General features: G+C 48.2%; 1 protein-coding gene across 1 annotated transcript; it reads right to left on the bottom strand.

The window, feature by feature from the left end:
• Positions 1-19,919: 19,919 nt before the first annotated feature.
• On the bottom strand, positions 19,920-150,690 carry USF3 (upstream transcription factor family member 3). Its single transcript, XM_078656676.1, has 7 exons — positions 150,515-150,690; positions 129,288-129,398; positions 85,281-85,345; positions 68,217-68,248; positions 43,842-43,924; positions 43,052-43,148; positions 19,920-26,470 (listed from the first exon to the last, which is right to left on the bottom strand). Exons 3-7 carry the CDS (start codon positions 85,325-85,327, stop codon positions 20,046-20,048), a joined length of 6,684 nt encoding a protein of 2,227 aa, XP_078512802.1. The 5' UTR covers positions 85,328-85,345; positions 129,288-129,398; positions 150,515-150,690; the 3' UTR covers positions 19,920-20,045.
• Positions 150,691-245,930: the final 95,240 nt, after the last annotated feature.

Below are 245,930 nucleotides of genomic sequence, written 5' to 3'. Positions count from 1 at the left end.
GCCCTTATCTATTTTTAACACCTAAAAACACAGATCTGGAGCTTAGCTCTAAACAAACTATTTCTTTTTTGTGTCACCAAAAAGGCAAAGCTATCCTCACAATCCAAGCCACACAATCAACTCCAGACTTTTCCAATTCACACCACATAATTCAACACTAAAACACATAATTCAACTCAACACAATTACACCACATACATCCAATCCACACCACAATATTCCACATAATGCCACAAAATTCAACAGCAAACCACATAATTTAACTCCACTACATACCACTCCACAACACAAAAAAAGTCCAAATAATTACAATCCATAACACAGTCCCACTTCACATAATTCCAGTACACTCAATACCACATAATTATTATCCACATATTTCCACTGCATACCATGCCACATATTTCCACTACATAAATCCACTACACACCAAACAATTCCATGCCACACAATTTTATCTAACCCACATAATTCCACTACACACCAATTACATACACTCGATATCACATGAGTAAAAGACAGTCATTTACAACGCCAATAGATCTAACTCAACGAAATACGAGATCTATTGTATTTCCAATACTTGTTTTTTTATTGTTTTTCTAAAATATATCCCTTTAATGGAATACTCAACTATTTATGTACCAAACTCTTTCGGCCACTGAAAGTGACAAGTGGCTCATTCAAGTATATTACATGATGGTTTTCGGCTTAGAGTATTTTCAGAACATTTTGATTTATTTTGTCACCTAAGATATATGAAGTTGTATCTTTGAACTTGTGACACACAATTAGAGTCTACTAAAAATGACAACACAAAGCATCTTTGCACATACTCAAGTATTGTCTTTTCCCCAAAACGGCACATAGAGCACTGGGATATTTCATGTGTGCCTTTTCAATGCATTAGTCATTTTAGCCAATGAATTCCAAAATTGTGCTTTAAATGCACTTTTGATTTCATATTTTTCAAACTTTTTGCGGGGCAGGGGGAACCTCCAATCAAAACCTTACTTGAGGAATACTCCCTTCCTAAAATTGAGATCAGGTATTACACCTGGCTTTCAGCAGTGTCAGCTGAGGATGTGGGTGGAGTCAATCGAGTAAGTGGGTTGAGTCATTGAACATGGGTGGAGCCTATGGAATTGGGTAGAGCCTGGGGAAGTGGGTGTGGCCTCCTACAAAAATCTGAGCACCTGTACTTAATATTTTACAAATTAAACAGCGGGTATAAGACCCATCTGTCGGATGTGATGGATCGCCACCCTGAGAGGAAGTACTGGATCTTTCCCCTCGCTGGATGTTCACACGGCACTAAAGGGGTTTCGTATCTGTTGCAGCAGGGACTTAGGGGTCAAGCTGGATGACAATTTATCTATGAAAGCTCAGATCCAAACAGTAGCTGGTTGCTGTTTCGTCTTGTTAGAAATGAAAAAATTCTGCCCCTACTTCCGGTCATTTATCAGCAAGGAGGGATGAGGAATTTAAGCGTCCGTTTCTTTCCCCAAGGTAGGTATTAAATTAATCAAGATGAAAACGGACACTTGTGACACTTCTGGACCATTGGCTAAGAAGTATATTAAAATACCCTCAAAAACTCAATGTTATTTGGAATGCGGTATATTTGTTTCCTCCGCCCCACATTGTAGTTATGGCAGTTATCATTGTATATTCTAATTATTTGTAAATTGCCAGCCTCATCCAGAGGCACCTCTGGTCTTAAGTGCAGTGTCCAGAGATGAAATAGAAAAAAGTGTGAAATCAAATTGTTGGAAAAAAGGAAAACATTTTAAAAAAGGGGGAACACACCCAAAGTTTTTACTAGGGGGTGAATTTCCTCTATTCTAAAATAAGTTCATACTTCATATAGATCAAGTTATTGGATCTGGGAGTATAGTGAAAAAATTGTCGACCTGTTTCAGCTCCTTCGGCCCGAGGGGTCTGTGGAGCTTTCGTCAGGACTAACAAACAGAAAATTTTACTCACACAATTTGTGTAGTATCTTTTGTGGGCGTTTTCTGATACTGTTTTAAGAAAACCGTTCCTCCGAATTCTGTAAGAAAGGAAACATACATGCACAAATACACACTTTTCATTTGTATTGTGTTACATTTAGGAAGGGCTGGAAAGAGATAAATTCACTTTTTCACAATGTAAGCATTATGTTACAAAAACTATTGAAGGAAGGGTACTGCTCACTGGATTAGGATAGACTAGCTAAACGTGGACCCTTAAAATGTGGTCTCAATTTATAACAGAGTATAATTGAACTGATAATGAGCGGGACAGTCAGTATAGAAGCATGCTCCTATCTTTCAAATATTCATGTGTCCACTTTTTAAAGTTATTATTATTGTGGCTGCGTTAATTCGTGGACAGATGTCTAGCCGGTAAAAAACACGGACCACAGCAAGAATACAATTAGATAAAAATAAGTAAAGGAAACCAGCCTTTATAAACACATTAAGCGCTGTTTTTTGCACTGAGGCTCATAGGTTAGGATACATGACGGAATGCTCATAATTGACTAAAGATTTTTTTGACTAAAGATTTTTAAAGGGTTATTGGGACTTCCACCAACGGGAGTGCCCTAATCCGTCACCCGAAGTGGTATCGTGAACGGGTTCACGGAAATACACAATGTGAAGACGAAGGTTGAGTAAAAGTAAAAGATGCTGGGTTCGTCCTACCTGGATCGGTAGAACCAGTTACTCCATCGGGGATTCTGCTTGTTGGAGCCCAGAGCTGTTTAGAAAGGGGGGTGCGGATCATTATCATAGCAGCTTTTTCGTCTTACCGGTTGTGTTTGGAAAGGGATCTGCGCCGCTATTACCCGCGTGTTGAGTAATCCTCGGACTTGTGCTGACTCTGCCCCCAGATGTGAAGTACAAGCCTAGGGCTCAGATTTAAAGGGGCTGCGCTGGCGCACAAGAACGTGGAGTTTTTTTTGTACATTGGCACATATTTATGCGATCCTCACAGCTGTTAGCATGGTAACACCAGCTGTGTTCAATTGCATCTTGCAGTGCCTGGTTTTACACATCGAAGGAACAATAAAGCCTGTAATAAGTGTTGAAACCAGTTTGTTATGTTGGATACATCAGGAAAAGGGGGCAAAGAAGCATTGGTGCCTGCAAATAGTGTTGGAACCAGCTAGGTATGTTAAATGCAGGTAATAGAAGATTTTATGGGATTTCATTTTGCAAATTGGTGCCAGGGTACGGAATCGTTCAAACCTTGTTCATAAGTTTTAAGGCGATTGACCCACCTCTGTTCTTTTTCATACAGTATTTTCTCAGAGTTGTGGGATTTATCAGTGAGCATTTCTATCACGGTCCAATGGAGCTCATCACAGGAGTGGTTCAATTCCGTAAAGTGGGAACACAATTTGGTGGTATTCTTTTTTAGTCATATTGCTTTTATGTTCGCCAATTCTTGTCTTTATTTTGCGGCAAGTCATCCCGATATATTTCTTTTTGCAGGGACAGCTCACCATGTAGATGACATGTGAGGAGTTGCAATTTGTATGCTGCCTCTGTGTCCACAATAAGGTCTCCGACAGTTGTAGTGTTTTGGACATTGTCGTTGTTTTGCATGCTATACACGAACCACAAGGGTAGTGCCCTGTTATTGGTGTCATCGTGGCATCTCTCGTTATGGCCAAAGGTTGTTTCTTCACGGGTCGTGTATGTACTAGAACATCTTTGAGGTTTTTTGTTCTACGATTAGCGAATCTTGGTTTAGGCCAATTGAATTTCCCGGTATTCAGGATATGCCAGTTTTTATTGACCATTTTTTGCACATCATAGGATGATGGGCAAAAAGTTGTGACACAGGTAGTCAGATCTTGTATCTGGGCTTTTGGATAATTTTGTAGCAGACAGTCTCTCGGTTGGTTATTGGCTCTTTTTTTGCGATACTTGATTGTTTTTTCAGTGTAGTCTCTTTTCCTTAATTTAGCACTCAGTTCTTGTGCTTGGATTTGGTAATCTTCATTTTTGCTACAGTTTCTTTTTAGCCGTAGAAATTGGCTGTAAGGAAGGTTATCTCTGAGTGGCTTTGGATGGTAACTTTTATACGAAAGGAGGCTGTTCTTAGCCGTTGGCTTGGTGTAAGTTTTGGTATGGAGAGCGTTATTTTCTACAAAAATTGTCAGATCCAGGAAGTCTAATCTACTGTTGCTGGCCGTATAGGTGAACTTAAGCCAGGGATCTAGCCCGTTCAACCAATTAATGAACAGTTCTAAATCAAGTGCAATGTTCCAGATTAGAATGATGTCATCTATATATTCCGGTCACCCATAGGAAGACGGTGGTCCAGGCTCTGATTGTGTCGAGGCAGGACTACGTAAACGTCCTGTACCCGGGCCTCCCGGAATATTTATTTACATGTCTTCAAGTGGTCTAGAATGCGTCAGCTAAGGCGATTCTCATGTTAGGTCCTAGAACGCGGATGTCCTCCCATTTGAGAGCCCTGCACTGGCTGCCGGTCCATAAGAGGATTCGGTTCAAAGCTCTGGTTCTGTCCTTTATAGCTTTACACAACACTGGCGCCTTTTATATTAGGAAAAGAGTTCAGCGTTACATACTGCAAAGAACTCCGAGGTCCTCATCACAGCAGCAGGTGTCCATCCCCAAGTTCTCCCGCGCCCGCTTAGGCGGCTGCTCCTTCCAAGTGCAGGCCCTCCTGTCTATGGAACTGTCTGCCACTGTCACTCAGACAAGTCGAGGATTTACTCACCTTCAGGAAACGGCCAGCAATAGCCAATGAGCTGAGGGTTACAGTAGATCTATTGTCAGTTGTCTGTCTTGAGTTCTTTCAGTGCCGGGACACTTTATTGAGTAGCTGTGTGCTCTATAAGTACCAAATTACATTACAGGGGAGGGTGGATTGGAGGACTAATGCCCCTTCTGACCTGCACACTGCCTGCCAGACCGACATCAATGGACTCAAAAGGATTGGGTGACTGTTGTAAAGGTTGGGGAGACTTATTTTGTCTATACAGCAGCCCTCTGGGAGAGCCTCTCAACTTTTTGAATTGGAGTGGACACTGCGTGGCAGAGGTCAACAGACCCAAATAGTGTGCTGTGTCTCTACTTTCTTTCAAGCACTTTAATCCTGAATTTGCTTTAATCTGAAAAGGCGCGAGCAATCAAAAGCCATATCTTGAGAGGCTTGCACTCACCAGATAATCCTGTGGAGCGGATCCACGTGTGGCAGCAAAGCACAACACTGGTGACAATTGCCAACTCCAGGCAAACCGTAGTACATAGGCCAGAGTGGATAACATATTTAGCCAAGTTTTGTCCATCATGAATTTTCTAATCAAGGGAGGCCCTCAGGTCTTCTAGGTACATGACAAGATCTCTTTACCATGTCTCCCAGGGCATGCGTGAACCAATGGGCAGACAGTAATATTCAACTGCAATGCAAGGATGGCAGAGGAAAACATATGCTTGCCATAAGCCTCAATCTTCTTGAACTCCTTATCAGGAGGAGTCATATATTTTTTTTTTGCGCCGGGACACCCCGTTGGGGTAGCTGCGCGCTTTATAAAATACACAAATAAATAAATTGGTGGAAGCCTTAACCACAAGCTCTCTGGAGTAAGATGTTTAAAAAGAAAATCAGGATCGCCAAGAGCTAGTCTGTGATGCCTGGCCACCTGCCTATTTACCGGAGGGCAGAAATAGAGTTTTGATAAAATGTCCATCAAAGAGGGTCTCGTTACAAGGGGGGCAAAGGCTCAGACACGCCACACCAAGGCTACAAAAGTACTGTAAAGAGGATTATTTTTCATCTGGACTGAGATCAGCATTAAATCGAGGAGCCTGACGGATCACTCCTGTGGCCTGAGTGGCAAGCAAAGCTCTGCCTCAGGAGAGGTGTCAAGCCTCTAGTAAATCCATGTAAAAGTTGTCATCTGTGTAATGAGGGGGGGAACCATTCAATCAATCAATCAGAATATTTATAGAGCGCGCTACTCACCCGTTAGGGTCTCAAGGCGCTGGGGGGCAGGGTGCTGCTACTGCTCGAAGAGCCAGGTCTTGAGGTGCTTCCTGAAGCTGAGGTGGTCCTCGGTCAGTAGTAGGTGAGTGAGGAGGGAGTTCCAGGTCTTTGCTGCCAGGTAGGAGAATGATCTTCCTCCGGTGGTGGCTCTGCGAATCCGTGGGATGATGGCGAGGGCGAGGTTGGTGGAGCGGAGCTGGCGGGTGGGGGTGTAGAATGTGAATCGGCTGTTGAGGTATTCCGGGCCCATGTTGTGGAGTGCTTTGTGTGCGTGGGTGAGCAGTCTGGATGGGATTCTTTTGTTGACGGGGAGCCAGTGGAAAAACCCATCTCCATTATTATCCCCATCCTCGATTGTCCCTTATTCAGAGCCAAATAGATAATGGAGCCTCGGCTTATGTGCTCACCCTCGTAGAGGCACTGGGCCAGTCAGGCTATATGAGGACCAGTTGAGCTTTTGCAAACTTGCAGTGCTACATTGGTTGAGATCGGGCTGAAGTCAGCCTGGTGTCCGACACCAGAATCTGCACCGGATCCTCGTTGGTACCAACCAGCAAAAAAAAAATCTCTGGCCAGGCTTCAAGGTGTTATGAACGACGCAGCCAGATTGATTTTTAAATAAACCAGGAGGACACATGTCACCCCGCTGTTGCAGGACTTACACTGGCTACCGATATCTCAGAGAGCAAAATTCAAAAGTCTCTGTATCATTCACAAATCCATTTATGGCTCGGCCCGAGCTTCATCAAGGATAAACTGGTCTTATACGTTCCCAGCAGGAGGCTGCGGTCTTCAGTAGCATGTCTCCTGGTATGCTAACGTTTTAAGCGATCATCGCTGGGCGGGGGGGAAGAGCCTTTTCGACTACGATGCCGTCAGTCTGGAGTAGACTCCTGCAACTTGCTCACCTTCAGGAAGAGATTAAAAACTGTTCTCTTCCTGAAAGTCTGGAGCTCCATGTAAAGCACTCCTGACTTTCCACCTCACCTTATGGTCCCCTCTCGGACAGCGCTTAGAGACCTCTCTGGTGATAATGCGCTATATACAAATGCCCCATAACATTACTGTGGAAAGCCCGGAGCAGGTCTTGGAGTCACAGTGGAAGCTTTAACTGCAGAAGTATGGATCTCAAGGAGCCAAACAGTGCTGGGGAAGGATCTGGCAGCAGCAACCCAACTGAGAGACCCCTTTGGTTCCTTGGTGCTCACTTGCACCCCAGAGGGAGTCGAAAGCATGACCAAAATCCTCAGCCTGGCCTCCTTAAATGCTTCAATCTGCCAATGAATCAGCTCTGCGACCAGAGAGCTCAAGGGTGAGCAACTCGCATCATGGCTCCCTTAACCCTTCTCTTTAGGTTCCGTGTGGCAGGATGGGGTTGAGTCCCACTTTGATTTTTTATGTTTGCGCTTAAATTATTACTTAGAGGAGCACCTTCAGAGCGAAGTGGACTGCTCACTGGAAAGACCTCAGGAGCAAGGACGAGTCCACAACAGCGACTTGTGCACAGGCTGCAACTTTATCTGGTCTTCAGCAACATATAGCTTCACCTTCCAGTATCGCCTTAGAGGCATGAGGGTACATTTATCACACAACTTAAGAGTCGTGACCTGAGCCCAGACACCATAGAGACACCTTGTGTAGATCCATTAGCAACATATTTTTTCTGCAATTATTGCATGGTTTGAAACCGATTGTTTTAGGTGGGGATGTCGTTCCAGAACATGTTAGCAATTGTCGGAAGACTGACTAAATTAACAGCAGAAAACAGGAACTGACATTATGCACGCAGGGGGGGTGCACTGGTGTGAGACTCCGCTCTGTCACTTACAGGGGTGGTATGGTGCCATTGTGGAGCAGCACGGTGCCACCTATCAGCATGCAGGAGCACTGCTAAAGAAAAGATTCTGGGTCCAGTCTTGTGTCTGTGGTTAGAAGTATCCATCAGATTATTGTCTAATTTGACTGTACCAAAAGAGATGTACTAACTGTACCCAAACGTCCAAAGTATTTCAGTTACTTTTCACGACGGATAAAGTAGGGTTATCCACGAGGAATATTCAACTTCTAGACCTGAAAGTTGCAATGCAGACTTTTAGCCGCCAGTGATGTACAAACATTCATAAAACCCAAGGCAGTTTGCTTAAGTGTTCCCTGTCCCAGATTTTGCAAACTGGCATTGTAAAATGAGTGACAAAGTTTTCCAAGTGAGAATCCACACCTACCTGCCATATAAGATGATGATCATTGAGTCAAGGACATTCTAGACACAAATTACACCATTTCATCCACTGAAAAGGGTATGAACAGGAGGGCAGAGTGTGGGTTTGGTCACAAATTTCCACACACCACTCCTACCAGCACATCCCTTGGAAACTAGGGTTTTAGACGTGGGTGCCTATTACTTTTAGAAAGTCGCTTCTGGCTCTTTACCCACAGAAATCCCCTCTAATGTCACTTTAAGATTAAATACTTAGCAGGAAACTGAAGGTGGATAACTGTGCTTTATACATTGTTGAGGAATAAGGACTTACAACGTTTAGGCAATAGAATAATCTAGGGAATCATTAGTTAAAGTCAAAACACTGCTACCTTGCAATCATTTGTGATGAAATTCAGAGGCCATTTTGAATATAAAGAATATAAGGCATACACCCTGACGTTCCTCTGCACAAGTTTACGACCAACAGGACTGATAAATTGTTGAATATTGGTCTACTAACACCAGCTGTTGCTTAAGCAAATCTAGGACAGTTGTAGCAGCATCAGCACAACTAAAAACAACTATGGAGCAGTGATATTAAAGGTCCGACTATCTGTATCAGTTTCACCACTGTACAGAACAAAAGAATAGCAAAGCGCACCATCAGATATTCAAGAATATTAGAGTGGCTACAAGTTTAATTCAGTTTAAAATGTGTGTGCATAACCATTCGGGTTCTCCTACCAAACATATTAGCAGAAAAGTGAACATGAACTGGCAAAGCCAACAGGTCTGGCCTTGGCCAGCTGGTGTGATTAATTTTCCCTTCAGTTTTTATACCAAGCATATACTACAAAAACAGAAAGAAAAAGCAAAGATGCCACTTACTAAACACCAAAACACACAAGATGATGGACGGCATGTTGCACAATGTCAAAACATTCACCCCCAGTCATAGATCTGGGTTTAATCCATCGTTATTTTGCTCACCCAGTCACCCCAGTTCAGACATGGCAAATCAGTCTTGACCCCGTGCCTCATGGGAACAGTCCAGCCCGAACTGCCAAGCCATGTCTTCCCTGGACCGGAATCAAGCATCCTAGGACCGGTTTAAGGCGATCAGCCGTCATCAGCCAGGATAGCTTGACTCCAGTGGCCTAGTGAGCATGGGAACCACGTCTGGGCATACCCTTCCCACATAGGGTGAACAGCAAAACACACAAGATGATGGCCGGAATGTTGCACAATGGCAAAACATTCACCCCCAGTCACAGATCTGGGTTTAATCCATCATTATTTTGCTCACCAAGCCACCCCAGTTCAGACATGGCCATATGCAAATCAGTCTTGACCCTGTGCCTCATGGGAACAGTCCAGCCCGAACTGCCAAGCCATGTCTTCCCTGGACCGGACTCAAGCATCCTAGGCCCGGTTTCTGGCTATCAGCCGTCATCAGCCCGAATAGCTTGACTCGCTTTTACATGGTAATTCAAGTAACAATGTAACAGTGCTCTTTCCCCAACAGAATCTGGGTGCAGGAAAAAACTGTAAGCTCTCTTGTTTGGTTAAGGCAGAAGGGATACCACCATATGAAGGAATGCAAAATTGGTTCCAAGACCAACCCTATCCATGTGTTCCTGCATGAAGGGCTTCTGCAGAGTGAGTGCCGGCAGTTTGCTAATTCATCTAAAAGAGGTGAAGGCCACTAAAACCCCCACCTTCCGCAATGTACACGAAGAGTCACCCCAGATCTTATTTCCCTTGACCCCACCAGGTAGGTCGCTCCCCCTCTGCACAGCACCGCCTGTGTCTCCCTGCCCCAGCTGCCATTGCTGAGGAAGTTCGAGGCCCTCCACCACCCGCAGGCTACCACCTGCGCCTCATCCATAGTGGCCAGTGGTAGGCCGTAGGTAGGTTTGTTCATCCTCCGCTTTATTGCTTTTATTGTATTGCCTGTATTTTCATTGTTGTGTCTGCTGTTGTCTGTCTTCCCCCGCTGCCTGTACGTGGTCCTTGCCCCTTTTTCTTCTCTCCATTTCCCTCGCTGTCCCCGTGCGCTCTCTGCCCGGTCTTTCCTTCTGTACCCCTCGCTGCCCCTGTGTCTCGGCCCGGTTTTCCCTTCTGTTCCCCCCGCTGCCCCCGTGCCTCTCTGCCTGTTCTGCCTTCTGTTCTTAGCTGCCCCTGTATTTCTTTGTTCTGTATTTTGCCTCTGTGCCACTCGTTTTTGTGCCCCTTTTGCCTTCTGTTCCATTCGTTTTTTGTGCCCGTCTTCCTTCTGTGCCACTCATTTTTTTCCCTCGTTTGTGCCCCTATTGATTTCTGTTCCACTCGTTTTTTGTGCCCTTCTGCCCTCTGTTCCACTTGTTTTTTGTGCCCTTCTGCCCTCTGTGCCACTCGTTTTCCCTCGTTTTGTGCCTCTTTTGCCTTCTGTTCCACTCGTTTTTTGTGCCCTTCTGCGCCACTCGTTTTTCCCTCGTTTTGTGCCCCTTTTGCCTTCTGTTCCATTCGTTTTTTGTGCCCGTCTTCCTTCTGTGCCACTCATTTTTTTCCCTCGTTTGTGCCACTATTGATTTCTGTTCCACTCGTTTTTTGTGCCCTTCTGCCCTCTGTTCCACTTGTTTTTATGTGCCCTTCTGCCCTCTGTGCCACTCGTTTTCCCTCGTTTTGTGCCCTTCTGCCCTCTGTTCCACTCGTTTTTTTGTGCCCTTCTGCCCTCTGTGCAACTCCTTTTCCCCTTGTTTTTGTGCCTCTTTTGTCTTCTGTTCCACTCGTTTTTTGTGCCCTTCTGCCCTCTGTTCCCCTCCTTTTTTTTGTGCCCTTCTGCCCTCTTTGCCACTCTTTTTCCCTCGTTTCTGTGCCCCTTTTGCCTTCTGTGCCACTCGTTTTTCCCTCGATTTTGTGCCCCTTTTTCCTTCTGTTTCCTTCGTTGTCCCTCACCGCACTCGCCGCTGCGTCCCCTGCCTCCCCGCCCTCCTGACAACCCACTGCCCATTCGCTGCGCCTGCCTCCCGCCTCCCAGCTGCTCCTCCCTCCCACCTCCCCATATATGCCAGCAACTGCGCGGCCGCACCGCTAAGACGCCAGCACTCTGCACACACCTGCTTCAAGGCTGCCTCGAAATGCACACAGCCCCCCTTCACCTCCTGGAACTGCAGCTACACCAGCCTCAGAGCCGACGAACCACCCGCCAAGAAAGACCCTAACCACCTCCAATGCATACTACTGAACATCCGCTCCACACGCAAGCATGCCGTCAAGCTTTGTGACCTGCTCGACACAACATCCCCTGACGTCGCCTCCCTGACAGAGACCTGGTTTAACGACTCCTCCGCACCCGACATCGCCATAGCCATCCCAGATGGCTACAAGATCACCCGAAGAGACCGCACGAACAGAGTCGGAGGAGGAATCGCCATCGTCCACAAGAACAGCATCAGGGTCTCGACTAGCACAGACGACGCGCTCAGCACCGCCAAACACATGCATTTCCAGATCCACACAGACCCTAACTCCACCCTCAGAGGCACCCTCGTCTACCAACCCCCCCGGACTCCGCCCCCAGTTCAGCGACTCCATTGCCGACTTGATCTGCACGCACGCCCTGACCTCCACCGACTACATCCTCCTCGGAGACCTGAACTTTCACCTTGAGAACAACAACGATAACAACCCTGATCGATAACCTCGCCAAACTCGGACTGGAGCAACTTGTCACAATGCCCACCCACTCCGCCAGCCACACGCTCGATCCCGTCTTCTCCTCAAGCCTGCACGTCTCCGTCAGCCACACCACCGAACTCCTCTGGTCTGACCACCACTGCATCCACTTCGCCTTCCAGAAGCCCACCACACACCTCTGCGCCCATCAGATCCCCCGCCGCTGCTGGAGCAAAATCACCGAAGACCAACTACACGCAAACCTCGCTCTCAGCCCATCCACCGAACCCTACAACACTGACGACGCTGCCGACAGTCTCAGACGCTGGATCGAGGACTGCGCCAACACCCTCGCCCCGCTGAAGAACCCTCCCCCCACAGAGACAACAGCAAGAGGGCCAGCTGGTTCACCCCAGAACTCCTAGCCTTCAAGCAAGCCTGCCGGAAACTAGAGAAGAAATGGCACAGTGAACAAACTCCGGACAGCCACGCAGCACACAAGGACGCCATCCGCAACCACCACCACCTCATCAGGGCGGCCAAGAGGACCTCCTTCAAAGACCGCCACGACAACAATGCACACAATAGCAAGGAGCTCTTCATCATCGTGAAGGAACTCTCCAACCCCAGCTCCAACATCAACGACATCCCGCCGTCGCAAGCCTTGTGCGACTCCCTCGCCACCTTCTTCCACCGCAAGATAGACATCCACTACAGCTTCAACACCCAGACAGCCCCAACAGACAGCAACACAACAGACCCTCCGCACAGCATCGACCACGACCCCCTGCTAGCCTGGGCCAGCATGAGCATCGATGACACCCTCAAGACCATGCGCACAATCCACTCCGGCTCTCCGTCAGACCCATTCCCGCACCAGGTCTTCAACAGAGCAAGCAGCTCCATCGCACCCCACCTCCGCAACATCATCAATCTCTCCCTTGAGACCGCGACCTTCCCAGAGATCTGGAAACACCCCGAGATCATCGTCCTACTCAAAAAACCTAAGGCAGACTCAAGAGACCTCAAGAACCTCCGGCCCATCTCGCTGCTCCCCTTCCCGGCCAAGGTCATCGAGAAAACCATCAACAGACAGCTAACCTGATACCTCGAAGAAAATAGAATCCTGGACCCTTCCCAGTCAGGGTTCCGCAGCAACCACAGCACCGAGACTGCCCTCATCGCCGCAACCGATGACATCAGGACCCTGCTGGACAACGGCGAGACCTCAGCACTCATCCTCCTAGACCTCTCGGCCGCCTTTGACACCGTCTGCCACCGCACACTATGCGCACGCCACAGGGATCCGAGACAAGGCTCTGGATTGGACCACCTCCTTCCTCTCCGGCAAAACCAAGAGCATCCGCCTCCCCCAAATCCATTCCAAAGCCTCCGAGATCATCCGCGGCGTACCCCAGGGATCCTCCCTCAGCCCGACGATGTGCAACATTTACATGGCCCCGCTCGCATACGTAGCCCGACAGCACGACCTCAACATATTCTCCTACACCGACGACACTCAGCTGATCCTCTCCCTCACCAAGGACCCCATCACCTCCACCTCCACGAAGGAATGAAGGCCGTCGCCGACTGGATGAAGACTAGCCATCTGAAGCTGAACTCTGACAAGATGGAGGTCCTCATCCTCGGCTCCAACCCCTCAACCTGGGACAACTCCTGGTGGCCGACGACACTGGGGGCAGCCCCGACACCCACGCAACCTGGGAATCATCCTCGACTCAACGCTCTCCATGACCAAGCAAGTCAACGCCGTCTTCTCCTCCTGCTTCAACACCCTCCGCAAGATCTACAGATGGATCCAGACAGATACAAGAAAGACAGTCACCCAGGCCCTCGTCAGCAGCAGACTCGACTACGGAAACGTCCTCTACGCGGGAGCCCCGACCAAGCTCATCAAACGACTACAACGCATCCAAAACGCCTCAGCACGACTGATCCTCGACGTACCACGCTACGGCCACATCACCCCCCACCTGAGAAACCTGCACTGGCTCCCCGTCAACAAGAGGATATCCTTCAAGCTCCGTACCCACGCACACAAGGCACTCCACAAGACCGGCCCAGCCTACCTCAACAGACAGCTCTCCTTCTACATCCCCAACTGCCAGCTACGCTCCGCCGACCTCTCTCTCGCCACCGTCCCGCGCATCCGAAGAACCACCACCGGTGGGAGATCCTTCTCCCACCTCTCCGCCAAGACATGGCACACCCTCCGACTGAGCCTACGACAGACCCAACACCTGCTGACCTTCAAGAAGATACTCAAGACCTGGCTGTCAGTAGCGCCCCCCCCAGCGCCTTGAGACCCTCGCGGGTATGTAGTGTGCTTTACAAATGATTGATTAATCGATAACTCGAGACTTCTTTGAATAAAAACAATTCGCAAGTGTCCGAGTTCAACACTAGATGGCAAACGTATGCTAAGCATAAGTATCTTCAGCCACACATGCTACGTACATATAACTTCTTACTAAATGCTTCTCTACATCTCATTCCACATTCTTACATAAACAAAGAAGGTACTTTAAAAGCTCCCTAGCAATATCGCTAATTTTCAGGCTTGGTTTTCTCCAGTTTTATCACCATTTAAAGAAGCAGTTTTGGAACTGGACTCTAACTTTGCATATTTTTTCTTGGTCGAACAAGACCACTTGTGATTTAGGTGATCTTACACTGTGCTCTGTGTCTACAATTTCCATTTCCACTCCCACAGAAAACGTATTGCAGTTTGATTACTTTTCAATCCACTACACAAGAAAATGAGACATTTTAACATGCATCCTGAATCCCATATTTTTGTTTAGCGTTATGTTATGCGGTTTTTGTATAGCACGTTTGCTAGTTACTTGGTCTCATAATGCTTTTGTGCAAAGGTCGTCTGCAGTTGTAGGTTTGCCCACTGAGTAGAGGATTTGCTAGGGTGGGAGGAATGTGTGGATGTCCATGGACAAGCCTGAATCAATGAGTAAGCATGGTGTGGAATGAACGTAAGAATTTCCCTTAACACAAGATCTATACAAAGGGTGAGGGGGGGGGATAACGGGGGTGCCTGAAGGTAATTTTATGTTTAACGGGTACCAAGTGGCAGAAAGGCCTCCTCCATACCACACATCCAGACACAACCTGCTGGGCATGACGGACCAACACAGTGGTTTACAAAGTCCACAAGGCGGTACCAGGTTCTGATAAGCTAGACTGTATGAGTACAGAGAAACAGAAGTTATCTTTTAAAATGGAACAAATGACACATTTCAACATTTACTAAAATAGATTTGTATAGCAAGAAAGTAGCATCCTTTTTGTGTGCAACAGTAACTCTTTAGCAGTTTACATACACTGCGAGTGATGTAACAAACTTGGTTGTTTAGAACAATCAACACACAAAAACCAGGAACAATTGAAGAAAAACTCCCACTTTTTTAATAAAATATTTTATATTTTCTTTACAAATAATTATTACAACAGTCACTTAGTGTTAACATTAGTCAACCGAAAATCCTAAACTGGGCAGGTTGTCATTGGTATACTTTGATAAAGCAAAAGTTTATTTACAAAGCATGAACACTCCTTATTTTTTATAGATGTCTTATTTTCCTTTTGCAGTAAAAAACAACTGTACAGCAATATTACACAGCAGACGCTGCTGCCAGCTTTGTACATATAAACATTACAAGTCAGAAATCAAACTCTATCCCTCTATAGCAAAAAATGTACTTTCACCTGTGCACATAAATATACATTTCCATATCTCCAGATATTAGGCAGTAATATTTCACTCCCACCTGGAGTGAAAGAACGTTGAAAGAGGCGTTGAGCATATGTCCAAATGTATCTAGTGGGTATGCTGAAAATCTGCCATACCGGACCTCTGCCGCATTCATGGCCCAACAGATCTGGTAGATGTAAAGTTTTCCAGACACAGTCTACGGTATGTTACTTTCCTGGATTTTTAAAATTACTTACATTAGTTTGCATGAAAATGATCTGCAAGAGCAAAGTAATGTTCCTATGAAGTCCGAAATCAGCATTGATCTTGCAACAGGACTAATACGAGGGTCATCGGAAGTCTCTCAGATATGGTGGACAAGACCAAAAGATGTCTAAAAAGGTTCACAAGTTTGTTCAAATTGGCCAAGATCACAAATTCAGTTACTTATGGACGCAAGTTTGTAACATGAAGGCAGCAACTATATACTGTGTGCGTGTGCACCCACGCCCACAAATTGTGAACAAAAATCTACTGGGAACAAGACAATGGGAAGGCAACTCAAAATACCAGCACATAGGATCTGTAAGAAAGATCAGTTTGCAGGTGAATTTATGTAAACAACTGTAATCAATAAAACATCCACACTTATTACACAAAGTTACACCAAATACAATGAAAAACAATATGTGTCATTTCCAGTTTTCATTTATTCCTCACTTGATATCATTTTGAATTATATTTTATACTTGAGATCTCCGCTTCTCTTTCCTGCACCATTACACTTTAAAGAAAGCAACATCTATAAAAGTAAGAGATCTAATGCATCTCTCCGGGGTGCATATTTTTTCATTAGGTTCCTCTTTGCAATGAATCTGGTGCACACATTCTGATGGAGCACTAAAAGTCCAGGCACTAAAGTAGAAACACAACTGCACAGTAATATATCGGGAAAACCACAGATGCCTAAACAGTGCAGAGGACACATTTGCAGGCAAAAGACATTTTGGAATATAGAAACAGAACCAAATTAAAATGCCGTAAAACAAATCCAAGACACAATCTCAAATTTCAATGGCAACCACTTCTGAAAAGTGAATACAACTACTGCTAAAAGACGCGGCTGCCACCATGTCACCTGATTTTACATCTCTTTCTATTTCCACACCTGCTTACAGAACAAGGGTTGTCCCCATAGAAAACAACGCAACGTGAAAATACCCAAATAAGTGAAATAATTGAGGACAGCACACATGGAACCTTAAATAAAAGATGGCTGTGCATGAAATAAATGTAATAATGAATCAACACATGCCTCAGGATAAAGATTTAAATGAGGTGAAATGTACACTGGACAGACAGATATGGTGCCATTACAGTAACGGCTAAAAAACAATGTACACCTGAACGGCACCAAACTCTCGGGAAATTTGTGGCCACTGGGATAGTAGCGCTGTGAAGAACAAGCGATCGAGAAGGCCCTTGCAGTTCATTTAAGATTTGTAACACGTTGTCAAGAGAATCAAGCTATCCATACACATTGAGGATACCATTCAGCAATACGCCAATCCACACCATCAATGAAAGAAGACAGCATTTCATTCAAGTATTTATCACATAAAATGTCAATGACAAATTCTGCAATATGAAGACCACTCAGGCTTCGTTTACAGCCAGCACAAGATCATCCTGGAAGCAAGCCAGACTAGAATTTGTGGCCAAATCATAATACAGCCCAACTGGGAAGTGACTGAAAAACTTTGGTCTCTCCCAGATTTTAACAAAATATGTCATGTTAGAAATTGCCATGAGATAACCCATCATTGAAGAAGTGGAAGGTGTTTGTTTGCAAGAAGTACACTACCATGTTTTTTCTACTGCAGCAGAGTATCCCAGATTTATCGGAACATCAACTTTTTTAAATTTTAAAACAGGCAGACCACAGCCTACAACTTATGAAGTGGCTTTCAATGATGTAACAGGAGCAGAAAAAGTGACGGGGAGGAGTGGATAGCAGACAAATTGCTTGTATGAAAGTGCAGTTATGGTAACAGAAGAAATAACAGTGAGAAGACTATTGGATCATCTAAGAATTTTTACAGTGAATTTAAAGACATCAAACTCACACCATAACTGTGACCTAGATGCAATTATTGCATCCACATCATGGTTTTTGTGAAGATCGTAGAAGCCAATGCATGGGTTTCACAACCTCAAGTACATGTGTTTCGATTGCTAGGTCTATCAGCATTAGTGTGTAATCTTTAACCTAGCACGATAAACATGTGACCGAAAAACTGCACCAGAACCAGACTAGAAAACCACATGTACAACCTCAAAAAGGTCCAGACAAAAACTCTTCTACAATGATACCAAGAGAAGAAGTGAAATACTTAGACTATTGTTTATGTTCCACAGTGTGCACCTTGAGGGTGAAAAACAAAAAAGGAATGAAGGTCAAGTGAGAACTCGCTGTCTTTCACATTACTTTCTCAAATTTAGAGCAGGAGTCCTATTTTCAATACAGATTTAGAAAGTGCAATTTGAGTGTAGAAACTCAAAATGTAAAACGTTCCTACATTAGGAAACGTTACTAGCTTGATTAGGGAATGTCCATGTATGTTGGGCTGGTTTACCTCTTTTCAGCTAATCCAAGGCCCTTTTCTTGTGTTTCATCTTAGTCTTCTTGTAGTACCAGCTATGTGTTACTTCTAGATATGTGTGCAGTGCTAGGTCGAAGCGTTATGTCATAAAAATTCCAGTTGCACTAGATTTCGTCTAAGTGTCAAATATATTTTATCTGCACTGCATTTATTATAGATCTTTCAGCTAGTTTATTCTTCTTTAGATTGCAACTGCTCAGTTTTCCTCCAGACATTCCAACCAGACTTAGTTTTTTCTATATCTTCAAGCTGCCCTATTTACGTCCTTCAATCCAACTACATCATAGGTATTTTGGATTTTAGAGCTACACTGTATCTTTGGAAAATCCCAATCACAGTGGCTCTTCTAATTCTTCCCACTACACATGATCTTCCAAATTACAGTTCCATCATGTTTCTTCTAGTAGCACTGTTTACTCCAGATCTTTCAGATGCACTATGGTAAAGAACCATGTTGTTTCTAATTCTCCTAAGTACCCAACATTTTTCCATACCATACATACAGTTACTCTGGGTAGAAAACATGTATTTGTTCCAAATCTCTCTGAAGCACCATGTTTCTTTTAGACCTTCCAGCTGCACTGTACTGGAAAATATTACTTTTGATCTATAAGCAACGCTCGGCCACAAGCATCAACATTTGGATTTGCGATTCCTAAATAGCGATTTTTAAGAAATCACTATTTGGGAATCGCAAATCCTTATGCATGTAGGAATCGCAAAATAATGATGCATTCCAAATGCAAAAATCGTGGTCGCAAAGGGGCAGATTCTGTGAATCTGCCCCTTTGCGACCGCAAAAAACAATGATGTATGTGCCCCACTGTCTTTTACCATCTAGAATAGTATTTTACTTAATCTGATCTCTTGGAAAGGCTGCATTGAAATATTGTTTGGATACTGAAAATATGTCTTCCCACCCAAAAGCTCAAAATAATTTAAGAAAAAATTGTATATGGCAACACTTTGGTCAGGTCTCAAGAAAAAATGCTTAAATGAGGAAAATACCCACATTCATGAGAGGCAACAGGGAAGAAGATATGAATTTCATAAACAAAGCATGGCACAATTATTCAATGCAAGAATTGATGAGTTGAAAATGCCATAAGTTAATAAACAATTATTTTTGAGCCATTTTTGGTGGTCCAACTGACAATGTAAACAAGCCACCTCTGCTCTCCTCTTCCACTTTCTGCCTGGAAGAACCATTATATGCCAATCCTAGAATCAGCTGAAGGAAGGCACAAGACTCCAGGTCCTACAAAGATGAACAGGAAGCACTGCAAATGGCTAGGATCCAGGAGGCAATGAAAGTCTACACATTCCCAAGTTCACACTGATTTTCTTGCAAACACACAAACATACCCACAAATTGTATTCATACTAACCCAGAGTGTTAAAAAACTTGCTTATGATTAGTCGCTATAAAAATACTTATATTGTACGAGCTGATTTGGCCCAGAGACAGAAAGTGATCCCAGAAATAGTTCTCCACTTTCCAAACATACTGTTCTATATCAGCAATAACTGTCCTCACCCTAGAGGCCTACTATTTATGAGTCTGTGGCCTGCTTTCTAATCTGCTCTCTGTGCAGTCCCTGAGGATAGCCTGCGATACTTAATTCAGGCAAAGGAGACAATAAGCCAAACTTACATAGAACATTTGTGAGGGCAAATGCAGAGAATGGGGTTTCTTTACTCCTAGGGTTCACTTGCATGACAGGTAGTCTATGCCTGTAAACCCAGTGATGCTCTCTGGATTCTTTGCCATAAGGCAGGTCGCATGCCTTCATACTGCTGAACTGCAATCGTGACCTAGAATGTGACTTATGTTATGAGCAGGTCGGTTTGAGGATTGCTTGGAGGAGTCGGAAGTGGCAGAGTTAACAATAGACAGCAAAGGTGACATGGCAGAACCATCTGGGGGAAGAGCTGTTGCAATTTCTGGAAATAAGGAGGTTAAGTTGAAATTGGACAAATGTGACGGATTGGCCATGTGCATGGGAGGCATATCCGGAAGGAGAGGAAAACTGGGCTGCGCAAATCCAACAGGTCTAGGAGGGGATAAAATTGAACCGAACCGGTTATTCAAACTGGCACTGTTTGGTTTCTCCGTACTCGGATTTGTAAACATTTGATTAGAAAAATAAGGGATGGAAAGATCATTCGATAGACTGGGGTGGGCAGGTGAATAGGGTGGATAGAAAGATGGCAATGTATTCTGAGGGTCAACTGGGATTAGGGCAGGTGTGCGGGTAGCACTGGACTGGGTAACTGGAGGAATAAAGGCTGTATTTGCATTTATTGTTGGGTTCATACCACCATCAGGAATAAACGGAAACCCAAAATTTTGAGAGAGTGCATGCTGATCTGTTCCGGCATTGTCATTAGGAACCTGAGAGCCATCAGACATAAAACGAACAATACTGGCTCTCTTTTCCGCTGAAGATGGCTGGCGTCCGAGGATCATACTGCTGCTTGGAGCCAACGGAAGATGGGGAAGGCTGGGGTCAAATACATTCCCGTGCCTCTGAGTGTTAGATCGATTTCTTTCAGGCGGACGTACTTTCGAATTACTGTTGTCTTGCAAAGGATGCCTTGAACGTTGAGTTATTGGGGGATTCGACTGGCGCACAGAAGACTGTCCTTGATCAGAGTTCCCATGGGATATGGTTGGATGTGATGGTCGGGAAATGCCATGCACATTTGAGGACACGTTTGTATTTAATTGGCTCTTGGAGCCATGGCTCTCAGTGAGTCTCATGGGGTTAGATTTTTGAACAGAAATATGAGGGCTTGTGTTCCTAACTTGCACTTCCCCAGAAGAAGATGAACTTGAGAAAGGAATAGTTAAAGAGTTGTTTCTGGAGTTGATCAGCCCCATTGACATATCACAGCTTTCCCTATTCTGACTTTCACTGTCTCTTCGAATATGCACAGATTCTCGCCCCGTTGGGCAGCTGTACTCAAGTGTAGTTGAGACACCACACTGTGTGTTCCTCTGATGTTCAGAAATTAATCTTTGACTTCCAACAACTGGTTCGCCCAGAGGCGGGCCAAGCAAACTCTGCATAAAACTCTGGTGACAGGTATTTTCTATAGGAGGCATAGAATTTGCAATGGGAATCCCTTGAACTGGAGCATATGGCAGTCTCTTTTGCCTGTCTAAAGCTGGAACAGAGTTTTGCCCTATTCGAAAGGTCTGTGACTGCATGCTCCTAAGTGATGCAACTGTATTTCCTATTTCACTATTCCTTGAAGTCTGCAGTTCAAAGGTTCCCGTTGACTGATGGTTAGAGCTGCCTGTTTTGTAGGACTGGCAATCGGAAACACGCTGGACATCAGCAGGGACAGCATGTTCCACAGGTATGCGGTTCTGCATGTTATGAATTGGCAAACCTTTAGTCCTGGAAACATCAAGATATGTTCTCATTTCTATCTGGTCTGGCAGCCTGGGGCCCTGAATTGACAATCCCATCCTCTGTTCAGAATTGGACGTCTTTCCAATAAGCGCTTCTGCAGAATAACTAGAAACCCTGTTTCTTTCTTGCCTGTGAGGGGTACAGGTCATATTGGATTGTCGGGACACAATACTTGGCTGGGACACCATGTGTTGCTCCAAGCTCCTGGAAGTCATAAGTCTCTGAAGCTGATTATGTGTTGTCACCTGTTCAGAAGATGAACCGGTGCTCTGTTGCCTGTTCCCAACATCTTGCTGATGCAAGATATCTGAGTTAAGATGGCTCTGTTGGTGGGCACCATGATTATTCCTGTTGCCAGCAGAGTTGTCACAATGTTTCTCACCTTGGGGAGCTGTGAAGTGTTGTTGCATTTGCTGCTGCATCTGTTGGTGGTGGTGATGGTGTGGATGGGTGTGGTTTCCCTTTGGTCGCGCTTGATCACTTGCGTGATGTTTCTGTTGCAGAGAGAGTGGGTTGGCTTGGCTTCCTTGACCAACATTCCGTTTCTTCTGCATCTGAACATCTTGTTGCATTGCTCTTTGTTGGTGGGTATTGTGAGACTGTGAGTGAATCGAGCTGTCTGAATGTGGATTATGGTGCTGTTGATACAGGTGAGGCCGTTCACGTAACTGTCCACTCTGCTGTTGTTTCAGGTATGGATTGCTATTGTGCAAATGGTTAATTGTCTGACCGGATACCCGTTGCTGAAGATGTTGGTTATGTGGCTGTCCCTGTTGGTGATCTATAAGTACAGACTGAGGGTTGGACCGGATATCAGTTTGCCTTAACGCAGAGTTTACAAAGGTAACATTGGTTTGGAATAATGCATTGAAGCTATTGGTTGGTACATGACTGCTCACTGACACAACTGAGTTAGAAGAATTATGAGACATTTGATCAACCAACATTTGAGTCTGCTCAACAAAATCATTTGAGTTTCCTCTTATTGAAGGCATCCGGTCATGTCTTATAGGCACGCTCTCACACTGTTTCTGTCTCTTGGCAGTAGAGAGGTGGTTATCCTCTTGCACAGGGCGTTTGGCAGTTTCTTTTCGATTTTCACGATTTTGCTCCTCGTTAACTTCTTGTGCCTGGGAACTCTGCATTACTGAAGCCCTAAAGGCATGTATTTGCTCATGAGAATATTCGGTTGCCACTGCCGGGGCTGGTGACTGGTTGTCATAGGACTTCAACGGTCTGGATAAGTTAACTGTTGTAGTGGTTGCCATTTGTTCAGATGGCTGGGATGAATTCGAACAACTTACAAAGGAATGGTCAACATTGCCAGGATGGATCAAATTATTGATACTTAAACTGGTTGTATTTTGTACGGCAGTTTGCAAAGAAATGCTGGATGCTTCCATATGTACAGAACAACTTGGGGACTCAACTGAACCACAGTCAGTTGGCTGGTTGTAATCCTGAGGAGTTTTATCTTGCTGGGTCTCAAACTGCTCTCTGCTCTTCACACTATAGGTCTGTGTAAAAGTGGGCACATTTCCTCCCATGGATGCATCTTCTGTAGCCTCTGAAGGCATAGCTCTCAATTCAACCTGAGTGGCCACTTTCCTTTTCTCACCATTTCCCTGCTCAAAAATAGCTCGTGCAGCTAGTGCAACTATATCAGTCTGTCCTGAAGTAGTACAGACATTGAACACGTGGGTCAATGCTGCACTGTTAGGAACCTCTCCCCTGGCGGTATCGGGCAGCATAGAAGCCACAGAAAAGCTACGATTGCTTCCAGAGCTAGTAGACATGGGAGAGTCTGCCTGCCTGCTGTGAGCCAAGGAGGTACTAACCACTACTTCCTGCTCAGCAACACAGCTGTGCTCAAGGTTTATATTTTCTGTTACAGAATTCATGATCTTGGCTGAGAAGCCATTATCATTCGAGTCCTTTGACTTTGGGTCAGCAGTTGAAAGGTGTTGGAGCTCACTCTGAACTTGTGACGTAGTTTGGGAGGCGGTGGATTTTTCTTTTGCAATTTCATAAAGCATTCTACCCAGACCTTGTCCTTCCAACAAATCCGAAGCAGCCTGCATTATACTGGAGTGATTTTGCCTACTGATATTTGTCTCTGAAATGTTTACCGCTTCAGAAATAGAGTTCGTGTTTGAACTGCTATGGTCGGTCGATGGTTCAGAAAGAGGGGTAGCAAGAGTGAGATTAACTGTGCTAGACTGAGCAGAGCAATTTATTGGAATAAACGGTTTGGAACATTCCGCTTGCAGTGAAGAGCCAGGCTGTGACTCCGCTTCATGCTCAAGTGTTTCTTTTGCAAGAAGAACTGGTTCTTTACAAACTGATGTGGACAAAACAAACTGTCCTTTCCCTGAAGGCTTTGAAAGCAAGGGGCTGTGCACAGTTGATGAGTGCAAATCCCCTTCAGAAATTGATCCCACCAGTAGTTCAGAATTGCTACTCTCAATAGAGTTTTGGTCAGAGTTGCTAACACCCGTCACAGAGCTCAACTGACACCCAGATGGAGATTGCGTCGTCTGAGAAGTGCTCTCCAATGGTTTAGTCTTTTCTGCATTTGAAATGGTCTTTGAGGATTCCAGACGTGCAGGATCAGGTGTCGGAGCACCCTCTCCTTTGCTCAGTTGAGGCACTTCTTTGCTGGATGTGGGACGCTTCTTGGTGCTGGTCTTTTTATTTGTTCTCTTACATTTAACAGCTGCAGATAAACAAGACTTTGCTGTATTTGAAGTACTCTGTAAAGCAGGCAGATTTTCGGGTGTTAGTGCAGATGTGGCGGTGGTGGTCAGTGGCATACAGTTTGCAGGGGTGGCAGAAGAACTTGCTGGGGCTGATGGAATAGTGGCTTGGTTGATTGATAACTGTACACAACTCTGTCCTGCCGTCTGGGATATGGTTTGACTGAGACTAGCCAAAGCCCCAAAGGTGTTGAGAGCAACATTCGTATTTGGATCCTCACTGGTGGTAGGCTGAATAAATTGCAGAGGAGTTTGTTGTGCAGTCCCCGATGAAGACATCATTGGCTGCAAGGCAAATAACTGGCCATTGAGCGAAATGGTCGGTGGTTGCTGCTGACTGGACATTGTAACGGAAAAGGAAGGAGTAGAAACAGATGCGGATGAAGTATTAGAAGGCCTTGGTAATATATGAACAAGATGTTTAGTCCCAAATATCTGCTGCGTTGGGGCATTGTGCACAGGACTGCTGGTGGACACAAGAGGACCAAGTCCTTGGGTAGATAACCTGGCAGGTCCCGGGGTCTGAGTAGAAAGCAGCGGCACAGGATTTAGATTAGGCGCTGCTTGAATAATAACAATCTGTTGCCCCACTGTCTGGGTGGGAACCTCTGCTCTTATTACTGGAGGGCATGGTAAAGGATTAGGAGGGTGCAGAATTATAACATTTTGATTGGCAGGCGCTGCAGTCACAGCGGAGCCTATTGGTGGAGCCATCTGAAAGAGCTGCATAGCTGGATTCAAAGGAACAATACTTTTTGCTGGTTGTGGTTTTATTTGAGACGAAGCAACCAGTGGCTGCACAGTTAAAGAGGGGCATGATGGCAAGGTAGCAATTACCTGGTCAGCTGGATGCCCCTCACCCTGGAGGGTATTGTTCAAACTGATACCAGTGATAGTTGGGATGCTGCTGGTGGAAGGTCCAGCTCCAGTGTTGTTTATTGGCTCATTTGACAAAGCAGGCAGATTGCTATGGGATGCACAACTTAGGGGTTGAACTGTGTTACCTGCCACTTGCAAAGTAGTCCACGTAGTCTGTGTGTTTCCAGTTGCAGGAATCCTTGTAAGCCTGCTGTTGCTGATCAAGTCTGCAGTAATACCTGAACCTTGCAAGGAACTAGGGAGAGACCAACCACTGTCCAGGCAGGATGCTGGCAATGTGCTTAATGTTGTAGCTGGCAATGTGTTTATCCCAGCTGTTTCTGCTACTGCTGAAGTCACCAACAATCTGCCACTGCTGGTTACCTCAACGAGTGGTTCGACACTAGTCGATTGGAAATTTCCAGCGACATTAGCTTGTGTGCACTGCTCAGAGGTGGCATTTGTTATTGTGACCACAAAGCTTTCCTGAAAACCTGAACATGATGCATTCAAACGTGATGACTCCTGGGGCAAAACTGGGGTATTTGTGACTTGAGACACAACTATCTCAGCCACACTTCCATTTTGTTGTCCAACTGTACTTTCCAGAACTGTCTGATTGCTCTGTGGTGCACTTCCGGAGACGCAAAGCAAATGGTTGGCGGTTCCGCTCTGTAGAATTTCCTGTGAATTGGCAGCTGCATGCAGTGTGTTTGGCTCACCCTCCGAGGTGGAAATCTTAAGAATGGCCTGAGCTGGAATGGTTACAGGTAGACACAGTGGAATCTGCTGTTGGGACGTGGATGTACATACCGTACTCTGGGGCCATACTTTAGTTTTTGTTGTGTGCACACTTGCAACTGTAGCTGGTGTAACCAGGTTACATGTTCTCTGCACAGGGACAACATTTGCAGTTTGTTTCTGTAGGTTCTGGTTGACATTGAAAGAGACGCTTTGATTGTTGACACCCAGAGGGCTCCCATTTGAGTACACAATGATGTTCTTCTGACTCTCATTTGGGATATTTAATGGGGCCTTCCCATTCTTAAGATTTCCTTTCCAGTGAATCGTGGGATCATCGTACAAGCATATGTCGTTTGCCTTTAAAAGCTCAATGTACCGAGCATTTTCCTTCTGAATGTCCGACAGTTGCTTTCGTAAGCGCAAGATCTCATCAGCTGCAAAAGAAATAAAAACAATAATCAGGAAAATATCCAAATACAGAAATAATAACTTTAAATTAGACATTTAGTTATGGTAAGTCGATAAACGGAAGCAGCAAGCATCATAACCTATTATTCAACATTTTCCCAGTAAAAATAAATCATAAAGGTACACTTTTATGTAAGTGTTCATATCTTTATCACATCAGCCAGCAACACCACGTCTGCGAGTAAAAAAGCCTTGGAGGCATTTAGCAACAGTCAAGATAAAGCTCCTATGTTCCACTGCTTACCTCAAAAGCAATGGATCTATTTATGTTAATGATAACTGCCCTTGAACCCACCACCAATCAAGCAGAGTTTGGACCAGGTATTTTTGTGATAGGGGACTTCTTTTGTGTCTGTCCCTCTGGCCAAATTATCAAACCTCAACTTTCTGCAATAATTAGACAAACAACCATTCCATGTGCTACAATGGCTGCGTTCTCTCTTAAGAAGTGAATAAATCACATAGCACAAGGAAACAGGGAGTAAGGGAGAATCATAGAGGTTGAAACGCCGTCGACCCAACAATGCCAATTACGACTTGATATTGGTCATTGTGCAAATAATGAAATTTTGTACATAATTGTAAATATTGTATATTGACCGTCATTGATTATCCCTTCACTTTGCGCCGCTTCACGTTGTCACAATCGCTTGTGTCAGTGCGCCGTTTATTCACTCACTATTGCTAGTACACTTGTGGTTGTTATGGTTACTGCAATTTTTTTGTGTCAGTGTGCTTCTATATGCAAATAATAACTTTTTTGAACTATACTTTGATCTCCCTTACTCCCTTTTTCCTTGTGCTATGTGATTTATTCACTTCTTTATTTGTCTGTTCATGTGATATTCCTATTGGTTTATGGTTGCGGGCCAGATAATGCTTGTATCTCACTCACGCCATGAGTTGATATGATAGCTGTGAGAAAAACTGCCTTCAGGGTTAACAACCTTAGATGGCAGCTGTGCATTGGCTCAAATGGGGTACACCATCAAGAAAGTGGGTACCAAATTCAGTTTCCACTGAGGCATCACAAAAGGTTTTGGTAGAAACAGTGGGTCAGCCCCTCTAGAAGGAAAACGCATCAGAACAGGTTATTTAACCATGGTGGATCAGGCAGTCGTAAAAAAGTCCATAAAGCTGAGAAATAACCTTTAACAGTAGCCACAGGAAGGCCTTGCTGGACTAATGATAAGAGAAAAAAACACAACATCAGACAACAGGGCGTGTTTGGGTTGGATATACTTAGAACAACACCAACAACAAACTTTTCCCAGCGTCCAGCATTTTGGTGGTTTGGGTGGATGGAAGCCTGACTTAACCCCTTCGATGCTGATGACGGAGCGGTTCCGTCATCAGCATCGGTTGGGCTGTGCTGATGACGGAACCGCTCCGTCATCAGTACAGCCCTGGGGGAGAGCGCTGGCGCTCCCCCCCTGTGCAGCGATCTTGGTTTTTTTTGCTGGGGTGGCATCGGAAGACTTTCCGCTGCCACCCCCTGGCCCCCCCACGCTTCCTGGTGACGTCAGCGCGCACAGCGCGCGCCGACGTCATCAGGAAGCGCTGGACGCGCTGGAAGCCATTTGGAACAAGGTCGGTGTTTGGTGCTCCGGTGGGGCGGGGGGGCCATTTCTCGGTGCCTTGAGGCATCAGGGGGGAGGAAACACTGTTTCCTCTCCCCTGATGTCCCAATGCTGGGCATTACTGGTTCAGGATCGCGCACAGCGTCGCGATCCTGCACCAGTAATGCCCCCACTAGACACCAGGGATGTTTTTTGTTGGAAAGGAAGCGACCCCTTGGGCAAGGGTCGCTTCCAGGGGCAAATATTTTGCAATTCAGACTTTTCTGCCCCCCCTGGGTCGACATCGCTCGTTTTAGCGAGCGATCTCGTCCCAGGGGGGGCAGAAAAGCCCACTAGACACCAGGGATTTATGTATAATTGCAAAGGAAGCGACCCCTTGGGGAAGGGTCGCTTCCAGGGGCAATATTTTTATAATTCAGACTTTTCTGCCCCCCCTGGGTCGACATCGCTCATTTTAGCGAGCGATCTCGACCCAGGGGGGGCAGAAAAGCCCACTAGACACCAGGGATTGTTTACGTTTGAAAAGGAAGCGACCCCTTGGGCAAGGGTCGCTTCCAGGGGCAAATATTTTGCAATTCAGACTTTTCTGCCCCCCCTGGGTCGACATCGCTCGTTTTAGCGAGCGATCTCGTCCCAGGGGGGGCAGAAAAGCCCACTAGACACCAGGGATTTATGTATAATTGCAAAGGAAGCGACCCCTTGGGGAAGGGTCGCTTCCAGGGGCAATTATTTTATAATTCAGACTTTTCTGCCCCCCCTGGGTCGACATCGCTCGTTTTAGCGAGCGATCTCGACCCAGGGGGGGGCAGAAAAGCCCACTAGACACCAGGGATTTATGTATAGTTGTAAAGGAAGCGACCCCTTGGGGAAGGGTCGCTTCCTAGGGCCATCATTTTTCAATCCAGACTTTTCTGCCCCCCCTGGGGGCAGATCGCCCATGTTAGTGCGTTATCTGGACCCGGGGGGGGGGGGCAGAAAAGCCCACTAGACACCAGGGATTTATTTCTAATTGTAAAGGAAGCGACCCCCTTGGGGAAGGGTCGCTTCCTAGTGGCCCATAATTTTTTGTAGACTTGTCTGCCCCCCCCGGGGGCAGATCACCCATTTTTTGGGCCACATCTGGACCCAGGGGGGGTAGAAAAGCCCACTAGACACCAGGGATTTTAGTATATTTATAATGGAAGCGACCCCTTGGGCAAGGGTCGCTTCCAGGGGGCATTATAAATATTGTAGACTATTCTGCCCCCCCCCCCCCCCCTGGGGGCGGAGTGGCTGTTTTTTTTTTACAGTTTCTGGTCCTAGGGGGGGGGGGGGGGTAGAAAAGCCCACTGTACTCAAGGTTTTTGTTTTTTATAGGGAGCGACCCCTTGGCCAAGGGTTGCTTCCTTGGGCCCATTTGTTTTCAGTATGTTCTGCCGTGTCTTTATTTGGCCTCTCTGCCCTCCGTAGGGTTGCTTCCAGGGGGCCCACGTTTATAATGATTTATAATCTTCCCCCCTTGGGGACAGACACCCCATTTGTGACATACCCTGTGACATAGCCTGTTGTAATGTGTGTTGTTTTTGTTTCTTCTAATGTGTATTGATTTTTTTTCTCTTTAGATTGTTGCAGTGTGCGGTTCTGTTGCTGGTGGTTCTGTTGTTCTGCTGTTTCTGTAGTTGCATGTGTTTGGTAAGAGACTTTTTTTTGTTCAATTGTAATGTAATTGTTTATTTTGCAAAGTGTGTAGTAATACGAGTATGTGTTGTTGCTGTTTGTTGTGATTGTAAAACATGTTTTGCATTTGTTTTTGATGTGTCCTTCTGTAGATGTAAGTTTTTTTTTTTCTTCTTTCTAGTGGGATATCGTTGCCTATTTGCTGTGTCTTTGCAGAGTAGGTGCTGGTGAGTGTAGTTGTGTCTTGTAAGTGAATTGTATATTTTTTCTAAATATATTTTTCGGTGAAAAAGTCTTACTTTTTTATCTTACTTTGCGCAGTGTTGGGGTTGTTGAGTTGTTTGTGCAGACTCCTTCATTTGTAAGGATAATGGCTAGCCGCCGGATTACTGCTCAGCAAGTTGTTGGAATGCTTTTTGATTCTTCCTCTGACCATGGTCCAGAGTCTGACTCTGATTCTGAGCCAGAGGTGGGAGGTGAAGATTCAGGTAGTGAGTTTTCTCTACACATGGCTTCATCTGATGATGAAGACACTTTGAGTGCTGATGAAGCTACTTTTGGTGTGGATGATGTGCCTGTGGTTGGGGAGGACATTGCTGTGTTTACGGTTTTGGAGGACATGCTTGTGCCTGTGGTTGCGGAGGACAGTGATGTGCCAATTGTGCGGCAAGAGACATCTGGGCTGCAGCCTGGGGCTGCTAGACTTCCAGTTGGTGGTGTGAGACAAGGGTTAGCTGGGCGGCGGCCTGCGGCTGCAAGACTTGACGATGAAAGTTCTGACCTCTGGGTTGCACCAGGCATGGTGCAGCCGGCATTGCCTGAATTTACTGGTGTTCCAGGGTGTAGGGTGAACACTGAAAACTTTTTGCCTATTGATTTTTTCAAGTTGTTTATGGATGATGTGTTTTTGGCAGAGATTGTAGAGCAGACTAATTTGTATGCTGAAAATTTTTTGAGGGTGAACAGTGCCAGCCTTAAGCCCCACGCTAGAGCTACCCGGTGGACTCCCACAAATTTGGAGGAGATGAAAAAGTTTTTGGGTTTAACTTTTTTGATGGGCTTGCTTAGGAAACCATCAATGGCTTCATATTGGTCTACTAGTCCCTTGATGGCAACAGCTATATTTCCGGCAGTCATGAGTCGTGATAGGTATTTGCTTCTGCTGCGGGTGATGCATTTTGTTGACAATAGTCTTGCTTTGCCACGAGATCACCCTGATTGTGACCGTCTTTTCAAGATTCGGCCTGTCCTTGATCATTTGGTTGATCGATTTTCTGAGATCTTTTATCCTGGGAAAGAAATTGCAGTGGATGAGTCTTTGCTGTTGTTCAAGGGCCGCTTGGTATTTCGGCAATACATTCCTAGTAAGAGGGCACGCTATGGAATCAAACTGTATATGCTGTGTGACAGTGAGACTGGATATGTCTCTAATTTCAGGGTGTACACTGGTAAGGAATCCAGGATTAACCCTCCTGGTTGTCCGTCGACTTTTGGAGTGACTGAGAAAATTGTGTGGGAACTTGGTCGTGGATTTTTTAACAAAGGCCATCATTTGTATGTCGATAACTTCTACACTGGTGTGCGGTTGTTTAGGGAATTGGCCAAAGTGGACACTGTTGCTTGTGGCACAATCCGCTCAAACCGTAAAGGTTTCCCAAAAGAACTTGTTTGTCGAAAGCTTGCTCGGGGACAGTGCAGTGCTTTGCGTTGTGAGGAGCTTCTAGCTGTGAAGTTTACAGACAGGAGAGATGTCTACATGTTGAGTACAATACATGATGAAAGCACTGAACCGCGGAATGTTTGGGGTCAGGTTGCAGAAGTGCGCAAACCTGTGTGCATACTGGACTACAATAAGTACATGGGTGGTGTTGACAGAGTTGATCAGAGGTTGGAACCGTATGCTGCTCTTCGTAAGGCTTACATTTGGTACAAGAAGTTGGCTATCCATCTTTTCCACTTGGCAACCTTTAATGCTTTTATTGTGTTCCAGAAATCTTGTCCCCAGTCAAAGTTGACTTTTGTAAAGTTTCAGGAGTCTGTAATAGGCAGCCTTGTTTTAGTGGAACAGGCAAGTGTTCCTAGAGTTGGAGTGGTGGAGGATGTTGCCAGATTGAAAGATCGCCACTTTCCTGATACAATTCCTCCTACAACCTCAAAAGACTTTCCCAGTCGGAGATGTAGAGTCTGTTGGCGAAGAGGTTTGCGGAAGGAGGTTCGCATGTACTGCCCCGACTGCCCTTCAAACCCCGGGCTGTGTGTACCTGCTTGTTTTAGATTGTACCACACGCAAAAGAATTTTTGGGAGTATCAATGAGTGGTAAAGTGAACTGGTTGGTCTTTATTCTGTAATAGTTATTGTTCAGTTTCAAAGTTTGTATTTGTGTAGTCTTTTTAGATTTAGTTGTCGAGTTAGTAGATTTGTTTCAATTTGCAATTTGTTTTTGTTTCTCTTTTATTTTCAAAAAAAACTAATGTATGATGTTGGTTTGCGTGTAGTGTCCATTGTCTGACTGTGTGCATGGTTTGGCGCTTGACTGCCGGTGTCTGTGGACAGATGCTTGTCTGGCGGTGTCTGCGGACTGGTGCTTGACTGGCGGTGTGCGTGGTCTGGTGTTTGGTTGGCGGTGTGCGTGCTCTTGCGCTTGCCTGGTGTTGTGTTTGGATTTGTCTTTGGCTGGTGGTGTTCGTGGAGTGGTGCTTGACTGGTGGTGTGTGTGGAGGGGCGCTTGGCTGGTGGTGTGCATGGAGTGGTACTTGGCTGTCTGTGCACGGAGTGGTGCTTGGCTGGCGGTGTGTGTGGAGTGGTGCTTGGCTGGGGGTGTGTGTGGAGTGGCGCTTGGCTGGACGGTGTGCGTGGAGTGGTACTTGGCTGTCTGTGCACGGAGTGGTGCTTGGCTGGTGTTGTGTTTGTGGAGTGGCGCTTGGCTGGTGGTGTGTGTGGAGGGGCGCTTGGCTGGTGGTGTGCATGGAGTGGTACTTGGCTGTCTGTGCACGGAGTGGTGCTTGGCTGGCGGTGTGTGTGGAGTGGTGCTTGGCTGGGGGTGTGTGTGGAGTGGCGCTTGGCTGGACGGTGTGCGTGGAGTGGTACTTGGCTGTCTGTGCACGGAGTGGTGCTTGGCTGGTGTTGTGTTTGTGGAGTGGCGCTTGGCTGGTGGTGTGTGTGGAGGGGCGCTTGGCTGGTGGTGTGCATGGAGTGGTACTTGGCTGTCTGTGCACGGAGTGGTGCTTGGCTGGCGGTGTGTGTGGAGTGGTGCTTGGCTGGCGGTGTGTGTGGAGTGGCGCTTGGCTGGACGGTGTGCGTGGAGTGGTACTTGGCTGTCTGTGCACGGAGTGGTGCTTGGCTGGTGTTGTGTTTGTGGAGTGGCGCTTGGCTGGTGGTGTGTGTGGAGGGGCGCTTGGCTGGTGGTGTGCATGGAGTGGTACTTGGCTGTCTGTGCACGGAGTGGTGCTTGGCTGGCGGTGTGCATGGTCTGGTGCTTGGATGGTGGTGTGGGTGGACTGGCGCTCGGCAGGCGGTGTGTGAGTAGTTACTTTCTGTTGGTCACTACACACACTGCTAGTTGAGTGACACTCCACACAGTCCATCATTTTGTGTAGTTGCAGTGTCCGAAATGTTGGCGTGTGAAAGTGATGGGCCCTTGAATGGCGCTGTTTGCTGGTGTGAGTGTTGGAATGTGATGGGTCCGCGGCTGGCGGTGTGAATGTTTTGTATGTGTCACGCGTACGAAAGGTGTATGAATGGCCTGTAAAGAGGTTGGTGCCTTGACGTGGCTTTACAGCTCACGAGCTGTGAGTCAGTGGTTCAGTTTATCATACTTTCAATTATACACAGTGTATTTCATTTTTGTGAAATTACTTGCGTATACAATTGTATGTACTGAATCATCACTCACCCTCGTGCCAAATCCAACCAGTATGTGTGTGTGCTTGCGGATTAGATGGGTGTGCAGTAATAATTGTTTTTTTTCTCTTTCTGCAGTAGGGTGTACCTTGCCCCTTATTGTGATTGTTGTTATGTGTTGCTTTTCCATTCGGATGGTGTCAATGGTCTGGTTTGTATCAGGTATGAAAGGTGCGTGAATGGCCTGTAAAACGGTTGGTGCCTTGTCGTGGCTTTACAGCTCACGAGTTGCGAGTCACTGGTTCAGTTTTTATGCATTTATTTATTGACAGAGCATTTCATTTTTTTGAAATATCTTGTTAATAAAATGTTATGTACTGAACCATCACTCGCCCTCGTGCCAAATCCAACCTGTATGTGTGTGTCTTTGAGGAATAGATAGCTGTGCTTGAATGTTTGACTTTTGAGTAACTCTGTTAAGGTGTGGTATCCTTTTACTCGGGAGAACAAGGGGAGCGTAGGGTGGTAGGACTTTTTTGCCGGCACGGCGATCCCACGCCAAAATGTTTGGAAAAGTGCTATTTTTACCTATTTTTAAGGTTTGCAAGGAGTTCTGGGTAGGAAAACATTGGTGGACCGACACATGCCATACCTCCCTGGACTCTCCCGGGTGTCTAGTTTTCAGAACTGTTTGGGTTTGCTACTTTCCAAAGAATACCACCCACCCCGGGCCAAAAACTCAGGTGCTTCTCCCCCAAAAAATCAAAGTTATATTGCTTCAGGGTATTTTATATTCACCACTGTTAGATTTGGACCTTTTCCTGTTGCAGCCACTATGGCTACCCATGCAAGTGAGGTACCGTTTTTATCGGGAGACCTGGGGGAACGCTGGGTGGGAGGTAATTTGTGTGAGCCCAGTGATGCCACGCTTTCCCAGACTACAATGTGTGAAAAAATTGATTTCTTTCTGCTAAAATTGAGGTTTGCAAGGGATTCTGGGTAAAGGAACGTTGGCGGATCCACGCAAGCCATACCTCCTTGGAAGCCCCCGGGTGTCTACTTTTCAGAAATGTGTGGGTTTGGTAGGTTTCCATAGATGGCTGTCTCGCACGGGGCCAGAAACCCAGGTAACCCCTCTTGCAAAAGCTGGTGAATGTAACAATGGTGAAAATCTTGAGTCCACCAGCTTTTGCAAGAGGGGTTACCTGGGTTTTTGGCCCCGTGCGAGACAGCCATCTAGGGAAACCTACCAATCCCACACATTTCTGAAAAGTAGACACCCGGGGGCTTCCAAGGAGGTATGGCTTGCGTGGATCCTCCAACGTTCCTTTACCCAGAATCCCTCGCAAACCTCATTTTTTGCATGGAAAAAATCAGTTTTTTCACACGTTTTAGTGTGGGAAAGCGTGGCATCACTGGGCACACACAAATTACCTCCCACCCAGCGTTCCCCAAGGTCTCCCGATAAAAATGGTACCTCACTTGCGTGGGTAGGCATAGCGGCTGCTTTAGGAAAAGGCCCAATTCATACTGTGGAGACGAAAACATTACCTTTAGCCAAATAATCTTATTTTTTGAGGGGGTCACCTGAGCTTTTGGCCCGGGGCTTGGCAGGCATCTTTGGAAACTTCCAAACCCAAACAGTTCTGAGAACTAGACACCCGGGGGAGTCCAGGGTGGTATGGCATGCGTGGGTCCCCCAATGTTTTCCTACCCAGAAACCCCTGCAAACCTGAAATTTTGGTCAAAAAACCCACTTTTCCATACTTTTTTGGGTGGGATCTCGCTGCCGGAACAAATGTCCTACCACCCAGTGTTTCCCTTGTTCTCCCGAGTAAAATGATACCTCACTTGTGTGGGTGGGCCAAAGGCATGTGACTTAGGCTGGGGTGCTTAATTTGTAAAACGTAAATATGAGTAAAAACTACTTTTTTCAAAATTCATTTTTGGCGTGTTCTGCTTTGGGGCACCCACACAAGTGAGGTATCCTTTTACTCGGGAGAACAAGGGGAACGCAGGGTGGTATGACTTTTTTGCCGGCCCGGCGATCCCACGCCAAAAAGTTTGGAAAAGTGCAATTTTTACCTAATTTTAAGGTTTGCAGAGAGTTCTGGGTAGGAAAACATTGGGGGACCCATGCATGCCATACCTCCCTGGACTCCCCCGGGTGTCTAGTTTTAAGAACTGTTTGGGTTTGCTACTTTGCAAAGAATACCACCGAGCCCCGGGCCACAAACTCAGATGCCCCCCCCCCCAAATTCAAGGTTGTTTTGCAATAAGGTATTGTAAATTCACCACCGTACGATTTGAACCGTTTCCTGTTGCAGCCACTATGTCTACCCACGCAAGTGAGGTACCGTTTTTATCGGGAGACCTGGGGGAACGCTGGGTGGGAGGTAATTTGTGTGAGCCCAGTGATGCCACGCTTTCCCAGACTACAATGTGTGAAAAAATTGATTTTTTTCTGTTAAAATTGAGGTTTGCAAGGGATTCTGGGTAAAGGAACGTTGGCGGATCCACGCAAGCCATACCTCCTTGGAATCCCCCGGGTGTCTACTTTTCAGAAATGTGTGGGTTTGGTAGGTTTCCATAGATGGCTGTCTCGCACGGGGCCAGAAACCCAGGTAACCCCTCTTGCAAAAGCTGGTGAATGTAACAATGGTGAAAATCTTGAGTCCACCAGCTTTTGCAAGAGGGGTTACCTGGGTTTTTGGCCCCGTGCGAGACAGCCATCTAGGGAAACCTACCAATCCCACACATTTCTGAAAAGTAGACACCCGGGGGCTTCCAAGGAGGTATGGCTTGCGTGGATCCTCCAACGTTCCTTTACCCAGAATCCCTTGCAAACCTCATTTTTTGCATGGAAAAAATCAGTTTTTTCACACGTTTTAGTGTGGGAAAGCGTGGCATCACTGGGCACACACAAATTACCTCCCACCCAGCGTTCCCCAAGGTCTCCCGATAAAAATGGTACCTCACTTGCGTGGGTAGGCATAGCGGCTGCTTTAGGAAAAGGCCCAATTCATACTGTGGAGACGAAAACATTACCTTTAGCCAAATAATCTTATTTTTTGAGGGGGTCACCTGAGCTTTTGGCCCGGGGCTTGGCAGGCATCTTTGGAAACTACCAAACCCAAACAGTTCTGAGAACTAGACACCCGGGGGAGTCCAGGGTGGTATGGCATGCGTGGGTCCCCCAATGTTTTCCTACCCAGAAACCCCTGCAAACCTGAAATTTTGGTCAAAAAACCCACTTTTCCATACTTTTTTGGGTGGGATCTCGCTGCCGGAACAAATGTCCTACCACCCAGTGTTTCCCTTGTTCTCCCGAGTAAAATGATACCTCACTTGTGTGGGTGGGCCAAAGGCATGTGACTTAGGCTGGGGTGCTTAATTTGTAAAACGTAAATATGAGTAAAAACTACTTTTTTCAAAATTCATTTTTGGCGTGTTCTGCTTTGGGGCACCCACACAAGTGAGGTATCCTTTTACTCGGGAGAACAAGGGGAACGCAGGGTGGTATGACTTTTTTGCCGGCCCGGCGATCCCACGCCAAAAAGTTTGGAAAAGTGCAATTTTTACCTAATTTTAAGGTTTGCAGAGAGTTCTGGGTAGGAAAACATTGGGGGACCCATGCATGCCATACCTCCCTGGACTCCCCCGGGTGTCTAGTTTTCAGAACTGTTTGGGTTTGCTACTTTGCAAAGAATACCACCGAGCCCCGGGCCACAAACTCAGATGCCCCCCCCCCAAAATCAAGGTTGTTTTGCAATAAGGTATTGTAAATTCACCACCGTACGATTTGAACCGTTTCCAGTTGCAGCCACTATGTCTACCCACGCAAGTGAGGTACCGTTTTTATCGGGAGACCTGGGGGAACGCTGGGTGGGAGGTAATTTGTGTGAGCCCAGTGATGCCACGCTTTCCCAGACTACAATGTGTGAAAAAATTGATTTTTTTCTGCTAAAATTGAGGTTTGCAAGGGATTCTGGGTAAAGGAACGTTGGCGGATCCACGCAAGCCATACCTCCTTGGAAGCCCCCGGGTGTCTACTTTTCAGAAATGTGTGGGTTTGGTAGGTTTCCATAGATGGCTGTCTCGCACGGGGCCAGAAACCCAGGTAACCCCTCTTGCAAAAGCTGGTGAATGTAACAATGGTGAAAATCTTGAGTCCACCAGCTTTTGCAAGAGGGGTTACCTGGGTTTTTGGCCCCGTGCGAGACAGCCATCTAGGGAAACCTACCAATCCCACACATTTCTGAAAAGTAGACACCCGGGGGCTTCCAACGAGGTATGGCTTGCGTGGATCCTCCAACGTTCCTTTACCCAGAATCCCTTGCAAACCTCATTTTTTGCATGGAAAAAATCAGTTTTTTCACACGTTTTAGTGTGGGAAAGCGTGGCATCACTGGGCACACACAAATTACCTCCCACCCAGCGTTCCCCAAGGTCTCCCGATAAAAATGGTACCTCACTTGCGTGGGTAGGCATAGCGGCTGCTTTAGGAAAAGGCCCAATTCATACTGTGGAGACGAAAACATTACCTTTAGCCAAATAATCTTATTTTTTGAGGGGGTCACCTGAGCTTTTGGCCCGGGGCTTGGCAGGCATCTTTGGAAACTACCAAACCCAAACAGTTCTGAGAACTAGACACCCGGGGGAGTCCAGGGTGGTATGGCATGCGTGGGTCCCCCAATGTTTTCCTACCCAGAAACCCCTGCAAACCTGAAATTTTGGTCAAAAAACCCACTTTTCCATACTTTTTTGGGTGGGATCTCGCTGCCGGAACAAATGTCCTACCACCCAGTGTTTCCCTTGTTCTCCCGAGTAAAATGATACCTCACTTGTGTGGGTGGGCCAAAGGCATGTGACTTAGGCTGGGGTGCTTAATTTGTAAAACGTAAATATGAGTAAAAACTACTTTTTTCAAAATTCATTTTTGGCGTGTTCTGCTTTGGGGCACCCACACAAGTGAGGTATCCTTTTACTCGGGAGAACAAGGGGAACGCAGGGTGGTATGACTTTTTTGCCGGCCCGGCGATCCCACGCCAAAAAGTTTGGAAAAGTGCAATTTTTACCTAATTTTAAGGTTTGCAGAGAGTTCTGGGTAGGAAAACATTGGGGGACCCATGCATGCCATACCTCCCTGGACTCCCCCGGGTGTCTAGTTTTCAGAACTGTTTGGGTTTGCTACTTTGCAAAGAATACCACCGAGCCCCGGGCCACAAACTCAGATGCCCCCCCCCCAAAATCAAGGTTGTTTTGCAATAAGGTATTGTAAATTCACCACCGTACGATTTGAACCGTTTCCTGTTGCAGCCACTATGTCTACCCACGCAAGTGAGGTACCGTTTTTATCGGGAGACCTGGGGGAACGCTGGGTGGGTGGAAATTTGTTGATCCACGCAGATTCCAGAACTTTCCACCACAGAAATGTGAGGAAAATGTGTTTTTTGGTCAAATTTGTATGTTTTCAAGGGATTCTGGGTAACAAAACCTGGGGGTAGGCAGGCGAGTCACCCCATCCTGAATTCCCCTGGGTGTCTAGTTTTCAAAAATGTGTAGGTTAGCTAGGTTTCCCTAGGTGCTGGCAGAGCTACGGCGCAAAAACAAAAGGTAGTATTTTTGTCCGAATCGTCCTAAATTTCACTGGGAAATTGAGGTGCGACCATGCTGCGTTTTGCGCTGTTTCATGTCGCAGCCACTATGCCTACCCACGCAAGTGAGGTACCATTTTTTTCGGGAGACCTGGGGGCACGCTGGGTGGGTGGAAATTTGTTGATCCACGCAGATTCCAGAACTTTCCACCACAGAAATGTGAGGAAAATGTGTTTTTTTGGTCAAATTTTTATGTTTGCAAGGGATTCTGGGTAACAAAACCTGGGGGTAGGCAGGCGAGTCACCCCATCCTGAATTTCCCTGGGTGTCTAGTTTTCAAAAATGTATAGGTTTGCTAGGTTTCCCTAGGTGCTGGCAGAGCTACGGCGCAAAAACAAAAGGTAGTCTTTTTGTCCGAATCGTGCTAAATTTCACTGGGAAATTGAGGTGCGACTATGCTGCGTTTTGCGCTGTTTCATGTCGCAGCCACTATGCCTACCCACGCAAGTGAGGTACCATTTTTTTTGGGAGACCTGGGGGCACGCTGGGTGAGTGGAAATTTGTTGATCCACGCAGATTCCAGAACTTTCCACCACAGAAATGTGAGGAAAATGTGTTTTTTTGGTCAAATTTTTATGTTTGCAAGGGATTCTGGGTAACAAAACCTGGGGGTAGGCAGGCGAGTCACCCCATCCTGAATTCCCCTGGGTGTCTAGTTTTCAAAAATGTATAGGTTTGCTAGGTTTCCCTAGGTGCTGGCAGAGCTACGGCGCAAAAACAAAAGGTAGTCTTTTTGTCCGAATCGTCCTAAATTTCACTGGGAAATTGAGGTGCGACCATGCTGCGTTTTGCGCCGTTTCATGTCGCAGCCACTATGCCTACCCACGCAAGTGAGGTACCATTTTTTTCGGGAGACCTGGGGGCACGCTGGGTGGGTGGAAATTTGTTGATCCATGCAGATTCCAGAACTTTCCACCACAGAAATGTGAGGAAAATGTGTTTTTTTGGTCAAATTTTTATGTTTGCAAGGGATTCTGGGTAACAAAACCTGGGGGTAGGCAGGCGAGTCACCCCATCCTGAATTCCCCTGGGTGTCTAGTTTTCAAAAATGTATAGGTTTGCTAGGTTTCCCTAGGTGCTGGCAGAGCTACGGCGCAAAAACAAAAGGTAGTCTTTTTGTCCGAATCGTCCTAAATTTCACTGGGAAATTGAGGTGCGACCATGCTGCGTTTTGCGCTGTTTCATGTCACAGCCACTATGCCTACCCACGCAAGTGAGTTACCATTTTTTTCGGGAGACCTGGGGGCACGCTGGGTGAGTGGAAATTTGTTGATCCACGCAGATTCCAGAACTTTCCACCACAGAAATGTGAGGAAAATGTGTTTTTTTGGTCAAATTTTTATGTTTGCAAGGGATTCTGGGTAACAAAACCTGGGGGTAGGCAGACGAGTCACCCCATCCTGAATTGCCCTGGGTGTCTAGTTTTCAAAAATGTATAGGTTTGCTAGGTTTCCCTAGGTGCTGGCAGAGCTACGGCGCAAAAACAAAAGGTAGTCTTTTTGTCCGAATCGTGCTAAATTTCACTGGGAAATTGAGGTGCGACCATGCTGCGTTTTGCGCTGTTTCATGTCGCAGCCACTATGCCTACCCACGCAAGTGAGGTACCATTTTTTTCGGGAGACCTGGGGGCACGCTGGGTGGGTGGAAATTTGTTGATCCACGCAGATTCCAGAACTTTCCACCACAGAAATGTGAGGAAAATGTGTTTTTTTGGTCAAATTTTTATGTTTGCAAGGGATTCTGGGTAACAAAACCTGGGGGTAGGCAGGCGAGTCACCCCATCCTGAATTCCCCTGGGTGTCTAGTTTTCAAAAATGTATAGGTTTGCTAGGTTTCCCTAGGTGCCGGCAGAGCTAGGGTGCAAAAACTACAGGTAGGCACTTTGCCAAAAAAGGGTCAATTTGTAACTGCTAAATTTAGGTGTGACCACGTTGCATTTTGCGCCGTTTCCTGTCGCAGGCACAAGGCCGACCCACACAAGTGAGGTACCGTTTTTATCGGGACACTTGGGGTAATTCAGATTTGTAAATCAACTGTTATTACCAATTGAGCTTTCATGCATTTCTCCCTTTCAATGAAAGACATTGTGTAAAAAAAAAATCTTTATGAAAAATGACTAATAATTCTCATGCTAGTATGAGTATTCCCAACTTTGAAAATTTGCAATTATATACTGTTTCTGAACTCTATAATTTGTACCCAATTCAAAAATACATAGGTGTCTTTCATACAGATTATTCCATGTATACATTTTCCAAGACAAAGTGCACTATACCCAGTAAATGAAAAAATACCATTGCAAGTTGCTGCTCAGTTTTTGGATCTGGGTTCGTCGGGTTCTTGGTGAAACTACAAGTCCTATATATCCCCACAACCAGGAAGGTCTAACAAATGTAACGGTATATTGCTTTCCAAGAGCTGTCAAAATTAGAAAAAGTTATAGGTGAAAACGTTGAGACAAAAGGCTGTTTTTTTCAACAAAATTTCAAATATTCCAATATCTAACTGTTAGTTTCTATAACGAAACCTTCATGGATTTAGACAAATGACCCCTTTCTGAATTCAGAATTTTGTCTACTTTTCGAAAATGTAAAGCTTTCCAGGATCCATTATTGCTTTCAAACTCATTTCTACCATTAACTGGAAGGAGGTGGAAAGCTCTAAAAATAGCAAAAATAGGCTATGTCCCAGAAAAATGCCAAAACTGAGTGAAAAATTTCGGTTCTCTGACAAAAGTCTGTCATTTCCTGAAAGCTGAGAAAATGGAGATTTCAGCCCCACAAACCCTTTTGTGATACCATTTTCAGGAAAAAACCCAGAGGCTTTCATTTGCAGCCCGTTTTTCCCATTTTTCTGAAAAAAACAAAAATATCACTATATTTTGGTTAATTTCTGGGACCCCTCCAAGGGAATCCACAAACCCTGGGCGCCTTTAGAATCCCCATGATGTTGGAAGAAAAGGACGCAAATTTGGCGCGAATCCCTTATGTGGTCAAAAAGTTACAAGGGCCTAAGCGCGCACTACTCCAAAACGCCAAAAAAAGGCTTCGCACAGGAGGGGAAAAGGCCTAGCAGCGAAGGGGTTAAAATGACAATCACTACCTCGGGGGGAATATTAAAGGCAAGCAACTGGTGCTGCCTAATTTCCAAGTACTGAGGTAAGTTGTGGAGGGCTGGGTTCACGGTTACCATCGGAACATACTTGCAGAGGGAAATGTGTTGGCCTTCTGACATCTGCCTGGGGATTCTAGACTGGCACTGGTGCCAGAATTGATATTTGCCCTGGGGTATGTACAGGTTTATGTACAAGTGAGTGGATTAGCTTTCAGTGGACAAGAAGGAAGCTTCCACTCCAGGTAACATAGCACTGTTAGGCAGCTGTTTTTATACACCCCACAAATACAAGACTAGAGTCTGCATCGATGCCAGAACCCATAGCCAGCAGCAGCAGCACTGTAGTACCAGCAAAGCATATCTGCCAAACTATAACCAAGTTTTAATGGAAAGCTTTGAGAAACATCCACCAGACGTCAATGGCATTTCCATCTAGTTGGGACTGGAAATGACTGGGTGACAATATACAATATTTAAATGTATAAAGCGGGAGATCTAAATTGGGAAAACGGACTGAGTCAAACAACTGATGGAGTAGAGTTCACCTTTAAAAACATGGAAATGGACAGTTTAACAGTACAAGAGAATCTGCTTCAAGACTTGAGTAAATAAATACTAAAGCATGTTGTATTCAGGTATATGCCATGTTCATAAGTGGAGACCTATAAAAGAGTGAGACTAGTTTCCTAATTTCTTACCTTGCTCTTTGTCCCCACCATTCAACAGGAGCTCGTCATTTTGTCTTTTCAGTTCAGTTATATACTTAAAGGCTTGATCCAAGATCATATTCTTACTCTGAAAAAGAAGACAAACCGCACATCTTAGAGATATTACGGATTAAACCCAATTTCTACACTGATTTCAGCATATCATTCATTTCCCAAAGGGACACATCCCTCTTTCTCTCCCTCTTCCCACTTTCTGTTCCCATTAATTTGCTTCTCTCGCCCACAACCTTGGAACAAACATCTTTTTATCATCTTTCTAGGGCTCTTCTTGGATCCAAACACTTCACAATCCTCAGTTGTCTCCTTGAGTCCTATTAACTTGCCATCTTCTCTGCAGGCTCCCTTGCTGAAACAATCCCTTACTTTCTCAATGAGAACAACGTGGTTATTAGCAGTTCAATAATCTACGCACAAGCAGCAATTGTGTCTTTGGATGTTATGGTTCCAAGCATGTTTGCACAAAACACATGCATCATGACACTTTTAAGGACAAGAGGTTCTCCGTGGTAAGGGCTTTCCATACCCTTCTGATGGAGGATAATCCCCTCCTCACACAAGTGTGGTTGGATGGACATGAACTCCTCAAAGAAATTCATTGGCCCCTTTTATTCTAATATCAAGCATTTTGAACCAACTAAAACAATTTTAAAAGACAGACCTTGTTTGGACAGATACTACTGTGCAACCCATTCAATAAATGGGGAAAGGTAAAAGACTAGACCGTGATTCAGAAAAAGTTAGTAAAAAGGCAGACACTTACCTGCTTTAGAATGGGCGAACATGGGATGAGCTCTCCAATGCGATTAATCCCAGAGTTTATTTTAGTCTTACGATGCCTTTCCACTAGAAGAGGAAAATGAAATCATCATCAATGAGGTGAAATGCATACAAACCATATAGTTTCTATTCCCAACAAGCATGAGATCAAGGAGTTTGCCTATGTTCCCAAGATCCCTTGGTAGTATATTTGTATCATTTTACTACCACATGCATCTGTGATTGCCCAGCTACAGTTTTACCTAGGGAAGGAGGAAGACAAATAACACAAGAAGGCACTATGACTGAGGTCACATTGAACGCTTAAAATCAAAATGTCTTTGAAGAATGACTGCCCTGCTACAAGTAGTTTAAGGTCTATGAGCAGGAACAAAGAAAAGACAAGAAAAAGAGGCAAACATGGCCCCCATTCCACTATTTCCATTTATCGCTTCAACCAATGGTGTAGGTCAAAACATCAGTAGAGTTGTCGCATGGTGGTTCCAGCCAAGTGGCTCAAGTATCTAGCTGAAGCAATAAATAGCAGTCAAGATGCATTTAAAACAAATACAGATAGTGTGACTCAAAATAATCCTGCATATGGTACAGAAAATTGAGAACGCACAATGTGTAGTTTTTTTTAATTCTTTTCTGATCAGCAAGATAGGTTGTTGCCGAAATAAATGGAGTGTGCTTTCCAATTATGAGACTCAAAGAAAGAAGACCAAATGCAGAGAAAGGTGAAAACCGATAGAAGTGGAAGCAACCACCGTAGTTTTCTGGCCACACTATATATTTTGAAGTACCAGCTGTTAGTTGTGCCCATGGTTTAAACTCTGGCCTTCTAGTCCAAAACCATGTCTCCGAGAACACGATGGCATGGCACAAGTGGCACTTCTGGGAGGTGGAAACCAGCAATGTGGTGTCCTGTCCAACTTCAAATGTTTTTTGGTCATAAAGTGTGCCCTTACCAGGCAGCAGTTGAGGGTGCTGAGGTATATACTGAACTCAGCACAAGAGGCACACAAAACCAATAGGTTTCGCCTTTAAGACCTACTGGTTTTACCTATAGCTTTAGCCATACTTTACAGCATGTGTAAAGCAAGGATTTTAAAAAGAGGGGAAAACAAATGCTAGGGGGCAAGACTTGTCATTTTGTACTCTGTGCACCAAGAATGCATCTGCCTCCAAAATGACGCAAGTGCTTTTTTCTCCCCCCCAGCCCCCAATCCTAATTAGATCGGTAAACAAAAAGAAAAAAAGTTGGTTTCTGTTCCACAGACTATAAGAATGTGTCATTTATGCTGTAGGTCTGTCGGGCATTGTACACCACGCAGTGACAGGAGAAATTCCTTAATCTCTCAATGTTCAACTCTTCAAAAAGAGGGCACACACAAAAGTGAACTGGGAGATCGCCTTTACTCACACTGCCTGACATGTTATTGTTTCTCATGGATTTCATAACTCTTGAAAGACAGTTAAGCCTGTCAAACAGTGGCCCCGCAAGCTGCGAACTGAAATAACTGACTAGCAATAGACTTATTGCTGGGAACACACTAAAGAAGTCTCCATGAATGGGAGGCACAGACGAACTCACTATAAATTCCTACAACGAATATACTACACACCTGTCAAGCAGGCAATATTTAGTGGCCACATCGACGCACAAAGCCTACGACGCCATGCCCGGGGACAGATTTTCTACACCGAGCCTGGGACTGCCCACGAAGTAGTGACTACTGGAGGAGGCTTGTTTATGTTCTTAACAAAACAGCAGGCCTGACACCTGCGGACGATCCGCTCACAGCACTACACGACTAAGTAAAAGAAAAAAGTCCCAAGGAGCGAGCGGCGATTTGTGCGACTGGCACTACTGATGGGCAAGCGCAGAGTAGCCATACGCTGGAGCAGATGCAAGACTCACACAGAACTCGACTCGATCACAGAAATAGTCACATGCCGCACGCATGTGGAATTATACAGCAACCTACTACCCAGGACTTCTCGACCCAGAGACATCTGGGGGGCCCTTAAGGGCATATCTGGTCGATGAAACGACAGACTGAGAGAATGATATGTCACTTCGAGAAAAGCCAATAGTCCGTGTACCACCAATAACAGTAAACACTGGGTCCCAAGTTCCATGCACTGTACCAAGGGAGGGAAAGCTGCAGCCTCTTGGAGCCAAAGCATGGAATCTCATTCCAGCTCAACGGAGGCTCCTGAAAACAGAAGGAAAATGCTACTTACCAGTATGCATCTGTTCTTGGCATGTAGAGGTGCAGAGTAGTACACCCTGCATTAGATCGCCACCTGGTGTTGGGCTTGGATGATTGCAGGTTGTGGTCTTCTTGGAAGAAGTCTTTGTTAGTCCCGATAGGTGACTCCTCCCTTAGACAATACTGCGCATGGGCATCGGCTCCATCCTCAGATTGTTTTTCGCCATGATGGGAAATGATGGAGTCAGTAGAAGTAAAGAAAGCAGGATGTCCATGCGTATGCATCTAAGTAAGATGAAAACTGGAACGGATACAAGTCCCGGGGAGGCGGGAGGGCGTGTACTACTCTGCAGCTCTACATGCCAAGAACAGATGCATAATGGTAAGTAGCATTTTCCGTTCTAGGCATATGAGCTGCAGATAGTACACTGTGCATCGATTGTGCAGCAGTATCCCTTCTAGCGGTGGTCACCTGTATCCGTTGCAGTCGTTTGAAAGAGAGTTTAAAGGACAGCTTGGCCTACTGCAGCTTGCTGCTTGGCTTGCACATCAACACAATAGTGTTTAGTGAAGGTGTGTGGTGTAGACCATGTTGCTGCTTTGCATATGTCCTCTAGTGGTATATTTCCTAAGAAAGCCATAGAGGCTCCTATTTTGCGAGTGGAGTGCGCTCTAGGAGGAACTGGTAGTGTACGTTTAGCCTTTATATAGCATATTTGTATACACTTTACAATCCACCGTGCAATCCTGCCTTTAGAGATGGGGTTGCCTTTGTGCGGAGGAGAGAAAGCTACAAACAGTTGTTTAGTTTTTCGAAATGATTTAGACCTGTCGCTATAGTAGAGTAGAGCTCTTTTCACATCTAAGGTGTGTAAAGCCCTTTCTGCTACCGAGTCTGGGTTTTGGAAACACACAGGTAGCTCGACAGACTGATTGAGGTGAAAAGGAGTGACAACTTTTGGGAGAAATTTTGGATTAGACCTAAGAAACACTTTGTTAGGATGTATTTGAAAAAATGGTTCTTGTATAGTGAAAGCTTGAATTTCACTTACTCTTCTGAGAGAGGTGATAGCAACAAGGAAAGCAGTTTTCCATGTTAGGAATTGCAGCTCGCATCTATGTAGGGGCTCGAAAGGGGGTCCCATAAGTCTGGTAAGGACTACATTTAGGTTCCACACAGGAGAAGGAGGCAACCTGGGTGGGATTATTCTTTTCAAGCCTTCCATGAACGCTTTAATCGCGGGAACTCTGAAGAGAGACAGATGTTGTCTGTTTTGTAAATAAGCTGCAATTGCTGCAAGGTGCAGGCGTATGGAAGAATATGCAAAATTAGACCTTTGTAGATGTAGAAGGTAACAAATGATATTCTGGATGGAAGCATCCAGGGGGTCAATTTGATTATTTGTGCAATAAATTATGAATCTTTTCCATTTAGCAGCGTAACACGCTCTGGTAGTGGGTTTTCTGGCTTCTTTAATAATGTCCATACAGTCTGGTGGTAGGTTTAAATAACCAAACTCTAAGACTTCAGGAGCCAGATCGCTAGATTCAGTTGGTGCGGGTCTGGGTGCCTGATTTCGCCATGGTTCTGTGTTAACAGAGATGGAGTGAGCCGCAACTTTTGGTGTGGAACTAGAGAGAGTTCCAGCAACGTGATGAACCACGGTTGGCGTGCCCACATGGGAGCTACAAGGATTAGTTTGAGAGACTGTTGTCTGAGCTTGCGCACCACTAATGGAATTAGTGGGAGAGGCGGAAAAGCGTACGCAAATCTGCCTGACCATTTCATCCATATCGCATTGCCTTCAGACAGTGGGTGTGGAAACCTGGCGGCGAAGGCTGGGCATTTTGCATTTTAGTGGGTGGCAAATAGGTCTATGTGTGGATGACCCCACTGTTGGAAGAATGGCTGAAGAACTTGTGGATGCAATTCCAATTCGTGAATCTGTTGTGACTGCCGACTCAACAGATCTGCTATCTGATTGTGAACTCCTGGAAGGTGTTCCGCTAGCAGATGTATCTTTTGAGGAATGGCCCATCTCCAAATGTCTTGTGCAAGCTGGGACAGTTGCAGAGAGTGTGTCCCCCCCTGTTTTTGAATATAGTACATGGCTGTCATATTGTCCGTCTGGATGAGGACAGCCTTGCCTTGCATGTGAAGTTGGAACGACTTGTGTGCTAGGAATATTGCTAGCAGCTTGAGATGGTTGATATGGAGTAGCCGTTGTTGAGCGGTCCATTGACTCTGAGTGGTATGTTGTAGGAGATGGGCTCCCCATCCTGTAAGAGAGCGATGTGTGCGGCTGTCCACCAACACCAGGTCTGTTAGTTGACCGTGAGCTTGGTTCCACTGTCGTGCTAGACACTCTTGTAACGGCGCATTTGCAATCTTGCGTGTGGAACTATGAAGATGCAAGATGCCATCATGCCTATGAGTTTCATGAACATTCTGGCTGGGAGAGACTGTTGGAGTTGAAACACAGCGACTAAGTTTTGAATGCTCTGTATCCTGGCTGGACTGGGATAAGCTAGAGCTGTAGTCGTGTCTATTGTAGCCCCTAGATACTGATGTACGTGCGAAGGCTCTAAGTGCGACTTGGTGTCGTTTATTGTAAACCCTAAGTTGTGCAAGGTTTGGATCGTCTGATGTGTGTGTGTGTGTAACACACTGACTGGCCGATTTGGCTTTTATGAGCCAATCATCTAGATAAGGGAAGACTTGGATCTGTTGTCTTCGCAGATGTGCTGCTACTACTGCTAGGCACTTTGTGAATACTCTTGGTGCCGTCGTCACCCCAAATGGAAGGACTGTGAATTGATAGTGTTGTCCTTCCAGTACAAACCTTAGATATTTTCTGTGAGCAGGATGTATAGGGATGTGAAAGTAGGCGTCTTTCAGATCTAGTGTAGCAAGGAAGTCTCCCTGTTGCAGCAGTGGAAGCACTTGTTGCAGAGTGATCATATGAAAATGATCTGATTGTATGTAATGGTTGAGGGGCCTGAGGTCTAGAATCGGTCTGAGGGTCCCTCTTTCTTGGGAATTAGAAAATACAGCGAGTAAATCCCTGTTCCTTGTTCCTGTAAAGGAACTAACTGAATCGCTGTTGGACCCGGCCTCGTGGCGTGGTCCTACCCCTCCCGCATGGCGGGCCCGGACGACATCGGCCCTCCATCCAGCCCAGGTCGGCCTCGGGCACACCTCTGCACGCCCTCCAAACCACCAGATCCGCCACCCGGCGGCCCACAGCCACTGACACGGCACACTCGGGCCGCCCCAGCATTATCGGCCCGGTGCTCACCCCGGACCCTCATTCCAGGCCCGACGCCATCTTGGGCCCATCACGTCACAGACACGTGGTCCCGGCCCAGCCGCGGCCACGGCCCCAGCGAGCCCGCCATCGAGGCACCAAGAGTCTCCGGGTGGTAGAGTGGCCACTCAACCAGAGACAAGGAGAGGGGAGTTTCGATGGCTCTCCAACCGTCCCCGGATGCCTGGTTTCGATCGGCCTCCGGCCTCCCTGAGCGCTGGCCCCACCCCCCTGCTGGGTGTCTGGACACCATCACCCCGGCCCCTCTGACCCCCAGGCGAGAGGGTCCGGACATCAAAGGACTCCAGACCTATATCTGGGCCAGCCCCGGAGTAGGACGGGAGTTGTATCCCGGAGTTGAGGAGCCCTGCTGACGCTGTCGCGGCTGACCCTGAGACGAACTCCCCTTGCTGTTCTACCTGGAACCTGCTGGCGCTGCCGCGGTCCATCTTTGCTGTTCTACCTGGAACCTGCTGGCGCTGCCGCGGTCCATCTTTGCTGTTCTACCTGGAACCTGCTGGCGCTGCCGCGGTCCATCTTTGCTGTAACCACCTTGGAGCCTGCTGGCGCTGCCGCGGTCCATCTTTGCTGTAACCACCTTGGAGCCTGCTGGCGCTGCCGCGGTCCATCTTTGCTGTAACCACCTTGGAGCCTGCTGGCGCTGCCACGGTCCACACTCGCTGAACCATCTTGGAGCCTGCCGGCGCTGCCGCGGTCCACACTCGCTGAACCATCTTGGAACCTGCTGGCGCTGCCGCGGTCCACGCTCGCTGAACCATCTTGGAGCCTGCTGGCGCTGCCGCGGCCCAACCTTCCGGAACCCCCCAGCTCGAGGATTGAGAGCTGTGCGTAGGGTCCAATTGCAACCGACCATCTATAAGACTGTGCCGCTACCTTGCCCCTTGCCACAAGACTTTCCAGATCTCTGGATCTGCTGTATATATTGAAACGATACTTATTGCCCGATAAAGATTGCAAACTCTATCTACGTGTGGTGTATATTTGTAGTGGTGTGGTTACTCTGCTGTACGATTCTAGGAGAGGGCCCTCCCGTCGGAGGCCTCTCGACATCGCTCGGTCCCTTCTCTGAAGGAGGGGTAGACCTAGGGGTGGTCAGTCAGACACCTTCTGCCTCCCCCGGGTTCGCCTTTCTAACAATCGCACCCTTCTGTAGAAGGGACAGAACCTCTTGCTGAAGCAGAGCTAGATGATCGGTAGACATTGGACACTGTTTGGGAGGTATGTGTGGAGGGGTTGCTGTAAGTTCTAGGCAGTAGCCATGTTGGATAATCTGTCTTACCCACTTGTCTGTTGTAATGGAGTTCCAGACAGGCAGGAACTGTGTTAGTCTGCCCCCTACAGGAGTGGAATGCTGCGGGGGGGGGGGGTGTAGGGAAGTCATTGCTTAGGGGCGGAAGAGGCTCGAGTGTTGTTATTACCTCTACCTCTGCCCTTGGTATTATTGCCTCTGTATCCTCCTCTATAGTAACCTTTGTTGGAGGAGGTTTGTGTATTGAAAGACGTGTTAGTGTCTGTTCCAGTTTGTTTGGAGTCGCCCCTGTAAAAGGAGCGACGAAAGGAACCTCAAGCTGGGGTAGACTGTAAGGCCCCCATAGACTTGGCAGTGTCTGTGTCTTTTTTCATTTTTTCAAGGGTAGTGTCTACCTCTGGGCCGAATAATTGGTTCTGATTAAAAGGCTGGTTCAAAATGGTGGTTTGTACTTCTTGTTTGAACCCTGAGATGCGAAGCCACCATGTCTCCTAATAACGACACTGGTATTAATAGCCCTAGATGCGGTGTCTGCAGCATCTAGTGCGCATTTGATGGAAGCGTTGGATATTAACTTGCCTTCCTGTATAAGGTCAGAAGCTTGATCTTTGTACTGATCTGGGAGGTGCTCAAGCAATTTCTCCAATTGGTCGTAGTGAGCCCAATCATAACGAGAGAGGAGGGCTTGTGTATTAGCTATGCGCCATATATTGGAAGCTTGCGCCGCTATTCTCTTGCCTGACGCATCAATAATTTTGGATTCTTTGTCAGGCGGGGGTGCTTCACCAGAAGTCTGGAGATTTGGCCCTTTTACGTGCGTTGGACACCACTAAGGAGTCTAGTGGTAGGTGTCCTTTAATATAGACTGGGTCTGAGGGTGCAGGTCTATATTTCTTTTCAATCCTGGGGTTTAAAATTCTGGTCCGCACAGGATCTTTAAAGACCTCAGTAGCATGCTTAATCACTCCTTTGATCATGGGAAGAATTTGAGCGGATCTCTGAGACTGCTCAAAAGTATCTACGAGAAAATCTTCCTCAATGGCCTCAGAATGCATGGGGACACCATGGTATGAAGCAGCTCTGTTTATTAGCTGGCCAAACCCAAGAGTATCCTCAGGAGGAGAAGGTATAGATGGGTATGAGGGTGCCTCAGGGACATCAGGGTCATTTGCAGGGTATGGAAAGCCCCACCCAGACGCAAGTTTTGTGTATGGCAAATTCCACGTGCCCTCGCCTACAGGGTATGCAGTGTCTCCTTCCCCGTCCCCTCCACCCAAATCATATTCCTCATCATTCTGTGGGGAATGTGGTGACAATGGAGACTGTATAGGAGAGGTCTGGGGTGAAATATAGGGAGGAGCGGGAGAAGGAGGAGAGACAGGAAAGGAAAAGTGCAGAGGAGAGGTTGCACAGTCCTTTTTGGCAGGAACCACTTGTGTAGGTGGTGTAGCTGCAGGTCTCTTCTTGAGTTCTTGAGTGGTGTGGCACCAACATGACCGGTTTTCGGGTCGATGAAGATCTTTTTCTGTTGAGGATCTGGTTGAAAAAGGTCCTCTTGAGGCACAACCTTCTTGGGCGTCGATTTTTTCGGTGCCGGCATAGGTTGTCTAGTGTCCTTAGCCTTGGAAGGTATTAAAGCGTCCTGTGGCTTAGGTGTTTTTCGCTTAGCAGGCATGTTCGAGGGCTTGAAGGCCTCAGAATCGGGCTGTGTGTTTTTCGGCACGATGTATGGCTTCGGAGCAGGTGCGTCTTTTGGTTTCAGGTTCGGGACCGAAACAGGTTTTGGTATCGGCACTTCTTTCGGTGTCGGAGCCGAAGGGTGTTTTGGCTTCGGTGCCGACGGAGTCTTGCTCGGTGACCAGGCACCGGAAGGCGGGGGACATTTTTTCGGAGCCTATGGAAGACTCTTGGTCGGTGTGGGGGCATCGGAAGGCGTGGAAGATTTCTTCGGAGTCGAGCCTGAGGGCGGGACTTTCGAAGTAGATGATCGGTCTCGACTGGGCCCAGCGGGCGGAGTGCTGACCTTTGCCTTCTGTTTGGGCGTATGTGTGGCTGGGGCAGTAGTACTCACGCACTGACCCGATGGAATGGAGTCGTCGGAGTCATCTGCCTCGGAGACTATCAGGAGATCCGGTGAGTCTTCTTCGGGAACCTCGTCGTCGAAGATGTCTTCCGGTGCAGGAGCTGTTCGCCTCATCTCGTGTCGACGGGCCCTCCGGTCTCGGATGGTTTTCTTCGAGCGGGAGGAAGCACAGGCTGTGCAGGTCGACTCGTGTGGTCCGGCGACAGGCAGAGGTTACAAACCTCGTTGTGGTCGCTATGTGGGAACTTTGCTTGACATTTTGGCATTTTCGGAATGGAGTTCTTTCCATATGTGGCAGGCCGCACGGCGTCGATAGGCCCAGGGGCCCACTTGGATGACTGGAATGGAAACTTCGTCGTCGAAAGGTGTCGCAGTCGATGTCGAAGGCAGGTAGTATATGTTTTATGAAGTTCTGCGCGTCGAAGTTGCAGAAAAACAGTTTCTGGCCGGAGCGGAGAAACTTTCATCCGAACCCAGTGGCGGAAAAAAACAATCTGAGGATGGAGCCGATGCCCATGCGCAGTATTGTCCAAGGGAGGAGTCACCTAACGGGACTAACAAAGACTTCTTCCAAGAAGACAACAACCTGCAATCATCCGAGCCCAACACCAGGTGGCGATCTAATGCACAGTGTACTATCTGCAGCTAATATACCTCGAACACACAGTTCAGGAAGGCACTGGAGACGTGGATCTTTCAAGCCCCAGATGAACCCTGTCGATCTCTCATGTAGGTCTCTACCTCATCCTGCACACTCTGACCTCCATCCACTCAGCGCCAAGATGCTTCTTTCGGAGTGACAGTTTGCGCTTTATAAATACACAATTGACACTACCCCTGTGTATATGTGTCTACTCATGAGATTGATGCACTATGTCGGTTTGCTTTGTATCTGTATTGTTATATGGAATACTTATGCAAACATTACAGAAGTGCACTGCACTGATGGTAATGTACAATGGCTTTATGATAAACAACGTTGAAAAAAAACGCATCTCTAGCGCAGCCCTAAAAAGGGCAAGAGCTCTAGAGTAAGGGTGTTCGCCGAGGCTTGTGTCGCACACTGAAGACAAAATGAGACCATGAAGTAGCAGGAAGCCAGCGTAAAACCCTATTCCAGAGTAACTCATAACCTGAAGGAAAAGAACAATGAGCTTCAGAATAGGGATGATCAATCCTCAAACTAGAAACTAAAAGTATCTCTACTGCTTCCTCTTTCTCCTTCCCCTTCCCCCCCCTCTCCCCATTAAGTTGTAGGATTGCGCTGGTGAGGGTAGGTACGTTTTCCACAGACCTCATCACTAAAGTCAATGCAGGATACTGGGACACAGAGCTGAGACACGTTTCTGCATCATCTCACTGACCTTGTCCATTTCTACGTTTCTGCCAAGGTAAAACTGGAATACTTACGCAGGGACCCCTGCGACTGCCATCGGAGCATCGACAGAAGACGAGAACTGCAGTGAGAACTGAACAGAACCTCTGCAAGTAACTGGATCTAATTACTGGACTGCACTTACCTATTTTCGGGGGTCCCGCAGAGTCCTGTGAGCACCCACTCCTCCACCGGGTTGCTTCTGGACGCTGGTGGAGACCGGGACGGCTGGTAGGAGCCCGCCGGAGACTGCTGAGGATCGCGCACACGTTTGGGACGCCTTCGCCTGGTGTCCACCCCCCACCTCCACCGGGCTGCTGCGGGACACTGTTGACACCCCCATCTGCATCGGTTGATGCTCGGGCGGAGCGGCTGGAGCACCGGGACATACAGGGCGTGCTGGGTCCCGTGAACACCCCCACCTCCACCGGGCTGGCTCTGGACTCAGGCGGTGACCGAGACGGATGGACGGAGCCTGCCGGAGGGTCGCACAGACGCCCGGGAGGGTCGCGCATCGCCTGGAGTCCCCCCCTCCCCCTCCTCGACTGGCTGCTGCGGGTTAGTGAGGGACGGACCCCCTCGCCCGGTTACTGCAGGTCACTGCTGGCACTGGGATCGAGATTCCGAGGTGGAGCACGGGGACAGACGGTGTCTCGCCGCACGGAGCAGATTAGGAGCCACGAGACAGACTTGGCAGTGCCTCGCTGCACGGAGCTGGCTGGTAGTACCGGTGAGTGAAGTGCAGGGTCTCGCCTCGAGGAGCTTTCTGGGGCTCTCAGCTATCCCGGCCCCCTGGCTCTCCCGTCTACTGTCTGGCTTCCCGCCTGCACTGGGAGTCCGGACCGGGGTGGGGCGCCGGAGCAGACGGACTTGGCAGAGTCTCGCCTCGAGGAGCTCGCGGGGGCTCACAGCGAGCCCGGCCCCTTAGCTCTCCTGACTCCGCCTGACTGGGAGATCGCTAGCACTGGGGACCAGGACCCTGGGGATCGCCGGACCTGCCTGTGCAGTGGCTCGCCTCGGGGAGCTTTTTTCTCTGGGGCTCACTGTGTGTGACTGGGAGATCGATTGCACTGGGGACCAGGACCCTGGGGATCGCCGGACCTGTCTGTGCAGTGGCTCGCCTCGGGGAGCTTTTTTTTTTTTTTTTTCTCTGGGGCTCACTGTGTGTAACATTATCCTGGGAACCTGAAGTTTTTAAGGTACTGGCATGCAAATTACTATTCTATCACCCATGCAGGCTTTTCATTCTCTGCTCGGAACTTTTAAAAAAAATAAAAAATAAAAAAAAACTGCAGAAACTTTCAAACTTTCTTCACGGGCATAACGGTCTTTTCTCTCTCCACTCCCCATTGTCTAAAATGGCGGGGGCCATTAAATGCTGCAATAAATCGCCGCCACTGCCCACAGATGACCATGAGGCAGCATACCAACGCGGTCAGGGGTCATCAAAACGGAGATAAGGCTCTCTCCTCCCGACCGAGCAACATAGAAGTTGGTCTTCTCCTCCCCATCTAGCAACATAGAAGCTGGACCAACTCGACTGCCCCAGAGTAGAAAGGGAAACTTAACCGTATAAATCCCAACAATAACAACAGACAAAGGACTACTACTCTTGTCTCCCTATATTCCATTTTGGCGGCCATCTTAGACTAGTCCTCAACTTTGGTGGCCATCTTAGACTAGTCATCCTCAGAATTCAGAATTCATTATGTCTTTATTTCGAATAAAATTCATAAAAGACAACATACATAATATCACATTAAAAACATCTTAAAATAAGCCCCCAATATATAAAAAGAATGTGTCTCAATCGACATACAGTCATTTCATAATAATTAATTCAAAAGGGTTTTCAATTTCTTTGCACGAATCAGCCATGCCCACCCCAAAAATTTGGCTACACAGATCACAGATATTTCAATACGTATATCACGTAATTTCAACAGGGCTTCCCGATTCCCCCCACAATTCAAAGTTTTGCAAATAGGTTTCAACCATTTCAGTCGAGGCGATCGATATGCTGGGCATGCAAAAAACAGATGACCAATACTCTCCACCTGGTCAGGGCAAAAAAAACATTTATTACTTGCTTTCTTCGCCCACTTTGCAGTAAAGGAGTTGATCGGCAAAGTCCTCACCCGAAACTGATGATACAGCTTACGGTCTAGGGTTTTGCAGATCAAGTCCCAATAGGACTCAAGGGACGGTGTTACCTTATGTCTTAAAAAGAGTCCCGTTAAGCTATTCTCTGACGAAAGAGAGACCAGAGTAAATTTCTTTGCAGCCCAAAAATGATCTTTGAATTCTTGTTTGGATGGGAACCTAGAGCATTCAGGATGTAACCATAACTCGGGGAGGCCCATTGAATACAAAACTTGTTTTACTTCCCGGAGCCATGGAATTTTATGAGCACCCCACAACAATATGACCTCGCCCAATTCATGAGCGAAAAGACTAAGCTCTGGGGTCGTCCAAAGGCGGCGCCAGAATGCTGCGAGACGATACTGCGCCATCTCATTCTGAGGTCTACAGCCTAGATCTAAAAGCAATGGTTTTATTGGTGATGATCGCGGAAGCCCCACCAAATTCCGCAAAAACCTATTCTGTGCTGTGGTTAGTGCTGACAAATCTTTGTAACCCCATATGTCCGCTCCATACAGGGTTGCTGCATTAGCCTTGGCCTCATAAATTTTAACCGCTGGTATAATGCGTTTGGTCAAGGTTTTTTTTTGTTCCTGCAATAAACATCCTGTAAGGCGAACAAATTTTAATTTTAAAACCTCCAACTGGGGGCTCCAAGTAAATTGATGGTCAAGAGTCACGCCCAAATAGGTCATGACCTTGACCTGTTCAATTGGGGCACCATTTAATGTAACCGAACTTTTAATTGGTTTGTTTTTATTAAAAACCATGAATTTGGTTTTGTCAACATTGATCTCTAGGTCATTATTAGTACAAAACTCAGCAAATTTATTCAGGGCTGCCTGTAGCCCGCTCCGGGTTTTAGAAAGGAGCAGGGTATCGTAGGCGAATATTAACATGGGATATTTCGAACCCCCCAGTATAGGTGCGTCTGTTTGCATGTCATTAAAGAATGCAACCACCTGGTTTATGAACAGGAGAAACAGGGTAGGGGCCAACACGCAACCCTGCCGCACCCCTCGTTGAACTGGGAAGCTGTTGGTCACCTGGCCCCGTTTCCCCCATCTTACCTGGCCAAAATTATCCTCATGTAAACGCCTGACTAGCTCTAAAAGTTCAGGTGGGAGACCCATGAGTCTGAGAGCTTCCCATAGTTTTGCCCTAGGGACCAAGTCGAATGCCGACCTAAGATCAACAAAGGCGGCATAGATGACCCCACCGCCCAGGAAAACCACCTTCCAGTACAGCATGGTGAGTCGGAACACCTGATCTAGGGTGCTGGTGCCTGATCTAAACCCTGCCTGCATGGGGGAGAGTATGTTGTTCTGCTCAATCCACCCCTGTATTCTTACCAGGGTCATTCTTGATACAACTTTTTGAATAGTGTCGATCAGGCTAATGGGGCGATAGTTTTTCGGTGAAGACCGATCCCCTTTCTTATAAACTGGAAGTATCTCTGCACCTTTCCAGGACTGCGGTACCCTTGCGCCTGCTGCAATAGAATTTGCTAGAGTTGTGATATATGGAACCCACAGATCAAGGTTCAATTTAAAAAGGTCCGCTGGTATGGCATCTAAACTGGGGCTTTACCAGACTGAATAGAACCAATGGCATGTACAGTGTCTGAGGTGCTGAAAATAAGCCTATCCCCAGACGATATTGGTATTATCCCCACTATGGGCTCAGTTGCCAGCTCCTGTTCAATATTTGTATCTTCAAACTGGGTGGAAAAAAATTCCACCCAATCCGTAGCTGAAACATGATTTACAGGGGTTTGGGAATCCGAATCCCTGCCCCATCTAACTATCTCCCAGAATTTTACTTGGTTAGACGACTCACAGGCTTTAAGAAGATCTAGCCAGTACGAATCGTCCCAGTCCCTCTTAGCTTCCCAAAGGGTCTGTTTGTAAGACTGTCTAGCTTTCCTAATGTCAGCGGTTATTCTGGTTTTAACAGCTGCTATTAATTCGCTGTGGGCTTCTCTACAGTTTTTATTATACCATCTTTTGTGTGGGTTAATTTTCTGATTTTTAGATGGCCTAGTGAGAAGTTTTTTAAGAGCCGCAAAACATTTCTCATGGAGGTCAACAGTAATGGACTCTACCCCGCCATTAGGAGAAGATGCAGTCATCCTATTTCTTGTATCTAGGACCAACTTCTCTATTTGACCAATAAGCTCTGAGTCAGCTATGACCCTTGACCATTTGACCCGTCTTCTGTTGTCACACAGGACTAGGTCTGATGTTATACAAGCTGTTTCTGCGTGGGGGACACCTAATCCAGGAGCCCTGAGCCCTAGGGAGAGAGGATTATGATCACTCTCTGGCCTGGTCTCTATTAGCATATCAATTACGTGTGACCAGGATTCTATATTGACCAATATATAGTCAATGCGACTTGTACTAATTCCATTATCGAAGGTTGGTTTCCCTACCTTGTCAGACCGACAACGGCCATTCACTGCCCGTAGCCCCCATTCCAAACAGAGCCCCAGCCAGTGGAGGGCAGCCTCCGTTCCCCTAACACCCTTAGTTATAGCTAACGGGGGGATATTCCAGCGGTGTCTTCATCAATCCCCACATCCTCAGCCAAACTCAGGATGGGTTCGAATGAGCAGTTCAGATCACCAGCTACTAAGACAAGATGATCAGTTATATACTCATTCAGGAAATGTTCCAGGTCATTAAGAATGGGTTGCTTCCTCCCACCCTGACTCCCTCGGGCATAGATGTTAATTAGAACAATATCCTTACAATTGTCCTTGCTCAGGGAAATACAAAGGAGGTCTGCATTATCCACCAGGATTTCCTTAACGCTAAAGCCCAGGGAGTTTCTAATCCATATAGTAAGACCTCCCGAGGCCCTACCCCTGGGGCCCTGTATGGCTGGTTTATAATAGTTTAGGAAGCCTACCCTAAATAGGGGATCGATTGACCAGGTTTCCTGGAAGACGATGATGTCATGTGTAGTAATGAAATGTACCCAATCGTCGTTATCCAGGCGACCCCTCAATCCTGCTATATTCCATGAGGCCACCTTGATTTCATTAACCGGGCTACTGATGATAATAGGCTCTAGTGGTCCCTGAACCCCTGTCTCAGCCACCTTGATTTCATTAACCAGGCTACTGATGATAATAGGCTCTAGTTGTCTCTGAACCCCTGTCTCAGCCACCTTGATTTCATTAACCGGGCTACTGATGAGAATAGGCTCTAGTAGTCCCTGAACCCCTGTCTCACTCAAAGTGGGAGTATAAACATGGTCCAGTGTTATTTTTGGACCTACTTGTGGTATAGAACAATCTACACAGGATACTGGTTGGTTGTTCGTTACAGTCGAAATTGATACCACTGACTGTATCGAGGCATCAATTCCCCCTAGTCAGTCAACCTCATCCAGACAACCAAACATATTAGTAGTAGGGACCCCTTGCCACCAGTTGTTTTGGTTTTGCCAATCATTCCTACGCCCCCTCTGTCTAAATTTTCGGACTGTTGACCAAGGCCCCTCTATGTCAAACTGTTGTCGAGGAGGATAGAAAAAGGTGAGCGGTCTAACAACAACAACAGAGGGGTCTTCTTCACAAGGGGCCCATGAACAAAGATGCTGCGCTGTATGGGGGTCGGCAAATGACACCACTATACAGTCACCATCGATGGATTTGCGCGTAGGCCCAACCCATGGTACTCTGCGCGCCATTAATACCCGACTTCTTTGGTGATTGGGGAGCTGTCTATTTGTGTTAAGCCAATGTATGACCTTATTTTTTAACGACCAATGATTCTCTTTAATTTGAGGGTCGAGAGTAGGTACACCAGCTAGTACTATGACATAAGAACTAGCCTCGGGTGGTAGGTCAATATACCCACCACGAAAGTTTAAACGGCTAGATTCATTAGCTGATAATTTTTTATTTGCCAATTGATTAGACTGGTGTACGACAGCTTGTGGCCTAGGTTTAGATGGTACTATATTCTGGGGGGGACAAGCGCTGGGGATAATAGGTTTTGAAGTGGTAGCAGCGGTAACACCGACTTTGGTACGGGGTTTTGGTATAGGTTTAAGTCTTGGGGTGTAGGGGCTGGGGATTCTGACTCCTGTACCTGAGGGGTAAGACCCTCACCCTGAGAAAGCCTAGCTTCCATTTGTTTAAGACTAAAGCTAGCCAATGTAACTATAGTCCTATCCATTTCTAACAGGTGGTTTTCCATTCGGGAAAGCCTAAGTTCCAGGGGGGTAAGTAACTGTTTTAGTGTGTCCCAGACAGTTTTAAGGAATTCCTCATCCCCCCTCCTGTCCCCCTCCACCGCACTCAACCCACCCTCTATTGACCCTTCCTTGCTCCTTTCTGGGAGAGTTACCACCGGGGATCAAGCACAACACAGTTTAAATCAAAGGCGGTATCATTACCCGGTAAAACAATTTTGGTTTTGGCTATTTCTTCCCCTGCCCCAAATGTGCCCAAGGGTCGTCTACTATTAAAAAACTGAGATCTCGCAATTTTTGCCTTTTTGCGAGCATAAGTAGATCTAGCGAAGTATTTCTTCTTTTGTAGGGCAACTGCCCATACCTCCGCGGCGGAGACGTGGGCTGTTGAGCTGGTTGAGCAGGGATCACTAGTGAAGCAGTGCCTCATATGTTTGCATCATATGTTTACACGCACGATTATTATGATAGGGTGTCTGCCTTTTACGGTGGTATTATATGTCTATATTCCTAATGGTATACTGCACATCCCACTTTTTCTTCACCTCTATAATTGCTACCTCATATATTTTGGTTGCTCACTAGTGTCACTTTAGGTCTCATATAATTTTTGGTTGCAAGTGTATTTTGCTACTGATTCATATACCTCATTTATTCTTGATTACTCACTATTGTTATATAGCGTATAACTTTTGTTGCAACTCTATCTTGCTACTGATTCATGTACCTCATATATTTTGAAACACCCATTTTTGACTTTTCACTATTGTCCCTTTGGATTCAGGCATTTTACTATCTGCATCGGTATTTCAGTCCAGCATATCATCAGTATTATACCTATATTTTATGCTGTACATGTTTGTAACCCACTACGACTTCACTGTAATGCACCGAATAATTGCTCATATTGACCTGCTATACTTATGTAACCTGCTCCCATTTCAAGTTTCATTCCTTTATGCACCAATTACTACCTCATATACTCTGGCTGCTCATTAATGTCACTGTTGTTATATGCAATTGGGTATTAGTGTTTGTATTCTGCTCCCGTATATCATTATTGTGCACCCTACATCTATGCAACCCGCACCCACTACAGATCTTATCCCTGTTTGCATTGACTTATACAGCATACACTTTGGCTGACCACTAGTGTCACTTTCATTCCATGCAACCGGCGATTACTGGGCACCCTCCCACACCTACCGACTCCATCACCCCAACATGGTGCTCATCGGCAAGCACACATACAGAATCAACTACCCACCCGCACTCACCAAAAAAGCAGCTAAACGCTTTAAACACAACTTACTGAGGTCCCACCCTGAAATACCCTCTGCAGACACCTACTACTCACCGGTCAATGGTGCCGGAAACACTGATATCATCTTCCACACCGCACGCAGAGCTCAATGGAGAAAAACGTTCCTCTCTTTACTCACCATATCCAATTCCAGGAAATCCGCTCATGGCCAAACACTCTCCATCACACCATCCCAACTCTTCCCAGGCAGAACCTCCATCACTATCTAGAACAACGAGATTGTCCTAATCCAATACACAGAAAGGAACCTGGAACTACTAGACAACGTGTTCCCCACTTTCGTACAGCACCTCTCCAATCCGCGGACCCCACTCAGTCCGATCACCCTTGACCTCACAGCCCCCAACCATAACGATGCTAACCCAACTCAGTCCCTAAACGACACGCACCTCTCCTCCACCACCGGCACCGTCGTCATCCACCCACCTACTGCAACCACTTCACACTCCTCCATCACAGACTTAGATCTCTCCCCGACATACACCAGCCGCACCCCCTCCCGTCCCACCAACACCCTGACCTCCATTCATACCACTCCCATTCCTCTCTCCCCTGACAACACAGCCCCCAACCACAACGCCTCTAACCTACCTCAGCCTCAAATGAACACGCACCTCTCCTCTACCACCGGCACCTTAGTCATACACCCACCTACGGCTGATACCTCACACCCCTCAATCACAGACACGGTTATGTCACCCACATACACCAACCGTACCCCCTCCCCCCTTTCACCAGCCCACATTCCCATTCTTTTCACCCATGACACCACAGCTCCCACCCACAATCCGCCCAACCGAGTTCAGCACCAGACCGACACGCACACAGACAAACCCCACCCCCTCCAACCACACTGAGCACGCCTCTATCAATTCAACTCCGACTCCACAAAAAAGAACCACATACAATCACACTTCCCCTCCCATCCTCACCCCCGATTACCCTACACGCGCCCCCATCACCACTAACACACGCCCATCCTCCACCATGCACTTTCCACCTACCACCAATACCCTCCTCCATACTATGTCATCCTCCCACAACCTTTCAATACCCACCACCAACACAAATCCCACACTAGACTACGTTATGGCCTCCCTCCTCCAGCTCAAAGAAGACATTCACATCATCAAACAACTACTCTGCACGCATTCCAGTCACTCCTCACCCACCACCCTCCTCAAGCTCAAACAAGACATTCACATCATCAAACAATTACTCTGCACACATCCCAGACACCCCGCACCCGCCTTCACCAGTACCACCCTTCCTAACAGGACCTCCACTTGGTCAGCTGACTCGCGCACTCAACGCCCCCCGCACTGGACCTCAATCCCTGTTCGCAATCGGGAAAACCGTCCCCATCGCTCCTGCAACACACTATCGGACCTCGACACAGTTACCCTCCTCCGCTCCTACGACCCAGCTCCCCTTAACAACATACCCTCCACACTCCGCGCCATTCCAACGATTCATCCAAATCCCCTTAGACCCCCCACGCAAAACAACAGAATTTCTATCCTTAGTAACCTGAGAAAAGTCCCCCTCTCTCCCCTCTCTCTAGAACCCCCTTCCACCCTCGACACACCCAGTCTCAAATGCACCCTCCTCAACTGCAGATCGGCCTCTAGGCACTCCTCTGCAATCGCTGATCTCATCTTAGGACCTTGACCTAATCATCATGACTGAAACCTGGCTAACTGAATCTTCTACACCCATATTGGACATACTGGTTCCCCCCAACTACCACATCACCAGACTAGACAGGGTTGGTCAAAAAGGTGGGGGAATCGCATGTATACACAGGAGTAACCTCTCTGTCTTGAAAGTAACCTCTCCCTCCCTACCCTCCCCAACCTCCTGTGAATACATTTGCCTCGATATTATCAGTGAGGGCAAACCGATATGCTCTCTTCACGGCATTTACCACCCACCAGGGGACAACTTTACCTTCTCGCAACAAATCATGGATTTGATCACAACCAATTCAGGGCGACAACTCACACAAATATACCTTGGTGACTTCAACCTTCACTGGAACGATCATAATGACGCGGTGGTAAATAGTCTTAAAAACTTCCTCGACGCCCTTGACCTCACCCAAATATGCAACAGCCCGACCCACGAGAAAGGCTCTATCATCGACCTTATCTCAAAAGAGGACTCTATCCAACTCGAATCTATCCAACCCTGTGACTGGTCAGATCATCACATTGTCACGTTCTTCATCAACGAAAAAGTCAAATTTAACCCGGTTCAATCCTTCAACCCCAAAGTCTGGAAAAGAGACCTGAAAAAACTCAACCCAAACTCTCTACCCCCCAACAGCTGCAATATATGACTTCCTCCCACTGGCGTTACGGATGTCCAATCCTTGACGGATCACTATCTCAACGCTATGACCTCCATAGTTAACGAAGCTGCACCTATGCAGCTAAAAAGAGCATCCACAAAAATGTCCAATCCTTGGTACGACGGGAGTCTCAATGACGATAGACGGGCCATGCGAATGGCAGAGCGCACTTGGAGATCAGCTCCCTCCGCACTGCACTTAAAAACGCTGAAGAAAAAGAGAAATGCCTACTTCAGGAAAATAAAACGCTCAAAATCAGATTTCTTCAGCCGTCAGCTCGACTAAGCCAAAAATCGTCCGAGAAAGCTGTTTGAGCTAATCAGAACACAATCCAAGGAACAACCCCAACCACTCAGCACTCTGGGCGAAGCACCCTCCTGCGAAGACTACACTTCTTTCTTTATCCAAAAAACAGACAACATAAAGAACGATCTCCTCATTGACGTAAGCCTCTACCCCAAACCCCTCTGCACAGCACCCACTGAACCAAAAAACAATGCTACATGGTCATCCTTTGCCACCTACTCGGAAGAAGAAATTGGTAGACTGCTCAGCACTGTGAAACCAGCCAACCACCTCACGGACCCCCTTCCTGCCAACGCTGTCAAAGACCTTACCCCGTCGCTCCTCCCACTGGACTAAAATTATCAACAGCTCACTTCAACAAGGGACCATGCCCGACTCCCTCAAAGTTGGACAAGTCACACCTCTACTAAAGAAACCTACAGCCGACCCCTCTGATCTAAATAATTACCGTCCCATTACCAATATTCCGACTCTTGCCAAATTGCTGGAAAAATGCGCACAAACTCAATTGACTAGACACATTAATCAGTTTGATCTACTCAACCCTCATCAATCAGGCTTCAGAGCGGACCACAGTACATAACTGCTATGACTCACATAATTGACGACGCCCTCCAAATCCTGGATCAAAACGATACCTGCCTCCTTATCCTTCTTGATCTCTCTTCTGCATTTGACACCGTCAAACATGAGAACTTACTCGAGCTCTTAAACACAAGAATGGGTATATCTGGAACTGTGCTCAAGTGGTTCACGTCCTTTCTACACAACAGAACGCAGAAATTCAAGAGTAACAACTTGATGTCTTCTCCAATACCGGTATCGCTAGGCGTCCCACAAGGATCCTCCCTATCCCCAACTTTGTTTAACCTAGTGATGGAACCTCTCATCACCTTGCTACAAGCATCCAATGTTCAATTCCACATGTATGCCGATGACACCCAACTTTATCTCAAATTACAATCACCCAAAGACATTATGCTCTTGAATTCAACGATCAGAAGCACCCAATCATGGCTGGCCGCTAATCATCTCAAACTCAATGCTCTTAAAACAGAGTTCCTCTTGATCTCACCTCCTGCGAAGATCACTACCACTCAAATCTGGCTTAAACACCTAACCGCACTCAATGTTCATCCCACCATCGTGGACTCAGCAAAATCTCTAGGCATAACACTTGACACCAACCTCAACATGCAGGAACACATCAACAAAGCAACTAAGGGGGCGAACTACCAGATTAATACCTTAAGGAAACTCAAACCCTTCCTTCCAGCCAAAGATTTCCAAACTGCGGTACAAGCTCTAGTCATCCCTCGAATAGATTACGGCAGCATCGCCCTTTGCGGTCCCTCCCTAACTACCACGGCACCCATAACAGCTTCTCTAAACGCCGCAGCGAGACTCATCACCGGATCAAAAAAACACTCACACATTTCTCCTGACCTGAGAGCCCTGAACTGGCTGCCTTTTGAAGCCAGAATACATCTGAAAATCGCCTGCATCACGCACAAGGCTGTCCACCTGAGCTCACCCGGATATCTCGCCCAGAAGCTGACGATTTCCGGAGGCTCTAGAAACACTAGAGGCACAAACAATCTCCTGCTAAAGCCCCAAAGATTCCGCAAGGAAAAAACGTATAAACGCTCCTTCTCAGGAATGGCACCCAGGATCTGGAACTCACTCCCCCCTGAAATCAGGCTCATCTCCTCTACCATACTTTTTAAGAAAGAAGTAAAAGCTATCCTCATGGCTAAATACACTTGAATTATTACTGGGGATGATTTTACAGACGCTGTACCATTCAGTTCTACTGATCTTTTCTGCATTTTTGTATGACTCGTGTTATTGACCTGCCTGAGTGTTTACGCTATCAATTATTTATACTTGTTTCATTATTGATGTATCTGGCTGACTACATGTACCTTCCCCACCCCTATTGTTATTTACTCACACGCTGTTCCTTTCGTCTGTAAAGCGCTCTGATATCTGCAAAGATCTTGTTCGCGCTATATAAAACTTTCAAAATAAAATAAATAATAAAACTAATGTACAGAACTTAAGCTATTGCCCGCATAGCATATATGTAAGAGAGCAACGTAAAAGAAAGGGCTTCTCTCTAACACTAGTCTAGCCTTACTCTAGGAGAGAAACATTAGATTAAAGAACACGCTAACCAACATTCAACATGAGGACATATTCAATCATGTTTATAGATAGCTGGACACCACAGTCTGCCTAACCTTCTCCAACAACATTCCTGAATGGAGTCAAAAACCTGATAGACTTGAAACTGAACAGAAATGCCAGAAGGGCCACTCAGATAGAGCGAACGAACAACAGCTTTGAATCTCTTCACATATATGTACACGCGGATTCTAGAAACAGTAAGACCCAATCTTGAGTCAGGCATTTGTTTTAGGTGTAAGCAGCTCACGCGGTTTGATTTAGGTCTGCATTTTGATATTTTCAGTGATGCATGTCTTATGGAAGAATCAAAACTAGCAGAATACAAAAAATATAGGACAGTTATTCCGTCATCATGAGGTAACCGACATTGCTGGCATCAGTGTGCAAATCTTAAATGACTTTGCATATACAAAGGTTTGTGGGGGGTTGGAGGGGGCAGTTTGCAAATCAGCTGATTCCGATTTTTATTTATATGCCATGTAAGATGAGAAGAGCAAAAGGGTAGTTCTTTCTCTCCTTTGAATGCCTGCTCCCATCTGAAAGAATAAGTTTTTCTTCTATTTCTTCTTTGCAAGAGACTTCTCTGTGAAGGTTTTCAGACAGAGGCAAACCATTTACTTGCCCTAGGGAGTCTTTATTATGCACGGCCAGAGACAAGACACCACACCTGTCCTCTGGGCACTTCCTGGCCACTGGGCTCCTCTGTAATGTGCATGCTTCTCTAAGAAATAAAGGAGGAATGAGTCTAGATTAAGTATCAGAGCACTTAACAGTGCTTGGAACTATATCTAAGGTCCTGCTCTTTATGGGAAGTGGCTGGCTGGGAAGCAGGAGAAGAGAAAGGAATAATTAAAGCAGGTTACCGAAATTTCGGAGTATCTTTCATCTGCTTGCCCAAAGAGAAGGTAGTTCATCATCGATGTTCTGATGAACATGTACCCCATACATGACCGCCCACTAGAAAACAGATTAAGCACCTCAAGGAGGAGCACAGCAATGCAGGTTTTCTATTCTTTTCAATAGGAGCATGCATTCCGACCGGAATACATGCTCTCATTGTAACGAGCTGAGGTGCAGTTCATTCCTGCATCCTGTGGCATGCACACGGAGGGGCATGCCACCAGGTGCAGGGGTCAACAGGGAGGCACCATATGTGCCCCCTAGGCCGCCATTCGGAAGCCTTGCACCCATGGGGGCCCTGCTGGGGGCCCCCAAAGTCGGATTACCACTGTCTTTCTGTGTCGGAAAGGCCGGCACAGAAAGGCTGTAGGAATCTGCTATCGTAATCCCTCAGCGGAAAGAACACCCTTGGGATTACAGGCCCCTTTCCGGATGGCATACTGGCTCTTTGAGCCCGTCGGAAGCCATTCAGAAATCCTGTTTGGATACATATCCGACCAACTCCATCAAAATGGGTCAGTCGGAAATTAATCCTAACAGGAGATTACGATGCTGTAGGAACGGCTGTGACCAAGGGTCGGAGCAGTTTCCTATGGCATCGCAATCGGCCCCTAAATCACTACAGGCCAGTACATGTAGTCAATATGATGTAATCTCAGGAAGGTTTGAGACTGAAAACAAATAGAAGTAATCCAGTTCCTACCCGCATTATGACTCTCCCGATTCTTCTTTTTTCTGAAACAAAAAAGGAGAGCGAGTAAGGACTGTGCGTGGTATAGAATAGTGGCACAGAAGACAGGATGTTTAGCAAGCAAAATATTGGACCATAAGGGTGCAGAGCACAGAAATACATTAGAAAAGGAAACTCCACGCAGTCAGTCAGTACAACATGTTAAGACCAGCAATATTTAAAACTAAAAGTAAAGCAAAGATCATGCGAGAATAGGCAGAGGCCTTCATCACGACTCCCTCATGTCTTTCACTGCATAATCAGCTCATTGATATTAACTCAGCTAAATTATTTTCACTGAAAATGATCGTTAACTATATTTTCCACACAATTCATTTTTCCATTGGAAAAAGAAGAGAATAGAAAGAAAAAATAAGAAAAGAAAAATCGCTGAAAAAATAGTGTTTGTGTGTTTTTAGTGTATATGTGTGATAAGTGTGTATGTGCGATTAGTGTGGATGTGTGATTATTGTGTACGAGTGACTGGTGGCCCCCTAGAAGGCACTCCCAGGCACCCAGAATATTCCTTCATATATGGGTGTTGCGTAACCTGGGTTCTAGTGCCCAGTTCTTCCAAGGTTTGGATTCCCAACCCACAGGTACAAGGACTTAGTTCAGTGCACCATCGTTGAGCGGGGAAGTCCGGGTTACAGTAGCCCCACACTACCCACTAAGCATACCTGCATGAGTGGTGTCCCTGCTTTCAGGGTTAATAGTAGTCCCTTAGCCTCATCACTGCTGCGCGAATTCCGCCGCAGTGCTGAAGATTCTAATCGCGGGCGTGGTCATGACGGCTCCCAGCCGTCATCAGCACACGCCCACCGTGACTCATGCCGGCCGCGAGCGGTCATCAGCGTCGAAGAGGTTAAAGGGTTCAGGACCGCACTGGTAATATAAACCCAATTTCATTCTTGGAATAATCCCTCAAGCACTGCACTAAGAAAAGACACTATATTTAAAAGTGTTTGATTTCAACAGTTTCATCCTGTTTAGAATAAGTAATAACCACACGGACAATAATTAAAACAACACTGATGCATGTTGCTAGCAGTAAAAATAAAATGAACAATTCAAACATATTTAAAATATTTCTAGCAAACTAGCACCCTAAAGCTACTTCTATGCGCTATGCTTTGAGAGTATGGAATAGCTAGCTTGCGCCTAGTGTTTCCTGGGGCCCAGTGCACTCCATACCTGTTCACAGTGGATAAGCTGTGGTTATCAGAGTTCAACTGGGAGAGTGTTTAGATTAAATAACACTTTCACAAGGTCTGCCTAAGGTAATGACCTTCAGAGTGTGGACCAAAAGCAGACTGGCCAACTTAACTTTCTCAAAATGGAGTCGGAGTATGGGAGTTCATGACATAGAGAAACACAAAGGTGGCCATCCCTGGAATAATGATGACCCGCCTTGCCTAGAGGTAGTGCGAATCAGACGAGGTCCTGCTCCAATAAGAAGTCCAACCTGTACCACAGAAGGTAATTTCTCTGATAGAAACACACAAGCAAACCCAAGTCAATTTACACGTTGTTGGGCCTCAGCAATGAGATGGCTAAATGGGAGCCATTCTTGGCACTGTGGTGTCCACTCTAAGCTTAAAAGTGGCTATCATTGGCATAATGTGGTCAGCATTGCCATTATGGAGACCATTCATGACTTGTGATGGTAATACATGGGCATTTGAGGCAGAATCTGTTCATAAGTGATAGTTACATTTGAAGACAATGACAAGCTGCTCTTTGGGGCTCAAACATGTACCTATTAAAAAACATTTTTAAAATACCTATTTACATGTAAGAAAAAAAAGTTTTTTTTCCCCAGAAAGTTAGTGAAAAGCTTTTATTTCTCTAAAAATGTGAGCATGTTCCGAAACTGATAAGTTGATGCTTGGGGACAAAACATTTACCAAATTAAAGCTGATTTATTGCTGATGAGGTTTCCTTAATGACAGAGAGCACTTCGTGGGATGGAGGTTCGCACTCCAGTGAGGCCAGATAAGTCTTTCGCTTTGGTGGTCATCACTAGTAAATCTGCAATGGTTCATGGAAATCTTGCCTGGTGTACTCCGTATCATAACTGCTGAGATCTGTCAGCACACCTATGTAAAATTTTCATCCATTAGAAATCCGTGAAGTACAGAAAAGGTGAAAGACCCGTGATCAACCAATAAATTCCAAGCAAAGATCGATTTAGCTCACTCTTTGAGTGTACAACTGTTCCATGTGGACAGCCAAACCTTTTACCTAAAATGGCAGAGCAGCAGAACCACCTGAAACCCTAACCAGTCACTCCATTCCCCCAGACCTGCACAGTTAGGAAACAACTTTGGCCAAGAAAAGGTGCCCAGCTCTGCGACTTTCATGGCTGGCACACTTCTTAAACTCCATGACTCGCTAAGGTATTTGCATGCAGCCCTCGCATATTTTTAGGTCTTTCTCCTTCAATCTGGTTCTGTGTGTGCGTGGGATGTGTACGAGTAGGAGTCCTTCAGAGCAGAGGTGTCCGGGTGGTTAATGGAAGGAGATGTGACTGTTCAGGTAGGTGGGGGCTAAGTTGTGTGGTGCCTTGAATAACTGTGCGTTTGAAACGTGAACTTTTGTGTATCTGGAACCATTGGGGTTCCCTGAGGTGTGGTATGATGTGAGTTTTGTGTTTGAGGTGGAGAATAAGTCTGGTTGTTAAATTCTGAATGTCTTTCAGGGTTCTACTGTGTTACTTGCAGATTCTGAAGGTAGGGGGTGTGCCCGTAGACCAACTTGCTGGTGACTAGGGTGTGAATGACATTTGTTCATAGGAGCCATTTGAAGATCTTCCTCAGCATCTTCAAGGTGTTGAAGTAGGATGCAGAGACACCACTGACTCGTGACGGTCATGCACAGTTTACGATGATTATTCTAAGGTGTCTGCCGTAGGTGCTGAGTGTGGGTCTGAATTCGGCCAGCCAGCAGTTCAAGTCCCATGATGACTATTTCCGTCTTGCTGGCGTTGAGCTTGAGACATTTGGCTTTCATACAGTTAGAGGCTTCGGTTATGCAGGAGGTGAACCTGTTTCTGGTGTAGGGTTCTTGTCTGAGAGGAAGAGTATGAGTTACAGGTCACGAACATAGGAGAAGATGTCGAAGTAATGTGCACGGATAAAGTTCGCTAGAGGGATCATGTATGCGTTGAAAAGCCTAAGAGGCGCTCTTCCTAAAACAGCAACAGCTCTTCTCATGTCTCATCCCACTTTGCCTGCCCCCGAGGCTAACTTCACAAGTCTTTACTCTAACTATTGACAAGCCTTTACTCTAGTTACTCTGAAGGCTTCTGTCACTAGCTTTGGGTTCTCTTTAGGATACCATTCCAATCAAATTTCTTTTAAAAACTCGGGGCGTGGCCAGCCAACCAACATGGTAGACGTGAGGCACTGAAGCTCCGACTGATACCCCCGGTTTCTCCTGTGATTTATCCTGCCGTGGTGCGGGGAAGCCGTGGGGAGCCTGCACGGCCTGGCGGTTTGCGGACTATGGATGGGTAGACGGGGCACTGAGGCCTGGGAGAGAAGCGCGGCCCGGGAGGAAAGGGCGCGCAAAGTGTCCCGAGCGGCAACAGCCACCGCTGAGACCTGAGATGGCACCGTGAGGCAGCTGGAGGCGCGCTGCATGTACGGCCCTGCACTGCCCTGTGTGTGCGGCGTCCTGGGTGCCGAAGCCCGACACGACCGGAGGCGCTGGCTGCCTGGCGCCGTTGCTAGGCTCTGAAGTGCGGAGAGGAGACTGGGCGAGGTGCGGCCCCACAGAAGCAGTGAGGCACTCCGAGGGCTTGCCACGCCTTGGGGTCCGCTGGCTGCCGAGTAGCGGAAAGAAGATACGGCCTGGTGGACCAGCGCGGCTCGGAAAAGGAAAACTCACATCATGCCTCGAGCGGCGGCCGCCGCCGCCGTCTGAGAGGTGGAGTGGAGAGGCGGGAAGTGAGCCCGGGTCCCGGCCCAGTGCAGGCCCTGTGAGAGGTACGGGCCCGCAGTGACTGTGTGAGCTGCTGATGGCTGCAGGGATTCAGTAGTCTGTGCATGCTGGCAGAGAGGCGAGAAATAAGGCATGGGCGTGATGCGGGCCCCCCTCTAAGGTGAGGTACGGGCGGGTGAGGACAGGTCTGGGCCCCTGGGAGGATTGCAGTATACCCTAGTGACTAGCGCACATCACCCTTGGGGCGCGGGGCGGCAAGGGTGGATGCCCCCCGCCGCTGGGCGACACGCGGCTGCTGGTAGCACAGCCCTGGAGCAGCCATCTAATGTGCCGGACCTAGGAGGCGGTGCACCTGAAGTGTCCAGAGGCCACGGAGGAGCTGGAGGGAACGGCTTGTCGCCGGGCCTGGAGACACTAGTGGCTTGCAGATTGGTGCGGTAGGGAGCGGGCGCAATTTTGAGGGAGGCGCCATCTTAAGAGGGACCAGCACTGGTGTGGCGCGCCCTCGACAAGTGGTGAGCCTGAGGACAGAAAACGCGCCCGATGACAGTGAGTGGGGCACCTGGGGGTTCCTAGTGAGACTCTGGGAGTCGAAGACTTGTGAGAAGCTGCCAAGAGGGTGTGGCCCCTACTGAGGCGCTGATCAACCGTGCTGCCACGGACGGACTGACCGGGACCTTACCAGGTCCAGCCTTGTCGGGGAGGTGCTGCACGCAGTAGGGGGACCATAGAACGGGAACGCCCGGGGACTCAGTGGCCTCCAGGCCGGTGTGCCAGGCGGGTGTGCCTGTAGGGTGTGCCTGGTGGGGCCGTGGCGTGGCTGTCCTGGCCCTGCTAGGTACCATCAGTGAGGGGCGCGGGAGGTCCTGCTGTGCAGAGCACCAGAGAAGCAAGGGCAAAGGAACCCCCGCACTGACCGGCAGATGCGGAGGGCGGGTTGAGAGCCCCCTGGTACCTGTGGCTGACACACAGTAGATGATTTTCCCCAACCCTTGAGACTGGGAATCAGGTCCCTGAGGAACGGGCTGCGGGACCCCAGACGTCGCTCAGGAAGGGGGGGGGGGGGGGGGTGTCCCCGTGGAATGCTCTGTTAATCGCGCGACAAGGCACTCCATTTGGCCCTGGTCCGGAGGATCTGTAACTGGTTGTGCCCTCATAGTTTGTGGGCAGCTTGTGAATGCCAACTGATCAACAACTTGTGATGGGCTGGCTGCGAGACAAGTCGCAGCAAGGACAGACGCGTACGGGGAGCTTGGAACCCTCACAAGGGCGCCAAACTGGAGACATGGAGCCACTAGCAGCGGCCCTCTCTGCCAAGATGGACTCTGTACTGGCAGCGGTGGAGAGGATTGGCACTACCCTGGAGCAGACCAAGGAGTCCCTAGAAACACGGATCAACAAAGTCACGTCGGACTTCACCCTTCTCCACGCTGACCACCGTAAGCTGGCTGAGAGAGTTACAGTACATAGTCAAACACTTCAGGAGCTCCAGCCCGTTACTCAGAGTCACACCGCAGCACTACAAGACATGATCGACCGGGTCCATGGGCTTGAAGACCGGATAGACTATGCGGAAGGGCGCTCCCGGCGTAATAATATCCGTGTGGTGGGTCTTCCGGAGGGAGAGGAGGGAAGAAATCCCGGAGCAGTATGTTGAGCGCTGGTTGCGTGACCACCTGCCCCAGGGGGGCGCTATGTCAACAATTTGTCGTGGAAAGGGCGCACAGAGTACCGGCGCAGAAGCCCACGCCGGAAGCCAGGCCCCACCCGTTCCTTTTCAAACTTCTTAATTACCGGGACAGAGACGTGGTCCTGCGTGAAACCCGGAAATTAGGCAACCTGAATGTGGGCAGCAGTTGAGTTATGTTTTTCCCGGACTATACACCGACTGTGCAGCAGCGAAGAAGTAACTACATGGCGGTGAAGCTTCAACTTAGGGAACTGGAGCTGCCTTACTCCCTACTGTTCCTGGCCCGGCTGAGAGTGGTCACAAAGGAGGGGACTCGTTTTTTAGACTTCACAGCAGACGTGTGGGATTGGCTGGAGGAGTCGGGGCAGTGGACAGGAACGAGACCTTCAGGTAAGGAGACCGGCAGCTGCCCGAAGAAGAGGTCTAGAAGGCGTAGGCGCTGGGGGGGGGGGGACACCAAATTGCAAGACCGGACCCAGTGGCGCCCAGCCCGGAGAGAATCAAAATGGAATGGCAGGAGGTACTTGAAGAGGTGCCGACCCTTGGGACCGTGCATGGCAGTGACTGCATGGAGGCCTACGCGGGCAGTGACCCGGGTACCAGCGGCGCGTCATCTCCATCCACTGTGATTTCGGAAGACTCGAACCTGCCAGTGGTGACTCCACAGACTGCAGACTAAATTGTGTGATATTATGTCAGAGTGCAATCTTTGGACACATTTCGCTGGGATGTACTGTGGGTTCCTCGGAGCCTGCCGTGGCATATGTGTAACAACAGAGAACAACCCGCTGTGTGGGGGTAGAGCGTTAGACGCCGCTCTTGTCTGCACTCGCGGGCGCCAGACCTGCGCGTTAGTTTAATCCATGACATGCTACTGCACCTCCCGTACTCAGGGGAGACATGGGAGAGGGAATAGTGCAGACAGGTCACCACTATCACACGCACCCCACCAGGCAACACACTGGAATAGCTCACCTTTAACTATAGTTTTTGAGGTTTGGACGGATGCCCATTCAGGGATAACACCCTATTTGTTACACTGTTTGCAGTTGTTATACTGTTCGCATGGCAGCGCACTGATATGCTCTCTTCCGGCCACAGCCCAGACCCCCTGGTGCGGCCACTTTGCCCCACGCCGTGCCTAACTACCCCGATTCATGATGGCACACACTAATATTGTGACCTGGAACATACGTGGCATGTACACACCGTCGAAGCGTTATTCCATCTTTTCCTACAGCGACACTCTGTGGGGATTGCCTTCCTACAGGAAACACATATGACCCAGACGGAACTTGACAGACTTCGCAGCCGTTGGAGAGGGCAAATACACAGCACTACCTTTTCAGCGCATGCATGGGGACACTAATCTGGGTGCGGGCGGGCATTCCCTTCAGTTGCGAAAAGGTGGAGGAGGACCGGGAGGGTAGGTACACGCTGGTGCGGGGGAAACTAAATGGTCAAGAGGTGTTGCTGGGATCGTTATATGCACCTAATGTGGACCAACTGTCCTTTCTAGCGCGGCTGATGCAGCTCCTACATCCCTATGCTGGGCTACCATGGTTGCTAGGAGGGGACTTTAATATGGTGCTGGAGGTTCAGTTGGACAGATCCTTTCCCCCCCTCCGTGCCACAGCCACGGGGAGTCCAACGGGCAGGCGTTTAGGGACTGGCTCACACACTGGGCGCTGCAGGACCTGTGGCGCATACTCCACCCAACAGATAAGATCTACTCCTACTACTCAGCAGTACACGATTTGCATGTCCAGCTAGACAGGGTAGTGGGCTCCCAATCATTGCTCCCACTTATTGCACAGTCAGAATATCTGGGCGGACGCACTCCGATCATAACCCCTTGTGGTTTCAGATCGTCTGGGAGGCGGATCGCTCGCCAGTGCCCACGTGACGACTTCAACCTAGCGCGTTAGAGGACCCTGAGTTTCGCTCTTCCCTGGGTACGGCTATATTAGCATACTTTGACATTAATGAAGGAACGGCGAGTAACGCATTAGTGGAGTGGGACGCCCACAAAGCGACTGTCCGGGGCCACTGCTTGGGGGCCATGTGGAACATACGTAGGACGCTTTCCGACTCCCTGGCGCACTTGGAAGAGCTACTGCAATACAAGCAGGAGGGAGAGGGAGGGGGTAGACACTCACACAAGTTGGAGGATCTCCGCGCCCAACAAACGGAGCTTCTGGAGTGGCTCCGATGTCACAACTATGCAGCACACACGGCTAGGACACATGCTAGGGCGGATAGAGCGGGCCGCCTATTGGCTTGGTTGATCCGGCAGGAGGAACGCCGTGCCCCGATAGGGGCAATTTGCGGGGTGGACGGGACGCTCGTGTTTATACACAACGCGAAATCCACCGGGCCATCACTGACCACTATAAGCAGTTGTATAAGGCCAAAGGTGTTGGCCCCAGGCGCCTTCTAGAGGAGTTTTTGGACTCTACCCAGCTGCCCACACCCTCCGAGGAGCATAAGGAAGCACTTAATGCACCGCTCTCCTTAGAGGAAATCGGGAAAGCAATTCAGTCAATGGCATCTGGGAAAACGCCGGGGCCGGTAAGGTTTGCCCGCTGCGTACTATAAAGCATTTCGGGAGTCCTTGGTGCCGTTACTTCATGTGCTCTACAGTAAGGCGGTGGAGGAAGGATCGCTACCCCATTCAATGCTGGAGGCATTCCCTGCCTAAGCCGGACAGAGACCCTACGGCTCTAGGATCATATAGGCCCCTGGCGATGCTGAACGTGGATTATAAAATCCTCGTGAAAGTACTAACGGAACGGTTGGCATCAGTGGTCCCCCACTTAGTACACGCAGACCAGAATGGGTTCGTCCCTGCAAGATCTACGTCGCTGAATTTGAGGAGATATTTCAGGGTGGCAGCTGAGGCCACGCAGAAGTGGCCCAGGGCGGGATGTCTTATCCTAGATCTGGAGAAGGCGTTTGATTGCCTAAAATGGGGGTACCTATCGGCAGTGCTGCAGAGATATGGGTTGGACATGGGGTTCCTCCACATGGTTGGCATGCTCTACAAGAATCCCACAGTCCGTGTGCGGTTAGGCCCCTACATTTCTGAGGCGGTGCCAGTGGGCCGGGGCACTCGGCAGGGGTGCCCTCTGTCCCCGTTGCTGTTCGCACTGGCAATTGAGCCCCTAGCGGTGGCTATATGGGCGACTCTAGGCGATGGTATACCACTGGGGGATGCGGCTCACCAGGTGTCACTCTACGCTGACGACCTGTTGGTGTATGTGAGAGATGTGGCACATGCCGGGGCGGCTGGCTCAGCTGCTGCAGACCTTTGCTACTATCTCGGGGCTTCGCGTGAATGCAGGTAAATCCTGTCTTTATGCTTTTAGCGCAGGGACTGCGGACCCGAGATACTGTCTTGACGGTACGCAGGTCCAGTGGAAAGAGGACACCTTCCGATACCTGGGGATACAAATCTACCGTAGACGGGAACCTGGGAAGGGCGGTCATGTCGCTTCAATCGCAGGTGCGCTTTTGAAATACACTTCCACTGACGACTACAGGTAGGGTGGCACTCGCCAAAATGGTCATACTCCCCCACCTCCTGTACTACTTTGTTAATTTGCCGCTGTTTATTCCGGCCCCCTTCTTTAACAGGCTCAACAGGATGTTGCGGGACTTTGTCTGGGGCAGAGCTAGGCACAGGCTGGCGCTTGCTAAACTATTCTTGCCGACAGACCGGGGTGGCCTGGCTACTCCCTGTTTCGAGCACTACTATCTGTCCGCTCAACTGCAATAGGTTGCTTGCTGGCTGGCGGACAGGGGCAGTGTTGATACAGCCGCAACAATGCCGCCTTACTCGCTTGAACAAATAACCAGACTTTTTCATCCCCTTGCTCCAGCCACAAGGCCGACGCCACTCCTTTTGGCGGTGGCATACAAGTGCTACCGAAGTGCCCTATATCTCACCCGCATTGCTGTCCCGTACGCACCGGCCATACCCCTGGAGGGCTCCCCGAGCGGTGAAGGGGTGCTTACGGCTCCTGTGCTTGCGGAATGGTGGGAGGCCGATGTTCATATGCTTGGAGATCTCTACCGGGATGGTGAGCTCATACCATACGAGGCTCTGGTGGCAGAGGAAGGGCTCCCGCCCGGGGGGGTTTTGGCGCACCGCTCCCTGATGGAGCGATTGACTGCCAAATGGGGGGGACATGACCACGGAGCCCACTCAGCACCTAACCATGCAATAACTACATGTCATGGGGAGAGGCAGGCACCTGGTTCGCTGGGTCACGGCATCGCTGAGGGAGCATACGACTATCAGCTTAGGCCCACTTCGGTGCAAATGGGACTAGACCTGGGGCGGCCCCTGGTGGATAAGGAGTGGGAAAGGATGCTCAAAAGTCCTGTGCATATCCCCAGAAACATGCGGTTTCGCCAAATTCAGTTATTCATTGTCCACAGGGCTTATCTCACACCGGAGCTGATCAACAGGTATTTTCAATGTAATGATGCACTGTACCCTAGGTGTAATGAGCTGGGGGCGGGGTTCTTGCATTTGCTGTGGAGCGGTCCTGGGTTGGGCAACTATTGGCGAGCGATTAGTGAGCTGTTGCAGGGTAGCACGGGTCGTACCATACCCTTTGACTGGCCGAATACATCTTACACCACTTTAAGAGGTCCCCTAAAGAGAAGGTAAAGTCCTGATTCTTGGATATAGAGCTTGTGGTAGCAAAACGCCTCCTCACAAAGAGATGGAAGAAGCACGACCCGCCGCATATAAAGGCATGGAGTTCCTCATTTCAGGCATGGGCTAGGGCAGAGGGGACTGCCATCCGTAGGGAGTAAACGCTGGGGTTGAGGAAGGAGTCTATAGCAGCCCACTGGGACCAGATGCTCTGTGCGTTACAGCGGCTGGAAAGGGAAGGCCACGAGAGACATGCGAGGGCAGTAGGTAGTGACCACGCAGGCGGATGCATGCCACAGGGATAGCCTGGCCCCACTTTCTCCTAACATACTATTGGCGAGGGTGCAACTACACTAACATGATCATGGCTGAGGAGCACATAGGTGGCCCCGGTGGGCAGGGGGTTGGGGCAAGGTATGGGGGGGGAGGGAGTTACGCATGTACAAATGCTATGAGCTGCCACAGTTATTGTTCCTTTGTTTTGTTAGTAAAACATCCGTTTCATTGATCAAGCTGAACGATCAGCATTAGACCACATGAGTAACCAGGAGGTTGACACACTACTTTTCTAATGCAATTTAACGACTGTATGAGATCTGGCAGAATGCAATACAACTAGCTCCTGGGTGAGCGTTCCTTGTTTTCTTTGAAGTGAAATTTGAACGCATGTTAACCCAATGTGGCCACATGACCATGTATGGAATAATCAGTTATACATGATTGTGAACATCTGTATGAAATGCCTGTTATCATTGAGTGTATACTTAAAATAATAAAAAGAGATTTGTAAAAAAAAAAAAAAATTAAACTCGCCTCCTCGTAAGTCCTTTGTGTACTGCTCTCTGCAATACCTCCCTCTCGTCTGGACTGGTCCAAGGATTGGAAGCCCAGTTAATTCTCCTTCTCTAGATGCCATCATCCAGTCCTATCATATTAGCTAACTACAGGCCTATTTCCTTTCGCCCAGACTCTGCCAAAATTATTGAATCTTTTGTCAACTTTCAGTTCTCCTCCCATTTAGTTAAAGCACTGTCTATATCATCATTGGTCCAGCTTCAGATACTCCTTTAGAACTGACACTCCTTTAGGACGGAGGACATCCCAGGTATAGTCTAAGAATAAAATCCATATAGAGGAGTTTGCTTGATCTTTCCACAACATACTGAAATCTTCTCATGTAGATCAGGATAGGGGCCTGTGCATGTGATTGGTGTCTTGTGCACAAGCTGTAATGCTTGCCCTTTTTCAATTAGACTTTAAACATACCTGCTGTGCGATACCTATAGGCTCTGCCCTTGGTCCTATGCTTTTTAGCTTCTAAGCAACATCTCTTGCTTCTATGATTCATTCTTCAGTTTTTTCATACTCTGATGACATGCAGCTTTATCTTGCACCTAAATAGGAATATCTTAACCCTTCAATTTCAGTATAAGGCTTGTCTATGTGCCACTGCACATTTGATGAAATAAACCTCTGTGCATTACAATCCTCCAAAACTTAGATTTTGTCTGCCTCTTATATTCAAGATAACTTTATTTCGCTGATACAATACTGGCATAAAAAGTATTCGACAAAGATAATTCCAACAAGAATTTAAAATACTTTACAAGATAATATCTGGTGAAAAACAGTTTAAAAGAGAAGGATAAGGTTGTTACATGTAAAATATTCATAGTCCAAAAATATGGGTTCATACATAATTACACATGATTTAAAAAAAAAAAAAAAACTTTGGCTGTGTCCTGAAGATCGAATTAAGGAGATAACCTCCTCCTGTTTAAAGAAGATAGATAAAACGAGGCCAAGCAGAAGCAAACTAAAGTATCCGGTAGTGACTGTTGGTAATGTAGGGCTGGACGACATTGACTCCAATTCAATTTTCGCATAAGACGGAAAATGTGTCTTTTTCTTTCTTTGGTGTAGAAGTTACAAAAAAGTACAAAGTGCAGGTCATTCTGAGGAGATTGCATATCACAAGGACAAAAAGGAAGTGCATCAATTGTGTATGTTATGGACAGGAGACCTAACATAAGGGGGAAATTTAAGCAAAATCTGGGTAGTATATATCTGTATTGGAGGTTCGTAATGAATGACATACATAGCTTCGGGTCCTCGTAAATATTGAGAAGACCAAGGCCTGAAGGTTTGTCTCAATATATTTTACCCATTTGATTTTGCCTACGCCATCTAGGTTCAAACAATCCTTTATGATGTCTCTAGTTAGAGCTAAAGTTTATTTTCGCCAACTGAGTGCCACAGTAGAATCGGTGCGATACGGATCTTGTCTGAAATATAGGAACACTCAACTCGGAGTGACAATTATAATTAGAATAGTATTGTGGGAGGGATGGCAAGTTTTTCAGAAAACCGTCCTCTATACACTGAAGTTCGGAAATATCAGATATACCCCAAACCGCTGACCCATAAGAGGCGACAGATAACGTTTTTTGCCTCATAATTTTTTTAATATTATTTCCATTGACTTAGTACCAAGTTTTTTTACGATTCTAAAGAGACATCCAATGTTTTTTTCCATTAGGTTTGCTCTGTTAGACACCATATTTAGCCAATTCTTTTTCCTGTCAAACATAATCTCTAAATAATTAAATGAATCCACAACGTCTAATTTTAGCTCTTCAACATACATTCTAATTTGTTTCTTCAGTCTGGAACCTGCCACAAGGACAAAAGACATTGTATTGTTTAATTTTCATGTCCAGATTGTTCATAAAATTAGCATACTCCTCTAAGAGTCGCTGCAGTGAGTTGCCAGTGCGTGCCAGCAGGACCGCGTCGTCAGCATAGAGGAGTATCTGTAGTGGACCCTACCAAGGCAGTATATAATGCAAACAAAAAAGTGGCGAGAACGTACCCTTGCCTCACGCCTCAGGTAATTATTACCCTTGCCTCACGCCTCTGGTAATTATTAAGTGTCTCATGCATTGTCCTTTTTTCCAAAACTTACACAAGGTGTAGCTTCGGAATACAAGTCACGAATGAAATTAACTATCTGCGTCTCAATTCCCATGGCCAAATATAAAGGCCATGCTTTGCCGCCGTATGTTTTGCTATTATTACATTTAAATTAAGGCGCTGGTCCACTGTCCCCTTTCATTTTCTAAACCCATAATGACTGGGGATTATTTTGCTCTTTTCCTGTGCCCATTCCTCCAACTGTTTTTGAGTATCCGGCCCATTAGTTGAGCTGTCAAGTCCAGTATGGATATTGTCCTATGATTTTTTGGAGCTGTATTATCCCCCTTTTTATGAATGAGAATTATATTTAATTTTTTCCATGAAGCCGGAACACTAGTTCGGACAATTTTGATAAAAACATTTGTAAGCAACGTATTTTGATTATCTAGAAAGAGATCAATAGGAACCCCATCAGGGCCATATAGGGGCCTTCGATCCTATAAACTGATTAAGGGCATGCTTTATTTCTTCCAACTGAAGGAAAGCCTATCTCTACTACTAGGTGGAAACAATACTGGAGATTAATTGATTGCCTCCTCTGAATTTCCAAACAATCCTGCAAAGTGTGCTACCCACGCCTCTTCATCCACAGGCATATCTAATGACCCTGTTTTTTCCTCGGTTAAAAAGGGAGCATTAATTAAAGACCAGAAATCCCTACTACTATTTAATACTGCTGCTTTTTGTAACTTCTCCCACATCTCCTCCTTTAGTAGCTTTAACTTATCTAATCTTGCTTTTTTGAAAGCCTGCCGAAGAAGCTTCACAAGATTCGGGTCACTAGGCTTTAACTTCAAGGCTGCATGGAGATTTTTTTATTTTTTCATTTTTTTTGTTGAAAATTCTGTTTATTGTTTTCATTAACAACTTCGGCAATAAGGTCAAGTCGTACAATATCATAAATTACAGTGCACATATATACCCACCATCTCCATACCTTTCCAATGCTTATACAAATTTGAACAGTTGCTGGCGACACATCGGACCTTCCTTTAATCCCACTCACCCTATTTACATTAATCCTCATCTTCTGAACTGTCTTCTTCCCACTCTGGTGGTGGCTCACATATGTCCCCCCTATATTTGCATGGAGATTTTTAAGTGCTTTTACGCAATCGCTACGACTACGCTAATGGACTGTTTTCTGGCTTGCCGGCTTACCTGATTCACCGTCTTCAGGTTATTCAGAATGCAGCCGCCAGACTTCTGTTTAATGTCCCAAGGCGTTCCAGTGCTCGACCTCTTCTCCGTGCTTTGCACTGGCTCCCAGTTGCTCACAGGATTTTGTTTAAAATCCTAGTGCTGGCGTATCGAGCCATCCACCACACTGGTCCTGTCTACCTGAGAAAAAGGTTCTTCCTGTATGTCCCCAATCGCCCTCTGCGCTCGGCCAATCTGTGCCAAATGACTGTCCCCAAATTTAAATATTGCAGACTTGGCGGCCAATCAATTTCAGTGAGAGCAGCAAAATCCTGGAATACTCTACCTCTTCATTTAAAAACTGCATTGACTCTTGGTTCTTTTAAGAAAGGTCTTAAAACCCATCTTTTTAATATTATAGTCTAAACCTCCCTATTTTTTGTATTCCTAGTTATTTGCACTCTCCCATTCTGCTCTGCCTTCAACGCGCCAGGATACTATTTTTTTAGTAATTGAGCGCGATATAAAAGCCTTTAATAATAATAATAATAATAATAATCGTCATCAGACCAGTTAGCCACCTTGCGATTCCCACTTGAAATATGACAAAACAAGTTATTTTTGACTGCCAGTAGGATTCGCTTAAAGGCCAGTGGTATATCATTGTTGTTTGTATTTGGGTCTAAGCAGGTTATATTCTCTGGTGCCATTTTGACTACAATGGTCCTGAAACTTCAGGGTATCAACTTTCTCCCATTTTAAAACAACCTCATTTGTTCTTGCAATCACGAGTTTCGGTACGGCGTTTCCACAGGATTTCTAACCGAAAAAGTGCTTCAACATACCAGCAGGGGTAGCAAGCGCTATATAAATGCAAGTCTCTTTCCCTCTTCTATCCCGCCGCTACCCTTCTCTATCCAAATAACTGAATAACATATCCACCACTCAAATTACTTCATATTTCACTATACTGATTCAACACTAATCCTTTATGGGTTCCGGAGTAGCGTGCTACTCGCCGAAAAAGCACTTCGACTCCTTGTCAAGGGCAGTAAGTGCTATATAAATGCAATTACAATGCAATGTTCACTAAAATAATTAAAATTGGTCTTAATGTGGGTGAAATTGGATCAAATAGATTCTGTGACCAAGATATAGATAAGTGTTGAAAAATAGGAGCGAGTGGAAAACGTGCAATCCAACTGACCAGTTATGGTATCCATTGGGTTTATTATCATTAGGCCATTAACTTAAGTAACCTTTTGAGGGTGTTACCAAGTCTGCCACTGAGAAGTGGTCCTGGAGAGACAATTTCATCATCTAGGAGTGATTGTAGACATCTACAAATACAGTTCTCTCTAATACAACTGGTTACCTCCCAGAGGGCTGAATCTCTAGTGATGTGTAGTTATAGGTTGTTTGTAGTTAGAATGAGTGTGCATGTGTAGTATGAATGAATGAGTTATAGGTTGCTGCTGATTTAAGTATCTTGATATTCGTAACAAATGTTATTGCAATAAGATATGAATCTTGACTCAACTGTTTGTGTTTTGTCTTGTATTAATGATTGCTTTTGTGATTTTTTTTCTATTTAATGTGTGTACTAAATGATAAAAAAATGATGTGAATTGAAAATATTTATCTATTTGCACAAAGAAAATGTTATAAATATAATAGCGTTTAAAAAAAATATATAATCTGTTGGTCTTAAACTTTGAGATGCTGTACTATATTGATGGGTTACTGACACAGTGAACCTGCACAGGTCATGATAAAAGCAATATAGGTCAGGTAAGAAGAGGTCTTCATTGCGAGGGCGTTACAATAGTCATTGTGGCAGACATGGGGGAAGAGAGTCCCCGTCATCGTCGATCAGCCCACATGCTAGAGAATTAGCCCTGTTACAGGTGTGGCCATTAAAATCGCATAGCCAAACAATATCACAGGGTTTATGATAAGAGGTTCACCATATTACCTATATCTTTTTCCAGAGGGTCCACAATCATTGCTCGGTTACCTTCAAAGTTATTATAAAGATTTATAAAATCCAATTCCTACCTTTATAAAGCTCACATAGGAGGATATGACAGTATGGCGATGGAGATAAAAATGTCATTACCTTTATACTAAGTGTGTTAGAGATTAAGGTTGGTATTCCACCTTCTGCGTCTTCTTCCAGTAGACTATTGCAAAAAGCTAGTTCAAGCTATTATTTTCTCTGCTTCCCAAATTATACAAAACCAGGCATCCCAAATTATGACTCCTATGCACATTTATACAATTTGCCTTCACTATCAACTAGGAAGATACCTCCGTGCTTCCTCTATTGACTTTATTCAAGTTCCTAAACTCAATTGTGATAGATAGATAGATTAGAAGGGAGAGCTTCTTCTTACCAAATTGGTAAAGCTTGGAACTCTCTTGCTATCTTTCTGCATTCCATTTCCTCTCTTTCCTTATTCAGTAAGCATTTGAAAACCTGTTCGTTTTCCCTATGCTTAGTTTTCCTTTTGAGGCTCTCTAGCATGAGGATAGGAGAGGTCAAGTAATTGCACACTGAAGAGATTTCTAATTAATCAAAATCTTATAGCTGGGAGGTCTTCTAAAGGTAGGAACTCACCGGTGTTTGATCTTTGTAGGAGTCTCATTTTCAGACAATTCAGGCATGGCTTCAGACGAGGCCACCTGCATGAAAGAAGAAAAACAATTGGCACTATGAACTTCACAGATGACAAAGCCTCTGCCACCATATTACATTCGATGGAATGGGAGGAAAACAATGCATGGGGTTAGACAAGTACCAGTTCTGGTAACTTAAGACTGGAGCTGCGTTCCATGGCTATCATATGGTGCCTGATGGACAGCAGAGAACTGAAGCTCTCCCCAACTTTATAGAATCCTAAATCATCCCACCTTTGCTACTAGTCAAAATGGAGTTAATGCGCTAATAATATCAACTCTCCTCCCCCATAAAGCAACTCATCACATATGAAAATCAGTCTGACCCTGTGCCTCATGGGAACAGTCCAGCCCGAACTGCCAAGCCATGTCTTCGCTGGACCGGAAACTGATCTGGGTTTAATCCATCATCATTCTTTTGCATATGGCCATGTCTGAACTGGGGTGGCGGAGTGAGCTAAAGAATGATGATGGATTATACCCAGATCAGTTGTCTGGGGGTGAGTGCTTGCAATGTTCAACACTCCGTCCATCATCCCCTTTAGTTTTGCTTTGTTCGCCCTAAGTTGGCAGGGTATGCCCAGACGTGGGTCCCTTGCTCACTTGCTACTGAATTCTAGCTAGCCTGGCTGAAGATGGCAGATTAGCCAGAAACCGGTCCCAGGATGCTGGTTTCCGGTCCAGGGAAGCTTGTTTCCGGTCCAGGGAAGACCTGGCTTGGCAGTTCGGGCTGGACTGTTCCCATGAGGCACAGGGTCAGACTGATTTGCATATGGCCATGTCTGAACTGGGGTGGCGGAGTGAGCTAAATAATGATGATGGATTAAACCCAGATCAGTTGACTGGGGTTGAGTGTTTGCAATGTTCAACACTCCGTCCATCATCCCCTTTGGTGTTGCATCTTTCCATATGATCCAGGGGCGATAGCTGTAACCAAAAGACAAGTTCACTAACCCGGCATTTCTCTGGCAGCTGATTTCTCAATTTCTAGAGTCCCCTGCACCCAGTTAATAAACTGTGGACACCTTGAATCCAAAGAAAATCCACATATGCACTACGCCACTGCGCTCAAGAGAACTATAGGAACTAAGTTGGGGGTAAGTCTTTGCAGGAATAGGTTTCTTCACAGGAGAGACTGGAGGATATTCACATATTTTTTGGAAACAAAAATGTAAAAAATCTGACAAAAGTCATGTTCAGCGCGATCTCCTTGCCAACTAATTAAAGTGAGCGAGGTCAGACATCCAGGAATAGAAAAATTAGGATGTGTAGATGTTATAAATACATGTTTGTGGTAGCTTTCCTTACAAGCCCGGGGTGATACTTGTGACCAAAAGACAGTAAGTCTTAAAGGGAATTTCACTTGCAATTGCTTTACAAATTTACAAAATGCACTGCACATAGTTTATAGCCTGTGGATGCCCTGGAGAGTTAAAAAGACTCATACTTGTTGGGTACCGCCATGCTCAAGTGACCCAAACGAACAAGGATGGGGGTCAAGCTTTGGCAAGGATATGTTCCAGCGAGAAATCTAACACAATTGTTATGTTATGGGACATTTATAGCGCGCACGGATTGTGGTAAATAAATAAATAATACCCTATTTTTGAATGAATAAATGAATAACAGATAGCTCAATAAATAAGAGTCAAGATTCGAGGTAGTAGGAGTTTTGCAGGTTTAATACAGCATAAGGACAGGAACAGGACGACCTGCACGGGAATAGGATGGCAGCTGCCGGGGACAGGATCGGGAATGACGGCGTAAGGACAACTTTTAATAACAGTACATGAGCATATATACATAGCGCAAACACATAGCATTACATTGCAATAGGCGTAGCAGTGGGTGGAGCAAGAGGCGTGACGCGTAGCAGTCGCGAAAGATAAGGGTGAAAAGAGGTGTAACAGGGCGTATACATAGACATGTGATGCAAACGTAACAGAATATGTCATGAATGGGGCGGAAACCATGGAGGGGGCTACCTGAGGAGCCGGGACCTCTAACCTGATGGTGCGCGCAAACTGGCAATGACGTGTTACTAGGAGAAGCTGGGGGCTTCGAACTCTGTGCTAGGAGCAGAGACTGAAGTCTGGAGAGTCAGGGCGACATGTACCTAAACAGTATCTAGTATCTGATGTTTAGAGAACATGTTGATATAAACTAGAAGTCAGGAGGGGAAAGGCTAACAGACACTAAGACTGGACCATGCATTATTCTACATGTAGTGCGTGATGAAGAATATTAAATGACCATTAAATGCAGTATTTCTCTTACATGGAGACGTAAAAGCTAGACAATGACGGAAACTATTGATGCGATTCAGTAGCTTTAGGAATGCAGAGAAGGAGGACTGAACTGATAACTGGAATCATAACATACTCTTGGCAGACTCAGAGGCAGAGCCAGGGTGAGCCGGGCACTGTGAGGCAGGAAGTAAGTGAAGGGTCGAGGATACAGGTGGGGGCTGTATCGCTCCTCAGCGAGGCTTCAGGAGACAGGAGCTGAATCTGGTGTCCAGGCCCTTTTGAGGCCTAGAAACGGGGATTTTTCAATAGAATAACGTGCACACTGAGAAACGTGGCAACGTAGCTTTACATAGGCCTGATATTCGTAGTATTCACGAGAACCGGAAACTGGCATACTAGAGGTGGATACAACTGTAATTGCGTCATTAATCGAACATAGGGAATAACATATGCATATTAATCATGCACATATAACATATGATGGAGGACGCGTAGGGACACAGAACATGGCAAAATTTACTTTTCCACATTCCCTCCTTGTCACTACGTTTCCATCAGGAAACATCAATATTCATGATACCATCTATCATTTCATACAGTATCATTTGCTCGTCTCGAATTATCCTGGAACGGGATTTAGAACGGGGCTTGGGACTAGGAATACAAGAGGTAGCACAAATGCCGCAAATCGCAGGGCCACATTGTATACAGAGGCAGCAGCTGAATACGATCGCTACTGCAATACCTAGAAAGGACAAGACTTTCCATCCCCAGGCGGAAATTATATTCCAGAACCAACCGGACCATGTCCAGGTGCCTGGATCTTGGTGTAACAGATGGGCAATTTTATGGAGTCTGGTTATAGCTGAATAAACAGACGGCGCGTTATTTGGAATGAAAATGCAGCAACTAGATCCGATGACTCTACAGGCCCCGCCCCTATCGGCCAGTATGACGTCAAGGACGAGACGATTTTGCAAAACTACAAATCTCATAGCAGATTGCTCTTCGGTTAAGTTACCTAGAGCAGAGGCAGTCTCATTTACTACAGCTTCGAGGGTTCTGGTTAACCTACGGATTAGTTTACTATTCTGGATAGGTCCTATAAAGAAAAAGAAACCTCTATTGAAATCTGTATACTGTTCTAGAGCAGTTTCAGTATAATCGACAATTGGGGACTCCCTTCTATGTCTAATGTGTACTAGATGTGTGTTTCTATGATAATCAGGTGGGGCTAGGAAAACTGGTGGCAGTAGGAAGGCAATGTAACAGGTTCCCTCCCAATCGAGGGGCAGACGAACATATGCAGTTTGACCACAAATAAAATAAGAATGACGTGAAGCTTTGAAGATAGATTTCCCACTGTCACTATACTTGACAATAGTAGTACAATCACTATGTCCTACGTGTACGGAACCATTATTTCGGACACATAATTCGCCTTTGACTGGTAGTACTGAAATTGCAGGTAAGTCTGGAGTAGTATCAGACTGAACATTCAGGACCATGAAATTCGAAGAATAATTACCTAAATTGTAAACTTCATTTTCTAGATCTAACCCGATTCTGTGGGGGAGACCTTGCTTGTCTGGAAAACATTTACTGTTAAGAAAAGACATATCTGTTGAGGATGACGTTAACGTGGACCATGCTCCATACGAACCATTATGTGAAAAAGGATAAGGAAAAAGTGGCAGAACTCCCTTCGGTGTCTGGAAAGGGGGGAGTCGACCACACACCCAACAATTAGTGGCATTGCTGGTTTGGTGTGAGTAATGTAGCATGCGGATAAAAGAATTATTTCGCATAGCGAGGCGGTAAGAGTTCATGAGGAGGCAGATCACTAAACGTGTGTTCTACTGTAGCATTAGAAGACGTATTTATATGAGAAACTGGGAAACACAGGTAAAATGCATAACTGGTGCAGGAAATCATAATGCTGAGAAATAATATGAAACATAGAAAAATGATACATCGGATTGAGTTTTGACTAACTCTCTCACTATGGGGGTCTATTTTATACATGTCAGAAACAGTCTAACCGTTTCACCTAGGGGAGGACTTAGACAATCAAACTGGCTGACTTATTTTACTAGACCGGAGTTTCAACTTATACTCCTGTTGCGGAGTTTTCTCTAACAGGGGAGGGTTTGTAGCAATGTCTTTTGCGGGACAGTCCTTGAGAACAATATTTTGGCAATCCTTCAAATCCTGGGAAATGTTCTTTGAGACGGGTTTCAGTCCATAAAACTTCTTTACATGCGAAAGGTGCACCCAGCCTTTGCGACCCTCCAACTTCACGGCCGTACGGGTGGCGAGGAGGACCTGTCGGGGCTCCTTCCAGCGTGGCTCCAGCGGACTTGAGCGGTCAAAATTGCGGACAAGGACCATGGATCCTGGAACGATTTCATGCGGTGCCACCTCGGTATTGTCTGGAAATGCGGCGGCAACCTGTGAACGACAAGAGTTGAGGGCAGACATCAAGGAAGCTAGGTAATCTGTCAGCATATTACTTGAAACATCGGTAATACTTCGGGGTCTAGGAGTACCCCACATGTTAGGGGGGCGGCCGAAAACGACCTCATACGGGGACAGACCTGATCTGGAATGTGCGACCATGCGCATATAGAACAAGGCAACTGGCAGAGCTACTAGCCAGTCCACACCTTTCTCTCTACAAATTTTTGCGATGCGAATTTTCAGGGTCTGGTTATGTCTCTCTACGAGACCGGCTGCTTCAGGATGGCGTACACAATGGAACTTCCACTGGTACCCTAACAATAGGGAAACGTGTTTCATTAACTCTGATGAGAATGGCTGGCCGTTATCAGAATATACGACCCTAGGGAGTCCGTAACGGGGGAAGAACTCACGAACCAACTGCTTGGCAGTGGTCGCGGCTGTGTAATCTGGGACTGGATATGCTTCTGTCCACCTGGACAAAGCGCATACAACTACAAGGACATACTTGAAACCTCGACATCGCTCCATCTGAATATAATCCATCTGGAGGACTTCAAAAGGGTGGTCAGGAGGCTGGAATCCCCCTTGTTCCACCGGGACACTTTTACCTGGATTAAACTGACAACATATCATACAGGTACGGACTTTCTGCTTGGCTGCAGCTCGTAAATGCTTGTTGAACCAAATGTTCTGGATACTGTCTAACATAGCTTTTTCTCCTAAATGTGCTGGACTATGTGCGGTATTGATAATGACTTTAACCATAGAGTCGGGGAGAAACCATGTGGCTCTACCCTTCGTTAACCATCCTTGATCTGTCTGGACCCCTCCTTGTTCGGACCATTTCTTGATTTCTTCAGGAGTAGCATGTAGCTGGATATCTATGACATCTTGTGTAGGGTCCTTAACTGTCATGCATGTAGTCGGATCTGGAGTGTGTGTCATGTTAACTGGAATGTCTGGAGTCTGTGCTGTAAGCTTGGCTGTGCGATCTGCTAGATCGTTACCCTGGGAAATAATGTCAGTAACTTTCGTATGTGCTTTGCACTTCATGATAGCAATGGATGTCGGTAAATGTATGGCATCTAACAGAGCTTGAATAAGGAGACCATGCTGAATCTTGGTTCCATGAGAAGTCATGAAACCTCTCTCCTGCCAGAGCACTCCAAAGTCGTGTACGACTCCGAATGCGTAGCGTGAATCTGTGTAAACATTAACTTTCCGGTTCTTAGCGTGTAGGCAGGCTTGTGTCAGAGCAACTAGCTCTGCTGCTTGAGCGGACAGGGTGTCAATACGGTGTGTTTCAATAACTTCAGTGTCAGTAGTCACTGCATACGCGGCGACTAGTTCTCCTGTACTTGTTCTCATACATGAACCATCCACATAAAGTGTCAGGTCGGGATCTGGTAACGGAATATCTGTCAGATCTTGTCTTGGCTTTGTCGTAATGTTAACTACTTCCACACAGTCATGTGTGTTCGGACTTAAAGTAACTGATGGTAACAATGTAGCAGGATTTAAAACGTTGCAGCGTCTGATTTCTATGTGTGGCTGGAACAGTGTCAATTCATAACCTGTTAAACGTGCAATTGTCAAGTGCTGAGTTTGTGTTCGGTTTAAAAGAACTTCCACGGAATGTGGAACTTGTACTGTCAAGGTATGTCCTAAGACTATGGAATCACTTTGTCTGATAGCTAGGGCTGTGGCTGCAACTGACTTGAGGCACGCAGGCAGAGCCTGGGCTACAGGATCTAATGTGCTCGAAAAATAAGCACAGGGCTTGTATTGTCCTGCTTGATCTTGTGTAAGAACAGATAATGCTGTACCTTCGCGTTCAGTGACGAAAAGTGTAAAAGGCTTACTGTAGTTCGGTGTAGCTAGAACTGGAGCTTGACATAGGGCTTTCTTTAACTCATTGAAACTGAGTGTATGTTCAGATGTCCAAGGGAGGACAGTCGATACGGCTGCCTCCTGTGTCGTTAACTGTATCAGTGGCTTAGCTAGGAATGCATACTGAGGGATCCATTGTCTACAATAAGAAGTAAGGCCGATAAAAGCACGTACCTCCTTCTGGGTCTTGGGCTGAGGAAGACTCGCTATTAACTGGATACGGTCTGGTGTCAACTGCCTACCCCTCTTGGACAGTAAGTGTCCTAAGTAGACCACTTGCTGGACACAGAATTGAAGCTTAGAAGGGGACACCTTGTGCCCCATCTCGGCTAGGAAATACAAGACTGTAAGGGATGCTCGCTCGCAAGCACGTTCAGAACGGGCTGTGACCAGTAGATCATCGACATACTGGAGCAGGGCAGTGTCAGTTGGCATGTGAATGTTGTCTAGTTGTCTCTTGAGTGCTTGACTGTAAATACTAGGACTTTCTGTGAAACCTTGAGGAGCTCGTGTGAACATATAGCTCCTTCCATTTAAACAAAATCCGAAAAGAAACTGGCTGTCTGGATGAATGGGAACACTGAAAAATGCGTTCTTGAGATCTATGACAGTGAAAAATGTGGCTTCGGAATCAATGACTGTCAATAGGGAAGAGATATCTGGGACAACTGGATACTGGGGAATGATACATTTATTAAGTTCTCGTAGGTCAATCACTAATCGATATACTGGGGGTGCATTTGGATCAGTACGTTTCATGACTGGAATGATCGGAGAATTGCATACATTGGAGTCAGTTTCTACAACTACTCCTTGAGCGATGAGCTCGTCAATAATTTTGGATAAGGCTGCTACAGCCTCAGGTGGTAATCTGTACTGTCTGATTCGTGGTAACACTACACCTGGCTTGAGAGTCACACGATGGGGTGTGATTTGCATGTAACCTACATCAGTTGGACCTTGCGCCCATAAATGCTGCGGAACATTAGACAATCTTGGATCAAAATCTCGTAATACATAGTGACCCTTAAAGTCACGTAGGAACAGACGTATTCCCTCTGGGGAACAACATATAACTGCACCTAATTCTTTCAGTGTTTTAATGCCTAATAGGTTTTCTGGACATGACTTAGTAAGTAACAGATCAGTAGTACGGGACAATGGACCTACTTCTAGAGTAACTGGCTTTGATATTTCATTTACGATAGGTTTTCCTGAAAATCCAAGGGAAACATTTCTTGAGCCTGAGAGCGGAGCCCCTGGAACTTCGGCGTGACTAATTGTGGTCCTACTTGCCCCTGTATCAATCAAAAACGTTCTGTCTTTCCCTAATACTTGACTATGAACATAGGGACCTTCTTGATCTACAGGTATCTCGATGAGAGGCAAGCCTACCTCCCTCTCTAGGCTGTTTCATGAATACTGCTGGTACTCTGGATACTCAGACTGTGCATACTGGTACATCTGCTGTGTAACATGCTGTGTCGCAGCGATAGGCTGCGGTACTGTAACTGTCTGTGGTGTATTCTGTGGCTGAAGAGTCTGTGAAACTTGTTCTTGTCTAGGCGGACGTGGTCTTTCTTTAGTCTTACCGGTAGCTATGTTATGTTTCAGAACTGCACACTCGTTTATAAAATGACCTGGCTGTTTACAATAATTGCAGTTCCCTTTAACGGGAGCTGCAGGATGACTGGCTTGATTCGGGCCCCTCTTCTGACTGTCTTGAGGAACGGATTGTGCAACTAGTACTTTCATTTTCGTGTCTTTCATACGTTTTCTCTCGTGTTCTTGTTCTTCCCTGATCCTATTCTGGTGGTATTGGAGCATCTGCAACATCTGGGACGGGGTATTAGCTTGCCAGGTACTTTCGACTTTCAAAACTCGATTTTTAATTTGTGGACTTGAATTCTCGACTAATTTAGTAACAAAAAGGTGAGGGTATGACTCACTACTTGTCTTGAGACCACTGTTAATGCTAAAACATTTCTCAAATCTAGAATAAAAATCACTAATGTCCTCATCCTGTTTCTGTTTACAGGCTGAGATTGCATCCCAGTCTTCTTTTCTAGTTGTCAATAATCTAGGTAAAACTTGTATTAATAATTCTGGTAATTCTTTACATTTCGCTCCAAGACCGGTACCTGGTACTCGTGCCTTGTCTTCAGCTTCTAGAACTGCCCAATCGATCTTTTTCTCTCCCACCTCCCATTCTTTTTCCTTGAGCTTTTCATACACCCCTGCGGGCAACAGAACCTTTAACATTTTAATTATATCTGGATACGTGTATTCTCCCATACGGAGCATGTCTTTTAATTCTCGGTGAAACCCTGCTGGATCTTTATCATGACAGGGAATTAATTTCTTCATCTCTAGGAGTTCCATCTTTGTAATCGGAGTGTAAACAAACACTCGTTCTAGTTCGCCACCCGTTCCTCTAACTGGGTGGACTTCTCGTAACGGATTCTGTCTTTCCATATAAAATGGTTTACTTTCTGGGGGTGAGACATGAACAAAATGCGGGTTCAGAAACGTTCTATATTTGTGGCGCTGTTCTAGAATGACACTAATTAAATCGGTACCTAGACCTTTCCATCTATACTGGAGTAACTCGTTCAGGATATCGTGTAACGGACCTGGATCAGAGTGCTGACCCTCATATAATGTAATGAGGTGCTGAATCATATACATACCCGCCAGTCGTTGCTCGGCTGGGGGCATGTTCAGAAACATTTGTGCCACTATTTCGTCTGGAAAAGTGGTAGAATCAGTAATCCATCGGACTGCTGATCGGGCTAGTTCTTGTTCATGCATAGTACTTAACTCACTGTAACCGATTCGTGATTTCAGGATGTGATCGGTAGCTTGGAATACTTGTTCTAGAGAACCTTGTTCTGGTGCTGGATGATGGAAAGTAGACTTGTGTTCTAGGCGTAAATGACGATCTGGAAATCTAGATTTTCCTACATACGCTATTCTGTCGGGATTCTCGTCCTCTACCTCTTCAGTATCAGAGTTACTTTCTTTCTCGCTTACTTGTGCTGCTTTACGCTGTTCGTGTAACTTTATTATTTCTTTACGGATTTTCTTGTACATACTCTCCATAGCACCGACGGTCTTGTGCTTACCCTCGGCTATATTATCACTCCACCTTGTCAGGGTTTTCATTTCAGCCGGATCTTTAGACGGGTAATCTTGTTCTCTTATTAGACAATTAATCAGAAACTTTAATATCATGAGCTGGGTCTCAGCTTTCCTTTGAGACATGGCCTCGCCAATGCTTTCTGGATCATCCCCTGTACGGATGAAACGATATATTCTGTCTAGGTCTTCTTTCATATTCGGTAGGGTGACTAGATACTCGGCCACCCTTCTTACACGTAATGAATATAAAACCATATTATCCTCGCCTGGGACTGGATCATAGCCGCATTCATTAAGGGCTTTTCTTATTTCTGCTACAGACTGATGTCTGGGCGTACGCTGTGACGCTTGCATATGTAATTCGGCTGTCGTTAAACGCTTATGTGGCGGCGGGGTCTGAGGAGGACCTCCCCCTGCGGCCCCTAAACTAGAATCGTCGACTGATCCTCTTCGTACTAGTGTGGCAGGAAATTGAAATGCGGGCTGAACTGGTATGGCGGGCTGGACCGGGGGTACCGTAACAGGTACTCCGGTGTCTGGAGGAGCGGGGAATGCCTGATTTACAGGGACTGGCGGAGCGCGAACAGGATTTGCATATTCTGGGACTGTGTCGTCCAAATAGGACGAAATAAAAATATCAGCTGCGGTCGGTTTGTGACGTAGCTTAGTCGGAACTAATGGTGGCGGGTAATTACTGGATGCCTCTGGGGTCGCTTTTGGCAAGCCCTCGGCAAGGAGAGGATACATACCCCTAATAAGGGCATGCCTCTGTCTGTCTGACTGTTCGGCTTTAACTTGTTCACCTATCTCGATTAATTCTTTTTCATGGGCTCGTTCTGAGGATTCTCTACTTAATTCTGACTTTCTGATTTCTTTTTCAGTTCTTTTATGAGCTTCTTTGCGCCATAACTCGATGGCATCTTTCTGTGACTGTCTGGCTTTCTTTTTCCATAATGCTTCTTCTACTCGCATGATGCACTCGGCATCCCATGTACCCGATACGGGCCATCTATACTTTTCTTCTAACTGTTTGGTATACTCTACCCATAAATCTAGATACAGTATGGCGCTTATGCCATGCTTCTGATACATAAAATGACCTGGACTGTCCCTAAGCGGGACGGGAACTGCTGCTTCCAGCAGACCCTTTCTAGTTTTTAACTGACGTAACTTGGAAAACAGGGGCATGACTGAACTGTAATCTAGACACAATACAATACACAATGAACACGATACTTATTCCCCATTCATACCACGACATTAAAATACAAGAAGAACATTTAAAATAACAGTTCGAACAGAATACTACCTGGAATACTGAGAACAGAACACATGAATTTTCTCGAGAACAGAACTGACTAGAACAGAGACTAGATGCACTGCTGAAACAGTACGAAACTTACCGGTCTCATAAAGAGACACGTTCAGGACCCGCATCCACCGAAGTGGACACTTCGTTTGTGGGTCTGTGTACCACCAACCCACAGACCAGAGTCAATTAGATTGACCCTGTCTAGATACCACCCCAGTAACGGTACTCACCGGGCAGCAAGAACGGAAGGCCTCGGACTGGACTGGACTGCTACGACGACGGACGACGAACTTCGGACTTTAGTTACGGGTGGACCTCCGGATACCTCGGACCTTGGACTCTCGGCTTGGGCTCTGGTCGGGACTCGCCGCGTTCCTCCACCGTCTCGTCTGGATGCTGGACCGCCTCCTCCGTGGGCCTGAGGGATACTTGAAGCAGAAATATCTGCCGGTGCGCAGAAGAGTTCCGTCACGACTGCAGAGGGTCAGGGGGTCGGCGTGGCTTCACCGACGCGTGGGGAAAGGGCAAGTCCCTATTCGGGCGCCATTATGTGGTAAATAAATAAATAATACCCTATTTTTGAATGAATAAATGAATAACAGATAGCTCAATAAATAAGAGTCAAGATTCGAGGTAGTAGGAGTTTTGCAGGTTTAATACAGCATAAGGACAGGAACAGGACGACCTGCACGGGAATAGGATGGCAGCTGCCGGGGACAGGATCGGGAATGACGGCGTAAGGACAACTTTTAATAACAGTACATGAGCATATATACATAGCGCAAACACATAGCATTACATTGCAATAGGCGTAGCAGTGGGTGGAGCAAGAGGCGTGACGCGTAGCAGTCGCGAAAGATAAGGGTGAAAAGAGGTGTAACAGGGCGTATACATAGACATGTGATGCAAACGTAACAGAATATGTCATGAATGGGGCGGAAACCATGGAGGGGGCTACCTGAGGAGCCGGGACCTCTAACCTGATGGTGCGCGCAAACTGGCAATGACGTGTTACTAGGAGAAGCTGGGGGCTTCGAACTCTGTGCTAGGAGCAGAGACTGAAGTCTGGAGAGTCAGGGCGACATGTACCTAAACAGTATCTAGTATCTGATGTTTAGAGAACATGTTGATATAAACTAGAAGTCAGGAGGGGAAAGGCTAACAGACACTAAGACTGGACCATGCATTATTCTACATGTAGTGCGTGATGAAGAATATTAAATGACCATTAAATGCAGTATTTCTCTTACATGGAGACGTAAAAGCTAGACAATGACGGAAACTATTGATGCGATTCAGTAGCTTTAGGAATGCAGAGAAGGAGGACTGAACTGATAACTGGAATCATAACATACTCTTGGCAGACTCAGAGGCAGAGCCAGGGTGAGCCGGGCACTGTGAGGCAGGAAGTAAGTGAAGGGTCGAGGATACAGGTGGGGGCTGTATCGCTCCTCAGCGAGGCTTCAGGAGACAGGAGCTGAATCTGGTGTCCAGGCCCTTTTGAGGCCTAGAAACGGGGATTTTTCAATAGAATAACGTGCACACTGAGAAACGTGGCAACGTAGCTTTACATAGGCCTGATATTCGTAGTATTCACGAGAACCGGAAACTGGCATACTAGAGGTGGACACAACTGTAATTGCGTCATTAATCGAACATAGGGAATAACATATGCATATTAATCATGCACATATAACATATGATGGAGGACGCGTAGGGACACAGAACATGGCAAAATTTACTTTTCCACAGGATAACGAGGTTGGATGTTAATTAACTGCTTTTTAAACAGCCTGAGGTCTTGGGTGTTTCGCAGCTCGTAGGGAAGGGCATTCCAGGCTGGCCGCCTTGAATGAAAGGGAGCTGCCCCCTGTTCTAGCAAGGCGGTAGCGTGGGATAACGGCAAGGCACTGCCCTGCAGTGCATATGTCTATGAGGCACATAGAAGTCAAAACGTCTCCTGAGATATGGGAGCCGAGATTTGTATAAGGCACCATGGGCAATGATGAGGGCCTTAAACATAACCCGCTGTCCCACCGGGAGCCAATCCAAATCCCGGAGAGGTTGCTTTGTACTAGACTTGACAGAAATGCCCAACAGCGCTCTCGCTGCCGCATTCTGGATGGTCTGTAACTTTTTCAGCTGATAGCCGGGAGGCCAATATATAAAAGCATTGCCGTTATCGATGCTCGACAGGAGGACGAGTCACCATTTCCTTTGCTGATCTGGGCAGCAGTGGCAGGAATTTCCCAAGTAATTTAAGTGTGCCGAAGCACACTCCGGACAGTTTTTTTTTTTTATCTGTGGCGAGAATCTGAGGTCCTCACTGAACCAGACCCCCAGATTTTTCACTGAATTCCCCGTTGACTTAGGCAAGGGGTAGCCCGCTGGCAAAAGTTCATCCCTGAAATGCAGAAGGAAGGACCCATAAAGGAGGACCTCAGACTTGTCCTCATTGCATTTGAGTTGAACCCCCGCAAGCCATTTAAAAACTGCGCAAGACCGTTTTTGGCTAAATCAGGGGACAGATCATTTTCCTTCCACGTAAAGAAGAGCTGGGTATCATCAGCGTAGACTATGATCTTTGCACCCAGCTCCTCCGCCAGATAGATTAACGGCTTGACATACGTTGAATAGAAGGGGGCTCAAAGTTGAACCTTGAGGGACTCCCGTGGTCACCTTTCTTGATGCTGGAGAAAACGGAGGCCGCCATACCTGCTGTGTTCTGTTCTCTAGAAAGGATTCAATCCAATCGCACGCCAAGCCAGAGATTCCAATATTGGAGAGATGGGCCATTAACAGACTACTCTATAGACGAGTTAGTCAGGGAAAGGGAGGTCTGGCTTGCACCAATATATTCCTTATGCTGTACAGGATTAGAAAATATACAATTTTTATGCTTTCCATATAGCAGAGTTTCATATTTGACACCAAATTAACAGTGCACCATAACCAGATTCTGCCACAATTTCATGATCTACGCTAATATTGGTTAATTAATTTTGCAGACTACAGACTTTTGAAAAAACACACATTTGGTACTGCCAGACTACAGACATTCATTCTGGGAAACATGTCCTTAGTTCGTGTTACAAGATTTAGGGTTGTTCGTTTGAGAAATGCAATAAAATATTGAGCAAGTTTGTTAAGAAAATGTTAATATCGCCACTATTTTAATGATATCTTCAGGCTGCAATGACACACTGATGCTGGGGTTGCACCAATACATAGCACCAATTGTGCCAAAGAAACATTAGTCTGTATAGACGTACATAGACTTTGAAGAAGTACACGTGCTTGAGCAACCTAATGAAGATTTAAATAACGTGAGCAAACCCTCAGAAGTGGAAGGGTTAATCCTTTTGGCTATAATAAAGAAGAAGGTGCAAACTTGCTAAGTTTATCAGTGAAGGTATTCGCAAAGTTTGTGTTTCCACTAAGGCGCACAATATAAGAAATATATATGTAAAGTAATTACTACCCAATATCAACTCCGGTTTAAAACAAATACAATGTTCTATATTGTGGTAAATAAATAAATAATACCCTATTTTTGACTAGACTTATAGCATAACAGATAGCTCAATAAAATAAGAGTCAAGATTCGAGGTAGTAGGAGTTTCTGCAGGTTTATTACAGCATAAGGACAGGATCAGGACAACCTGCATAGGAACAGAATGACAGGGCCCAGCAGGACAACTGGGGCCCAGCAGGGGAAAAGAGGCCCAGCAGCTGCTGGGGCTAGGTCTGGGATGAGCGCGCTCACATTCAATAACAAAACACAGGCATATATACATAGCGCGAACACATAGCATTACATTGCAGTAGACGTAGCAGTGGGTGGAGCAGAAGGCATGACGCGTAGCAGTCGCGAAAGATAACAGTAAAAAGAGGTGTAACTGGGCGTATACATAGACATGTGGTGCAAACGTAACAGAATATGTCATGAATGGGCGGAAACATAGGAGGGGGCTACCTAAGGAGCCGGGACCTCTAACCTAATGGTGCGCGAAAACTAGCAATGACGTGTTACTAGGAGAAGCTGGGGGCTATGAACTCTGTGTTAGGAGCAGAGACTAAAGTCTGGAGGGTCGGAGCGACATGTACCTAAACCCTATCTGGTATCTAATGTTTAGGGAACATGTTGATATAAACTAGAAGTCATGAGGGGAAAAGCTAACTTGATTCTAAGACTGGACCATGCATTATTCTACATGTAGTGCGTGATGAAGAATACGTTGTAATATCTTTATTCGGCAATTTTATCACCATAAAAGAGTACATATACATATACAATTCCAATTTACCAGTAAAAAGTTTGTAAAATACATAAGAACAAGGAGATCTCCTTTTAATAAATTTACAACACATCAAGATTAATATCGGCCTGTAGGGCCCCCCGGGATTTTAGTAAACGGGAGCGTATCAACCATGCATTTCCCAGAAATTTAGCCACCCCACAAATCATAATGGCAGACGAAGAGTCTGTAGAGAGGACACGAAGTGCCTGTCTGTGGCACCTCAACCCTAGTTCCCTGCAGACGGGTTTCAACCAAAACTTCCTCGCCCCTTTGTAGGCTGGGCATGCAAAAAACAGGTGGGCCACCGATTCCTTGGGGGCCGCACAGCCGGGGCATGTACGTGGGAGGGCATCAGAGGTCGACCAACTTGCCGTGAAATCAAGCACCGGAAGCGTCCCATAACGCAGTTTCAGGTACAGCGATCGATCCAACGGTTTAGTTATCAGGTCTAAAAAGGGTTCCAATTTCCTTACACACTTAATTGATAAAAATTGGTCCGTAAGTGAACCCACATTCATAGCCCTCGTGGCCTTACTCTGAACCCAATCCCAGTAAAGTTTTTTTATAACGGCTTTAGGTGGCGGGGATTGCGACTCCCATGCCTCTCTTAGACCCAGATTAATGGCCAAGTCTTTCAATTTTTTTAGCCATCCTATTTTATTACCTGTGTCCAGCAAGAGTAGATCGTCCATCCCTTCTGCATACTTAGCAAGCTCCTCGGTTCTTCTTAGTCGGGACCAGAAGAGCAACGGGCGAAGCCTCACCAAGTCTTTTAAAGATCTTCTGCCCAAATCTAGTCTTAGGGGGATCATTGGTGTTGAAACGGGGAGAGCAACCACTTTCCTAAAGAAATTGTTTTCTGCCACCATCAAATCTGTAACCCCTTCGAACCCCCAAAGTTCGGAGCCATATAGTGCTGTAGGAAGAATCTGTCCCTCATAGATGGCCATAACTGGAGAAACCGGTTTACTGCTTGATTCCCGGAGTTCCTTCAACGTCACCCCGGAAACTCTACGATGACTAAGTAGCATTTTGGAAAGATGATCTTTCCAGGTCATACGACTGTTTATCCGGACTCCAAGATAGTCAAAGGATGTGACCAGCTCAAGGGGGGCACTATTGAGCACGAGGTGATTTTTAAATCTTTTTGAGGGGGCAAAAGCCATCAATTTGGTTTTTGATGTGTTGATGGTTAAGCCTCGGGTAGTGCAAAAGGAGCTAAACAGGTTCAAAAGTTTTTGTAAGCCCACCGGGGATTTAGAAATTAATAGGGTATCGTCCGCGAAGAGAAGTGTGGGGATTTTCTCCCCCGCCAGGGATGGGGCGTCCGTCTCTTCCCCCTTCAGATGGTCCACCACTCCGTTTACAAATAGGGAGAAGAGGGTCGGAGCCATGACACAACCCTGGCGTACTCCTCTCCGCACAGGGATCTTATCTGTTAATTGTCCCTGCGATCCCCATCTAACCCGCGCATAGTTCCCCTCGTGCAGCTTCATTATTAAATACAGAAGACTACTGGGAAACCCCATTTCACCGAGTATTTGCCAAAGTTTTGCACGAGGGACCAGGTCGAAAGCAGTCTTGAGATCTATGAAGGCCATATACAAACTGCCTTTCTTGATGGTAACCGCCTTCCAATAGATTGCAAAAAAGCGAAAGACCTGGTCCATCGTGCCAACCTTCTTTCTGAACCCCGCTTGTAAGTGGGAGAGAACACTAGCCTCCTCTATCCAGTCATCTACTCTCGAGATGATGACCCTGCCGACCACTTTCTGGATGATGTCAATCAGACTAATAGGTCTGTAGTTCGCAGGGTCATCTCTTGCCCCCTTCTTATGCACAGTAACTACCTCGGCTCCTTTCCAGGAGTCTGGTACTTGATGACCCCTCGTAATCAGATTCATTATACTGGCAATTAGTTTGGCCCAAACTTCTGGCTCCGCCATCAGCAAATCTCCGGGGATCCCATCCTGCCCGGCGGCTTTCTTAGGGATAAGGTGTCTGATTGCCAACAATACTTCTGAGGGCGAAAATAACAAGTCTGTGTCGTCCGGTTTTGCCCCTACACCCAGCCCATTCACCCCAAAACTCGATGTTTCCTCTATGTCACCATATAGGGATGAAAAATGAGTAAACCATTGCTGGCTAGTTATATGAACAGCCAGTGGTTGCGATTTACCCTGCCTTGTTTTGTTAATCAAATCCCAAAAGAGGTTCGGGTTCCTACTGCTCACAGCCAAGGAGAGTTCCTGCCAATGCCGTTCCTCCCACTCCCGTTTGGCCAAAAATAATGCTTTCAGATAATCCTTCCTGGCCGCTCTAACCAGCAAGGAGTCACCCGAAAGCAGAGCTCTTGTCAGATTTTTCCTAGTGTTCTTGCAATGTTCAGTATACCATGGTTTGCAAAGAGTAGACGGCATAGCGGGAGCCCTGTTGCCTTTCCCCTTGGAAATAAAGAATTGGCCCACCTGGTCTATTGTCGATTTATAGACAGAATCAAGTAAGGGGTGATGGGGATCAATGGGCCAGTTGTCTCCCTCCCAGATCTCTAATTTAGAGGTCAAGCCCTCAATCAGGGTTTTAATGCTACCCATATCGTCCTCCTTAAGGTTAGCCTTGTCCCATTTTAATCTACGGTTGTTATTGCATGGGACCACCTCTTTAGTTATTTTTAAGGAGTCACTCACCCCCCTGGCATTAAGACCCCCCCAATTGAACTTACAGCACAAGGGGTTGTGGTCACTATCCTGACTAGGAGAGACCTTCATATCAATGAGGTCCGCCCAGAATCCAACATCCATTAAGATGTAATCTATTCGGGACGGGCCTGAGAGTCTGTTAAAGGTCACTGCCCCTGACTGGTCGGATAAAGTCCTGCCATTAAGGGCTCTTAGTTTAAAATCCCTAGTCAGTGCGTTCAATTGAATGACCCTAGGTGACCACTTCTTAATAGTGGGGAGGGAGAGCGTTGGAATGGACCATTTCGAATCCTCCTCTTCAATTCCCAAAGGGTCATCACCAAGGAGGGGTTCGAAAGTACAGTTAAAGTCACCCCCCACAAGAATTTTAGCCGAACAAGAGCAGTTGGCTAAGGCCATTTCAAGGGCTGATAGAGTCGAAGAGGTAGAGTCACCCGGTGTCCCTCTAACGTAAACATTAAGTAGATCGAGCCTGGCTGCATCCTCCCGTCCTCTTGCCGAAAGGTGGAGTATATCATTACACTCCACATTGTGGCGTGTGACCCCCCAATTCAGGTCTATTTTTAACCAAACAATGAGCCCACCCGCTGGTCTGCCCTTACCTTTGCTTACAGCAGGCACAAAGTGGGTAGTAAACCCCGATTTGTGTAGCGGGACTAAGCTCCATGTTTCCTGAAAGAGGCAAACATCAAACTGCTCAATGAATGTATGCCACTCCGGGATGTCGAGCTTCCTCTTTAACCCGGCAATGTTCCAGGATAGGAGGTTTATTACCCGTTGTCCTCTACGAATAGAAATGTTACCCACCACAGTCGGACTCTCATCGACCGCCCTACACGTATGGTTCCCCCCCTCCCTAACCAGTGAAGTAGTGGATATAGGGCAACCAGCCATAATAGGTAGAGGCCCGGCTAGCCCAGAATCTTCAGTAAGTTCATTGGTAATGGCCGTATGGGCTGAAAGTAAACTAACTACTCCTGCTTCTATGATCCCTCCGTTTAATCCAGTATCCTCTGCTCCATAAAGTTCATACTCACCCCCCCCCCAAGCCCCAAACTTCAATCGCAGTCTTCCAGCCCTGACAGCTGGGAAAACCGATTGTAAGTATCCAACGGGGTAAATGGTATTAGGTGGTTCATCCTGGAGCCCGTGTTCAGCGAATGTCTATAAGGAACCGTAGACCAAGCGGAGTGTAAATCAGGCATCCTGGTGGACTGATGCCCATACTGGGGATGATTATTAATATAGGGATTTATAAGGGGCGGCCTAAAAGACCGAGGTCTCTTAGCGTATTTAGTGGTAGTGGCTTCAAGCCTGGGATAAAAGAATGTTAAAGCCCGTGGGGTGATGCCAGTTTCTCCATTCCCAGGTGGCCAGTTTAAGATATAATCAACTGCCCGAGGGTCTCTAAAGTTAACCACCACTAAGTCCCCCTCTATATTTTTCGTAGTACTCCCCAGCCAGTTAATCCTTCTGACATGAACTATGTCCCCATCTATATTCGGTCCTATCGGCCTATGCAGCCTCAACCAGTGGATAATTTTATTCTTAAGGTCAACATATCCCTCCTTCTTATTATCTGTTAACTGTGGCACCCCCGATAAAATCACAACGTAAGGCACAGCTTCTGGGGGGATCTCTACTTGTGGAACCCTTTTATTAGCAGATCTACTATTTTCACCGTCCCTGAGTGTATTTTGAGTGTTGCTAATCGAAGCCTTTAAGAGTGGTTTAGTGGGGACAGCACCCGATGCAGTGACTGTTGCCTTTGAATGTTTAGACGGCGATAAGTTTTGTGGAGGGGGGTCAACTCTGCCCTGGGACTGGCTAATTTGCTTAATCTGGGCGGGGACAGAAGAGATTCCAGGTTTCTTTGAGGGTATAGTGGGAGGGGGCCCTGTCGAGGGTATAGGTTGCACCGCCCCACTCCCTTTATTAATAGTGGCAGTGGACAAACTAGTTATAGCAGCTTCCAGGATGGTTAATCTAATTTCAACCCTCTTAATAGACTCATTAATAGGGCGGAGAAGAGATCTCAACAAGAATTCCAAATTCCCTGTCGCTGAAGCGGGAAGTTGGGGTGAAGTAGCAGATGGCGTCGCTCCATCGTTGTTAATTGGAGCCGCATCATGTGTATCCACTACAGCAGGGCAAAGAGTCGGTATAGCCACACCCTGGGGTGTATGATCCTGCTCCACAACTGTTGGGGCCTCGCGTGTAAAAAGAGTGTTAGACCCTTTACCAAAGTCGGTGTGCGATGTTTTGGCTGTGCCTGATACCACCCTTTGTTTCTTCCTTCTTTTACTGGGGGGAGGGCGGTGAATCTGAACTACAGGTAAGGACTTTACTTTATGCTGCTTGTGTTTAGAAGTCTCAATAACACGGCTACAGCTGGGGGTGGGTGAGACGCTTACAATGTCCTCTGAGGGCAGAGAGGGGGTAGCTACAAAGTCCTGAAATAATAAAGGAACTCCGTCTTGGCTAGTGTTAACCTCGCTCAAATCAATCAAGTCAGTCGAATCTCCCTCCCGGTTCAATACATGAAGACTATCGGAGAGGGGTCTGGATTTCAAATTCTCAACTGAGCGGCGCCGCTCTGCCCTGCGCTCAGCTAAGGTAGCGTCCTTTTCCCCCTCACTCTTCTTAGAAAAGTAATTCTCCAGTGAACCATTACGTAATTTAGGATTTTTACCCGGAGTAGCCTCTTCTGTTGCCATGTCCCTCTTGTATCGAGACACTATCCTCCAAACTGCAAGATGTAAGGGGTCAGGCCCAGCCCGGCCTCCTGCGGCCCCGGACGGCCACAGACGGTCCCGCCCTTGTCCCGGGCTTCTCCCGGCGCCCTCCCGCGCGCTCCCGCGCAGCGGGAACGGCTACTTCTTTTAAGGTAAACTAGGGGGCGTGGCCGGCAGGGAGAGGAGCCCAGCTGACAGGGGCGCGCGGGGACTCCTGGAACACAGAGTCCACCCGCTCTACCCTCGCAGCCCTGCCGGTGTCACAACTAGCCCCAACTAGCCCCAAGCAAAGTTCAACACGCTGCTAGACCGCGAAGCGGGACCCGCGCAGCGGGTCCGGCGAGCAGCAGCGGCTAGCAGGCAGGGTACAGCAGAAGTCCGTGGTCCTTAGTCCGTGGTGTTGCAAAAAAATGAAAGAGACTCCCGCTGACGTGAGCGTTGAAGGTAGTTATATACCGCTGTGGTTGGGGGCGCGGCCGGCAGGGAGAGGAGCCCAGCTGACAGGGGCGCGCGGGGACTCCTGGAACACAGAGTCCACCCGCTCTACCCTCGCAGCCCTGCCGGTGTCACAACTAGCCCCAAGCAAAGTTCAACACGCTGCTAGACCGCGAAGCGGGACCCGCGCAGCGGGTCCGGCGAGCAGCAGCGGCTAGCAGGCAGGGTACAGCAGAAGTCCGTGGTCCTTAGTCCGTGGTGTTGCAAAAAAATGAAAGAGACTCCCGCTGACGTGAGCGTTGAAGGTAATTATATACCGCTGTGGTTGGGGGCGCGGCCGGCAGGGAGAGGAGCCCAGCTGACAGGGGCGCGCGGGGACTCCTGGAACACAGAGTCCACCCGCTCTACCCTCGCAGCCCTGCCGGTGTCACAACTAGCCCCAACTAGCCCCAAGCAAAGTTCAACACGCTGCTAGACCGCGAAGCGGGACCCGCGCAGCGGGTCCGGCGAGCAGCAGCGGCTAGCAGGCAGGGTACAGCAGAAGTCCGTGGTCCTTAGTCCGTGGTGTTGCAAAAAAATGAAAGAGACTCCCGCTGACGTGAGCGTTGAAGGTAATTATATACCGCTGTGGTTGGGGGCGTGGCCGGCAGGGAGAGGAGCCCAGCTGACAGGGGCGCGCGGGGACTCCTGGAACACAGAGTCCACCCGCTCTACCCTCGCAGCCCTGCCGGTGTCACAACTAGCCCCAACTAGCCCCAAGCAAAGTTCAACACGCTGCTAGACCGCGAAGCGGGACCCGCGCAGCGGGTCCGGCGAGCAGCAGCGGCTAGCAGGCAGGGTACAGCAGAAGTCCGTGGTCCTTAGTCCGTGGTGTTGCAAAAAAATGAAAGAGACTCCCGCTGACGTGAGCGTTGAAGGTAATTATATACCGCTGTGGTTGGGGGCGCGGCCGGCAGGGAGAGGAGCCCAGCTGACAGGGGCGCGCGGGGACTCCTGGAACACAGAGTCCACCCGCTCTACCCTCGCAGCCCTGCCGGTGTCACAACTAGCCCCAACTAGCCCCAAGCAAAGTTCAACACGCTGCTAGACCGCGAAGCGGGACCCGCGCAGCGGGTCCGGCGAGCAGCAGCGGCTAGCAGGCAGGGTACAGCAGAAGTCCGTGGTCCTTAGTCCGTGGTGTTGCAAAAAAATGAAAGAGACTCCCGCTGACGTGAGCGTTGAAGGTAATTATATACCGCTGTGGTTGGGGGCGCGGCCGGCAGGGAGAGGAGCCCAGCTGACAGGGGCGCGCGGGGACTCCTGGAACACAGAGTCCACCCGCTCTACCCTCGCAGCCCTGCCGGTGTCACAACTAGCCCCAACTAGCCCCAAGCAAAGTTCAACACGCTGCTAGACCGCGAAGCGGGACCCGCGCAGCGGGTCCGGCGAGCAGCAGCGGCTAGCAGGCAGGGTACAGCAGAAGTCCGTGGTCTCCTTAGTCCGTGGTGTTGCAAAAAAATAAAAGAGACTCCCGCTGACGTGAGCGTTGAAGGTAATTATATACCGCTGTGGTTGGGGGCGCGGCCGGCAGGGAGAGGAGCCCAGCTGACAGGGGCGCGCGGGGACTCCTGGAACACAGAGTCCACCCGCTCTACCCTCGCAGCCCTGCCGGTGTCACAACTAGCCCCAACTAGCCCCAAGCAAAGTTCAACACGCTGCTAGACCGCGAAGCGGGACCCGCGCAGCGGGTCCGGCGAGCAGCAGCGGCTAGCAGGCAGGGTACAGCAGAAGTCCGTGGTCCTTAGTCCGTGGTGTTGCAAAAAAATGAAAGACTCCCGCTGACGTGAGCGTTGAAGGTAATTATATACCGCTGTGGTTGGGGGCGCGGCCGGCAGGGAGAGGAGCCCAGCTGACAGGGGCGCGCGGGGACTCCTGGAACACAGAGTCCACCCGCTCTACCCTCGCAGCCCTGCCGGTGTCACAACTAGCCCCAACTAGCCCCAAGCAAAGTTCAACACGCTGCTAGACCGCGAAGCGGGACCCGCGCAGCGGGTCCGGCGAGCAGCAGCGGCTAGCAGGCAGGGTACAGCAGAAGTCCGTGGTCCTTAGTCCGTGGTGTTGCAAAAAAATGAAAGAGACTCCCGCTGACATGAGCGTTGAAGGTAATTATATACCGCTGTGGTTGGGGGCGCGGCCGGCAGGGAGAGGAGCCCAGCTGACAGGGGCGCGCAGGGACTCTTGGAACACAGAGTCCACCCGCTCTACCCTCGCAGCCCTGCCGGTGTCACAACTAGCCCCAACTAGCCCCAAGCAAAGTTCAACACGCTGCTAGACCGCGAAGCGGGACCCGCGCAGCGGGTCCGGCGAGCAGCAGCGGCTAGCAGGCAGGGTACAGCAGAAGTCCGTGGTCCTTAGTCCGTGGTGTTGCAAAAAAATGAAAGAGACTCCCGCTGACGTGAGCGTTGAAGGTAATTATATACCGCTGTGGTTGGGGGCGCGGCCGGCAGGGAGAGGAGCCCAGCTGACAGGGGCGCGCGGGGACTCCTGGAACACAGAGTCCACCCGCTCTACCCTCGCAGCCCTGCCGGTGTCACAACTAGCCCCAACTAGCCCCAAGCAAAGTTCAACACGCTGCTAGACCGCGAAGCAGGACCCGCGCAGCGGGTCCGGCGAGCAGCAGCGGCTAGCAGGCAGGGTACAGCAGAAGTCCGTGGTCCTAGGACCCTTCCGGCCACGCCGTCACCGCTGCTCCTCCGTGTCCTCTGCTGCTAGCTGCGGAGTGAGCGGAGCGCGGCCCCGGCTCGGCTCAAGAACAGCTCCCGCCACCTGCTGCAGCGAAGATGTCCACGTCCTCCTCCGGGCACTGGCCGTCGGCGGAGAACGGCACCCCCACCTCCTCCTACGGGGAAAAGGACAACGTCTTCTACGAGAGGGTGATGACTTACCCGGTCGCCAAGATGGTGCAGGTGATGGAGCCCGGGTCCCCCCTGTCCCCGCGGCCGATGTCTCCGTACCAGACCGTGATGTACGCCACGGAGCAGCAGTCCCAGCAGCCTCAGTACATTCAGGTACGGGACGTTCTCCGTGCTTCCCTTTGACGTGTTCTCCGGTCAGTGAATGAAGAATACTAAATGACCGTTAAATACAGTATTTCTCTAACGTGGAGCCGAGTAGGCTAGACAATGACGGAAACTATTGATGCAGTTCAGTAGCTTAGGAATGCAGAAGGAGGACTGAACTGATAGCTGGAACTATAACATACTTTTGGCAGACTCAGAGGCAGAGCCAAGCTGCACCGGGCACTGCGAGGCAGGAAGTAAGTGAAGGGTCGAGGATACAGGTGGGGGCTGTATCGCTCCTCAGCGAGGCTTTCAGGAGACAGAAGCTGAATCTGATGTCCGGGCCCTTTTGAGGCCTGGAAACGGGGACTTTATAATGGAATAACGTGCACACTGAGAAACGTGGCAACATTACTTTACATAGGCCTGATATTCGTAGTATTCACGAGGACTGGAAAATGACATACCAGAGGTGGACACAACTGTAATTGCGTCATTAATCGGACATGGGGAATAACATATGCATATTGGTCATGCACACATAACATATGATGGATGAAGCGTAGGGACACAGAACATGGCAAAATTTACTTTTCCACATTCCCTCCTTGTCACTACGTTTCCATCAGGAAACATCAATTTTCATGATACCATCTATCATTTCATACAGTACCATTTGCTCGTCTTGAATTGTCTTGGAACGGGATTTAGAACGGGGCTTGGGACTAGGAATACAAGAGGTAGCACACATGCTGCAAATCGCAGGGCCACATTGTATACAGAGGCAGCAGCTAAATATAATCGCTACTGCAATACCTAGAAAGGACAGGACTTTCCATCCCCATGCGGAAATTATATTCCAGAACCAACCGGACCATGTCCAGGTGCCTGGATCTTGGTGTAACAGATGGGCAATTTTATGGAGTCTGGTTATAGCTGAATAAACGGACGGCGCGTTATTTGGAATGAAAATGCAGCAACTAGATCCGATGACTCTACAGGCCCCGCCCCTATCGGCCAGTATGACGTCAAGGACGAGACGATTTTGCAAAACGACAAATCTCATAGCAGATTGTTCCTCGGTTAGGTTACCTAGAGCAGAAGCAGTCTCATTAACTACAGCTTCAAGGGTTCTTGTTAACCTACGGATCAGTTTACTATTCTGGACAGGTCCTACAAAGAAGAAGAAACCTTTATTGAAATCTGTATACTGTTCTAGAGTAGTTTCAGTATAATCGACAATTGGGGACTCCCTTCTATGTCTAATGTGTACTAGATGTGTGTTTCTGTGATAATCAGATGGGGCTAGGAAAACAGGTGGCAGTAGGAAAGCAATGTAACAGGTTCCCTCCCAATCGAGGGGCAGACGGACATATGCAGTTTGACCACAAATAAAATAAGAATGACGTGAAGCTTTGAAAATAGATTTCCCACTGTCACTATACTTGATAATAGTAGTACATTCACTATGACCTATGTGTACAGAACCATAACTACGGACACATAATTCGCCTTTGACAGGTAGTACTGAAATAGCAGGTAAGTCTGGAGTAGTATCAGACTGAACATTCAGGACCATGAAATTCGACGAATAATTACCTAAATTATATACTTCGTTTTCTAGATCTAAACCTGTTCTGTGGGGGAAACCTTGCTTGTCTGGAAAACATGTACTGTTAAGAAAAGACATATCTGTTGAGGATGACGTTAACGTGGACCATGCTCCACACGAACCATTGTGTGAGAATGGATAAGGAAAAAGTGGCAGAACTCCCTTCGGTGTCTGAAAAGGGGGGAGTCGACCACACACCCAACAATTTGTGGCATTGCTGGTCTGGTGTGAATAATGTAACATACGGATAAATGTGTTGTTACGCATAGCAAGGCGGTAAGAATATTCGTGAGGAGGCAGATCACTAAACGTGTGCTCTACTGTAGCATTAGTAGACATATTTACATGAGGAACTGGAAAACACAGGAAAAGTGCGTAACTAGTGCAGGAAATCATTATGCTGAGAAATAATATGAAACTCAGAAAAACGATACATTGAAGTGAACTTCGACTGACTCTCTCACTATGGGGGTCTGTTTTATACATGTCAGAAACAATCTAACCGTTTCACCTAGGGGAGGACTTATACAATCAAACTGACTGACTTATTTTACTAGACCTTAATTTGAGCTTATACTCCTGTTGCGGAGTTTTCTCTAACAAGGGAGGGGTTGTAATAATGTCTTGTGCGGGACAGTCCTTTAAAACAATGTTCTGGCAATCTTTCGAATCCTGGAAATCCTTGGAAATGTTTTTAGAGGCTGGTTTCAATCCTTTGAAAAGTTTTACATGAGAAAGGTGGACCCACCCCTTCCTGCCTTCCAACTTGACGGCAGTTCGGGTGGTCAAGAGGACCTGACGTGGCTCCTTCCAACGTGGTTCCAGCGGACTTGATCTGTCGAAATTCCGGACCATCACAAGGGAGCCTGGAACGATCTCGTGCGGTGCCACCTCGGTATTGTCTGGAAATGCGGCGGCAACCTGTGAACGACATGAGTTGAGGGCAGACATCAAGGAAGCTAGGTAATCTGTCAGCATATTACATGAAACATCGGTAATACTTCGGGGTCTAGGAGTACCCCACATGTTAGGGGGGCGGCCGAATACGACCTCATACGGGGACAGACCTGATCTGGAATGTGCGACCATGCGCATATAAAACAAAGCGACTGGCAGAGCTATTAACCAGTCCACACCTTTGTCTTTACAGACTTTTGCAATACGGATTTTCAGAGTCTGATTATGTCTCTCTACGAGACCGGCTGCTTCAGGATGGCGTACACAATGGAACTTCCACTGGTACCCTAACAAAAGGGAAACGTGTTTCATTAGTTCGGATGAGAATGGCTGACCGTTATCAGAATATACGACTCTAGGGAGTCCGTATCTAGGGAAAAATTCACGAACCAACTGCTTGGCAGTGGTCGCGGCTGTGTAATCTGGGACTGGATATGCTTCTGTCCACCTGGACAAAGCGCATACAACTACAAGGACATACTTGAAACCTCGACATCGCTCCATTTGAATATAATCCATCTGGAGGACCTCAAAAGGGTGGTCAGGGGGCTGGAAACCACCTTGTTCCACCGGGACACTTTTACCTGGGTTAAACTGACAACATATCATACAGGTACGGACTTTCTGCTTGGCTGCAGCTCGTAAATGCTTGTTGAACCAAGTGTTCTGGATACTGTCTAACATAGCTTTTTCTCCTAAATGTGCTGGACTATGTGCGGTATTGATAATGACTTGAACCATAGAATCGGGGAGAAACCATGTGGCTCTACCCTTCGTTAACCATCCTTGATCTGTCTGGACCCCTCCTTGTTCAGACCATTTCTTGATTTCATCGGGAGTAGCATGTAACTGTATATCTATGACATCTTGTGTAGGGTCCTTAACTGTCAAGCATGTAATCGGATCTGGAGTACGTGTCTGATTAACTGGAATGTCTGGAGTCTGTGCTGTAAGCTTGGCTGTGCGGTCTGCTAGATCATTACCTTGGGAAATAATGTCGGTGACTTTCGTATGTGCTTTGCATTTCATGATAGCAATAGATGTCGGTAAATGTATGGCATCTAACAGGGCTTGAATAAGGAGACCATGCTGAATCTTGGTTCCATGAGAAGTCATGAAACCTCTCTCCTGCCAGAGCACTCCGAAGTCGTGTACAACTCCGAATGCGTAACGTGAATCTGTGTAAACATTAACCTTCAGGTTCTTGGCATGCATACAGGCTTGTGTCAGAGCGACTAGCTCTGCTGCTTGAGCGGACAGGGTGTCAATACGGTGCGTTTCAATAACTTCAGTGTCAGTAGTCACTGCATACGCGGCGACTAGTTCTCCTGTACTAGTTCTCATACATGAACCATCCACATAAAGTGTCAGGTCAGGATCTGGTAACGGAATGTCTGTCAGGTCTTGTCTTGGCTTTGTCGTAATGTTAACTACTTCCACACAATCATGTGGGTCTGGATTTGAATTAACTGATGGTAACAGTGTAGCAGGATTCAGAACGTTGCAGCGTCTAATTTCTATGTGTGGCTGGAACAGTGTCAATTCATAACCTGTTAAACGTGCAATTGTCAAGTGCTGAGTTTGTGTTCGGTTTAAAAGAACTTCTACTGAATGTGGGACTTGTACTGTCAGGGAGTGTCCTAAAACTATGGAATCACTTTGTCTGATAGCTAGAGCTGTGGCTGCAACTGACTTGAGGCACGCAGGCAACGCCTGGGCTACTGGATCTAATGTGCTCGAAAAATAAGCACAGGGCTTGTATTGTCCTGCTTGATCTTGTGTGAGAACAGATAATGCTGTACCTTCCCGTTCAGTAACGAAAAGTGTAAAAGGCTTACTGTAGTTCGGTGTAGCTAGAACTGGAGCTTGACATAGGGCTTTCTTTAACTCGTTAAAACTAAGTGTATGGTCAGATGTCCAATGGAGGACAGTCGATACGGCTGCCTCCTGTGTCGTTAACTGTATCAGTGGCTTGGCTAGAAATGCATACTGGGGAATCCATTGTCTACAATAAGAAGTAAGGCCGATAAAGGCACGTACCTCCTTCTGGGTTCTGGGCTGGGGAAGACTCGCTATTAACTGGATACGGTCGGGTGTCAACTGCCTACCCCTCTTGGACAGCAAGTGTCCTAAGTATACCACTTGCTGGACACAGAATTGAAGCTTCGAAGGTGACACTTTGTGCCCCATCTCGGCTAGAAAATACAGAACTGTAAGTGATGCTCGCTCGCAAGCACGTTCAGAACGGGCTGTGATCAGTAGATCATCGACATACTGGAGCAGGGCAGTGTCAGTTGGCATGTGAATGTTGTCTAGTTGTCTCTTAAGTGCTTGACTATAAATACTAGGACTTTCTGTGAAACCTTGAGGAGCGCGTGTAAACATATAGCTCCTTCCATTTAAACAAAATCCGAAAAGAAACTGGCTGTCTGGATGAATTGGAACACTGAAAAATGCATTCTTGAGGTCGATAACAGTGAAAAACGTGGCTTCGGAATCAATGGCTGTTAACAGGGAAGAAATATCTGGGACAACTGGGTACTGAGGAATAATACATTTATTAAGCTCTCGTAAATCAATCACTAATCGATATACTGGGGGTGCATTTGGATCAGTACGTTTCATGACTGGAATGATCGGAGAATTACATACATTGGAGTCAGTTTCTACAACTACTCCTTGAGCCATGAGCTCGTCAATAATTTTGGATAAGGCTGCTACAGCCTCGGGTGGCAATCTGTACTGTCTGATTCGGGGTAACACTACACCTGGCTTGAGAGTCACACGATGGGGTGTGATTTGCATATAACCTACATCAGTTGGACCTTGCGCCCATAAATGCTGTGGAACATTAGACAATCTCGAATCAAAATCTCGTAATACATAGTGACCCTTAAAGTCACGTAGGAACAGACGTATTCCCTCTGGGGAACAGCAAATAACTGCACCTAACTCTTTCAGTGTCCTAATGCCTAACAGATTTTCTGGACATGACTTAGTAAGTAACAGATCAGTAGTACGGGACAATGGACCTACCTCTAGAGTGACTGGCTTAGATATCTCGTTAACTATTGGTTTTCCTGAAAATCCAAGGGAAACATTTCTTGAGCCTGAGAGCGGAGCCCCTGGAACTTCGGCATGACTAATTGTGGTCCTACTTGCCCCTGTATCGATCAAAAATTTTCTGTCTTTCCCTAATACTTGACTGTGAACATAGGGACCTTCTTGATCTACAGGTATCTCGATGAGAGGCAAGCCTACCTCCCTCTCTAGGCTGTTTCATGAATATGACTGATACTCTGGATACTCGGACTGTGCATACTGGTACATCTGTGACGTAACATGCTGTGTTGCAGCTATAGGCTGCGGAGCGGTAACTGTCTGTTGTGCATTCTGTGACTGAGGAATCTGTGAGACTTGCTCTTGTCTAGGCGGACGTGGTCTTTCTTTAGTCTTACCAGTGGCTATGTTGTGTTTCAGAACTGCACACTCATTTATAAAATGACCTGGCTGTTTACAATAATTGCAGTTCCCTTTAACGGGAGCCGCAGGATGACTGGCTTGATTCGGACCCCTCTTCTGACTGTCTTGAGGAACAGATTGTGCAACTAGCACTTTCATTTTCGTGTCTTTCATACGTTTTCTCTCGTGTTCTTGCTCTTCCCTGATTCTATTCTGGTGGTACTGGAGCATCTGGAGCATCTGGGACGGAGTATTTGCTTGCCAGGTGCTTTCGACTTTCAAGACTCGATTTTTAATTTGTGGACTTGAATTCTCGACTAATTTGGTAACGAAAAGATGAGGGTATGACTCACTACTTGTCTTGAGACCACTATTAATACTAAAACATTTTTCAAACCTAGAATAAAAATCACTAATATCTTCATCTTGTTTCTGTTTACAGGCTGAGATTGCATCCCAGTCTTCTTTTCTCGTTGTTAATAATCTGGGTAAAACTTGAATCAATAATTCTGGTAATTCTTTACATTTATCTCCAAGACCGGTACCTGGTACTCGTGCCTTGTCTTCAGCTTCTAGAGCTGCCCAATCGATCTTTTTCTCTCCCACCTCCCATTCTTTTTCCTTTAACTTTTCATACACCCCTGCGGGTAACAGGACCTTTAACATTTTAATGATGTCTGGGTAAGTGTATTCTCCCATACGGAGCATGTCTTTTAATTCTCTATGGAACCCTGCTGGATCTTTGTCATGACAGGGAATTAATTTCTTCATTTCAAGAAGTTCCATCTTTGAAATCGGAGTGTATACAAACACTCGTTGCATTACGCCACCCGCCCCTTGGACTGGGTGGACTTCTCGTAACGGATTCTGTCTGTCTATGTAAAACGATTTACTTTCTGGGGGTGAGACATGAACAAAATGCGGGTTCAGGAACGTTCTATATTTGTGGCGCTGTTCTAGAATGACACTAATTAAATCGGTACCTAGACCTCTCCATCTATACTGGAGTAACTCGTTCAGGATATCGTGCAACGGACCTGGATCAGAATGTTGACCCTCATACAGAGTAATGAGGTGCTGGATCATATACATACCCACCAGTCGTTGCTCGGCTGGGGGCATGTTCAGAAACATTTGTGCCACTATTTCGTCTGGAAAAGTGGTAGAATCAGTAATCCATCGGACTGCTGATCGGGCTAGTTCTTGTTCATGCATAGTACTTAGCTCACTGTAACCGACTCGTGATTTCAGAATGTGATCGGTAGCTTGAAATACTTGTTCTAGAGAACCTTGTTCTGGTGTTAGATGAAAAATAGACTTGGGTTCTAGACGTAAATGGCGATCTGGAAATCTGGATTTTCCTACATACGCTATTCTGGCGGGATTCTCGTTCTCTTCCTCTTCAGGATCAGAGATACTTTCTTTCTCACTTACTTGTGCTGCTTTACGCTGGTCGTGTAACCTTATTATTTCTTTACGAATTTTCTTGTACATACTCTCCATGGCACTGACGGTCTTGTGCTTACCCTCGGCTATATTATCACTCCACCTTGTCAGGATTCTCATTTCGGCGGGATCTTTAGACGGGTAATCTTGTTCTCTTATTAGACAATTGATCAGGAACTTTAATATCATGAGCTGAATCTCGGCTTTCCTTTGAGACATAATCTCGCCAATACTTTCTGGATCATCCCCTGTACGGATGAAACGATATATTCTGTCTAGATCTTCTTTCATATTCGGCAAGGTGACTAGATACTCGGTCACTCTCCTTACACGTAAGGAATATAAAACCATAGTATATTCGCCTGGAACTGGATCATAGACACATTCGTTAAGGGCTTGCCTGATTTCTGTAACAGACTTATTACTTTTAGGAGTACGCTGTGATGCTTGAGCATGTAATTCGAGTGCCGATAAACGCTTGTGTGGCGGCGGGGTTTGAGGAGTAGCTCCTCCTGCGGCCCCTAAACTGGAGTCGTCTACTGAGGCTCTACGTCCTGGCAGAGTGGGAAATGGAACTGTAGGCTGGACCGGGGGTACCGTAACAGGTACTCCGGTGTCTGGAGGAGCGGGAAGTGCCTGATTTACAGGGACTAGCGGAGCGCGAACAGGATTTGCATATTCTGGGACTGCGTCGTCCAGATAGGACGAAATAAAAATATCAGCTGCGGTCGGTTTGTGACGTAGCTTGGTCGGAATTAATGGTGGCGGGAAATTACTGGGTGCCTCTGGGGTCGCTTTTGGCAAGCCTTCGGCAAGGAGAGGATACATACCCTTAATAAGGGCATGCCTCTGTCTGTCTGACTGTTCGGTTTTGACTTGTTCACCTATCTCGATTAATTCTCTTTCTTGGGCTCGTTCCTGGGATTCTCTACTTAACTCTGATTTTCTGACTTCTTTTTCCGTTCTTCTATGCGCCTCTTTACGCCATAACTCGATGGCATCTTTCTGTGACTGTCTGGCTTTCTTTTTCCATAATGCTTCTTCTACTCGCATGATACATCCAGCATCCCATGTACCCGATACGGGCCATCTATACTTTTCTTCTAACTGTTTGGTATACTCTACCCATAAATCTAGATACATTATGGCGCTTATGCCATGTTTCTGATACATAAAATGACCTGGACTGTCCCTAGGCGGGACAGGAACTGCTTCCTCTAACAGACCCTTTCTAGTTTTTAACTGACGTAACTTGGAAAATATAGGCATGACTGAACTGTAATCTGGACACAATACAATACACAATAAAAAACACGAAATCACATCGCACTCATACCACAACAGTAAATTACATGAAGAACATTATAAATAACAGTTCGAACAGAATATTACCTGGAATACTGAGAACAGAAATAGAACAGATTTTCTCGAGAACGGAACAGACTAGAGTTACTGGATGCACTGCTGTAACAGTACGGAACATACCGGTCCCATAAAGGGACGCATCAGGACCCGTATCCACCTAGGTGAACACTTCGTTTGTGAGTCTGGGCACCACCAACCCACGGACCAGGAGTCAATTTAAATTGGTCCTGTCTAGATACTACCCCAGCAATGGTACTCACCGGGCAGCACGGAACGGAAGGCCTCGGACTGGACTGGACGACGGACGACGAACTTCGGACTTCAGTTACAGGTGGGCCTCCGGATACCTCGGACCTTGGACTCTCGGCTTGGGCTCTGGTCGGGACTCGCCGCGTTCCTCCACCGTCTCGTTCGGATGCTGGACCGCCTCCTCCGTCTCCTCCGTGGGCCTGAGGGATACTTGAGCAGAAATATCTGCCACTGCGCAGAAGAGTTCCGTCACGACTGCAGAGGGTCAGGGGGTCGGCGTGGCTTCACCGACGCGTGGGGAAAGGGCAAGTCCCTATTCGGGCGCCATTATGTGGTAAATAAATAAATAATACCCTATTTTTGACTAGACTTATAGCATAACAGATAGCTCAATAAAATAAGAGTCAAGATTCGAGGTAGTAGGAGTTTCTGCAGGTTTATTACAGCATAAGGACAGGATCAGGACAACCTGCATAGGAACAGAATGACAGGGCCCAGCAGGACAACTGGGGCCCAGCAGGGGAAAAGAGGCCCAGCAGCTGCTGGGGCTAGGTCTGGGATGAGCGCGCTCACATTCAATAACAAAACACAGGCATATATACATAGCGCGAACACATAGCATTACATTGCAGTAGACGTAGCAGTGGGTGGAGCAGAAGGCATGACGCGTAGCAGTCGCGAAAGATAACAGTAAAAAGAGGTGTAACTGGGCGTATACATAGACATGTGGTGCAAACGTAACAGAATATGTCATGAATGGGCGGAAACATAGGAGGGGGCTACCTAAGGAGCCGGGACCTCTAACCTAATGGTGCGCGAAAACTAGCAATGACGTGTTACTAGGAGAAGCTGGGGGCTATGAACTCTGTGTTAGGAGCAGAGACTAAAGTCTGGAGGGTCGGAGCGACATGTACCTAAACCCTATCTGGTATCTAATGTTTAGGGAACATGTTGATATAAACTAGAAGTCATGAGGGGAAAAGCTAACTTGATTCTAAGACTGGACCATGCATTATTCTACATGTAGTGCGTGATGAAGAATACTAAATGACCGTTAAATACAGTATTTCTCTAACGTGGAGCCGAGTAGGCTAGACAATGACGGAAACTATTGATGCAGTTCAGTAGCTTAGGAATGCAGAAGGAGGACTGAACTGATAGCTGGAACTATAACATACTTTTGGCAGACTCAGAGGCAGAGCCAAGCTGCACCGGGCACTGCGAGGCAGGAAGTAAGTGAAGGGTCGAGGATACAGGTGGGGGCTGTATCGCTCCTCAGCGAGGCTTTCAGGAGACAGAAGCTGAATCTGATGTCCGGGCCCTTTTGAGGCCTGGAAACGGGGACTTTATAATGGAATAACGTGCACACTGAGAAACGTGGCAACATTACTTTACATAGGCCTGATATTCGTAGTATTCACGAGGACTGGAAAATGACATACCAGAGGTGGACACAACTGTAATTGCGTCATTAATCGGACATGGGGAATAACATATGCATATTGGTCATGCACACATAACATATGATGGATGAAGCGTAGGGACACAGAACATGGCAAAATTTACTTTTCCACAATATGGTCTCTTTGTATCACAAGTTCACAAAATATGAAGTCACTCAATCCTTACCAATTTTTTTCCCATTTTTCCAATGCAAGAGCCACAGCAACAATTTAAAAGTTGGTAACAAAAGTACTAGTTTATAACAGGACATATGCAGAGTCCCTCCACACTGAACCTATATAAATACTTTGTTATTCACTGCTTGCCAGGCTGATATAGGCTGAGAATACTCCTATGAATTTTACATTTGCCACCTATTACTGTCAGGACAGGAGGACACTACAATCATATCATAATGTTAATCTAATAATAAGTGAAAGTTTAGAATAGTTTGCAAGCACAGTAAATGCTACCCGGTTCTTTAATTGTTAAAAAAATTAAATGGTTGCCTACACATAAGCCAATGGCAATTGTTAATAGTGACCTCACTACACCCCATGAAGATTTAGACACAAAGGGCATTGACGGAAAATTTAAATTGAAAAAAAACACAGAAAATGTGGTTAATCATCAGGTTTACCGAGACCACTGGCATATAGAGACAGAAGGCTGATGTTTTTAAAACATCCATTGTGTTGGATTAAACAAACATAAGAATGTATTTTATCTTGTCCTACTTATCAAAGTCATGTCATATTATTTAGACAAAATAATACCTAAATCCATTTCGCTGCTTACTCTGATATTTAGATTGAAATCATCTCTAGATCTTGGTACAGCACAAAAGAGGGCTGACGTGGAGTGGGATTCCATCACAGCCTAACAAGAATTAATGAAGGGTCAGCACGGGATTTGAAGTCAATGGTTCTAATGCTGGAAATGTGGTACATGGCAGTCTGCCCTGTCCCCTCGCCCACCTTTTCGTAGAATGGTGAGGGCGCAGAGGAGCAGTTACCTGCTGGTCACCGAGGTCCAACTCTCCAAAAGGTTACACAAGGATACAACAGAATTTAAAAACGAACCCTTCTAATACAGCCAACATTTACTTCTATATTACGGATTGAGAGCAGATGTCAGATTTATCACAACAATAATAAAACAGATCATTTATTGATTAATAAAGACATTAAAATAGTTCCCAAAGATTCTACAGGTAAGAGATTCACAGTATCTGGTAAAATACTTAGGAGTCTCTACAATACTTAGCTATACTTGCTGAAATAGAAGCCTCTGATTTTAAAACTGCAAGATCAAGTAGCAACTTTGCTCAAGCTGCCTCTATCTGTGGATTAATCTTATGAAAATATGTATGCTCCTGCGGCTCCTTTGCAAATTTTTCAAATTATTGGCTCAATCATCAGGAGGTTAATCCGGGCAATTAAAACCACTCAAATGGACTTCCAGCCAAGATGACAACTGTGCAACAGCTCAAAGGAGGTCCAGGATCTCTCCTCAGGCCCCGACCTCGACTACAGGCGAGCCTCAATGGCCCCAAAACCTGCCCAGACCGTACAGAGGCCATGAAAGGAGAAGGCAGAGACAATGGTCCAGCACTGCAACCTCCTCGAGCTGATTAAGAGAGGCCACTAACAAAGAAAACCACTGAGACGAGGCACACAAGATAGTGGTAGCCTGTCCCGTAACAAGAGACTGACAATCTGAATGCCCAGACGATCCAGAGAACCCTGTGCATTATCTTTGGTACAGTCAAAGGGGCAGCAGGAAAGTAGGGAAGGCTCTACTATTGCAGCACCACAGCAGAAAGATATCCCTTGACACACATAAGTGGGGTGGGGAGGTGTTTCACTAAAAACTGCTGACGGCAGAGGGAGCGCACTCTCACACAGGCTCACCCTAAAGGAGACAGTAGTCCACGTAAGGCTGAAAGGCACTAGAAGAGGGCTGCATGTTCGATGTTCAGAGCAGCTGCCCTGAGTGCCCTCTCCACGACATATGGCCAAGTTAGCAACACAGATATCTTCTGCCCTTATGAGACTAACAGGCAAGACAAAGAACAATGATGGTTTGGCCTCAATGCACAGAACAGTCACTCAGAATAGGCAGAGGCGGAAAAAGGCAGGATGGGCCTCACGCCTGCCCGACTGACTAGTGACATAGGAGGACCACACCCTTCTTAAGCGTGTTAAAGAGGCCACAGGCAGATCGCAATGCCAAGTCAAAGCACTCACAATGTGATAACAGGTCCTGTAAAAAGAACCAGACATACCAAGCGGGCTAGATGGAACAGAGCTCCAGGCATTGTCCTATGCACCATCACAGGGGAAGCAAGGAAGCAAGAAAAACTCCTTTGTTGAAGGGCCCCAGTGGAAGGATATCCCTCACCTCTCACAAGGGCCTTCGAGGAAGGAAAGCTGGTCGGCCACAGACCACTTTAAGAAGTCAAGTGGGCCACATGGGCCCACCCTCGAAGGAGAATACTGAGATGTAAGCACACTGAAGGCTGCAAGGCAGTAAAAGAGGACTAAATATACAAAACTGATGCAGATGCCCTGGCACCCCTCCCTACAATGTGTGTCTCAATCTAGAAAACAGAAATAGTCCACCCTGATTAACACACAGATGAGAAAAGAGAGGCGATGATGGTTCAATCTCACATACAGTGTAGACACCCAGACTAAGAAGTGGTGGAAGAGCATGGCACACACTCTAACGCATCCAACTTTGGGAAACGTTGAAATAATCCATGGGGTAGTAACAGGAGAGTGATCTGACAACCTTCTTGGGGATGTAGAGATCCTACCAAGGAAAATAATGTGCACTGTTCCCGAAGGGTCTCTCTGAGGATTCTAGGCAACTGTGTGGCTATCGTACACAGGGCATGTTGTTGATACTGTATATAAACTGTTGCAATAGTTCCCTCGGTAAATATTTGCTGTTGAATTGGGTCTTCATTTTTAGGTTTCGACCTGGCGAAAACACTGCGAAGCAGTGCTCCACCAAGGGCGAAATCTTATGTCTTACACTGTGTGCTTTAGTTCAGCCTCTCTCTTCCATTGGCTAGCTCCATAAATGGAGGCTAGCCATTGGAAGAGAGAACTGTCCGTCATTTCCCGAGGCGATTGGGGGCGTTCCCGCCAATTCTTTCCCTCTCCACAACGTCATGAAGACGTGGCCACTGTGGGCGTGTACTTTTTTTCTTTTTTACCACCGATGTTTGTGTTCATTGTCCGTCTTGTCCCTGTCCCGCTGGCTGTTTCCTGATCACCCTCCCGCTGTCCGTGTACCTGCCCGCCCCCCTCCCGCTGTCCGTGTGCCTGCCCGCCCCCTCCCGCTGTCCGTGAGCCTGCCCGCCCCCTCCCGCTGTCCGTGTGCCTGCCCGCCCCCCTCCCGCTGCCCCCTCCCGCTGTCCGTGTGCCTCCCGCTGTCCGTGTGCCTCCCACTGTGCTCACATATATGTAAATATATTCTCCGCCTGACAGCAGTTATTTAAATTCCCATAGGAAAAAAAACCTGCAAGCGATACATGTGCACAGGGCGACGCTTGAAAAGATCACACGCCGATCTACCTGTACGAAAAAAATCAATCAACCATCAAACGTTTGGCAGTAAATATTTTTAACTGCCCACTCAATTTTTCACTGGCCCCTGGATCGCATGATTGTGTCCTGGTAGCTGGCGGGTCATCCCCTGAAAGGGACCGAGAGTCTGTACGAAGGGACTGTCGTCGGTAACCCATGTATATCGCGATTTAACGACCCATTGCGGTATTCGGGCAGCGATGTTAAGCGCCTAGAAAAGAGCCAACGCCGTTAATTTGTTGATAATTTGTGGAAAGAGGGTTAAATGGAAATGTCTGTGAATTAATTCATTTTACTCTGGAATCTCGTCTGCATTCACCGGCAGAGATGATGCGCCTAGAAGGCACCCCTCCCCCACAGCTTTGTGTGATGGTCAGGACTCAGGAGGTGGCGTGGTGGAGAACACACCCTACGCCACTTGGGGCTGCCGAGGCGTCTCCCTGCATCAGGACCTGAATGTAGGGCACGGCAGACGTAACGAGCTCTGGCAGCCCCGGAGATGATAGATTCATATCTTCCAATCCCGGATACACGCCCCTCCAGGCGCCGAGAGGCAGTGCGCAGGACAGGCAGCGCACTGCTTGAAGGGGCACCGTGCTTACCTCTCGCACAGGGCCCTGCCCTCAGTCTCCGCATGTACGAGGGGCAGTGCAGCGCTGGAATTCAGAGCCCTGTCTGCACTGTGCCATTTCACCGCATGCAGTGCAGGGGAGCCCCAACCCTCAGAGGCCTGTCTGCACTGTGCCTTACATGGCATGCAGCAGTGCAGTGCTGCCCCCAATCCTTCAAAGCTGTCTTCATTGTGCCCTTCCCTGGCATACAGTGCAGCGCAGAAAGGCCCACTGCCCGTCCCTCAGAGCACTGTCTGAATTGTGCTATTTACAGCATGCAGTGCGGTTCAGTACGGATTCTCCTCAGCATGCCCTGCAGTGCACACTGCCCCGGCCTGCGTTGTTCCGGTGCACACCATTTCGACAGTGCTGAAATTCCCCCACGCCCCCTGCATGCCAGTGTATAAACCCCCGTGTTCGTGTCGTGCAGTGCATTGCTGCAGTGACGCGTCTCCACAACGAGCTTCGCATGCCTTCTGTCTGGGTGCAGCACACATCCATGCGGCGCCGCTCCCAGTCATGCTGGGCTTGGCCTGCAGCGCGGGCCTCCTGCATCACCCTGCTTGCATTTCCCTAGTACACTTAATGCAGTCATGCAGTGCGGGCCTCCCTCCTGCATCACCCTGCCTGCATTTCCCTAACACACTTGATGCAGTCATGCAGTGCGGGACCCCCTCTCTTAAGGGTCTGTCACGTCCCCTCAAAGAGCATGCAGTGCTCTGCAGTGCTCGGGCCCTGTCCCGGGTCCCAGGCAGCGGCCCGGGGCCTGCGCTCTGTTTTCCTCAGGCGCTGCCAATAGCTCTAACTTCTCCAAAGGTGAAACCGTTGCATTGTAAATGCTTGTTGGATAAGGTGCCATAGATCACCATCAACACGGAGGGATTTCAAAGAAAATATCCAACATAATCAGCTGAAGGATACAGACCCAAATACCCACGAGGGAACAATTGTGTCGCAATCCTGTTTAACACTTAGCCTAGACAATATAAAAGCATATTTTAACAGACATTTGTAGGAGCAGATCTAGTTAAAGCATGCCATGAACTCAAGACTGGAAATGCCCGAAAGTCAGCTATTGTCACCCACAGACAGAGCAGGTGGTCATAGCGTCCGCTGTAGGTCTTGAATCTAATAACTACTCCTTCTTGAGTAACGCGAAGACCTAGAAAATCAATCAAGGAGGGAAAACATAAGAATTCAGAATCTCAATGAAACAATGACAGAGATGACCCAAACCATATAGCTTAAAAAATTCTTCCAAGTTGTTTTAAAAGAAAGATACTTAACTCCCCATCAGAAGTGCTAAGCCACACCGTGTGAGTCAGAAGGCAAATGGGAACAAGCATTTGCAATGCAATAGGTCTCGCATTTATGAGGGTTTAAGCTATTGGCATTGTAAATGACAATGCATTTTATCTATGGGTTGTTTTTAAAACAGATAAATAAAAGGCCTATTCAATTACGATGTCAATAGCTTAAAATCTCACAAATGCAAGACCTATTGCATTGCAAACGCGTGCCATAATTTTTTTGTTTTTTAAAAGCGTGTTGTGCCTGCCACAGCAGGCAGGACAAAGCTATTTGCGAAAAGTGTGCTTGGAGGCTGTATCTAAAGCCTACCAGGAAACAAAACAAGTAACATGGGGTGTCGCCATGGAAAGTTTCAAAATTAGACACAGCGGTACTAAGCAGGGTCTTCTAAGTCTTTTGACCAATGAACAGCCACAGTTTACAGTGAACAATGAGACAATCCAATCAAAAATGTGGGCGGAGAGAGGGCAGAGCTTCAAGTCCCTACCTCAATACAACATGCCTCGCAGAGCAGCGCATGTGCTGCCGAGGCTCGACCTAAAAAAAGACACCACTTTGAGACAGCGAGTCATTAATTGGCTTTGAGAACCAAAAGAGGTCATACCCCTTGAGACACTTAAGAGGACCTGTGAGCTGGCAGAGAGTGAAAAGTATCAATATATACAAAGTAGGCATGGCGCTGCAGCTCACGTGGCAAAGGATACAATCATAGGGGAAAATTCCACGATAGAGGACAGAATACTCTCTGAGCCACTCACCACAAAACAATATCCTTAATCTATTCTTTTTTTTAATTCACAACTCTTGTAACACTTTAGGGAAATTAAGACAGAACTGGAAGACTGATGTCGGTTCATTAGAAGGCAAGGAGAGGGAGGAAACTCTTCAAACCACAGGGGAAGTTGCAATCAGAGCAGGATTCAGACTTGTTCAACTAAGGACTGGTAGTACTACCCTACAGAGATCCCAAAAAAACAGCGAGGACTGACTCTGGGGGATACAGCAGGGGATTATCAAATTCATAAAGGCAGATCGCTGGCACACTGTTTTGGAGACTGCCTTGAGTACGTGGACCTCGCCCTACATGCATATCATTGCACGCAGGAGGCATTGTTGTTCTCTTTACCCTTGTCCTGATGAGGCCCGGAAGGAATAGGGGCTGAAACGCGTCAACAGTTGGTGCGTGGAGGAATCCATTAAATAAAGGAAGTTGTAATTAATTGGAAATACACAATGTAAAATGTTTCTGGATGATTAGTTGATACCCCATGTGTATATAGAATTACCTCGCAGTGGATTGCCATTAGTGAGAGTGCAAACAGTTTCAATAGACATAAGACAGAAAACAATGGAAATGATAATTACCAACCATTATTTTGCCACCAGCAGTATTACAGAGGAATACATGTAAAGAGAAGTCAATATTCAGGGCCTTTTATGCAAAACAATGCTTTTTTCAGTGTATATCACAACCAAAAGAATTCATACCCGGTTTAACTGAGACTCTTACTGGTGTATACCGTATGGGTGGGCATTTTGCGTCTGGTTGTCTAGGAGGAGAGGTGACTATGGCTGGACTGATGGTCTGCGTGTAAAGTATGTGGTGGGGGTTAGAAGGGAATGTGTGTGACCCCAATCAGGTACTGGGGAAGAGGGATAGCAGTTTCGGTAAGGAGGTATGCATGATCAATCGGAATCTTCCTCTGCATTAATGGAAGGTATTTGGAGATTGCCTGCATTGTCCTGCGTTGTCTAGTTGCAAGAAATCCTGTGTTATATAGTGTCCCACACTTGGGCGTGGCTAGGGGCCGAAGTTTGCGGTGTCCCTCCCTCAGCAAAGCCAACCCCACACATTCTGGCCATTTCATAACCTCTGCTCTGTGTGAGGCAAAGACCCCCAGGTCTACAATTTTACACGAGATGTGTTTCACCAGAGGTCAGGGAAATAAGCAGAACAAATAATATAATGGTGTTTTCAGTATGGAGCACCCAGTGGCCGCGAGTATGATTTGAGTCACAGTGTACGTATGAGACAATATCTGGGCAAACCCACACCATGTGCATGAGATCCAACCCTTAACACCCCATCTAGGGCACCTAGCGCACATCCCAGGGAACACTGCATTGATACTCAATGGAGCAAGTAAAGCCCTATGCGGGAAATAGTATTAAATACATTTAAATCGGACATTTCTAGACGTGCGAGGGGTGGCTAGTAGTATGCTGGTCAGTGATCGAGGGGTGGCCACGTCCTCAAACCAGCGAGTCCGGAGCACTCGAAGGTCCACCTTGGTCTGCTGAACGAATGCATTATATATTAATGTAATCACCTTGAGCTTTCCAGACATTGTGCAGATGATCTGCAGCAGCATGATTCAGTGGTTCCATGGAGCCAAGTCTCCAATGAGTACGTACTGTAGCCCTAACGGAGCCACAAAGAAGGAAATGTTGAGGGAGGAGCACAAACTCATCTATAAAGGTCTGCAACTCTTTAAGCGCATCCTGTTAAAAAACAAAAATCACCCAATTTAGCAATGCCCAGCACAGCCCACTTGCGTAGTCCCCCCAAACGTCTGGAGTATGGAAGGCACGCAGGACCAAAAGTAGAAGTTCTCGGGTGAAAGGTAGAGGAGAACGCGTTTGCTGGAGCGACCGGGCCCAGACATGCCATGATGTACAGAGGAGGAAGCCTTCTTCTGCGTCAGTAAGCTGCCGCTCATTGCAGAGCAGTAGGCAAAACAGGGTATAATGACTGGGAGTATCCAAGGTCTCGGCATCTACCGAGTTGCTCAGACTAGCTGGGTGGCTTGGTAACATAGCTCGAAGTCTCGAAACGCCAACACCCCCTCAGTGGCGGGTAATAGTAGCTTGGGCAGCGAGATTCTACACCTTTGAGCACCTGAAAGCAAGGACAGTAAAAACCTGATCATCTCACGGAAGACTGCAATGGGCATACGAATGGGGAGGGTATAATAGCCAAGGAAGGACCACCGTCATTGCATCCATGACGGATATTGATAATGTGGGCTAGAAGATTGCCGTCTGCCGCTCAGATGTTGCCTTCAATTAATTGTGTTTCAGAGCAATAGATTTTTACCCTCAATAGCAGAAGGTTTGTGGCTCCCAGTTTCCCGGGATCCATCCTTCGAGACTACAGGGCATAAGGAGTGAGCATTGGATTGGTCCCCGTTTACACTTTGCCCAGAAACCTATGTACAGTCTGAAAGTGCTGTGCAGACCCAAGATGTTGAATAGGGTTACCAACCAAAAGAAAGCAGAAGGAATAAGCTCAGTCTACTCGAAGAGACAATCTATTATTTTCCACAGGTTTCTCTGTGTTCCAGAAGGGGCAAGACACTCAGTTCAATGATAAGTAAGAGGCTACGTAAAATGTATTCTATAGCCAATGAAAAACAAGTCTGTCAACATTTGCAGCTCTATACTATTCAGATTTCCTCACTCAAGGGATATACTTCACTGAATCATTTACAAATCCTCAAACAATAGGGACTTGGAGAGAAAATAAATGCACTGACCCAAACCATGGAACAAAAAACATGACTAATGAAAGGGGTTATTATCCTGAATCTTTATGCAACACACTGATTCCATTACTTCTCATACACTTACCTTTCCAAACTCATTCAACTTTTAGTATTTCATCAGTCTTAAACCCTCGCCAGAGGCAGACATTTCCTTCGACAGCATTTTCGATACAGCTCACATTTCACCCTCCTTTTACTGCACAGAAAAGCAAGAGACAAATTAGCCTACTAAAATAACTATTGATTAGCTACAAGTGGCACCTAGATTGGCATGATAAATCCATAGCGTTGTGGTTGAAGGCACTACATAAATACCAATAACATAACAGTTTACATAAATACCAATAACATTTTTATTGTTACTCTATACATTTCAGTGGTGGTTAGAGGACCTGGTTTGCACACCATACAGCTATGGGTAGGTTGAGATTAAAGATACTCCTTTATGTATTGCCCTCTACAGGCAGTGACAGATGTGGCAAGACCTGGTCTGTGGTTCATAGGCTGTGAGGGGAGAGGTTATTTAGCCTATGACAGGTGGTGTTAAAGCTGGACTGTTACTCTAATCAGTCCGCAAGAGCAGAAGTAAGAGTTGCTCATCTGTGCCTCTGCCTTTTGCATGCAACCAGTAGTGTAGGGGTGTGGGGGTGTGGGGGGGTGTGTGTGTGCGTGCGTACGTGTGTGTGTGTGTGTGGTTTCCATGTCAGTAAGAGAAACAAGCATTCGGAAAGCCAACAAGTCTCACCTATGCAAGATATACTGGCTTTGTCAATGTTTTTTGGCAATGTTGTACAACTTTCGAACAAATCGATTATTATATAAAGATATATCACAGATAGATAGATATACACATACACACAGATAATCTATTATGATTGTATGATAACTTTTGTATGGTAAGTATGGCCCGTCACTGCATAATATGGTATGGCATGGCATGGCCTGTCATTGTTTGGTATGGAATGGTATGGCCTGGTGTTCTATAGAATAGAATGGTATGGTATGGTCTGACCTGTCACTTCAAAGTATGGTATCTCACTCTATGGTATGATATGGCCAGTCATTGCATACTACAGTGTGGTCTGTCATTGCAATTTATGGTATAGCTAGATATTGTGCAGTATGCTACGGCATGGCGTGTCATTGAATAGTATGGTATGGCATTGCCTGTTCTTGTACAGTATATACGGTCTGTCGTTGTATAATATGGATTGCCTGTCATTGTCAGTAAGGTACAGAATTGCATGGTCTGTCACTGCGTAGTATGGTATGGTCTCACAATGTATGGTACGGTATAAAATTGTATAGTACGGTATGTTATGGTGAGGGCCACTGGAATCATGCGGCAGCTGACGGACAAATTATACAGCAGGGTTGAGTACATTATGCGGTAAGAAAAGGTAAATTATGCAAAGTAATGCTGCAAATTATGTGATGGTATTACTTCATTATTTTGTCACTGTCTTGGCATAAACTGGTCCAAATGAGGTGCAGCCTAACACCCAAATGTAGCAATAAGCAACTGGAAAGCGACTAATCAACCTTTGCAAAGGGCCTTCCACTGCGTGGCAACATGTTGCTGCATTTTTAGTAACTTCTGAACCGTCTGAAAAGGAAACAAAATGTTGTTTTGTTCAAATCTGCAGATTATAAAGCAGATAGTGGATTATGTGGCAAATTCGACTAATCTCTAATTATGTGAAAAATGTTGTGGCCACACAATCAGATAATTCCAGGGGCCTTGAGGATGGCCTAGCATTGCATAGTGTGGTATGGTATGGCCTTGCATTGCATATTATGCTATGGTATGGTATGGTTCGGCTTGTCATTGCATAGTATGGCCGTGTTAGAAATTGGTTCTGACACAATGGGCCACACAGATTGTTTGCTTTTTGGAGCACCTAATTGCTGAGCTTTTACTGTGGGGGAGCCTCATAAGTTGGGACTCACCCACAGTGAACTCAGGATGTAAGAGACTGCATGGGGACTTTACTGGTGTCCCCCTGGCTTGTCCAGGCCACTGCGCAGCAGCTGGAGTAAGGGACACCAGGCTGATTACATGCAGACACATGTGTACATGCCTGTGCACATGGGTAGGGGCTGCGCAGGGGAGATTCCTAGCATGCGCAGTATAGGAGCAGCTACAGAGTGAATGATATGGCAGGATTTATGCAGACTTGGGTGGTGACATGGAATAGGCTTTATACACTGAAAAGAAACATGCCAGGGAAAGTCAGTGTGTTTTACTGTGATTTTCACTTCATTAGCCCCTTATGGGGATGTGAAGCCAATGGGCTAAAGTAATTTCCATAAGGCCTACTGATTCCAGACACGCAATAAAGTCCACTATAGTGGATGTGAAAAAGAGTATCCTGCAGAGTCCAAAGTCATTTGTACTGCTTTTGGGTCATCCAGAAATGTCATATTTTTCTGAGTCACTGGCTGGGGTCTGGCCCTGGCAGGTTAGATTAATGACCTTTCTTCCCAGAGCGAAGATCTTCCCTCCGAGGAAGAGGAAGATAGGTGGAGCTACAGGCTAATCCATCAGGAGCTGTCGCTGGGTGCCAGTAACCAAGGTGAAGGCAGCACTGGGGGATGGGGAGTACGTGGCCAGAGACACTGGACAACGCCATATTGAATAAACCCAGAGGCTGGACAAGAAGGAGAGGGCAGGGAAGTTATGTGTCGCTGTGTGATAGGACAAAGAGACTTCCTGCCAGCCCCCTCCCCAAATTCTTAAAAGAACTTGCACAGGAAGAGAAGCTCTCTGGGGTGTGGTCTAATGAGGCCGAAGGTGCTGGAACCTGGCAATGGGCAGTTGGAAGGAGGCACACCCTGACTGCCCCCTAGTACCCTAACAGCGCCAGAAGAAGAGCCCAGGACCGGTGCGCAGAAGCAGGTGCCTCTGCGCAGGGAGAAGAGAGGCCCAGGAGGAGAGCCAGGCGAAAGGCTGGTGCAGGGAGCAAGTGAAGACCGCTCCCTGGAGAATGCACCCTCTTGGATACCCGGAGGGCGAAGGAGAGTGCTCCCAGTGGCTGGGACACGCCACCAGGAGCAGGAAGATGTGAAAATGGGGCAGATCTGGCCCCCGGAAGGTAAGCGACCTTTGGCCTCTAAGAAGACCGACAAGCGCCCACCTGCTGGGTCCTGTGAAGCGCTGGTGTTGGCGACCCTGAGAGGGACTTCCAAGCGTTCCTATTCCCCGCGAGACGCTGCGAGGATCGTGGGCTGTGTGCCTTGTGGAGCGCCCCCCCCCCCCCCGGCTGTCATCTGCCCGGCGGCCCACGACGCCAGGAGAGGGCCGCCGCCATGCTGCAGTGGGCCGCGCCCGGCCCAGGAGGAATTAGGGGAAAGGCGCTGCCCTCCGGTGCACCTGGTGGGGCCCCGTCACCGCCGCAGCCCAGCTCGACCGTGAGGAGTTCCCGCCGCGGCCCCTGAGGCTGTGAGAAGGCCGCCGCGGAATTCTAGTCAGGCCGCGTTAGGCCCGAGAGGCTGAGACACTCACCCCACGTGACGGGGGCGCGTTCCAAGCCCCGCCCCCGCCGCGCACCAATTGGTCCGCGCTGTTGAGCCCCGCCAGGTGAGGCCGCTGATTGGCCGGACCCCCGGAGAAGCCCGGGGGGCCCGATAACCCACACGGAGGGGGCCCAGAGGAGCGAGAGTCGCCTCCGTCGTGCTGCACCCCTGAGGCTGGCTATTTCATCGGTGCTGGGGCCCGGGAAGCCCGGCTGAGCCCCGCAACCTGCCCCCACAGCGCCAGCCCTGCAGGAGAGCTCTGGAACGAGCACGAGCCCCCCGACCAGCCGAAGATCTCCGCAAGGGCTCAGGAGGAGCCGAAGAGTCAAGGTAACCCCCGGGGAGGAGGGCGGAAGGCCTGAGTTCGCCCCTCCCCTGGGGAAGATTGTTGCTGGGCCCCGTTGGCCCCATTCAAGCACTGGAACCGGGCCAGGACCCCCAAGAGACACCGTGGGGGCCGCATCTGATACCAGTTAACCCCTCAATAGGGGAAAGGCCCTGATTAAGGAACCGTTGATTATTCTTGCCCCATGAATGGTGGTTATCCTGGCCTAAGGAAATGCTCATTTTACCGGGAGGCTTGATTTACTAGTGCCTGATGCCTAACTAATGAACTGATGTATTGTTTACCTAATGAAATGGTTACTGCTGAGCAATGAAATGGTTATGAATTCCGACAGGTAGCTGCTGAAAGGGTTGTTCTTACCTACTGAAGGGTTAACTTCTAATTAATGAATTGCTTTATTCCAGCCCTATGAAATGTTCTACTTCGGCTGTTGAACTACTTATCTTTGCAGCTAGGAAATGTTTTACCCCCATTTAATGATATGCGGATACCTGCAGCGATGAAATGTTGATTGCTAAGTAATGCAATGTAATTTGAATGTCTCTAAGGAATTCTTTGCAGGTGCTGACTAGGAGCAAGGCTGATGTCAGGCCTACAATTATTTATTATTTAATATTTATTTATTTATGTATTTATGGCCGAGTAATGGAAAATATGCGCTTTTAAGGAAAGGTAACGAGTTAGTACTACTGTGATTTTTGATTGCCCTGATCTTGATCTTAGATAAAACTTATATATTTGGGACAAACATACTGGTGTGGTCTCAGTCTTTGCGTGCATTTATTGTCTCAGTGGATGTGTGTGCTGTGTAGTCACTTAACACCTAAGCTTTCGGGTGCCTACCTGCTCGGGCCAAGCTACCCCCCTGGGATCTGGTGACCCCAGGTCCTAGAGGTGGCTTGGGCCCGGAGTGTGGAGGTGGCGTCCGCAGGGTGCCAGAAGCCCACCCTGGCCCCCGCCAAAGGAAGGCGGTCCAGGCCGGGGGGCGCCGTCACGCCCCCTTGAAGATGGCCCTGGGAGAGAGACCCCATCCCCGGGCCCTGATGTGCAGGAACAGGCGGGGGGTGCCGTCGCCCTCCCCCGTGGTCCAGGAGGACCCGCTCGATTCCAAGCGTCTGCCCGCCGGAGCAGGCAGACCTGAAGACAGGAGCTGGCTCCCGCGGCAGCACAGAAGAGTGCTGGCCGGGCGGGGAGCCGGCGGGGTTAGCCGGGAGTGGGCTCCCTAGGCTGCCCTCCATCGAATGGGCATGCGGGGCCCCAGTGGAACCGGGACCCCCGGAAGATCGAAGGAGGTGCCAGGATGGGGACGGGCCCCAGAAAACTTAAGGAACGTCCGGGGGTGGTATTCCCGAGCCGCCTATCACCTAGGGGTCTGGGTGGGACCAGGCCCCCCACCGAAGCGGAAAGATGCGGCGAAGCCGCCAGCACCAGACACAGCGGGAGAGTCGCTCATCGATTATTCATGAACAGGAGCACAATCGCCCCATAATGCCTTGCCAGGCATTTGGAAGTCTGCCATTTTGGTGCGTGGTGGCCCTCCAAAGGAGGGGGGGGGGTCACCCTCAATGGTGAAAAGGTGCTAGGGGGAGCTGCTGGAGAAGCGTGGTCTCCCCTCCACCCCTTCAGCCCCCCCTCCCCACCCACACCTGGCACGAAGAGACAAGTCACCCTAGGTGTCCCGGGGATTTGAAAGGAATAACCCCTCAAGGGCTCATCCAGCATTTAACACCTTCTGGGCTGGAACTTTTGTTCTTCAGCTGAGGGTGCTTTAGAAATTGCATCAAGGAGTGAAGGGCTGAGGTGCGGATGTCTGGGGAAGGAAATCCCCTCGAGGTGAAGAAGTGAAAGTGCATCAGAAATGCTTTTACTAATGGTTATTTCTTTTAGAGGGACTGAATTTCACGTGTGAAGTACATGTCAGGTGATGTCATAAGCAAAGTGGGGTTTGGTTGCCAGGCATTCCTGCTAGGGTGTCTAGCTGTATAGGCTAATCCTGTGATTTAATCTGTGATGCCTTTAGGGGCTGTAATTGGAATGCATTCTAATGATCCACAAATGTGCGGAGTACTGTCATTCTAAAGTGTGCGTAAACATGTTTTCTTGCTGCTGCACTTAGGTGAAGACCCCGGACTGCTAGCCCTTAAGATATAGAGGTGCATACTTTATGGTCAGTAGGAGATGCTCAGTCAGGGTCATGTGTCACCAAGGCAGGTGTACCCATTTTTAATGCTTGTTGAGGTAATGGGGTGGGTCGCCACTGGGATGGTGCCAGTGCGCAGGGCCCACGCCCAGGTTACGTTCAACTAATTACATTGGGGGCAAGAGGATGTGCACACATGGGACTGGTGGTACTAGACCCCACCCCCCACGGGAGGGGTGGAAATGTTATGCAACGTCACAAAGTAATTCCAACAGCTTATGTATATTTGTACATTGGTGCATAGTATTGAGTAGTGTGTGTTTAATAAATGTACTCTTACTTTTATAAAGCAAAGTACAGACTGGACAATCAATTATTGAGTGTTATTTTTGCGCACCTGCAAATAGCGATTACTAGCCCACACCACCTTCCTTGAGTAAGCCTCAGACTGCTCCGCAACGCTACCCTCTGAGAGTCAGGAGCTACAATTAGGTGTTTGGGTCCCAGTGAAGGACAAATGTACTCATGTTATTTGTGCAGACCTCACCGATGCTGCCTCGTTGTCCAACATCATTATGTATCTTCACTCCCTTGATATCATCTTATCATTGACTAGCACACTCTGCGTTAATCCTGAATTAGATAGAATCTGTTATGCTTGCACCATATGTTTCTATGCATATTGTTTCACCATTTTAGGCTAGTTGTGATCTTTTTCCTTCCTCTACCACCAACTGTAAAGCGCTCGGATATCCTTCGGGATCTAGTTTGCGCTATATAAAACTTTATAAATAAATAAATAAATAAAATAAATGGCATGGCCTGTAACTGTATAGTTCGGAGTGGCAATCTTTATTCCAATGTACACATTAAGCTATGGGGGGGGGTGGGGGGGGGGGGGGGGGGGGGGCAAGAGCACCATAGTAGCGGCCAAACAAGCAAAAAAGCGATTTACATTATAATGTGATTTTTCAGATAGTATTTTCGATCCAAATCGTAATCATGCAAACATAAACCAATTTAAGACGCATTCTTTTTCATAAAATATTTTAATCATGCCCAAGATATCCTATAAATCATTAAACACGTACCAAAAAAGCACTCTGTAACAAACTGAACGAGTGACTTCTTAACAGCAATAGTGCGAAGCCATTAATGCATTTTGAAATCATTACTAAAAGCAAAGCTAACAACCTGTAGCCTGCTGGTGTTGGTATGTTGCACCAAAGAGTACAACAGGAGAGGATGAAAAGTAAAAACAAATAAACATGGGAAACGAGCGATGAAAGCAACAGCACAGAGCAAATCCAGGAGCAAGACAGCCTAACAACCCTACACTCTTAAGGAAGTGTTGCAAGTAAAAGAAGAAAATAAGCCAAGACAGAAAGCAGAAGGACACTTCCCAAAAAAGAAAGCAGACCTTGGTGCATGCTCTAGGGTTGGGAGAAACAAACGAATAGAAAGTGAAACTAGCACGCAATAAACTAACCAAACATGAGCCAGCAAATAAGATGGACACAAAGCCAACGTATTGTGGGCAATGGGCAGCCTCTAAGCCCCCTTTATGTAAACAAACTGTCCTGCACGCGACAGTACATGAAATGTTTTGGAGATTTACCCTTTCTGCGGGGTCCTCCTAGATTTTTTGCACTTTTGCTGAACGCTATTTCTGCTGGCTGTAGAACATTAACCCTGCTGCCCAGTGGGAAAATGATTGTGCTCCGCCTTTAAACATGGTAACATTGTATAAACCCAATTGGTTTATTTAATTTGTTTTCAAGTCCCTAGTACATGGTACCAAGTGTACCCAGGGCCTTTAAATTAAATGCTAACAGAAAACTGCAGCACTTGAGCCATTTACTGCAGCAGAACCGTAAAGCATGTCTCTAGGCCTACCACTGTAGAGCGGCTGTGCAGTTTTAACTATAAATTTGACATGTCAAAATGTACTCTTTGTTCAGGCCTAAATCTTCCTTTTAAATATTCATAAGTCACTCCTGAGTAGACCATATTGCCCATAAGGCAGAGAGCATGGAACTTAAAAATAGGACACTTGAAAGTTTAATATTAAACATGTCCTTACAGTGACTAGAGCCTCAAAGCTTTTGCCACTGTAGCAGGGCTGGCTGTTCCACAGGAAAGCCCTGGTTTGCAATATTAAAAAAATGAATACTGTATCTCATAAATAGGACTATCTAGAAAAATAATTAACAACTCTTTCAACAAGTTATTAAAAATCCACTTCAATGGTGAAGTTGAACTCTTTCTAAATATTACAGAAATGTACCTTTTGGAAAGTTATCTTTTCCCTGGCTAAAGTCCCTTAGAGTTAAATCTGCATTTTTGCTCTTCCCTTTTGGCCAGCCAGTAATTAGCCAATAGTCATGAATGCGGTGTGCAAACGCAAAGAGATAATGGATGGAGCGCTGAAACTTTTCAGACACTCATGCCCAGTTACAGATCGGGTTGAATACATTATTGTTCTTTAACTCACTTCACCACCCCAGTTCACACCCAGCTGTATGCAAATTATTCTTGATCCTTTGCCAAATGGAAACAGTCCAATCTGAACTGCCAAGTCAGGTCTACCCTGGACTGGAAACAAGCATCCTGGGACTGGTTTTGGGACAACACCCCTCATCAGCCAGGCTAGCTTGAATCCAGTGGCAAAGTGAGCAAGGGACCCACGTCTGGGCATACCCTGCCAACTTAGGGCAAACAAAGCAAACACAAAGAGATGATGGACGGAAACTTTTTCAGACACTCATTCCCAGTTACAGATCGGGTTGAATACATCATCATTCTTTAGCTCACTTCACTGCGCCAGTTCAGAACCAGCTATATGCAAATCAGTCTTGACCATGTGCCTCATAAATGTGGTGTGAACTGACAGAATATGCTGGGGAGGCAGGGAGGATCCTCTGACATTAAAGTGTCACATCCTCCTTGAATGTCACAACATGCTTGACTGGTCTGCTGGGTTTTTTCATATGATACAGAGGGCGCACTTCAAAGAGGCCTCCCCTTTCACAGGCAAATGTAAGCTGACACTTGGGCAGTGACATTCTTTTGTCCCCCTCAGACAGTCCAGACCTAATCACAGTGGGCCTCTTTTTGATACTACAGTGTCACAGCCTCTTTGACAAGTCTGTTGGGTTTATATATAACATTTGAGGTGCACATCAAAGAAAAGAAACAGAAATTGTGTATATTCACTATTTGGTTTTATTCTACCAGGCATCTTTCTCTGACTTTGTTGGGGGTACAGGAACTGCCTAAAACTTGACTTTAGGGCTAGATATGTGAGGACACTATGATCACCATTGTCTAATGCCCACATTCCTAGTAGTCCGGTCTATTGTGGTCAAAGACTTCAGCCATCTTGAAAATGGCCAGAGTGAGTAGGGTTAGCCCAGGGAAACTTTACTCCATTCTTTCAGGAGTTCTCCAGGGTCATTTCCATTCCCATTTGGCTGACCTCCTATTAAAGCTACAGGGACACAACAAGTTATAGGAGCCTTTTTCCTGCAACTGCCAAGTTGATCTGCAGGAACTGGACCTTGAAGAAACACTACTGTGGCCTCTGTCTGACACCCTGTGGGTCTCTAGGTGCCTCCCCTGATGTCCTGTGGGGCTCAAAAAATGTAATCTTGAGGTAGATGTGATCTTAAAGGTCTAAAATTAGAAGGTAAAATCCTTGACCAGGACAGACCTTGTCAGCGTCAAATTGTGCCCTGGTCCAGTTCTACCACGACCATCAACAGAACGTTGTGCTTTTTGGTGATATTTCTAGTTAAAACTTTAACCGCATGCGTGCTTGGGGAATTCAGCTGGCACGCTGAGAATTTGTAAATCCCATTATTCATGACGAGCTGGGCTCGTCATGAGCGTGCGAGGAGGCTATCTCATGACGAGCCCAGCTCGTCATGAGCGTCGAAGGGGTTAAAAGATAATAATCTCTGGTTCACCTTATTGGGTGTTTGTCATTTTGGTTATTACATTTTACTCTATATTTCTAATATGTTTTGGGAATTTTATTGTTTAGCATGTCAACGCTGTTACTGTTTTAGTACTTCATAATACTATACATTTGCCTGTAAGTTAAGCCTGTCTGCTTCAAACCAAAGCTACCAAGGGGTTAATTTCAGGTTTATTTAGTGGCTTTAGTGGTTCACCCAGACCAGGATTGTCATTATTACTTAAAAAGGGTACTTACCCCTCAAACTAATAACCCAATTTCTTAAATGCTATCTCAGACGAGACCTAAAAATCTGAGCCCCTAATATAAGTCTCACACTATAGTCAGAGCCACACCTGGGTAAGAGTTCATCAGCTTCTCTTAGACTGATGGAAGAGTCTGAGCTCGACTTTGGTGACTAGCTTTTTAGCTTTCTGCAGATGAGAGTTACAGGTGAATTCTCAGCCTGTGAAAGTCGTGTTTAGAGCCATTTGTCTGGGGTCAAACAGTGGGCTGGAACCAGAAGAGCTTGAAGCTTTACACCATACAGTTTAGGGATTCACACCATACCAGTGTGAAAGGTTCGAGCTACGCAAGAAGCAATGTGCTCAAGTCTTGCCCACTCTTCAGTGATGGATGAGAGGACTGACTCAAGAAATGTAAAAGAATAGGATTTCAGCAGGCGGATGAGTCTTCTCTGCATGAATGGAGCGGCTCGTCTTGCAAGTTTCATTTATGTAAGGAATCCCAGGAGCATGGCGAGGACACTGGTGTTCGGAGAGTCAACCATCCACATGAAGGGCAAGAGATTGGGTTCTTGCATGTCTGCAAGTACGGACCAGAAAATATGTGCAAGTTGTAGATGTTTTGTTCAGATTTTTTCCCTTAGCAGGTTTTAGGGGCTAATGTCCAACCTGCCGGGAAAAATTACATTAGGCTTAGGACTGCAATTAGGAATAGGGGCACTGCCAACTGAAAATACCTGGTCAGTGTGTTTTCAATCTGAAGGAAGCCACTAAGTCTCCAAAATGGGCAGACTGATTGGGCAAGGTGGTGTCTGCTTGGTGACCAAGCACACACAATGGATCAGGAAGGAAAGGTGGACTGGATGCATGTGTGGAGACAACTTAAAATCCAATAAATTATGGTATGCGAGACAGGAAAGTGAATGTCGAGTTAATGTTAGTTATAAAAACATTCAAAGTTATGACTTCACAAGTGCAGCCTGGGAGTTTCTGACGAGATTGCCTCTGGTATGTGTCCGACTATAGGGTAATCGCAGTGAGTCACTGTGACAGGTCTCTGAGAAGTACTAGTTGAGCGTCAGTCAGTCAGTCTCAAAGGGGGCTTGTGTGAAAGAAACATACCGGATACAGCCCTAGAGATCTAGTTGGTCACTCAGTTTTAAATGAAACCAAACAGAAAGTCTATGAAAACACTGCACTCTGAAAGACGTGATTTTTATTATGTGACCAACATTGTGAAGTATCACAACAGGCTGCAAAGACAAAATCCCCATCTCAAAAAAAGAAATCCTAAACCAGAATTGCATTTCTGAGAATAAGACCTGGTACCATAAGCAATTTGACAACGTTTACAGATTCGAACTGCTGTATGTCAGGGCTTTGCCATAAGATTTTGGCTTCACTCATCTGGTTGTGCTTCCTTTTTTGCACAGCAAAGCTAGCAACACAATAAGCCAGATGTAGGCATCAGAACTCGGCACAATATGCTATTGGTGACCCTAGATTTGGACAACAAACCAAAAGTGGTTTAGAGAAATAACCAAACACTCCAAATGAGGCCACGAGAAATGAGTACACCCAACAAACCAAAAGTAGTCTACTGAACTAATCACAAGATGCTAAATGTGGCCTCCAGAACCAAACACTACCACAGCTGAGGCCTCTAAAAGTGAACATAGGTAGTGCCTCAAGAACTTCGCACAATGTACTACAAGCTGACTCCAGACCTGAACACAGGGTAGCATAGATTGCCTGCAGAACCAGACAAAACACCACAACTCAAAACCAGAACAACAACAAACAAACCCCCTATTCTGGTTATATGGCTCCTTTGCACATCAATCTTGCTGTTTAACTTCTTGCAAACTTGTCATGATGCTTTAACACTTTGAAGTCATAGGAGATGAGAACTCCTGGATACTGTGGGGTGTGTTGTGTTTCACCTGGACTGCTGCAGACCAGGTTGAGTTCGTTTTTTTGACATGTGCAAGTGACAAGTTCAAATTTCCGCAAGCCCAACTCGACATACCGCTCTTTCAAGGTTGGTATATCAAGCGCCATTAACACCTATGGTGTAAAGTGCTTAGAAATGTCAGATACATAGCACAAAGCACTATCTACAAGGTGTTATCATTACAAGTTGTCTCCGTGTGATGAAGATGACAGTATTGTTGTCTCTGCTGCAACTGTTTCATGTATGCTAAAGAGGCTTGCACGGAATATCCTTTTTATAATTGTATAAAAGATCAGTCTCAATGCAGTAAAGAATTTTCATTCTGAGGTATCCTACATTTAGAGTAATCTGAGATCATAAATGTTTACAAAAGAGCTGGTTTATAGCAGTTGAGTTTGTCAACGTCGTATCGGATGAACTTGCCGTTTAGTTTAATGATTAAGAGTACAGATACTGGATTTAATTTGGTCTTCTTTTTCCATCAGATGAAGATGCCGTCCCCTGTACATAATTAGCACACCGGTCAGGGTCGTAGCTTTGTGGGGGGAGGGGGTGTGACACCCCCAAAGTGCATGCTTTCTTAGCTTGGCAGGCTCATCACCAGGAGAATCATCTGAATCAAGTGGCTCAAAAAAAGCTACAGAGCAGTCTCCAAATAGGGGGCCCCCTCTAAACACAATGCAAGCTGAACCAGCAAATACCTTTTCAGTGTTTTCAATACCTTAAAAAACAGTTATCAGTGGTTACACATTTCCGCGCCACTAAAAACAACAGAAAAAGTGTTTTTCCGGTGTTTATGGAACGTTTTACTTATAATATTGCTTGCTTTTTGCACTTATAGAACATGATATATAGACAATGTATGTATAGTGTATATGAGGTCCAAATAGAGTTTTGTAAATTAAACATACACCATACAATACTTCTTCAGCGAGTCTTTGGTCATGTGCGCTCGCCCTTTCCTTCCCATGTAAATTTCTGTGAAAAGACCCTCTCTCTACATTGGCACTTGAGACGGGCAACTCCAAAACAGCCAGTACACAATGTGTTAACTCTGGCCACTGACACTGCTTTCCCTGCCAATACTGGCTGCTGGGCCAAAGTCACTAAAGGTGTCGCCCAGCCTACTCTCAAGGAGAGGTTTCACATCTACACCAATTATGCTGAACACTTGGCAGACAAGGCTTTTTTCAAGCTCTAGCTTTTATTATTATGTCCACTACAGAATTTATGTTTTCCTGTAAAAATCTAATAATGCAGTAGAGGGCACTTTTTTCACATCACTATGTTTATGCGACCAAAGATCCTCACATTTCTTGCCTTTGGCATCATCACTCAGCAAACATTCTGTAAATGGTTGCCACATGGATAATATAGCATTCATAGCCCCTTGAAGTGAGAACCATCAGCTAAGGGACACAGTTGAGATGGCTCTTTCTTTGATGCCACACAAAGAACAAAATTATAAATATTTGCATTTTAGTTCCTGTGCATAAGGAAACAGTGCACCAGAATGGACTAAAAAGTCAATAGCATCCCTCATTAACTCTGAAGATTGCAAAGATGCTTTCAGCATACCATCTAACAAGTGGCAAGGATCTCCTACAGGGGATCACTTCAGCTCAGGTATCAATTTTGACAGGTCATCACACAACTTTTTCATATATGTAGCTGAATCACTGCAAATACAAACAGTATAACTCAATTCTTTGTTGAACTTGGAAAGAACATTTTTTGCAGAGCATTCCAAGTGACACTGCGTTCCATATTTTCCAAAAGTCTGTTGTCACGTTTTCATCAATGTGCTTGGTGAGTGCACTCTTAATACATATACTTGTCACTATACCTTGCATCAAATGTTTAAATCTTGAGGTGTTGGCAATTCACCTACTGTCAATACTGACCCACTAAAAACTGTGGGCTGATGTATTAAGGGTTTTTACCCATTCTCGGTGGGTAAATGTGATTACACATATCAGGAAAGCTTCTAATGAAACAAGCCATTTTATCTAACAGTGAAAGAATCAAACGCAGCCAAATTATCAAATATGATTTTGATATTTCCTGATTCTCTACAGTTTATAAAATAATTAAACGAGACCTAAAACATGCTCCTAAACCCTGCATCTTTAGACCAAAGACCACAAAACTGAAAAAAGCAAAAGGAAGAAGAAACAATATTTTAGGGTATCCCTAAACAACAAAACTCAAGCAGAATAATGTTAGCCCAGGCTTTGTTATTGCTAGCTTGTATAACAATGTTACATTGTATTGGCCCCGTCAGGAAGTAAATAAATGACTCTTTCACTCTCTTTGTCCTTTCTTTGAATGGCATTTAGTTTGTGGTCGTGCAGGTGTTTTTTCAGTGTTTATATGTTTTCACTGGTGAGGGCCATTTCTCTTTCAGTGGGGTTTTATCAGTTATTATAGGTTTAAACCTAAAACCCCACAGCCTAGTTATATGTAATATGTGTGTTAATGCTGTTCAAACTTGTATATATGGTTCATTAACGCAAAGCCTTTATTATTAGGGTGAGCACTAAAAGTAAATGTTTTAAGCTCAGCCAGCACTACTGACGGTGGTTCCAGTATAAAAGTGTACACACATTTTCAAAGTTTAGTAATATGAGGCTCTGTATAATACACCCAAAATGCTCTCCGATTATATGCAAATATTTACAGAGGTTTGAAAGTAAGAGTGATGATTCTTTGCTTTCAAAATAAAACGTTCACATAAAATGCATATAAGAAAAGAAACCATTTTACTGCAAGATTTTAGGTACCGTATCTTTGCAGCATCATTTAGTAACATGTTGTTGTAGGTTAGTATTTCACAAAAATATTCAGCATGGAATATCAGTGAAGCCAGTTTAAATACGAATATGGAAAACAAAAATAAACAAGCATTGGCAAAGCTAGTGAGTCTGAAATTGGTAGTCAGACTTTTGGTTTTGTCAAGGCGTGACTTGTTTAGGCATGGTTTTTGTAAAACCTTAACAGTATGGGAGCTGCTGGGTCCTCACCATTCTAACAAGCATTGGCAAAAGCAAAACAAAAAATGTTGGTCTCATCCCACATTGCCACAGCGGTTCTGGTCACTGAACAAAACTACATTGTGTGCCAATATGTTCCTTCTAAAAGAGCAAAATACTGTCCCTTACAGGGACGCCAGCTGATAGGCAGACGGAAAGAGACAGAATAAAAAACAAAACATACGGTCATGGTCATGGTTGCCAGGCCTAATTAGCGGCCCAATTATTAAAGAAAGTCTCAAAAGTGCATCCAGGGTATATATCCTTGAATTAAGGGCATATGTACAGTTTCCATGAATTCACAAGAATTTACAGAAGTAGGCCAAGAAATAGTACTCCCAGAAAATATTTGTGAACTGCATTTTAGCATGAGCAAATATGCAGATGTAGATTTGCTTGTGTGAAAATCTGAATGTTTTCAAGTTCACTTTTCCTCCAACCACTTTTTCCCAACCCTGGAAGAAGTTTTAAGTCTGCCACTGTCAGTAGTAAATTTCCAACCATTCTCTGTATGGGAAATGATTAGAGAAGAATTGGTGAAAATCCTTAAAACATGCACTTTAGTAGGTTTGCACAGACTAAAAAGGGCATTCCAACCCTCGAACTATTGCTTACCACTACCTTCATCCCCAGTATGTAGACCTGCAGAAATATAGCAGCATAAGGGAATTGCTAGTATTCAAACACTACTATGGTATGAACCCTGGCATAATCAGAGAGGCTATATCAGAACTCTTATATAATGAGATTGCTGCGTAATTTGTTGCCGCATTACATGGCACAAAGGGGACAAGTGGATTTTGTTACAGGACAAGTAGATTTATTAAGCAGCCTGCCCCAAGGACAAGTAGATATTTTATTAAATTCCACACCCCTGGGAACGCACCGCCCAAGAACTGGAACAACTATGAAATAGTCACCCTCCAAGAAACATGGCTAACAGCCCCAGTCGAGGTCCCCGGGGCGCATGCTTCACCAAGCAAATGCCACAAGAACACAGCAGTATGGTAGACCGAAGGGCAGCCTTGCCGTCTACATTTTCACAACTTTAAACATTACATCTGTCCAATTCCGGCCACTACAACGGACATGCAAATAATAAAAAATGGACTTGGGCCTCAACTGTGCCGTAAGCACTATCATCTTCATCAATCTTTATGCACACCCAAAACAAACAAAAAATGTTAAAGTGCTATCTATTCAAAACATTAATCTATATCATAGCAGAACTTCGGTTTGAACAACCAATGTGGGAAATAATACTAACAGGAGATTTTAATTCAAATCTAATGTACACCCCCCAGGAAGATGATGATATAGCTGCAGCGAACACATTCTGGGCAGTACAAACGCAAGTCAATCTTACCATCAAACGGTCTGATTCCGGTGGGCAGCAACTGGTCACAGACCTCGAACATTTAGGTATGAGAGTACTAAATAGTAGAGTGGCACAGGCTAGAAATGCGATCTGCACCCATCACGGTCCTAATACAAGCTCCATCACAGACTACACAATAGTCATATTACTGCTGTTAGCGCACACAAAGGAGTTTTCAATCAAATATACAATTGAGAGCGACCACTCGCGCCAACATCTAGCTACATCATTTCCAAGGCATAGGAAAGCACCAGCTGGGGTTGGGTCGATAACAACAATAAATCTTAAGTGATTACGATGGACAAGAACCACACTTCCCCACATAGCCTTGAGGGCAAAGCAACTGTTAATAATCCAAGAGTCACAACAAAGTTTGACGATAGACTCATGGGTCACCTTTTTAATGAACCTCTCTCAAGATACTACAACAAAAAGTGTGCAACACAGCACGACGACTGACCATGGACGATTCCTCAGTCAAACAGTCAGAAAATTAAGTAAACAAGCATTTGCAATGCAATTGGTCTTGTCTTTGGGACCTTATATGTATTTAGCTATGTAGCACATTAGCCTGGGTGCTGAAACATCTACTGCTCTTTAACATTGAGGGAAAGTAATCACCAAACTGCGTGACTTGCCAGGTATGGGAACACATGGAGAAATATTGCCTTTCAGCGGGAAATGGTATAGTCCAAAGCTCTGTTTTTAACATAAAATCAGGTCATATCACTGCAAATTCAAGATTTGAAAAAATATAATTGTCTACAGGTGCTCATGTAAGACCATTTCTATGGACTGGAATCTGGAAAATGCTAAAGTGAATCTGGTATTTTACTGACCTTTTTCAGTTAGAGCCTCTCTCCTCTGGAACAACCTGTCCAAGCAAATCTGCTACACCTATTCATCGATATAGTTAGTGCAGGTCTCGTCCTGTATCAGACATCCTTTTTACCCATTAGTTCCCACTATGGCCATGTTTCTTTCTGATGCCAACCAGACATGGGCAGTGTAGCTAAGGCCAGACTAGTCACTGCACTCATAAGGGAGGAACTGGACTTATGTACCCAGTCACATTTTATATTACTTCTCATCCCTCGATAATGCCAACAGGACAGGGTCAATGTAACCACGTTTGCCCAGTCTTGGAACCAGTTGAAAAGGATCTTCACCAGTGAAGCCAAAGTTAAACACTTCCAAATGTATGATGGATGTTTTTCCTGGTCAACCTTGGTTTAAAATGTTCGATGTTATTAGGACCTGCCCGGTCTGGCACGGACCATTGTAAATATGAGCGGACTCATGTATCCTTATTCTATTGTGCAATGCCTAGAATCAACTGCATTTGGGTACATCGTGCGATATGAGAACCATAAAGCATGTAACTATTTTAACAGCAGTTCAGGGCCAATACAAATGCCCAAGCAAGGAGCTAGCATGCTTGTGAGAAGTGTTTGTGCTCAGAGATGCAGATGTGACAAATAAGTGGAATAGATTCTGGAACGTACCAATCACCAGTAATAACGTTGCACAAAAAACAGTAGATGTCCAATATAACAGAGACAGGTCGGCAGTATCAAGAGTTGAATTGTCTCTCAGAATACTGCTTGAAGAGGAATGATGGAATTAGAATAACATTGCACATAGATTATACTAGTGTTGGAGATAAAGGTAGATTTTCAGAACACTGTGCAGGGTAAGTTGGTGGTGAACTGCTGGAGAAGAGCGCTTGCTAATAGTAGAAAACAAACATAGGAGCATAGGAATAACGTTAGACCAGTGTGTTCGCTGAAAGTGAGGAGATTAAAATCAAATCATATTTCAATGAAAGTGTGGATGTTGTTGAAAAACAACAACAAAAAGTATTGGGTAGAAGAATGACATTACTCTCCTACTCTAGCATTTGTTCCGTCAGAGTTCTGGTCTGTATTGTTATCTTTTTCTTTCTCCACCACTACAGATTGGCATCAACCTTATGTGAATTAAACTCGGTCCTGCTGCAAGGAGAAGACTTCAAACCGAACTTGCAGGCAAGTTTCTTTTTGAATGGTAACAAAAGATTCCCCAGAGGTCGAAGTGCATAAAGAAAAGTACGAGAACTGTGACCCCAAGTACAAGGAGGGAGGGGTCAGAGATGTGACTAAAGAACAAATTATTCTTTAACTACTTTATTGGTCTTTCAACTACAGGTAGCTGCACATAAAATATAATGAAAAACACCTTAAATGAAAAATAAATGCAACTTGAATTTATCTTGGAAAACGCATATCTCTGGCAGGACAGTCGATTGGTTAATGCGATCACTTCAGAAGTTTGATGGTGTTACAGGATGGTCACTAATCTGAATCCTAGTTGGTGCACAGGGGAAATACTGATGTGTATTTATAGTGCTAAGAGGTCCAAGCCTGTGACAGAAAGCACAGTGAAAAAACAGGTTTAAAAATGTATCACACAGAGTATTAGTTTGCACACAAAATAAATATGCTGGTGCGAAATGTGTGAAGTTTTTGTTTAAATGTTTACAGTGCTTTCAAAAGTTGCATTTAGTAGTATGGTGATTGTACCTAGTGCACATTTGTTCGGGGGTTTTCATTAAAAGAACAAATTCCAGGCACTATCAATTTAAGCCTATACTGGCTCTTAAGCAGGTTTTATATTTGCAGATTAACCAATTGAACACATTCACATTTCTTTCACGTAGCAGGCACCCTAGTGAAAAAGCATGCTCATTCTTTAGCTACCTCTCCCATCTCTCACGTCGCAGTAGAGATGTTAAACTCAACCATTCAAGAACTGTTATGATTTTTTTTATTAAAAAGTATGGGAACTGTTCTGATAAAAAAATTAAAAAGCTTTGGAACGTTGTTCCCACTTTCCCCTGCCCAATTTGACATCTACCCTGAATGGCTTTCGACTCACAGGTGACATCAGAAAAGAGCAGGTTGGGTTTTAGGGCCTATCGAGCACAGGACCCACAGCTGGCTGATTCAGTCTTGCGGATTCTAGGCTTGCTGTCCAATAGGACTTAAAAGGCGTTATAAAGGGGGGGGGGGAGGGGGAAGGGGGGATTGGATAAAGATTAAGCCGGTGAAAAGTTGTGATGGTGAAGCCAGCAGTTCAGGCTGGACTGTTTCCAGTGGAGTAGGGCCAAGGTCGAGTAACATATCACTGGTCTCTGGATAGGGCCTGAAACGCATCCAGGATTACTTACAAGTGGCTGAGAATAATTCAAGCATTCCATCCGTCACTTTCTGTGCAGTTACATAGGTTTTGGCAGGGCTTAGGGTTGGATGTATCAACAGAACTCAATGCCATCCATGCTAGTGTGCACTGACTAAGGTCTGTTGGTGTATCGACAACGACTCATAGAGAAGAAGCGACGGCAGAACTGTGCTGGGCATCAGGAGGGACATTGACGGCAGAACTGTGCTGGGCATCAGGAGGGACATTGTGTGACTCAGACTGGAGATTCAATGTCAGGTCTGAAGATAGCAGATGTAGTGTTAGACCTCTGGTTTGGGGTGGGGGTACAATACGCAGATGCACTATGAAAGGCTGTATTGGATTTGGGAGTGATGTAAATGGCCTAAGCTCCAGAGGCTAAGGCTAGAAACAGAGGCCTGTGGGACTCTGGAAGGAGATGCTTTGTCAGAGATGGGCTGGGCTGTGGATGGAACTGTGGGATCAGCTCCTCAGACTTTGAACAGACGTGCACAAGCAGAGCTCCACGGGGTTCAGGAAAAACGTCAAGGCCACATCTTTGCTGTCTATCCTTCTCACTCCAAATAACTGACTAATATCCACCACTGAAATTACTTTCATATTTCACCATATTAATTCACCACTAATCCTTTATGGGCTTCCTGAATAGCGTGCTTCAACACCCCATCAGGGGTAACAAGCGCTATATAAATACAAGCCTTTTTTCCTCCTCTATCCTTCTGCTATCATTCCAAATCCAAATAACTGACTAACCTATCCACCACTTAAAATGTACTTGTATTTTTCACTATACTAATTCAACACTAAATCTCTATGGGTCCGGAGTAGCGTGCTACTCGCCGAAAAAGCGATTTGATGCCTCGTCAGGGGTAGTAAGCGCTATATAAATGCAATTACAACACAGTATTCAAAAAGCCGGGATTGGGAAGGACATTATGCCTTGCTGTGTATGGGCAGCTTGTGCATCCATAACCTACACCTGCCATGGCCAGGCTGACTGCAACCACACCCCACACCGTCATTATCAGAAGCAGCAAGGGGAGGTGATGCAAGCTAGACTACCTGTTCGCTCATTTTTAAGAGCTTAATCTGTATTTCTGCTTCAGCCCGTCAAAAAAAAGGCAGGTATTCATAGCAAGATCTGAAACATGTCCACCAACACACCCCTCAGTTGAATTTGCTATCCAAAATGTCAGCTTATGCCGACTTTCCATTTCAACTCTCGAACTCGGCCTTTAAGGTTAAAGGCCACAAGGGCTTGTGGCCTTTAACCTTAAAGGGGGCCCTGGGGGAGGCGGGGCGCCGAGTGCGCACACCCCCCGGAACAGTCGGCATCCATTAAAGTGTATACATTACATGAACTCTCCGGAAGCAGGAGGGGGTGACGGCAGGCGCTCTGCGCATGCGCACTCACGGCACCAGTCCTCGGCTCGCTCACAGGACTTGGTTAATCCTCAACACCGGCGCTCGCGACGGACGGTAACGCGCCCTCAAAATGGTGGTTCTCTGGGAAGGATGGCTTACCCTGGCATCAATGTCCCAAACATTGCGACCCCTCTAGCGGGAGCGGTCAGTTAGGGTGGCCGGTGCGGGCGCCCCTGCGGAGCTCGGTGGGCGATGCTGATTGACGCGACAGCGGACATGACTCAGGCTCGGCCGCAGGGGCAGGATTGCCAGGTCTGACGTGCGAAACAAGCGCTACGTCCCTTGAAAACAAGCCCGAGACATGCTCGCATTGGTAAAAGAAACCCGAAACAAGCCCGACACTACACAACGACAACGAGCTGTTAAAAAATATACACACTGGGCGGCTGAAAGAGGTCAAAACCAGAATAAATAATTGATATTAAATGGCACCTTGCTGCTAAAACTGAAGCTGTGGATCAGGTTTTGCCGATCACAGAGACTGTAGGAAATAGCTAAGTGTTAGTTGGACATTGCAACTTCTGATTTTTATGCTACAAAACCCTGAAATTTCCAATAAAAACTTTTGAAATTAAAAAGATTACGTCTACTGATACTGCTGATTAATTTGAAACCTTTATTAGAAATGCCAGGGAATGCCATGGTTACTCTCACCGGCAATCTTCATTAGCCTAAGCCGAAGCAATCATCTGTCTCTGACTGTCAGAGACAGATGATTGCTTCGTGCCACGGGCTGATTTCTTTTTATTCTGTCCTGCTGCTGCTGCTGGTGGACTGTGGACCCCGAGGCAAAAAAATCAGTGGGGCGACGCCCCAACGCCCATACAGAGGAACCGCCACAGAAAGTTTCAGTGACTGCTTGCCTGTAACGTGCAATGAATCAACACAGTCAAATAATATATTATACATACATGTAGTAGTACGGTACAAGTGAATGTCATTAATTTATGTCAATGCACTGGGTGCATTGACAAGTAAATGTCATTAATTTATGTCAATGCACTGAGTGCATTGACAAGTGAATGTCATTAATTTATGTCAATGCACTGAGTGCAATGACAAGTGAATGTCATTAATTTATGTCAATGCACTGAGTGCATTGACAAGTGAATGTCATTAATTTATGTCAATGCACTGAGTGCATTGACAAGTAAATGTCATTAATTTATGTCAATGCACTGAGTGCAATGACAAGTGAATGTCATTAATTTATGTCAATGCACTGAGTGCAATGACAAGTGAATGTCATTAATTTATGTCAATGCACTGAGTCCATTGACATAAATTAATGACATTCACTTGTACCGTACTACTACATGTATGTATAATATATTATTTGACTGTGTTGATTCATTGCACGTTACTGACCTGCAGGCAAGCAGTCACTGAAACTTGTTGTGGCCCAGCCATGTCTTTGACGTGACCGTACTAAACTGTGGCCAGCCAGAGCAGAGCACTGCAGGCAGGAGCTGTTGGCTTGGCTGCTGTGCTGACTTTCTTGAGCTGGGAGTCGGGATCTGGGAGACACGATGCCAGACTTCTACGTCACGTCACTGGAGACTGGTGGAGGTCCTGAGCCTGCAATGCCTGCATAATTAAGTGCAAGTGCCACACAGGTCCGACCGCGGTCTCATCCGCGCCGTCGACGAATTATGCAGGCCAGGGCCTCAACCACTGACATGAGGCAGAAGTGCAGAGCAGATATGGGGCTTCGCTGCTGTAGATTAACGGAGGTCTGGTTGGATGGATGCACAGCTGATATATTCTCTAGCTTGTTAGTTAATTTTTTAATCGGTTCAACTCAGGTGGCGTCTTCACCCCTAATACGCCTTGTAATATAATTGAACCACGTGGTTCCAGTGGGCCACTGGGACCATCCCCGAGAGAACTCGCCCTTTCTCCTCGTAGAAAGGATTTCCCACAAAGTTCATAAATTGTTCAACATAAATTTATTCTTAATTATTCTTCAAATCAAATTGAATTTTCGTTTTTGGTCATTTCATTCGTACATCAATATGGCATCATTGTCTGATTATCATGTCCAATGCATTTCGGGCTTTAGAGTAGCCCTTCATCAGGGAATAACATAGCTGTAAAAATAATAGCATGACTTATTAATACTCGTGGTCTATATAAATACCTTCAACACTTGTGTCTCAATCTGTTGTGATGGCCAAAGATACTCTATTATTTCAAAACCTTGGTTCATATGAACAACAACGATGCTTAGTTTTTGAAAAACAAGGTTCAGCTAAGGCAACTTAAACACTATAAAACTCTCATCAAAATCACACAAGTCTCTTATACACGGGCATTGTGAGAAGAAAATAAAAAGTTATGACTTACATGCCTGATGTGTTTCGTGCGGTGTTTACGCGCTAGGATAAAGAAGAAGAAAAACATCGAAAATGTAACTCTGTGCTATTTAGTGTCTAGCGTTAAGGCGCTCCACAATGGGTAACTTTAGCTAAACTAACCTGATTTGCGTGGTGGATGCGCTTAATTCGCTTCCGTAGGTTTGTTTGCTCGAAAACGCCACTCGGGCGGATGCGCGCCATTAGAGTTATTTGTGTCTGACCGGGTTGTGGTCATGTGATCTATGGTAGCTGAAGACAGACTATCGCCGTCGTGGTGTGTTTGTGAGAGTATAGGCTCTCCGATTTCTTATAAACTAATGTTTATGTCGTGCGTGCATGGGTGTATAACAACTCTATGAGAAATTCAATAATTGAAAATGGAAGAGATGCAAAAATAAAAAAGTTGCGGAAATAAAAATACGACATAACTGGGGATCGGGTGGATTCGAACCAAGGTGTTGGTGTGTTAGATGTCAGTGTATGTACTCTTTGAGCTATCGAGAGCGTTTAGCTACAAACTAGGTATGTTTGACCATAAGGTATTACATTGTCATCTGCTGCTGACACAGTTGTACCGTATGGCACGTACAGGGCAATTTATAGATAACATCCAAATTCAATGCGATCATTGAGTCCATTTGGTTTCTGTGTACAAAGTCTGTATATCCAAAAGTTCTCTCTTTGTAAAAGATGTTTGGAATTGTCTCTACCTTCAATTTTCGCTGCTGTGCTCAGTGTGCTGACTTTCTTTAGGAGACGCGACGCAAGACTGCTGCGCCACATCACTGGTTGAGGCCCTGGCCTGGGCCTGCATAATTTGTTAATGGCACTGCTGAGACGGACCTATGCCACACTTCGATGAATTATGCAGGCCCAGGCCAGGGCCTCAACCAGTGTCGTGACGCAGCAGTGTAGCAGTACAAAAGGGGGTGGTGATGGACGGAGCATCTGAACCCATCAAACACTCAAACCCAGTCAAAAGATCTGGGTTTGATCCATCACCGTTCTTTAGCCCACTCTGCCACCCCAGTTCAGACATGGCTATATGCAAATCAGTCTGACCCTGTGCCTCATGGGAACAGTCCAGCGCGAACTGCCAAGCCATGCCTTCCCTGGAGCGGAAACAAGCTCCGAGGACCGGTTTCTGGCATTACAGCCGTCTTCAGCCCGGCTTGCTTGAATCCAGTGGTAAAGTGAGCAAGCGACTCACGTCTGAGCATACCCTGCCACACTTATGGCAGCCAAAGCGGTACAAAAGGGGGTGGTGATGGACGGAGCATCTGAACCAATCAAACACTCACACCCAGTCAAAAGATCTGGGTTTGATCCATCACCGTTCTTTAGCCCACTCTGCCACCCCAGTTCAGACATGGCTATATGCAAATCAGTCTGACCCTGTTCCTCATGGGAACAGTCCAGCTCGAACTGCCAAGCCATGCCTTCCCTGGACCGGAAACAAGCTCCGAGGACCAGTTTCTGGCATTACAGCCGTTTTCAGCCCGGCTTGCTTGAATCCAGTGGCAAAGTGAGCAAGGGACTCACGTCTGAGCATACCCTGCCACACTTATGGCGGCCAAAGCGGTACAAAAGGGGGTGGTGATGGACGGAGCATCTGAACCAATCAAACACTCACACCCAGTCAAAAGATTTGGGTTTGATCCATCACTGTTCTTTAGCCCACTCTGCCAACCCAGTTCAGACATGGCTGTATGCAAATCAGTCTGACCCTGTTCCTCATGGGAACAGTCCAGCTCGAACTGCCAAACCATGCCTTCCCTGGACCGGAAACAAGCTCCGAGGACCGGTTTCTGGCATTACAGCCGTTTTCAGCCCGGCTTGCTTGAATCCAGTGGCAAAGTGAGCAAGGGACTCACGTCTGAGCATACACTGCCACACTTATGGCGGCCAAAGCGGTACAAAAGGGGGTGGTGATGGACGGAGCATCTGAAACAATCAAACACTCACACCCAGTCAAAAGATCTGGGTTTGATCCATCACCGTTCTTTAGCCCACTCTGCCACCCCAGTTCAGACATGGCTATAAGCAAATCAGTCTGACCCTGTGCCTCATGGGAACAGTCCAGCGCGAACTGCCAAGCCATGCCTTCCCTGGACCGGAAACAAGCTCCGAGGACCGGTTTCTGGCATTACAGCCGTCTTCAGCCTGGCTTGCTTGAATCCAGTGGCAAAGTGAGCAAGGGACTCACGTCTGAGCATACCCTGCCACACTTATGGCGGCCAAAGCGGTACAAAAGGGGGTGGTGATGGACGGAGCATCTGAACCAATCAAACACTCACACCCAGTCAAAAGATCTGGGTTTGATCCATCACCGTTCTTTAGCCCACTCTGCCACCCCAGTTCAGACATGGCTATATGCAACTCAGTCTGACCCTGTGCCTCATGGGAACAGTCCAGACTGCTTGCCTGTAACAACACCGTCAAATAATATATCATACATACATGTAGTAGTACGGTACAAGTGAATGTCATTAATTTATGTCAATGCACTGAGTGCATTGATAAGTGAATGTCATTAATTTATGTCAATGCACTGAGTGCAATGACAATTGAATGTCATTAATTTATGTCAATGCACTGAGTGCATTGACAAGTGAATGTCATTAATTTATGTCAATGCACTGAGTACAATGACAAGTGAATGTCATTAATTTATGTCAATGCACTGAGTGCATTGACAAGTGAATGTCAGTAATTTATGTCAATGCACTGAGTGCAATGACAAGTGAATGTCATTAATTTATGTCAATGCACTGAGTCCATTGACATAAATTAATGACATTCACTTGTACCGTACTACTACATGTATGTATAATATATTATTTGACTGTGTTGATTCATTGCACGTTACTGACCTGCAGGCAAGCAGTCACTGAAACTTGTTGTGGCCCAGCCATGTCTTTGACATGACCATACTAAACTGTGGCCAGCCAGAGCAGAGCACAGCAGTCAGGAGCTGTTGGCTTGGCTGCTGTGCTGACTTTCTTTAGTTGGGAGTCGGGACTCGGGAGACACGATGCCAGACTTCTGCGTCACGTCACTGGAGACTGGTGGAGGTCCTGGGCCTGCAATGCCTGCATAATTAAGTGCAAGTGCCACACAGGTGCGACCACGGTCTGATCCGCGTCTTCGACGAATTATGCAGGCCCGGGCCTCAACCACCGACATGAGGCGGCAGAAGTGCAGAGCAGATCAGGGGCTTCGCTGCTGTGCTCAGTGTGCTAACTTTCTTTAGCTGCGCCACATCACTGGTTGAGGCCCTGGCCTGGGCCTGCATAATTTGTCAATGGCACTGCTGAGACGGACCTATGCCACACTTCGATGAATTATGCAGGCCTAGGCCAGGGCCTCAACCAGTGTCGTGACGCAGCAGTGCAGCAGAGCAGATCGTCATGCATTGCCAGACAGGGCCTGTGTGCCGTGCTACTATCACTATGATGCCTTGTTCTAATTGTTTGCTGTTTCCATTTTTATTGTGTCAGTGTTTTGCATGTTTTCCTTTAAGAATGCGACCCGGGTTCTCTGCTGCTGCTTCATCAAGCAGAAATGAAAGAATGCTGTGTGCTTTTGCATATGTGAAATTATGGATGTGCAAACCCTGGCTGCTGCTTGTTGTGGCCCGCGCGCCAGTGTGTCTTTGACCGTAGTAGTGGAGACACAACACTCGGGAGTTGAGACAGTACTGCTGCGTCACATCACTGTGTATAGTGCGGGCCGACCGACTCGTCACCGCAGGGGACCCTCATAAGAGGGCGGACCCCTTAGTGCCACAAGATGGCAAGCATGGCAGCCCCGCCCCTCGTAAGGGGGGGGGGGTCTGAGCAAGAGGATGGACCAATGGTTCACCGGATAGGGGAGGGGCTATCCTCTCACCACAACCGCTAAGCACCGTCTGGCCAAGGCCGCGTTGCTACTTGGCCTATCAGGTGGCAAGCTGCGAGGGGTGGCTTGCCTTTGGATCGTCTGTAAGATAACCCACCATGTTTACCTGCAGCTCCCTTTTCCCATCTACAAGTTGTCTTGTCTATTTATTTATGAGATATACTATATGTATGGGGGGCTGGTGTGCGGGCCGATATTGGCCTGACCTGGCCTGGGCCTGCATGCATCATTTTTCAACAGTGCGGCTGAGACCTCACCAGACTAAGACAGTGAGTCGTCCAAACTTAACTTAGTGAAAGACTGAAAGTACGAAAGTCGGCACTCGTGACTCAGCAGTCTGTGACTGTGTTGTGTGTTCTGCTCTGCGACAGAGCAGCCTGTGATGCAGCACCGGCATGGCATAGGAGTAATAATAAAGGCCAGAGGGCAGATTTAGAAAGTCAACAACACAACCTGCCTGTGAGAGCCTCTCCTATTTATTTCACCCATCCTATCCAACTTTCCCGCTTTGCTTTCCACTGCGCTTCTTATTGTCAGTGTCGCGTGTGTGTAGGTGGTTTTTAATAATGATTATTGCATCCTAGTTAGTTGAGGGCGCTGCCCCCTGCCTCCAGTGAGGAATCTTCACTGGAGGCAAGGGGCAGGGCCCTCAACTGACTAGAATGCAATAATCATAATTAAAAATCACTGACACAGCAGTGCTTTAAATGGGCCGGTACTCACCGGTACTGAGTACCGGCACTTCTTATTTTTACCGATCTGAGTACCGGCACTTCTCCACTGCCAGCGAGAGTACCAGTACTCATGAAGGTAAAGTCACTGTTGCTGGTGCTGCTAAGCTCGAGGGTATTATAGCAGAACAGATCTGTACGGCATTCTAACAGCCAAAGCGCCTCCCTAGCTCTTCGCTGAGTCATTCAACAGCGGCTCATTTGCATTATGCAAGGGATCCCGGCTGTTAAAAATGTCACGGTTCTGCTGTGTTTGATAGAGCAAGGCCCATTCAGGCCCTGCTTTGTCAATCACATTCACACTGTCCTTGCTGTGAAGTTACACAGGAATAACCTGAACTGAACCTTTTTTGTGAGTATCTGTGTGAGTGTGTGCATGCGTGTGGAGCTCAGACAGGAAGAGAATCGGGACACTCTCAGGAGGTTGTTTCAAAGAAATGCGTGGAATGCTTTTGTGTGTGCATGTCTGCTCGTTTCTGTGTGAATGTGTGTGTGCTCTCTAGAATATATAGGTATTGTGCCAAATGCAACCAAGTAAGAACAGTATGATATTAAGAAGCTGCAAATATTGTAAAACAAGGAAAGATTAACATATTGTGTTTGGCCTTCATTTTATGTAATGAGTTAACATGTTTTGTTATATTGAAGCATTACTCACATGTTTTGATATGTCCTGCAACTGGGGTAGCTATTCTAAAGTCTCTCTTGTTCTGAGGCACACTGAATTTTAGCCTGAATAGTGCTGTTGATATTTTGCACACGTTTAAACGCTCCTTCTATTATGAATAAGGGCCTGTTCCCAGCAGATCTTCACACAACCCTCTATTAGCATAACCAGATGTTAATCTGCAGATATGGGAAGATTAAAACTATTAACGGAAATATAAGGGCAAAATGAATACTCGATAGAAATGTCTATCACCATGTTTCGTCCCGCCTCTAGCCCTGTCCCCTAGACACACCCCTATCTCAATTTAATGAGTACCTGCACTTATTTTCCCCATTTAAAGCACCGCTGACACGAGAGGAATAGCAGTTATCTAAATGTTTACCTAGCATCAGTCACTGTCGGCGAACGCACGCACGCACTGGCAGTAAGCGCTAAGCGTTATACTTGAAGCGAACACACCCATTTGCTTTGTGCAACTGTCCTTCAATTGTTCTAATTGCCTCCCGACAGAGGCAATTTGAACAATTAAAGGACAATCGCACAAAGCAAATGTGCACCTTCGCTTCATCAAAAGCAGTTCTTTCGGAATTGCCTTCTCCTCGGGTCGCGTTCCCACTCTATAAACACTAACACTCTTTGAAGTGCAGAGTGACTCAATCTGCACTTGAAAGAGTGTTAGTGTTTATAGAGGGAGAAGAAAGCAGGTTGGTTCAGTCTGGCCGGCCAGTGTTGGCACTCAGTGTGTAAGCTTCAGAGGTGCGCCCAAGTCTGTTATGAAGCTCTGTGGTTATACCGAATAAGCAGCTACCATGATGTTGCTATATGACATCCCTTCATTAATGTAATAACTGCACTTTCTCAATTGCTTTATTAACCTTCTTGCTTCTCAAAATTGCTTGAAAATGCACCATTTACCCACTCTTTTTTCAAAATGTTATCGGAGGAAACCCCCTTTAATTGTTCAGGCTCGCATGCTGCACTCGCTCGCCCTGTGCTTTCCCACAAAGTTTACGGCTCACCACTTTCAAATGTCACCAGCCACCACTGGTCATTTCATCACGGTATTTAGAAAATTAGGTGGTGTCACCTCACGAGAGGAATAAAGAACATGTGTTTTATACTTTAATTGTTACTTCTTCCAAGATAAGCTTTACGTTTTAGAATTTTCAAGATCATTTTTTATGGTTCATTAGGAAAATAAAATAGAATTTTAAATATCTTCAGTTTTTAATCAATCTTCATTTTGTTTAAAATGGGTACAAATGGGGGCGTGGCCAGCAGCCGACGATGGCGGCAGCTTAGAGGGCAAGCTCCGTAGTTGAAGCGGCCTCTTCGAAAATCCGGCTACTAATCCGTCACATACCTGTCACAGACGGATAGGTTCTGAAGCCCGGGACCGGGCGGCACGGCCGGGGATCGGCGAATTCCAGATCCGAGGGCGAGAAGTGCAGTTGGTGTAACGACCCGGAAAGGCCGCTGAGGTGATCGTGAGCCGGGGTGTTGACTGCGGCGGTGGGCGGACAGGAAGTGCGGCGATCCGGGAGAGGCTGCGCCGGAAGTATCCACTCGGGTCCGAGGACCCGTAAAGTCAAGGTATCCCCAGGCGGGGCCACCGCCGGAGCCACAGCCGGACGAGAGGTGGACACTTGTGGAGCTCGCCTGACCCGCCCAGCAGAAACGAGACAGCGGAGATATCCTGGTCGCCGCGAGGGTCGCGGGCGCCATCTTGCCGGCGGTTGGTGGAGAGGCCCGGGGACCCGGAGGGCTTGGAGGCGGCGTGAGCTGCGGAGAGGTCCGGACACTGCTCTACCCACGAGGGCTGCACTTCGGAACGTGGAACCACCGGTGAGAGGAGGGGCCGACGTGAGACGGCTTGCCGGGTGGAGGCGCGAGGGAGAGGAGCCTCGCGCAGCCGTCTGGCAATTTCTAACCCCTGAACGCAGCACGCTGCCCTCTGGACCCGGACCTGCTATTCTGGAGCCCCGCAACTCATTGGATCCGCGGGAACGCATCTGTGCCTTTGAACGGACTACCGGGGCAATCACCGCGCTTGGCGATTCATGGGATGTGGCGAACTCCCCGGCATCGCTTAAGTGGATTGGGGTGGCATCGCGACGGTACTAGCTGAGGCACACAAAGACCTGCGGAGTCTACCCCCAACATTGCGGGTTATGAATGGTGAGGGCGAACTGACCTACGTATCCCGAGGGGTTCACTGATTCTTGTCGCCCTGCTCTCGCCACCTCCCTGTAGGGGCCACAAATACCATTGGCTCATCGGAGCTGTAACTGTGTTAGTGCGACACACGCAATTCCAGAGTGGTCTACGTGGGGGTGATCTCCCTTTGGCCTGCGTGTCTGCAGTGACTTTGTCCACCAAGATCGTTCCCTGAACGCCGGGTCGGAGGTCACCACCAAGATGGCCGGGAAGGGGTCGAAAGGTGGAGCCGCACAGGCCCGGTTGGAAAGGTATGCCTACGATAGGGCCCCCTCCTCTTCGCCTGATGCGAAATCGTTACAGGGCAAAACAGTGGAGTCGACGGGGGGTAAGAAGGCGACGATAGACGACGTCATGAAGGCCCTGGCTCAGGTACAGATGACGGTTGGAACAATATCGACCGATATCACACTCCTGCGGGCGGATCTCCATAAAATATCTGAGAAAGTGCAGTCGATGGAAGTAGTAACTAACTCTTTGGTGGAGGATGTCTCAGAGCTGCAGATCAACATGGAGCGGATCGCGAAAGAGAACAAGGACTTACGTGATAAGCTGGACGATCAAGAGGGACGCTCCAGGCGGAATAACATCCGTATTATTGGGGTTCCGGAGTCGGAGGGCACGGGAGCCATGGACCTCTACGTCGAGGAGCTGATTAAACAACACTTGCGGCCGAAAGGCCTCTCGGACTTTTTCTCTGTGGAGAGGGCACACCGGGTACCAGGAGGCCGCCCGAAACAAGGAGCGAACCCACGGCCAGTCACAGCGCGCCTCTTCAATTTTAGAGACAGGGATGCGATTTTGCAGGCAGCGCGGAAATCACCACCAGTTCGAATCCAAAACTCCACACTGGCGTTTTTTCCGGACTATACGGCGGAGGTGGCACGGAGGAGAAGGACCTTTTTTGAGGTGAAAAAAGAACTCAGGGCCAGAGAACTGCCTTACTCAATGCTCTTTCCGGCCAAACTCAGGGTGGTGGCAGATGGTAAAACGTGGTTTTTCGAAACTCCGGAATCGGCACAGGATTGGTTGGAGGGGTGGAGAACAGCAGCGCGGCCACGCCGTTCCAATAGACCGACCGGACATAGAAACGGAGAGGCACACCAAAGCTCCCAAACGTCAGGAGAAGAAACAAGTCAGCGCTCACCTTTGCGCGGAATTCAAGAAGCGGAAGATGTGGCAGACCTATGATCTCTGCCAACTGCCACTAGGGATCACTTGTAACGCTGCCCGGGCGTGCCGCCATGGACACTGGGCGGAGGACCTCCGTGACTGAGGAGGGAGGCCGCTGACTCCGGAGGGTCCTTCACCCCAGCGCGCAAGTACTATGTTTTGGGATGGGTTCAGGCACTCTGCTGAGTTGGGGGGGCGGGCAGTTTGGAGTCCGTTGAGCAGGGGGGCAGGGAGGGGGGGAGTTGGGAGAGGGGGGGTTATGCGTTTTGAGTATTGTAATGTTGGTATGGTTGGGATGTATATGGCTAGTTTGCACCACATGGCAGGGCTTAGGTACAACGATCGAGCGCAGTCATGGCTACACATTACTACGTCCACGCACAGCACCTATGGCACACACAACGCGGTCTGAGGTGGAGAGGGAGGGTCAGGAGATGAAGCGGGTAGCGCCATTGGGCGTTATGACCTGGAATGTACGGGGCTTGGGAGACAGGATCAAGCGGGGACTGGTTTTACAAAGTATAAGGAGGTTTAATGCTGCTTTGGTCCTATTGCAAGAGACCCACTTGACGGGCACAACTACACGGGCCTTGGATAGGAAGGGATACAGTATGATCGCCCATTCTGAATTCACGAAAGGATCCCGTGGCACAGGAATCCTCATGCACCGTTCCTCAGGGTTCATTGTTCAATCCACAAAAACAGACACACAAGGCCGCTTTGCAGCTGCACATGGTCAGTGGGAGGGGAGGCCGCTGAACGTGGTCTCGGTATATGTTCCGCCGGCCCTGCATGCAGTGGCTCTCCCTGACTTGGGGAGGTTTCTGTTGGAGTTACCAGAGGGGGATCTTGTTCTGGGGGGGACTTTAACACTGTGGCACACAGCGCACAAGATAGATTACCGATCCGTACTCAATCACCTGGGCCCTCACGCTTACATGGCTTCTTGGAGGCACAGGGTTTGGTGGACCTATGGCGACATTTACACCCAGAAGATAGGCAGTATACCTACCACTCAGCGGTCCATGACAGTCTGTCACGGATTGATTACTTTTTGACTCTAGGACACGGCCTCCTCACTATCGAGGACGTACAAATTAGGCCCAGGGGTATTTCGGACCACTCTCCGCTGACACTGACTCTCTCCAGCCCTGAAAGAACGAGGAAACGTATCTTCCCGATACACCCGGGTTACCTTCAAATACCACAGATATCCAAAACACTGAAGGAAGGGACTAGGTCATATTTTAGCGAAAACGAGGGGACGGTTGAGTCTCCTTCAATTCTATGGGAGGCATACAAAACGGTTCTTCGAGGGCTAGCTATCTCAGCGATTACACGACACAAACACACACAAAAACGGGAACTTGTAGACCTCGCAAACAAATTGGAAGTGGCCACTAGAGATCATGAGACCGATCCAACGCCGAACACGCGACATGCACTCCAACTATGCCAGCGGAGGCACTTTAGTCATGTGCGCAGCGGGGTGGTGAACGCCATGACGTCCACGCAACAAAGACTGTATGATGTGGGCGATAAGGCAGGTAGACTTCTAGCCTGGTTAGATAGGAAGAGGGAGGGACAAAGGGCCATTCTACATCTGAGAGACCACACGGGCGTGTTGCAGTCCCACCCTTCACAGATAGTTGAGCTGCTAGCGGACCATTTTCAGGCGGTGTACACCCCCGATACTGAGGTGACTCGCGAAATGGCAGAAACATCCCTCGTGGACGTACCCACACGCGCCTTGTCACAGGCCAGCATCGACGACCTAGAAGGGGACATAACCGCTGATGAGATTCAAATAGCCATAACAGCATTACACTCGGGGCGGGCTGCAGGACCTAACGGTATTCCGATAGAGTGGTACAAGGTAATGTCCGAAAAGCTTTCCACACCCTTATGCAATATGTTTCGGGATAGCCTGGAGCGGGGTCAACTGCCGCCCGACCAACGTGCGGCGACTATAGTGACAATCCCAAAACCCGGCAAGCCGCCGGAGGAGTGCGGCTCGTACCGCCCAATCTCCCTCCTCAACGCTGAGAACAAAATCTTAGCTAAACTACTGGCGAATAGGCTACTGCCGCATCTGGTGCATCTAATACACCCGGACCAGTCAGGCTTTATGCCACATAGGAGCACGGCGATGAACCTCAGGCGGCTGCATGGGGTGATGGCGCGGGCTCCACTGTTGACGGAGCGGGCGGCGATCCTCTCTCTGGACGCCAAAATGGCATTTGATCTAGTGGAGTGGCAATACCTTTTCGCAGTTTTGGAACACATGGGTTTCGGCCCGAAATTCATAGCTTGGATTAAACTGTTGTACCAATACCCGACGGCGCGAGTGACGGCTAATGGTCGGATCTCCAGAGAGATATTGTTGGGGAGGGGTACGAGGCAGGGCTGCCCGCTCTCGCCGCTGCTGTTCGCTCTAGTCCTGGAGCCTTTAGCCACTGTCATTAGGACTACTCGGCTGTTGAGAGGTGTGCGGTGGGGGAAAGATTGGGAAGACAGAGTCTCATTATACGCAGATGACATGCTAATTTACCTGATGGACCTACCGACGGGGATACCAGCGTTGCTGGCAGTGTGTGAGAGACACGGACTGGCCTCGGGTTACAAAATAAACTGGGCAAAATCAGTGCTATATATGATACACGGCGCGCCACCGGCTCTGCCCACTGACTGTCCATTGTTGGTGAGCGACGTTTCTTTCAAATATTTGGGGATAAATATTACGCGAAGCCACGACACCTTTCTAGAATTGAACTTACAGCCACTGCTCAGGAGACTGAGAACAGACGTGGGACACTGGAAGACTCTCCCCCTGACTTTGTTGGGCAGGGCAGCGTTGTTTAAAATGATGGCGCTGTCCCGCTTACTTTACGTCCTGGAAAACACCCCAGCGACGGTTCCGATACCGTTCTTCAGACGAGTCTCGGCACTGCTGTCGGGCCTCATATGGGGGGACAAACCAGCGAGAGTAGCACATCTAAAATTGGTCAGGGATTGGTATAGTGGGGGGATAGCTCTCCCCAACCTGGAATTGTACTACTGGGCGGCACACCTTAAGGTGATTAACCAGTGGCTACATGGGCCGAATGATGACCCGGCGTTCATGGCGGATCGGCAACAGTTGGGTGCTGCCACCCTTTTGGCTCCACTTTATAATAAGGGGATGATTAAGAAACTGAGAGGCCCCACTAGGCATACCGTAGCATTATGGCATAGAGCCCAAACGCGAATGAAATGGGGAGGGGTGATTACACGTATGACGCCTTTGTGGGACTCCAAAGTCTTGGGTAATCTAAGGAGTAGTAAGGGCTTTGACCAGTGGGACGTCATAGGAATTTCCACGGTTGGGGACTTGTGGAAAAGGGAGGGAGTGGTGCCATTTGAGACCCTCAGGGAACAATACGAGTTGAGAGTTACGGAGACGTACCGTTACATACAGATCCGACACGCATTGTTGACGGCGCTGGAGCCTGGGAGGACGGTCCCGGAGTCGGCTCCGTTGGAAGACCGGCTTCTGACAGAATACATGGAAAGTAAGGCCACCTCCCTCACTTATCGTAAATTAATAAATAACATGCCAGACCCGTTGCAAAAACTAAAAGTAACCTGGGAGGAGGAGCTGGGTGAACTGAATGAGGAGGAGTGGAATGCCGCATTGGCGTCGCCCAGGGAGGCGGGCATATCGACAAGATTTCGGTTGGTGCAGTTTAAAATACTGCACCGAGTATACTATACACGTGTTCTGCTACATAAAATTCATAGAGCTGATCACCCACACTGTCTGAGACAATGCGGAGCACAGGGTACACTATTTCATACTTTGTGGGAATGCCCTGACATCGTGGTTTACTGGCGGAGAATAACACGCACAATGGCCCAGGTATTACATGTCCCCATCACACCTGACCCCAGAATCTGTCTGTTAAATGTGTGGGGCCCAACCGACCTTACGACATATGGGAGGCAATGGGTAATAGTCGGCATGATGCTTGCGAAGAGAGATATAGCGCAGAAATGGGGGGCACGGGAAACCCCTACCCTTACGCAATGGTGTAGGAATATGGATATGGCGATGATAACAGAGAGGGCGGTGTACCAACAAAGGTGTAACCCACGTAAATGGAATAAAATCTGGCTCTCGTGGAACACTTATAGGGGGGACATATGTGAGCCTTTACCGGAAGGTGAAGACCTAGATAGCGGGGAGGAGGACGAGGACCTAGAATAAGGGGGGGAAGAAGAGGGAGTTGAAGCATGGAGTGGGTATGATGTACAATGGATGTGATCTCTTGAAGTGGTCGCAGACTGAGTAGGCCGCAATGTGTTGCATTTATGATGAAAAGTAGCCAATACGTGTAGGGAGAATGCTTATGATGGTCATTGCCGTATATCCAATCATTTAAGTTTTCAGTTAATCGTTAATGTAATAAAATAAAAGTTGCAATGTCGAAGTAATATGGCTGAATGTTGAGGCCACACTTACGAATATGTATAAATGTGACCGAGTTTTTCAATATGCAACAACAATAAAAAAATGTATAAAAAAAAAAAATGGGTACAAATACTGGGAGACTTTTTGGTTAAGGCCTTCAATATTTTGATCTCCACCCATTACAAGGAAAATGCTTATAACATTTAATCCACTTGCATCTGGCTGCGGATTAGCGTAGGGCCCTGTTTGAGAGTTCTGATATATGTAGGAGAGGGCGCCAGTAGAGGGGAACTCTGCTACATTTTCTTGTGGTGATGCCTATGGGTAAAGCACTATTGGGCAGAATTTTTAACTCTTATAAAAGATATGACAGGGTGAATTTACTGTTAGATGTGCTGGTGATATTCCAAGGTCATGCTGACGAGGACCAACTCTACCCACTACACACTCCAGTTGCCAGACTCATATCACATCTAACCTTGGCTGGGTAATACACACCTGCCTCCAGACGCCAACTCCCCAGGACTATGGTGGTCTAAAATTGGGCACATTTATACTATGGAAAAGATATTGACCATCCTGAAAATTTGCAAACCCATCAAGAGATATGTGTAGGGCCGCGTGGGAGGCTGAAGAATCAAGCAATTTGTGCCTGATTTAATAAAGAAAGGGGGGTATGTTAAGGAGGGACTTAGTATCTTTGGGCTGGGCTCCTTATCATTGTCACCTGTGTGGCAATATGGTGCCTTGATGTACAGGCAAGAATAAATACCGGGTGGGAAGGTTTCAGGGTTAATTAATAAAGTGAGCATACAACTACCTGTTGGTCAGTGTATGCAAGTGCGCTGTGCGAGGCTTACCTTGGCCCCCAACATAACAGTCGGTGATGAGGTTGTGAAAACACCTACGCCAAAAGAAGAGGACAGCGACGCATAACAAGTTTGTGACTTCAGCTTCCAGGTGAGTGCTGCTGCCTGGAGCCATTGTAACAGCTACAACGGTAGGGCCCACCTACACCACACCGTGCTTACCGGAGTCCATCCCAGTCCATTGTGACAGTGGCCTGCTGCTGCCAGGGCAGCATCCACCCACCCGTGGCACAAGAGCTCTGGAAAAGGAGAGCGACAACATTGGGCCGCAGCCAGGGTGCATTGCCATAGTTAATGGGTTTTCGTTACCAGTCTGCAGGAGTGTACTGAATCTAATCCTAGTCACCATCGCAAAGAGACCATGATATCTAATTGTAACAAAAATCACAGCAGCCCATTCCTTGGGGAAAGGGGGAAGAGAATGAAAACACTGATGCAAAGCACATGACACTTCCTTGAAAACTGCTTCTGGAAGGCTGCAAGGAAACAATACTAGATTAGAAAAGAATCTTGTAACATTCATGTCATATACAATCTTTTTACTAAATTCCCTCAAGTAACAAGTCCTCTAACTTAGCCATTTCTTCTCTAAAATCGAATTCAGCTTTCTCACTAGAAATATAAGAAAAAAATGATTATTGTTTGTTCTCTTTAAACTTTTTGTGGTGTGTTCGAAATAGGTTTATGGTCATCTTGCATCCTCTGCTCTCCATTTAGACATGTATGATCTCTTATCAAGTGTTCAAATTCAGGAAGCTGCTTGCCCCACCTTGGGCAGAACTTCCGCCAAACAAGAACCGTACCCATTACCATGCGAGGACTTTGAGGTGAGATCTTATTTTTTGTGAGCAAGGCTGTCATCAGTTTGTCGCCTGACAACAACCCACCTAAAAGTTCATTATCTGTGCTATTAAACCAGGCCACCGCAAACTGCAACTAGGCGGTCAAATAATAAGCCTCCACATCTGGCAGACGGGCAGCCCTCTTCTTCATATGTACCAAGGTATCCATCTTGATTCTCCTCTTCTTTTCTCTACAGATTGAAGTATTTATTGCCAACCTCACCTACTTAAGAAATGCCCCCTGACATCATATATGGACCGTGAAACAAGTATGGACACCCAGGCCACTGGATTCAAGATAGCCTGGCTGATGAGGATTATGAATCCGAAACCGGTCCCAGGATGCTTGTTTCCGGTCCAGGGAAGACATGGCTTGGCAGTTCAGGCTGGACTGTTCCCATGAGGCACAGGGTCAGACTGGTTTGCATATGGCCATATCTGAACTGGGGTGGCTGAGTGAGCTAAAGAATGGTGATGGGTTAAACCCAGATCAGTTGACTGGGGGTGAGTGTTTGATTTGCTCAAACGCTCCGTCCATCATCCCCTCTTGTATAGCTTTGTTCGCCCTAAATGTGGCAGGGTACGCTCAGACGTGAGTCCCTTGCTCACTTGGCCACTGGATTCAAGATAGCCTGGCTGATGAGGATTATGAATCCTAAACCGGTCCCAGGATGCTTGTTTCCGGTCCAGGGAAGACATGGCTTGGCAGTTAGGCTGGACTGTTCCCATGAGGCACAGGGTCAGACTGATTTGCATATGGCCATGTCTGAACTGGGGTGGCTGAGTGAGCTAAAGAATGGTGATGGATTAAACCCAGATCAGTTGACTGGGGGTGAGTGTTTGATTTGCTCAAACGCTCCAGCCATCATCCCCTTTTGTATCACCCAGGCAGTATTATCATCTTTGCTATTGCTGTCTTTTTTTGCAGTTGACAAGGGAAGAGATTCCCAGAAATCCAGTGAACCTTTCATACCCCTGGTCAGCTTAACAGGGTTTAATTTGTGCTATTTACTTACTGTATGTGTTACCATGATTCCAAGATACCTAAACACCTCAAGTTGCTGTGGCACTTCAGATAGCAGCAGTCTCTGCATGGTTGTGGGAGCTAACGCTCTCATTGGATATATAAGGGATTTCTGATTATTTATGCAGAGTCCTGGCTGTTACCCATATGTGTGCTGTGTGCTATGTTTTTAAATAGTGTTTTTAACTGAAACTTTGTTTATCTGACATAACGTGTGGATTGACCATTCCCCCGCCAAATACTCTTTATCCCGCCTCCCTATCTAGGCGCTTGGACACCCACACTCCCACCAACCATGTCTTAATATAACAATGTTTGTGTGGGTACAAATGTTCACAACCACTAAGGCAATCTCTTTTGCAACAAGCACGGGTGATTGTGAAAACTATGAGTCATACCAAGAACAGCACGCTTGCCTGTGAAGAGTTATGATCCATGGTTTATACTGTGTGAACTTTCCGTGAGATGGAATACGTCATATGAAAGTTTGCCATGAGGTGCAGCAGAACCTAATTATGTACTACATATTGGCTTCCCCTAAATCGTTTTTCTTTCCCACTTTCTGTCACAGGTTCTTGTCCTGGAATCAAGGAGAAGAACACCTTTTTATTAAATCACAATTTTGTGATTTATACACCACGGAATCTAGGGATGGGTACACCTTAGCGTGTGTCTACCACCCAGATTTCTGCACTCTGGTCCTGACGAAAACCTAAGAATAAACACATAGGTTGAAACATGTAGACCATTTTAACAAACCTTTTTTCATCTTAAAACACAACTTTAGTTGACATCAAAGCCTACCTAACCAGGCAAGGGCGTCCCATATTTTGTTTTAACGTTGCCCAATCACTACAGAATAAATAATTTTGAGTGAGTAGCATTGGCCAACTTTTAACCACGCTTGTTTTAAGTCTAATTGCACATATAAAAAATCAAAAAACCAGCTCCACTGTAATCAGGTGTCGCAGCACACCCAGATGGCACTCGGCTGTCTGGGAGGGACCCCGATGATGAAGCATGTCAACAACTAGGTTGGTGAGTGAGGGGTCTTCTAAGGACAAAGGTTGTCCCAAATCTGGGGTTTAATCTATGCACCTTATAGAACAGAGGTTGCAACTAACCTCTAGGGGATACTCCTCTTTTTGTTGTGCTATGTTCCCCAACACCACCATCAGCAGTGTCATGGCTTCTGCCAGCCTCCTTAAGTAAATCAATGGGTGATCCTCATACAGCACAACCAGATGTGTACGGCTGTGTACTTCTTTTGCCCATTTAGTCAAGAAGGATCTCAGCTGACACGCTAATGGCTCTATTCCCAGAGCAAATGCCCCTGGGGATAGTGAGCTTCGCTGTCTTGTGTCCGTCTCAAGCTCCCGTACTGCGGAAGTTTGCCCCACTGGTCTCTACTCTTGCTAATTTGTTCATGTACAGAAGCTTGACAGATTTAATAGAATTTGGTCCAAAGATCATGGGGCCCGATTCACAGAACTAACTTAAGACAAAATCCTAAACTTACTACCATTTTCGTATTCACAGAAGACACTTACTCATTTTGGTATTCACAGAAGACACTTACTCATTTCGGTATTCACAGAAGTTAGGAGTCCGAAAGTCTTAAAGTTAGGATTTATCTCAATTTAGTAGTAGTAAAGTTAGGACTCCTAACTTTAGGACTCCTAAATGCCTTCTGTGAATACCGAAGGTCATAAAATTGGAATTTTTCTCAATTTAGTAGTAGTATAGCTGAGAAAAATCCTAATTTTAAGACTTTCGGTATTCACAGAAGGCATTTAGGAGTCCTAAAGTTAGGACTCCTAACTTCTGTGAATACCGAAATGAGTAAGTGTCTTCTGTGAATACCAAAATGAGTAAGTGCCTTCTGTGATTACCAAAATGATAGTAAGTTTAGGATTTTGTCTTTAGTTAGTTCTGTGAATCGGGCCCATAGCCTCTAACAATGCGAGCAGATAGTGCCATGATGGAGGGTCAAAGGCTCTTTCTTTGTCCAAATCCGCGAAAGCCATTTCCTCGTTTCTAGATGCAGTTTCACCTGTTCTATGTCTTGGGAACCTAATACTGAGTGCCGTCCTTCTACTCACTATGAGACTGCGCTGATCCCTGTGTACGAACTGACCTGTGAAATCCATCAGGTTTAACGCCAGCAGTTTACCCAGTAGTTTATTGTCAATATTAAGTATAAAGAGTCAGTATGTTTTATGATCCATTAGGTCCCTTTCTGGCTTTAAGAGTATAACTATCAAGGCCTCCCTCACGGTTCATAGTAGAATGCCCTCTATCAGAGCTTCCTAATTTACCTGTAGGATTTTATCGTCCAATGTGCTTTTATACGTTTGGTACCATTCCACCTGGATGCCATCAGCCCTGGGGTGTTGCTTTTGTTTAATTCCTTGATAGCTTCCATGATTCCCTCTAGTGTTATTGGCACTTCTAATTGCTCTCTTTGTTCCTCGGTTAAACTACGCAATCCCTGAACAGATATGGTATATCTCAATCTTCTGACGCCTTTGGGTGCACATTTACCAGTTCATAGTACATATGAAAGTATCTACTGGCATTTTAATTTGTGCTGGACTAGTTTTTATTGCAGTTCCTATGATCTCACAAAAATCCACATCCTTCAAGGCTGATATTGGCAATTTCCATTTTAGTATCCTAGATCTGCACCCACCCATATTATATTTCACGTACACAGGTCAGTGATCAGAGAGGACCCTGCTTAAGTATCGATTGCTGGAAGATACTGTGCATGGTACATGTCTACCAGCAGAAAATCTGTTCTGGAGGAGGCATCTTGAGGTTGTGCATTATGTGTTTATTCTGCCGCTACAGAGTTGTGTGTCCATGGGCCAGATGTACGATTGTTTTTGCATGCGCAAACGGGTTTGCGAACCCGTTTGCACATGAAAAAAACAATACGGGTATGTACCATGCCAAAATAGCAAGTCGCAATTTATTTGCGACTCGCTATTTTGGAATTGCGAATCGCTATTAGGAAGGGGCGTTCCCTTCCTAATAGCGAGCGCAACCCCATGTACAAATGTTTTGCGACAGCAAAATACTCAGAAATTACCACCCTCTTCAAGAGGGTGGTAATGGGGTCGCAAAAATTAAGGGGTCCCCAGGGGACCCCTTCCCTTTGCAAACGCAGGAGAAAGTATTTTTTAAGGGCAGGCAGTGGTCCCTGGGACCACTGCCTGCCCTTAAAAAATTAAACGAATACGCTTCATTTTTCATTTTTTAAATGCATCCCGTTTTCCTTTAAGGAAAACTGGCTGCATTAAAAAGCTGCTTTATTTAAAAGCAGGCCCAGCAGGCCACCATACCTGGGAGGGCCTGTCATTCCCATAGGGGTCGAAATTTGCGAGAGGCTCATTAATAATCATGAGCCTCTCAATTTGCGACCCCATTGGGAATTGCTAAGTGTGTTACACACTGTTGTACATTCAAAATAGTGCCTCGCAAATTGCGAGTCACAAAAGACTTGCAATATGCGAGGTGCTATTTTGGGCATCGTATATCTGGCCCCATATGTCCACTGAGTATAGGTTCTCCATAGCTTGATGCAGAGATCAAGGCATTCTCTGTTCATATGTTAAGCAGTGCAGCTTCCTGTCCACACAGTTAAAGACCCCCAATCACATTCCGCTCAACCCAAATATGGGGTCATTTTGTCACTAAGACTTGCATGTAAGTCAGCATCGTCATTTGGGCATAAATTCCCACTACTGTTATTTCTCTACCATTTATTTTCCCATGTAGGATCAAGTATCTGCCCTCTTTATCTATGTGTATATTTTCTTCAGCAAAAGGCACACTTGTTGCAATCCATAAACCCACTCCCCTCATATGTGTACTATAACTGGCATGGTATTTTATTTATTTTATTTTGAGAGTTTTATAAAGCGCGAACATGATCCTAGCAGATATCAGAGCGTTATACAGACAGTCTGTCCATTGACCAAATTAAATCGGAACCTGAATTTTGGGTGCCATTATTGTGTAATATTTTTAACAACATATCACATACTGCCCCTCCGGTAACTTGGTCAAATAGCACTATTGTGCCTATTTTTAAAAAAGGAAACAGATCCGACCCTGCCTGTTATCGTCCAATATCTTTAATAGATAACACGCTGAAGATTTTAGGCAGGGTCCTTTTTAACAGGATCAGAGTTTGGGCAGAAGATAATTCCATTTTACACCCATGCCAGCTTGGCTTTAGAAGCCATGTCGGCACTGTGGAGCAATGCCTAAACTTAAATCTATTAATGGCAAAATATATCATCGCAAAAAAATCCCCTCTTTATTTAGGTTTCATGTATTTAAGTTCTGCATTTGATTTTGTTAATCGTTCCCGTTTATGGTCAGTTTTGTTAAATTATGGGTTAGATGAATCCCTAGTTTATTTCTGGGCCCATTTGCATAGTGATTTGAGGGCTCGAGTTCGTTTGAATATCTCTGGCGAAGTCTCTAATGACATTTTTATTGGCAGGGGGGTCAGACAGGGCTGTGTTCTGGCTCCCCTGCTTTTTATCTTGTACATAAACGAACTAAGTAGCTCCGTGTGTAAATTAACAACTGATGTTCCGCAAATTAATGGCAAATTATTTCCCACCCTTCTCTACGCAGATGATGCGGTCCTCATGGCCCGCACACCGAATGCCCTGCGTATCATAATTTCCGGTTTTGTTTCGTACATGGCCGATCTTGGCCTCTGCACAAATTTTAGTAAATCATTTATAATGTGCTGTGGCCCAAAAAACATAAGATCAACCAAATTTTGATAGGATATAATGTTTTAAAATGCACAAGGACTTTTCCATATTTAGGCCTGCTGTTTGCTGACTCTGGCTCATGGCAACCTCATGTTGCCCAGGGGAGAAACAAACTGGGCAAAGCTATAAATTCTGTAATCTCGCTCCGACAACCCCCACACGCTGAGGTTATTACATCCTTGTTGCAAATATATAAGACTCAATGCTTACCTACAGGCACCTATGGTGCCGAGGTGTGGGGCTACACGAACTGCACCAACATACAAACTATGGAGAATAGGTTCTGTAGAAAGATCTTGGGGGGGTTATTTCTGCCCCAACCTTTGTCGTCCATCGAGAACTGAGCCTTAAGTATACAGAGGCCTTTATAAAATCCAGACCTGCCCTGTTCTGGCTGAAAATATGGACAAATCCATCTGCATCATTGACACGTGACATCATTAAGGATTGTCTAAAAAGTGAACGGGCCAGTTATATACCGTGGCTGTGGAAAAAAGTCTAGTGAGTGTGGAGCAGGGCCACTTATTCACATCTCCCCACACAATAGACCGAACACACAAGAACTTGGTAAAAAATGCCCTGTATAACCTTTTTAACAACGAAAGGGAGAAGAAAGAGTTCGTAAGACCTGCAACCTTAAGGTACATAGCCATCTTGGTATCTAACGACAGGCCTTATGATCTACCGCAGAGCTACGTGTGTAGAAAGATGAGCAAATGGAACAGGAGCCTGTTGTTTCGGTTCAGGGACGGGAGCATTAAAAATCTATTATGCTTCCCACGGGGCTTTAATAAAAATCTGGAAAACTTAAACTTTCCCTGTAACCGTGGTGGGAAACAAGGCCTTTTACATTTTCTGTTCTTCTGCGGCTTCTATGAAAAATACACTAAACATCTCTTAATGCCATACCTTCGTAAGACAGCCCAGCTGGATTTTAACCTAGCCTTTGATGATTTACTGAGGCTAGGCACTGACAAGGTGATTTTTCGAGTTAGTTGTTTTCTTAGAAATGCTGTTCGCTCAAGAGTATCACTGAATATGACGTGAAAAGTCTTTGTTTTTATCACTGCCTAGTTTGCACTTTGCTTATTTGCACAAATAGCTGCTTTTGCCTTTTTGCACATATTACTGACATTTTTGCAGTGTTTTTTATATACCATTGTGAGCCTTAAAATTACTGTTGGACCTTTCTATGCAAATTATTTATACCTTTTTAACATACATTATGATGAATTATGTGATTTTATTATGTGTCTTTCTGATTGTGATATTATGTGTTGTGGACGATGTTGTGATTTTATGTACTTTTATGGATGTTTCCACATCCGAATAAAGATCTTTGACTTGACTTGACTATACAGACAGTAAATGTTACTAATACAGAGAATAGGATTAGATCCAAACAAATGTACAGCGAATATGGTAAAAAAACAGCATAGTTAGATTTAGCAACAATAAGTGTCTTGTGGTTGAGAGCGCAAAATCAGATCCTAGTCAAGTGTATTTGGCCATGAGGATGGATTTAACTTCCTTTTTAAAAGAAGTAGTGGACGGGTTAAGTCTGGTTTCTGGGGGTAAGGCGTTCCAAATTCTGGGTGCCAGCCCAGAGAAGGATCTGTTATAAGTTTTTTTCTTCTGGAATTTATTTGGTTTCAGAAGTAATTTTTCCGCATTTCGTGAGGATCTGGCCCCACCAGAGATCGTCAGTTTCTGTGCCAGGTAACTGGGTGTCTTTTGATGTAAGGCTCTGTGCGTCATGCACACAATTTTCAACTGAATTCTCGCCTCTAGGGGTAGCCAGTTCAAGGATTGAAGGTCCGGGGAGATGTGGAAGCTACGTTTAGATCCAGTTATGAGTCTTGCTGCAGCGTTGATTGAGGCTCCAAGAGGTGCAGTTAATGCTTTGGGTAGGCCAGAGAGGGAGACACAACAGTATTCCACTCTGGGTATAACCAGAGTTTGTACTGCCTGCTTAAAGTCATTGTGTGGTAGGAAGGGTTTCAGTTTCCTCAATGTGTTTATCTGGAAGTTAGCTCCCTTTGTAGCATTGCTGATGTGTAGAACCGCCCTTTCCATTTGTGTTTCACTTGTCCTCAAGCAAATGTTTCTTCTGCATGCAAGCTACCTCTACTTCTTCTTATGTACATATGCCATCATCCTCATTCTCTTGATGCAGTTATTTAGTCCCCTGACATTCCTTGACAGCAGTGTAACTTTGCCTATTCCTGCTGCTTAACTGTGGGTGAGCGTTCCCTCCTTAATGCCCAGTTACATTGCTTATGTGATTGCCTGCAAGTATCCAGCTTCCTGCCCTATATCTACATAACTCTAACTCGAGCCAGATTTTGACACTATTCTACATGCCCACGTTTTCATTCATAACCAGGATCATTACCTACAGTCCGGAGATGCTATTGTGGCATTTGCATTTTCAGCATCAAACATATGTAAAACTCACTTTTACAAAATTACGTTAACAAAAGAGCAGAAAGCAAAAACAATGGTAACCACGAATCAAGCCTTTACAGACTCTGTTCTTCCCACGATATGGTCAGCATTCTACTACCAGTTACCGTGGGTTGAGTCCAAAGTTAGGGGGTGTCTGATTGCATGTTTTACCTACCATGAAGAAGTGAATTCCTGTCTCTGTAATAGACAATCAAAAAATTACTCCCCTAGATGATACCTCCGACGGAGAAGGTGATTACCGGCAATCTATGCTCTCTTTCTGTTGGAAAAACAAAATTATGGTCCTACAGGTTTTTAGTGTTTTTTTTTAATCCAATCTTCCAGGAATAAATAGATGTATTCTCCTTCAATATTAATATTCTCAGGTAGACCCACTAATCTTACATTATTTTGGTGTGATCTCCCTTCTGTGTCTTCGGTGCGATATTCCAGCATTTTCGTTTTGTGCAAGAGATCGTCTAGATTTTCTGGAGTAATGTCATGGTGTTGTCCTGCCAGTGCCTCAACCTGTGACACTCTACGTGACCCCGTACAGTTCCGCCTGCACTAAATTCAGGTCCATTACTACCATGTCTGCTTTGGGTTCTAATTAAGGGGCATATTACCAACAACTAGCGATAATTTTTGTCTCTAACTTGTTTAGAGACAAAAATTATCGCCGCACATCGGCGATTTTTATCGCAGATAAACCTTGCTATTAGCAAGGTTTATCGCAAATGCGATAAAAAACGGCCGCAATGCATGAATATCGCTGAAAAGTCAGCGATATTCATGCATTATCGAGCAAATGCTCTTAGCCATGTTATCCACCTCCCATTGGATAACATGGTGAAGAACTGCTCAGGGCAGGTGTTAGCTTTTGGAGATATTCGCGCTTAGCGCGAATATCTCCTAAAGTTGGTAATAGGAGATAGCGATGTTAGCGACTGTTTCCAGTCGCTAACATCTTGGCACGCCCACTTTGCATGTCATTAGTGATAAATATCACTGACATGCAAAGCGGGGCCCAAGATGGTCTCTATCTCCTATTAGCTGTCACTAACTGGTGTTAGCGACAGCTTGGTAATAGGGAGATAATTTTATCTCCGCTTTCTTGGCTTTTAAAGCCTAAAAAGCGGAGATAAACCCCCTTGATAATATGCCCCTAAGTTCTTGTGCATTGTATGGCTTTAACTACATCGGCCAGTAAGGTTCCAATGCATCCTGGGGTGCCTTTCTCAGGTCCTCCTCACCACTAACCAGTGGTCCAGTTTACTTATCTTTGTTAATCCTAGCAGTGGGCGTGAGTGGCTATCCTTTACCATTATGAGGGTACAGGGCGGCAAGGACGTGAGCAACACACAGTGCAGGTCATACTGCACCGTTTGGTCTAACAGAAGTGTTGCACAGACCTCACCTAATGTTTTTATTTTATTATGGATCTTTCTTTGGCAAGATCCCTCACTCATGAATACATTCAGAGGTGTATATATTTTGCCCCTAGATTTTGCCCCTTGTAGGCGCAGAGTCAAGGGTCTGCCATTCACAGTGTATGGACCTGCCGTGGCAAATCCACTCTGCTCTCCCTCACAGTGTCACTGCCAGTGTGATCTAGCCAATTTTGTCAGCCCGGCCCCTAGGGAACCAGGGCTTCCACTTACACGGACCGCTGGAAGGCCAACCTGCTGGTGTCTAAGTTATCTCAGCACCCTCTTTTCCCCTCAGCCTGTGACTCCACCTTTTCTCCTACATCTGGCGTACCAGGGCCTCTCAACAATCTTCTCAGTTGTGGTCTACAGCATTGGCCCGACAGGTAGTGCCCTGCCACCATGACTTTTCTAGTCAGTTGCCATTCGAGCCCTGCCCTCTGGTTTTATGCTTACTTTTTCAAGTGCCCAACTCTCAAGCCAATATGCACCTCAGCAATGCTTGACAAATGCACAAAGAACAGATGATGAACGAAATGCTGAACATTGTCAAACATTCACCTCAGGGATCTAGGTGTAAATCCATCGTTTTTTGCTCACCATGCCATTCCAGTTTGGACCCAGGCATATTCAAATCAGTCTTCACCCTGCTCCCCATGGGAACAGTCCAACCTAAGCTTCCAGGCCAGGTTCTCCCTGGACCAGAAATAAGGTATGCTGGGATCGGGTTCGGGGTATCACCCCTCACCAGCCAAGATAGCTTGACTCCAGTGGCATGGCAAGTATGGGACTAGGGGAGTGTTTGACATCATTCAGCATCCCGTCCATCAGTTGTTCTTTTTAGGTCTTGCTGAGTCAGCGCATGCGCTGCTCTGCGAGACATTTTGTAAGCGGGTTTTAAAAGTGCTGCTAGCTTCGCCTCGCTCCACCCCTCCCAGACCAGTTCCTGCCATCGGACAATTAAATGCGCTTTCACACGCAGCACACGCACACAACTCCCTCCGTCTCTCTCTCACGCTGCAGCCCCTGGGAAGCGCTAGTACTGTCACACAACAAGTACAATAGCCCTCTTAACCAGTACTTGTCTTATTCAAAATCAACTTATTCCCGCCGCCGTTTCATTTAAGCCCTGCTACTTACTATTCCGCGTTCTCGCTTTTCACTCCCACTTCCCCATGGAGTGCTCCCAAAGTATGTTTTTCATGTCTGCCGCTAACTGATATGTGCATATGGGCTTTTATGTTTCCATCCACCCATCTGAGCATCCGCTACCACTCCTTACCTCCTCCTCCTTCCAAACAACGCCGCTAAGCGATTTTAGAGGAGAAGGAAGTGGAGGGCAGCTGGAATCAAGTGCAGAGACTCCTTCTGGGTTAAGGGCAAACGATACCAACATGGTGACTGCCATGAAACTGAACTGCTGGGGAGGAGACTGGGGACTTCCTTCGGTGCACCCTGAGTGCCTCGTCGTCATGGTATCACATCTAACAGCCCTTAGAATATCCTTACTAATGTCCGATTTCTTTTTCGTTTGGGTCAACCAGTGTAAATCAAGATAATACATACATATACGTGCGCGTGAAGTACTAGTTTATTTTCCCTTCAGCCCTCCATGATGATGCATGTGTTTTCGAGCCCTGTTCCTCATTGCTGCTTCCCTGCACCAAACATCTGTCTACCCGTGCACGCTCCATGTTGATTACTCATCACCTGCTAGTCCACTGCTTTCCCCACCCCTCTATGACCTTTTCATTTTTTAGGCCGAGGACCGTAGGCTGCGCTTGCGCAGTTCGGTCCGAAGTTTTAATGATTTTTAGTTAGGGGGCTTGAACCCGCCCCTCTTCTCCGTTGGCTGGCCTCGTAAATGCTGGCCAGCCATTGGAGGAGAGGGGCGTCACTCCGTTTAAGCCCCGTCTTTTTTGGATTCGGGGGCGTGTTTTTTAGGTTCTTTCTATCTGTGACGTCTTCAGTCACTCAAACCTAGAAAACACGCCCCCACAGTCTGAAAAGGAAGGGGCTCTTTCACGATCCCTCCCCTGGTGTCCTCCTCCTGCCCCGTCTCTTCCTACCTCTTCTCTTTCCCTCTGGTGCCTCCCCCTTCCTTCCTCCCTCCCCCTCCCATATCCCCGCATCAGAATTTATCAAACACCAATGTTTACCCCCCAATGAGCATCTGTCCGTACTAAACAAACGATACTAGCTTTGATCATTCATTCTAAAAATACATGTATGGTTCCTGCAAATATTGCTTTCCCGTAAGTTCCCAGCCTGTTAACGTAACTGTGCAGCCTCTGCGAGTGAAGTTTGCCCTTTTCCTTTCTGTGTGACACGCACTGAATGACTCAAAGGCTCGGCATAACTCCTCCCCGGCTCTGTTTACAATCCTAGCCTCCAGAGAGAGAGAGACCCTGTCCCTCATGCATGCTTCTTTCGAAGCACAGGCTAGCAAGGCGCCCCTTTAAGGCGAACCGGGTTCAGCCGACAGAAAGTAACCGGATCCAGGTCTGCCGTGTCTTTAAGGGAGGCAGCCGCCTGAGGCTGTATTCACAGTCACATACAGAACAGAGGCTGTGGAGGAGCGGGGGATTCGCTTCTACCCTCAATCTGAGCCCTCGCATGGAACCAGGGGCGCTGTGAAGCCCTCCAGCGCCTCTCCGCAAGGCTTCGCTCCGCACCCGGCACCCACCATGAGCCTCTTGGGCCAGAAGGAGCACGAGACGCTGATAGAGCTGAGCGACAGCCCATCGCTGGACGGTAAGTAAGGGCGGCGGGGGCGCCGCGCTGCCTTCCAAGGGATACATTTGTTTGGCCTTGCCCTGCAGTTATCACAGCTGTCTGCTCGGGGATAGCATAATAGATGCTTTGTAGCAGTGCGCAAAATAACGGGCAGGGTTTATTTTGTTTCTGTTTGATACTGTGGGGAAGGGATACTTCACTGATCCATTGTGTGATCTGCGTTCCAAGGGAACAGGAAATCCACGTCGCCAGTGAGGGATCCTTCCATTTAAGGCTGGAATATGGCAGTGCGGATGTTTGTCCGTCGCATACTGATGGAAGTGGGGCGGGAAGGATGACTAAGGCTAGCCAGCGTTCCTAACCGGGCCCCAGCTTTGGGAGGGCGGGCAGCTGGATTCCGTCAGGACAGAAGGGCATCTCACGTACGGCTACTTGTCGTAGAGGCTTGAAGGGTCCCCCGCTGCTTTCTATGTCAGTCAGGGACCCTACTGAGTTCCCACGTTTACTAGACCCTTGTCAGCGATAACCAGGCTTTACATTCTGATACTTGTAGCATGCACGGCTAAAGGAGTCCTACAACTGACTGAATTGAATGGGAAAAGCTAGACTGGCTCAGTTATTCATGGTCCTGTCTGTGTGTGTGCGTGGCTCTGTCTGTGTGTGTGCGTGGCTCTGTGTGTGTGTGTGTGCATGGCTCTGTCTGTGTGGGTGCGTGGCTCTGTCTGTGTGTGTGCGTTGCTCTGTGTGTGTGTGTGCATGGCTCTGTCTGTGTGTGTGTGTGTCAGTTCGGTCTGAATATTTAATGAATTTTAGTTAGGGGGCTTGAACCCGCCCCTCTTCTCCATTGGCTGGCCTCGTAAATGCTGGCCAGCCATTGGAGGAGAGGGGCGTCACTCCGTTTAAGCCCCGTATTTTTCAGATTCGGGGGCGTGTTTTGTAGGTTCTTTCTATCTGTGACGTCTTCAGTCACTCAAACCTAGAAAACACGCCCCCCAGTCTGAAAAGGACAGGGCTCTTTCACGATCCCTCCCCTGGTGTCCTCCTCCTGCCCCGTCTCTTCCCACCTCTTCTCTTTCCCTCTGGTGCCTCCCCCTTCCTTCCTCCCTCCCCCTCCCATATCCTTGCATCAGAATTGATCAAACACCAATGTTTACCCCCCAATGAGCATCTGTCCGTACTAAACAAACAATACTAGCTCTGATCATTCATTCTAAAAATACATGTATGGTTCCTGCAAATATTGCTTTCCTGTAAGTTCCCAGCCTGTTACTGTAACTGTGCAGCCTCTGCAAGTGAAGTTTGCCCTTCTCCTTTCTGTGTGACACGCACTGAATGACTCAAAGGCTCGGCATAACTCCTTTCGAAGCACAGACTAGCAAGGCGCCCCTTTAAGGCACACCGGGTTCAGCCGACAGAAAGTAACCGGATCCAGGTCTGCCATGTCTTTAAGGGAGGCAGCCGCCTGAGGTTGTATTCACACAGTCACATACAGAACAGGGGCTGTGGAGGAGCAGGGGATTCTCTTCTACCCTTAATCCGAGCCGCCCTCGCATGGAACCAGGGGCGCTGTGAAGCCCCGCAGCGCCTCTCCGCAAGGCTTCGCTCCGCACCCGGCAGCCACCATGAGCCTGTTTGGCCAGAAGGAGCACGAGACGCTGATAGAGCTGAGCGACAGCCCAGCGTGGACGGTAAGTAAGGGCAGCGGGGGCGCCGTGCTGCCTTCCAAGGGGTACATTTGTTTGGCCTTGCCCTGCAGTTATCACAGCTGTCTGCTCTGGGATAGCATAATAGATGCTTTGTAGCAGTGCACAAAATAACAGGCAGGGTTTATTTTGTTTCTGTTTTATACTGTGGGGAAAGGATACTTCACTGATCCTGTTAAGACACAGAACGGTACCACAGCGCCGCAGGACCGTCAAGGGAACTACAACATCCAGAACCGCTAGCCCCAGAACTACAACTCCCAGAATGCCGAGCCGGTAACAGTGCATTTTCAAAACGGCATAAAACCGCCAAAGGGAGCAGGAGAAGACGTCGGATATTGCCGCTCGTATCAGAGACGCGAAGATTCAGCAAGGTGAGCCCTTGATGCTTGTTAGTGCCAACGTATGGTTCTGAGAGGAACTTCCGTGGAGAAACGTTGTACTCCAACCCCTGTCCCCGCTCGAGGGTTTTCGAGCAAGTTGCCCAGCGCTGCATAGCGCTTTGAACCCTGTCCCCGCTCGAGGGTTTTCGAGCAAGTTGCCCAGCGCTGCATAGCGCTTTGAACCCTGTCCCCGCTCGAGGGTTTACGAGCAAGTAGACCAGCGCGGCATAGCGCTTTGAACCCTGTCCCCGCTCAAGGGTTTTCGAGCAAATTGACCAGCGCTGCATAGCGCTTTGAACCCGGTCCCCGCTCAAGGGTATTTCGAGCTCACAGTCTAGCGCTGCATAGCGCGGTGAAACCAGTCACGAGCTCAGAGACTCGCGTTGCCAATCGCTTTAAATCCAAGCCCAGCTCGTGAGTTAATGAGCACAGAAACTTGCGCTTCAGAGCGACATACCTGCGGAAATTCAATTTGCAAGTGTGAGAGACATTGGAAAAAACCGCAGAGAGAGAGAACGCCCTAATTTGTGTTTATTGCCCTCCGTTGGAAAGTGTCAGGACCGACACTATTGCGGAGGACGAGCCAAGAAGCTAATCCTTAGTTCTTTTGTTTATTCGAGTGGTATTGTCGGCCACTACGTAGTCTGTGTCCTCTGTTGGTGAATGCCAGGACCGGCATTTGTGCAGGGGACGTCAACGATCATTAAGCAAAGCAAGACATTAACTCTGTGATAGTTGTCCTGCTAATAAAACTCGTTTGCCTCACAACCACGGATACTTGTTTCCTTCAGGTCCTCGTCCCACAGAGCTCAATCCCGAGGTACCCAGGGTTTACATAATATCCGACCTTTACTAACTCCAAACAACCTCCCGGTTGAGAGAGAGAGAACATGGCTTCTATGGAGGACGTGTTGGCTGCGTTGCTTGATGTACGGAATGAGGTAACAGCCTCGGTGGAAAAGGAGACGGAAAACTAGTGGACTCCTGGAACATCGAAGGGAATTCTTGGAGTCACGGATACATCCCTTCTATTCAACAGAGTGCATTGAATGGGTCCAACCACATGTTTATTCGGCTGCGGTTAAGGGTGCAGAATCGATGGGTCTCAGCTGATGCCATGATAGACTCTGGGGCCACTGGGTTGTTTATGGACAAAAAAGAAGCCTGTCGTATGGGGCTTACACTACTGCAGTGTCCCAGACCAGAAGAAGTATACGCGGTGGATGGACGCAGGCTGGTTTCAGGGCCCATTAGCCAACATACTGGAGATATGGAGGTGCACTATGGAACCCGTCATCAGGAGTTGTTGGACTTCAACGTCATATGTGCTCCACAATACGGTATCATACTGGGATTACCGTGGCTGAAAAAACACAACCCTTCCATAGACTGGGAATCAATGACCATAAGAATGAACTCCCTCTATTGTTCGCAGTTCTGCGGATGCACTCCTGAAAATCTACCAGCAGAGAGGACGACTGGGTACATGGTGGCCACGGCAGCAGAGAAGGAGGTGAGCCTTCCCCTCGCTTATAGCGAATACCGTGACGTCTTTGATGACAAACAAGCGGAGACCCTTCCGCCCCACCGGGTTTATGACTGCCAGATCGATCTGTTTCCAGGAGCCAACGTACCGAGTGGGAGAATATATGCGTTGTCTGAGCCGGAGAACATCCACCTACGTTCTTATCTGGACACGATGCTGCGGCTGGGGTTCATCAGGCCCTCAAAGTCACCGGCTGCCTCCCCCCTTTTTTTTTATTCCGAAAGCCAACGGGGAACTTCGCGCTTGTGTGGACTTTAGGGCGCTTAACGCCATCACGGTAAAGAACGGATACCCATTGCCACTCATAAATGTACTATTGGAACAAGTCAAGAGCGCAAAGGTATACACAAAGCTGGATCTAAAGGGCGCTTACCACCTTGTTCGCATGAGGGGTGGTGACGAATGGAAGACGGCGTTTAAAACAAGATTCGGTTTATACGAATATCGAGTCATGCCCTTCGGACTGTGCAACGCTCCTGCAGCGTTCCAGTATTTTCTGAACGACGTGCTCAGAGACATCCTGGATGTGTACGTTGTAGTTTACATCGACGACATACTGGTGTATTCCGACAGCGAAGAGGAACACGTGAGGCATGTGTCTTCGGTCTTAAGGATATTGAGGGAGAACTCTTTATACTGTAAGCTCAGTAAGTGCGACTTCCACGTTACCTCCGTGGAATTCTTGGGAGTGATGCTAAGCCCGGAAGGACAAACAATGGCTGAAAGAAAAGTGAAAGCAGTGGTAGCCTGGCCAACCCCTACCAGTGTCAAGGAGGTGCAGAGCTTCCTTGGCTTTGCCAATTTCTACCGGAGGTTCATCGAGGGATTCTCGGGTGTGGTAGCTCCCATCACACACCTCCTAAGAAAATCGTCTTCTTTCTTATGGTCACAGGAAGCACAGAAGGCCTTCGAGGCCTTGAAGAAATCGTTCACGGAAGCACCCGTGTTGGCTCATCCAGACCCTGATCTCCAGTACGTTGTGGAGGCAGACGCCTCAGACATGGCAGTTGGGGCGATATTGTCTCAGAGAAATCCGGTGTCAGGAGTGCTGCATCCAGTGGCATTCATGTCCAGGAAGCTAAATGAGGCGGAGAGGAATTACCATGTTGCCGAAAAGGAACTTCTGGCCATCAAGGATGCCTTCGGTGAATGGAGACATTTGTTAATGGGTGCCAGGCAAGTGGTGGCGGTATTCACTGACCATCGCAACCTCCAATTCATGACGGCGGCCAGACAGCTCTCCCCTCGTCAGATGCGGTGGATGCTGTTCTTCTCTGGTTTCAATTTCACCATCACCTACAGACCGGGATCGAAGAATCAGAAGGCTGACGCGCTGTCAAGACAGTCCAGCGACTCGGGGAAACCTGCACCCCCCATCCAGTCCATCGTTTCTCCGGGTGCGGTGGTCGGAGCCTTTCAGCCGGGAACCTTCCTCCGTGGCGTTCAAAAAGGGGTTTGTTCTTTCGAGTGGAAGTCATGGCTTCGTAGACATGAAGAATGGAAGCTGAAGGATGGTATACCTGTACATCGGGGGTGCATCTTGGTTCCCACGCTGCGGCTAAGGAAGCAAGTGTTCAGATGGTGTCATGAATCACCAAGCGCTGGTCATCTAGGGTTGGACAAAACTGTGGACTACGTGCTAAGACAGTTCTGGTGGCCGTCTGTGAGGAAAGATGTGCATGGTTGGATCACATCCTGCTCGATATGTGCATCCATGAAATCAAGTCACGGCCGTCCACAGGGACTCCTGCGTCCATTGCCCACACCGGAGAAGCCATGGGAGCGCATCTCCTTGGATTTCATTGTGGGCATGCCAAAGGACCAGGGGTGTACAGTCATTCTTGTGGTGGTTGATTACCTGACCAAGATGGGCCATTTCATCGCCTGCAAGAGTGTGCCCACAGCAGGGCAGTTGGCAATACTGCTCCTCAAGGAGGTGGTACGGATCCACGGTCTGCCCAGCGTGATCGTGTCGGACAGGGGGTCGCAATTCACCGCCAGGTTCTGGAAAACCTGGTGTTCAGCTCTCCATGTTACCACGGCTTTGTCCACCAGCTACCACCCGCAAACGGATGGCCAGACGGAACGCCTTAACCAAACCTTAAAACAGTATCTCCGTTGTTTCGTGAATCAAGGCAAGGAGGAATGGGTGGACAAGTTGTGGCTTGCGGAAATCGCGTACAACAACGCCAAGCATAGTTCCACCAAGGTGTCGCCATTTTATAACAACTGCGGTCATCATCCCAGATTCCTCCCTTTGGTCAGTCCTCGGGCTGTGGCGGGCTTACCTTCTACACGTGCTAGAGTGGCCCACATCAAGACCACAATTCTACATGCCAAGAAGAGCTTAGAGGATGCCAAGGTGGTGTACAAGACGTACGCGGATCGGAAAAGGCGGATGGGGCCTCTCTACAAACCAGGTGATTATGTATGGGTTTCTTCAAGGAACTTACGTTTCCGCAAGCACAGCGTGTTTCACCCGCGTTTTATCGGCCCATACCGCATCAAGGAGTGTGTGAGTCCGGTGAATATGCGGTTGGCATTGCCGGACAGCATGAGAATCCATCCGGTGTTCCACGTGTCGCTGCTCAAACCGGCGAATGCAGCAGGGCATGCCCCCTGTTCTGGGGTTGAGGTGGAGGCGGAAAGAGACTATGAAGTCGCAGGCATCAGGGACTCCAAGTGGAGCAGGGGTAAGCTCTGGTACCTGATTGCGTGGAAAGGATTCGGCCCGGAGGAGGAGTCGTGGGAGCCGGTGTCTGGGATTCACGCCCCGAGGTTGGTGGCGGCCTACCATAGGAAACATCCGGACAAGCCCGGTCCGGGGTTGTCTTCTGCGGGTGAGGGGGGATGTACTGTTAAGACACAGAACGGTACCACAGCGCCGCAGGACCGTCAAGGGAACTACAACATCCAGAACCGCTAGCCCCAGAACTACAACTCCCAGAATGCCGAGCCGGTAACAGTGCATTTTCAAAACGGCATAAAACCGCCAAAGGGAGCAGGAGAAGACGTCGGATATTGCCGCTCGTATCAGAGACGCGAAGATTCAGCAAGGTGAGCCCTTGATGCTTGTTAGTGCCGACGTATGGTTCTGAGAGGAACTTCCGTGGAGAAACGTTGTACTCCAACCCCTGTCCCCGCTCGAGGGTTTTCGAGCAAGTTGCCCAGCGCTGCATAGCGCTTTGAACCCTGTCCCCGCTCGAGGGTTTTCGAGCAAGTTGCCCAGCGCTGCATAGCGCTTTGAACCCTGTCCCCGCTCGAGGGTTTACGAGCAAGTAGACCAGCGCGGCATAGCGCTTTGAACCCTGTCCCCGCTCAAGGGTTTTCGAGCAAATTGACCAGCGCTGCATAGCGCTTTGAACCCGGTCCCCGCTCGAGGGTATTTCGAGCTCACAGTCTAGCGCTGCATAGCGCGGTGAAACCAGTCACGAGCTCAGAGACTCGCGTTGCCAATCGCTTTAAATCCAAGCCCAGCTCGTGAGTTAATGAGCACAGAAACTTGCGCTTCAGAGCGACATACCTGCGGAAATTCAATTTGCAAGTGTGAGAGACATTGGAAAAAACCGCAGAGAGAGAGAACGCCCTAATTTGTGTTTATTGCCCTCCGTTGGAAAGTGTCAGGACCGACACTATTGCGGAGGACGAGCCAAGAAGCTAATCCTTAGTTCTTTTGTTTATTCGAGTGGTATTGTCGGCCACTACGTATTCTGTGTCCTCTGTTGGTGAATGCCAGGACCGGCATTTGTGCAGGGGACGTCAACGATCATTAAGCAAAGCAAGACATTAACTCTGTGATAGTTGTCCTGCTAATAAAACTCGTTTGCCTCACAACCACGGATACTTGTTTCCTTCAGGTCCTCGTCCCACAGAGCTCAATCCCGAGGTACCCAGGGTTTACAGATCCATTGTGTGATCTGCGTTCCAAGGGAACAGGAAATCCACATCGCCAGCGAGGGATTCTTCCATTTAAGGCTGGAATATGGCAGTGCGGATGTTTGTCCGTCGCATAACGATGGAAGTGGGGCGGGAAGGATGACTGAGGCTAGCCAGCGTCCGTAACCCGGCCCCAGCTTTGGGAGGACGGGCAGCTGGATTCCGTCAGGAGAGAAGGGCATCTCACGTACGGCTACTTGTCGTAGATGCTTGAAGGATCCCCCGCTGCTTTCTATGTCAGTCGGGGACCCAACTGAGTTCCCAAGTTTGCTAGACCCTTGTCAGGGATAACCAGGCTTTGCATTCTGATACTTGTAGCATGCACTTCTAAAGGAGTCCTACAACTGACTGAATTGAATTGAATGGGAAAAGCTAGACTGGCTCAGTTATTCGTGGCCCTGTCTGTGTGTGTGTGTGGCTCTGTCTGTGTGTGTGGCTCTGCCTGTGTGTGTGTGTGCGTGGCTCTGTCTGTGTGTGTGTTTGCGTGGCTCTGTCTGTGTGTGTGTGCGTGGCTCTGTCTGTGTGTGCGTGGCTCTGTCTGTGTGTGTGTGCGTGGCTCTGTCTGTTTGTGTGTGTGCGTGGCTCTGTGTGTGTGTGTGCGTGGCTCTGTGTGTGTGTGAGTGGCTCTGTGTGTGTGTGTGTGCGTGGCTCTGTCTGTTTGTGTGTGTGCGTGGCTCTGTGTGTGTGTGCGTGGCTCTGTCTGTGTGTGGTTCTGTGTGTGTGTGTGTGTGGTTCTGTGTGTGTGTGGCTCTGTGTGTGTGTGTGGCTCTGTGTGTGTGTGTGGCTCTTTGTGTGTGGCTCTGTGTGTGTGTGTGTGTGTGGCTCTGTGTGGATAGATTTTTTCTAGGTGGCTCTATGTGTGGGTGGCTCTGTGTAGGTGGCTCTATGTCAATGACTCTCTGTGGGTGGCTCTGTATGTGTGTGGGGGTGGCTTTGTGTGTGTAGCTCTGTGTGGGTGTAAATGCAATAGGTCATTCATTTGCGAGCGATTAAGCTATTGGCATTGTAAATGACAATGCCATTTATTTAACGATTAAGCTTTTGGCAATGTAAATGACGATGCCATTTATTTATGATTTAAAAAAAAAAACAAAAAAAAATGTCATGAGCAATGCCAATAGATCTACCTTTAATAATGCCGAGACCATTAGATTGTAATGCTTGTTTTTAGTTTCCTCCAGCCTAGCCTCAAATGCCTCTATTGCTGCATTGCTTCCACTACCCACCATGCCTCCATTTCTCCATTAGAAGTCCTGCCAGCTGTCATTTGCTGCTGAGAAACTACTAAGTACAAAATGTGCTTTGACGTTACTTGAGCTAGATGTTTTTATTTACTATTCTAAATGGAGTCTACCATCTCGGATCTGTAAATAATATGCTCGCATCAACCCTAGCCATGGGCACACATCATCACACACGTACGTTGCTAGGGGAAAGACACACCTTTTTTTGCTTTTATTTTTATGGCAATGCTATTAAGCATTGATAAATAACATTTTTGTGTTTACTAATGCTACACAGTAGTGGCAAAAATGATTGACAAAGCCTATTAGTTAATAAGATGAGATTTATTGACTTTGCAAAAGCTTTTTTTAATGTATGTTCAGAGGGTCAGGCTAACCAAGTTTGGTCTCTTTTTGATTGATTTCACACTTGGCAAGATGGTACTAGTAGTCTCTTAATTTTACATTTTCTAAGAAAACCATGATGCCATACATACATTTCATGTTTTCGAAATCCTACGATCCTATTTAGAATTTGGATGACAAGATGACGAGATTAACAATTCTCCCGCCCAATTTAGCAGTAGGGAGCCACTGTGTCTGCACCGGTGGATTCGTAGCTGGTTCCCCAGTGGGAACATTTGAACGGACCACCCATCTGCCACTGTGTCATCAAGTCACAGTGATGGTCACCCTGCCCCATATAGGACAGAGTGCCCATGGCTACTTTTCTCTGTCTGAGACTGCTGAGACAGGGAAGACTACAAAAACACTTCATCACTTTCTCCTGGTGAACTTTGACCTTGAATTCTCCCACCATCTTTCATCTCTACAAATGAAGCAGACAATATTAGATGCCAAGGCAGATGAATTCCAAACAGGATCATACAACCTGCCTTCTAGACAGACCGCTAAGGCCGTCCAATGACCTGGGAGGAATACACCCTGTAAAGGGTAACTGAACTCCTAGTCTGTGCGTTATTTGATGTTTTATGAATCTCTTCCCTACTCCAAGACACTCAATAGGAAAACCTTAGCAACATCAAATACAAAGCGAGCATTGGCATAGCCAATAGGTCTCGCCATTGGGACCTTGTAAGTGTTTAGTTATCCAGCACAATATCCTTGGTGCAACAACTGTTGCATGGCTAAACACTTGTAAGGTCCCAACGGTGAGACCTATTGGCTATGCCAATGCTTGTTTGAATTTGCCATCCCAAGTGGGACGAGGATGTCTTTGGGATGTAAGCTGCAACAGGAGGGAGATGACCCTGCGGATAAGGAAGTGAATGTAGAGTTTGAGTAAGGAAATGGCCTTAACATGAGGCCCAGAGCTGTAGCAAAAAGAGGAGGACAATTTGCCCAAAGGACTGAGCTCTCCTGCCAGAGCAGGGAGCAAAGTGTCCTCCCATAACCTGTCTCCTGAGGATTTGGAGGATAGCAGAGCTAATTGGAAGTTCCAACTGCAGCTGTAAAAGCTGAAACTGGCAGCAGAGAAGGCGGCGGCTGAGGCTGAAAGGACCTTGGAGGAGAAGACAATCTTACTAGCCCATGAAGTGAGTCTAAAGGAGCTGGACCTAAAAGCCAAACAAAAGTCCATTGGAAATGGTGGCAGCGAAATGCAGTGTCCAATGGAGACACACGGGTCAATATTCCTAAATACCTGGTACGTAGTTATGTGGTGGGGGATGATATTGATGAGTGATTTGCAACCTATGAGGAAGCCTTGAGAATGCATTGGATCCCACTGGATGATTGGGGGGCTAGTTTATGAAAGCCAGTATCAGTGATGGGAAGGGATATCCTACTGTCTGTAGAGGTAGCTGAAAAGATGACCTATGCCCCCTAAGAGCGAGCCCTTATCACTAAGTGTGTTCATACCCCAGGAAAGTACTGCTTGAGGATTAGGGACAGTCACAAATTATCTAACCAGTCCTGGTTGGGTTTTGTAGAATACTACAGTAAGGCACTGAATTGTTGGGGGAGTGGCAGCAATGTGAGTGATGTTGATGGGTGGTATAATCTGATTCTAAGAGAACACATGCTCAGTAATTACTTTACAGAGTTTCGCCAACACCTGATAGACACCATACTCACTGTCCCTAAGGAGCAAGCAAAGGAAGCCGACGTCTGGATTAGCACCAGGGTGTCAAAAGAGGTACCCAGCGGAATCATCAAGAAGGTGGACAAGGTCCTCACCAGATGAAAGCAGGGGATGCAAGGATAAACCTAAAAAGTTCTCTCATGGCCCCAAAGCAGTTTTCAGGGGCAGGATTCCCAGTCCCATCTTGAACAAAAGAAAGGAGGTTTCCATTGGCCACTTTAAACCCAAGTGTCATGAGATCCACCAATATGGGCACTTTAAGGGGGATCCCATCTGTAAGAAAAGGTAGCAGCCCAGGGATAGCAAGTGTAGGGCTCTAAAAGTGGGTTGCCACAGTTATTGGTGAAGGGAATATAGAGGTTACTCTAGTGTCCCCGGCTGACAAAGAGATGGTGTCAAAGGCCCACGTGCCTGACAATACCAAGAAGTCGAGGTAGTAGAGCATCAGCAATGGGCAGAGGGTGGAAGGTCTGAAAGACACAGAGACCAATAGGACTACTATTAGGAGTCATCTGGTGTCCTTAGAGCAGTTAATCTTGAATGCGGTCCAACAGGTTGTGACAGAAGACAACCAGGAGAGTCCCATTGGACGTGGTTCCCTTTAATGGGGGGAAGGATCTCCGGTTCCTTAAGGGTAGCTTTGAGTCCAGCCATGCCTGTAGACTGTCAGCTAGGAAATTACCTGGAGCACACTATCTGGAAGGAGGGGGAGCTCTGGACCCACTAGGAGATGTTAGGGTTGCCTGAGTGGGTGTGCCTGAACACATGATCCATGTCAGCCTGAGAGCAGAGTCCAAAGGACCTGGAGTCAGGACCAATGGCCCAGGTATCTGCAGGGTACATGGGAAACCCACCCAGTCATGGAAGAAGCTGATTCTGGGGGTCATGCCCCGGAACGTACAAGGGAGGACATTGCTGCCCTGGGAGACCTACCTGAACTAGCTGGAAGACAAGCTGGAGGAGGCACCGAGAAAGAGAGCCCTAATCTTCAGGGCTTACAGCAGCAACTACTACACAACAAGACCTAGACTATGAAAGCACATGTAAAAATTACACCCTTATTTAGGATATTCCGTATGTTGCTTTTTGTTTGCAGACCTTACTCCCCTTCTTAAATATTAAATGGGGTAGCCGAAATACCTGAGGGTAGTGCTATATTCAAAAAATTGCCTGATTCTCATTTACAAATAAAATGCAGTTGTGAGACCACTCATACCACACTTAATCTCGTGTCCAACATATAAGGTGCTAAACCGAAAAAAAGTGTGCAAGGGCGAGATGGCACCTCACGGGCGCACCACCAAACGGGGACCTGACTGGTACTCGCCAGGACAGCCCTGTTGTCATCATCGGTACCATCAAGCTCAGAACAGAAAATAGTGTCCAGATACACAAAAGATTTGTGAAAAAGGTGCAGTGAAGAGCCAAGACCCAGGCAGCTGGCGACACCTCTGGTGATCACCTTACTGAGAGAATTATCTCCTTCATAGCAATCCTAATGTCCCTGAGCCTGGGCGCAATGCATATGTTGGTTGTCCTCCAGAGCCACCGGGCCTTTCTACTGGGACTGGCTCATGATGTACCCCTGGCAGGACATCTGGGGTAGGCCAAATCCTTTGCATGGTTGGTCACCCACTTTTATTGGCCCCAAATAAGAATGACCTCAGATGCATTCTCCAGGTCCTGCCCTAACTGCCAGGCCATCATGAAGAAAGAAGAAGGCTACTCTGAGTTCTCTCCCTGTCGGGACACTGGTTTTGAAAGGGTTGGCATTGACATTGTGGGGCATCTGGGCTCCAAGACAGGCCTCGGAAACAGTTTATCCTGGTCTTGGTGGATCATGCCACATGGTGCCTGTCGGCCATATCTCTGAGGATAGTGGTTGTGCCCGCAATGGCCAGGACACGGATGGCGGCTTTTACCTGGATGGGTTTCTACAAGGAGGTAGTGTTGAAACCAACTTCATGTCAGCATACATGAAGTCAATGTGGGACAAGTGTGAGGCAACCTACAAGTTCTCCATACCCAGACCAATGGTCTTTTTGACAAGTTGAACAAGACCCTCAAAGGCATGGTCATGGCCCTGCCAGAGCCCTTGAGGCATAAATGAGACATCCTCTTGCGATGTCTGTTGTTTGCCTACAAGGAGGTGCATCAGAAGGGAGTAAGGTGTATGGGCACACTATCAGAGGGCCTCGCAGCCTTGGGAAGGAGGGGTGGGTGCAAGCTCCCATGAAACCCCCCAAGATGTAGTCAGCTACATGTTGGCTCTCGAGAGTCAGATGAAACGCTTTTGAAAAAAGGCCAAGGAGAACCTGGAAGCCAGACAGAAAGTCATGAATCTCTGGCATGACCAGAAGGCCACTCTGAAAGCATTTCAACGTGGTCAGAATATGGGTAATAGGGCCAGTGGAACCCCAGGCCTTACAGCACCGGTGAACCGTGCCCTACAAGGTCGAGGCGCTCAAGGGGGAAGTCACCTACCTGATAGACCTCCAAGAACCCTTTGAGGGTCCTGCATGTCACCCATCTCAAACCCCATTTTGAGAGGTCTGGTTTACCAAGCTCTTGGTGAAATCAAGGTGAGGAGCAAAAGAGTGAACATCTCCCAGATCGCCTCTTCTCTAAAGACCAAGATGGTTCAGTAGAGGCTGTGAACCTCTGCCCTCTCTGAATCCACATCAGGAGAGAAAATGTCACCAGTTGCTGGAGCAGTTCTCCTTATTCTCACTTACCCCCAGACTCACCACTTACTGCACCCATGATATTGACACATAGGACAGCATGCCCGTCAACAACAACATCTGCAGACTGTCTGAGAAAGGGAAAAACAGCAAGGAGGAGGTGTCCAAGCTGCTAGAGATAGACTTTGGTCCTGTCCATTGGTTCTGGTACCCAAGGCTGCCCCACCGGGCGCAATACCAGAACTCCGGTTCTGTGTGGATTACAGAGGGCTCAATTCAGTCTCCAAGACTGATATACACCCCCCGAGTTGATGAGCTTAGTGACCGGTTGGGAGCTACCAAGTCACAGAGAATGTTTGATATAAGCTTAGGGTACTGTCAGATTGCCTTAAGCGAGGAGGCCAAAGAGAGGTCTGCATTCTCCATCCCAGAGGTTAACTTCTAAATTCAGGTAATCTCCTTTAGGTTAAAGAATACGTCTTCCAGAGATTTGTCAACCAGGACTTGGCTGGGTTGGAGGACTTCAGTGCTGCCTACTTAGATAATATTGTGTTTTTCAGTCATAGCTAGAATAAATACCTGCACCACCTTCAGGCAGGGCTTCAGGCTCTGCAGGCATGGCTATCAAGGCCATTAAGTACCAGATATGGCAGGGATTTGTTGTGTACTTGGGCCACCAAGTCAATGGGGGCAAGGTGCAGCACTCCAGCCCAAGAACCCACCCCACCCCCCATGCCAAAGGCCCAGGCTGACCTGAGAAGCAGCACAAGAAGGAGATCTGGAAAGAGGTGTGCCAGAAAGCTTTTGACACATTGAAAAAGGCCATGTGCAGAGCACCCATGCCCAAGGGACCGGACTTCTCCAAAGAACCCATTGTGGAGATGGATGTATTAGATCATGGCACTGGGGCAGTTCTTTCAGCACAAAATTATGAGGACTTGGACCAAGTTGTAGCCTTCATCAGGAGGATACTACTTCCCCGGAAACACAGATGAAGTGCAATTGAAAGGGAAGCCTTTGCAGTGGTCTTGTTTGAAACTAAATTCTGGATTCAGACAGACCACAGACCCCCTAAGATGGCTAATGCAGATGAGGTATGAGAATCCAAAACTGTGAAGTTGGTCAATCTCACTATAGGGAATCGACTTTATGGTGGATCCTCACCTTGGGACTGACCAAGCCAATGCTGATGGTCTTTCCATGTTCTTCCACCTTAGTGATGAGAACTCCCATGAGGGTGGGTAGTTCTCCTTGCTTTCTACTGGAGGAGGCACATGTTAGACCTGTCATTTTTGGCTTGGTATTCCCCCAGACCTTTTGCCTTCTCTCCCTTGTTTTGTTGAATTTGTTTTTGATGGCATTTGCACTCTGTGCACTTTACCACTGCTAACCGGGGGTAAAGTGCGTGTGCTATATCCCTAAGCATGGTATAATTGGCCGACACAAAATTTCCACGTTTAATTTACTTAGAAGTCCCTAGTAAATGGTACACTATATTTACCCAGGGCCTGTAAATTAAATGCTACGATTGGGCTGTAACACTCATTATGCCTCCACTAAAGTGGCACTGTAAAACATGTCTAAGGCCTACCACTGCTGCCATTTCGACCTGGGAAAATAAACCTTTTGCCAGGCCTTTGCCTTACTTTTTAATACTTATATGTCACTCCTAAGGTAGGCTCTAACCACTCCTATGGCAGGGTGCATAGTATTAAAAAAAAAGGACATGTATATTTAATAGAAGGCCAAGTTGCGGGGTTACGGGTTACTTTGTATGCTTGCTTGCATATGTCAGGCAATGGACACTTGACTCTTTTTCTAGTGTATATTGTCGTTCTTGTACATTGCCTTTCTATTCGTAGTGTACCAATCAAGAGAATTTTGTGGTTAAAATCAATATAAATGTTTTGTTTTTAAATCAACTCTCTGGTTCTATTGATTGGATTGTTGTTGTTTTTGTGTCATTTTATTTATTAAAATGTAACACTATTTTTCTAAGATGGTTTGGAATTTTTCTTGTGTTCTGTTTTCACTTTAAGTTTTCACGTGAAGTAGTGTGGCTCACTGGTTAGAGGCGGCAGACCCGAGAGCAGAGGACGGCCCGGGACCAGGGTTCGATTCCCGGCGCGGCAGGTTTCTGGACCAGGGTCAGCGGACTCGATAATTCTCTCGCCTCGGTGCCCACTCTGATCAGCGTTCACACTCGGCAACTCTGGGCATTAGCTTGCCTCATCTTCACTAACGGCCCCACCAGACCGCCGGGGATGCCTGGTCTCACCCTGGAGATACCCATTAAGGGACCATCTCTCAGGGAAGCCAGGAAGGGTTTCGCAGCGGTCGAAGCGCCTTGGGACCCTACGGGTAAGTAGTGCGCTATATAAATGCCTATACATACATACATACATTTATTACTCTTTGAGTGCTACGTAGATACTTTACGCATTGCCTCCAAGTTAAGCCTAACTGCTTTTGTACCAAGGTTTAAGCACAGGTTTATTCAGTGACTTTCGTGGTGTACCCTGACAAGAATTGTGTTTATTATTAGAGTGGGCCTTCCACCCATCTTAACTAATACATTCTTACACTCTTCATGTAGTAGTAAGTATTCCCCATTTCCAGCCACCCTCCTTAGTTCTTTCCACACGTACTACTAAAACATATACCTATGTGTGCAGCGATTGCTGAATAGCAATTTGTAGTATGCGAGTAGCACTATCTTAGTGCCTCTTAATGTAATACAAAATGCCATTTGTGACTAGGCCCTTTAATGAGGGAAGAGAGATAAAGAGTGTGGACTGACAGAATCAGACCTGGAGAGCTTGCAAGGAATAGAAGAGAGGTAGAGGAAGTAGGTCATGATAGGAAAGGAAAGAGATGAGGTTGAGAGGGGAGATGGGAGACAAAGAGATCTGATGGTTAAAGATCTGAGGATGCCCGAAGTCAGGTGCGAGTATCTCATCCAGTCCCAATTTTCCTTTGCATTTTGGTATTTTGGACTATACTAATATAATAAAGAGAGAGCCCAAACCTTTGAGGCGGGTAATCTCAGGAATCACAGCACCAATCACAACACCCAATACAGCGTTGGAAAGGGCAGTTACAGCAGAAGAACATAGGCTATGCAGACGCCCACCATATACATTTAAAAGGTAAAAGAACCATGCCAGCAAAGTAGTCCCTTGTGGGCGTGTTTGCGTTGTGGTGTGGGCGTGTGCTGGGGGCGTGACAAACGCTGGGGGCGTATGGTACGTTCCGCCCTTCATGCCATGTCTCATATCTTGTGCTGGGGTCCTTGGCGTGTGCGGAGCGCGGGATTACGGAAAAAAAAGCGAGCGTTGTGCCCAATATTTTATTGGTTTTTCTTCCCAGGTTCTGTACATTCCAGCTCCGGGTGTCCACCCTGCTCCCTTTAAATACCCCTGCCCCCCATAATCATAACCCACCCCTACTCCTTAAAATATGCCCAACACCCTTAAGCACTAACCCATCTTAACCCTATAAATATACCCTGTACCCCAAAACCCATACCTATCCCTAAACCCTAAAACGACCCCTGTACCCCATAACCCAAAACTATATCTGAACCCTTAAAATACCCAAACACCCCAAAACATATACCTCAGGACCCCAAAACATATACCCCTGTACCCATACTTACCTTATTCAAACATAAAAAAAAGGAGGAGGAGCTTCGCGCGCATCCGAGATGGCCGCGTGAGCACAGGGCTCCCGAGACCCTCGCCACCTCCCGCATCTATCCTGAATTTTATCCTGATTACGACGACGGGTTATTGAAGACGCAACCCAGCTGATATAATAGCTGCTTTCAGAAATCGAATTGGACTCCGGGAACCGCAACTACGATACTTTGAACTTTTGTGGCCCACTCCATGGAGCTGCCCGGGGATCGAGTCATTATGGTGCCCAGGCAGTAGTTGAACAACATCGGCCTGCGGGGCTCTGTCCACAACCTTGGAGTTAACTTTCGGTTTCGTTTTTGGTTCCTTGTCTCCTCCTATCTCAGGACCGCTCTGGTAGCCCGGGGTACAGCCGGATCACGCAACCTCACCGTGTGCCAATTGCTGAGTGTTTATGGTTGTGGTGATATCCTGCTGCAATTCGCTTTTGGAGATCCCGGTGGGTGAATTGTGTGGAGCCATTTTTACCAGGTCTCAAAGGCCCCTCCGGGGCGCAACACCTACTATGGCGGGCAAACCCTATAGCGAGAAACGAAAGACCAAGACCATTCACCGGGGGGGCACTATTCAATCGAACGTTATGGATCGCTATATCCATCCTAAGGGGTCCCCCGGTGGTGCGAGAAGGTCTCTGGAAGTGGCAGGTGACGGCTCAGCTGCGTTGGATGATTTGACTCTACAGGATGTCATGGGCGCCATTGCTAGTATGAAGACCTCCATTGGCCAGCAATATGAGGCTCTGACCCTTAAGCTTGACACTGTGGCAATCGACGTCAATCTGATCAGGGTGGACTTATCAAAGACTAACGAAAAGGTCAAATCCTTAGATTTGAAGACCTCCAGCCTTACGACTGATGTGTCCGATTTACAGACTGAGGTTCGCAACCTACGATCCTCCAATGATCTCTTTGCTCGTCGGCTGGAGGATTTTGAAAGTCGGGCCAGACGCAATAATGTACGTATTATTGGGGTCCCTGAAAAATCGGAAGAACCAGCTGCGGATCTCCTTCTCGAGGACCTCATCCTAATTTATCTCGCCCCCAAAGGCCTGAGCAACTTCTTTGCGGTGGAACGTGCACACAGAGTGCCGGGTGGGAAGCCGAAGCAGGGTGCCCCTCCGCGGCCTATCATCGCCAGAATTTTCAACTTCAGAGATAGAGACGCTATCCTGCAGGCATCTCTGGTGGGCGGCCCCACGAAGTTCAAAAACACTACGGTGAGCTTCTACCCAGACTTCACCCAGTTCGTTCAGAAGAAAAGGATGGGGTTTCAGGGGGTGAAGCGACGACTGAGGGACATGGGTATGAAATATGCGATGCTTTTCCCAACTCGTCTACGTGTTGAATACGAGGATTGGACGTTTTTCTTTAATCGCCCTGAGAGAGCGAGTGACTTGCTTGATACATTGCCTACGCAGCGCGATCGCACTGAACAATCTGGAGGAGCTGAAGGTGGCCCGATGGAGCAAGAATGAGTAGTGGTTTCTGGTTTCCGGACTTTGAGTATAACTTGCAGCTGTGGTTCGATGACTTTTACACTTGCGTTACTTATGGTGAGATACCCAGGGGTGGCGGGGGGAGTGGGACTCTTTCCTCCTCCGGGTTTCTTTTTGTAGACTAGTTTAATGTTAGGGCGACAGGCACACTGCAAGTTGGGGTGGCTTTTGAGTCTAACGCAGGGGTGCAGGGTGGGGGGGTTGTATCGGGTACTTGTTGGGAGGTGGGGGAGGGGGTTTGGGTGTGTTTCATGTTTTCTCAAGGCAACGTATTGTTCTATTTCTGGATCTGGGTGTTGTGTTCGCTATGGGGTGGGTTCTGCATTCACTTCTGGGATGGGGGGTAGGGGGTTGAAGTTACTGTGTTGGAATGTTAACGGGTTGGGGGATAGGATAAAACGTGGGGTAGTGTTGCAACTACTGAGACGCCTCTCCCCTGATATAGTGTTACTGCAAGAGACACATCTGATTGGAAACACATGCCATGCAATGAATCGGCGAGGATATCGTCTTTTTGCACACTCCGGATTCACTACTGGTTCTAGGGGGTGGGTATTCTAGTTAGGAGCTCCCTCCCCCTGGAGGTAGACGACATAATCCTCGACGACAGGGGGCGCTATGCTGCTCTCACTGGTAGGTGGGAGGGGAAGACTGTCTCATTACTTTCTGTATATGTCCCACCTGGTCTGCAGACCACGACTTTTGCTGATTTGGGGAGAGTAGTTTTTGGACTTCCAGATGGCATTCTGGTGATGGGTGGAGATTTTAATTCTGTCGTCTCTGGCAGGGAGGACCGCTACCCCCCCAAGGACCTCACGAGATCACAGTCTTGGCTGAGTGGCTTTCTGGAGACACTGGCAGTGGTAGATTGTTGGAGGCTGCTGCATCCGGGACAGGCGCAATACACCTTCCACTCTGGTGCTCACGGTAGTCACTCTAGAATTGACTATGTCTTGATGCCAGCAGCACAGGCCTTGTCAGTTAGGGAAGTTAGGCATCTAGCTCGGGGTATTTCAGATCACTCCCCACTGTGGCTTTTGATGGACACGAGGTTGGGGGCTGAGGGTCGAGTGGCCCCGATTAATCCTTGGTATCTTCGTAAACCCAAAACCCGGGCAGAGTTGGTCAAGTCTCTGGATCAGTATTTTGCTGAGAATGTGGGGTCTGTGTCCTCTTCTGTTTCACTGTGGGAGGCATTCAAGGCGGTTATCCGTGGGCAGGCGCTATCGTTAATCACTGGGGCCAAGAAAAGCAAAAATGAAGCGGTGGTCCGCCTCGAGACCGAAATAGCTGAGTTGGAAGGGGAGTTGGGTATCACTCATGATAGGGTTCATGTCCTCAGTCTCAAACAACTTGATTATAGGGCGTTGGTAACGGACGCTGCCATAGTTATGAGTAGAGAGCAGCAGGGACGGTTGTATGATGTGGGAGACAAGGCTGGGAAACTGATTGCTTGGTTAGACAGATAGGAGAGGGCGAGTCGTGTAGTTTCTGTGATTGAGGGAACAGATGGAGTGCGAGTTACTGACCCGGTTGAGATTGTTGAGTGTTTTGCTGAACATTTTCGAAAAGTTTATTCCCCAGTTTCCGATAGACCAGAGGAAGATTCACATCAGCTGTTACAAGACATTGCGTTGCCTTGCTTGTCGGATTCGGACAGAGACCTGATGGACGCAGCACTTTCGGTTGACAAGGTGGCTCTCGCTGTTCGTTCCGTCCGTTCGGGAAAAGCCATGGGCCCTAATGGTCTCCCCATTGAGCTTTACAAGCTGCGTCCTGACAAAATGGTGCCGTATCTTCGTGATATGTTTCTGGAATCGCGAGACATCGGCTCCCTCCCCCGTGATCAGCGACTTGCGACCATTGTGGTGATTCATAAGAAAGGAAAGCCGCGGGATCGCTGTGCTTCTTATAGGCCTATTTCGGTTCTAAATGCGGAGCCCAAGATCCTCGCAAAGTTGCTTGCTAACCGCTTGATAGAAGTAATCAGTGACCTGATCCATCCGGATCAATCTGGTTTCATTCCACATCGTAACACAGCATTGAACTTGCGGCGCTTGCATGGCGTTCTCGCAAGAGCAGCGTCATTGCGTGAACTGGCCATCTTGGCTTCCTTAGATGCTACGATGGCCTTTGATACAGTGGAATGGCCGTATCTTTGGGCTGCCCTTGCAAAGTTTGGTTTTGGTCAAGGTTTCATTGGCAGGGTGAAACTTTTGTATAAGGAACCATTGGCTCAGATTGTGGTGAATGGTCGAGTTTCTGAGCCCTTTGTTCTTGGGAGGGGCACGCGGCAGGGATGTCCGTTGTCCCCACTTCTTTTTGCCCTCGCCTTGGAACCTCTTTCGGCCTGGCTGCGGTGGGAGCCATCGATGAGGGGTATTCAGTGGACCCCAGACTTTGAGGATCAAATACCACTCTATGCAGACGACATCCTGTTGTATCTCACGTCGCCTCGAAAGTCGCTGATTGTACTGTTTGATGTGCTGAACTCGTTCGGGAGGAACTCCGGACTTGTGATTAATTGGACCAAGTCCTGTGTCTACGTACTCTCTGGCGACGCTCCCTCTTTGCCGCGCGGTTGCCCCATACAGGTGACGCAGATGGGATTTAAGTATTTGTTTTTTTTTATTACATTACACCCCGGGGTCCGTAATGATCGTAATCTGCTTCCTCCGCTCCAACCGTTAAAATCTGACGTTGTGGCCTGGCGCAAACTGCCACTGTCCCCCCTCGAGCGTGCGGCTCTTTTTAAAATGATGTCCTTGCCGCGGTTCTTATACGCGCTTCAGAACACGTTTGATGTCATTCCGGCGAGTTATTTCCGGGAGGTGGACAGTCTGCAGAGGCGGTTGATATGGGATGGGCGTTCGCGTATCGCCCTCGCCAAACTGACGCTTCCCTGGTATGACGGCGGTATCGCACTTCCGGATATTAGGCGATATTATTGGGCCTCTCAGCTGGGGGCGATTAATCATGCAATGTACGGTCCTGCGTTAAATCCTGCATTTGCGATGGATAAGTGGCTGCTACCGGGTGGTGATTATAACAGGGCGCTTTATTCCAAATCTGCTGGACGGATACTTTCGGGACCCACTAAGATAGCGGTGCGAGTGTGGCAATGTGCGAATGCGGCAATGGGATAGAGGGATCGCCTGACCCGGGCGACTCCGCTCTATGCGTCTGACAGACTGGGCAGCTTGTGGCAGACGAAAGGTTTTGAGAAGTGGGATATGATCGGTATTTGCAGGGTGAGTGATCTCTGGGCCAAGGGTAGGATTAAGACCTTTGAGGAGTTGAAGGTAGAATACGAGCTGAGTGACAAGGAGTTTTTCCGTTATTTACAGATTCACCACGCGTTAAGTTCGGTTTTTCCTGAAGGTACTGTTATCCCGGAATCATCTCCACTCGAAGATCGGGTGCTTGACGGATATGTTCCCGACAGCACTATTTCTTTGATATATAAGAAATTGATCAACGATCGAGTTGACCTGTTGGCGCAACTCAGAGAGGTCTGGACCAGTGATGGTCTAGAGTTGGAAGACGAGGACTGGCAATCGGCGATATCCTCACCTAAGGAGGTCGCGATTCCGGCCCGTCTCCAGCTCGTACAGCTTAAGATCCTGCATCGGATTTATGTGACTGGCCCTCGCCTGATTCGTATGGGTTATTCTGTGGACGGGTTGTGTAAGCGTGGATGCGGTTTACTTGGTACTTTCCTCCACATAATCTGGGAGTGTCCGGAAGTGGTAGTGTTTTGGAATCGAGTACATGCTGTGATGGAGGAGGTCACGGGTGTTGCGCTGTTGCCTGAAGCCAGGCGTTGTTTGTTGAATGTTTGGGGACCTCCTGATTATGATGTGGCGCAGGCTCGATGGGCGACCCTTGGGAATATGGTTGCCAAGAGGGATATTGCGCAGTTGTGGGGTTCCCAGAGACCGCCCACGGCCTTGGCATGGAAGGAGAACATGGACTGGTGTATGTTTAGAGAGAAGACGGTGTATTTGGCGCGCGGCAGACCTAAGAAGTGGGGTAAGATCTGGGGCCAGTGGAACTCCTACCGGGGTGATATATGTACACCTCCCCTCGCTGATATTCCGGATGTTCCTCTTTCCCCCTGACCCGACCTTCCTAGTGTTGTTTAAGCCTCAATGTGTTATGACTCTGATTTCCCCTCTGCCCCCCCCTCGTATTGATGATTTGTTGTGTACTTGGGCCACCAAGTCAATGGGGGCATGGTGCAGCACTTCAGCCCAAGAACCCACCCCACCCCCCATCCCAAAGGCCCAGGCTGACCTGAGAAGCAGCACAAGAAGGAGATCTGGAAAGAGGTGTGCCAGAAAGCTTTTGACACATTGAAAGAGGCCATGTGCAGAGCACCCATGCTCAAGGTACCGGACTTCTCCAAAGAACCCATTGTGGAGATGGATGTATTAGATCATGGCACTGGGGCAGTTCTTTCAGCGCTAAATTACGAGGACTTGGACCAACTTGTAGCCTTCATCAGGAGGATACTACTTCCCCGGGAACACAGATGAAGTGCAATTGAAAGTGAAGCCTTTGCAGTGGTCTTCTTTGAAACTAATTTCTGGGTTCAGATAGACCACAGACCCCCTCAGATGGCTAATGCAGATGAGGTATGAGAATCCAAAACTGTGAAGTTGGTCAATCTCACTATAGGGAATCGACTTTATGATGGAACATCACCCTGGGACTGACCAAGCCAATGCTGATGGTCTTTCCATGTTCTTCCGCCTTAGTGATGAGAACTCCCATGAGGGTGGGTAGTTCTCCTTGCTTTCTACTGGAGGAGGCACATGTTAGACCTGTCATTTTTGGCTTGGTATTCCCCCAGACCTTTTGCCTTCTCTCCCTTGTTTTGTTGAATTTGTTTTTGATGGCATTTGCACTCTGTGCACTTTAGCACTGCTAACCGGGGGTAAAGTGTGTGTGCTATATCCCTAAGCATGGTAAAATTGGCCGACAGAAAATTGGCATGTTTAATTTACTTATAAGTCCCTAGTAAATAGTACACTATATTTACCCAGGGCCTGTAAATTAAATGCTACCAATGGGCTGTAACACTCATTATGCCTCCACTAAAGTGGCACTGTAAAACATGTCTAAGGCCTACCACTCCTGCCATGTCGACCTGGGAAAATAAACCTTTTGCCTTACTTTTTAATACTTATATGTCACTCCTAAGGGAGGCTCTAACTACTCCTAGGGCAGGGTGCATAGTATTAAAAAAAAAGTAGGACATGTATATTTAAGTTTTACATGTCCTGACAGGGAAAACCTCCTAAAGTAGTTGCTCAATGTTGTAAGACCTATCTCACGCGTAGATTACCACTGGGTTTCCTTATTACACTGAATACGTGATAACCCTGAAAAAGGGGATGGTTACACAAAGGGATTCCCCATCCACAGGCTTCTACTGGGAATAACAATGGCCTCTTCGAAACCGCTCATCAGAACACTCCTGGACCTGTGGAAGATTCAGAAGAAGGACTGCCCCGCTGTCTGAAGAAGGGAACGTGGACCTTCTTGCCCTCAACCCAGGCTCCCCAGAAGTGACTCCAAGAGTCAGTTGGCTGACCTCCAGTTTGAGCTACAGGGACACAACAAGCTTCCAGAGGCCTTCTTGCAACTGACCACCACCAACTGGACCTGCCTGAGCCCTAATGCCGGCCTTTGATGGGGTGAGTCCTCATCCCCAGGAGGTGCCCCTGAGGTCTCAAACCCTTGGCTGGCATTAGAGTGTACACCTCCTGAACTCAAGGTGAAGATACAGAAGTTTTGGGCTCCTTGTGATGCAACCTTTTGGCGCCGAGAAACACCTGCCCGCAATGACCTCCAGTGCGAAGCTTCAGCAGAACCTGCACTTTGTGCTTACAGTAAATGTATGTGACGAATGCCAACACAAAGACCGTCAAGATCTTCAATTTGTGCAGATAGAGAGCCCATGTTGATCTGCAACACGAAGCTTCAGCGTCGATCTGCACTTTGCGACAAAATATTGACACCCTACCAGCTCCTCGCGCTGACGACCTCCTTGTGCCCAACGCAAATGGCAGCTCCTCACACAGACTTGAGAAGTTAACTCTTCAGTGGAAGGAACCTGGTCCCTGTATCCGGCCTGCACTCCATCACGGTTAGCCCGAATGTGTGACTGCCATATTCCAGCACGACCAGGTAAATGTAATGGCGCTTTGTGCTTTTAGGTGCTATTTTAACATAAAACGTAAAAAAAATACATGGCCAAGTTGCGGGATCACTTTGTATGCTTGCTTGCATATGTCAGGCAATGGACACTTGACTCTTTTTCTAGTGTATTTTTTTTTTTTAACGTTTTTTATTGCAGATCAAAGTACAGTATACATAGCATTACTGGACCATGTCAGTACCAACTTTTCCTCATTCTAATTCCGCACCTGATTATTACAAATAGCCATTCAGCCCACATCCCGTAGGCCGGGCGACATCCTTCACTTCCTCGGTGCATGCTACATTTCTTCCTCCCATGGTCGTAATATGAGGTAATCTGGCGTCTGCTTTTCAGTCAATACCCCCGTCCCTCCAGTAACATCAGACATTAGTTCCCCTGATCTTCAATTTGTACCCCTGAACCCGCACTACTACTCCCCCCCTCCCCCCTCCCTCCCTCAGTGTCCTCGCCTGCGCCTAGCCCGGGTGGTGTGAATTTGTGGTAATGGGCAGAAGCAATTTGGTGTGTACTATGTGTGTGCGTCTGGCGGGGGGCCGGCACCGCGGCCCTCATGATCAGGTCACCATGGTCCTCAGGGTCCTCCCCCCTCTCCTCCTGTACTAGCATTTCCCATGCCAATGCAGCCTCCTGGGCACGTTCGTCTGAACCGCGGCGGGCCAGTTGGTATCTGATCGTGCTCTCGGCCGCCGCCCACTTTAGGAATTCGTTCAACCACCTCCGGTGCGTCGGTCCCGTCCTCGACTTCCACCCCTTGGTCAGCTCCCTTTTCGCTAATATTAGGCCCATGTCGATGAATTTACTCGATATTTTGTTTTTGGGTGTGTGTGGAAACCAATGTAATATGCTGGTGGCACTGTCGAATGGCACATTCCTGTCTGTCACCTCATTCAGCGTGGCGCCAACGTCCGTCCAGTAGTCCTGGAGCTGAGGGCAGTCTCGTAGCATATGTACTAGGTCCGCCCCTATTTTATTGCATCTGGGACATGCCGCTTCTACTGCTCCGAAGTACTGCGCAATTTTACCAGGGGTGAGGTAGGCCCTATGAAGAATGTAAAAGTGTATTAACTGGAAGCGCGCGTTCCTAGTGCTCTTTCTCGTCCTTCGTATCAGTTGGGACCAGGTAGTGTCCGGAATCTCCCTTTGTAGGTCTGTCTCCCATTTGGCCTTCAACGCTGCTAGCGGCTGCAAGGATTCGCCCACCATTCTTGAGTAGAGGCATGTCACCGCCTTGAAGGTGCCCGCAGCCATCATTGTGTACTGGCAAGCCGACGCCGTCGGCGGTTCAGCCAAACCCTCCCCCCAGTGTGCCTGCATAGCCTTCACCACAGCCGCGTGTAGTAGGTAGTCCCCCCTCGGGAGATCGTGGTGCTCCTGCAGTGTCCGGTACGGGGCCAGCACGCCATCGTCATATAAGTTCCCAACTACCTGTAATCCCGCCTCCTCCCACAGCTGGAGCCTCGACCAGTCCCCTCCATGTGGGAGCGCCATCAGCATGCCCAGTGGGATCTCGGGCGCATACTGGCGGTGGATTCCCGCTCGTTTCTGCGAGCGGTTCCAGCATAAGCAAAACGTCCGTTCTTCCTGGGATAGGTCACCTAGTGTCAGCTTTTGCCGCAGGGCAAAATAAGGCAACACATGGCGGGGGGTGCCGGCGTCCCTCTCCAGGTCCGGTCCGCGGTAGGCTCTCGCAACTTCTTGCGTGAATGTCTGTAGTTGGGCGGCCAGGTAGTAGAGTTCGAAGTCTGGGACCGCTAGGCCTCCTTCGTCTTTGGGGCGGGTCAGTGTCGCTAAGGCGATCCGGCGTCTGCCCTTTCCCCATAAGAATGACACTAGTGCTGATTTTAATTGTTGAAAAATCGCTCCAGGCACCCACACAGGGAGAGTCCTGAAGTAATATAGTAAGCGTGGTAAGGCAACCATTTTCAAGAGCGATATCCGTCCGGCTACCGACAGAGGTAGGGTGGCCCAAAAGGACATGCTGTTCCGCAAAGCTCGGACACAGCGGCCCACATTACCATCCAGCATGTTCGCCTGGTCGCGGTATATATGCACCCCCAGATAGGGCAGACAGTCAGGCTCCCATCGGAGCAGTGGGCGGGTCGGGGTGGGATCGTTTCCCTCCGCAGGGGGAAGAGACAGGTTTTAGCCCAGTTCACTTTCAGGCCTGATAGCATGCCAAAGCGGCCAGCAGTCTCTCTGCTCCCTCCACAGCACCATCGGCATTCTCCAAATAGAGGAGAATGTCATCTGCATATAATGAGATGAAGTGTCGCACTCCTCTGAACTCTAGCCCTCCGTAATAATCACCCCTCCTGGCCAATGCCGCCAGTGCAAATAGCAGGGGAGAAAGTGCGCAACCCTGTCTGGTGCCACATAGTACTTCGAACTGGAGGGATATCGGGGCACCAACCTTTACTCTCGCCCTAGCTGCCGCATATAGTACTTTCGTCCAAGTGATGTATCTCTCCCCCAGGCCGAACTTCCGCATCACTCTATACAGATATTCCCATTCTAGGCTGTCAAAGGCTTTCTCAATGTCCACAGCCAATACTAGGGGAGTCTCTGCATCAGAAGGGGGGTCGTCCATCAGTCGGAGGAGCCTCCGTATATTGTGAGTTGTGTTACGGGTGGGTATAAAGCCGGACTGGTCGTTATGGATTAGGTCTTGCATGTGGGACAGCAATCTGGAGGCCAGCACAGTACTCAGGATCTTATAGTCTGTCGTTAACATCGACATCGGCCTGTAGGAGGCGGGGTCCGTATTCTCCCTCCGCGGCTTCAGTAGAGGAATCATTATGGCCTCACGCATTGACTGGGGGAGTCGACCTTTATCTTTGGCCTCGTTGTAAATTATTTGGAGCCTATGGGCCAAATGGTCGAGGTATCGACCATAAAATTCCACAGGCAACCCGTCTATGCCTGGGGTTTTGTTCCGGGCCATCCGCTTTACTGCACTCTTTATTTCTGGCAGTTCTACTGGGCCTCCTAGGGCGTCAGCTTGGTCCTGTTCAAGTTGCGGTAGCTGCAGCTCATTTAAGAAAGCGTCTATCGCCTCACCCTGGTCCCCAAGAGCACTCTTGTATAGTCCCTCATAATACTCCCGGAAGCCCTCTACTATTGCAGCCGGTGTGGGTTCGACGCAGCCACCCTTTCCTTTCAGAGCCAGGATTGGTTGGTTGCACCTAGTGGGGTTCGCCAGCCAGGCTAGGAGTGTGCCTGTTTTGTCGCCCTCCGCATGTGATCTAGTCAAATATACTTTGTAGTCAAAACTGCGAAGGCGCTCTACTTCTACCGCCACTGCTTCCCTCGCATCGCTAACCACCTTCTGGAGCTCAGGCTGGCCTGGGCGCTTGTGCTCAGCCTCCCTTAGAGCCTGCTCAGCCTTCTCCAGGTCGTCCAGCAAGGTCCTACGCACCCCCGCATACTTTCCTATACAGTGTCCTCTCACTACAGTCTTGAAGGCGTCCCATTCCACTGCTCTGCTGGAGGCGGAACCCTCGTTTTCTATGAAGTATTGAGAGATCCTCTCCTCCAGGTCAGCCCGGAAAGGCGGGTCGTCCAAGGTGTCCAGCCACAGCCGCCACGTCGGGATTCGTGGTGTCTCAGACATCCAGTCCAGAGTCAGGAGTAGAGGGTTATGGTCGGACAGGGTACGCGTCAGGTATTCAGTTCTAACCACTGCAGGGAGCACCGATCGGGAGCACAGAAAGGTATCAATGCGGACGTGAAGGTCATGCGGGCTCGAGTAAAATGAATAGTCTCGCTCTGCTGGGTGTTGTGTGCGCCAGGCGTCCGCGAGTCCCCACTGTCCCTGCCAGTCTAATCTGGATCTTGCTAGTCTATGTACTGGGGATGAATGCAGTGGTGGATGCGATCTGTCTAGGGTTGTGTCCGCTACAGAATTAAAGTCCCCTCCCATCAAAACAGGACCCGTGAGATAATTGGCCATGACTCCGGATAATTTTGTAAGGTAGTTAGCCTGATCAACGTTGGGTGCATAGACACTACTGAGCACTATGTGTTGGCCACGAAGCCTGCCCTCGAGCACCACAAACCTCCCGTCAGGGTCAATTATCTGTCTGGTCACTTGGAAAGGAGTACCCGCTCGGATCCATATTAACACCCCCCTAGCAAAGGCAGAATACGTGGTGTTGTACAATTGCCCTCTCCACCTACACTGCAGCGCAAATCCTTCTTTCTTTGTCAGATGGGTTTCTTGTAGAAATGCTATGTGTACCCCCCTCTGAACCAGATAGGCATGGATCTTGTGCCTCCTTGCCATAGTGTGCAGCCCCCTCACATTCCAAGACACACATTTCAGCGATCCCGCATTAGCCATTGTCCCATAGTGTTCGGTCCAAATCAATCACAATTCGCCCTCTGGCAGCAGACGCGACACTATCCCCATACCCCCAATGAACAAGCCCTACCCCCCACCCCAACGTCATGCCTCGAGACTCCCCAACTACTCCAGGCCCCCCCCCCCAGAATAGGACCTAACCCTGGAAGAGCAATCCCCATCCAAACTATAATTGAGCAAACGTGCTCGCGAGTTCCACTAATCCGCAGTCTGCACTACGGAGGCCGTAAGAGCCCTAAGGAGCGTGAACTAGCCTCAAACACTGTAGGTCCAGGACCCATTCCCCCCGCCCCACAATACGCAGCAAAACTCACGGTGAACCAGTCTTACAAGCGCCTGTTCAGGTGTCCAAGGCGGTAGCTCCTGTAACTTCCAGACCATTAGGAGCGTCAGCGCAGTTTTCAGCCCTCAATTATGTTCTCTGATGTCTGTGGCGTGACCGTCGGGCCCCTCATGTCGCCAAACTCCGATTGTTCAGTCTCTGAGCCCGTGCCCTGTTCCTCCGAGCCCGAGGCTCTCCCCGACTGGGCAAGCGCCGACCCCGACACGTCCATCACCGCCTGCAGCGCCGCCTTTCTCTCCTCCTCCGTTTGCGATTCCGTGGGTCTTCAGGATCTCCGGCTGCGCCCATGGTGTCTCCGCGTTTTCTCAGCACGCTGCTTCTGTCTTTCCTCCTCCGCTCTGAACCGGGCACCGTCTGTGCCCGCTTTGTAGGTGTCCCACCAGGACCATGCCTCCGCTGCTGTCGGGAAGAACAATGATTTCTCGTCCACCACCACTCGGAACCTGGCTGGAAAAAGAAGCGAATATTGTATGCCCTCAGTTCGCAATTCTTTCTTGATGGAGAGGAAAGAGGCCCTTAGCTTTTGAGTTTCGAAGGTGTAGTCCGGGAATAGTGTGACTCGGCTGTTGTCCACCTGGAAGGGGCCCGCTTCCCGGGCCCTCTGGAGTAGAAAGTCCCTGTCTTTGTAGTGTAACAGCTTGATGACCACTGGGCGAGGCGGTAGGCCCGGCTGGGGAGGCCTGGCTGGAACTCGGTGCGCCCTCTCCAGCGTGAAGAAGGGCGAGAGGCCCTCTGGGGCGACGATTGTCCGTAGCCAATCAGTAAGGTAGCCCACCATGTCCGAGCCCTCTGTTTTCTCCGGAAGGCCCACAAGGCGTACATTATTCCTCCGGCTGCGATTTTCGGCATCTTCCGCTCGCCTCTCCAGGGTTTGTATGCGTTCCAGAGCCTCCGTAAGTCGTCCCTCCGCTGATTTGTGTGCTGGCACTATGTTCTTCAGTGTATCCTCAACCGATTTGACCCTATCCGCAAGTTTTCCATGGTCTGCTCTGAGGAGCCCCAACCCCGTCGACACCTGCGCAATGTCTTGGTGCAGTGCGTCTTTCGTGGCCGCTATGGCGTCCAGGATACGGTCTTGCATCTGCTGTAGGTCAGTGGAGGGCGGTGGAGTATCTTCAGTTGTTTCCGGTGGTGGGTGTCCATCTCCCTTCACCCCTCTTGGCTTCCCATTGCGTAGTGGGATGGCGGGATGTGCCAGATCGTTGTGGAAGGCCACTGGCGCTGAGGCTGCCTGCAACCCAGGCGGTCAGGAGAGCGAGGGCCAGGCAGGACACAGACCGGGCTTGAGCGCAGGTCAGCCTGGGCCCTATAGTCCCCTCTCAAGTCCGCTCTCCCAGGGGGGTGGCCAAGCTGGTACGGGGCCTATTCCAACACAGAATCCCCATGCACCAGGCCGGCTCAGCTCCTCCGACGGTACAGGCCAGGCAGATGTCCAGAGTCCCGGTTCTGCGATAGGGTGGTGTGGGTGAGATCGCGCTGGTTGTATCGCAAGGCCCTCCGTCCCTCGGGGCCCACCACTGCCAACAAGCGCTCTGGGGTCGGTAAGGAGACAGGTAGCGTATGCACCGGTGGGTGCTCGCCCGGCCTCCACAGTCCTCAGTGCGTAATCAGTGAGGACGTCCAGGTGTTCAGCAATCTCCGTCACGCGCCCCGGTCTCGAGCGCCAGGTCCGTCCCAAGGCGACGCCCCACCGCAGCCCCCACAGGGGAGGAAGGTTCGCTGCTACCGATCCGGCTGCGGAGAGGGTGACCGGGGCGAAGGGCCAGGACCCAAAGCAGGGCCCCGGAGAGGGACCAGGGCCTCGATGTCGGTTCCGCTATCCCAGCAAGGGACGGTGTCGAGGCCTCACGGGGCACCGGTGGTCTGAAGGGCCCGCGCCCGCCGAAGGCCACAGGTCGAGGGGCGGCGTTGGTGGGCTCTCCGGCGGAGGGACACCCGGGCGAGACAGGGCGCTCCTCGGAATATGGGCCGCAGTGCAGGGCAATATGCCACGTAGGGGGTAGGCGGGCCCGGCGGGTTCCCTGTTGCATCAGGCCTCAAGCCACGGAAGTCCTCCCCCGCGGAGGGCAGGGTAAGATGGCCGCCCCTGTGAGAAGTTGGCCTGATATGCAGTGCTCACTATTCTAGTGATCACTATGTATCAGTCCAAACAACCCTTATTGATGATTGGTTGTAAGTCAACCTTATAGACCAGCTATCCTAGTAGCATGGATACGAGCAGTCTAAGGCTAAGACTCTAGAGGGCGTGTTAAGCCAGCTGTTTTACCATCACATTACCCCTTGAACACCAAGTGAAAGGACACCACACAAGTTGTTATGAAAAATAAACAGATATTTATTTATAACAAGTCTACCCTGAACTCTTTATGAGTCAGGGAGCTAAGCACACAACAAAAACTCTTACGAAAATACTTTAAGTCGCACAATTTACACAGATGCCCTAGGGGCACGAAAAACCATATACTCAGTAAATGGAATGCGAACTTGCTAGCAGGTAAGTAATACTTTCCTAGACTCAGGAATCGCTAGGCCTACAATTCTAAACACTGGGATTAGATGCAGGAGGCCTGTGGACGTCGTGTGCAGAGTGGGAACTCTCACGCGTAAGGCGGGAAAAAGTCTATGGAGGCTAGCAGTTGCAAAGTTACTGTTCTCAGGCGAACCCGACTAGGTGGGTCGAAAACGGGAGTGGATCCGAACACTTAGGGTGTTGGACTATGCTGGAGCACCGGAGTACTCAGGTTACCTAGCCCAGGGGCTGCGGCTGCATAGGGTTGAAGTTGCGTCGGAGACCCTCGTTGAAGATCCAGGAGCCTGAAGAAAGAAGTTGCTGGCAGGCGGCCAGTGAAGGAGTTCGTGGTGATCCAAGCCTGGATCAGGGAAGAAGGAACCTGTAAGCAGAGGGGACCAAGTTCTGAATCACTAGCCAGTGATTTGAGTGGGCACCAGGATGGCACCGGACGAAGTCACCTCAGCCAGGTGAGTGGGCGCTGCTGGGCTCTGCAGTCTCTCGGACCAGGAGGCGTTGTCGGCGACCAGGATGGAGGTGCGAGCTGTCCCACGAAGGTACTTGCTGTCGACGTCGCTGGACCCAGGATTGGGCAACAAGTCTTGGCAAAGGCAAGGCCCACGCGGTGGACCTAAAATGGCGTCTTAAGTGGACCAGGAGGGTCCAGGGTGCTCCTCTTTTGGAGGGGAGCAAGGGCTAGTCTGGAGCAACCAGACCAGCAGTAGTTGTCGTCGGGGAGCGTCGTAAAAGGGCCACTAGCCAACGGGCAAGTGACCGGGACAACGCGGTGAGCAGCAAAGAGCAGAAGGGCCCCACGCAGATCTCGTGGATGCAGGGGGGCTGAACTTCGGTGCTGGAGCTGCTCAGGGTCGGGGCTTCTCTTACCCCAAAGCACTCGGTCGAGGGTCACTCGGTGGTCGTGCTGGACAAGCGTCGTGCAGTTCTGAAGATGGCCGGTCCCTCGAGGTCTCGTCGCACCCACGGATCACAGCTGGGCTGATGATGTAGGTTGAGGTCAGAGGTGCCAGGGAAGCCGGTTCTCGTCGTGCTGGAGCAGTCTTGATCCGAAGGAGAGACTGGCAACAAACCGCGATGCTTGGTTGGTGCCTGCTGCTGCAGGGTGACTACTCCTTAGTCACAAGGGAGAATCTTGGGAAGAAGTGTTGAGTTCCTTTCGTGGAAAGTAGTTTCAGGATTCAAAGATGATCTCATTTGGAAGGGGGCCTGCTCCTACCTTTATCCTGAAAAAGGGGGCTGGCACGCGACTAAGTCCTGCCCTATGGGTGGGACTAGGAGGGGGGTGGTTACACCCCTCTCCTTTGGCGGGCTTTCCCCAGCTCAGGGGCTGGTGTGCCCCTGGAACTGGTTCAAGCCGGCCTATGCACAGTGAGCACCGGGGTGCCACTTGCAGTCACCTTCCTCTAAAGCCCTGCCTACCTAGGATACACAAAATCCTGTCTGGGACGGTGCTGGCACCGCCCCCGACAGGAAACCCTTTGTCCTTGCCTCCTGCGCTGGGAGGACTCCCAGCAACAGGAGGGCAGACTTGTGTCTCGGTGGCAGCATCCATTTTGTGGAGCTAAGGCTCTGTCTGACTTTAACCGGGGTTACAGGTTACCAACATGTCGTGTCCCTCTAGAAGGGTGGAATGCTAACCCCGTCGCCAGAATTGGCGAGGGGTTAGTAAACCCCGTCGCCAGAATTGGCGAGGGGTTAGTATTCCAATTCGTATGACACCTTACTCGACATGTTTTGATAAAGCGATACCAGAGTTGGCATATAACCGTGAGGATTATAATGCACTTAAGAGTATATGGTATGCGTTATCAGGGAAACGGCTAAGGGATAGATCCCGAAAGCCGCAGACAGGCTCAGCTCATGCCAGAGCACCATCTCACACGATTCCAAGCACTCTGCCTTCAGGATTGTCAAGGCCTGCCATAGGAGTGACTGATAGGAGATCTGTGTGCCCATTTTAGGGTTAGATATAGGTATACTATATCTAAAGCAAAGGGTGATTACACCACCTTGCCCCAGCTGTCAAGCAGCCAGTTGTGTCAGATTTGGATGGCCAGCCAGGGGTGGCATAATATATGCTGCAGCCCCTGGTAGGCCCTGGGTACACCTATGCCCTGGGTACCTAAGGTACACTGTGCAGGGACTGATAAGGTGACTCAGTATCCAATTAGATATGTACCTAAGGTACATGGAATCCATTTTACAGAGAGAGCAGTAGGCCTGGGGTCCTGAATAGCAGGGCCCCAGGTCAACTAAGTCAGAAAACCAGCAAAACACCAGGCAAAAGAGGCGTGGCTACGCGGGCGACGATGGTGGACGCAGCTTGCTAAAGCTCCCACCGGCCCGTTCTTTGTCCGACCATTAATCCGAGCTTCCAGACCCGTTTTGTTCCCCAAACAGCTGGCGAGCAGTGCAGTGGGCAGGAGGTATCGCCCGGTGTGTTCTTTGGTGCTCCTGGTCTGCTGGTGGAGCAGGAAACCGAGGCGGCAGTCTGCGGCCTGGTCCCCGGGGTAAAGCCGGGACCTCGAGTTTTGCGCTCCCCGGCCGGGGAGTCGAAGTGCCGACCTGCATTGGTCCGTCCCCCGGGGGCTGGCGGAATCCTTCTTCCGGGCGGAGGGAAAGGCTGCTGGAGGGGCCCTCTGGCTGTGGTGGGTGCCCGCTTTGACGTGTGGAAGGGGCAGCAGTGAGACGAGGCCTACGTCGGAGCTGCAGGACCGGGCCCTCGATTTTCAGGACCTCCGACCTTGCCGGCAGTGAAGTGGTGGGGCGATTCGGCCGAGCCGGCAGACCATTCGGCTGACGGACAGACCCTGAGTGGCGGCGACTCCAGGGCGCAGCGGCTGGACGCTGATCGGCGTCGCGCATTTTGGGACACACCTGGTGCACCTGGGGAGAATAGTGGCCTGCATCCTTGCCGGTAAGCCGGGACCTGGGTTCTTGTGCTCTCCCGGTGCTGGCTGCTGGCGGAGCCGACGTGGACCACTGGAGGTGTCTGAGTGCCCCCGTGCCTGTGGAGGTGGTGGTTGGTTGGGGGGGGCACCGCTGAGCTGCCTGCTGGGGTGCCCTGCTGGACTTACCACGTTTGGGTGTACGGACCCTGCCTAAGACGGCGGGTGGGCCACGTTGGCCCTCCCCTGGACTATCCTTGGCGGGGCTGGTGGTGTGGCGGTCATGACGCCCTGGGTCCAGTGGGACCGGAGACTCCGAAGTGACCCGCTGTGTGCCCCGCGAAACCATTGGGGGCAGGGGCGTGAGGGACTCGGCCTGGTGATCGGCTCCAGTAACCCTTGGCTGGGGGCCGCCTCCTCTTCGGGGGCCGTGGGACCACGGACAGGTCCGCTCTTTGGTGGAGCCCCCCCCCCTCTCCTCTGTAGAGCCTCCTGATACAGAACTCTACACCTTCACGCAGCTATGACTAGGGGAGGTGGCGGCCCGCCCAAGCAAGGGCCTATAGATAAATTTACCGGACCCAGTGGAGGGTCTGGGGCTCCCGGTGGGAGTGGAGGAGCTGGACCGGACAACGCGGCACTCATGGCGGCAATTACCCAGTCCAGGGACATGCTGGATGCAAAGATCGGGGCAGTGGGTGCAGACGTGACCCTGCTGCGACAGGACCTACGGAACGCTGTGGAGAGAATTACTGAGACGGAGTCGAGGATCTCGGTGGTCGAAGATGAAGTGGGATCATTGAAACGCAAAATGGCCGCGATGGCGCACGTTCAGAAGGCTCTTGCGACCCGAGTGGAGGATGCGGAAGGTCGCGCACGAAGGAACAACCTACGCTTTGTTGGCTTTCCGGAACGGTGCGAAAAGGACAATATGGAGCGGTTTCTAACCGGATGGCTGGAGAGATGGCTCCCCGAGGGGGCGCTTTCCACCTGCTTTGTGATTGAACGTGCGCATCGTGCGTTAACGCAGCGACCACCGGAGGGAGAACGGCCCCTAGCTGTTATCGCCAGACTGTTAAACTATCATGATCGGGACGTGATTCTGCGTGAGGCGAGGGCCAGAGACTCCATCGTGTATGAGAATCGAAAGATCATGATCTTCCCTGACTATACCAGGTTAGTGCAGCAGCAGCGTCGCTCATTCTTGGATGCTAAGGCTAAACTGCGTGGATTGAAGATCCAATACTCCCTGCTGTACCCGGCCCGCCTGCGGGTTGTTTATCAGTCCCGAACCCATTTCTTCGACTCTCCCGAGGATGTTTTCAGGTGGACTGACGAGTCTGTGCAGATCAGGCCCCATGCCCAGCCGGGTCTCAATCCTGATGCCCCTGGAGGTTCGTCACAGGAGCGGAGGGGCCAACCGACCCGTACAGGCAGGCAGCGGAGGTCCAGGTCGAGGAAGAGATCCGCCTCAGCCAGTGTGACTCGTACTACTGAGACTGGGGTGTCCGACTTCTCCGAAGATAATTCGTGAGCCCAAGGGTGATACTGCGCTGTTGTGGTGCGCTTGGGCAGCCGGAGGGTCCGTGGCTGGGACCCGTTCCGAGGAGGGTGGGCGATGTCCATGATGCTTGTTCTTGTTCTTGGGGACGGTTTACTTGTAATGATGGTGGAAGATAGGGATCTGGGAGTGCCTAGATAGGGCCTCCGACTACCACGCACGGTGGGTGTTGGTTAGGGGTAGGGTGGGAAGTGCGGTCTTTAAGGGGTGTTGGGATCCATTGGTATGGTTGGTCCTGGGCCCTCTGTTTTGGGCTCGGGGCGGCCCATGCCGCGACAGATACTTCTATGTTCTCCGAGGTATTGGGGTGGGGGGTGTTGGGAGCAGGGGTTGGGGGTAGGCCATGTTGGGATAGTGATGACTGAAACAGTAGGGTGTGTTGGAGTAGTTCCTGTAGTTGTTTGGGGGATCGGGGCGGGAGGGGTGGGAGAAGGCACGTGCTGTTTGTTGAAGACCTGGAAGTACTACACGGTGGGTGGCGATGGCATGGGGGGCCGTCATGTTGGACCTCGATTGACTATGGCTGACTCGCCTCGCGGACTCCCCCGGGAGTCCCTACGAATAATCACTTGGAATGTCAGGGGGATGCTGGATGTAATTAAAAGGGGGGCAGTTTTGCGGTGGGGTAAGAGAGAAGCTGCTGATGTACTCCTGCTCCAAGAAACTCACATGATGGGCTCTAAGGTACTGAGCTTACAGAGATTTGGATATCATCAGGTCTTTCATGCGGGTTTTGTCAGGGGCTCTCGGGGTGTTGCTATACTGGTGCATCGTAGAGTTGCATACGTTCATGAGAAGCAGTGGGCGGACCCTCAAGGTCGCTATATATTCATCAAGGGCACTGTGGGCATGGAACCGGTTGTGTTTGGTAGTGTGTATGCCCCCCCCCCTCTGCAGTGGGCCCTTTCCGAGAAGCTGTTTACGGTGTGGGATGACATTCCGGAGTCCTTGGCGGTGATTGGAGGTGATTGGAATGAGGTGATGGATGTACATGTGGACCGCCAGAGGAAGCAGGGAGTTCTTGCTGGCCCTTCTTCAAGTTCCCCTACCCGGTTGCAGGCCATGGTTGAGGGATTAGGATGGGTGGATGTATGGCGACATCTGCATCTGACAGCGCGCGAATACACGTATGTCTCTGCTGTGCATGGCTCGTTCTCGAGGCTGGATTATATGTTTATGCCTGCCGTCTGTCTGAGTAGGGTACGTAGCGCTGCGATACTTCCGAGGGGGCTCTCAGACCACTCCCCTGTTTCAGTCACGATTGACCTGCTTACGAAGAAGCAACCTTTCAGGTGGAGGATGTCCGCGTGGCATCTCCAACAGCCCTCTTATGTCCAACACCTGCGGGAAGCTGTTGCACACTACTGGCGAGACAACCTGGTGGAGGATATGGACGTTGTGGTAGCTTGGGAAGCCATGAAACCTACTATAAGGGGGGTGGATATTGCTTGGTGCGCTGAAGCCCGCCGTAAACATCGGGAGTCGACCACTACGGCTGCCAAACTCGTGGAGGACCTGGAGCAGCGGAGTCGGGGAGGAGGGGACGAGGTAGCGGTACGGCTGCTTCTCCAGGCGCAGCAGTCCTATGCCACTCTCTTGATGGATGAGGCTAAACAGGCGTGGCTGGCCACGCGGAGCAGGGTATACCAGTGGGGGGACAAGTCCAGTGCCATGCTCCATAGGTTGTGTCAGCGGCGTCTCCAGCCGATTACACTGCCGGGCCTCATTGGCGAGGACGGCGTGACGATTACGGAGCCGGCCGAACTTGCGGCGAGTTTCGCCGATTACTTTAGGTCACAGTATGCCCCACACGATAGTCTAAGCGCTGAAGATGTGGCTAAATTCATTGACGACTTGCCCCCTCGGGCGGTGTCTGATGAGGCCAGACGGGACCTAGATGCTCCGCTTACGGCGGAGGAGCTTGGGGAGGCGCTGGGCCAACTTAATGTTGGTAAAGCTCCAGGCCCGAACGGCTACCCATGTGAATTCTTTAAGAAATTCCAGCTTCTCCTAGGGACCCATTACCGGTCTACTCTGGAGGCGGCACGGGAGCGGGGCAGATTGCCACCTGACTGGTGCCATGCCGAAATCGTTGTTTTTCAAAAACCTGGCAAGCCCCCGGACAGACATGACTCGTATCGCCCCATTTCGTTATTGAATATAGAAGCCAAGATTCTAGCTCTAGTTGGCGAACCGCCTACTCCCCTATATGGTGGATTTGGTCCACCCGGACCAAGCAGGCTTTATGCCACATCGGGCGACGCGGCACAACATCCGGCGAGCGCAGGCGGCGGTGGACGCGATGGGGGTTCTGGGAGAGGAGGCGGCTTTGTTATTAGCAGACATCCATAAGGCGTTTGATTCCGTCAGCTGGACGTACCTTTTCACGCTCCTGTCTCGTCTCAACCTGGGTCCGGTGCTCCTATCGTACATCTCGCTGCTGTATACAGACGTCACGGCGTCCGTTAGGGTCGCTGGGGCCACATCGGAGGTATTTTCCATGTCTCGGATGCCCTTAACCATTTTTGGCAAATCGGCGATATTCAAGATGGTGGCTCTTCCCCGTCTATTGTACCAATTACAGAACTACCCCCACCCCATCCCTCCCCAGTGGTTTCGACAGGTTAATTCTGCCTTGGGTCGCTTCCTGTGGGCCGGGGGCGCAGCCAGAGTGGCCTTGAAGACGTGCCTCCTCTCCACGTATTGTGGAGGTTTGGCCACCCCAGATCTGTTGTCATATTATCAGGCCTCGCAGCTGCTAGTACTCAATGAGTGGTGGTATGGCGACAGAGGGGACCCGGCGTACGCCCTGGAGCGCTCCTTGATGGGTGACCATACATTGCACACGGTGCTATACTCGGCCCGGCTGCGGCGGGCACTGCCATGCGTCTCGAGGGTAGTCTTCGCTGTGTGGCGGCAGGCGTTACGCCGAATGGGTTGGTGGGGTAGGCTAACTGCTGAGACACCGCTGTGGCATAATGGACAACTCCCCAGTCTGATGACCCTTCCGGGATTCGATGGCTGGGACGCAGTTGGGATATCGACGTTGGGACAGGTCATGTCCGGGACTGCTCTTAAGTCCTTCCAGGATCTTAGCGCTGAGTTCAGTATGCCCCAGACCCAGTTTTTTCGCTATTTGCAATTCCGGCACGCACTCACGCCCAGTGTCGCGAACCTCGACTCGCTCCCTGAGTTTAGCCCCATTGAAGCTAAGGTATTCATGGGGGACCTTGGTGACAAGAAGATCTCTCGCATTTATCAGACGATGGTGACCCACTGCTCTTCTACCTTACTGCCTTTGAAGGCAGCTTGGGAGGCTGACATAGGCCCCCTGGATGAAGATGACTGGAGGGAGGCCCTGGCGTCCCCGCGCGGAACCGCGATAGCGATGCGGCTTCGCCTCATCCAATTCAAGTACCTTCATAGGGCTTATTATACACGAGAAAGGCTCTGGAAGGCTGGTCTGATTGGCTCGTCGGAATGTCTGCGGTGTGGCGCGGCTGTGGGTACATTGCTGCATACGGTATGGTCATGCCCTAGATTGATTGGATTCTGGAGGGGCGTATGGAATTGCTTGTCTGAGGTCTTGGGGTGGGACCTCCCGCGCACCCACCGGTTGGGTTTACTCCATATACTTGAGGGCGTGGGTGGAAACATCTACAAGCGCCACTTATTACTGCTGGGCTTAATAGTGGCCAAGAGAGATCTAGCCAGAGCGTGGAAGAGTGTCCGGGCCCCCCCCCTGTGTGCATGGAAGGCTGGTTTGGATTTTTATATGGGATTGGAACGACCTGTGTTTGAGGCGAGGGGCTGCCCCAATAAGCATTTTAAGATCTGGAAGAGATGGGCGGAATACAGGGGACTGCTCCTTGATCCCCCGGAGGTACATGAGGAAGAGTTATAGGCGGTGGTACCTGAGTGCCTCCTTGCTATGTCATGCCTTACGACCGATGTTATTTTGTGTCTACTGCACGTGCATAGGGTTAGGGTGGGTAGTGGGGGAGTTGGGCAATGGGAGTTGGTGGGGGGGACAGGGGTAGGGGAGGGGGATCCATACTTTGTTTTCTTCTTCTTTTCCTTGGTTTTATTATGATGTATGTACACTATGCTGTAATGTGTGGTGGCGCTCTCCTGATTGTGGAGAACCACGACTTTTGCTCTGCTTTAACTCTTGTGAAAAATAAAAATTTGTTGTGAAAAAAAAAACACCAGGCAAAAAGTTGGGGGCAACCATAGTCAGGGATCTACCTTCCTACATAACCCCCCCCCCCCCAAACGAAAGGAGATAAGGCTATCCTTGACCAGGTAAGCCTATATTGCCTAAGTGGCCATATAAGGAAGTACCAGCACTGGCATGGTTACCCCCTATCTCATGGTCCACTAAGCAATCCCTCACCCTAAGGGTATCTGAGGGTCTCCACCATAGGGAATCTCTACCTGTGGTGTGTGTTGGCAAAGTAAAAGACTGGTGCTGGTATGGAGTACTGAAGTGAGACTCCACTAATGTTGGGCTCAACTTCCTCCAATCACCATCTACCATGTGTGCCTTTCTTTCCAGGACTGAGTTGCTATGAGCTCTCAGGGTCAACCTCTGGCTACCTAAAGCTGGAGGCTGGGTCCCTCTGTTTGGCTTACTGGAGGGACAGGTCAGGTCTGGGGCCCTCAGGTCCCAAGTTTGGCTGTGCCCAGCAGTGTCCATCTGTGGGAGGTCCCTATCTAATTTTAAGGGGGATCCCTCAGGAGTTGGTTTTATTTTCACTTGGCTAGGACTACTAGCTTCAGTGCCCTTAATCTGCTGATTGGGGAATTCTTTTGGACAGGGGGCCCTTTGGGGGTCCAACACTGGCCTCCCTGACCTCTACAGCCCTGGGCTGACTGAGGCAGGGTAGAGAGGGGCAGGTTACCTGCTCCAGACTGGGTCCCACCTTGGAAGGGTCCACTGACATCAGAGGCTCTGCCATGCTAGGCCTGGCTACCTCTGGGGCAGTTCCTTCACAAGGGGTGAGATCAGTTCCCTGAGGAGGCTGATCCTTTCCTAAAGTCTGGTGGGAGGGAGATTTATCTTCCACCCCAATGCTCTCTGTCTGAGTGGAGTGATCCATAGTTTCAGGCTTCACAACACTATTATCTGTCTGAGTTTGAGCTGTGGCCATCACAACTCCACCAACCTTTTCAGGAGGGGGCTCAGTTTGGGTGTGGGCTGTGACCATCACTGCCCTGCTAACCTTTTCTGGGAAGGAAGCTGTCTGAGATTGGGCTGTGACTGGCACAGCCCTCCTGACCTGTTCAGGGAGGATATCTTGGACTGGGGCTGTGGCTATCACTGCCCCACTAACCTTACCATGGAGGTTTACCATTTTAGAATGGGTTTCTTGCTCTACTTCAGCCCAGGCTGAGAGCTCTAAATCATTCCCCAGTAGGCAATCTACAGGCAAGTTTGGTGACACTGCCACCCTCTTGTGGTCAGTGACACCTCCCCAGCTGAGATTAACCACTGCCATGGGATGATCTCTCTGTACTCCATCAATATTGGTCACCTGGTATGTGGCACCAGGTAAAAGTTGCCTTGAGGGGACTAGACTCTCAGTCACCATGGTGATGCTAGCCCCTGTATCTCTATAGGCCTCAACTTTTATACCATTGATGAGGGGCTCCTGTCTGTACTTGCCCAAAGTGTTGGGACAAGTTGTGAAGTTGGCAAACCCCATGCCAGTCTCACATACAAGAGTATCTAAGTTTGGGGACCTGGTTAGGCCAGAGTGCCCAGGAACTCCCAAAGTAAATGCACCCAAATTCTTGGGGGCACTCCCACCACCTGGGGGATTACTACTAGTAGTAACAGGAGGTTTGGGAATGTTACTTGGGGGTATGTTCTCCTTATTGTTGTTCTTTGGGCAACTGCTGTCAGTTTTCAAATGACCCACCTGTTTACAGGGATAACAATAAGGTTTCTTCTGGTTATTAGAAGGATTCTGGGACCCACCCCCCTCAGAGGATTTTTGGGGCCCTGATGTGGTTTGATCTGGAGATTTATTCCCACCCTTCTCTTGAGGCTTGGTTGATTCCTTTTTCTGGTCACCACCCTGGTTCTTAGGCCTAATCCTGGTTCTGACCCATTTGTCTGCCCTCTTACCCAATTCTTGTGGAGAGGTCAGAGCAGAGTCTACCAGGTGCTGGTGTAATAACTGGTTCTGACAATTATTTAAGACTTGCTCTCTCATAATAAGATTATACAATCCTGTGAAGTCAGTAACCTTGCTACCCAGTAGCCAGCCTTCCAAAGCCTTAGTGGCATAATCAACAAAGTCAGACCAGTCCTGAGACTGAGTTTTCTGGGTGTCTCTGAACAGCAACCTGTACTGCTCAGTGGTTAAGCCAAACCCATCAACCAGTGCATTTTTCAGGACCTGGTAATTGTTAGCATCCTCAACTCTAGTAGTGAGGAGCTTATCTCTATCTTTGCCATCAAAGGAGAGCCACAGTATAGCTGCCCACTGACTCTGGGGAATGCACTGCACAGTGCAGGCCCTCTCCAAAGCAGCCATCCATTTCTGGATGTCATCCCCTTGTTTAAAGGGGGGCACTATCTTTGTCAGGTGTTTAGTATCTAAACCCTTCTCTTTTTCTCTTGGGAGATTGCTGCCACCAGTGGGAACTATCCCACTCATCTGCTGCTCTCTAGCAAAGGCAAGCTTCTCTTTGGCCAGGGCAAGTTCTTCCCTTTCAATCCTCAGTTTAGCTTGTCTCATCCTTGCTTCGTGCTCTCTTCTCTGAGGGGAAGTCAATCTCCTCTGGGGAGAGTTCCTTCTCCCCTGAGAAGAGGCATTAGAGTGCAGAGATCTAATGGAGTCCCTAGAAAGAGATCTATCTCTCCTAACTCCAAGGTTAGGCCCACTTCGGGTCAGTACTGGGGGTCCCCCAGATCCTAGCCCAAGTAAGTCTAAGTTGGCCCTAGTTAGCCTTCTGACTACCTCAAGACCTTTGTCTACCTCATCCCCAGAGAGTTCCTCTTGATCCTCCTCCTCAACTGCATTTGCAGTGTTGGGGAGGTCTGGATCCCCAGAGGTACCCTCTAAGGCTGGCATATTCCCATCCAGCTGAGAAATCTTTCTCGCATCATAAGTCTCTAAGAGACCTATCAGAAAGGGAATGGTGGGGTTAGACCCCTGTTTCAGTTTCCTGGAGGTACACACTTGTCTCATCTCCTGGAAACTGAGAGCTGCATATCTTGATTTGACCTGTGGAGGGTCAATAACCACAAGGGGGGTCTCAGTAGACTCTCCTTGGGTAGACATGCTTTTCTAGTGAGGTGTAAGTGGTGCACTTACCTACACTATATGTTTGCCTACTGATCCCTTGCTAGAGTTGTAGTTTAGGGTGTGCTAGGCCCTAGGAGTTACAACAGCTGGTTCAGTAGAACTCAGAGTATTCTAAGCTAAGTTATATGTACCTCAGTACTTATGTGATCTTTCAAATGATATTATTAGGATACGTGTGGTAAAACAACAGCAAGCTCAAATCCCAACCGCTGCTCACCAATGTGAGAAGTTGGCCTGATATGCAGTGCTCACTATTCTAGTGATCACTATGTATCAGTCCAAACAACCCTTATTGATGATTGGTTGTAAGTCAACCTTATAGACCAGCTATCCTAGTAGCATGGATACGAGCAGTCTAAGGCTAAGACTCTAGAGGGCGTGTTAAGCCAGCTGTTTTACCATCACATTACCCCTTGAACACCAAGTGAAAGGACACCACACAAGTTGTTATGAAAAATAAACAGATATTTATTTATAACAAGTCTACCCTGAACTCTTTATGAGTCAGGGAGCTAAGCACACAACAAAAACTCTTGCGAAAATACTTTAAGTCGCACAATTTACACAGATGCCCTAGGGGCACGAAAAACCATATACTCAGTAAATGGAATGCGAACTTGCTAGCAGGTAAGTAATACTTTCCTAGACTCAGGAATCGCTAGGCCTACAATTCTAAACACTGGGATTAGATGCAGGAGGCATGTGGACGTCGTGTGCAGAGTGGGAACTCTCACGCGTAAGGCGGGAAAAAGTCTATGGAGGCTAGCAGTTGCAAAGTTACTGTTCTCGGGCGAACCCGACTAGGTGGGTCGAGAACGGGAGTGGATCCGAACACTTAGGGTGTTGGACTATGCTGGAGCACCGGAGTACTCAGGTTACCTAGCCCAGGGGCTGCGGCTGCATAGGGTTGAAGTTGCGTCGGAGACCTTCGTTGAAGATCCAGGAGCCTGAAGAAAGAAGTTGCTGGCAGGCGGCCAGTGAAGGAGTTCGTGGTGATCCAAGCCTGGATCAGGGAAGAAGGAACCTGTAAGCAGAGGGGACCAAGTTCTGAATCACTAGCCAGTGATTTGAGTGGGCACCAGGATGGCACCGGACGAAGTCACCTCAGCCAGGTGAGTGGGCGCTGCTGGGCTCTGCAGTCTCTCGGACCAGGAGGCGTTGTCGGCGACCAGGATGGAGGTGCGAGCTGTCCCACGAAGGTACTTGCTGTCGAGGTCGCTGGACCCAGGATTGGGCAACAAGTCTTGGCAAAGGCAAGGCCCACGCGGTGGACCTAAAATGGCGTCTTAAGTGGACCAGGAGGGTCCAGGGTGCTCCTCTTCTGGAGGGGAGCAAGGGCTAGTCTGGAGCAACCAGACCAGCAGTAGTTGTCGTCGGGGAGCGTCGTAAAAGGGCCACTAGCCAACGGGCAAGTGACCGGGACAACGCGGTGAGCAGCAAAGAGCAGAAGGGCCCCGCGCAGATCTCGTGGATGCAGGGGAGCTGAACTTCGGTGCTGGAGCTGCTCAAGGTCGGGGCTTCTCTTACCCCAAAGCACTCGGTCGAGGGTCACTCGGTGGTCGTGCTGGACAAGCGTCGTGCAGTTCTGAAGATGGCCGGTCCCTCGAGGTCTCGTCGCACCCACGGATCACAGCTGGGCTGATGATGTAGGTTGAGGTCAGAGGTGCCAGGGAATCCGGTTCTCGTCGTGCTGGAGCAGTCTTGATCCGAAGGAGAGACTGGCAACAAACCGCGATGCTTGGTTGGTGCCTGCTGCTGCAGGGTGACTACTCCTTAGTCACAAGGGAGAATCTTGGGAAGAAGTCTTGAGTTCCTTTCGTGGAAAGTAGTTTCAGGATTCAAAGATGATCTCCTTTGGAAGGGGGCCTGCTCCTACCTTTATCCTGAAAAAGGGGGCTGGCACGCGACTAAGTCCTGCCCTATGGGTGGGACTAGGAGGGGGTGGTTACACCCCTCTCCTTTGGCGGGCTTTCCCCAGCTCAGGGGCTGGTGTGTCCCTGGAACTGGTTCAAGCCGGTCTATGCACAGTGAGCACCGGGGTGCCACTTGCAGTCACCTTCCTCTAAAGCCCTGCCTACCTAGGATACACAAAATCCTGTCTGGGACGGTGCTGGCACCGCCCCCGTCAGGAAACCCTTTGTCCTTGCCTCCTGCGCTGGGAGGACTCCCAGCAACAGGAGGGCAGACTTGTGTCTCGGTGGCAGCATCCATTTTGTGGAGCTAAGGCTCTGTCTGACTTTAACCGGGGTTACAGGTTACCAACATGTCGTGTCCCTCTAGAAGGGTGGAATGCTAACCCCGTCGCCAGAATTGGCGAGGGGTTAGTATTCCAATTCGTATGACACCTTACTCGACATGTTTTGATAAAGCGATACCAGAGTTGGCATATAACCGCGAGGATTATAATGCACTTAAGAGTATATGGTATGCGTTATCAGGGAAATGGCTAAGGGATAGATCCCGAAAGCCGCAGACAGGCTCAGCTCATGCCAGAGCACCATCTCACACGATTCCAAGCACTCTGCCTTCAGGATTGTCAAGGCCTGCCATAGGAGTGACTGATAGGAGATCTGTGTGCCCATTTTAGGGTTAGATATAGGTATACTATATCTAAAGCAAAGGGTGATTACACCACCTTGCCCCAGCTGTCAAGCAGCCAGTTGTGTCAGATTTGGATGGCCAGCCAGGGGTGGCATAATATATGCTGCAGCCCCTGGTAGGCCCTGGGTACACCTATGCCCTGGGTACCTAAGGTACACTGTGCAGGGACTGATAAGGTGACTCAGTATCCAATTAGATATGTACCTAAGGTACATGGAATCCATTTTACAGAGAGAGCAGTAGGCCTGGGGTCCTGAATAGCAGGGCCCCAGGTCAACTAAGTCAGAAAACCAGCAAAACACCAGGCAAAAAGTTGGGGGCAACCATAGTCAGGGATCTACCTTCCTACAGCCCCCACCAGGGTCACCGTCTATAATGGAGGCAACCCAGGGGCTCCGGGGTCGACACTCACCACGGCCTCCGTCGGTGGAGGCTCCGCACTGCTCCCAGTCCGGGCGGATCGCGGATCTGGCCCCGATGTGCCTCTCAGCACCTTCGGCGGGAAAGGCCTCCAGAATCCGGGGGGTCGATTTGGCGTGGCAGGGAGGAGCCTCACCGGGAGCACCCGGATGCAGGGCGCCATCCCAGCGCCGTCGGCAGGAGATGGGGCTCACAGCAGCCGGTCCTGCTTTCTGCAATGTCCGGGCATCGGGCGGTTCGCCGCAGCCGGGTGACAGGGCCAGGGGCGCAGCCTTCAGCTCCTTGTCGGGAGGACGAGCGCCGCCATCGTCTTCGCGCCGGACCCTCGTTTCCCTCTCCCCGGGCGGGCGCTCTGCGGTGAGTCCACCGATGCGCTGATCAGACCGGAGCAGGCGCTGACGTGTTACCTGGGATCGCCCGGAGTTGCACGGGGATCCCAGGTCAGGAATAGGATATATTTCAAGGATTACTGGGCGAGGGGTCGGGAGCCTCGTTAGGCTGCGGCCATCTTCTCCGGCTGCTAGCCACGCCCCCCCTCTTTTTCTAGTGTATATTGTCGTTCTTGTACATTGCCTTCCTACTGGTAGGTGTACCAATCAAGAGAGATTTATAGTTAAAATCAATATAAATGTTGTGGTTTTTTTTTAACCCCTTGAGTGCTGCCGTCTGCCAACGGTCGTCGCGAGCACTACCTTGGTAGTGCTGCGCACGTTTGTTGGCCGACGCGGCCGCACCCGTTTCTTCGAACGTTCAGCACTGGCACAGAACGTTCGAAGCAACAAACGGGTTAAATCAACTCTCTGGTTCTATTGATGGATTGTTGTTGTTTTTGTGTCATTTTATTTATTAAAATGTAACACGGGGGCGTGGCCAAGATGGCGGGCTGAGAGGACGTGCCGTCCGTGAGCTCCCGCGATCCAGGGCCCTCGAACTGTTGAAAATACGCTGATCTCCCCCCAACTGCACGGGGATCAGCGTCGGAGGCAAGGAGCACACTGAGGCTCGACCCGGGGCACCGAGTATCCCGTGAGAAGTGCCTACGGGGCTCCGGTGGAGACCTGTGAGGAGCGCCGATCAGGGACTGAGGCGGCCGGACTCGCGGCTGGCGTAGCTGCGGAGGAGCACACGCTGAGGCGCGCGACCCGACCGGAGACGACGGGCGGGTCCGCCCGACCCCTGCTAAGACCCAGAGGGGCGCGCGACGCATCCGAGGCCAGAGTTCCACCGGCGGACCTGCGACTGTGCGGCCTTCCCGCTCCCCGGTGTCCGGCGCAGAGATGGAGGGTGAGCGACCGGCCGCCTCGGAGTGCCTCTACGCTGCATAGACTGACTGGGGGCGGCTGCCGGACACTGCCGGACAGTGCACGGACCTGAATTGGCGCCCGCGGCGGCTGGGTGCCCGGGAGCGGCGGCGGTGGGTCGGCGTAGGATCGCTACGCGAGCCCGGGGATGTGACCGGAAATAGGCCTCTGATTGTAAGGCCTTCCCGCTGCCAGCGGACGCCGGAGTGGGAGACGCCCTTGAAGCCTTCCGGCGTTGCGGAGACGCCACAGCAGCCGCCAGACGGCACAGACACGACCACCACAGGAGGTAGGCCTCCATCACCCCCTTGGGTCGGGGCTCCTGGGGCCTGCGAGGAGCCCGCGAGCAGAGGCTTGGGCCGGCTGGGGCCCTGGTTGCGGTGTTTGAAGGCCCGGACCACGCGAGGCGTATCGTTGCCGGACAGAGGGCACCCCCTAACCCGGCGCAGAAGACGCTGCCGCCGCCGAGGGAATACCCGACTGCCAGCCGGCGCGCTGGTGGCTGGCCCGCCCCTGGGACTTGGCTCGCCCTATTCCCACCACCATTCGGATCTTCGGACATCGCCATTTTGAACTGCGCCAGGGGTGACCCGTGATTGCATCCCCCAGAGCCGGCGCTCAGAGTGCACTGAGGGACTGGAGGCAGGAGTTTGACTGGGCGGTACTGCCCGCTGGAGTTACCCTGGGGGCAGGCTCCAAGAAGAGTTTAGCTCGCGGCACGAAGATCATCCACGCGACTCCTTCCGGGCGCGGTGTCACTTGGCGGGCCGCCGCGCACACATGATGGCCGGGAACAGGGGAGGTAAGAAGGGAGACCGCACCCTGCCGGAGATGCTGGGCAGGGGTGCCCCCAGACCGGACAGGTCTCAGCCAGCCCCGAGCCCCTCGAACACTTCCAGAGGAGCAGAGGGAGGGGAACCTCCAGTCACTAGATCCTTCCTGGAGTCGCTATTCAGTTCCCTTCGGGATGATTTCCAAACATTGAAGCAGGAGGTGGCCGGAGAGGTCCGGGAGGTGCGAAGGGAGGTCGACTCCCTGGGCGAATGAGTGGCTTCGGTGGAAGAGGCCGGACACTCTTGCGACGAAGAGATCGTGCAGCTACAACAGGAAGTGCTACGGCTCAAGGACCAACAGCTTGACCTCCAAGCCCACGCTGAGGACCTTGAGAATAGGTCCAGGCGCACTAACATCCGGGTCCGAGGCGTCCCATCGAAAGAAGAAGGGGACGATGTCGCCTCGTACCTGAGAGACTTGTTCAGAGAGATACTGGGCGAATCTGGAGACTTCCCGATCCGAATAGACAGAGCACACAGAGTGGGCCTGCCGCGCCGAGCCTCGGCGCCACCTCCCGACATTTTAGCCTTCCTACCGGACTATCCCTTGAAAGAGCGGATTCTCAGAGAAGCACGACGGCAGCAGTCCCTGCGCTTTCGCGGCCACCCTGTGGCCCTTTTCCAGGACTTGTCGGCCATTACCTTGCAAAAGCGCAAAGTTTTCAAAATAGCTACGGACTTCCTGCGAGAACATGACACGCAGTACTCCTGGGGTCACCCCTTCCGGCTCATCTTCCGTTGGAATGGCACCTTGCACCAACTCCGGTCCCTCCAGGACACCTGTTGGGTGCTGGGAATCACCGCGACGGAGGAAGACACACCTACGCCCCGCCGTCGGCGTGGCACTAGAGATGGTTGGCAGACACTCCAGGAGCGACAATCCCCACCTGCGCCAGTGCGGCCGGACTCGCCCACTATCCGGGCGGCTATGGACAATGCAGTGCATGCGGTGTCCAGGGACACGGCGAATGGTGATATGGCCCTGACGGCCTGAGCATACTCCGGGGGGAGATCATCATGGCCTCTTCATTCTTGCAGGATCGAGGGTTCCGGGGGTTGGGGGGCGGCGGGGGGGTGTGTTGTGGCTGGACGTCCACTTAACTAACTTTCCACGGACTTGTCCACTGGGACCAGACTGGACAATGGTGCCTGTTGCACAGTTGGGAGGCGGGGGAGTGAGGGTGGAGGGAGGTTGGGGTAGTTTTGGGACGGACGGAGTGGGTGGGGGGGAGGGGAGGGGAGGCTGGGGCAGGGAGGGGGGAGATGAAGAGTCGATAATGCTGGTTGCTTGCTTGAGGGGTTGGTTGAGGGGGGAAGGACTGGGAGGACGGGCGGAATTGGGCTGTTGGAGGGCCGTTCTAAGGGAGGGGGAGGGGGAGAAACGGGAACCGTACTGTATTGTTGTTGCATTTGCTCTGACGTCACACCACTTTTTCACATAGTTGACACTGGCGCGGCCCTTCCCGGGCCACGACCTGCTGATTAAGCTGTGCCCTTACCCTCATCGTTGATGGCCCTTAAGATTGTTACCCTTAATGTAAAGGGGCTGAACAACCCTGTCAAGCGGAGAGCAGTGCTGTCACTACTTGAAAACACTCATGCGGACATTTGTCTCTTGCAAGAGACACACCTCCCGGCCAGAGACTGCCACAGGATGCGGTCCCCGAAATTCCCGACACAGTTCTTCTCCTCCAGCGCTACCAAAACAGCAGGGGTCGCAATCCTGGTGTCTAGAATGTTTAAGGGGGAGGTCTTGCATAAAGTGACAGAACAGAAAGGGAGGCTCCTAGCTGATAGGGTCAAGACGGGAGGTCTGGTGTTTACTATTGGCTCGATATATAGTCCCAATGACCACCAGGAGCGGTTCCTCCACTCGGCCTTGGAGGACGTCACGACCACCCCGGATAGGCACATAATTATTGGTGGAGATCTGAATATGGTCTTCGACTCGTCCTTAGATAGGTCGGCGCAGCGTCGCCCGCAAACAGGGGAGATCTCACAATCGAGCAAATCCCACATGGGAGACCTCGACCTGCACGATCTGTGGCGTCGCCTCCACCCTACCGCCCGAGCCTACTCCTACTATTCACACGCGCACAAGACCTACGCGAGACTAGATCATCTTTTGGTAACTGGACCGGTCTACGACCTAGCCACGGCCTCGGACATGGGGGTTCTTTCACTGTCCGATCACGCCCCGGTTGCGGGCACTTTCCGACTACCGCCAGTGTCTCCCTCGCGAGGGGTTTGGCGCCTCAGGGACACCCTTCTACATAGGCAGTCAGTGGTGAAACATATTCGGGACTCCATTACCGAATATCAGCGGCACAATGATAATGATGACACCACTCGAGCGACGCAGTGGGCCGCCTTGAAGGCGGTGCTCCGCGGCGAGTTTATTGCCGTCTCCTCAGCGGAGAATAGAGAACGGCAGCACAAGAGGGACGAACTTACTTGCAAGGTGCGGGAGCTGGAACAGGTGCATCAGAGAACCGGGGCCCCCAGAGTCTGGAGGCAACTTAAAGCTGCCCGAAAACTCCTGTCTGCACTGGATATGGACAGGGCGGAATACGCGGCGCTGCGCTTGAAACATGCGTATTACACCGGCGGCGATAGGTGTGGCCGGCTCCTGGCAAATAAGCTTCGCATAGCACACCAAAAACACCGGGTGAAGGAGCTATCGGTTTCCGATGGGGTGACGGCCACAGAGGATGGTCAGATAGCGGACGGTTTCCGCCGATACTACGCCGACTTATATGCGAGCGCGCCCCCTTCATCGCAAGCCGAGGCTGACTATTTGGACTCAGTCGACCTCCCCTCCCTTGCACCGGAACAGGCGGAGCACTTGGAACGGGACATTCGGATCGAGGAGGTGATCACGGCTATCTCAAACACGGGAAGGCCCCGGGACCCGACGGATATACCCCACTTTTCTATAAAACGTTTTGCCCAGAATTGGCGCCGCTCCTGGCGCGCCTTTTTAACTCGTTCTCTGAGCCGGGAGCTATTCCCCCGGACTTACTCCAAGCTACGGTGTCGGTTATCCCCAAACCGGGAAAGGACCGGACTCAGTGCAGCTCCTACCGGCCGATTTCCCTTTTGAATGTGGATCTCAAGCTATACACCGGGATCCTAGCGGCGCGCCTAGCACCTCACTTGCCGGGGCTGGTGGATCTGGACCAGGCGGGGTTCATCCCCGGTAGGCAAACAGTAGAAAACACCAAGAGGGTGGTCCATGTCCTGGAAAAGGCCTCCCGAATTCCTGGGGAACGAATGCTTCTTTCGATTGACGCCAAGAAAGCTTTCGACCGGGTACACTGGCCCTACCTGGAAAAGGTACTGACCAAAATAGGCATAGGGGAGAAATTTCGCACCCTGTTATTCAACTGCTATAGGTTTCAGTCTGCAGTGGTGCGGGTGAATGGTTGTATTTCCCAAAAATTTACGATAGAGCGGGGCACCAGACAGGGGTGCCCGTTGTCACCGCTGCTCTTCGCTCTCTATATGGAGCCATTTGCCCAGAGGATTCGCCAGAATCCGGATGCGACTGGCGTTCGTATGGGGAGGTATATCCACACCGTTAGCCTCTATGCGGATGACGTGATCCTGACACTTGAAGACCCGAGAAAGGCGCTCCCTGCTTGCGTCGCCGAATTGGAGAACTTCGCCGCAGTGGCGGGTTTCAAGATGAATATGGGGAAATCGGCAGCTCTCGACATCTCGCTGACCACCGCCACGAGGACCGAATTGCAGGGCCTCTTCCCCATGCGCTGGTCCAGAGACCTGGTGCCCTACCTGGGCATTTTACTGGCGCCCTCTTTATCTGCCATGGTGACAGCCAATTATGCAGCCTTAGGCAGGAAAATTAAGGAGGAATTGACCCGCTGGAACAAGGGAACACGGTCTTTGCTGGGCAGAATAGCCCCGGTGAAGATGACTCTCTTGCCGCAGGTACTGTATCTATTTCGAGCCCTGCCACTTCAACCCCCGAAAGGGTGGATTCGGCAGGCTCAAGCGGATATTGCGCGCTTCGTCTTGCAGGACCGCAAACCCAGACTCAAGAGAGCCTTGTCCACACTGGCACCTGAGTCCGGGGGACTCGGCATACCAGATCTTCACAAATACTTTCAGGCGGTGCAACTACGGTATCTGGTGGAGTGGAGCAGGTGGGAATCTGATAAACACTGGCTGTTCCAGGACCAGGCGGTGGCAGGCAGGACCCTGCAGGAGGTGCCCTTCCTGCGCAGAGCTCACCGCCCCCCCAACCTCTACGCGTCCTTCATCACGTGAGTCCCGCTGCGAGTCTGGGACGCCGCGAATGCTAAGCATGAGCTCACTACCTTCCCGTCCCCGTTTACGCCGCTGGTCGAGAACCCGGACTTTCATCCTGGGATGGAATCCGGAGCCTTCGCGCACTGGCGGACGGCTAGATGCAGTGCTCTGTTTCACATGTACGGCCCGGATGGTGTCATCTCGTTTCAGGATCTCAGGCGGGAATACCACCTGCCTGAGACCGAACGGATGCGGTATATGCAGGTGCGTCACTGGGCGCTTCAGCCGCAGGTACGTGACTCAGCAGACCGGAAGCTCACGCCCTATGAGAAATGGCTTGCGACGCGCATCTCGGACTCCAAACTTATCTCGGATCTTTATAAGCTCCTGCAGCCCCCCCCTTTCCACATCCACAATCCCGGGCGGGAGCGCTGGGAAAGGGAACTGGGGAGAGCTCTGAGCCACACAGATTGGGACCACATTTCCTACCGGGCACGCCACTCCGCGTACCATGCCGGGCTCACGGAAACGTTCACTAAGATATCCACCTACTGGTACTACACGCCGGAGAGATTACATGAAATGAATCATAACATTGTGAACACCTGTTGGCGAGATTGTGGACAGATAGGCACACTTACGCATGTTCTGTGGGATTGCCCTCTATTAAGTCCCTACTGGAAGGAGGTCTTGGATGAGATTGATCTGTGCTTTGACATTGAACTGCCTCGCTTCCCCGCTTATGTCCTGCTGGGTTTGCCCAACGGACTGATGTATCCTCTGAGGTCCCGGAGGGGTAGGCAGATAGCGATTGCCTTGGGCTCGGCGATCCAGAACATACTCATCTACTGGCGCACCACCACGCTCCCCACCACTACCGGTTGGTTGCATAGGTTGTTGCATGTCCTGGGAATGGAGAAGTTGTCCCTTATGGTGGCGGGGGAGGTGGATAAGTTTGAGGGGCTGTGGCTGCCATTCCATACCTTACTGAAGACGGAATTCAAAGAAATTACCTGTCCCCGATATCTTCGGCTGCTACGACTAACATCCCCGGCGACCCCATCTACCTAATTTGCATGGGGGGATTGACGGGCAGAGGGGTGGGCACATTGCAGGTGTGGTACGGGAGGGCGACTTTGGCACAGTACGGGGGGAGGGAGGACGGGGACCCGGAGGGTGGGGTGGGAGGGGGGTTGTTGTGTAGGGAATGGGGTTGTTGATTCTTGAAGTTGTCGTCACCGCATACGCACCCAGCACCATGCTCTGATGGACGTTATAATTGCAGAGCCTCGCACGCTGGTTGCGTTGCTGTAGCGGAAGCTTTGCACTACCTTTTTCGAGACGACTGTATTCATTTGTTTGTACTGTTTTCACTGATGCAATAAAATACTTTAAACCTAAAATGTAACGCTATTTTTCTAAGATGGTTTGGAATTTTTCTTGTGTTCTGTTTTCACTTTATTACTCTTTGAGTGCTGCGTAGATACTTTACGCATTGCCTCCAAGTTAAGCCTAACTGCTTTTGTACCAAGGTTTAAGCACAGGTTTGTTCAGTGACTTTCGTGGTGTACCCTGACAAGAATTGTGTTTATTATTAGAGTGGGCCTTCCACCCATCTCAACTAATACATTCGTACACCCTTCATGTAGTAGTAAGTAATCCCCATTTCCAGCCACCCTCCTTAGTTCTTTCCACACGTACTACTAAAACATATACCTATGTGTGCAGCGATTCCTGAATAGCAATTTGTAGTATGCGAGTAGCACTATTGTAGTGCCTCTTAATGTAATACAAAATGCAGTTTGTGACTAGGCCCTTTAATGAGGGGAGAGAGATAAAGAGTGTGGACTGACAGAATCAGACCTGGAGAGCTTGCAAGGAATAGAAGAGAGGTAGAGGAAGTAGGTCATGATAGGAAAGGAAAGAGATGAGGTTGAGAGGGGAGATGGTAGACAAAGAGATCTGATGGTTGAAGATCTGAGGTTGCCCTGAAGTCAGGTGCGAGTATCTCATCCAGTCCCAATTTTCTTTTGCATTTTGGAGTTAGGAAGTTTCTATTATGAATATAAAACTACAAGCATCTGATGCTAATCAAAACTGTTAGAGCTACTTACACCTGACTTATGGCAACATAACAAGTCTGAGAAGAGAAACAGTGAGGAGGGTCACCGGGAAAAATGAAGGGAGTTAGAAGGACGTGGAAATTGGGGGACAGAGAGGGATGGATAGAGATGAAGTGGGAGATAGGGCAAGAGCTACTTAAATGAGATATCTATAAAACTTGAATGTGCAAAGCAGGGAAGCAGAAGGGAAAAGGCAAGAGAGTAAACAACTGGGAGAGGCAGAAGACAAGCGCTTAATGATAACGCGGGTTGAAAGAGTGTCCAAAAACCAGAACTTATACTCTATACTTAATATTCTTTGCAATACAAATCTACAAATGCCAGAAAACAAAGGGGAAAAGCCAAGGCAATGGATACATACAGATGACATGGCACAACTTGGGGGCAGATTTACAATTACTGGCACATCCCTGCATATCGGCAGGGATGCGCCAGTAATTGTGCGCCGCAGCTCCACCACCCATGATGCGTCACGCACCTGTGCCGTAAAAGCGGTGCATTGCTGGAGTTGCAGCTCCAGCAATGATCAGGGGGGCCCTATGTGCACAATGCTGCGTCAATCCATACACCTCCTTCAAGCAGGCGCAGGGTTTTGACGCAGCATGGCCTTAAAAGTGACTAAGTGAAATCTTGTAGATTTCACTCAGCCACTTTTGGGGGGCGTTCCTGCGCCGGAACGCCCCCCCTGCAATGGTACGCCTCTTCTGGCGCAGGGCTTTAAAACGTGACGCATCTGGGAGATGCGTCACATTGTAAATACCCCGCACCATGGTGCATCTTTTGCGCCGCCGCTGCGTCACAAAAGTGACGCAACGGCGGCGTAAAAGCAGCGCAAGGGGCTTGTAAATCTGCCCCTTGATATCTTTGCAGTAGTAGGACAGAGGGAGAATGATGATTGGTAATGGAGGGATGGCATAGCTGAAGGATGCAGGAGAGGAAAAGGAAGGGAATTAGCTAGAGTGGCATCTGGCTAAGAAATAATGGGGCCGGTTGGGGAAGAGAATAAAAGAGAGGGTGCACACTAGAGAGAAAGGAGGGTGACCCACTAAACAAGAGCATTTACAATCACACCAGTGGCAAAACCTCTGTGACCTTCTTCAGCGTAGGTGCACTTGTACCAGAGCTCTAACATCTTACTAAGTTTATGTTTTGAGCTTGAAACCCTGTTAGCCACTTATATAAACAGGACTAGGTAAACTATATTGTCTGAACTGGGGTGGCTGAGTGAGCTAAAGAATGGTGATGGATTAAACCCAGATCAGTTGACTGGGGGTGAGTGTTTGATTTGCTCAAGCGCTCCGTCCATCATCCCCTTTTGTAAACTATTCCAAGTACCATGAGCTGTGTAGTCTCCTATGCATGTATATAGGAAACTTCACAGATCAGTGATACTTATCCAAAAGTGTGGGTCACAGGGAGGCCTTCCAGTGGGAAGGGAACTGCACTAAACTTATGCATATACTTATGTATATGCGCTGCTTTCCCAACCCAAGCATGAGCTGTTGCACAGGGAGGCGGTACTTTGAGGGCACCGCTTTGAGTGTGGCACATGTAAGACAGGCACACGTTGAACAGTGCCACTGGTATGCTTAACCCCTTCCAGGCTGATGACGAGCTCAGCTCGTCATGAGCGTAACCTGCCGTGCGCTCATGACGAGCTCAGCTCGTCATGTAATGCGGTATTTTAAAAATTACCGCACACAGCGGGGAAAAGCCGCCGCATCGATGCGGTTAATAATAATTGAAACCAACCTGTCTAGCTTTGGGTATTAGAGATTACAGAGAAGTGTACAGAATACTAAAAACTGCCCTAGACAGCCCAATTATGATCGCAAGGGCCAAGTTCTTGGGCCAGGTGTGGGTGATCCGGTGGACGGGGGGGAAGGTTTAGGTAACGGTATCGCCTGCACATGCTTGTGCTATTGTTTTACAAAAGCATGTTGTGTCCCATGTTCCTCTTGATGACTTAAAAATGAAATTGGAGTCTCTTTTTTTGAATTGTAAAAGTAGTTGGATACATTTTTATTATGTACATTATAGGCCTTAATAAGGCTTGTTTTTAGATTTAGCCTTTTATTGTATTATTTATTATTTTAATATCGAGCATGTTATGTCCTTGTATAATCAGGTCTGTCGACTTATGATTATTGTTATGGTTAACCCGGTTTTACTCCCGGACTGTGATAACTTTTGTCATTAATTTTAAATCGAAATAAAGTTTATAAACTGATAATAATAGTGTGACTTATAAAGCACCAGTTGAATCAGCTCAGCCTGAACAACCAAGTTTCCGGAAGAGGGAATCAAGCCTAAGAGAGGAAGAGAGTTCCAGAGTTAAGGTGCTAGATAGCTGAAGGAGCGACCACCAATGTGCGCTCTCTTTTGGGATGCTGGCCAACATGGCACTGGAAGATCTGAGGTTCCTTAGTGGATCATAAGCTTGGATAAGAGAATGCAGGTAGGGGAGGAGCCAAGATGGCGGTCGGAACAGTCGCATGAACGCTTTGCTCTGAGGTCCCTTCCTCCCCGCTTGCCTATCCTGTCGATAATCCTGATCGAGGCTTTTTGATTTCTGTTGTTAGAGAAAAACGCTCACTTACCGTCTGATTTTGGGGCTCCAACGTGCAGTGGCTCCTGCGATCTGCCCTTGTCTGCTTGCTGGCCTTCCCGGCCCTGACGCCGGGGCCTCGAGTGCAGCGCCTGCCCGGCGGTGTTCGGGGTGTTGGTGTCCCTGGTCCGGATGAGAAACCTGTTGATGGGAGCCTGGGAGCCGCGAGCCGGGAGAGATGGAGCTGACCCACTCCCAATAGTGGGTTGCCCCGTAAGCCCGAGCAGTTGGTGAGCCGGAGAGAAGCCGTGTTGCCCGGTTCCCCTTGGGTGTGACGCCCACTCATGTTAATAGTCCCGTCCGGGAACCGGTGCTTGGCTCCCGGAGGGCTGCTGGGAGCGCACCCGGCCTTCTGGTGACTCTCCTTTCCTCGCCGGGCGCCGACCGCCGCCGATCGGCTGTGAGACCCGTTGCCTCTGGCGGTCGGAATGGTCTTGGAGGTGGAGGGGATAGTGGCGGCGAACGAAGTGCTCAAGATGGCGGATGACCCCTTGGAGTGTATCCCTCCCGGAGACGGAGACACTGCTGCATTTGAGACCCCCGGGCCTCGGTTACATGGGGCGGCGCTTACAAGTAGTCATGTGCTGTTTGCACTGGTTACTCTGCGGGCCGCTCTGCTCCAGAAGTCCCGGGACTTGGAGGTACGGATCGCTGCCATTGTCGATCCGCCATTTTGTGGCGTAGTGACTTCTCCCCGAGTTGGTGCCGCTGAATCTCCTCCGGCTGCTGTGCCGGGGTCTCCGGATGAATCTACGATTTTGTGGGACCGAGTGGATCTGGCGCCTGTGCTGCAATGTTTCCCACATCTTGTGTTCTCCAATCCGTGCTGGGCAGACCTGTTTTTGGACTTGGCCTCGTTGGTGATCGGCGTACTGTTGCATTCTGGCTGCCGCCATGTATCGTTGGCTGCTTCTTGGTGGCTGGGACAATGTTGTGCGAAGATGCCGCCTGCCTCACCTGACCGGTATGGACTTTTTGTATCGTACTGTCTCCTGACTGCAAGGATGTTTGGCAGTTCTACTATTCACAGAAGTGGCCAGGGGTGACCTTGCTTGGGTCCTGGCGGGACTTCCTCTTAGTTAATGGCGAATCCGGGACACGTCTTGTGGACTGTTATTGATTGCATCCTGTGCGTTGGCTATTCTCTGTATTTTCTCTGGCCTCGATCTCTATGCTTTTAGCTGCGGGGACGGGGGGGACCAGGTGTTTACATCGCCGGCTCCTCTCCTCATTCTCCTTCGTTATATTTCTCTTCTTTTTCTTTTCTTGTCTTCTTTCGGGTGACTCTGGGGCGACAGGCACGCTGTTAGTGGGGTAGGCCATAGCCATTACGGTGATGTAGGGTGGCGGGTGATGGGGGGGGTTTGTTATTTTAATTTGTTTTGTTCTATGGTAACTTTTTCTCTTTTTCCAAGGGGGTTGGCTATGTCTTCTTTTTCTCTTCCCTTTACTTATCCGGTGTCTGCACTTGCCTTTCTTACTGTCTGGTACGGGTGGGCTTTCTACACGACATCTTGCTCAATTGCTTGCTATTGTTTGATCTTCACTCCTGGCCTACCTTCGGTGGGCATAGGGTGTATTTGGCCCCGTTACTTATTATTGCTTTCTGATTGCATGGAGGGACATACCCCTCCCGTCTCTTTTTGTCTGATTGTGTTGTACGACGCCTTTGTTGATATAGCCGCTGCCTCCTCTCAATATTATAAAAATGAAACCTCTTTTATCCTTGTGCTTTCCTGTGTTACGGCCACATCTTACGGCTATAATGTACCTTTTTTCTTTTATCGTACACGTCTAAACTGCTCTGTTTTTGATCTCCTGCTTTTGTGGCCGGCCCTTGTGGTTGTAGGCCTGCGCCTGTATTGCTCTGATTACTTTAATAAAGGTTTAAAAAAAAAAAGAGAATGCAGGTACCGTGGGCCCTTATTCACAAACCCCCAGATTCATCATTGTCCCGTTTTGCGAGTTCTTAATAGCGATTATTAAGGAATCGCTATTAAAGACTTGCAAAACGGGATTCATGTAGAAATCGCAATTTTATTTGCGATTTCTACAGCTTCCTTATTTGCGATTAGCAAATTGCTAATCGCAAATAAGGAATGACTCCCCATTCATTCCTATGGGCCTAAAGGCCTAAAGGCCCATAGGAATGAATGGGGAGTCATTCCTTATTTGCGATTAGCAATTCGCTAATCGCAAATAAGGATGCGATTTCAAGGGTGCCAGGGGTGTCCAAAGGACACCCTGTAGCACCCCTGAAATGTAAATGTAGACTGATGTTGCGCACACACATGTCCAAAGGACATGTGTGTGTGTAACATAGAACTTAGAAAAATGCACTAAAGTGCATTTTTCTAAGTTTTCGCTATTTACCAAGAAGTCAGACTTCGCGGTAAATAGCGGCCAAAAATAGCAATTTCGCAATTTTTAAAAGGTTCATGAATAGCATTTAAGGAATCTCAAATTGAGATTCCTTAAATGCGATCGCAATTTGATAAATCGCAATTATTTGCGATTTTTCAAATTGCAAGTTCATGAACCATTGATGAATCTCAAATGCCATTTTTGCGGGCGCAAACGGACGAATTTTGCGATTCGCACAGTTTGCGCTCGCAAAAATGCTTGATGAATCTACCTGAAAGACCTTGTGGCAGTAGCACAAGGCTGTGAAAGAGCGTCTCTGCTTCAGTGGAAGCCAGAGTGCAGCTTGGAGAGCGCAACCCCCACGGAGGTAGGTTTGGGGCGAATCAGCAGAAGGTGCTTCGCCGCATTCTGCACTCGTTGGAGTCTCTTCAAACTGGTCTGCGACACACCTCGATACAACACATTGCAGTAGTCGGGCCTAGACATGATTAAGGCCTGTACCACTCTCTTTCTTTGCAGATTCTGGATAGAAGCAGAAGATTTTCTTTTTAAAACATTTTATTTAATATAAGACTTGCATTAGTAACATTAGCAACATGACACATTACCATAACAGTGTGTTTTCCAATATACATCGTTTTTAACCGTAGATTAACATTGTATCATATATATATAGCATAGGTCCACTAGCGAATGCATAGTATTCCAGTTCAGTCATCCTCGTCGGATAGTGGTTCTATAACTGGTGGGGTATAGATGCCTCTCTGCGTGCAGGCATCCTTGCACCATGGTGCAAGGATGCCTGCGTCGTGGGGAGATTGTTTTTGTGCAGGAAGCGGCACCTTCCTGCACAAAAACAATCACTACAGGCATTTTCCTCTTTCAATGTGTGCTGTAGAATGCAGCACCCATTGAAAGAGGAAAAAACGAGGAGAAATGGAAACATTTCTCCTCGTTGCGCCTCGCTAGGCCACCTCTAGGGTGGCGTAGCATTCACACACATCTCCAGATTTACGATTTCTTGTAAATCTGGAGATTTGTCTTGTTCCATGGGTGTTGCATGGGAACACCCACAGCAACACCCATGGAACGCCCCTTCCACGCACTGTGCTGCGTGTGAAGGGGCCATATTTACGAGGAGAGGAAAAGTCACGCAGGGTGGCGTTTCCTCTCCTTCTAAATATGGAGGAGCCCCTGCGCCACCAGTACGTCACGAAAAGTGACGTAGTCGTGGCACAGGGGGCTTGTAAGTCTGCCCGTCTGTGCCTGGAGGCCCCTCAGATAAAATCTCGGACTGTTTTTCTAGTTTGTTGAAAAAGGCTGGAGGTAAGTAAAGGGGCAAGTTTGTGAAATAATAAAGGAGCCGAGGTAGGACCACCATCTTAGCAAGAGCAATTCTGCCAGAGACGGAGAGTGGCAGAGTCCTCCAGAAGGAGATATGGGATCGAATAGCAGTCACGACTCTGGTAACATTGCCATCTAGCAGGTCTGTTTTATTGCATTAGATATAAATACCCAGATAGCGGACAGTGCCGACACACCATGATACCAGTGCACCGCTTAGTGAGTAGCCGGGGTCTGAGGTGCTCACTGCAAAGGGAAACAGAATCGATTTTGAGGCATTAACCCGTAAGCCAGACATAATGATGAATGCTGACAGTATCAGATCTAACGAAGGGTGATAGAGTGGAGGCCTCTGATATATAATAGTATGTTATCGGCATACAAGGATATTATATGTGTGTCATCCCTAAGAGGGATCCCTGTGTCTACCCGGGCCCAGACACTCGCCGCTAATGGTTCCACTGCTAAAGAAAAGAGTAAGGGGGACTGCGGGCATCCCTTCCTGGTCCCGCAGCCTACTGCTATGGCCTCCGAGATATAGGGACCTGTTTTGACGCAGATGGTTGGGTGTCCATATAACATTCGGATCAGCCCTATGATGAAGGGCCCAATGCCAAATTTAGACAAAGTGGCAAACAGGTAATCCCATTCAAGAGAATCAAATGCTCTCTCAAGGTCTAAGATAGGCAGCCTGATCGTATAAACTCCAATGGGGTGTATTCAGCCACTCTAAAATAGCGACAGAGGTTAAGGGAAGTGTTACGGGCTGGAACAAATCCATTTTGGTCAGGGTGGACCAGGGCGGGGATGCAGGGTGCTAGTCTGTTGGCCATAATTTTTGCTAGGATTTTATAATCTGTATTTAAGTTCGCTCGTTGCCTGTAGGAACTCAGGGATGGGGGCTCCTTCCCTGGTTTCAGCAGAGAGACCAGGTTCGCAGCATGTAAAGAAGGTGGAAGCGCGGAGTTGTCAATCGCAGAGGTAAAGAGGGCATGCAAGTGAGGTACGACTGTGTCAGCAAATGTCTTAAAGAACTCTATTGGGACCACGTCTCATCCCGGCGTCTTCCGACGCTTGGGACGACAGCACATCTCATACCTCCTCTACCGTGATGGGGGAGACCAGCGTCAGGCGGTGTTCAAGGGCCAATGTGGGTAGGTCGATAGCGCCTAAATAAGCGCTGATTTGCTGGGGAGTCCCGTGCACCTGGGATGCATAAAGGGAAGCATAGTGGCGAGTCATGGCTGTGTGAATGTCCAACTGTGTGTTTCTCATGAGTCCCAAGTCATCTCGTATAGCGTGTATTGAACTATGAGGGAGCTCCTGACATACGAGGTAAGCAAGCCGTCTACCTGCCTTATCCGCTGTGGCGTGCTTACGCGCAGAGTGAGCTAAGAAGTTATGGCATCTCAACCTTTTCAAAAGCGTGAATCATTTGGTTTGCATGACTTCGAGTTTCGCTTTAGCCTCAGGGCCAGTGACAGAGGGGGACTCTTGCCGGAGGAGATTTCTCTCAAGGGTACCAAGGGAGGCGTTGAGTGGTTTGCATATGTTCCTTGTCAGGCCCAGGCAATGCCCCCGTTTCACTGCCTTTAAAGCCTCCCGGTGGATGGGGAGTCTGCGGTGCCCACATTGTGCTCAAAGTAGTCCAGCAGTGATGCTTCTAAAGAGCTACGGAACGCGGAGTCCTCTAGTGCTGCAGGCTGCAGCCTCCAAGTGGGGATCGGGGGAGCCTCCTGTCCCAGCTAATTGTCAAGTACTGGGGATTGTGGTCCAAATGTGTGCACCCTAGATACTCAGTGTCTTGTATCAAGGGAAGTAGTGCAGTCGAGGCCAGTATACGATCTAGTCGCACATGCAGGTGGTGGACCGGCGAGCAGAACAAATATATACGAGAATCGGGGTTAAGCACTCGCCAAACCTCAGACAGGGACCAGTACTCCAGCCATTTACTCAAAGCTTGCACTTTGGATGATGCTGCTGTGCACATGAGGGGTGAGAAGGAGCGATCTAATGAAACATCTAGCACTGCATTGAAATCGCTCCCCAAGAGCCAGGGGACATCGCTCCAGCGGGATAGGACTATAGACTGGTCGCCCAGGAAAGCATTTTGGCCTACGTTTGGGACTTAATGGATCCTACCAAAACAGGCTGCCCATTCAGCTTGCCCCTAAGGAGTACTTATCGCCCGTCTGCATCTGCCACTACTTCTTCCTCCTCCCAAGGGACCCCGCCTTTATCCAGATCAATGCGCACCGCGCCATAGAAGAAAAGTTTGTACTGTACAATCGACCTCGCCATCTATGCAGCAATCTGGCTGCTTCCAGATTATTCAGATGTGTCTCCTGTAGTAGGGCGATACCAGCGTCTCTACGGTGTAAATATGCGTAGATGGAGTACCTATGCAAGGGGGGGAATACCCCTCACGTTTTTGGTGATAATGTTAACTCGCGTCATCTGGGCAGTCTATGACTATATGTATGCATACAAAAGATTATCACGGAGTGTAGGAGCCCGGGGGCAGCAGCGTCTCATGGGTAAGTACCGAACTTGAACAGGGAAAACCAATGAGTGACAACGGTCTCATGTAACCACATAAGAGCACACCCCTAACTGAGGATGACCCAAACGGACGTGACAGAAATACAGCTATTAGCGTTCAGCCAGGTTATGGAGCTGATAAGGATGGTGCGTGCAATGGTGGCCTGTTCGGCCTATTCCCCATTTTGGTGGCATTAAATAAAGGAGGGGAGATAGCCATCATGTGTGTGTGTTAGGTGAGCTCATGCGTACCTGCATCTAGCCGCATGCGCCGGGACTGCTGGTAGGGGCTCAGATGATCGCGTCAATATTGTGCTTAAAGATCAGTCAGGCCAGGGCTTGCTAGACAATAGTGTCTGAGGGGTGATGTCTGGGCAGCGAGGCGACCCCGAGTCCCCAGACCAGGCCGGCATGGAGTCTATATAACCGCAGGATCTGGACGGGGATACCCTGAAGGGAAGCTCCTACATGGAGTGCCTCCTGACGTTTCATCTCGATCTGCACTGGGTCTGGTACCTTCACAGACGAGGCACTTCTCCTTGTCCCTCCTCTTTGTCCTTTCCGACCAATTGCACCTGTTCCGTCTGGGTGGCGACCCACTGTCGGGCGGTCTGGTTGATGTCGCCAGGCCTGCCTCCAGTAGCCAGTCCCATGCATCTGATGGTGTGTCAAAGAATCAGGTGGCCCCATCTTTTAACACCCATAGTCGAGCTAGGAACAGGAGGGAATAACGCGGGTCGAGCCCCCGCAGTACTTCTCTGTGATCTTGGCGAGAAAAGTCAGCATTGAGATGGCCTGAAAGTTATCTGTTGGATCCAGCAGAGACTTTTTAAGAAGAGGGACAACCATAGCATGCTTCCACTGAACCTGGCCCACAGCCAGGGAGCTATTTACTAGTTCTCGAAGCAGGGGGAGGACCACATCCAAGCCCTGTTCAACAATGGAGGGGGATACCCGGTCAATAGGGGAGCCAGAAGTGGTGGCAGTTTCTCAGGTTCAATCAACTTAAAATGCAGAAGCCTGGAGCTGTCTTCTAAAGAGTCAAACCAGGTGTTTAGACAGGGTGCGTCTCTAGACTTCTCAGGAAAGGAGGCATAGATGTTTGGTACCTTTTCCAAGAAAAACTGGGCTAGAGGATTGCAGCCATCTTCTGATGGCAGAGTGGAAGCTGATACTCGGGACCATGAGGAAAGTGACTGAACATTGCGATGAGTTCTGAACAGATGAAATTTTATTTGATTAGTTCTCACGGCGAGTTTGTTTAATGCAACCATTGTACAATTCTTTTTTTTTTTGATAATCAAGTTTATTGATTTTGAGAAAGAACACAAATTAACATTGGCAGCAAAATCAAGCACAGTATTTGGATAATATACAACCGTATGGGAGATGACCAAGATTTACGAATTAGTCTTTAGGATAAAATCTTGCATGAGGTTATCACGATTCTTAAAAACACACGCACC

The sequence above is a fragment of the Lissotriton helveticus genome, chromosome 8, assembly GCF_964261635.1.
Source record: "Lissotriton helveticus chromosome 8, aLisHel1.1, whole genome shotgun sequence".
Classification (NCBI taxonomy): Eukaryota; Metazoa; Chordata; class Amphibia; order Caudata; family Salamandridae; genus Lissotriton; species Lissotriton helveticus.
Note: the sequence above shows the minus strand (reverse complement) of the source record. Positions and strands in the feature narration are given on the sequence as shown.

Coding starts and splice junctions, on each gene's coding strand:
- USF3 (XM_078656676.1), bottom strand. CDS start 85,327: ATGCCTGAATTGTCTGAAAATGAGACTCCTACAAAGATCAAACACCG. Junction 43,925..68,216: donor TCGGGAGAGTCATAATGCGG/GTAGGAACTGGA, acceptor TTCCTCTTCTAG/TGGAAAGGCATCGTAAGACT. Junction 26,471..43,051: donor TGGTGGGGACAAAGAGCAAG/GTAAGAAATTAG, acceptor TTTCTTTTGCAG/CTGATGAGATCTTGCGCTTA.